The sequence below is a fragment of the Salvia miltiorrhiza genome, chromosome 6 (assembly GCF_028751815.1).
Source record: "Salvia miltiorrhiza cultivar Shanhuang (shh) chromosome 6, IMPLAD_Smil_shh, whole genome shotgun sequence".
NCBI lineage: Eukaryota > Viridiplantae > Streptophyta > Magnoliopsida > Lamiales > Lamiaceae > Salvia > Salvia miltiorrhiza.
The window spans coordinates 460,077-736,875 of NC_080392.1; the positions used below are offsets into that span (position 1 = coordinate 460,077).

General features: G+C 35.2%; 42 protein-coding genes and 3 long non-coding RNA genes across 63 annotated transcripts; 19 read left to right on the forward strand and 26 right to left on the reverse strand.

The window, feature by feature from the left end:
• Positions 1-20,904: 20,904 nt before the first annotated feature.
• Positions 20,905-24,477, forward strand: LOC130987603 (uncharacterized). Its single transcript, XM_057911190.1, has 7 exons — positions 20,905-21,233; positions 21,440-21,481; positions 22,757-22,839; positions 22,945-23,046; positions 23,136-23,350; positions 23,848-23,942; positions 24,037-24,477. Exons 1-7 carry the CDS (start codon positions 21,092-21,094, stop codon positions 24,288-24,290), a joined length of 933 nt encoding a protein of 310 aa, XP_057767173.1. The 5' UTR covers positions 20,905-21,091; the 3' UTR covers positions 24,291-24,477.
• A 2,176-nt stretch (positions 24,478-26,653) lies between these two features.
• Positions 26,654-31,401, reverse strand: LOC130987607 (transcriptional regulator STERILE APETALA-like). Its single transcript, XM_057911198.1, has 3 exons — positions 30,854-31,401; positions 27,813-28,359; positions 26,654-27,654 (listed from the first exon to the last, which is right to left on the reverse strand). The coding sequence occupies exons 1-3, from the start codon at positions 31,055-31,057 to the stop codon at positions 27,083-27,085; spliced, it is 1,323 nt and encodes a 440-aa protein (XP_057767181.1). The 5' UTR covers positions 31,058-31,401; the 3' UTR covers positions 26,654-27,082.
• Positions 31,402-37,409: 6,008 nt separating this feature from the next.
• On the reverse strand, positions 37,410-40,573 carry LOC130987606 (pentatricopeptide repeat-containing protein At4g26680, mitochondrial). 7 transcript variants are annotated; one of them, XR_009089808.1, is made up of 5 exons: positions 39,801-40,572; positions 38,792-39,707; positions 38,639-38,693; positions 38,062-38,244; positions 37,410-37,688 (listed from the first exon to the last, which is right to left on the reverse strand). XR_009089808.1 is itself a non-coding variant. In XM_057911195.1 (3 exons), the coding sequence occupies exons 1-3, from the start codon at positions 40,376-40,378 to the stop codon at positions 38,319-38,321; spliced, it is 1,653 nt and encodes a 550-aa protein (XP_057767178.1). In that variant the 5' UTR covers positions 40,379-40,572; the 3' UTR covers positions 38,064-38,318. The 7 variants fall into 7 exon arrangements, 2 of the variants coding, with proteins under 2 accessions (XP_057767178.1, XP_057767179.1); XR_009089806.1 differs by having other exon boundaries at positions 38,062-38,693; positions 39,801-40,573; XR_009089805.1 differs by having other exon boundaries at positions 38,792-40,572.
• Positions 40,574-41,248: 675 nt separating this feature from the next.
• LOC130987605 (transmembrane 9 superfamily member 9-like) lies at positions 41,249-45,671 on the forward strand. Its single transcript, XM_057911194.1, has 7 exons — positions 41,249-41,751; positions 43,200-43,364; positions 43,499-43,608; positions 43,693-43,798; positions 43,887-43,999; positions 44,079-44,229; positions 44,332-45,671. Exons 1-7 carry the CDS (start codon positions 41,629-41,631, stop codon positions 45,487-45,489), a joined length of 1,926 nt encoding a protein of 641 aa, XP_057767177.1. The 5' UTR covers positions 41,249-41,628; the 3' UTR covers positions 45,490-45,671.
• A 202-nt stretch (positions 45,672-45,873) lies between these two features.
• On the reverse strand, positions 45,874-53,400 carry LOC130987604 (probable cyclic nucleotide-gated ion channel 5). 2 transcript variants are annotated; one of them, XM_057911193.1, is made up of 9 exons: positions 53,217-53,370; positions 52,970-53,077; positions 51,711-51,793; positions 50,827-51,412; positions 50,085-50,297; positions 49,061-49,371; positions 47,831-47,942; positions 46,791-47,027; positions 45,874-46,716 (listed from the first exon to the last, which is right to left on the reverse strand). In XM_057911193.1, the coding sequence occupies exons 3-9, from the start codon at positions 51,767-51,769 to the stop codon at positions 46,021-46,023; spliced, it is 2,214 nt and encodes a 737-aa protein (XP_057767176.1). In that variant the 5' UTR covers positions 51,770-51,793; positions 52,970-53,077; positions 53,217-53,370; the 3' UTR covers positions 45,874-46,020. The 2 variants fall into 2 exon arrangements, with proteins under 2 accessions (XP_057767176.1, XP_057767175.1); XM_057911192.1 differs by lacking the exon at positions 52,970-53,077 and having other exon boundaries at positions 53,217-53,400.
• Positions 53,401-54,515: 1,115 nt separating this feature from the next.
• On the reverse strand, positions 54,516-57,902 carry LOC130987608 (1-acyl-sn-glycerol-3-phosphate acyltransferase BAT2, chloroplastic). Its single transcript, XM_057911199.1, has 7 exons — positions 57,664-57,902; positions 57,459-57,502; positions 56,588-56,660; positions 55,738-55,935; positions 55,249-55,655; positions 54,994-55,095; positions 54,516-54,902 (listed from the first exon to the last, which is right to left on the reverse strand). Exons 1-7 carry the CDS (start codon positions 57,734-57,736, stop codon positions 54,687-54,689), a joined length of 1,113 nt encoding a protein of 370 aa, XP_057767182.1. The 5' UTR covers positions 57,737-57,902; the 3' UTR covers positions 54,516-54,686.
• Positions 57,903-60,395: 2,493 nt separating this feature from the next.
• LOC130990023 (protein PELPK1-like) lies at positions 60,396-60,710 on the reverse strand. Its single transcript, XM_057914226.1, has one exon. It carries the CDS (start codon positions 60,708-60,710, stop codon positions 60,396-60,398), a length of 315 nt encoding a protein of 104 aa, XP_057770209.1.
• A 1,861-nt stretch (positions 60,711-62,571) lies between these two features.
• LOC130990024 (protein PELPK1-like) lies at positions 62,572-62,949 on the reverse strand. Its single transcript, XM_057914227.1, has one exon. It carries the CDS (start codon positions 62,947-62,949, stop codon positions 62,572-62,574), a length of 378 nt encoding a protein of 125 aa, XP_057770210.1.
• A 1,110-nt stretch (positions 62,950-64,059) lies between these two features.
• Positions 64,060-67,073, reverse strand: LOC130987610 (AP2-like ethylene-responsive transcription factor At1g16060). The gene is made up of 8 exons (XM_057911201.1): positions 66,863-67,073; positions 66,151-66,233; positions 65,974-65,982; positions 65,761-65,849; positions 65,582-65,655; positions 65,430-65,480; positions 65,264-65,340; positions 64,060-64,750 (listed from the first exon to the last, which is right to left on the reverse strand). Exons 1-8 carry the CDS (start codon positions 67,021-67,023, stop codon positions 64,239-64,241), a joined length of 1,056 nt encoding a protein of 351 aa, XP_057767184.1. The 5' UTR covers positions 67,024-67,073; the 3' UTR covers positions 64,060-64,238.
• A 4,176-nt stretch (positions 67,074-71,249) lies between these two features.
• LOC130987611 (uncharacterized) lies at positions 71,250-73,345 on the reverse strand. The gene is made up of 2 exons (XR_009089809.1): positions 73,206-73,345; positions 71,250-71,675 (listed from the first exon to the last, which is right to left on the reverse strand). It is a non-coding gene; the product is annotated as an uncharacterized LOC130987611 (long non-coding RNA).
• Positions 73,346-73,428: 83 nt separating this feature from the next.
• On the forward strand, positions 73,429-77,157 carry LOC130987609 (heptahelical transmembrane protein 2-like). The gene is made up of 4 exons (XM_057911200.1): positions 73,429-73,933; positions 74,058-74,150; positions 74,286-74,361; positions 76,305-77,157. Exons 1-4 carry the CDS (start codon positions 73,719-73,721, stop codon positions 76,971-76,973), a joined length of 1,053 nt encoding a protein of 350 aa, XP_057767183.1. The 5' UTR covers positions 73,429-73,718; the 3' UTR covers positions 76,974-77,157.
• Positions 77,158-77,914: 757 nt separating this feature from the next.
• Positions 77,915-80,125, forward strand: LOC130987614 (50S ribosomal protein L35, chloroplastic). Its single transcript, XM_057911209.1, has 3 exons — positions 77,915-78,344; positions 78,421-78,537; positions 79,895-80,125. The coding sequence occupies exons 1-3, from the start codon at positions 78,081-78,083 to the stop codon at positions 79,967-79,969; spliced, it is 456 nt and encodes a 151-aa protein (XP_057767192.1). The 5' UTR covers positions 77,915-78,080; the 3' UTR covers positions 79,970-80,125.
• A 99-nt stretch (positions 80,126-80,224) lies between these two features.
• On the reverse strand, positions 80,225-86,737 carry LOC130987612 (autophagy-related protein 11-like). Of its 7 annotated transcripts, none has more exons than XM_057911204.1 (7): positions 86,108-86,736; positions 85,955-86,032; positions 84,614-85,625; positions 81,672-83,289; positions 81,323-81,540; positions 80,963-81,176; positions 80,225-80,877 (listed from the first exon to the last, which is right to left on the reverse strand). In XM_057911204.1, exons 3-7 carry the CDS (start codon positions 85,555-85,557, stop codon positions 80,485-80,487), a joined length of 3,387 nt encoding a protein of 1,128 aa, XP_057767187.1. In that variant the 5' UTR covers positions 85,558-85,625; positions 85,955-86,032; positions 86,108-86,736; the 3' UTR covers positions 80,225-80,484. The 7 variants fall into 7 exon arrangements, with proteins under 7 accessions (XP_057767187.1, XP_057767188.1, XP_057767191.1 ...); XM_057911205.1 differs by having other exon boundaries at positions 86,119-86,259; XM_057911208.1 differs by having other exon boundaries at positions 84,614-85,620; positions 85,955-85,995; positions 86,119-86,247.
• A 1,964-nt stretch (positions 86,738-88,701) lies between these two features.
• LOC130987615 (serine carboxypeptidase II-2) lies at positions 88,702-92,155 on the forward strand. The gene is made up of 10 exons (XM_057911211.1): positions 88,702-89,131; positions 89,654-89,761; positions 90,031-90,126; positions 90,210-90,302; positions 90,409-90,494; positions 90,573-90,836; positions 90,925-91,052; positions 91,129-91,224; positions 91,677-91,782; positions 91,866-92,155. Exons 1-10 carry the CDS (start codon positions 88,861-88,863, stop codon positions 92,025-92,027), a joined length of 1,410 nt encoding a protein of 469 aa, XP_057767194.1. The 5' UTR covers positions 88,702-88,860; the 3' UTR covers positions 92,028-92,155.
• On the reverse strand, positions 91,555-94,573 carry LOC130987616 (uncharacterized). Of its 2 annotated transcripts, XM_057911213.1 has the most exons (3): positions 94,017-94,573; positions 92,588-93,866; positions 91,555-92,511 (listed from the first exon to the last, which is right to left on the reverse strand). In XM_057911213.1, the coding sequence occupies exons 2-3, from the start codon at positions 93,851-93,853 to the stop codon at positions 92,488-92,490; spliced, it is 1,290 nt and encodes a 429-aa protein (XP_057767196.1). In that variant the 5' UTR covers positions 93,854-93,866; positions 94,017-94,573; the 3' UTR covers positions 91,555-92,487. The 2 variants fall into 2 exon arrangements, with proteins under 2 accessions (XP_057767196.1, XP_057767195.1); XM_057911212.1 differs by having other exon boundaries at positions 92,230-93,866; positions 94,017-94,551.
• A 3,781-nt stretch (positions 94,574-98,354) lies between these two features.
• LOC130987617 (uncharacterized) lies at positions 98,355-100,716 on the forward strand. Its single transcript, XM_057911214.1, has 3 exons — positions 98,355-98,537; positions 98,634-98,957; positions 99,863-100,716. The coding sequence occupies exons 2-3, from the start codon at positions 98,642-98,644 to the stop codon at positions 100,588-100,590; spliced, it is 1,044 nt and encodes a 347-aa protein (XP_057767197.1). The 5' UTR covers positions 98,355-98,537; positions 98,634-98,641; the 3' UTR covers positions 100,591-100,716.
• Positions 100,717-100,753: 37 nt separating this feature from the next.
• On the reverse strand, positions 100,754-104,169 carry LOC130987618 (uncharacterized). Its single transcript, XM_057911215.1, has 6 exons — positions 103,851-104,169; positions 103,414-103,538; positions 102,222-102,318; positions 102,009-102,118; positions 101,256-101,330; positions 100,754-101,000 (listed from the first exon to the last, which is right to left on the reverse strand). Exons 1-6 carry the CDS (start codon positions 103,918-103,920, stop codon positions 100,950-100,952), a joined length of 528 nt encoding a protein of 175 aa, XP_057767198.1. The 5' UTR covers positions 103,921-104,169; the 3' UTR covers positions 100,754-100,949.
• Positions 104,170-104,688: 519 nt separating this feature from the next.
• On the forward strand, positions 104,689-107,566 carry LOC130987619 (uncharacterized). The gene is made up of 4 exons (XM_057911216.1): positions 104,689-105,019; positions 106,180-106,365; positions 106,583-106,622; positions 107,287-107,566. The coding sequence occupies exons 1-4, from the start codon at positions 104,978-104,980 to the stop codon at positions 107,370-107,372; spliced, it is 354 nt and encodes a 117-aa protein (XP_057767199.1). The 5' UTR covers positions 104,689-104,977; the 3' UTR covers positions 107,373-107,566.
• A 1,926-nt stretch (positions 107,567-109,492) lies between these two features.
• On the forward strand, positions 109,493-115,905 carry LOC130987620 (AUGMIN subunit 8-like). Of its 2 annotated transcripts, none has more exons than XM_057911218.1 (7): positions 109,493-109,735; positions 111,305-113,326; positions 113,682-113,801; positions 114,029-114,145; positions 114,238-114,327; positions 115,218-115,325; positions 115,559-115,905. In XM_057911218.1, the coding sequence occupies exons 2-7, from the start codon at positions 111,449-111,451 to the stop codon at positions 115,640-115,642; spliced, it is 2,397 nt and encodes a 798-aa protein (XP_057767201.1). In that variant the 5' UTR covers positions 109,493-109,735; positions 111,305-111,448; the 3' UTR covers positions 115,643-115,905. The 2 variants fall into 2 exon arrangements, with proteins under 2 accessions (XP_057767201.1, XP_057767200.1); XM_057911217.1 differs by lacking the exon at positions 109,493-109,735 and adding an exon at positions 110,164-110,814.
• Positions 115,906-121,577: 5,672 nt separating this feature from the next.
• Positions 121,578-123,128, forward strand: LOC130987621 (F-box/kelch-repeat protein At3g23880-like). Its single transcript, XM_057911219.1, has 2 exons — positions 121,578-122,108; positions 122,600-123,128. The coding sequence occupies exons 1-2, from the start codon at positions 121,580-121,582 to the stop codon at positions 123,037-123,039; spliced, it is 969 nt and encodes a 322-aa protein (XP_057767202.1). The 5' UTR covers positions 121,578-121,579; the 3' UTR covers positions 123,040-123,128.
• A 4,173-nt stretch (positions 123,129-127,301) lies between these two features.
• On the forward strand, positions 127,302-129,749 carry LOC130987622 (pentatricopeptide repeat-containing protein At4g30700). Its single transcript, XM_057911220.1, has one exon. It carries the CDS (start codon positions 127,369-127,371, stop codon positions 129,724-129,726), a length of 2,358 nt encoding a protein of 785 aa, XP_057767203.1. The 5' UTR covers positions 127,302-127,368; the 3' UTR covers positions 129,727-129,749.
• A 380-nt stretch (positions 129,750-130,129) lies between these two features.
• LOC130987623 (translation initiation factor IF3-4, chloroplastic) lies at positions 130,130-133,309 on the reverse strand. The gene is made up of 9 exons (XM_057911221.1): positions 132,917-133,309; positions 132,760-132,799; positions 132,623-132,682; positions 132,323-132,375; positions 131,769-131,824; positions 131,636-131,669; positions 131,163-131,235; positions 130,979-131,071; positions 130,130-130,536 (listed from the first exon to the last, which is right to left on the reverse strand). Exons 1-9 carry the CDS (start codon positions 133,156-133,158, stop codon positions 130,390-130,392), a joined length of 798 nt encoding a protein of 265 aa, XP_057767204.1. The 5' UTR covers positions 133,159-133,309; the 3' UTR covers positions 130,130-130,389.
• An 802-nt stretch (positions 133,310-134,111) lies between these two features.
• Positions 134,112-140,046, forward strand: LOC130987624 (eukaryotic translation initiation factor-like). Its single transcript, XM_057911222.1, has 9 exons — positions 134,112-134,575; positions 135,861-135,935; positions 136,348-136,440; positions 136,622-136,837; positions 137,353-137,444; positions 137,779-137,866; positions 137,959-138,309; positions 138,426-138,668; positions 138,753-140,046. The coding sequence occupies exons 1-9, from the start codon at positions 134,414-134,416 to the stop codon at positions 139,767-139,769; spliced, it is 2,337 nt and encodes a 778-aa protein (XP_057767205.1). The 5' UTR covers positions 134,112-134,413; the 3' UTR covers positions 139,770-140,046.
• Positions 140,047-143,372: 3,326 nt separating this feature from the next.
• Positions 143,373-146,386, reverse strand: LOC130987625 (uncharacterized). The gene is made up of 4 exons (XM_057911223.1): positions 145,549-146,386; positions 144,911-144,981; positions 143,987-144,500; positions 143,373-143,903 (listed from the first exon to the last, which is right to left on the reverse strand). Exons 1-4 carry the CDS (start codon positions 145,663-145,665, stop codon positions 143,706-143,708), a joined length of 900 nt encoding a protein of 299 aa, XP_057767206.1. The 5' UTR covers positions 145,666-146,386; the 3' UTR covers positions 143,373-143,705.
• Positions 146,387-148,756: 2,370 nt separating this feature from the next.
• On the forward strand, positions 148,757-151,765 carry LOC130987628 (nucleoid-associated protein At4g30620, chloroplastic-like). Its single transcript, XM_057911226.1, has 7 exons — positions 148,757-148,925; positions 150,197-150,351; positions 150,676-150,776; positions 150,879-150,918; positions 151,170-151,241; positions 151,350-151,406; positions 151,498-151,765. Exons 1-7 carry the CDS (start codon positions 148,862-148,864, stop codon positions 151,573-151,575), a joined length of 567 nt encoding a protein of 188 aa, XP_057767209.1. The 5' UTR covers positions 148,757-148,861; the 3' UTR covers positions 151,576-151,765.
• LOC130987627 (serine carboxypeptidase 24-like) lies at positions 151,657-154,917 on the reverse strand. The gene is made up of 8 exons (XM_057911225.1): positions 154,444-154,917; positions 153,325-153,432; positions 153,132-153,227; positions 152,870-153,048; positions 152,392-152,780; positions 152,206-152,301; positions 152,019-152,124; positions 151,657-151,936 (listed from the first exon to the last, which is right to left on the reverse strand). Exons 1-8 carry the CDS (start codon positions 154,694-154,696, stop codon positions 151,787-151,789), a joined length of 1,377 nt encoding a protein of 458 aa, XP_057767208.1. The 5' UTR covers positions 154,697-154,917; the 3' UTR covers positions 151,657-151,786.
• A 2,302-nt stretch (positions 154,918-157,219) lies between these two features.
• On the reverse strand, positions 157,220-157,787 carry LOC130987629 (protein PELPK1-like). Its single transcript, XM_057911227.1, has one exon. The coding sequence runs from the start codon at positions 157,785-157,787 to the stop codon at positions 157,461-157,463; it is 327 nt and encodes a 108-aa protein (XP_057767210.1). The 3' UTR covers positions 157,220-157,460.
• On the reverse strand, positions 157,220-162,387 carry LOC130987626 (mannosyltransferase APTG1). Its single transcript, XM_057911224.1, has 9 exons — positions 162,040-162,387; positions 161,820-161,937; positions 161,610-161,714; positions 161,233-161,519; positions 160,226-160,507; positions 159,937-160,126; positions 159,348-159,499; positions 159,104-159,266; positions 157,220-159,009 (listed from the first exon to the last, which is right to left on the reverse strand). The coding sequence occupies exons 1-9, from the start codon at positions 162,267-162,269 to the stop codon at positions 158,926-158,928; spliced, it is 1,611 nt and encodes a 536-aa protein (XP_057767207.1). The 5' UTR covers positions 162,270-162,387; the 3' UTR covers positions 157,220-158,925.
• Positions 162,388-162,971: 584 nt separating this feature from the next.
• Positions 162,972-164,351, reverse strand: LOC130987632 (uncharacterized). The gene is made up of 2 exons (XM_057911230.1): positions 164,217-164,351; positions 162,972-163,670 (listed from the first exon to the last, which is right to left on the reverse strand). Exon 2 carries the CDS (start codon positions 163,570-163,572, stop codon positions 163,057-163,059), a length of 516 nt encoding a protein of 171 aa, XP_057767213.1. The 5' UTR covers positions 163,573-163,670; positions 164,217-164,351; the 3' UTR covers positions 162,972-163,056.
• LOC130987631 (probable alpha,alpha-trehalose-phosphate synthase [UDP-forming] 11) lies at positions 163,977-167,463 on the reverse strand. 2 transcript variants are annotated; one of them, XM_057911229.1, is made up of 4 exons: positions 167,293-167,458; positions 165,138-167,137; positions 164,765-165,038; positions 163,977-164,567 (listed from the first exon to the last, which is right to left on the reverse strand). In XM_057911229.1, exons 2-4 carry the CDS (start codon positions 167,114-167,116, stop codon positions 164,247-164,249), a joined length of 2,574 nt encoding a protein of 857 aa, XP_057767212.1. In that variant the 5' UTR covers positions 167,117-167,137; positions 167,293-167,458; the 3' UTR covers positions 163,977-164,246. The 2 variants fall into 2 exon arrangements, with proteins under 2 accessions (XP_057767212.1, XP_057767211.1); XM_057911228.1 differs by having other exon boundaries at positions 165,138-167,463.
• Positions 167,464-173,316: 5,853 nt separating this feature from the next.
• LOC130987633 (uncharacterized) lies at positions 173,317-175,161 on the forward strand. Its single transcript, XR_009089810.1, has 4 exons — positions 173,317-173,814; positions 174,561-174,640; positions 174,746-174,785; positions 174,885-175,161. It is a non-coding gene; the product is annotated as an uncharacterized LOC130987633 (long non-coding RNA).
• Positions 175,162-175,217: 56 nt separating this feature from the next.
• On the forward strand, positions 175,218-176,375 carry LOC130987634 (uncharacterized). Its single transcript, XR_009089811.1, has 3 exons — positions 175,218-175,369; positions 175,450-175,510; positions 176,169-176,375. It is a non-coding gene; the product is annotated as an uncharacterized LOC130987634 (long non-coding RNA).
• A 13,243-nt stretch (positions 176,376-189,618) lies between these two features.
• Positions 189,619-192,135, reverse strand: LOC130987635 (uncharacterized). Of its 2 annotated transcripts, none has more exons than XM_057911233.1 (5): positions 191,807-192,135; positions 191,192-191,276; positions 190,290-190,403; positions 189,940-190,041; positions 189,619-189,854 (listed from the first exon to the last, which is right to left on the reverse strand). In XM_057911233.1, the coding sequence occupies exons 1-5, from the start codon at positions 191,905-191,907 to the stop codon at positions 189,810-189,812; spliced, it is 447 nt and encodes a 148-aa protein (XP_057767216.1). In that variant the 5' UTR covers positions 191,908-192,135; the 3' UTR covers positions 189,619-189,809. The 2 variants fall into 2 exon arrangements, with proteins under 2 accessions (XP_057767216.1, XP_057767215.1); XM_057911232.1 differs by having other exon boundaries at positions 191,192-191,294.
• A 2,417-nt stretch (positions 192,136-194,552) lies between these two features.
• On the reverse strand, positions 194,553-195,527 carry LOC130987636 (RING-H2 finger protein ATL56-like). Its single transcript, XM_057911234.1, has one exon. It carries the CDS (start codon positions 195,258-195,260, stop codon positions 194,742-194,744), a length of 519 nt encoding a protein of 172 aa, XP_057767217.1. The 5' UTR covers positions 195,261-195,527; the 3' UTR covers positions 194,553-194,741.
• Positions 195,528-197,864: 2,337 nt separating this feature from the next.
• LOC130987637 (RING-H2 finger protein ATL13-like) lies at positions 197,865-199,318 on the reverse strand. The gene has a single exon (XM_057911235.1). The coding sequence runs from the start codon at positions 199,082-199,084 to the stop codon at positions 198,014-198,016; it is 1,071 nt and encodes a 356-aa protein (XP_057767218.1). The 5' UTR covers positions 199,085-199,318; the 3' UTR covers positions 197,865-198,013.
• A 3,420-nt stretch (positions 199,319-202,738) lies between these two features.
• LOC130987638 (60S ribosomal protein L24) lies at positions 202,739-204,402 on the forward strand. Its single transcript, XM_057911236.1, has 5 exons — positions 202,739-202,925; positions 203,513-203,588; positions 203,674-203,775; positions 203,869-204,017; positions 204,120-204,402. Exons 1-5 carry the CDS (start codon positions 202,915-202,917, stop codon positions 204,271-204,273), a joined length of 492 nt encoding a protein of 163 aa, XP_057767219.1. The 5' UTR covers positions 202,739-202,914; the 3' UTR covers positions 204,274-204,402.
• Positions 204,403-206,007: 1,605 nt separating this feature from the next.
• On the forward strand, positions 206,008-210,473 carry LOC130987639 (probable E3 ubiquitin-protein ligase XBOS32). Its single transcript, XM_057911237.1, has 10 exons — positions 206,008-207,163; positions 207,283-207,342; positions 207,541-207,612; positions 207,709-207,884; positions 207,970-208,130; positions 208,549-208,607; positions 208,687-208,733; positions 209,084-209,224; positions 209,441-209,529; positions 209,701-210,473. The coding sequence occupies exons 1-10, from the start codon at positions 206,960-206,962 to the stop codon at positions 210,225-210,227; spliced, it is 1,536 nt and encodes a 511-aa protein (XP_057767220.1). The 5' UTR covers positions 206,008-206,959; the 3' UTR covers positions 210,228-210,473.
• A 3,405-nt stretch (positions 210,474-213,878) lies between these two features.
• On the reverse strand, positions 213,879-215,337 carry LOC130987640 (transcription factor IBH1-like 1). Its single transcript, XM_057911238.1, has 2 exons — positions 215,050-215,337; positions 213,879-214,630 (listed from the first exon to the last, which is right to left on the reverse strand). The coding sequence occupies exons 1-2, from the start codon at positions 215,058-215,060 to the stop codon at positions 214,027-214,029; spliced, it is 615 nt and encodes a 204-aa protein (XP_057767221.1). The 5' UTR covers positions 215,061-215,337; the 3' UTR covers positions 213,879-214,026.
• A 12,218-nt stretch (positions 215,338-227,555) lies between these two features.
• Positions 227,556-232,641, reverse strand: LOC130987642 (very-long-chain aldehyde decarbonylase CER3-like). The gene is made up of 10 exons (XM_057911239.1): positions 232,315-232,641; positions 231,976-232,223; positions 231,639-231,871; positions 231,163-231,382; positions 229,817-230,201; positions 229,610-229,717; positions 229,075-229,281; positions 228,855-228,965; positions 228,061-228,234; positions 227,556-227,967 (listed from the first exon to the last, which is right to left on the reverse strand). The coding sequence occupies exons 1-10, from the start codon at positions 232,363-232,365 to the stop codon at positions 227,791-227,793; spliced, it is 1,914 nt and encodes a 637-aa protein (XP_057767222.1). The 5' UTR covers positions 232,366-232,641; the 3' UTR covers positions 227,556-227,790.
• A 7,977-nt stretch (positions 232,642-240,618) lies between these two features.
• On the forward strand, positions 240,619-243,356 carry LOC130987645 (WAT1-related protein At4g30420-like). 2 transcript variants are annotated; one of them, XM_057911243.1, is made up of 7 exons: positions 240,619-240,986; positions 241,115-241,183; positions 241,903-242,019; positions 242,108-242,309; positions 242,431-242,589; positions 242,814-242,962; positions 243,053-243,356. In XM_057911243.1, the coding sequence occupies exons 1-7, from the start codon at positions 240,808-240,810 to the stop codon at positions 243,228-243,230; spliced, it is 1,053 nt and encodes a 350-aa protein (XP_057767226.1). In that variant the 5' UTR covers positions 240,619-240,807; the 3' UTR covers positions 243,231-243,356. The 2 variants fall into 2 exon arrangements, with proteins under 2 accessions (XP_057767226.1, XP_057767227.1); XM_057911244.1 differs by having other exon boundaries at positions 243,061-243,356.
• An 873-nt stretch (positions 243,357-244,229) lies between these two features.
• Positions 244,230-247,493, reverse strand: LOC130987643 (cytochrome P450 71A6-like). Its single transcript, XM_057911240.1, has 2 exons — positions 245,918-247,493; positions 244,230-245,054 (listed from the first exon to the last, which is right to left on the reverse strand). Exons 1-2 carry the CDS (start codon positions 246,800-246,802, stop codon positions 244,446-244,448), a joined length of 1,494 nt encoding a protein of 497 aa, XP_057767223.1. The 5' UTR covers positions 246,803-247,493; the 3' UTR covers positions 244,230-244,445.
• A 235-nt stretch (positions 247,494-247,728) lies between these two features.
• On the reverse strand, positions 247,729-248,404 carry LOC130987646 (AAA-ATPase ASD, mitochondrial-like). Its single transcript, XM_057911245.1, has one exon. The coding sequence runs from the start codon at positions 248,402-248,404 to the stop codon at positions 247,958-247,960; it is 447 nt and encodes a 148-aa protein (XP_057767228.1). The 3' UTR covers positions 247,729-247,957.
• Positions 248,405-252,038: 3,634 nt separating this feature from the next.
• On the forward strand, positions 252,039-254,770 carry LOC130987644 (WAT1-related protein At4g30420). The gene is made up of 7 exons (XM_057911241.1): positions 252,039-252,394; positions 252,528-252,599; positions 252,708-252,824; positions 252,941-253,178; positions 253,263-253,421; positions 254,143-254,291; positions 254,416-254,770. Exons 1-7 carry the CDS (start codon positions 252,219-252,221, stop codon positions 254,591-254,593), a joined length of 1,089 nt encoding a protein of 362 aa, XP_057767224.1. The 5' UTR covers positions 252,039-252,218; the 3' UTR covers positions 254,594-254,770.
• A 1,088-nt stretch (positions 254,771-255,858) lies between these two features.
• LOC130987647 (cytochrome c oxidase subunit 6b-2) lies at positions 255,859-258,236 on the reverse strand. The gene is made up of 4 exons (XM_057911246.1): positions 258,042-258,236; positions 257,644-257,732; positions 256,588-256,669; positions 255,859-256,121 (listed from the first exon to the last, which is right to left on the reverse strand). The coding sequence occupies exons 1-4, from the start codon at positions 258,048-258,050 to the stop codon at positions 256,068-256,070; spliced, it is 234 nt and encodes a 77-aa protein (XP_057767229.1). The 5' UTR covers positions 258,051-258,236; the 3' UTR covers positions 255,859-256,067.
• Positions 258,237-263,408: 5,172 nt separating this feature from the next.
• LOC130987648 (putative glycine-rich cell wall structural protein 1) lies at positions 263,409-264,273 on the forward strand. The gene has a single exon (XM_057911247.1). The coding sequence runs from the start codon at positions 263,642-263,644 to the stop codon at positions 264,065-264,067; it is 426 nt and encodes a 141-aa protein (XP_057767230.1). The 5' UTR covers positions 263,409-263,641; the 3' UTR covers positions 264,068-264,273.
• Positions 264,274-276,799: the final 12,526 nt, after the last annotated feature.

Genomic DNA, 276,799 nt, shown 5'->3' on the forward strand with positions numbered 1-276,799 from the left:
TTATTGTACATTTTTTTTATTACAACATATAAATAATTTTTATATAAATTATTTAAAATTTTAATTTTATTTCATCAAAATAAATTGCTAGTATAGATCAAGCCTTTTGGCTAATTATAGTTCTTATTGAGAGTTAAAATAGATTGTCTTTTATACATTATTTGATGAAATTTCATAAAAGTTGATGTAAGCTTGACGATTTTAAAAAATAATAAGAAAAAGATTTAGGTCTATATGGCATAATATATGATGAAGAATTGACACATCGTATTTTTTTGTTAATTATATATAAAAAAATTACTAATTTTCAGGAGTGTAATTTTTATAAATTGATAGACAAAATTTAAGACCATGTCTTATATATGAATATCATCTCATCGGAACCTTACAAAACTTTTGAACATCATCTTATCTGTAGCTTGAAATATCACATTAAACTTTGTACATTGAACTTCTAATCATTACCTTTTTTGAAGCTTGTTATATGAGATTTGGCTTATGGGTATCATCTCATCTTATTCTTGAAAAGATAAAACTTAACTCGTAAGCAACATCTCATTTGGAGCTCATAAGACCATAACTGATTTGTGAGCATCATCTCGTGCGAAGCTTGAAAGACTATAACTAACTTGTGAGCATCTTCTTGTGTGGAATTTGAAAGACCATAACTGATTTGTGAACATCATCTCGTCTATAGTTTGATAGACAGAGCTTAGTTCTAAGCATTACTCACTTGGAGCTTGAAAGGCTGGAGCTGAGTGCTAACCATTATCTCATTTAAAGCTTCAAAGGCCGAAATTAAGTTGTGAACATCATTTTGTTTGGAACTTGACAAACTATATCTAATTTGTGAGCATCATATTGTTAGAAGCCAAAATACTTGTAAGACTATAACTGACTTGTAAGCATCATCTCGTGTAGAACTTGAAAGACTATATAATTGACTTGTAAGCATCATCTCGTTCATAGTTTGATAGATTGAAGCTGAGTTCTAAGCATCAGTCATTTGGAGCTTGAAGGACCGTAGATGAGTACCAAGAATTATCTTATTTGAATCTTAAAGGACCAAAATTTAGTTATAAACATCATCTACTTTGGAGTTTGACAAAGCACTTATAACTTATATGAGCATCATATTGTTTGGAGCCAAAATTGAGTTTTGAGTACATCTCAAATGAAGCTTGATAGACCATCTCTGATTTTTTAACATTATCTTTCACCCGGAGTTTGAAAGATCAAAAGTGAATTTTAAGAATCATCTTGTTTAGAGCTATACAAAAACATATACCAAGCGAAAATGCTTATAAATAAATTAATCAATTTGTATTATCACTAATTTAGTACAATTGACAATTTTCTACGTTGAATAAATAAAAAACTTATGCAGACATATCAAGATAAATTAGTTTTAAATATATTAAGCCAAAATTTACTATATTTTAGTTTATTTATATAAATGTTAGTGATTAGAAAATCATCTTATGTTTAACGCACAATTATAATTTTCAGCTTTCTCAATATTAATATTGTTGTAAACTCGTCATTTTTAAAAATTGAATTAGATAACTAAAAATTTAGAGTTTTCACATCTACGCCAAACTACATTTTCCTTAAACATATATCAAATAATTGAATTTTTCAATCCGATTATTAATTAATCCAATCAAACTAAGTAGCATATTTAGTTTTTAAAAATTCAATAATAATAATTTGTACTATAGTTGGTTGATTTAATATTATAGGAAATAACAAAGCTAAATTATTTGATCTTTTTTAAATATAACTATTTAACAAATATAAATAACATATGAAAAATGAAATGTATTACGTCATTATTCTAATATATCAACTCACATTATTCATTAAATATAATTATAGCCAAAGTAATATTAGATAAATTGAATTAATTTTTAATATGAATATAACTATTTATTTGGCAAACTGAAAGTTAATTGACGAAATTAAATTGGCATTGCAAATATATAAAAGATGAGATACCACATACAAATATTATATAGGTTGTAGTCAATATGAACTTGCGAATAAATAGGTACCAATGTCATAAGACATGTGGAGTATCTTAATATATACTTTTTCTACAATGATTCTACATTTTCTAAAATGTAATAAAAAAAAAAGTGTCATAAAAATCAATATAAAATTCAAATTGCATAATTTTATTTTTATAAATATATTTTTATATAGATTTTACACTTTTTAAAATATCATAACGCTAAATATTGAATTATAGAATTAATAAAAATATAAATAATGTAAGAAAAATCAAATTTATTAATTCATTATTTAATATGTGGACTCACATTATTGACTAAATTTTATTATTGGTCAAAATAATGCTAGATAAATTAAATTATTTTTAATAAAAAATATAACTACCTATTTGGTCAACTAAAAGTTAATTGACCAAATTAAATTGATGGGGCAAATATATACATAATGAAATACTACACAAGTATTTATATAGTATGTGATCAAGATGGAGTTTGATTAAAAATCAATGTGGGATAACTTGTGAAAAAAAAATGAGAATAAAGATAATAGATAATTTTTGAAATGGTGATATTCTAGATATGCCACATAGTAAACCATTTTCCTATTATTAAATTGCGATTTTATTAAAGAAGGAAAAAAGAAAAACCTAAACCCTTGAAAGCACAAGAAAGCAAACTAAGGGCCGAGCCTCGTTAAAACCTCTATAAGGAAAACCCAAAGGGAAAAACCTTATAGAGGGAAAAAGAGTACTCGTCTAAAACAGAGCCAGCAAAGGGAAAAGAGCGGAAAGGGACCGCTTCCAGAACTCCGGCCTAACCATCGTCCTGAAGCAGACCCGGCCCGTTTCCCTAACAGAAAAAAAAAAACAAAAAACTCCAAAAACAGAGACCCGAAAGGCCAAATAAATCGGCCAGTACAAGAACAAAAACAGCAGCAAAACAAACCTAAAGGCAGCTCCACCATCATCAATGAAGGAAACGGCAGAAACAAAGACCAAACCAAGGGTCTTGCCTGAAGACTCCTGTCGCTGGCAAAGGCATTGCCACGACGCAACCAACGGAACCCGACTCCATATGACCCAGTATCTAGCGCACCAGATAACTGAAAAAAACCCATATGGAACATTCCCACACCATAACCACCAAAAGAAAACCATCAGCGCGTACGAATGTGGAACAAACTGAAACCCGAAAGGCCAAACAGATCGGCCAGTACAAGAACAAAAACAGCAGCAAAACAAACCGAAAGGCAGCTCCACCATCATCAACGAAGGAAACGGCAGAAACAAAGACCAAACCAAGGGTCTTGCCTGAGTACTCCTATCGCTGGCAAAGGCATTGCCACGACGCAACCAACGGAACCCGACTCCATATGACCCAGTATCTAGCGCACCAAATAACTGAAAAAAACCATATGGAACATTCCCACACCATAACCACCAAAAGAAAACCATCAGCGCAGACGAATATGACTATGAGTAGCCATATCAAGACGCACATCAACTTTAATCTCCTCAATAGCATACGGCCACCAGCCTTCTTCTCTACTATAGTTGGCCATAATATCTGCAGCTTTATTTCCCTCTCGATAAATGTGAGAAATCTGAATAGTAAAATCAGGAAGGAGATGAAGCACCTTATTCCAAAGAGCGATGAAACGCCAAGGCACCGCGGCCGAACGCTCCTCAAGCAGATGAACGATATACATAGAATCAGACTCAATCCATAAATGAAGCCAACCCCGATCATGAGCAATGAGAATGGCTTTGATGACAGCAAGGAGCTCTGCTTCAAAAGCAAAGCCAACTCCTCCCTTGTAATGAAAACAATTTTTATAAAGAAGATTCTCATGGAAAAGTAAACCATTTTCCTATTATAAAGAAGATTCTCACATTAATATTATATTAAACTTTATCATGGAAAAATTTGAATTACTACAAAATATAAATTTTTATATCCACCAAGTTAATTAAAATTGTATGTTTGGTATATAACTATGACTTTCATTATAATACATCCATAACATAAAATATGAGAAAATAAATTAAATTGTTGCAAGATATGAAATGACACATTTAAAATATAACATAGTAAGAAAATAATTGCAAAAATAGTAATAATGAAAATACATCATAATTAAATTATAATTTTTTTATTTAAACTTATCAAAAATTTAGATCCCATGTCAAACTTTGAGTAGACCTAATCATTTAGATAACGTAATCAAAAGAACAATAAGATTAAACTTCCATTTCACAAGAGAATATATAAAGGATGAGATACTACACACAAGTATTTATATAGGCTTTAGTTAAGATGGAGTTTGATCAAAAAACCAATGTGGGATAAGAGATGTGACTTGCGAAAAAAATGAGAATAAAGGAGATTAGAAAGTTTTCAAAATGATTGAACTATAGAATACTACATACACATTTTCATAGTTCAATTTTATTGAATAATAGTCATCATCTTAATTGATTGAACCATGATTGAGGATGAATATATTCTCTTGTGAAATCGAAGTTTAATGTTATTGTTATTTTGATTAAGTTTTATCTAAATGATTAGGTCTACTAAATTTTTGACGCGGGGCCTAATTTTCTTGATGAATAAAAATAAAAATTATAAATTTAATTGTGACGTATTTTCATTATTACTATTTTTGTAATTATTTTCTTACTATATAGATTTTAAATGTGTCATTTAGATCCCATGTCAAACTTTGAGTGGACCTAATCATTTAGATAACGTAATCAAAAGAACTCTAAGATTAAACTTCCATTTCACAAGAGAATATATAAAGGATGATATACTACACACAAGTATTTATATAGGCTTTAGTTAAGATGGAGTTTGATTAAAAATCAATGTGGGATAAGAGATGTGACTTGCGAAAAAAATGAGAATAAAGGAGATTAGAAAGTTTTCAAAATGATTGAACTATAGAATACTACATACATATTTTCATAGTTCAATTTTATAGAATAATAGTCATCATCTTAATTGATTGAACCATGATTGAGGATGAATATATTCTCTTGTGAAATCGAAATTTAATGTTATTGTTCTTTTGATTAAGTTATATCTAAATGATTAGGTCTACTAAAATTTTGACGCGGGGCCTAATTTTCTTGATGAATAAAAATAAAAAATTACAAATTTAATTGTGACGTATTTTCATTATTACTATTTTTGTAATTATTTTCTTACTATATAGATTTTAAATGTTTCACTTGAAGCCTATTATATTCATATCTTGTAGGAATTTAATTTATTTTCTCATATTTAATTTTATGTTATGGATGTATTATAATGAAAGTCATAGTTATATACCAAACATACAATTTTAATTTACTTGGTGGATACAAAAATTTATATTTTGTAGTAATTCAAATTTTCCCATGATAAAGTTAAATATAATATCAATGTGGGAATAATGAATGACTAATGTAAGAATGTGAATGACCTTTTATTTAGGTAATGAATTGCTAAAGTTTGATATGTTTTCAATGTGGAATAAATGAATTAAGATAGCAAAGAATAGTGAATGGAGAAGATGCCACCTAGGATTGAGGATGAATGTGGTGTGTCTAATATGTATTGCTTTATAGAATTCAAATTTTCCCAAGATAAAGTTAAATATAATATCAATGTGGGAATAATGAATGACTAATGTAAGAATGTGAATGACCTTTTATTTAGGTAATGAATTGCTAAAGTTTGATATGTTTTCAATGTGGGATAAATGAATTAAGATAGCAAAGAATAGTGAATGGAGAAGATGCCACCTAGGATTGAGGATGAATGTGGTGTGTCTAATATGTATTGCTTTATAGAATTGATAGATGTTTTGCTACCTCATTTTTATAGCTCCACTATGATGCTCTTCTTGTCACCTAAATTACATCTTCAAATTTTTCACCTAGTGTTTGTCGGACACCTACTATGGGAGCAAAATTAGAGGTAGTAGTCTATTTGGCAAGAACAACACCATAGTGTAGATTGGTTTTTGAGGCAGCAAAAATTCGTGGGGTAGCAAATTTGCTACCCAGGTAGCATTTGCAAACGCGGGGCTCTCTCAGCTCCTTTAGATTTGGTTTTTCCTATTCATTTTGTCTTTTTTTCCTTTGATTTTAAATTAGTTGAATTTTTTATTTTTTTTATCAGAAAAAGAAAATATCATAAAAAGAAGGAATTGGCACCAAAAGTGCCACGACAATAATCAGTTACACAAGAATCAAGATACTTGAGATGTCATTAATAGAACACCAAGAAAGAAAAGAAGACTCCCAAGCAATCGTTTCGAAAATAGAATTCCAGCTCCACATTCTGACTTTAATTTCCATTGAAGTGGAGAAAATAGGGTAGTTTTATAGTGGAGAAAATATGAGGTAGTTAAAAAAAAGTTAGGTGTTGAGGTGACACACATGTGACACCAGCACCATAATGGATGCTCTTAGGGTATCCATAATGGTGATGTCTCACATCAGTGGTTTTTCCTTCAATGTGACCCACACATAGCTTGCTTCCCAACAAGCAAAACTGTTTCTCCTCACTTTCTTCCCCACTCTAACTTTCCCACGTCATCAACTTCCTTTTAACTTCATTCCATTAAGCGCCCTTAGGGCATCCACTATGGTGTTATTCCATAGTGGTGCCACATATTTGTCACCTCAACAACTACCTCCTCTTTCAACTACTTGATACTTTCTCCACTATAGCACTACCTTAACTAATAAATTAGAAAGATAAAAAAAAATGAAAAGAAAGAATAAAAAAAGAGAAAAATGAGGAAAAAAGCGAAAAAGTGAAAAAAGATGAGAGAAGAACATGTTGGGAGCCCACCATGTCAGTGAAGTAGCCGATTCCTGCAGTGGTACCATTCCCGTCTTGGTTGTTCATTTTTTGTGGCCACTATAATGGTACCGGATTCCAAGACTGTCACATAGATAAGGAGCTCTCGCATAGTGGATGCTCTTATGACATCTACTATAATGCTACCCCATAGTGGTGCTACCTCTTTTTTTAATTACCCTATATTTTCTCTACTATAGCACTACCTCATTTTTAACTATTAATGAACACCACTATAATTACTACTTTTACAACAATATATATATACACACACATATAGCATTCTCAACGGAACATTTCTCTCTCTCTCTCTCTCTCTATATATATATATATATATATATTATTTTTTATTATATTTTACTTTAATACATTTAATATAATTATACGAATAAATTACTTTTATTTAAATAATAAAATTAATATAATTATGTAAAAAAATTAAAAATTGAAACGCATATTATTAAAAATAAAATTCTTACAACACAACTAAAATTAAAAATACAAATAAAAAACACATAACAACATAATTTAAATACCAAACAAAAACTAATTCGTTGGTCTCCTCCGCCCAAATTTGGACGATGAGATCCGTATGCTCGGGAGCATACGTATGACGGTACCTAGCGGCCTTGTCGTGCTTGATTTTGGTGGCCATTTCCTTCCTCCGGCCGCCTTTCTTTGGTGGGGAGACACTCTGTTGTGCACTGACCGGTTCCTCCTCGGGCGGGCTCTCCTCCAAGTTGATTCCTCCCATATCGGGATGATAATCGGAGGAGAGATCGGGGCACCAATTTGGATCGTAGAAAGGGTTGCGTGGATCCATGACGGAGAAAATTGTATTGTTGATAAATGGAGGAGAAGAAAATTGGAGAAGAAGAGGTGTGAAGATGGTGGGGAAAAGGTGGGGTTTTTTAAAGAGGAGAAGAAGGAAAAAAAAATTGAAAACGGTCGGTCAAAGGTGCGCAAATCGAGGAGGTGCAGTCAAAATTCGAATAAAATTCGAATTTTCCAATTTTTCCTTTTTTTTAATTGGGCGCGTGCATTGCACGCGCCATCCATTCCCCCCTTCGAGCATACCCGATAACTCGAGAACTCCTCGAGGAGCTCCCCCCCGCATCGCGCTCCTCGACCGTGTTGGGAAATATACACAAAATAATTCCGCCCATTATCAAATCGAAAGCAATATCAAAGATATAAATTATCTAAGACGGGAAAAATAATGACACCGATATTTAACGTGGTTCGGCCAAACTGCCTACGTCCACGGACCCATCCCAATATATTAGAGAATCTCACAAAAGGAGGAGTACAACAATACCACACTGTATTTTGTATCTGCCTACGCAGAGGCTATCTCTCAACTCACTTTTATCACTCGTGTATAACTTCCACACTGAAGTTTTCTCTCACAAGATTTTATCTCTATCTCTCTATCTCTCTAGCTATCTGCTTTGATAGTTGTGTTTGGTGTTGTGTTTGGCAAGTGCTGCGAAGGGGATTATTTATAGTGAAGGAATTGGAGGTGGTAGGTGAGATGTGGTTGGTGAGAGGTGGTTGGTGGCAGCCATAAAAGAAAGCTGCCACCTTTGACTAACAATCTCCCACTTGAAGACTGATTTCAATCTGTCTTCACACCTCGATCAACGCAGCAGCCTTTCTGTCTTTGTCATTCTAGCAAACCAATTGAAGCTGAGCACAACTTTAATTTATCAATGGTTACTGCCTTTGTAAGCATGTCGGCTGGATTTTGAGCTCCTTGGATCTTTTCAAGTATTAACACCTCATCCTCCAACAGAGATCTGATGAAATGATAACGAAGTCCAATATGTTTCGTTCTAGAATGAAATGCTGAATTCTTTGCCAGATGTATCGCACTCTGACTATCGCTGTACAAGACATTCTTCGTCTGATCAAAACCCAATTCTGCCAACAACCCTTGTAACCAGATCATTTCTTTGCTAGCCTCGGTGATTGCCACGTATTCTGCTTCTGTAGTGGATAAAGCAACAATCTTTTGTATCTGCGACATCCAACTAACAGCAGTCGTGCCAACAGTAAAGACATAACCGGTAGTGCCTCTCCTGCGATCTACCTCACCGGCAAAATCTGCATCTACAAAACCTTGTAGTGCTACATCACCTCGTCGAAAACACAAGCATCTATCAGTAGATCCACGTAGATATCTCAATATCCACTTTACTGCTTCCCAATGCTGCTTTCCTGGATTTGCCATAAATCTGCTCACAACTCCCACTGCATGAGCGATATCTGGTCTAGTACAGACCATGGCATACATCAGACTTCCAATGGCTGAGGCGTAAGGAATTTTAGCCATGAAGTCTCTTTCCTCCTTAGTCTTTGGAGAGTGCTCTTTGGATAGGCGGAAATGGTTAGCTAATGCTGAGCTAACCGGTTTAGCACTGCTCATGTTGAATCTTTGCAAGGTTCGATTGACGTAGTTGGCCTGAGACAACTGCAAAACACCTTTTTGCTTGTCTCTGTAAATTCTCATCCCGAGAATTTGCTTTGCTTCTCCTAAGTCCTTCATCTCGAACTCCGCTGAAAGCTGCCTTTTCAACTTCTTGATTTCGTTCAAGTCTGAGCCGGCTACTAACATGTCATCAACATAAAGTAGCAAGATGATATAGCTGGACTCGAACCTCTTGAAGTAACAACAATGGTCAGCATTGCACTTCATGTAGCCATTTTTCTGCATGAATCCATCAAACTTCTTGTACCATTGCTTCGGAGCTTGCTTCAAGCCATACAGGCTCTTTTTCAACTTGCACACCAGCTTATCCTTTCCTTTGACAGAGAATCCATCTGGTTGTTGCATGTATATTTCCTCCTCTAAGTCACCATTGAGAAAAGCAGTTTTCACATCTAACTGCTCTAGATGCAAGTCCTCCGTTGCGACAATACTCAGGACCGACCGGATTGTTGTCAACTTTACAACCGGAGCAAAGATATCTGTGTAGTCAATTCCTTCTTCCTGTTGGAAACCTTTGACTACCAATCTTGCCTTATATCGCTTTGAACCATCATGCTCTTCTTTGATTCTGTACACCCATTTGTTGTGTAGAGCTTTCTTTCCTTTGGGCAACTCAACTAGTTCCCACGTCATATTAGAGATAAGAGATTTTATCTCTTCTTTCATTGCAAGCTCCCACTTGACAGAATCTCCGACTTGACATGCTTCTTCATAGAATTCAGGTTCACCAGCATCGGTCAGTAACATCTGATTCATGTACTTCCTGTTTGGAACATGAGGTCGAGATGACCTCCTGGGTATTGGAGTTGGAGCTGGAACTGGAGATAGGGGTGAGCAAAAAATCCGAAACCGAATAACCGAACCGATCCAAACCGAAATTTTAAAATATGGTTCGGTTTTTTCGGTTTTTCGGTTCGGTTCGGTTTTTTTTCATAAAATTTCGGTTTTTCGGTTCGGTTCGGTTCGGATTTTTTAAAACCGAACAAAACCGAAAAACCGAATTATATTTATAATATATATATATATATATATAATATATATATATATATATATAATATTTTAATTAAAATTTTATAATATCTAACTTCTAATATTTTTTAAATTTTATAGTTTTTTTTTTGGAATTTTCGGTTTTTTTTCGAAAATTTCGGTTTTTTCGGTTTTTTTTTTCGAAAATTTCGGTTTTCTTCGGATTAATTCGGTTTTTCGGTTCGGTTCGGTTTTAATTATAAAAATTTCGGTTAATTCGGTTCGGTTTGTTTGGTTAATTCGGTTCGGTTCGGGTTTTTTTTTAAACCGAACTAAAATATGGTTTGGTTTGGTTTTAGCAAAAACCGAACCATATAACCGAATGCTCACCCCTAACTGGAGACTGTGGTGGATCAGCCTCAGAGTTGGGCTCTTCTGTCTGCAAACTTTCATCTGTTTGCTTCGATGTACTGCACTCTTCAGTATCATCTGGATCAACGTATGTTGGATCGTCACTTGTTGTGTCGGTGGACTGCACTGCATTCCTGTCCTTGTACATCACATTTTCATTGAATATGACATTTCTGCTTCGAATGACCTTCCTGTTTTTGTCATCCCAAAAACGGTACCCGAACTCATCTCCACCATATCCAATGAAAGTACATTTTAGTGATTTGGAGTCGAGCTTACTCCTGGCATTATCACTAATGTGTACATACGCGACACAACCAAATACTTTCAAGTGAGAAAGTTTAATTTCTTTGCCGCTCCAAACTTCCTCAGGTATTCTGTACTCCAATGGTACAGATGGCCCATGGTTAACGAGATATGCCGCTGTGTTGACAGCTTCTGCCCAAAATTGTGTTGGCAGTCCTGCATGTATCCTCATGCTCCTAGCTCTTTCTGTCAACGTCCGGTTCATGCGTTCTGCAACTCCATTTTGTTGTGGTGTCCCTGGCAACGTCCTTTCTAACTTGATGCCATCCTGGTAACAAAATTTCTTGAACGCCATATCTTCGTATTCTCCACCATTATCGGATCTCAACTTCTTTATCCGTAAGCCAGTTTCATTCTACACCATGGCCTTCCACTTCTTGAACGCCTCGAACACCTCTGACTTGTGTCTCAAGAAGTAAACCCACACCTTTCTCGAGTGGTCATCGATGAAAGTCACAAAGTAAGACTTTCCGCCATTGGATGAAACTGCTGCTGGGCCCCAAACATCTGTGTGGACTAACTCAAGCTTTACTTGCTTCGGAGTTCTACCACTGGTATTGAAACTCACCCTCTTCTGCTTCCCGTAGATACAACTTTCGCAAAAGTCTATATCAACAGACTGAAGCTCTGGTAGTTTCCCTTTCGAATGCATATACTTGAGCCCTTTCTGGCTCATGTGCCCAAGTCTTTGGTGCCACAAATTTGCATTCTTCTTGCTATCAGCAACTGCAATTGTCACACACGCATTCATCGTTGTGTATAGGCTTCCAGTATCCTTGCCACGTGCAAGAATCATTGCGCCCTTAGTGATTTTCCAATAATCACCTGAGAAGTGTGTATCACATCCTTCTCTTGACAATTGCTTGACGGAGATCAAGTTCTTCCTCAACTCTGGAATGTGTCTCACGTCCTTCAATTTCCATACAGATCCATTGAGTTTGATCTGTACTTCTCCTATGCCCACCACGCTGCATGGGTGATCATCTCCGAGATATACTTCTCCGAAATTTCCCGACATGTAATTTATGAAGGAATTTCGATTCGAGGTGGCATGGAAAGATGCTCCAGAATCCAGCACCCACGACTCCATCGGACTGGTCACGCTCAGGACCAACGCCTCGCCTACATCTTCTGTTGTGGCTGCGTTCGCTGTCTTTTTGTGATCCTTTTTCTTCGGTGGCGCTTTACACTGATTCTTAAAGTGCCCGAACTCTTCACAGTTCCAGCACTGGATTGAACCCTTATCCGTCCTGGATTGGCTCTTTCCTCTGGACTTTGACCTTCCCCTGTTCTGCCTTCCATTCGATCTTCCTCGATATTCCGTGTTCAGTGCAGTCCCTGACCCTGAAGTAGATGGAGATTCTTTCCTGCGAATCTCCTCGCTGATCATCAGATCTCTTACTTCGTCAAAACGCAACTTTGCCTTTGCCGATGAAGCGCTAACTGTTGTCACTGTTCCGGCCCAACTTTCTGGCAAAGAAGATAGCAATATTAGGGCACGAACTTCATCATCAAACTCGATCTCCACCGAGCTCAGCTGTGTGGTGATCATATTGAACTCGTTCAAATGATTCTGCACTGGTGTGCTCTCGGACATTTTTAGATTGAACAATCGTCTCATCAAATATACTTTGTTTGCAGTTGATGGTTTCTGGTACATCTCCGCCAGAATCGCCAACATCTCCTTTGTTGACTTTGCTCCAGTCGTGTGGTAGGCAACGTTCCTGGACAGCGATAAACGTATTGCACTCATCGCCTTTCTGTCCAGCAGCTCCCACTCGTCCGGATCCATCTTATCTGGTTTTTCTTTGAGGGGCTGATGTAGATCTTTTCCATAAAGATAATCCTCGATCTGCATCTTCCAGAAACCGAAATCCGTACCATCGAACTTCTCAATCGTAATCTTTCCGTCGCCCATCGTAACTGCTCCCAATTGATAAACAAGATAATTTTCTCAAAGTAATTCTTTTCTGATGTGGAGGTTCAGTAATTACTGCAACCACAGAGCATACTAAGAATTACAAAAGAACAATCACTGTTCACAACGAAATCACTATTCACGATGAATAGTAACAGCACAAGAAAATTATCAGACCGCCACAAACGTGGCTCTGATACCAGTTGTTGGGAAATATACACAAAATAATTCCGCCCATTATCAAATCGAAAGCAATATCAAAGATATAAATTATCTAAGACGGGAAAAATAATGATACCGATATTTAACGTGGTTCGGCCAAACTGCCTACGTCCACGGACCCACCCCAATATATTAGAGAATCTCACAAAAGGAGGAGTACAACAATACCACACTGTATTTTGTATCTGCCTACGCAGAGGCTATCTCTCAACTCACTTTTATCACTCGTGTATAACTTCCACACTGAAGTTTTCTCTCACAAGATTTTATCTCTATCTCTCTATCTCTCTAGCTATCTGCTTTGATAGTTGTGTTTGGTGTTGTGTTTGGCAAGTGCTGCGGAGGGGATTATTTATAGTGAAGGAATTGGAGGTGGTAGGTGAGATGTGGTTGGTGAGAGGTGGTTGGTGGCAGCCATAAAAGAAAGCTGCCACCTTTGACTAACAGACCGGCTCCCTCTCCTCGAGTACCCACTCGAGTACCCGCGTTGCGGGTGCTCTTATACAATTGGCAACAACTTTACAATTATAAGTATTGGGTAGCAGCCAATTCATTGGCCCCACCCGAATTGCCAACCAACGCCCAACGTTGGCCCTGACGTCTATTATGCAATAAATATATATTTTTTTATTCTCGATTTTGTAATTACCATTTTTTTTTACTTTCTTTTCATCTAGTTTTTGACTAATCAATTTTTATTACATTCTTTTGTTCTTTTTTGTACTAGTAGATACTTTAAGCTCTCATAGACCCGCACGGTTCTATAGTACTAGATGACTGAAATGTAAACACTCTTGCAAATTAATACAGATTTATTCAAAAAATGAATGGAGTAGGTGAAAAAGATCTTCTTTAAGTGGTAAAAACAACTGCAATTTCAAATTTATCACCCTTAGACCATGTTTATCGGTGTAACACCCCAAATATATAGATTTATTATATAAGTTTAATTATTACTCCCTCCGTCCGCCAAGATTATGTCACTTTCATGTACAAATTGTACATGAAAGTGACATAATCTTGGCGGACGGAGGGAGTAGTATTTTCTTGTTTAGCTTTTTTTTTAGATAATTACATAATATATATATATATATATATGCACCATTAATTTATTTAGACTATTATTATTATTATTATTATTATTATTATTATTATTAAATCGATTCCTATTAGAATTAGGACTCTTTTATCATCTTTATTCCTAATCTTATTAGGAGATATACATAGAATATAATTTTTATACTTATCAAAAACTCCTCACAAATTAGTATAAATAAAGATCAATCCTTATTTCTTTACACCCGACCAATCTCTTTTACTCTCGCTACCTGCTGTATCATGTCTTCACTTACAGTTAGGTGCTATTACATTTTTTTTTATAACTTTGCTATCTTATTGTGTGCTTTCAATTTTTTTTAAAGCAACAAGTGAATTTTTTTTATATAAACATACGCATGATAGAGATGGTCGAACTTGTCACCCTTAGACCATCTTTATCGGTTTGAAAATAGAGACATGGTCGAACGCCATGTAAACAATGGAAATAAAAATTTAAATAGGTTAAATATGACATTATCGACCTCTACAAAAATGATACTAAGGTCCTCACCAATGAGAGAGAGACACTTGTCTATATTCTATTGGTTTTGAGGATTTTGTTTAGATAAATAGATAAAATTATCATATCTTCTATATAAAATATACTCACTCCATCCACAAAAAATAGTTAATTTTTGCTATTTTGGGACGTCCACAAAATTTAGTTCCTTTTCACTTTTGGAAACATTCTATCACATGGTGGACCTTTATCTCCACTCACAATACATTTAATTATCATTATCACATGGTGGACCCTTATCTCCGCTCACCCATTCCCACTTTTTATCTATAGTGGCCACATGTCAAATTGTGATTGGTGTATTAAATATTGTGATAGATAAAATTTTATAATGATTTTTCTTTATAAAAAATATATGAAAATTATATTAAAAATTTTATTATTTTTTTCCTTTATAAATAGAACCGAATTTCAGTATATTTTCCAAAAGACGAAGAGATGAAACGTCAACTAATTAAAATTGTGTTTGGAGAGTGAATGCATTTTAATTTCATGTACTTTCTATGTAATAATAGTTTATGTACTTTTTATTTGTGTGCTTTTAGTTTATGTGCTTTCTATTTGTGTGATTTTAGTTTTGACAAATTGTGTTACGTACTTATTTTATGTTTAATAATGAAGAAGTGTATTTCATCTAAAATTGAATAGCATTGGATCTGTTTAGCTTCCCAAAGCATTTAGCCAATTCTGATAAAGCATTTGTCAATTCACATGCATTTGTCCAATTCATATGTATTTGTCTAATACTGACACAACATTATTTTCAATTCACATGCATATGTCATTTTTGACATACTAGATCACATGCAACCGTATCAATTCAAATCTAGCTATCTTATCCCACATTTCAATATGTATTCTATAGATATCAGATGAAACACATCTCAATAAAACACAAAAATTTCACTCTTTACTCAAGTACACATTTATCCTATTATTTTTTCATTTCTCATATAAATATGTTTGTTAATGAAAACTCTTCAGTTGATTCGGACTCAAGTTCTGATGTTTCTCATTCCAACGAACTTGATGAATGGGAAGAACAAGTTTATAAAAAAAATCGTCAATTTGATAACATCATCCAGAATATGATCCTAAACAATCATAATCTGATTGTAGAACATCAAATTTCAACAGCCAGCATGAGATATTGTGATCGGAAATGCGAGTTTGATCAACGACTATTTCAGTGACTGCCCAACGTATGCTCGGGTGGTGTAGAGCGTTTAATCTTAATTTAGTTTAGAGCTTTATATACTCACTTTTTGTCCGTTTTAATTCCGTTGTAATCGTCGAACAAAAATTGTATCAATATGGATTCGAGACTTACACCGTTGAAAACCTTTCTGAGTCTAGTTTTATTTAAAAAAAAGTAGAGTGAAAAACTCCAAGTGGTTTACGAGATATGGGTGTTTTCCCACAGTCTACCAGATTCGGCAGTTTTTGCACGACTGGAAGCTAGGATTTTTGAAAAATAGTAAACGTTGGCCAAATGGTTTGAAATTTGGTGTACATCGGTATAATACATGTATCTTTCTACCATAAAAATTTGGGAGGCTGAAGGTTTTTTTTAAAGTTACTGAAAAGTGTGACTCTAGGGACTGCCTTTCTAAATTTCCGGTGGAAATGTGCAGTAAATATTTTTCATTTTAAAAAGGTAGTAAAAGAAGTCCAAATGACTTGAAATTTTACCAGCGTCCTCAAGACACATACATCGACACACTGTAAAATTTTGAAGATTTTTGGACGAGGGAAACCTCGTCGACTGATCAGTCCAGAACGTAAGAAAACTTTTCAAAATGGTTGAAACAACAACATATACACATATCATCATAGATCTATACTTTCATCACCATTCTCATGCATTTTCACACTAATAACTCATCATGCTTCAATATGCTTCAATATACATGCCTATATATTATGAAAATATATATATATAACATAAGAGGAGGATTGAGGTTGCTACCAACAAGATCAATGGAGGTGGAGTAGAGGATGATGCGTAGTATGCTTGGAGCTTGAGCTTGAAGATGAACACTTTAAGAAACCTTAGTTCTTACTATATTTGGTGGAACAAAAAAGAAAGTAAGGTGAAGTGAAGAGGGGAGGGGCTGCGAAAATAAAGAAGAAGAAGAGAGGGAGGGAGATGAGAGAGAGGTGTGCATGTGCTTGTGAGCTTAAAGTGTGTAGGAATGTGTTGGCTAGTAGATTAGCCTTTTAGGTGCATGTGATCTTCAATTATGGGAAAGAGAAGAATAATGTGGGAGAGTGGGGAGGGAGTGTTGCGTGAGGGTGAGAGAGTGAGAGAGAAAGATAGATGCATCTATATCTATATATATATACTTGAATAATTATAACTCTTATTTAGTATGTGGGAAAATATACCTCATGAAAATATATTTATTCATGTGAGGAAAATTTTTCTCAATTATGATATAACTAATATCATAATAACAATGCATCAATAAATCATATGTGAATATTCTACCAAGTAAAATATTTATATCACATAGACATTTTAATAAAAATATAGGGCGAAGATAGGTTTCTCAATAAGAGAATTTATAAGACTCGAGAAAATAATATCGCCTCCTATTAAACTCTAAAAATTTCTTATCTCATTTATTCGCCCACGTGCATAATTCTTCTAGCTACTATTTAAAACTCAATTTAAATTCAAGCTAGGGCACAAATAGCTTCTCGAAACACGGGGTGTTACAGGTAGCCTTTAAGGAAATTTGTGTAGAGCTACCCCTTTTTGATTTATTGCAGCCGCCATAATTGACCAACAGCCTTGACGTCTATTAGCAATAAATATATATTTTTTATTCTCGATTTTGTAATTACCGTTTTTTTTTACTTTCTTTTTATCTAGTTTTTGACTAATCAATTTTTATTACCTTCTTTTGTTCTTTTTTGTACAAGTAGATACTTTAAACTCTCATAGACCCGCACGGTTCTATAGTATTAGATGACTGAAAAGTAAACACTCTTGCAAATTAATACAGATTTATTCAAAAAATTAATGGAGCAGGTGGTAAAAACAACTGCAATTTCAAACTTGTCACTCTTAGACCATGTTTATCGGTGTAACACCCAAATATTTAGATTTATTATATAAGTTTAATTATTAGTATTTTCTTGTTTAGCTTATTATTTGTTGGAATAATAAATTAAACTTGATTTAGGAAGAAGATATTTTGTATGAAAATAATAAATAATAGAAATAGAAAATGTAGTAAGAACAACCTAGAATCTACTAGCTAGTGCACGTGTGAAATTGAAAAGTATAAGCAAAAGACTAATCTAGAACCTAGTAGATTAATTTAGAAAATTGCATAGCTAGATTGTTCTAGCAAATACTTAACCGACATTTAACACTATATATATGTGTGTTCATGTATTGTAATGGTGTGTGAAGAAAAGTGAGTAGTGAAGAAAAGAAAAAGAAAATTGGTTACTATTGCTAAACTTTCTTCTCCAATACACACGTCCACTCACACACAAGTCCACTCACACACAAGTGCACTTATTCTCTATCCTCCAAATTTAGCCAAATTTTCCATTACATATTTCTTAAATTTCCAACATTAATAATATTAATGCATTTTATTTTTTCTTTTAATTTTTTAAAAGTAATTAGCACAATTGCTATTTAAGATATTATAATCATATTGAGCATAGAAAATATTATTAAATGCTAAAAAATTTAAACTCATAACAAATACTTACATAATTCAATACTTCACTCGAGCATAAATTTTTACAAGATGTAGAGAGAAAATACAAGAGAATGCTAACTTATGCTTCTATTTTCTAATGCCTCTACAAGTGAGGACTTATACCCTTATATAGCTAAAACACCCGACAAACAATCTACAATTTTCAAAAGCAAATATACAAAAGTCAAAAGGTAAATAGTAAACCTTTAATATACATCATTGCATGCGTCATTACGCCTTTCTCATGATGTCTTCAAGTATATATATATATATGCACCATTAATTTATTTAGACTATTATTATTATTATTATTATTATTATTATTATTATTATTATTATTATTATTATTATTATTATTTATTATTATTATTATTATTAGTATTATTATTATTATTATTAAATCGATTCCTATTAGAATTATGACTCTTTTATCATCTTTATTCCTAATCTTATTAGGAGATATACATAGAATATAACTTTTATACTTATCAAAAACTCCTCACAAATTAGAATAAATAAAGATCAATCCTTATTTCTTTACACCCGAGCAATCTCTTTTACTCTCGCTACCTGCTGTATCACGCCTTCACTTACGGTTAGGTGTTATTCCATTTTTTTATAGCTTTGCTATCTTATTGTGTGCTTTTGATTTTTTTTAAAGTAACAATTAAATTTTTTCATAAACATGCGCATGAGAGAGATGGTCGAACTTGTCACCCTTAAACCATCTTTATCGGTTTGAAAATAGAGACATGGTCGAACGCCATGTAAACAATGTAAATAAAAATTTAAATAGATTAAATATGACATGGTCGACCTCTACAAAAATGAGACTAAGGTTCTTTCTTCTCTAAATTCTACCAATGAGAGAGAGACACTTGTCTATATTCTATTGGTTTTGAGGATTTTGTTTAGATAAATAGATAAAATTATCATATCTTCTATATAAAATATACTCACCCCGTCCACAAAAAATAGTCCATTTTTGTCATTTTGGGACTTCCATAAAATTTAGTTCTTTCCACTTTTGGAAACATTTTATCATATGGTGGACCTTTATCTCCATTCACAATACATTTAATTATCATTATCACATGGTGGACCCTTATCTCCACTCACCCCTTCCCACTTTTTATGTATGGTGGCCACATATCAAATTGTGATTGGTGCATTAAATATTGTGATATATAAAATTTTATAATGATTTTTCTTTATAAAAAATATATGAAAATTATATTAAAATTTTATTATTTTTAGCTTTATAAATAGAACCTAATTTTAGTATATTTTCCAAAAGACGAACAAATGAAACGTCAACTTATTAAAATTGTGTTTGGAGAGTGAATGTATTTTAATTATGTACTTTCTATGTAATTTTAGTTTATGTACTTTTTATTTGTGTGTTTTTAGTTTATGTGCTTTTTATTTGTGTGATTTTAGTTTTGACAATTGTGTTATGTACTTGTTTTATGTTTAATTAATGAAGTGTATTTCATCTAAAATTGAATAGCATTGGATCTGTTTAGCTTCCCAAAGCATTTAGCCAATTCTGAGAAAGCATTTGTCCAATTCACATGCATTTGTCAAATTCATATGTATTTGTCTAATACTGACACAACATTATTTTCAATTCACATGCATATGTCATTTTTGACAGACTAGATCACATGCAACCGTATCAATTCAAATCTAGCTATCTTATCCCATATTTCAATATGTATTCTGTAAATGTCAGATGAAACACATCTCAATAAAACACAAAAATCTCACTCTTTGCTCAAGTACACCTTTTCCCTATTATTTTCTCATTTATCATATAAATATGTCTGTCAATGAAAACTCTTCAGTTGATTCAGACTCAAGTTCCGATGTTTCCCATTTCAACGAACTTGATGAATGAGAAGAACAAGTTTATCAAAAAAAATCGTCAAATTGATAACATCATCCAGAATATGATCCTAAACAATCATAATCTGATTGTAGGACATCAAATTTCAACAGCCAGCATGAGATATTGTGATCGAAAACACGAGTTTGATCAACGACTATTTCAGTGACTGCCCAACATATACTCCCGAGCTCTTTCGATGAAGATTTCACATGTAAAAATCGCTTCAGATGGTGTAGAGCGTTTAATCTTAATTTAGTTTAGAGCTTTATATACTCACTTTTTGTCCGTTTTAATTCCGTTGTAATCGTCGAACAAAAATTGTATCAATATATTTACTTTATCCAGTCATATTTATGTTGCCCACTTCCCCCAAATTACTGCAAGCAAAATGGTGACTCACACTCTCGAGAGTAAAAGTAAAAGTAAAAAAAAATTAAAATGGCAACTTACTATATCACGTGCCTATCTTCAAAGCCTCACGTGCCGTTCCGACACCGGCCCGTATGACCCTCTCCGTTTCCACTTTGATTCAATTCCCTCTGATTCTTTCTTGATTTCAGTTCCCGAAAAGTAAGCAGCAATTTCTGCAAAGAAAAAAATCATCTTGTCGTGTGTTGTTTGATTGAGTAGATTCTGAGTCAAGAATGAAGTAAAAAGTGGAGCAAACAAGAAAGATGAGCGTTTCTTTGACTGTGATGACCTTTAATCTTCTGGAAGATCAGGCAGAGGACAGCCCCAATTCATGGGACAAGAGGAAAGATTTGTGTGTTACAGTCATCACTAGCTACTCCCCCATGATCCTATGCACACAGCAAGGTCTCTCACTATGTGTGAATATGTGTGTGTGTGTGTTTGTCGTGGGATTGTATGCGATTTTGGTTTTGAATCTTGGTTGTTGGGGATTTTGCTTTATCTTGAAATTGTTGATCTGGATTTACATTAGGGTTTTGTTTGCCTTCACTAAAGTTCTGACCTTTTTGCGGATTTTGATCTGGTTTGATGGTTTTTTCTTTTTTTTTTAGGGGTGAAGTCACAGTTGGACTACCTACAACAATGCTTGCCAGGTAAAATTCTTGATGATTTTCTGTTGTATGCATTGGTAACATTGCTTGCCTATTATTTAGATGGACTGGCTTGTTATATGCGTCGTTGTGATTGCGAATTCTAGTTTAATCTGTTGGAAGTAGTTGTCACTTATCAAATCTCTGTTTTTGTGTGTTTACCATTGCCATTATTTTGTGTGTGACAATAATGGAGAGATCTTAGATACATGACAAGCATTGAGAATCTCATGTATACCTGGTTAGATGCCCCGGTTGAGTGTGGCAGGGATAACGTAAGTGCCTGCTTGTAAATGGTAGTTCTAGCTGAGGATTATAGCACATCAAGATTGCGAGATTGTGGAATTGGGATTTGGTAAATATGTTGTGTTTACCGTGAATCTGTCGAAATTGCTAACTTGAATTAGTGTGCCTCTAAAGGAACTGTGTTCCAGGTCGTGGAAAGCCTTGAGTAACTCGACGAGATTTGCATATTAGCATATGGAAGTATGATTGCATTGAATTTGCCAGTGAATTTCATAGTGCAGAAGATTCTGTATCACCTTTATGGATGCAGTTCTTTTGTTAGTTAATAGTTACTCAACCTAGCAATTGCAATACTGAAGTTGATCGGTTTCAACGACCGAATACCTTTTTTCTCCTATTCTGCTTCATGAAAGATAGCTCCAAACTTAAACCATATAGGTGCGGATCCTTATAAATTGCTGCATCGACAGCATATATTCTCCATTGTTTTAGAGTTTTTTATGCCATTATTCCTTGCCTACTTTTGTCAAGCCTCTTCTTCAACGTTAAACCCTTATAGATACATGAGAAAGTTCTTGTCTCATCTCTTACATCTATGTTACCAGTATGTAATGAGAATTTGAAAATCAGCGCTGGCATGTCTTACATGTTCGCGTTGAAACTCAATGAATCAAGTTTATTGCATATGGAGAACTATTTTCATGACTGGGAGATGATTGAACTGAAGCAGAGAGTTTGAATTGTAAATTATAGCAACTTTATCTGTTGGTTCTTTCAATACTTCTGATTCTGAAGTAAACCCACTCTAATTGTGTGAAAAGATGACATTTTACGATGCTGCAATTAGTCTGTAATGGGCCTGGTCTCATCAAGAGATCTTCAATTTTGTTTTAGCTAAAGTTAACCATGCTCTTGATGTTTTCTCATTCCTCCAAGTTCGTACTGTATCAAAGTCGGTCGATTTTCAGCAGTTCACACATTCTTGTTCTGAAACTGAAACCTTAAAACGAGTTATTTACTTATGCTGAAAAGGTTATGAACAATTTGGAATTTCAAGAAAAGGACCTGAAGACACTTCTGATCACCATTGTACCATCTTCTATGAAAAGGAAAAGGTGAAACGCTTTATTCTTCTTCGAATCATCATCTAGGTGCTGTCTCATTGTCTACTTAGCTGCCAAATGAATTGTTTCAGTAAAATATAGTGCTACATGATGCAGGTCGAGGTTCTAGAAGGCGGAACCTTTTGGTTGTCCGAGTCACCTTCAGTGCCCGGAAGCATGTCGTGGGGTTCTACGGAGCCGTGCATAGCAACATGGGCTATATCCTTGAGCTCTTTCATATAGGCATCTTAGATTGCAGAAACATCGACTAATGATTGATGTACTGTTTGCCTTGACTAATTGTGTACACATTCCAGCTTAAAGGCGTCGAGCCACCGGGATTTTCGTTTCAGATTGTGAATACGAACATGGATGAATTTAGTCCTCGTGCTCGCAGGCGCGGTGCTTTACTCACCTGGCAGCACATTGCTTCGTTGCCTCCAAACTTGCCTGTTTTGTACTGTGGAGGGTTTAACACACCAAAGGAATCGACTACAGGCCGTTTTCTTCTCGGAAGATCCAGGTATTGCTAATTTTCTCTTCCTTTTCTGTTTGGAACGATGCGTGGCTTATCCACGAACAATCTTATCAAATAAAATAGAGGCACACTCCAGTTCATCCGCCCTAATTAAACCGTAATAAACCCTAACTAGAGACTAATAAATCCTATTTAGGGTGTATGCACCGTATCCGGATGTTCACAAGTTTTTGCCAATAAAATAAGACTTAAGACATCTATCTGTCAAACAAGCATATAGATACACAGAACTTTCGCTTGCTCAATAACTCTGGCTAATTTATAATGTTGTTTGTGAAATTAAAATATATAGTTCAATGTAAGTGAGTTGTTTTGACAATTTGATTATCTTGTTCTAATATTTTTCTTTTTTGTTGCTTCTTTATTCTTTGATGATGCATTCTCTTTGGGCACGGACATTGCACGCCTTAATCGTCTTCCCCCCTTCCACGGCTATTGCTGTCACCTCACATATTTCCCATACGACACTACTTGTGCTGTAGGGAACACGGTGTTGTTGGTGATATGAGGGACGCTTGGCCCAACGCTCGTGTGAGGAAAAACGTTTCCCTAATTCGCACTTACCATGGATTCAAAGGTGCATATCATGATCATCACAATCTCATACTATCATTTACTAAAATCTGATATATACCTCTAGTCTAAGCTATGTTATTCATTCTTTCTATTAGGTGATAAACAGGGGGCTCTCGAATTCTTGAAGCTGATATTTCGAGCTCTCTGTCTCTGCTGGGATCGCCAGACTCAGGACCTGCACGTCGACTGGATTCTTTTCAGAGGCAGGTCGTTGATCCCCGTCTCGTGTGAGGTGGTGAGTGACAACGTCGATGGTTACTACCCTTCGTCCCACTATCCTATATTCGCTGAGTTCATGCTTCCGCGCACAGTGAGACTGACTGAGACGCCTACTCAAGATCAAAGCTAAGATCATCATCATTTACATCTTCCTTATTTTTGTGAAAATAATTCTTTTGTGCAGGTGAATGTGTAATATTTTGAATGAAATGGTGTGGAGTTCTTCTCATGTTGCTGTTTTTCCATTGTGTCTGAACATTTTGTGAATTGATAGCACAACATAATAATGGAAAGAAAGACAGCTGAATTCTGTGAAATTGGTTGTTATTAGAAACCATATGTTGGAGATGTTTCTGTGCATCAAACCTGTCATTTTATTTTTCTTCTTCCAATCCACATTTCAAATCTAGTAGTAATTTTACAATTTTATTACCTATTTATAGTTTATTTGAGGGGTTTTGGCAAATAAAATTACAAACTATTTTGAATTTGCAATTTTAATGCGACTTTTTGAAATGTGGCGAATTAAATCACCACCTTTTCAATTTTTGCAATTCCGTTTCCCCAATTTTTTTTTTCCTATCGCCAGATTGTTGAATTGGAGCTTACGGAGATTAGTAAAGACGACGTTATTTTTGTGAGGTCTAAACGACGTCGTTTCATATAATTTCAATTAAAATTTTCTCTAAGTTATAAGCGATCATATCCTATATTTGCACCATAATTTTTATATTTAGTAATTTTATTGTAAACGACGTCGTAACATGAATATTATATGGAAAATTAATCCACATAAACTCAAACTCAACAATACAACGACCGGAAAAAATTGGGGGGATGAAAATTGCAAAAATTAAAAAGGTAGTGATTTAATTTGCAACACTTCAAAAGTCACGTTAAAATTACAAATTCTAAATAGTTCGTGATTTTATTTGCCAAAATCCCTTTATTAGATATTAAATGAATTGGCAAGTGCATTTCATAACTCATCTATAGTAAATGAAATAATTCATTTTTTATATTCAATGAAATTTATATAAATTATGCATATCAATAGCATAAATTATGCATTTTGTAAGGATAACTTTATTTCTACAGTCAATTAGCATTGCACAAGCCACAAGCTATGCACAAAATTTTATAGTAATATATATTGACCTTTACAGCAACTCATTCAAACTTATGTATAAATTAGTAGATAAATTACACTTAGCTAACACTCTCCTGTTTTCTTTTTATTTCTTGTTCTTTTTACAAGTATGTTTATTATTTATTTGGTTTAATTTGTACACTTTATTTTAATAATTGTAATTTGTTTTTTCATAAGAGAATTAATATATACAAAATCTAAAAGAAATTACATAAGATTCAAAATGCAATAGCATAAATTACAAAATAAAAATACATACAAAAACATAAAAAATAAATAACATTAAACTAACAATACAATAAATAAACTCTAGTAATGTCCAAAATCATTTCTAGATCCCCCAAAGTGTCATTTAGCCTTGAATTTTGTTGCTTTTTTTTAGAAAATAATTTTCCATTGTTCCTTTTTTAAGTACTCTCGTCGAATGAGATTGCAAATTTTATCTATATCCATTATTATAATTTTATTATCTGATTCTCACGTTTGGAATACATTAACTTGCCTTTTAAAAATGATCTTTGCTTGTTCATCAAATAAATTAACCATTACTATTTAAATATAGCACTTTATTAATTAATAGGTTAAATGCATGTAAAAATCACACATTTTGGTCGAAATATATTTTGTCCACAAACTTTGAAAAGAAAAAATTATTTTTTTATCAAAAACTTTTGCATTTGTTCAATTTTCTCACCGATTTTGTCTCTGGTGATCGTAAAATTGAAGTGACATTAATATGAATTTAATTGTACACGTGACACTAATATAGCCTCGCCCCTAAATCCCCAATACTCTTTTCCCTAAAATCGGTTTTCCCTCCGATGACCACCCTCACCGGAAGCTCATCAACCCACCCCCATTCCCCTTCTTCCTCCCGCTGGCTTCCTCTAGCATTCACTCCTCTTAGGAACACCGCGCTCTCGATCTTCGATGTCGACCTCCTCTTGCCTTGTTTACTCTGTCGGCGGAGACAAAGGTAGTCTAGGCTCGCCTTGGTGTGAATATGGCGGACACGTAGGCCACTCTCGCAAGAGAAAGAAGAATAAGACATAATGTAATCTTCTCGCTTGGACGAAGAAGGAGAAGGAACCCTTAGTTAATTTATTTTAATTTTTTTAATTAAATAATAATAATAATTATTAAATTGACAAATTAACTCAAAATAGTAAAAAACATAAAAATAGAATATTTCATTAGAATGGAATATATAAATAATTATTGGAGATGAAAATGAAATTACTCGGCATTTTGCTTTATAATAAGGTAAAGTTCATTAATATTATAGAGTGAACCTTTAATGTAAATAATATTAAGAACCTCCCAAGTGGATGTTCTTAATGTAAAAGATTGCAACATCTTTTCTTTGATTCCATTTCAATGTGCAGAACTAGTACAAACAAAGTAGCAATTTCCCATCAGAATTGTAGAGAAATTTTTTACAACCAAATTAATTAAAACTGAGATGTCTCTACATTAATTAAACAGTGAGGAAAAAAAAAATTAGAAGCACATCTTTGTATCTCAGGGTGAATGGAATATATCCCAACCTGCCTAAAAACAGCAAATATCCAACCACAACTACTTCTCTCTCCCTAGCTAGCTAAAACCCTAAAACCATTGAAAATGACTAATGTCAGAAACCCTAATTCCCAATATTCAATGGGGGTCCCACATGAGTGAATTTCAATTTCACACACGCCAACCAAGCTAATTGATTAAAATCCCTAACATTTTGATGCTTGGAAAAATTAAAAACCCTAATCCGTTTTGAATTATTGAGCCCCAAAATCCCACAAATGAATGGTAGCATCATCACAGCATGCAGCCACAAACCTCTCATCTGCAATGAGGGCATTGCACTCTCCAATTCTCTCTCTAAAACTATACAAATATTGACCATGATGGATCTCCCAAACCCTAATCACCCCACCACCCCATGTCACTCCATACCCACCATTCATGCACCCAAAAGCCACACCCTCTCTCATTGTGAACCTACACACCTCCTCCATGTTGCCCACCCGACGCACGGTCGCTACGCCCCGTGCGTCGGGTACGAGGGCCGAATCGCCGTAGGCGTCGAAGGCGCCTACGACGATCCCCCTCGGGAACTCCTCCTCCCCCATTTCCACCCCTTGGCTTAGCAAGTGGAACACCACAACCCTAACCCCGGTGCAAGCCACTGCCATGTCGCCGTTCGTCACCCGGATCCGCCCGATGATTCCGGTCAGCTCCGTCAGCAAATGCCACCCCATCACCGCCTCCGGATCGGTCAGCACGCCGCCCACGAAAACCAACTCTTCCGTTTCCCCGTTCCATATGTGGAATGCACGCCTCGGAACACCTATTTTCAATACATATTGTTATTCCACTTACCATTTTGGACTGTCCTATTATTATCTATCTCATTTTTATAAAAATTAATAATTAATTCTTCGAAAGGTGCCGGTCCTACCACTTTTAACCAAGATACGCGAGCGTACAAATAGGAAAGAAACGTACCTGCGTAGAGACCTACCCACCAGCGGTTGCAGCCGGCGAAGTCGACGAGGGCGCCGTCGTTGACGACGTCGCCCAAGTGGGCCCTCCGGAGCGGCGCGGCGGCGTTGACGGCGGCCATGTGGATGTCGCCGTCGAGGGTGGCGAAGACGAGGCGGGCGTCGGAGAGGATGATCCCGGAGACGGCGCTGGAGAAGCGGCCGAGGCGGTCGCGGTGCTGCGGGTAGAAGGTGGAGAGGTGGAGGCGGCTGGGGATGTGGAAGAGGTGGACGGCGCCGTCGGAGAACCCCGCGGCCAGGTGGTGGTCGGAGAGGGCGAGGCGCCGGCACCTGAGGCCGTCGTCGTCGTTGTTGTTGTTGTCGGTGGGGACGAAGTGGAGGGTGGTGTGGTCGTACCGGCGCGACCGGAAATTGGCGGCGGTGCGGTGGCGGTAGACGAACTCCTCCCGCCACGACTCGCGGTGGAGGAGCTCGCGAACGTTCCAGATTCTTCGCGCGAGGTTTCGCCACAGAAGATCGGACCGCGATATGGCTCGCCACGTCGAGCACACCTATATTATTATCATTAATCCATCATTTTTAACTAACTAATTACGCTTATATTGATATAAATTAAAGTTAACTAAATATTTTGGACCAATGAATGATATGGATGCATAGATGAGGACAATTTGAAGAATAATGATTCATTATAATTTAGTCTAAATAATAATGTGTGTATGATTACATGTATCAAATATTATCCTTTTTTGTGCGAAACTCACGTAAACTCCACTCATATACAACATGCAAACTATATTGCAAAAATAACCACACTACATAATAATTTAGAACTTGGAATAATAGCATTTTCTTAATTTGCATATGCACGAAAATGTTATGAAAACTAAGGCATGACTATAAATGAACTAGTAAGAGAATCACATATTTTGTTTTGTATCATATATAACATGCATGACTACAAATACATGTATAAATGATCTAGTAAGAATCACATATTTTGGTGATACCTGAATATCATACACAAATACATAACAAAAAATAATCAAATCGTGAACAATTAAATATAACGTATATACAAAATTAAAAATTAATTAATGTGTATGTGTTTGCTCATGTATTATATCTAATTATTTAGAACTTGGAATAATAGCATTTTCTTAATTTGCATATGCACGAAAATGTTATGAAAACTAAGGCATGCATTATAACATATTACTATGCATAAATCCACCTTATATTTTTTTGTTTTGTATCATATATAACATGCACGACTTAGATGTGGAAAACACATTACTATAAATACATGTATGAATGATCTAGCAAGAATCACATATTTTGGTGATACCTGATAATCATACACAAATACATAAAATACATAGCAAAAAGTAATCAAATCGTGAATAATTAAATATAACTTATATACAAAATTAAAAATCAATTAATGTGTATGTGTTTTCTCATGTATCATATCTAATTAATTATTTACATTGGTTATTTTTTATTTATGAATTTGTACAAAATTCTTTCTCAGCAGATATATATATAGTGATTCTCCCATGATTATTCTATTGCCTTTATACTATTATTATACATACAACTTAGAAAAACTAAAAAAGAGTGCATCTTTCAAAGCCCCTACTCCTGCAAATGGATGCCGGCATTGGAAAGGAACCCCATTTTAACCCATGCTTGTGTCCATTCCACACACACTAAACAAAAAATTAATAAAAAAATGAAGAAAAAAAAGAAGGAAATAATAATAATAAAAAAAAGGGAGCAGAAAAAGACTGTTTTGGGCAGAAATCCAAGAATTTATATGCAGGCATGCCATGCCCTCTCTCTCTGCATTGAAAAAGCTGAACTTATATATTAAATGAAACTGTGCATGGAAACTGCAGTGAGATACAAGAATCACTTTATCAATACATTAACTATTACAACCAGACAACCTAGACGACTTCTACTGCGTGTTTCTTTAGAGAGAGAGAAATAAACAAACAAACCATTCTCTCATTTCTCTGTATCTATAGATTATGCGAATCTAACTGCAAAATGATTCAAATCATTTAACCATTTTTCAAAGAAAATTCATTTTTGAAAGATGATCGATGCTTACAAGTAACCGGTAGGGACACAGCTCCACAGTGTAAAGCAAAGGTCTACACACACACACACACACACACATATATATATATAGAGAGAGAGAGAGAGAGAGAGGAGAGAGAAGCAGAGTTGTCATGGGAGCAGACTAAATAAAGTAGGGTACTAGGGAAATGCATGTCTTGTATTATTCGAGCTGTCCCATATAGCTATAGACATGTCTGATAGTTGTAAAAAAAAAAAAAGATTCTGACAGTTTCCTTCGTCTTAAACGTGATCATTCAGGTTAAGAAGATAAGCTAGGGCAAGTACAGAGATGTGTAGATGCAGACAACATCAAAAACAGCGGAGAGCTTTAGTTCAATTCCACAGCTATCTGAGATCTGACACACCATGCAATTTTTGTTACTTTTAATAAAACCCTTATTTATTCAAACCTCTCTGGATCTCCCAATAGACCAATGGATAATGCAACAACACAAAGAGGAAACTCTTTTGCAGATTTTCAAAGGGTTTTTTTCTTGTGTGTGTGTTGTGAATTGGAAGGGTCAAAAAAGTTAGGAGGGGGGGTTTTTTGACCTCTACAAAGCTCCAAGAAACAAAAGCATCCCTTTTAATATAAGACTCTCCCAAAATGGGAAAAATTGTCTGGTTTTCTTCTTACACATCTAGAGCTAACAAACATAGGGTATAATATATTAACATGTTCTTGTTTATTTATTAATGCTTTTTCACACCTACACTTTGCACCAAAACATCCTCATACTTTCCAACTCCAACTTTTCAACATTCTCTCTCTCTTTCTCTCTCTCTCACTCACTCACACACACACACAAAAACAAAAACAACTTATGGCTAGCTAGCTCGAGCTTCTCAATGGGATTGACTCGATACTTCATAATAAAGAACAGCTATAAACACGAGATTTGTGAGAGGGGGGACCTGAAAGATGTTGGAGAGGGCTTGAGCAGCAGCGAGGCGGCCGATGGCGCGAGAAGCGTCGACGGCGACGTGGAGCGCGAGGGCTTCGAGGAATGGCTCGGGCCAAACGCCATTGCTGGACCTCAGCCTGCTGCGGGAGGATGACGGCGGCTCGCCGCCGCCGTCTCCTCCTTGTGTGGAGGTGGATGAGGAAGAAGTTGACATGCTTGGTTGGTGGAGTACTTGCTACTTCAAAAGTGCAACGGAGGAAATCGCAAAGATTTGGAGACAAATAAACTATGCAAAACAAAAAGGGAGATGGAGACGCACACGAAATGAGGGGGCCCCAAAATTGGGTGTGTGTTGTCGAGTTTCAAGGCTTGTTTGTGGTGTTGTGTTGTGTGAATTGGTTTGAATTGAAATAGGAGTATATAACTAACATAAACGAGAACAACTTCCCTCATGTTGGAGTATTAAATTTTGGTATGTGTATTAACAATATTATATTATAGCATGGGATATATAGTCATTCCACGAGCAAACACGTTTCGGAATTATCTGTCCCATCGTTTTTCATGTCATACCCTCTTTGCTGCAGTATTAATTTCATTAGCTTAATAAAATTTATTACGAAAATTATTTTCGTTCGTCTTGATCAATTTCTTTTCGACACAAAATTTTAATTGTATTAATTATGTACGTAGTTAATTTGGATTGTATTAGATAGTCAAATAAATAGAGTGAATAAAATGATAAAAAAAATGACAAAAGTATTTTCTAATTTATTCCATAGAAGTGATCAAGGTAGCTCAGTTGGAACAGTAGAAAAACTAACTTAAATGATAATAAGAAAATGATCATATATACTACAATGTAGCTTCATTTTTTGTGAGACATATTCTCCATTTATTAAATACACAACTAACTTTTATTAAACTCTGTATCACTCTCCCTTAGGAAGATGTTTAAAGGTCGGATCGGAAGTATTAATTATGTACGTAGTTAATTTGGACTGAAGGAATAGTATCATGTAGTGAACACCAATGAACATTAATTTATTACTAAAAAGTCAACTTTGATAATTAATTACTCGTCCATGGTAAGTGTGGAGTGGAGTAGAGCCACGGGTTTTACGAAAACAATGAGAGATATATTTTTTTTTTTCTCTAAACATTGTGTGTGAATGAAGTTAATATCTTAAAGTTTCAATCTATCAAAGTAAACAAGAAATTAAACTTATTATTTTTATGTATCAATGCTAATCCTTCAAATAAATATGTCCCCTAAGAGTATAAATGTCCTAAAATAAAAAGACCATATTTATTGTGGACGGTCGGAAATGACAAAAAAATCAGATTTTGTCGTTAACAAAAGGAGTATTAATTAGAAAATTGCAAATTAGATACAAAATAATAATTTTAAAATTAAACTAAAACTAGGTCAACTATTAAAGGTCACTGATACACAATTTATACTCCATTCGTCTCACCATAAGTGAGACTCTTTTCTTTTTGGGCGTTCCACTTAAAGTGAGACTCTTTTCTTTTTGAATAAAAGTTTTAGTACCATTTAAATACCTTTTTGTAGTGTTATTTAATATACTAGATAATGATTTTTTAACCGTTACATATGAGCGCATCATAGACGACACCATTATATATGATGCTTTTTTTGGGCATAGATAACGGAGAAAATCCGCTATCTATGTGCGTTTTTTTTGTAGTGAATACTTTATTGCGAACATTCCATTTGAAAGTAAAATCTTGGAGCAATTATACATGGTTTTGACTGATAATCTGATAATTAAGGGGGTTTGTAAATTGTAATCAAACGCAGCACAAATTCGCTCAAAATTTTATGAAAAAGCTGTTTGAAACTTTAGCTTAGTATACTGTTGATGTCTAACGTAATGAACTGTCTTGTTTTCCTACTTTTTAGAAAGATAAAAACATGTTTTTACTGTAGTTTCAGATTTCTTGTTTTCTTCCCTAATGTTTTGTTGGGAACATATTTTGCTGTTAAAAACAGCACCCTTTGCCCTTTGATAATAGCAGCAATATTGTTGCTATAAAGTTCATATTTGGGATCTTGCAATATAAAAATATGTTACTATAAACTACAACATGCTAAAAAAAAAATTAAAAGTCCAAAATATTTCTCTTGTCAACTTTTAAAGTCCAATATTTGATGTGTAGTCTTTGACTTAATTAGAAATAGAGTTGTCAAATGAATCAAATTGACGTGGCCCAGTCTGAGCCAACCAGGTCAAATTAATTTTTTTTTCACTTAATTTTTTGTGTCAAAACGATTGTGTTGGTACATGAAAGAGGTTTACTTAGTGCACACCTAAAGAGAAAATTTATTTCGACAAATAAAAAAGAAAGATATATCGACTCTAAATAATTATTATTAAAATGATATTGTTTACTAATTTATGTATTGATCAGTGATTTGAAGTTTAAAATTAATACAACCACCCACGAGCGTGACAAACTGCGTTTAAAAATTAATTAATCTATTATTTATCCGAGAAAAAAGAGATCAAGATTCAAGATATATACTCGTAAAAAAATGTGGGAGCAAAGATAAATTCTTCTTTTTGACTGAAAAGACCAAGAAATATGGCATGCTAAAGTCTAATCAAGACATGCATTACAGTCTCTCTCTCTCTCTCTCTCTATATATATATATAAATAATTTGTGTTTGATGTAATAAGTGGTAGGTATTTGAATGAGGAATATTGAATGTCGACTGAATTTTGTCTTTGTTATTGGATATTATAAAGAGCAGCAGCAATGAAGGTGTGAATATAAAGTACAAAAAAGTAACTGACAAAAAGTAGTTGAAAATAATCTCACCTCAGGTGAGCTGAGTGACGCCTAGACCTAATCAGTTCGGGTTTGAATAGCTTTGAATAGCTATTCTTCTGACATTATCCTTGCTACGCGTTTGAATAGCTTTGCTTCTGACATTATCTCGCCGAATCAGTTCGGGTTTGTAGCGTTAATTGCATGAATCGGTCTCGTAAAGGGAATAATATGGCCGTGAAGGTGGATATTAAGAAGGCGTTTGATACTCTGAATTGGGAGTTCATGGATGTGGTTCTCACGGCGTTTGGTTTTCCTACGGTCTTCAGAAATTGGATTCAGACTATCTTCACTTCTGCTCGTATTTCTGTCATGTTTAATGGAGTGGTTCATGGCTATTTTGCTTGTAGCAGAGGAGTGAGACAAGGAGATCCTCTCTCTCCCATTCTTTTCGGTTTAGCTGAAGATCTTTTGAGTAGACTGCTTCTCCACGCGGTTGATAATGGTTTTATCTCCCATATGCAAATGTCTCGCCAGTTGTGTTTCCCGTCGCATTTGTTGTATGCTGATGATGTGTTGCTGTTTTGTCGAGCTTCTAAACGTTCGTGTATCATGATTAATTCTATTTTGCAAATTTATGCTCAAGTCTCGGGTCAACATTGCAACGCCGCTAAGTCTACTATTTATTTTGGTAAGGGGGTTCCTACGCAGGTGCAGAGGCGTCTTAGGCGTATTCTTCATTTTTCTATTGCCTCCCTTCCGTTCACCTATCTGGGGGTTCCTATTTTCCCTGGCCGGGTCTCGTCTTCTCATCTGGTCAAGATTAGAGATTTTATTCTGTCGAAGTTCTCTAGGTGGAAAGGTTTACAACTTTCTATGGCTGGACGGGTTTGTTTAGTTGCTTCGGTGATTCAGAGCTCAGCAGTTCATAGCATGCTTATTTATCAATGGCCGGCTAAGCTGCTTCATGAGCTTGATAAAGCTTGTCGCTCTTTTATTTGGACTGGTTGTATCACGTCAAAGGCTCGTTCCTCGGTTGCGTGGAATAGGGTTTGCGCTCCTAAGGTGAGGGGTGGTTTGGGTGTGAAGAGCTTTTCTGATATCAACAACAGCTTTATGTTCAGGTTGGGCTGGCAAGTCATTAAGGAAAGAACTCTTGGTTTCGATCTCTTTCGCCGGCGTTATCTCTCTCCGCTGTTACGTCCTTCCTCCCGTTGGTTTTCCTCCTCTATCTGGCTTGGTGTGCGTAAGCCGATTCAGCAGATTGTGCAGGATACGTTCTGTATTATTGGCCGAGGAGATTCAATCTCTTTTTGGCATGACAATTGGCTCGGGTATAAGATCTCCTCGCGCCTACGTATTCCGAGCTACATGGCTCCTTTTCTCACGCACAAAGTGTCAGATTTTTATTTTGATGATATTTGGCATCTCACTGATTCGTTTCTGGAGTCTTTTCCGGATGTTGCTTTCGACATTATCTCCCTTCCGACTGGGGATATGGATGATGAGAGAGCTTGGGTGCACTCTCGGTTTGGCAACATTTCGGCTGCTTTGGCCTTTGATCATTTCGCTCCACCTTTTCCTTCGGTGGATTGGGGGAAGTGGATCTGGGCACCTTTCATCCCGGTGCGTCGTTCTATCACTTGTTGGCGGATCATTTTGGGCCGTCTTCCTACTTTTGATGCGCTTCAACGTTGTGGTTTCATTGGGCCAAACATTTGCAGCATCTGTCTCAATGCAGAGGAAAATATTGATCATCTTTTTTGGGGTTGCAACTTTGCTAAGCATTTATGGGGTTTTCTTTTCTCATGGTTTGAGATGGAGGTCCCGTTTTCTCATGATATTGGCAGTATCATTATCTTTGCTATGAATTATAATGCAAGTGCGCAGGTGACAAGCCTTTGGCGTGTGGGCGTCGTTACAATTCTTTGGGGTCTCTGGTACTCTCGTAACCAATGGATTTTTCAAAATGTTGTGGCCTCACCTCATGCTATGATGAAGCTTCTTAAGATTTCCTTTTTGGAGGCTGCGAGCAATTTTAAATTAGGAAGCATGGCGAACTCGGTATTTGAGCTCGGGATCCTTCGTCGCCTTGGTGTTGCAGGCAATCCGCGCCCTGCTCCGGTCACCATTGATGTTGGCTGGAATCTTCCTTCTCCTTCTTGGCTAAAAGCCAATATAGACGGGTCCATTCGGGGTAATCCTCCGGTGATGCATGCGGGAGGTGTGGTCAGAAATGCCTTTAATTCGGTGGTGGCGTCCTTTCACTTTTCGGCAGGGGCCGGTTTTGCCTTTGAGGCGGAACTTTTTGCTTTTATTATCATTCTTGAGAGGGCTGCTGCTCATCAATGGTATAACCTTTGGATTGAATCTGATTCGACATACGTTGTTAATGTCTTCAATAATCGTGAGGTTCCGGTCCCGTGGCGTTTCCGGAGCAGATGGCGGGCGGCGCTTCAAGGTGTGGAGCAGTACAACCTCCGTTGCTCTCATAACTACCGGGAAGGTAACCGCGTTGCCGATTACCTCGCTTCCTCTCTTTCGCAGGAAGGGTTTTGGCTTCATTCTATTCCTGAGATTGCTCAGCTGGTTTTCGATGATGTACATTCTTCCTTTGTTCGCATGGTGCGATAGCTTGTCCTGGGTTTTTTATTCGGTGCTTGGTGGGAACCGGGGAGATTTGAGGGTGATGGTACGGCCGGAACTTCCGAAGTCTCCTCAACTCAGTTTCTGCAGCACCTAGTTTCTTTCATGTTTTCTTTGTATCTAGACAGGTACTCTTTTTCCTCGTTCTGAGGTTTTAATGAGGCCCGACCCTGGTCTTTTCTTTGGGTTTTTTTGGTTCCGTTTTCTTTAATAAAATTTCAATTCAGCAGACGCCTAGACCTAATATCTCTCTCTCTCTCACTCCATATTTATTTATTTATTTATGGATAATTTGATTACTCCCTCCTCCGTCCCCAAAATAAGTTCCTCTTTGGAAAATTTTGGGGACGGCATGAGTTTTAAGGAAAAATAGTAAAGTGTATTAATAATGGAGAAAAATATGTTATACTCCCTCCGTCCCATAATAAGTGGCCACATTTCCTTTTTCGTCTGTCCCACTATAAGTGGCTGCTTTCTAAAAATGACAAAAGTTTACTTTAATTAAGTCAACAATTACTCACTAATTTGGTCAACAATTGTAGGTCACTTTCTAAAAATGCCAAAATTACTTTAATTAAGTCAACAATTACTCACTAATTTGGTCAACAATTGTAGGTCACACTCTATTAAAACATATAACACTCAATTTCTTAATCTCCGTGCCGAAAAGAATGTGGCCACTTATTATGGGACGGAGGGAGTAATTACTATTGGGAGTGGTGAAAAGGTGAAAAAGTGTTATAATTAGTATGGAGAGTGGTGAAAAAATGAAAAGTAAGAATAAATAAAATATTATTAGTGGTGGGGTAGTTGTCAAAAAATGGAAAGAAAGAAAGAGAAACTTATTTGGGGACGTCCCAAAAAGGAAAAAGATAAACTTATTTCAGGGACGAAGGGAGTATTTTATTTTGGAGGTAATTCGTTTAATGTAATCCACCCAAAATGCTACTAATAAGTGTGAACAATTTGAATATTAATTAGAAGATGTCTCTTTTTTTTTGGGGGAAATGGCCTGTCTTTGATTTTGAAGCTCCTATCTCTTTAGCAATCAAACATCATGAAGTGAAGCCCAAATTTAAAGAAGCCCAACAACAATATGAGACATCTGTAACAAGTCCAAGGCTGTAAGAATCAATTACCACAACTTCATTTAGCAACAAAATTATGAAAAATAGTAAGTTAACAAAGTGAAATATCAATTCTCATTTGATCATCCATCTGAAATAAGTCGAGCTCTTTGCTAGAGCTCCAACTTCCAAGTTCCAAGCCAAGATTCATGAATGCTACTATCTTACTAGCTTCTGCTTCCATCAAGAAGCCTCAAAATCGCGGTAACGCAGAAATATGAAAGCCACGGCCAGTCTGAAAATGTCGTTTCTTGCTCCGAACATTACCCTGAAACCTAAGATGGAACAGATGATATTTATCAGAACTACTCGAAAATCTTTAGGCGGATCCCTTGTTTACTTAGACGGATTGGAACTTTATGATTATTTCTAGCATTTAAGCTAGTTTTGCTTCATAAAAATACTCGATCATGCAAAGTAAACACCCCTAAACGGATTATGATGTAAGAATACAAATACATGAATTACTTTTAGCTCTCTACTGCATAAGTCATTGGAATTATGATGCATCATTAATCTTAACTACTACATTGTGTAAACAGAGATTCTACTTCTTGTTTTCAAAGGATAAATAAACAAACAATTCAGAGATTAAACAGTGCATAATATTAACTATTTGGCTTTCGTATAAGCAAACATGATGAGTACCTTTTCTTCATTGGTGCTGTCTTTGAAAAAGAGAGCTCTCTCAAAAAATTTCACATGGCACGGCTCTTCAAGAATGCATGGTCGTATAATAATGCCGATTCACTCGTTCCACCAAACCAGCTCACCTTGTACGAACAACAATCACGAGTAACATCTATCGTCTCCCTTCCAAGATCTGGAAGCCTAGATATGGAAATAAGATCGAAACAGAAGATTTTAACAGAAGTCATTCTTAATCACTTCACTGAAAATTGATCTCATAGATCACCTGATTCATTCAAAGAATAAAAAAAGTGATCATCATTCATAAGCTTGCAGAACTTCCAATGTTAAAGAAGCGATATCAGAAAAGAGCCAACAATAAATTCCATCGGTTTTCACCTCGATAACAAGCAAAGACATCATGTTACATGTTTTGGTGCTCATAAAATCAGGGGTACTAGAAGATTCACCATTCATCTAAAGAGAATATGTAGAGATGTTAAACAAGTTGACAAAACTAATTTACATATAAGTCTAAACGGTATCATTTTGGCGTAGTACATCTTGGAAGGATCGATGGGAACCTTTAACATACCTCGTATATTCAATGCTCTTTGCGTTCCACAAGTGCAACGAAGAATTAGCAATTCCTACCAAACACATGAATGTATGATGCAGAAAGGGAAAGCCATGATGACAGACATAAATAGATCAAATAGTATAATGATAACTTGCTAACAAGTCATACAGCTTTGTTAAGAGGTCCAGACATCACGAGTGATTCCTCGACACCTCCAGGCATAAGGCGTCGAGATTCCATCTCCTTGACCAACTCCATGGCAACTCCCTCTTTACCACATTGGCTGAGTCCATTCAAAACACAAGACAACACATCCGAATCAGGAGCTATGGCTCTTTCCATCATCTCTTTCAAAACTTGAACCGCTCCTTCATAATCCTCACTCTTTATGAAAGCAGACATTAGCACTTGAAAAGTTGCTCGATTGGGCTGACAACCGCTCCTGATCATGCTTTTGTAGATCTCGAAAGCACGATCAGGATTGTTCCTCACACACTGCCCGGTAACGAGGGCTGCAAAGGTTGACGAATTAGGCACCAACTTTTTCCTATCGAGCTCCTTCACCATATACGCAGCCTTCTTCGTCTTCCCCTGCTTACACAACCCCAAAATCACAGCGTTGTAAGTCAAGATGTCAGCATCAACACCAGCCACCGACATTTCCTCAAACAACCGCATTCCCATCTCACCATTTCCAGCTTCACTGTATCCATTGATCAAAGTGTTATACGTTACAGTAGTGGGAGCCACATCCATGCTTCTCATTTCACTCAACAACTTGTTCGCCTCGTGCAATTTCCCCTCCTTGCACAGTGCATTCATGAGCGTGTTATACGTAGCATCATTTGGCCGAACACCATCCTTCTCCATCGCGTGCTTAACCTTCACGGCACTGCTTAGGAGACCCTTACTGCAGTATCCATTGATCAAGGTATTATACGAAACAACACTACGAGCTAACCCCATCCCTACCATCTCCTTGAACAACTCGATTCCCAAATCTAATCTATCGGCTTTACAGTAAGCCCCAATCACCATATTAACAGTATAAGCATTCGGAGAAATATGGCACCTCTGCATTTCCCTATAAAACGACGAGACAATATCAAAACGACTCAAACTGCACAATGCACTCAAATATGCATTACAAGACTCAACAGTGGGATAGAATCCATACTCCCTCATCCAATTGAAACAATCAGATGCATTCCTAAACTTCTTCATATGCGCATGAGTCTTGAACAAAGCATCAAATACACGTGATGAAGATTCACACATCTTATAAGAGTAAACCAAAGCCTCAAAAAAAGATTTCGGAAAATTCAAATCCGACAAACCCGTTTCAAGAGCTCTCCTCATAATCGACTCAGCGGATTTGAACTTGCGGTGCTTGGTCAGAATGTGGAGAACGATTGAAATCACATCGAGGGTGTTGAGCTGGGAACTCTTGAGCTCAACCCAGTTGAAGAATTCCAGAGAAATGACATAGTCTTTTTGGGTTTTGAGCAGTATGTGCTTAATTCGAAATGGGGTTAAACCGGAAGATAATTTGTTCAGTTTATCCCATTCGGAGTGAATCAGATGACTATGAGCTACGTTTATAAAATCCGAATCTTGACCTTTTGCAGGAGGCATCGTTCTGTGAGGTAATAAGATGGGATTTTTGATGCGGTTATGGAGAATTGGGGGCTCAATCGGGTTTCTGAGGTGGGTTTTGGTTTTGTCGAGGAATGTGAAGAATCTGCGGTTTTTCATCGTTTTCGAATAGGTAGACTGAGATCAAACTTTAGAGAGAGAGAGAGAGAGACGACCGAGTAAGCCGCAAACAATTGTTTCAGGTGTGATAGACGCCGTCGCCGGCGGGAGTGAGGAAGAAGGCTCCTTCACCATCAGCCGCCGCCGTAACGTGGAGTTTATCTGAAAATAAATACTTCCTCCCTTGAAAATAAATTTAAAAAGTTTTATTTTATAAAATGTCTTGCAGTTTGAATTTTATATTGAAATAAATTTAAAAACTTTTACTATATCTGGTTATAAATTAATCTGAAAATTAATACTTCCTCCCTTGAAAATTATATTGCGAAATGGAAGTTATAAATCTTAATAAAATGATTCGGAATATGTATCTTTTAGCCTAAAAGAATTTCACAAAAGATAATCATTCTTATCATTTTGTAGTGTTGGCCCATCAAAGTGATAAAATTATAGGATGATAATTTTGTAAATATCACATGAAATTTAAAAGATAAACGGTAGTTCTTTTATAAATAAAAAATAGCAATACATCTTTTATAAACGGACAAAAGTAATACTAATAAGATGTAATTACCTAAAAATTTATAGGTTATTTTAAAGTATTTGGATAATTGAACTTATAAGTTATAAATAATTTTTTTACTAGAAAGAGATTATATTTGGTAAAGAGAAAAAAAAATGAAAATAGATGAATTTAAAATGGTATACATAAAAATAACAAATTATAGTTAAAATAATATTTATAAAATAATTATTGTATAGTACAAGATTTTGAAAAAATAAATTGAGATAAAAAAGATTATATTTTGAAGAGATTATAAGCTATCGAAACGTATTTAAAAGCTTATTTTACCAAACTAAGCTCAGTCAAAGACCTCCGAGGTGGGTAATACACGCTATAATTAATAAACTAGCTATATGATTAATTAAGATAAATCTCAGTCAAAATTTCCATTCTAATTAATTAGTCTGAACTAAGCTCACCCTCAGATCTCAATCTAACGGCTCTGATCGCATCTTCAACCCAAAGTGTAACTCCGCCCTTTCTTTCTCTCTCTCTCTCTCCTCAGTTGGATTCTCTCTTTGCTTCGAGTTTCATCCTCGTGCTTGCCGTGCCATTCAATCCTCGCCACATCTCACGTATATGTCATTTCAGTAGAGAGAGAGAGAGAGATTTGCTTAGGCGCAGTGGATCTCGATTTCCTTCAACTCTGCGCGATTTTGTGAGTGGCGACTGATTGGAGAGAAAGATGGGGCCGGAGAGGAGAAAGCCTCACGCGGTTTCGATGTGGATGTGCTTCGCGCTCCTCCTCCTCGTCAACGCCGTCCACTCCTTCTACCTTCCCGGCGTCGCTCCTCAGGATTTTGAGAAGGTGCTTTGATTCCGTCGATTGCTCGTTTGTGTTTGTTTTTGGTCGTCTTTCTCGTGCTTGACTGTTGATGATAACTTCAATATCCATGTATAGCTATGAGAGATTGAAAGAGAAGTTCTAGCGGATAATATATATGTTGACAGTGGGAGATGATTGGCGCGTAAGGAGTTGTGAATTTTTTGATTGAGTTCTGCTAGGTTACTATGGAGTTAGGTTTTGGTTGATTAAGCGCGTTTTAATGTTAGATCTTTTATTTGTGAGAAAGAAACTCGTTGTATGTGATCCTGTTATTTTATGATTATGTGCTGATGGATGAATCTGATACATATTGATTCAAAAGTTGGGGGTTTTGTTTGATTTAGAGTTGCCGTGAAGAGTTTGTGTAAACTAAGAAGATAGCTCGCAAACTGCAAAATTTTAAGTCAATTTTATCCTTGAGAAATATGAAAATCGGAATTTCTTTGCTGTCTTTCTCTTTCTGATTGGTTTTGAGTTTCTATGGCTCAGCTTGAGCTTTACTCATTAAGATCTGATTTCTAGAATAGGAAACCAAATCTTTAAGTTAAGTCATTGGTGATTATCTATTTAGTTAAATTTCTTCCTCAAGCTACACTTCACTCCTTCTCATATATGAATTGGATCTATTTTATGTTGCTTTTCTTATTACATTGTGGAGACTTGAGAATCTGGGGTAGTTGGTGACTTCTTGTATATAATTTGGAAATGTAAGATCATGAATATATGTGTAGTCTTAGGGGGCATTCGATTGGCTGTGTAACTGTGTTAATGCAATGGATAAAACTAAAACCGACAGCATCTAAAATATTCTGAGATCATAAATGCCCCAAAATATAAAGAATCTTATCCAGAATTTATGCAGATCAATACCCACTTTTGCCCGAGTTACCTTCCTCTTTTACATATCCTAGTCACCTTCCTTTTAGGCCCCCTTCATCGCCCTATCCAAATATTCTACTGCTTATCTCTGATCAGTCTCCATTAAACATATTAATTAGAATGATGTAGTCAGATACATTAAGTTTAAGAATTTCCTACAATTTATTGCAGTTGGACAGATTGAACTACATAGCTGGAATGGAGAAGGATACTAAAAAGTTCTCTCCTTTGCCTTCCCATATCTACTGACAACAAAACATAGGAAATGCAAGGCCCTCTCCCTGTCCTTCTTTTTCCAATCATTCTATTCCTGATAGCTCAGAATTTGGGTGGTATTAGGCGCTTCAAGTTATAGTGTAATTTAATAATTTAAACAACTTTTGTGAACATATCAACTATATTAACTATATGCGAACAAATTATATGTTCCTGCAGCATTTTTCTGAACCTTTCCTTCTTATATACTACATCATCTAACTATACTTTTGCCTTTCGATACTTTAATATTGTGTAATGTGAATTGCTTGATGTGGTTTCTCTTTTATATGCAGGGTGATCTTCTGAAGGTGAAAGTGAATAAATTGGCCTCTGTAAAAACTCAACTGCCTTATGCTTACTATTCCCTTCCTTACTGTAAACCAAAGAAAATTGAGGACAGTGCTGAGAATCTTGGGGAAATCCTTCGTGGTGATCGCATTGAGAACTCTCCCTATGAGGTTTGTGTTTCTTTTGGCCTGCCTTTGTTGCTCTCTTTTCTTTTGAAATAATTCTAATTTATTCGTTCCTCATATCATCCTATCATTCAATTGTTTTTTCTTGATTCAACTACTTATTGAGTTTATATCTGTAGTTTAAGATGCGAGAACCACAGATGTGCAATGTTGTTTGCCGTGTTACACTTAGTGACAAAGAGGTAAAAGAGTTCAAAGAAAAGATTGATGATGAATATCGAGTGAACATGTAAGCCAATCTTCAAAGAATTTTTTGCCATTTCCATGTCAAGTCATACAAAATAATGATTGGTGTTTGTGGTTTCTTTTGTAGGATTTTGGATAATCTCCCTCTGGTTGTGCCTTTTAGAAGACCTGATACGGATGCCCTGGTTTATCAACATGGTTATCCTGTTGGTTTTAAAGCACAATATGCTGGAGTAAGTGTAGATTGATTTTGATTAGTAGAAGTCCCTTCCCAAATGTCAAGTTAGATTTTGATTTCTTGTCTTTTCCCTGTGTTATCAGAGTAAAGAGGAGAGGTATTTTATCTACAATCACTTGGCATTTACTGTGAAGTTTCATAAAGATGAAGAAACTGATGCTGCAAGAATTGTGGGTTTTGAAGCCAAACATTTCAGGTAATATGTTACTAATCTTCATGGTTACAGCAGCTTTCTGCTTTATCTTTTAACACTATTCATTTTGGATTGCATTCAGTATTAAGCATGGATATGATGGTAAATGGGATGACAGTAAAACACGACTGACAACATGTGATCCTCATGCGAAACGCACAGTAACTAACTCCAACACTCCGCATGTGGTTGATGATAAGGAAATCATATTTACTTATGATGTGGAGTTTCAGGTAAATCTTTCTTTCTTGCTGGGGATGCAATATTGTTTTGCGCGTAAGTAGGAATTGATTGTCATGCTGTATTGCCTTGCTGTGCTCTTTTTTGTTTTGTAGGAAAGTGAAGTTAAGTGGGCTTCTAGATGGGATACTTATCTTTACATGGCTGATGATCAAATCCATTGGTTCTCAATTGTCAATTCTTTGATGATTGTTCTTTTCCTCTCGGGAATGGTTGCTATGATTATGCTGCGGACTCTTTATCGTGACATCTCAAGGTACAACCAGTTGGAGACTCAGGAAGAAGCTCAAGAAGAGACTGGGTGGAAATTAGTTCATGGGGATGTTTTCAGGCCTCCGACAAACTCAGATTTGCTCTGTGTTTATGTTGGAACTGGGGTTCAGTTTCTCGGGATGATACTGGTGACAATGATTTTTGCAGCACTGGGTTTCCTGTCCCCTTCTAACCGAGGAGGGTTGATGACAGCGATGCTTCTTCTTTGGGTGGTCATGGGCATTTTTGCAGGATATGCTTCGGCCCGTCTCTACAAGATGTTCAAAGGAGCAGAGTGGAAGAAAATTACTCTTCAAACTGCTTTTATGTTCCCTGGAATCGTCTTTGTTATTTTCTTCGTTCTGAATGCACTGATTTGGGGTGAGAAATCCTCAGGGGCTGTGCCATTCGGTACTATGTTCGTATTGGTGCTCATGTGGTTCGGGATTTCAGTTCCGCTTGTGTTTGTAGGCAGCTACATAGGCTTTAGGAAGCCAGCCATTGAGGCTCCAGTGAAAACCAATAAAATTCCAAGGCAGATACCCGAGCAGGCCTGGTACATGAACCCGTTCTTCTCTATCTTGATCGGAGGCATACTACCGTTTGGTGCAGTATTCATCGAGCTGTTCTTCATCCTCACATCTATATGGCTGCAGCAGTTCTACTACATTTTTGGGTTCCTTTTCCTCGTGTTCCTTATCTTGATCGTGACCTGTGCTGAGATCACCGTCGTGCTATGCTATTTCCAACTGTGTAGCGAGGACTACTTGTGGTGGTGGAGATCTTACCTTACCTCAGGTTCCTCAGCTTTATACCTATTCCTCTACGCGGCGTTCTACTTCTTCACAAAGCTCAACATAACGAAACCAGTCTCGGGCATCTTGTACTTTGGCTACATGTTGATTGGTTCGTACGCGTTCTTCGTGCTGACTGGCACGATCGGTTTCTACGCTTGCTTCTGGTTCACCAGACTCATCTACTCATCGGTCAAGATCGACTAGAGCTGAAAAAGACCCTATCCTAGAGCTGACAATTTCACTTTCTTCTGGCTTCCATATTCTAGTGATTATAGTTTTGCGACAATGTTTTCTATACTAGCTGTATTGAATCTGTAATATTATTCACGGTTTGTGTACTCATTTTTGGAAGATTTTGGAGTAATTGTTGTAGTTTGCAAGATTGATTGAACAATGTTAAGATCCGATGAATATGCTGTAAAAACTGCAATGAAAACCTTCGTCAAACACAGTATATAAAATAATTATACAAAAATGCAGTTTCATCATAGTTGTTTTTCATAAATAAATAATTCATGCACCAGTTTACTATACATAACTGATAATTTTTACACATTCCTTAAAAAGATTTGGGAGCAGAGATTATGGTTGATGTAACATAATTCTGTCATCTCACAATCGCAGTAAAACACTGAAGTATTGTACAAATACACACTTAGGAGCTCCCTAATATTGCTGTAGGAGTCCGAAAAAGGAAAAAAAAGGAAAAAGAAAAACTGAGTTAGAAAATTACACCTAATCTGCATCGGCAGTAAAATCAGGCTCCGGTGGCTTCTGTAGCTTGACCAGCTCCCGGGCGCTCTTGAGGTTCCTATTTCTGTGGACCCCGCGCAGCGCGTTTGCAGCGAACTTGGAAGCCAAGAAAGTAGCACCGATGCTGTACGAGCCGCTGCCGGCGTTGCTGCTCGCCCCGGCTAATTCCGCCTCCTCCTCTTCCTTCTTCCTCTGCAGCTCGAGGAGTTTCCTCTTGGAGTAGCGTCGCCACGCTGCCTGAATGAAGCAGGCGGCCCAGGTGCGCCACTGCTGCGAGTAGAAACGGAATGTGTGCTGGACCTGTCTGCTGTGGAGCCGTCTGAACTGGCTGGCAACGAATTTCAGCTCGTCGGCTGTCAGGGCGAAAGCTTCCACTTCGGTCAGCGCCCTCACGGTCCTAGTGGAGGACGGCAGGTTGGAACCGGACTTTGGATCTAGCGCCCACGTGAGAAGCTCCTCGCCGCAAAAGTCTCCTTCTTTGAGTAAACTACGGTTGAAAAACCCGCTTCTTCCACCGTCGGTGGTTACACTCTCGAGGCGGCCGCGTATGAGAAATATCATCTCGTCGACAGGATCCCCCTCGCGGACGATGTAAGTACTTTCGGTGTATAAACAAGGTTTCAGCCGCTCACAGATGGCATCAAGCAATCTCTCATCCATATTCTCGAAGAGTGGGACCTGTGAAATTGAGGCAAGATTTATGGCTACAGAATTTTAAGGCATTTAGAAGCAACTCTGAACAAAGAGTTTACCCTCTTGACTAATGCCAGACAAAGATGACGTTTTATGTCTCTTCTAAGATCTTTTGGTAAACTCTCAACCAAACTTTGCTCGTCCACACCCCGTGTTTCCAACCACTTGTATTGATCGTAGCGTCTGACCCGCTCCCTGAGGTCTGGTGGGAGCAAGCGATGATGCATCCATTGCTCAGAGTCACGCCTTTTAACTCTCATCTCTTCAAGGCGAATGGTGAGGGACTGAAGGTATGTCTGTGGGAAGAGCAAAGCAACTAAAAAGTTGAGGCACTTAAATATCAAAGATTTGCACTATAAGGATCACAAAATTCATCCTATAAAAAAAAGATCATAAAATTCAAAAAAAATATACTGTATTTGGGCCAATACTATACCACAGATGTGAATTCAATTCATTGATGAAAATTTTCTGATGTAACTTGCTGTGTTGCTGGACTTCACTGAGTCTCAATTTCAAGAATATACAATAAGGAACTGTTTGAAGTACATATATTCTTTTCTCCAATGATGACAAGTACCAAAAGAAGGCTCCCATGAACGTGGAGATCGTATGATTTCTCATGCATATATTCATACATAGCATGCCACATGACACATATTGTATATCACACACACAAACACACACAACACATATTTATATGTGTGTGTGTGTGTGTGTGTGTGCAGGAATGCAGGAGCAGAAAAATAGAACTTAAAAGGCAAACATCAATATTATATTCCGATCTTGCTAAGCTTGATAATGTTATAGTTTTAGACCAGTTTAACCCAAAAATACTATTTCTCTCCAAGACGTACATCCCTCAGTGTGCACGTATATGTCCCATTTTTCACTCCTGGTGTATAAATCTATTTTATAGTTTTCCATTCTTTATTTTTGTATGCCATAGAATGTCAAGAACTTCATGTGCCCCTTTCAAGGACTCGGGAATGTCCTGAACTTAATATGTGTTATTCCACTCAACACTGAGGGGAAGAACCACATTGTCTCATCAAAAGAGGGTGAGGAAGATGCTTATTTGCTACATAACACCATTTACCTGCATATTCCCAATCAAGAGTGCAAAAAGAATGAGTCCCAAGATGGCTAGTGCAATGCTGAATATAGACTCTCCAGGGTAAGTGCTGGTTTGTAGTCCTTGTCCAAGAGTACTGTGGATAAGACGAAGAATCGTATCTTTAAATGAACAAAATACCATATCTGAGGAACATCTGACCATATTATCAAGATTTCAATAACCCATGATATACAATGACCAGTACATGCACAGGGTGTAGACAGAAAACTTCAACCAGGTATTGGAGAAAATAGCAGGCAAAAGGAGTACGAAAACTTTTATTTGGTAAAGCCAAATTGTTATTGCCAAGGCCTAATCGAGATGCTCCAAATCTGATCAACATAGGTATAGCAATAATGGTGGCCCACGACACAACAATAATCTGAATGGTAGTAGGGAGATACTATTTGCTTAAACCATTTCAACTCTGAACATTCCTTTAACCATTAAGTTTGACATGGCAAGCTCTTATGTAAGATCATTCTGTAATCCTTTAAATTTCTGAAAAAGATAATGAGAAAGGTTTACAATAGACAGCATTAAGAAACTTGAAGGAACCCTTCTGATTTACATATTTAAGAAAAATAAAATATAAAATAAAAAATAAAAAAGAAGAAAGAACTGGTGAACTTCAAAATAAGGGAAAACATTGCCAAAGACCAGCAAGAAAAATAACACAATACAAATATCATCCACATTAGGAGGTGCAGAAGAAACTTTAAAGGATAAAACTGCATGAGAAAGGTTATGTATGAATTAGGGACTCAACATCTACAAGTCCATGCCAAGGGCGTGGACATGAACATTGGGATATAACCAAACACCAAGCCTATGCATCATATCTTTGATGCCACAACAAATATTGCAATTTGACAAAATTTGGAATCATTTCCTTAAGCAAACAATACTGAAACGAGCTTCATCTAGATCACATCAGTTTTGATAAATAAGGCCGTCCAATGTTGATTGGTAAACCATATCGGTCTCCAGTTTCACAGGAAAATAAGGTCATCACAGTTCTTCCACCATATTTAAACCATACACACAGAGAGATTCATCAACGCTAGGAGAGAAATGGCAATGACTGAAAAAACTTAAATCAAGGGTTAAAATGCAAAAAAGATGTGGCAACATAAATCTGATGTGTACTTGAAGGTTATGGATTATACCATTCACATATGATCAGGTGACCTGAGGAAGAAGTTTGTTTACCTCAGATTCTGCAGCCCCCACCATAAACAGTAACAATATTTTGACAAGAAATTTTTTGATGAAACTATCCCAGATTCCAAAGCTTGCCTGAAAATTCCAAAATCAAATGGTGGATTGTCTATATCGCCCACAGGGCACGCTGAGGTTAAAACTCCTTCACTAATGTTGCTCCAGATATCATAATTAACCATATATTGATTTCCACAATATAAGAAATCGGTGGTACAGCTGTTTCCATTATGTTTACAAGCTTTTTGCCAGCATGTGTCATTGCGCTCCACAGATAACAAGTACCAGAAAGCCCCAACTATCTGCAAAGAAACAGACAGAATATGTTCCCTTATTATTGTTTCCATGAAAAAGCAGCATCTATTATATTGTATAGACCAGCAAAGCATGATTGGGCTGTATTCAGTTAATTTCATAGGAGAATAGCAGACTTGTTGGTATCACTATGGTACAGTACAGATAACACCAAAGGGTATCCAGCAGCTGGGCATGTAGCAAATGCTAAGAGCAGAAATTCCTGACAATCTACTTCAAATGTACCAGCAGATTTTCACTGTCCACGGATGATATTGAGATTAAACAGATGCATGTAAAAAAAACATCGTAACAATTGATCAAGAAGAATTAAATGTATTATGATGCAACAGAATTGGAGTTCTCCCAAAAAATATTCAGAATTATGCCTTGTTCTGGTTGGATTGGATCCACACTCAAGTGGGCACCCTGCTGATAGGTAACAAGGATGAGACAATTATATGCACTGGCAGCTTATGAACATCAAATTGCATGGGGAGACTAAAAATGTTTGTGGATGATAGGCTGTGATAACCAGCCTAAAGTTTCATGCTTAAGTAGTCACTGATCCTAATGCAAAGTTGGAAGGTCCGGATGTCTAATACGGATTTTTTGGAGATTGTAACATTGTATTTACTGCAAGCATGACTCAGGAATTATAAAACCGATCACGCCAAACAGTGGAATAAGATGCCATACAACAGGTCAAAAGGATTCTTACATGACTGGCAAGCATGTACAGCAGCAAGTAGGACACTGCACCAGCCCATGCAGTTTCAGCAAAGACACCAGAAGTTCTTTTTAATTCTGAAGTAAGTGGCATAATTCGGGTGAATCTAGGAATATATTGGAGCAAAATGATGAAAAATAATGCTTGCTTTGTAGCCAGTACATCTGATCCATTTGACCTCTGCAGAAATCTCCAGACAACAATCTGCAAATATCCAAGAAAAAGATGTTTAGCAACACAAAAACAAAAATGCTAAGGAACAACTGCAATATAGAACCATTGAAATAGATATAGTTATTACAAATAAGAAAATTAAAAGCTCGGACACTATAAAGCATGCAAGTATACAGATATTATATATCCCCTGATTCCATGGCTACAAAAGCTACAGCCAGCCTACATAGTTGATGCATCTAACTACAAGATGTCTTGCTGAAAAAGTCTAGGAAAATTGAAAGGAGAAATAAACCAAGAGACACAGAAGAAAATATTCTTAATTAATCACCCCATATTGGAAGCACTTCTTGGAATATTACATTTCAAAAGTATTTCTGTTCTGGTATAGATTATAGCTATCCTGAATCTAATTAGAGAGGAGACATCAATCTGATTGTTCGAAATTCCACCAACTGATCAGTAAATAAAAAGCCATTTTATGTTTTAGGGAAGGATGAAGACCAAAGATAAGGTAGAATACAATTCAAAAGACAAATAAGAATGCAATTTCTCGAACCTGTGGGAGGGGAAGCACTGCAAGGAAATCAATGATGAAATAGCACTTCAAGTACCGCTTAGCAATCTGTCCAGGATCAATTACAAGTTCACCTCGTCCAAACACACGGGATGATGGGGCTATATAAGCAGTCCGGAATTGGAGAACCATGTGAATAAGATAGAAAGCATCAACAATTGTGCGCAGTGTTGTAGCCGTGATGGCCAATTTTCTATCTATATCCAGGCAATTTGATGATTTATTAAAAACTGGAAGAAAGAAAAACAGAGGATCAACAGACACTCCCAGAATACATGACATCACAAAAAGCTTGTTCCAAAGGGTAAGGAGTTTGTCTTGGGGGTCAAAAATCCTCTTCTCTGACACCTTGAGGTCCTCCGGGAAAACTGCTCGCGAGACACCAAAACCAAGGGACCGACCAATAGATTTTAGACCTTGAGATCCTTTCTTCATTCCTCTCTTAAAGGATTTTGATGGAGCAGGATTTCTATGATTACCACGGCCCAAACCCTCGATACTCAAGCCACATTTGTTTGTAGCAACTGAAGTAGATGGGGATGAGAGTCTGGAATCCAAGTCATCCAATCTAATAACAAAAAAGAAGAAAGAAAAAACTTTCATAAACACTTTCCTAATGAAAGACAGTGAAACAGCACCTAGTACTTTGTCCCAAGTGCATCGATGAGAACATGTAGTTATTATTGTACAGTCATGATCGAACAAGTGTCCAATATTGCAGGAAATTTACAGATTATAGACTTTATAGTTACTTAAATTCACTTTCTCAGGCACACATCTTTAGTATAAGCAGTCTAACCTCAGTGAAGCCAACAAATTAAAGAACTCTACAATTTAAGAATTATATAAGCAAATGAAAAGGATACCTTACAAACTTGTCCCGCTGCCCAGTGATGTATTGAGTCTTTGGACCACAATCAAACATTTTGTATGATTAAATGAAATTTTACTGCAAGCAAAATAGAGAGATGTAAGCAGTCTGAAGAAGGTGTTAACACACTAAAAATCTCTGATGTGCTATAGGAATGAATTGCTTTTCTCGTTTCCCCACATTTTAGGCAATCACACTGGACAAGGCAAGCAGTATCACAAGCATAAGCTCTAACTCATATCTTTTCTTTAAATTAATCAAATAGCATGTACATTTATCATACAAGACGTGCACAGCCTTGGCAATATTCGGATCACAGCCTGAAACACTCCCAAATAGGCAAATCAAGCAGGATTAACATGCATCTCCGAGCATATCAAAAGGTTTTCTTTGGGAAATAATAAGTCATGATCAGTCAACAAGAGGAAGATACCCTCCCAAGGAAATTGATATTTGCACATGAAACTGATAAGAAATATGTCTAGTAACATGGCTAGGAAAAAAACCAACTCATGCATGGGAAAATAACTTATTCATCTGCACTAACTTCTTATCTTTCTAGATATTTGGAAATGTCGACGTGTTCAATTCCGCGTAAGAAGGTTTTTCTCCACACTCATATCACAACAGATCATCAAAGTTGTTATCGGATTTGTTTACTCCAGAAATTTAAACAGAGTAGCTCAGTATGAAAGTAAAAGACTCCTAATGCAATTCACTATATCAAACTGAAGTCCAAGCATGTAACAATGCAATACTATTCCGTCATCAATTCCATAACTTCCCAAATCCTAAATTAAATCAAAGAGATACAAAGACCAGAGGCTTAACAAGATCTTCTAAATCAGTTCACGCAAGCAAGTCCAAACTATAAAAGTCACTCCATATTCCACCACCACAAGTCTACCTAAAACAAGTCCCTACTAGACACAAAGATCCATCTCAAAATTCATATCTTAAATTCGATTTCCCAGAATACTCCACTTCCCAAATATATGAAAACATTCTCGAAGTTTCCTACATAGAAACACTCCTGAAATCTATAATTTTCAATTGAACTAAGATAACAATAACTCTAGGTCAAGAGAATCCATCTTTCTAAGGACATCAATTTCACCAAAGCCAATTTTCCTCACTTGTTCGATGCTTTTCCCTCTGTATATTAAGTACCTTAACCTTCAGTGTCGCACAAATTCTCGCAATTAGCGTTTAAATTAATCCTTTAATACAAATTGAACTGCTTCGTCATCATACCCCAAAAATGATAAATCGACTACAGCTGTAAATCCATCTTCAGCATAAAGTCAGCTCTGCAATCATTCCTAATTCAAAACTTCAGGATATTGCAGAACACAACTGCAACTAATCACCATAGAATCAAACAACATAATCCATCACCAGAGAGAGAGAGAAGTAAAGTAAATCACAGGTAATCAAAGAAAAGAGATACTGAGCTCAGATGCCTGAGTACAGCTAAACCAGATCAAACAGAGAGACTTACAGCAAAATTCCACATATATCACGCCATCAATTCGCGTTTCTTCCAGCAACATGAGAGAGAGAGAGAGAGAGAGGAGAGAGAGATTCCAGAGGTGAAGTCAAAATTTATCCAAGGAAGTAATGCAGGAAGTGGGGGAGCACAATTTGGAAAATGACGCATACGTCCTTGTATTTTTCCCTCTTCTCATTTAATCTTTTTTCTTTTTAATTCTGACACGGATTTTTTTTTTTTTTTTAATTAATTGGAAAGGATTTTTACGGATTTAGTCAGAAAATAGTAAAATACGCATTATTTTGGGCATTTCTGGCAACCATTTTTAATTGGTTTTCTCATCAAGTCGATACTCTCCACACTTTTAACGGAGTTATTAACGGATGACAGAAATCTTGCACTAGTGACTAGACGGCCAAAACGGTTATGTTACATAACGGTAACGGATACAAGTCGTTTAGTGTTGCAACAATTTTAATTATAAAAAAGTGAAAAATAAATAACACGATATGATAATATTGGAGTCGTGCTTTTCATAGAATGACAGATTCGAAATGAAATATAATTATTTTATTTTCAATTTATTCAATGTTCTATTTCATATAAAACGACAATCATATTTCACGTTATTAATTGTTATAAATCAAATTACTACGATATGATGGGTTCGAGTAGGGTAATGTAAACTATCAAACGGTATTACAATACTAGTATTGACTAAAATTTATTTTATTGATAAATAGTGGCTTTCTCATTCAACATATGGAGAAATAAAATCTTTAGCCATTCTTGATAAATTTTAGTTTATAATATACGAAACATTTTTTTTAAGTATAATTTACTTGCATTCCTGCAAAAGCAATCACTTATAGATATATACATACTACCATCACATATTCATACTATTTGAGCTTGTTACTTTATTAATACACACATAATCATATGATTCATATCACAACAATCATTAAGAAAGAGCAATTAAACTATTTCCTAATTGTATTTCTTAAACAGATTCATTAACAAACTGTCATTGGCATTTAGGTATAATTTTATCAACAAACTAACCAAAAAATGAAATAGATTAAAGATTAATGAAAAAAAGGAGCCATCACCTCCCCCAAAACCACCACCTGAAACCGCCACCTGCTAGCGCCACCGCCTCGACGCTGGAAATGTTGAGTAACCAGATATAAAATCTAGTGAAATGAAAAATCCAAGTAATACGTTTGTAACAAACGTACGTATTACTTGGATAATTTCATTTCACGACTCTAGCCCGTTAGATGATTTCACAAAAGCTAAGAAAGATTATCAAACACAAACTAAACTTATTGCTTTATTGCTGCTCAGGCTAATACCAGTAGATACACCGGAACAGGGCAAACACCGCGGATGAGCAAAAACTCTCATCTCATACTATCTCACTGCTCCTCAAAATCTTAATTTCTAGGGAGAGAAACAAAAATGTGATATGGTCACCTAGCCTTGACGAATAAGTTCCTGAGCAATAATATTTCTAGCCTCGTTGCAGAGTTCATCCGGATTATTTCCTACTATATATGGATGAACGATAACTTTCACAGATCCTGGATTCAGTTCTCGTTCCATTCCAGGAGGCATGATTTTGCCTGTTCCAATCAGAGTAATCGGAACAACAGGTACCCCAGTCTTCGCAGCAATAGTAAACGCACCTTTCTACAAATTAATGAACCATCGATTAAGAGTAAGTAAATTACTGAATAATTTAGGGGACAGAGGGAGTATTTAAGATGCAAAAAAGCCATACCTTAAAAGTACCCAATTTTCCATCTTTACTCCGAGTGCCCTCTGGGAAGAAAAAGACTGATGCGCCCTTCTTGATCAGGGACATGCACTGCTTAAGGCATTCCTACATAAAAAATTGTAACGATTTAATACAATGCTAATCCCCCAACTAGATGGAAGAACCTATTTCATGTTCCTTAGTTTATCCAGTTGGGACTATAATTGAACAACATGCTTGCTTTAGTATGACATAAATAATAAGAGAAGGGTCACATACCAATTGGCTTCTGCTGTCTGTGCGCTTTAAAGGAATGACACCCATCAGAAACATGGCCCATCCAATAATCGGATAAAGAAAAATCGATGTCTTGCTGATGAATTTAAAGCTTATCCCAAGGGTCAGAAGAGTATGTATGTCTAAAAAACTTTGGTGGTTGGACACGTACATGGCGGGGGTATCAGTTTGAGGGAGATTTTCCAATCCCTCATACTCAATCTTGAAGAAAGGAGCAACTGTCAAAGAAGCCCAGGCTTTAGCGATAAAATACTGGGCTTTTCTGCGATATCGATCAAACATGAGGACAAATGGATGCTGTAGAACCATTGGCATGAACAAAGTGATGGCAGCAAGAGATGTTACAATATAGAAGCAAATTCCTCTAAACTTTGAATTGAACCAAATTTCTGCAATGAAGATCAGAAAAGTGAGCGGTGGAACTAAGAATGTTAGCATCTTAAATAGAAATAGACTAGACTAAAAGCATACCTGACGATGGATATGAAGCTCCAGCAGTTCCGGTACCTGCAAGCTCAGACCTAACAACTATGTCTCTTAAAACTTCTTTCCTTCTACGACGTCCACAACCATTATATGTTCTGTGCAGCTCCTCTTCATGGTACAAAGATCTCTGGAAAGGATAATTGTTTTCCCTTAAACCACATATTGTTTCGTGTGGACGGCCATCTACATAAGCAAAAAGAAAACCAATTAAGAGCAATTAATAGCACTAAGACTTCAAATCACATATAGCCTAGCAGATACTTCACAGCAGCAATATAGCAAAAATAAGTTATGCCTCCAAAAATTAGCCTAAAAAGAACATTAGACAAGTTTTCTTTGGGGGGCATTTACTTTTCATGATTGGGTATTTTTATCCTCATTACTAGGATTTCTCCAATCCTACCCTTTCAATGGGATATGAATCAAGCAAAATCAACTCGAAAAATGGAAGTTGTCAATGGCCTCACAATCCAAAGTAGTAAACAATGGATTAGCCTATACTATTTTATCTACCTACGCTAATCCTCCAAAAGTAAACACCCCCATACTGGATCAAGATAATAAAGCAAAGGACAAAATCTCGAACAAATGTGGGCGATCAGTTTTGGAAGCAATAACGTCCAACCGCAAGAAAATAAAGGAACTAACAGAGAAGATGAGAAAAATGTACAAGGAGAAAGCCATACTATTTCTGACGTGAAATTTGTTGAGAAGGCATTTCATATTGTGCGATTCTAACTCATATGAAGTCTGCTCTCAACAGTTAAGTACACAGACCAAGTTGAATAAAACCATTCAAGAGTTAACTCTAGATGCATAAAAGAAGTTCACTCACATGTCTCTGAATATCTTTGAGCTTTCCGTTTAAGTGCAACGCAGCCAAACTGGAATCCATGAGGAGAAGCCAACTGCTCAAATCAATATTCACCAACAGAATGGTCACTGGATGTTGGATTGGCATAAAAACGTTCAAGGATGCAACACTAATCACTCTAGGATATCCTCTAGACCTGATAAACCAGGCTAAAATCTCATTTACACGAACAAATTAGCACTAAATACATTCCTTCAATAAGAAATGCTTATATTTGCTAGATTTTAGTATACCATGAAAGTAAAACATTATGTAGATAATTCTTACTAATCCTCTTTAGATTATTTTCTAAACTACGTGGACGTATGAGAAGGCATATCGTGTGGAAGTTCTCCCACGCATATAGCAAGGTTTTCAAGAGGAGTTTGCATTCATCAATTCAAATACCAGTAATTACTTTAACATAATTCATGCCTTCACTCAATTCAGTTTGTCACTTCACAAGATGAAAACTAGGGGCAAGAATGTTGAGTTAAAGCAAAATGTCAACAAAATGATAGCTACATCTACATGAGTTATTTGGGTTTAACTCAGTTTAGAATTTGTACTATTGCAACTAAGTCGAAAACAACCAACGCAGTAATATCAGTTAATACAACTCTTTGCATTATGTTCCATCAAATTCATCAAACCCAAGTTCATGTTTCTTAGAAAGCATACTTTAGATTAATTAAAACATAAACAAACGCATAGTTAGCAAGTCAACAAGCAAAAATAGGAGCATCAGAAGCGCACAACCATACTTCAATGGCAAAAAAACTCATCTCTCTTCCTTCATCATGAAAAGAGTAATACAAACACTGAAACGAACACAATTGAGTGATTAAATTACCATTCCACTGCAAGCCCCAACGGAAACCGATCGACCCTTCTTAGCTGCAAAATTAGTAATCACCCAAAACAAAATTAGAAAGCCTAGAAAACACGAAAACATAACGTTAATGTATTAACTCCGACTCTCACTCACACACACAACATTCGTATCCTTACACATATATACACAAGTATACGTAGAGAGAGAGAACTGGATAACTCACATGGATGGTTGTGTGAATACGAAAACGAAGAAGAGTGAAAACTCGAACGGCTAAAATGAATAGATAATTCCATTTGCTTAGATTAATTTGTGGAGCTGGGTATGATCACATCTTCTCAAATCTATCTTCTCTTGGAAATGGAGGAGGATGAATTTCTCTTTTTCAATTTGGGGATTAGCTTCGAGAGTTGTGATTTGCAGCAAAGCAACTTCCAAACTTCACCGCACAATAGGAAAATTACAATTCTTAATTATTTGTCTTAAATAAATAAATAAAGGAAAAGGCATTACTTTTTTTTTACACATATTTTCGATTTTATAATTGTGCCAGTAAACTTTTAATTTGTTGATAATGGATATGAAATTAAATCCATATTTATTTTATTTTAGCATTTGTAGAGTGAATATACGGAATTTTTAGGTGGAGTATCGATTTCCTTAAAAGAAAATCTGAATATCAATTTCACCACAAATAAAAGTCGAAATAATTTTCTAGTTAAGGGAAACCTAAAGAGACCAACAGATTTCAAATTAATCAATTAAATATTGTTTGATAAATGTGCGTTAAAAATAAGAGCTGCGAATTTTAATAAATATAATAAAGATATAGCTTTGATTTGATTATAGCAATAATCTCAAATATTATTATTATCATCAATACAATTAATTTTTTGTTTAATTAGAAGGTGCCAATTTAATAAGGTGTAAAGTCAAGATTTAGAAAATTATAAACAAAAATATTACGACACATAAGATTGAGAATAATTATGGTGTCTCTACTAGGTTTATCTTTATATAATTCATAGATAAATATATAATATATTTTGTTTAATGTCATAATAGAAGTAAGACATTATACCTAAATAACTTACAAACATGTTTCACGTTTCAAACATGTAGTAAAAAAATGTCCAACTCCCTTCATAATTAGTATACTTTTTAATAGCTAAACTTAAATATTATAGCGGCCCCTATAAAATGTTAGGTTGGATTATTTTCTTATTTTTCTGATACATTAGTAATACTCCCTCCGTCCCTGAAATAAGTTCCTCTTTTTCCATTTTGGGAAGTCCCCCAAATAAGTTCCTCTTTCTTTCTTTCTATTTTTGGACAACTACCCCACCACTAATAATACTTTATTTATTCTTACTTTTCACTTTTTCACAACTTCCAATACTAATTATAACACATTTTCACCTTTTCATCACTCCCAATACTAATTATAACATATTTTTTTCCACTATCAATACACTTTACCATTTTTCTTAAAACTCGTGCCGTCCCCAAAGAGGAACTTATTTTGGGGACGGAAGGAGTATTAAATAAAAAAAATTTAAGATAAAATTACGATGCATTTGAATCTAAAACTTTTTACTTTAGGTATTAAGCATTCTTCTATTTGACCAATACACGCCTATGCACCAACCCAAACAATTTGATACACTTACTAAAAATAAAATGACAAAAAATAAAACAAAGCAAAAATTAAATTTGTCACTCTCTATTAACGTAACATTAACAACATGCATGCAACAAACACAAGTTCGCCGCAGCCGGCGGTGGCGGCGGCGACGGTTGGTCTACTTTCCGGGGCGGGTGTTCTTCGGGGTGGCGGTGCCGGAGGCGACCTTGGCGACGTCGAGGGCGGAGGCCTCCGGCTTCTTGTTAGAATAGAGGGTCAAATAGCCGATCAACGCCACGACCGCGAAGCCGCCGACCGCCGCCCTCGCCGGGCAGAAGGGCAGCTTCTTCCGCCCGTGGAGCACCTCCGTCGAGTGCTGCACGGCAGAATCGTGCCGCGGCGTGCCCTGGTAAGCCCCCTCCGGCTGCCCGGCGTCCACGCCAAACGCCTTCCCCGGGCGGCGCCCCTGCACCGGTGGCGGCGGCGCCCCTTGCACTTTCTTAGCATTCTCGTGTCCCGGTGCAACCATTTTCGCTAGCTTCAATTTTTGGTTAAATTGTTTGTGATGAATTTTTATTGTTTTTTGTTTTCTTTCTTCTATTTATTTTTCAATATATGTATATATATATAGATAGATGAAATAGATTTGTTGCGTGACAAGTGGGAAGTAGGGATTGAAAGTAGTATACTAGTTTTGAGGATTATGTTTTTGGTCGTTCGTTTTCAACGATTTGGTATGGTGATGTGATGTCCATGGATACTATATTTGATGAAATATTGTTGTATACATTTTGGTTGGTTTTTTTTTTTTGTGATAACTTGTAAACTTTTATTTTAATAAGTAGTACTAAAAATTGTTATATTTTTATTCCACTTCCTTTATTTTAACTTTCAATTATATTTAAAGCATGCATTAAATTCCATTTTGGATCGTCATATTGAAGACGACTAATTTTTATGAAAGATATTAATATTTTTATTTAATTTCATATATGGATGTGGCTTAGGATAGGGAAAGAGTCTCCCAAACGATGATATGGTTTTTGATAATATCAAGAAAATAAGTCATTTTGAAAAAACAAACATAAGAAAAAGGACATCAAGAATATAAAAGAAGGAAGCTGTGTGCAAGTGCGACATATAAAGAAATTAAGCATGTAAAAGTATAAAGGCCAAATTAATATTTAGCACACAAACTAGTAATGCAATTACATTCACTTATGTCATATGATATATGATAAATAATCACGTTCAAACGAAACAATAATATAAATAGACAATAATAACAACATAACTCATCACATTCCGAATAACATGTTTTAGCATCCGAATCAAGGCGACTCCGGTAGCTCGGGCAATGTGGGAATAGGCAATATTTCAGCTAAATTCGGAATCTCGAGTTTCGGCAATTCTGGCATCTCCGGCTTTGGCAGAACTGGGATTTCCAATTTTGGCAATTCTGGAAACTCCAATTCTGGCAAAGCCGGCAGCTCTGGAATCTCGACCTTCGGAAATTCCGGAATCTCGAGTTTCGGGATCTCCGGCAGGGGAATCGGGGATTCGAGGAGGCCTCGGGCCTCGATCATAGATGAGAACGCGACGATTAAGAGCAAGATTAATAACGAAAGGCAGCTACGATTCGCCATAGTGTTAATTTGATGTGATTTGTATTAATTGATGAAGATTTTGTTTGTGTTTGAAGTGATGAGTGATGGATGCAGTTTATATAGATGGTGGGGTGTGAAACGTGAAGAAGCATGAAAATATGTAGCTTTGCTTGGTGGGAATATCTAGCAAGTTAGTTCAACTTCTAACTGCTATATTAATTGTGGTTAATTATATTACTTATGGTCTTGTCATTTTCGTTTAATGAGATTAAACCTATATATTATATTTTCCTAAAAAAAAATCTATATATTATATAAAAATATAAAAGCATAATTTAACACTAATTTTAGCGCCATGTTTTCTTTCTTCCACGTTCTCTCTCAATACAATTTATTAAATGTTCTCTCGTATATTCCACCACGGTCACTCACTGTTCCATCGCCTCAGACCAACGTCACCCAAAATGGTAAGAACAAATTCGGCAAGTTTCTTCCTATCTTTTTCTCTCTATTTTTATTTTTTATCTCTTATTCAACATACTCGAATTCATGTGTGTGTCTGTGCAGACAATGTGTGTGCAAGGCAAGACACAAGCTCGGTCAATACATTGAGAGCCACAACGTCCAGCAGTGTTCCCAAAAATGTCGGTACTAATTTTCTCACCTCAAAAATCTAAAGAAAAAAAAAGTTATAATTTTTGTTAATTTATTTCTATCTCAATTTTTTGCTTTCATTCTTTTTCTGGTTGTTGTCTATTATTTTAATACGTTTGATGCATCTATTGGCATATCAAAACTATTCCATCATTCGATGGATCCCTATATGAGTATTAGTGTATTACATTCATAACTTTGGAGTTTGGTTACATATATTCATGTTCAAGTGGAAGATGTGGGTGGTAGCATGTTTCATATATAATTTTTTAGTAAATGCAGCCAAACTTGAGGAAATTTTAGATTAGTTTGTCAATAAAACTACAACTTTTGAACTAATTAATGAACTTTTATAAAATAAAATAAAATAAGTTCTTCGTCTTCCTTTGAATTCTATCTTATAATTAGTTGTTTTATTAATTGAGCGATATATATATTCGAAATATATGCCTTTGGGGACTATTTGAGTTTGATGTGTGATCATCAATAAGAATGTAAGATTTGCTTTCAAATTAATATATTCTTGATTTTCTATGTTTTGGTATAAATTTAAGGCGAGTCTAATCATAGTTGTTGCAGATGTTAATCGATAATATATTCAAGATTCCTTCCATTTTTATGCGTCTATTATATAAGTTAAGAAAAACTATACCGTGATGGCTTAAATCTTTATAGCCAAATTAGAGAAAATAAACTTGCTTATAATCTTTCTTCTCCTTGGCCAAATTAGAGAAAATAAATGCAGGAAGCAGCGGCCAACGTAATGAAAGCAATGTTGAAAATAACCATCTGCATAAGTCAAAGATTATTATTCAAAGATCATGAATAATAATTCAAACGATAAAATCTTTAGCTTTTGATTTTAAGAGATTGTATTTGATTTTAAGAGATTGTAGTTTGACATTTGATTCACCCTTACACTATAAAAGGGTGCATTGTAATCTAAAGAAATATATCAGAGACATTACCAATTCTCTCTACATTCTCTATCATGTTGTTCTTTCTCAACCTAGCTTCTCTCGATTACCATATTTAAGAAGCAAGTAGTAACATATAAAGGCGAAATCAAAATTCAATACACATCGTAGAAATGGAATTACAATATACTCTCACGTATAATATATATGTGATAAATGAAAACAAACCCTACTCTATATCACAACAAACAAAACATGATACAAATAAACACCACAACAACATAATTAATCATCATCAAATCCGAAATAACTTGTTTATAGCATGCAAATCAAGGTGATTTTGGCATTTCGGGCAACGTGGGAATCTTCGGAAGCTCGGACTTGGGCAATTCTGGCATCTCTGTCTTTGGCACGACCGGAATCTCGGGCTTTGGTAGAGTTGGAATCTCGAGCTTTGGCATTTCTGGAATAACAGGTTTTGGCAAAGTTGGAATCTCGGGCTTTGGCAATTCTGGAATGACGGGCTTTGGCAATTCTGGGATAATAGGCTTTGGTATGGTTGGAATCTCGGGCTTTGGCAACACTGGGATCTCCGGTAGGGGAATCGGGGATTCGAGGAGGTCGCGGGCCTCGATGATCGATGAAAAGGCGACGATTAAGAGCAAGATTAAGAACGAGGAACAGCTACGATTATGGTTTACCGCCATGGTTTTAATTTGATCCGAATTTTTGTGAGGAAGAGAGATGTATTGATTGATCAAGATTGTGTGTTTGTAGTGAAGAGTGATGGATGCACTTATATAGAGGGTGGGGGTGAGACGTGGTAAAGCAAGAAAACTATATAAGTTTGCTTGGTGGGAAGATTGAACGAGTTAGTTCAACTTCCAACTCTGCCATGTTGAATATGATTAGTTTATATATAATATTGCTTATTGTCTTGTCATTTCTTTAATAAGTTAATAGATTAATTTATTGGCTTTATGTTTTCGTGTAATTTTTTCTAGTAGAGTCGTGGAAATTATCATCGAATTGATTACATATATAAGGAAAAAAACTTAAACATGACCTCATTGATATTTGGTATAGATTTAATATTGTTTTACTTTATTTTAGTGTATAAATAAAAGATGTCCTACAGTAATGATCAATTGATATATTAATTACAAAAGTGGGAAGTAAATGGTTATATAGTATAAATACATGAATTTCAGATATATATTAATATATATATATATATATATAACTATAATCCATTAATTCCAAATTGCATGCATGCATATGAAGTTAGTTTTTGTTTTTTGTTTTCGTTTAGAAACTCATTGTTTCAACCTTAAATTAAAACTACTTTTCATATTTTCGCCTATGATTTGTCACTCGAATTTCAGACAAACTTTGATCGCATCAATTTTAGTTAGCCGAAAAATTTGATGCGACTTTTTAAGTGAACAACATAAATAAATATAATTATATTATTTCTATATTTTTAGATTGGGTCAAAGGGTGAATTATAATTTAAGAATAATTTTTAAATTTAGAGTTGAACCCCTAAAATAGGCCATAAGGCCTCAGAATGAATATTAAAAAATAAATAGTTTATAGTAAAATAGGAGAGCAAAATCAATTTTTAGAATATATGTCAAAAAAAGTAAGAGAAAAAAATGAAGATATTTTTCTAAATGAGAAGAGAGATATAGAATAAATAATGAGTTATATGATGTTATTTGTTATGTATTGACTTTTTTATTTCAGAAGATAACCTATTAAAATAAGATGTCGAAATAAAAAAATATGACTTATTGAACTGAGACGAAAAATACCAGCTAAAATAGCTAAAACTTATTACATTAATTTATGTTCACAATATATAATTAAGAACCCTTTCTCTATCCTAAACCACGTTACATCTATTGGCATGCAATAGTAGTAAGAATTAATATATAATTGAAACAAATTAAATTATAATTTGAAATACATAATCGAAACCAAACTCGAAAAATCATAGCTCCGAGTCTTCTCCATTTAGCAGTGAATGAATAGGCTGATGCATGATAGAGCTAAAATCCACATAGATATCCTCATTGTAGCTGCAGAAATCATTCGATTCAAACAACGTTTGATCATCTTCAACCACGGCGTTTTGCAGCGGCGGAGTGGAAGGGCACTCCGCCGCCATGTTCATTTCCATCAGTTCCTTGAACTTGGAAGATTGCAACAGGAGGCCGAGGGCGGAGGTGGCCGTCGTGGGCCGCGGCCGGGATACGGCGGCGGCGTCGGGAGGTTGGTGGAGGGGCGGCAGGGTGCCGCGGTCGTGGATGGAGGAGCATGAGCCGATGTTGGCATCGGTGATGTCGCTGTTGGGGTTGGTGGAGGTCGAGGCGGCGGCCGCGGCGGCGGTGCTAGGTTTCAGCCATTTTATATAGCGACTGAGATCGAAGTTGGTGACGGCGTTGAGCCCGCGGTATTCTATGGCTGCCATGTCGTATGCTATTGCAGCCTCTTCTTGTGTAGCTACAAGATGTAGTTGGACATTCAATTACAATGATCATAGACAACAAAATAATCTGCCCATAAATAAACGAACTATACTTAAATTTTGATTTTTAATTAAATTTATTTTTTTATCAAAAAATACATATATAATTAAAAAAAATTAACCCGAGTCGAAAGTTCGCACTTGGTTAATAACTTGATTGTTTTAATTCCGATAGGCAATACAAAGGTACTGTTAGAAAACTCTTGACATTATCTTTCTAATAATACTTGTATTGTTGGGTTTTGATCATCGAAAGGGATAAAAAATAATAGCATGAAAATTGATGTCATAAAATTTTTTATTTTTCTTTTTTCGACCACTTCCAGTTATTCTCTTCAATATTGATGAGTTAATCGGACCAGCCCATCAACTTCGGGCTGAATTGACATCCCTAAGTTAATGCATGCATGAAAAAACCTATTTGCAATTCTTGTTTTATTCCTTTGTTAAGTGATAAATTAAGTAGGAGAGTTTGGATTGATATATACCATAAGTTCCAAGATATAGGTACTTATTTCCAAACACTCTTCCAATTCGAGCTTCCCATCTTCCATTGTGATGATGTCTGAAATTACCACAACAAATTATCTATTAATATTTCAAATTAAAGAGGCTTTTAATTTAATTAAGTATATGCAAATATATATATAGTACCTGGCAACTCCTCGATACTTAGAGACTCCCCTAGAAAACCCACTACTTTTCCTGTAATTTCAAGAAAAATATTATTTAATTTATATATAAATTCACTTGTACTTTTTAATTTTCAATATTAATTAATATAGACGAAATATACATGCACTAACCTTCTCAAGGATCCAATGTATTCTTCTTTTGATTGACGCCCCATTTCTGTTATCTCTTTCTCATATGTCGAAACCTACATTATTCATCAAAATACTTATAAAAAAAACTATATATAACGCACAAAAAAAGGGTCTAATTATTTGTATGTGAAGAATTAATTAAGGGGAAATTAATTAACCGGAAAATTGAGAATCGTATCTCGACCCCAATACTTAAGTGCAGCCAAATCATAAGATCGTGCAGCAGCCCCTTCATCATCATATGCACCTAATTAATTAATCAACAATAAATCAATTAATCAATGCATGCATTTCTTAAACCCAAAAAAAATAAAAATAAAAAATCACCAATTAATTAATCTTAAATCTAACAATAACACTATTTAACATACCAAGATAGACTGCATTTTCCATCAAGATTCCATCGGAAAACCACCGCACCATGAAAAAGGGCATCAAGAAATTAGTTTTAATAAACCAAATATCATCACATACAAAAATTTGTTAACAATAATGATCATTAAATAGTTTTAATAACTATAATCAAGAAATTAGAAAAATAAGCTAACCTTGTCTTCCCTTCTTATTCTGCGACTCGTTCCAACAATTTTTGTCCCACAAATGTGCTTCATATCGACCAGTCCAACGATGCCTAAATTAAGCAACAAAAAATTCATGCCAGCATTAATCTTGATAAAAAAAATATATAAAAAAAATATTAGAATCAAAACCATGAACACAACAATGTGCATGCATATAATCTCTTGTATTTAGGGCTGCAAATGAACAAAATTATTCACAAGCTATTCGAGATTCGGCTATAAAAAAGCTCGTTCGCAGTTCGATTCGATAGTAAACGAGCTGAGCTCGAGCCTGACAACACTCGGCTCATTAAGCTCGCAAACATGTTCAGATTCAATTGCTCGCAAACATGTTCACAAACCTTCAATCGAGTTAGTACACGAGCTTTAAACGAGACGAGCTCGAGTAACATATTAATTAAGAAGTTTTTTCCTATATTTTTAACGAATTCGAGCTCGAACATCATATATACGAACATCTTAACGAATCAGAGCTCAAACATCATGTACACGAACATCTTACGAACCGAGCTCGTCGACATTATCGAGTATCACACGAGCCGAGCTCGCTAAGTACGGGTGACAAGCAGAGCTCAAACAACAAAATAAAAGCTCGAATCGAGCTCGAACAACCAAATATTTAAATGAGTCGAGCTCGAGCCTGCAGCTAGTATTCGGCTTGACTCGCTTAGAAACGAACCTCGTTACGCCCCGATAGATGGAGCTGCGCTTAGGAGGGGAGTCTCGAGGAATAGTTTTCCTCGTGCGTTTGGGCTTCATTGCGACAGGATTGGCGCCATTGACAACATTTGAACTAGTAGTGTTGCTGTTAGAATTCTGGTGCAGTGATAATTTGGCCATGAAAATTACAGAAAATAATAATAATAATAATGGGTGTATATATGAAGAAAATGGAGATGGTTAAACTTGAAGTGTTGGAGTGAAGACGGTTTTAAAGAAGTGAGGATTTTTGGAGAGGAAATTGGAAGGATTTGGAGAGCTGGCAACGTAGAGAATTAAGAGCCGGCAGATTGATTGGTTTAAATTGCCGTCTAAAACGGCAAATAAACTACAATTAATTAATTCTTTATAGCTGGATTATCCAGTTAATTAGTCTGCTTAAATACTTGTACACTCCAAATAATTTCCAACTAACTTGTTAACTGACAGTATTTTAGTAACTGAAATCATGTTCCATTGGATGCTACATTCAATAGTTAATTACTAAAACAAAATATGAGATGACAAGTCAAAAAAAAAAATATGAGATGACATAATAAGAGTATCAAAATATGAGATGACAGTAATAGATACGAATTTACGTACTTACAATTAATTATAAATCAGTTATTTAGGATATAATATTATGGCGTGGGTATTTGCGTGAGTGCGTATTATTGCATGAAATTACATAATTCATTATGCTAAAACTTATACTATCAACTGCTCAATCTGGATTTAAAATAAGCTTATAAAATTAATTAAGTGTCAGTTACCTGTAAATTCAGAAACTTTCATTATTTTTTTTAGTTTTTCCTACGATATTTAAAATTAGTAAATTAATCTATCAATTGAAAATTCATTCTTAATGTTCCCGTAGGGTACAATTATCCTCCAGTTAAAAATGAATTGGGCATCGGAATTGCCAGCGTGCCGCAACTATATAAGACTAACTAGGGTCATTTCACTCGTTAGACGCTGACAATTCCGATATGTCCAACTCAGCTTTAATTTTAAGATAATTGTACCCCGTGAAAACATTCGGAAAGGCGTCGAGCTTTTGAAAGTATCTTAAAACATTTGGAAAATCCTTTATATAGTTGATCAAGATTTATTCAATTAAATATATGTGCATGCCTATACATATAAATCTGCCATATACGACAGTAATTTTGGACGAAAATAGAGGTTTAAGTGTGATTTTGTTCCAGGCTTAAGTGAGAGAGACAGAAACGGATGCTACAAAAATATTTAAGAAAGACAAAATTAATATAGTTATTGGGGAATGTTGGTAATATCAATAGAATTGGTTTTATTAGCTGCTTTTTGAAATTTTAGTTTAGATTATCCTCAAAATCGATCCTAGCTGCCTTTTACACTTTACCATCCTTTGGATATTCCAATTTCACAGTTAGATAATTATAGAACGTCTTATATAACTTTATTTATTTATTTCATAATATTTGTTATTAAAATGACATACTTTGTAGTATTTATTTCAAAAGTGAGTACTAATGTGGATTTGAAACCCACTATGTCAAGAAGCACTGGGCTCAGTTGTGGGCCGGGCTGGCACCACTTTTGGGCCAGAGAAATATCAAGTGTTGGATTGGGCCGAAACTATCAAAACCAATTGGATTTCAGGTTGCGTTGGTGGAAGCCTGCTTTCTAAGCTCGAAGAAGGGGTGTTTAGCTTCAATTCTTCGATAGTAAGCCTAAGGCGATGAGCATAGGTTGAAGTTTTAGTGAAGGAATGAGGTATTTAGTGGATTTTTTTGGCTAAGATTATTTTAAAGAGCTTAAACTTTTTAATAATTTATAAAAAAATTTAAGAGTTTATAAGATGTAGTTTTTCAAGAGCATATAAATTATTAAAGTGTTTCCCTAATTGATTTTTAAATCTAAGAAGAGAATGTTTTTAACTATAGAGAGAAAATTGAAAAGATATTAACTTGAAATGGTATATAATGAAGATAACAACTTGTAGTTGAATAATATTTATAAAATGATTATTGCATATAAGATTATGGAAAATAAGTTGAGGTAGAGGAACTTATTTTTGTGGGAGGTTGAAGCATCTACGTTGGTAAAGCACCACTCCACAACAAGGGGCTCTAACTATTCATTTCTACTAGTTTTGCTTCCGTGCGATGCACGGTAATAGTTATTTAACTAAATTATTTAAAAGTATAAGTAATCGATACTTTTAAATATTGAATGTCTTTTTATAATATACTAATATTTTTATATCTTAAAAGATAATATTGATAATTTTTTTAACTTATATAAGAGAGAAACAGATGAATACTATAATTGTTTAAATAAAGGTGACTTTTTATAGTTGTATGCAAGTTAAATCAATGACCAATATCAATTAACAACATATTTTTATCAACTATCATTATTAGCTAGTTAAAATGTCCATCAAAATATTCATCTGTTTTTATTTTAGGTTTCTATTAAGAAAGAAAAATTTCTAAAACTTTATTTATGTATATTAGTAAAAAATATTTTCTAGAATTTTTAATATTTGATGCATAATATACAACTCTGAATTTTTTCAAAAGACTTCATTCGTCCCAGTTATATAGGCTGATTGAATTCTACACAATGATTAAGAAAATTATCGTAAAAGAAAATTATACAAGTATATTTCTAATATGTCCATGTTTATTATTAATTGTATATAAGTAAATATTCTTAAGTTTATTACATGCCACTACAGAAATAGCATTCAATTAAAATATTAAAATTAATTTGTTGTCATGAGTTATGCCATTGTAATATTAATTATTAATTGTTGATCCAAAATTATCAATACATAAATATGATATGCCATTTAAAATTTAAAAATATAATTATTTTTAAAAATAGTAAAGTGATTTTTGGCAGGAAAATATAATTTACTATTTTTCGAAGTGGTTGTGCTTCTATATTAAGAGGGCTAGAATAAAAATACCTTTTAGCATATAAAATAGGAACCATTTTCAACCCTTAGATCATCAAGATCTACGGTTGATTCATCGCCTTGTTGGATGATTTCATGGTCCTGGGTTTGAATCCAATAGGTAGCAAAATAATTAATTTTCACAATTCATACAGTTACACATGGAATTCATACGTGTTCTACATAGAATTCATGCGTTTTAACTAATTTATAATTTATATGTTAAGATGTGTTTATACCGTAGCCCTATCCTATATATACATATATAGGAAAATACGAAAATATTTCATGTGTATTGCACAGGGTGCAATTATAGTTCATTTGTAGTAGAAGTGATTGGAGGGAGGGGGTTTGGAACCCATGACCATCCAATAGAATGATGAATTCTCTATAGATCTTTACCATCTAAATACAAAAAATGGTTCATAGTTTATATCTTAAAGTGACTTTTAATTTATTTTAGTTAATCTTTGGTTCATAGTTTATATCTATATAACTATCATATAGTATAATATTATTTTAGAGATACAAAATTAACTAATATTTTAATTAAAATAATAGAAAATTTATAACAAAAAAAATACCAATATGATTTGGAGTAGACGAAATGAAGACAAACTAAAAAATAAAAAATAAAAATTATTTCTAAAATTAGTAAGTTAATTTTAGTAGAAAAAACATAAATTATTATTTATGAGAATAGTTTTCTTTTACGTACAATAAGAATATTAGTAGAAAAATTGACAAAAAAATAAGAAGATTAGCTTTGACATAAAGATAAAGAGATTAGTAGAAAAGTTATTATTGCTTGAGAAAGAAAACTATTCTTTTAGCATCTATAGATCAAATATAATTGGTATAAATATTTCAAAAAAAAGTTTAGAATCTTAAATAATGGAATAATTGAAATTATGTGAGAAATTATCATATTTCATGGTATAATGTAATTCATTATTCTTACATTATATATAATGGACAATGAATATATTTGGAGGAATCATTAATTACTATACTATAATATTTGTGGGTGTGAACTAATTACCATAAACAAAATATATACATAAATCATAAATTTACATATGTTATGTATTAATTATAAACTATCTATATTAATATATTACATGTAATAAATCACAAAAAATAAGTACATTGATATGTACATACATATGTTATGTATTACATTATATGCATGTGTATATATATAACCGACTATTAATATGTGAATGGAATATCATATTTAATGTTTTATTAATCAAGTTCAAAAAAATGCTTTAATTAATTATTAATTACCAAATTTAAGATAGGATTAAATAGTGATTGGTATAGAAATTACACTCTAGTTTTAGGCGGGAAAAAATTTGTGAAGGTGGATGAGCTTTTATATATATATAGATAGATATAGATTTCATTCCCTCTTCAATTGTAAAATCCAACATTTCATTAAAATTTCAACATTACATTAATTAAAATAAAATACAATAATTAAAACAAAATTGTAATTATTAAAAATATTACATTAATTAAAATAGAATTACATCAATCCTCGATGCTTCATGACTTCCTCGAGCAGTGAATTGTGCACTGCCGATTCTCGAGCATTCATCTTCGATTTGTACACATTGAGAATTTTGAAAATCGAGAACTTCCCGTTGAGTGTTGCTGAAAAACTCGACGCCTTTCGTCGGTCCATTGCGTCGTAGTATTTGACCTTGTCCCTATTTTTCGAAGACTCCGTCTTCTTGCCATTCCCTTTGTCGCAATTTGTCGCTCTCTGATTTATAGGCCCCGTCGTTATGCTCGGCTCTAAGGATGTCGTTGTGTATGTCATATTAGAGCCCTTCGAGTGCTTCGACGAGTGAACATTCTCGTCAATCGGTGCAATACATTGAGATTCGCGCAGAATTAGTCAAACTTTGAAATACTTAAATGGAAGCATGCAGTTACATGACACATACCAATGTATTAATATTATATGGAAAAAAGGTTCATAAACAAGAGTAATCTGTAGAGGTGTGTGAATTGTAACTAGTTTGGTCATCTACACCAGGCCTAATTGTCACTTCTAAAAATTGGGTGTAAAAAACATATAGTATAATTTACTTGGCTGAATTTTTTGGTTTTGGGGCGTTAGGTGGCCACACAGAGAAACATGTTAGTCTTTTGGGTTGCGTGGGCCAAATTTAAACAACAAAATATTAATAAAATTATAAATATATTAACACGTAAATGTTTAGGTTCAATTTCAAATATGGGCACCGTCCATAAATCTTGATATATTAATATCTAACATAAACTTTTTTATTAATCTTGCAAGTGATTAAATTTGTGATCAAATGTCTCAATTGAATCTCATAAATATTTTCTAAGTCCATGTAGTGTCGTTTACTTCTCTTATGAGGTTTATGACTTATTGCACAATGACAAAATTTATTCAGAATACAACCGCCGCAAGTTTCATTCTCATCACAAAAAAAGTGGAAATAGTTGTTGAGAAATTTAACGTTGGGTTACATAAAACAATGTTTTTTTTTTTAAATAATAATTTCGTAACATATAAATCAAAGTAAAGAAAGGGAATATGCCAATGGTCAAAACAATTTTTTTAAAATCTTGAACGATTTCAACCTATAAGCACTAAACAGTAATGTTTATGGTTCAAATTATACCGCACATTTAAAAATATTTTTTTTAAAAAAACTAAGGTTATTGTCAATTATTGAGAGGTGTGACAATCATCATGTCCACTTTTTAGCGAGAGATTGGCCATGCAAACATAATTATCTAGAAAAAGTATACTTTGGTTGCATGTGAGCACATGGCAATTTGAATTTGGCAAAACAGTCATAACTTTTCTAATTCATTTTGATTTCAATTTTCTTTTTAATTCACGCAGTTTATCCATTTTTTTCGATAATTTTTTTTTTTAAACTAACAGTATTAAATAAAGAAATTTAAAATCCCGTTACAGAAAACTCGAACCCAAGACCTTTCGACCTTAGACATTAACTCCTTTTCCCCCTTTCATTCAAGACCTTTTCCCCCTTTCATTCAATCTCCTCAAGTAAATTTAGTACTATTTTGTTCACTCATCTTTAGCTACCTATATATGTTTATATAAAGTTATATTGTCAAAATGGAGGAATAACACTTAACTATACTAGAATAAAATTCGAAACATTTAAGTACAAAAAGAGGGTAACATCCACCAAAATTATCACATAACATTAGCACATGGTCTCAAGTTCTCAACCATCAAAATTAGTCAAATAAATTGAGATTAGCATAAAATTTATTTATTCTATTCTAGAATGGAATTTCCTTTATTCTTTTTATATTGAAATTTTTAAAAACATCCACCAAAGTTGAATTTCCGCACCTGGGTCACCAACCAAACGGTCCCTATCCAAGCTGGACCTGCAGAAAGTTCACCTACATGCCAACAATCACCACACCGACACGTGTCCAATTCTGATTGCTTGTCTCAGCCTCGTGTACATCGGCTTTATTAGGTCAGCGCTCATTGACTCTATCCAGTCACGCCCCCATTCCCACTTCATATGCTCCCCGCCGCATGTGATCCCTACTTACCCAATCTATTTTTTTATCTTCTGCTTTATAAATTTAAAATTTTAAGGGAAAAAAAAACACGTTATTTGCTGGTGTTATATAATCTCTTCGCCCATCATCGACTGCTCCATTCTTCGCAAAGCGTTTCACACACACACACACAGAGAGATTCTCACACACATATATATATTATAGCTGTACGTATAGGCGGCCGCCGGAGGGGAGCGGAGGGAGCAATTATTTAAGCGAGGTTTTAGGTTTTTTCGACGGGAGAAGAGGTTTCCTTTTCTTCGCCAGCTACGTAGCTCAGAAGTGATTTAGAATGAGGAGAAGAGCGGTGAAGAGCGCCGAGACGGAGGCGGACGGCGAGAGGAAGGAGGCGGTGAAATCGGAGAGGAGGCTGCTGAAGTACGAGGAGCTGCCGGAGTATTTGAAGGACAACGAATTTATAACGGATCATTACAGATGCGAGTGGCCTTTGAAAGATGTCGTTCGCAGCGTCTTCACCTTGCACAACGAGACGCTCAATATTTGGACGTGAGTCGATTTCAATTTAATACGTCATATTCTGATTCAATTTTAGCTTGTGTCGTGTTTTCGGTTTTGGATTTTGAAATCAAGCTGTAGATGATGATGATGATTTTGACTCGATTTTCTCCAGGCATTTGATCGGATTCGTGATATTTTTGGGGTTGACGGTTATCAGCTTGACGGACAAGACGACGTTCGAAAACGTGTTGGCCGCTTTTTTCGGGTAATTTTCTCCTCTTTTTTTAGCTCACGCTATTTCAGTTGATTGTTTGATGATATTTTAGGCTTTTCTTCTTCTTCACACATTTCACACCATTTTCTTATCGTTTTGATTATTGACCAATAATTGAATCTGCAGAGAGGGAAGCGACGGATGGCTATTGAAGTCGACGATGATGGTGAATCAATCCAACGGCTCTAACGCTTTCTTTTCGGTCAGTGTCTTTTCCTCTCTTTTTCTGAAACTTAATTTGGAGACAAAATCTATATTGATGGAAAAATAAAGTTCTCCATATTGTACAATGCTAGTCACGGGCTGCAGGGTGGGCCCTTACACACATGTTGTTTTAATTTATTAAAAACTTTCCGCTATTTAATTTCAGTAGAAACGATCACTTATTCATCGAATCATCATGAAAAAGTATAACGTGTCTATTATTAATTTTTAATTTTAATTAGAAAAAAGAATTAACATATGTTACTCTAATTAAAATTAGCCTACTCTAATTAAAACTATCACATCAGTGGTGAACACGTTATACTTATCCACATTTATAGAGGTGATCGTTTCCGTTACTTTCACAGTATTAATATCAAATAAAACGTGCACTATTGAAATTTTGCCTATATTCAACGAGGTGTGACTTGTGAGATTCAATAAAGTGGCTGGCATGATGATTTTTCTTGTTCATTTTCAAATGGAATGCATCTGTCTCAAGCTGGCAATTCATTATGTGATCATCGCCCTCTAAAACAAATAGAATGTGTGTGATTAGTGATTTAATAAAAAAAACTTGAGTTATACCGGATTAAGTAGTCATTTAGTTATATTAAATGTTACCAGTGTAATCAAATTTTCAAAATGAGTTAATATTGCCAAAATTGTTTGTCTCCACTATTTTTAATCCAAAAAGTTAATTCATCCCGTCAAATGTTCCATTTTTTATTGTCTACCTAATTGGTCGGTTAGAATTGTGCTGCCATTAGTGTCTTATACGGTCGATTCTGTTTAGTTAAAGATAATCTTTTTTATGATTGAGTATGACAAAACTGTCATTTATAATTGGGTTTTTAGAAGACTTATCTTAGTTAAGATTTAATGAATACAGAATTTTTTTTGTCCTAGTTTCTGTGAGAATCTTATTAAATTAAGTTTCAAATTAAATTCTTTAATTTATCTGGTGCACTATAACAATCAAGCACGTGGGGTGCCGCCCAATACAGTGCTATACATGTTAATCATGTGAACATGGGAACAAAATTCGAAGGAGTGTTTCTTGGAAACAGTTAAATTAATCGAGTTTAATGCGCAGCACGACTTCGCAAGATTACAATTATATGGATATAAGGTTGAGTTAAAATAAAAATTTGTTTTAAAATATAAATTATGAATTATTTTTAATTTTATATTACAAAATTTATGATGTATTTATTATTTTATTTGATGAATTCATAATTTTAAGTTCGAATATTATAAAAGGCAAAAATTTCAATAATTGAATTCATACGTAGAATACATAAAAATTATTGATTTGTAATTTGTATATTAAAAAGATTTCATAGTTTAACCTTTAGCGTAATTCTATTTTCATATATAGACGTTAATATATATGGACTATTGTATCCATTATTGTATAGTATAGTACTATATATTATCCGCACGTTAACATAGTAATAAGTATATAAGATTCATGTCTGCAGAAATTTCCAAAGATAACAGGGACATTGAATCTCATTCACAATATTCAATTCACAACTTTAAGCGACTTTTATTTTGAATGATTAGTTCTGATAGATAAAAATAGTAAGACTAATTCCTTATTCACTTAAATGGATTAGAACTTTGTAATAACTTTTATTATTCCAGTTAATTTTATTTGATTCATATCTTATTGAAAAGGGTGGAATTGAAATTAATATAAAAGATAAAAATATTAAATCGTACAAAGCAAACGCATGACAATATACCAAAACTATATTATATATGTATACAGTACCCATCATCTTCGTGTTGAGACTAGATTTTGTCAAGAGAGTTGCAACTCACGTTGACTGGTTTTCCTATGGCTACACATTTAATTACGTAATTTATCCAAAAAAAAAAAAATCCATAGTGGTGAATTCTAATTCTAAACTAATCCTCGTTGTGGAAAAGCAGGATTCATATCTGAGACACATCGCAGAATCACCAATCTTGGGCATGAACAGATACTCGGAGTCAGTCCCGGTTTGGCCGTGGCTGGTATTCCTGGGCGGAGCAATGACCTGCTTGATCTTCAGCACCGTGTCCCACCTCTTCGCCTGCCACTCGCGGCGGTTCTACTTCTTCTTCTGGCGCCTCGACTACGTCGGCATCTCCCTCATGATCGTCTGCTCCTTCTTCGCCCCCATCTACTACGCCTTCTCCGACCAGCCCCTCTGGCGCCTCCTCTACCTCTCCTCCATCACGCTCGTCGGCATTCTCGTCGTCGTCACCCTGCTCGCCCCTTCTCTCTCCAGCGGCCGCTTCAGGTCCTTCAGGGCGGCTCTCTTCCTCTGCATGGGATTCTCCGGCGTCATCCCGGCCACCCACGCCGTCGCCCTCCACTGCGACCACCCCTTGATACTCGGATCCCTGTGCTACGAGATCGTGATGGGGCTCTTATACGGCGTCGGGGCGGTGTTTTATGTCACTAGGATCCCGGAGAGATGGCGGCCCGGTGCATTTGACATTGTGGGCCATAGCCATCAGATCTTCCACGTGCTCGTCGTCGCCGCCGCATTGGCGCACAGCGCCGCCACGCTCATTATCATGGAGTGGCGGCGAGGTTTGACCGCCACCAGTTGATGTTTGGTTTGGTGATGATTGATTATTATTTATTCGATGATTTGCATGAGTTCCTCTGGTTTTGTTTCTGTCGGTGATGATCGATGGAGCAGCACACACATATATATAGAGAGGTATTTCATATTTGTATCTGCTTGTATTTCTTGAAGTTGTGAAAGAGAATGAAGCACGTATATTAAGGAAACTGAATTCCCACACAAAATTTCTCGCCTCCTCTCACCCCCTCTCGTAGTAATTTTTTAAGAGGCTACATTCCATTGTCCATCTTAATTAAATTTTTCTCTCAAAAAAAAAAAGTCTTAATTAAATTTTAATTAGGATTAATAATTTTTTATTAAAAAGTTGATTAATTCTAATTAATTAAATGGTTTAAATCTAAATAAGTGTCACGTACACAAGTTTTTGACTTAAATAAATATAATTTTAAATCTCAAATTATTTATGCACTATCAATTATATCTTGAACTATCGAAAATATTTTTTTAAACTTATAACGATCAATTTTGTATCAATTAGATCATTCATTTAATTTTTTAGCTCCAAAAATTTAACGTGACTCGCCGAATGCCGCGATGTATTATTTTAATCCACATTGTACAAAATGACGCTATTGTATGTATTTAAAGGATAAAAAATGAATGACGGGTACAATTGATACAAAATTAATAATTTAAATTTTAAAAAAATATTTCTAATAATATTAATTGATAGTGTGGAAATAATTTAAGATTTAATTTAATTCCATTAGGCATGTTTGTCATGAACTCACTTAATTAGAATTCTATATTCCATTTCTATCATCTTTCTTGTTTTTAAATTTATTTGTTTCTTGCATAACAGTTATCAACTAAGGTTACAGACTTACAGTGAACATTCTTTTGGAAGAAAACATGAACGAAGGCACCAAAATTATATATAAATGTATCTATATAAATTAAATCATAGAAATTCGAAATATAAAAAATATACATTTTTATTTCATCCAAAAAAAAAAAAACAAAGATTAGAGGCTGCCCAATCCTCTGGGCTGAGCAGGCTCCCCTCTTTCTATCCATACCCACAAGACTCTCCACAACAAAACCCATTCTTTCTGTAGCACACATTCACATGGCAACTGGAACAATGGCTGCCATCTTTTCTTTCCGCCTCACAACGCTTGCTCCACACTCCGCTATTCGATCGGCAACAATCCCATCTACGCCGTTAATCAAGAAACGCGCCTCGTCTCTCAATCTCACTTCCTCGCGCTCCATTTGCGGCCTCCGCCCCCTCGTTCTGACCCAAACCCTCAATACCTCCAGCCCATCTCGAAGAAATCCACAGCCGCTCACGGTGGTGTGTGCGAAAGGCTACAAAATGAAGACCCACAAGGTAAATTTTGCGTTCGGCGATGTGGGCTTTGGGAATTTTTTTATCTTTGACGTCGTTTTGAATTTGGGAAATTTAGGCTTCGGCTAAGCGGTTTCGCGTCACGGGGAGCGGGAAGATTATGAGGAGGAGAGCAGGGAAGCAGCATTTGCTCAGGAAGAAGAATACCAAGAGGAGATTGAGGCTCTCTAAATCGGTTGGTGCCTTTTAAGCTCATTTTCTTGTTGTAGATTGCTCTGTGCAGTTGTTGTTCAGTTTTTGTGCAAGCATTGTGGTGGTAGTAGCTGAAATTTTCTCTAGCAAATGGGGAAATGATTGTAGGTTTGGATTGAGTTGGATCGTGAATTAGCTGATTGGTTTTCAAGAAACATAAATGTGGGAGGGGAGAGAGAGTGGCAAGGTCGTGTTGAGCCTATGCTGTTTGTTAATGATTTGTATAGTGAAGTGGGGTTTTGCCTTTGACATGCTACTAGCAAGGAGAAATGGGGGTGGCAAGTAAATCGAGTTGTCTGTTAAGTATTTGTCGATTGAGATGTGATTTCGTTGCATAGCTTTGTCGTTTCTTATAGTGTCCGCAACTAAGCTAGATCCTAGGGGTCTGTGGAGTGGAGTTATCTTTGTTGGTTTGATATATTACGAAGTTGGAGTAAGTAGGGAATGAATAAAAGCATGTCTAGATTGTGATTGTCTATTTAATTTTTTTAATTAGTGGTCTCCATTTTACCAACATGTTGTAGCTGCACAAGATAAGCATTGTGACATGTAGTATTGAAGATGGAATAGGGGATTGAAAACTGCTTTCATTTGTAGTATGATATGATTGATTAAGAAGTGGTAGGATGAAGTGGTTGCTATGATTTGTTGAATGGTATATTTTTTTTTTCCTGTAACACTTGAAAGAATGGGGCTTATAATTGTGGGAGATTTTAGAGCTTCATGCAGAGTTATTGCAGGAAAATGTAGATGGATAGGAATGTTTGTCTAATTTTCCTCTGAAATTTGTGAAAAGGTCGAGTGCCATACAGAGGGTTTTTTCATGAACTATATGCACGCGCAGTAACTCGTGTGTTGCTACAAGAAATAGTCAATAAGTATTCTTTATCACTTGAGAGTAGAACTTTTCGCCTACTCTGTAAGAGGAATGCAAAACTAAAGTGTTGGTATTCTCTGCGAGAAATCAAAACTGTGCGTATAGAGCACTAGTCCATGCTCTATTGTCTCGAACTATTGCAGTCATATTTCATTCTAGCTTTGGCATATTACTTGTGATAGCTTGTTAGTTGTTACCCTTTGGTTATGGAGGTTTGTGATCAAACACACGTTTGATCAAACGGGCTATGCAATGTAGTTTCTAGAAAGCATAATCCAGCATTGATACACCCAATTCTCCAGTACCTCTTCTCTTATACGATGCATTTAGTTGGCATAATTCACCGGTACACATGCTCTAATATGATAAGTGGCCATGAGGCGTAACAAGTCCTTCGTTATACGCTCTTTCATATCATTTTGGCATACATTGCTCTCCTTTTCTCTAATGATTGTTTTTACAGATACAAGTTGATCGCAGCGACTACAACAACGTGTTAGGCGCCTTGCCGTATTTGAAAGTAAACCGAGCAAACTGAAGCTGATGGATTTTGTCTTGTGTAGAGAGAGAGAGAGAGCTTTTCTTGTTTCAGTGCACTCTTCACCTTTTGCCAATTGAAAATATTTCTGTATCATTTCCCATTTCCAGTTGTATAATTGTAAAATTTGTTAAGAGCATCACTTTTTAGCTGAGAATATTCGTTTGTTATGTAGTATCTTTGATTGCTGTGTTATGAAATAAGCACAAAAATAGTTACAAAAGCAAGAAAAACATGAGATGTAACACGAATATATAATCAAATGAATCAAGATTAAGCTATCAAAAGATGAGTTACCACTCTTCATGAGCAACTCCAACCATAAAAAGATGTTGTAAAGAAAAAAAATTATAACATATTTACAAGAGTTGCAAAGTGTATTTACAAAGAGATTGGATTGAATTGATTGTCATCTTTACAGGAGGGACCAAGTCATACTCTCACTAAAAAGTTCAGTAGCAAAGTTATGACATATTTACACTTGGTCTCTTCCATCACATCTATCTGCAACAAGATCAGGAAAGAGGCGATCGTATCACGGTATCCGGTAGCATAGCTACAGTCACTACGAAGTATTCACACCCAACGGGAAGGCCGTAGGGGTTGGGAAGCGAACCTTGATCTAGAGTCGACTGGTTGCCCCCACTCTCGGAGTTATCAACGGCTTCATCTAGGGTTAGGGTTGGCGGAGGAGGCTTCACCACCCGTTGTTCGATATGCACCACCTGCCCTAAGATGTAGCTCTGATTTCGGGAGACATTTTCAGTAAATAACGCGACAGATTCAGCTGAAAGGTAATAGTTAGGGCAGCTACGGTTGATGGCCTCATAGTGGCCGGAGGAGTTGAGGACGAAGGCAGCGAGCTCGTGGACTTCTAAACGACCTAAACAAATCTTTTCTTTGTTTGCCTGTGACAAGAATGTTGATATGTGTCTAAATAAAATGATGCTGTAGTGTGAAATGATGAGGAGAAATGGAACATAGAATAGCTACCTGCTTTTCCATATGATGCTTCAAATAGAGAGTGTTTACCAACTCTTTCTTCTCATGTAGCTCTTTGTTAAGCTGCTTATTTGCAGCTTCAGCTTCCGTAGATCTTTCGAGGAATTCTGCACGTTGTCTCGACAACAGACCGACCTTATCGGCTAGCATCTGAATGCATTCACGGAACTCAGAAGCACTATCCTCACCGGCCTCACTTGAAGATCTGAGAATGTACAAATAGTGATCATCGCTCGTTAGAATCGAAAGTCAAGAGCTCCATGGAAGGAAAGGGAAGGAGAGGAACTCAAGAAAAATGACAATTATACTGAAGAAATGTGACAGAAGTCCACCTCAAAAAAGAATACTAACCTAGATAAAGACTGTGATAGAGCATGTAAAGTGTCGGCAAACGCAGCCACCTCAACCGATGAAACGCAGCTTCTCAGTCTTTCAAAGAGACCACACATTTTGACCGCAGTTGCACGCAACGCGTTATACTCTGAGGCCCTGCGATCAACTGCAGAAAGATGTGTTTGGGCTTCCTCTCTGGCCTCGTGCAAGCAATTCTCCAAATGAGCACAGTTCATCTGCAATACAAGAAGCACGGAGTTTTTCGTGACTGCCTAAAGCAAAAGTGAAGTACACACATTATGCAAAGGTGAAGAATATAACTAATCACACAGCCTGATGGTAGCCCAGAAAACGAAGGATGATATACCTGAGATTCATCGAGTAGCTTCTGACTGGCATCCAAATCCCTCCCGAGTCTGGAAATTTCATCAGTTAATGATCGAATCTTGGCTTCTGCGTCGTCTAACTGGCTTGATTTCTCTGATAGTGCATTTTGCAGTTCCCCCAAAAGTCCACCATTTCCTTTACCATCCAAATCTGACGTAATCAGCTGAGACATGCTGACGGCCATATTACTCGAACTGATGCTCGTGCCAGCATCTGACTGTGGTGTTGCCATCTTATCTTTATAACAAAGATGCCCTTTATCACGGTGTAGATCTAGCATCGATGAATCCAGATGAGAATTCAACATACTAGAGGAATCAGTCATATTATCATCCAATCCTTCTTGTGACTTATCGTGTTCCGTTAAAATCCCGGATTTTGAAGTGCTAGATGCACACAACACCTCCTCCATTCCTCGGTGCATATGAACTGATTCAACCCCCGACACCTCTGACTTGTTATCATCGGTCTTTGTAGTTGAAACCATCAAATTAGGCCCATCCGCACCTCGCATACACTGATCAGATAGCCTCTGCTCCAATTCTTGAATCCGTTTCTTGTAGGATTCACACTGCTTCTGCTTGACCTTCAGCATCGACTGGAGGTGTTTTTCGTATTCATCTTTCAGACTTAATGCTTCGGAAGTCTTCTGTGCCGCATTTTTCAGTAAACTATCTTGTTTACATTCATCGAGCGATTCATAATCAAGCTCGGCACTCATGGAACATATTAGGGCAATTTTCGAAGCAAGTTCAGCTTTCAGCTTTGCATTCTCGACTTCCATCTTGCTAGTACCTGCGATTTCAACCAACTCCGACTCCTCAAGCACTTCCCCGTAATCATATTTTTCAAGGTAGCCAGTTACGCCTTCTGCTGCAGCCGCCCGATAACCATCATCAGACATGGACAATGAGCTCTTGAGAGTCCCATGCTTCTCAGTCTTCGAAAGGAGCCCTAGCATTGATTCAGGAGCATAAAACTCTAAATCTACAAGGTCTATGTCAAGCAAATTAGAGTCAAAAGGAGCCACATTTACGTCACAAGGATTCGGGGTGTCGTACAATCCCATAGATGCTAAAATATCTCGAGGGATAAAAGAAGTATGTACTCTAAGGAACTCCTCACGTCTCCTAACCTCAGTATTCCTCTCCGTTGCAAGTTTTTCAGCCAATTGCCCTGCCTTGCCCATGTAGATCTTCATCGCTGCTTTTCTCCGCACAACTTCAGCAAGACACGCTCTGTATGCAGGAGTAATTCCACGAACCACTTTTAATTGCTCAAACTGGTCGTCTTGGCGCTTCAAAGCCTCGTGGAACACAGAAAACTTGTAGCGTACGTCCTTAATCTTGTGCTGGATATATGCAATTTTTTGCATAAAACTGTGCACAAAGATATTCATCTCATTCTTTTTATCTGTGCAGAAATCGAGCAAACTGGAAATTTCGCCCTCGCATGCCTTCATCCTTGGAAGAAAATTCTTGTCATGGCTATCATACATAGGCCCCAATGCCGAGACTGCATCATGAGGACGCAGTGAAGACGACATCTGGCCAGAAAGACAGTCGTCGACGAGCTTCTTCACAGTATTTACATCTTTACTGCATTAAGAGAGATTTTAATGTTCATTAGATAATTCCCCTCTTCAAGAAACTGCCATAACAACATATTGAGAAATCGCACGTACCATCAGGTGGACTATCTAAGTTTCTATATTTTTCAGATTTGACAATTCTAAAACCAAATATTTCTTAAAGCATCTCGACGGTTTCAAAAGGTTAGGGCTTTAATTGCACATTCCCTATTTCGTCAAAACTTGTCAATTATAATAACAAAAACAATAATAACAACAATATTGATAATACCTCATTAGTTTTAGCATGTACTGGTTTCACAATTTATCTCATAAGGTAACACCAAATGCTGTATTCGTAAGTCCAAACCCCAAAACTAGCAACGCAATGTATTTTTATGTTGTTGCGTACTATATAGTTCATATCCACTAAGTGAATTACATGTTGACATAGATAGCAGATATACATGTCGAGCCAATCAAATATACTTATAAATACCAAAAGGATAAAAATTTCATTTACGATACGTCTTGGAATAGAAAATTAATGGGGACTTATAAACATCACATACATTGCCAATAACCCATGCAAGTAGCTCTGACGACTAAAACACCATAATGTTTAAAAGCCTGATGTTAGATAAATAAACTTCTACAGTTGCATCATAAAAAAAAAAAATATTCATTACATCCATTATATAGAAAACCTAATTTGAAGTTCAAGTGTATCCCATCCATTATATAGAAAACCTAAATTGAAGTTCAAGTGTATCCCGGGAAAAGGTCATATAGTTTGTTGAATAATAAAAATGAGCTTATGCCAAAATCCAAGCACCGTCTCTTGAATTTTCCTTGTTAACTAGCTAAAAACATATTTCAGACGTTGAACACTAATTTCCGTTTCTTCTTCATTTTTGTCATGCTTTTCGGCATTTCAAGCATTCAATGTTTTCGACTGAACTAGAAAACAAAAGGGTTGAATGAGAGAAGATGACGCTTGAAAACAAAGATTCTCTGCGGCCACAGCTGCTTTCTACTTTTGACTACGCTAGAGAGAAACTAGAGAAATAACCAGAAATGTCGTCATCCTAAAGGACAACATATATCAAATTACAGTGACAAAAAGGTCCAAACAACAAGTTTGGTCTGGCTATCAAGGTGATTTTCGTTTTTCATGCATGAGGGTTTAGGGTGATCTTCCGGTAATGCTGTCAAGAAAACCTAATCAGGACCGTGTTGCCTAATGCAGCGTATTAGAACGAATAAAAGGAATAAAAAGATGTGAAAATCATCATTAACATTAAGCATACAATCAAAACAAGATGCATGCAACAGGGAGGAAAGAGGCGGACCTTAACGCCTGCATTATGCTCTTCTGCTCATTGACAATCTGTTGGCGATCTCTTATAGATGACTCCAAGTCTTTGATAAGAAACGAAGCTTTGTCGGAGAATAGATGTTCTGCATTGTTCTTAAGCTCTCCGAATTCCAGTTTAAACTCTGAAACCTTATTCTGAAACTGCTTGTGCAAACTGCTGCAATCCTCCCACGTCTTCTGCAAGTTTTCTTCCTTCACAAAATCCAGCAAGCACTTGCGATTAGCAGTCTGTAAGGCCGGCAGAAGTCTAATAGACCTCAGTTTCTCTTTATCCCTCGCAAACGTGGCCAGAAGGTTGGCATGACTACGGTGCTGCTGCGAATAGCATTTCATAAAATCCACATAGTTCTGATGAATCATCTTATAGAAATGATCTAAATTACCCCTAGCAATCTCCAATGCCTTCTCTTGCACCTTCAGCTCTTCCAAAAGCCTCTCACACGTCTCGAATCTTGCTGAGGTACGACTGTAAATAGCATGTCCGCAGTGAAAATGATATCTGAACTGTCTCTCGTACGAAGGCAAGGCCTTCAGAGCAGGGTCAGAAGCATCATCCACAGCAAGAGGGCTTTGAGACGGAGATGGCAACGGGGGATCAGGAATATCGATGATCTCAACCTGCACGGGTTCAGGATAGGGTGAATTACTCCGCATCCTCGCCTTATTAAACAGAAAAACTTCCCTTTCATCAGATGGAAGCTTGTAAACTGAGAGGGTTCTATGGGGTTCGAGCTTCGAGTCCAAGCACAGAAGAAGCTGATCACTGAACGCTATACCACACGCCGATTCTAGGAAACTCTGCACTGCCTCAACTAGAGTGCATTCATCACACTCAATCTTATACGACTGCCCACTCTCAGCAACGTGAACCACGAGCTTCCCCGTCTGAACAACAGCTTCTGAGACACTAGAACTCATTCCTTCAACCCCTCCAATTCCAAAAGCTCCAACCAATCCACCACAGCAACCCTCAGGATCAAACTACTCTGCAGTTAAACCTCAATATGTCAATCCACAATCCACTCATTTATCACACTCAACACCTAAATTCTAACAAGTATTTTATCAACAAGAACCCCAATTTCTCCGATTTCAACACATCATAAACAAATTGCCCAATATTTTTAACCTTAAATGGAAGCAAGATATGGCAAAACCAACAACACCTAAACTCAAACTCCAATTTCTCCGAATTCAACACACATCAGAATCAGATACAAACTACCCCAGATATTTAACTTTGACTGAAAACAAAACTCCAATCGGCACCGACTAACCGAAAACAGAAAGGAGAGCAGAATTCAAGGCAACCCACCTAACATGCCATCAGCCAAAAAGCCCAAACTTTATCCACAACTGCAATGCACCACCGCAATCAAGCAAACCACCAAAACTAGACCGCAGAAAAATAATAAGAAAAAAAAAAGGCAAAAGCGGAAAATCACGAAAATAGGGCTTCGCTGCAGACCATTCAACTACCTTAAAAACACGAACTTGCGCAACTAAACGACAAGAGCGAGATGCTGGTGCCAAAGCAGACGCGAATTTCATCCGTAAATGCAAGAAAAATGAACTTCAACACGAAACACCCATGCAGTTTTTAATTCCTTTCTCTTGCGTCTGCGTCAAGACACACGCATACCTATATTCCTATATATCTCCACTTTCTCCTCGCAATGGGCGCGGAGAATCGTCTCTGCGATGAATGATTGATTGCAACACTGCAATTTTCTTTATCTTTTCACATATTTTCCTTCTCTTTTAGCACTTACTTTTTTTTTGTGTGTGTGGAGAAATCAGAAAGATGGAAGCTTGAGAAAGAAGCGTGAGCAAGAGAAAAAAGTTGGGAACTGAGCCTGAGCAGATGCTGTTGATGGGAAATCTTCTTGGTCTCCAAGAAAATTTAAGAGAATTTGGAACAGGAAACAAGGGATTTTAGCTGACTCGTTGGATTGTATAATAAAAAATATGTAAATCACAGAGATTTTCCATATCTTTTTTTTAAAGATACAATTTTTCATATATATCTCGTGTTAATCAAAGCTTAAGCTTATCAAGTTATCATCATCATCATTGTTAATTGTTATTATTATTAGGACTGGTAAATCCGAGTTTGCCTCCCTCCATTTATTTCTCAATGAACATATTTTAAAGAAATAATAATAATAATAATAATAATAATAATAATAATAATAATAATAATAATAATAATAAACAATCTTAATTTATTGGACCATAATTGAAGTGTAAGATGCAAATATAAGAATTTATAGTGTCACTAAAATAATATTTTTATATTGTTAAGCTTAAAGAGTTAAAAAAAATCAAATATTTCCTCATGAAGTGGAGATAAATCATGATAATTATTATGGGGAAAGATAACAACGTACGAGGAGTCCAACAAGAAGTATGTTATAATTCCATTATAATATATTTATACGATAATAATTTGATATAATATAATAAAATTCTAATACAAATATAAATGAAACACTTTCACGGAATACTTCATAGTCATATGATAAAATTTATACTATTTGCTAACAAATATTTTAGATAATATAACGATAAATAAAGTGGTAATACATAAAAGTACCCAACTTTTTCAATTTATATTATGAAAATACCCACTTTTTTAATTCAATACACTATACACTTATTCTAACTTTTTATTAGTATTATTTGTGTATTTCCATGCGACTCTTAAATCCATGTGTGTATGTCTTTATTCAGATTTTCAATAGGAGTCTTGACCGAATTTATGGGTATTGGTGGTGGTCGGTACATTTTATCTTATTATGTCATAAGTATACACATATACCGTTTAGACTTCGTAAATATGTATTAAAAGTAATTAATAATTATAATATTATTATGATAGAGAATAACCACTCTTGATACATATACATATTGTGAGATGTATACATAAATTTAGAAGACAAATATATTGAAGCGATTCTCAATCTAGATGACCATTTATTGAAGTACTTAAGATTTTCAAATTTTATTTTTTGAATGTTCGTATTATATTTAAATTTGCAGAAGATATTATCCCAAAAAAAGACAAGAGAAACTATTAATCATGTGTTGGAATTTGAGAGCCAATTATTAAACCTAACAAGATACAAAAGGAACGTGACCAAAAGAATAAGTAGGCTATATAGACTTTGCTTGTGCTAAAAGAGAACGTGAACTCGTGGACCATTCACAGCTTCAGATTTTGCTAGCTACATCCTAATTCATTCAAAATAGCAATGTCTTCCAACGAGGCACTGCTCTTGAGTTCAATTTCGTCTGTGAACGGTGATGTTTTATCACTTTAGATAGTATTGTATTTTCGTCTGCGTGCGGTGTTGTAGTGTTTGGTATTAAGGTCTTATACGCAGACGTGAGGTCCCACACGCAGAGCGTTTTCTCGCTTGCGTGCGGTTATATTTTCTCACCGTTTGAGTGGTGGTGAGATCCCGCCTGCATGCGGATTGCATAATTGATTATATTCAAATACTTCTTGTAATTTTATTTATTTATTTTTAAAAATAGCAATGCCTAGCTAGCCACATTATTTATTGCCCAATATAATTTAACATAGGCTTTCATCAAATTTATAGATGAAAAAAATATATATGAATTTCAAAATAATGCACTCACACCAAACTCTTTGAATTTTTGTAATCATAACATTTTAAAATAAAATAGATGTAAAGTTCACACACTTCATGTCTTCATCGATATGTCGAATTAAGCAACGTCAAATGTTTACTTTTCAAAAACAAAAGTGCATATTATATAAACTTCGGGCTTCTATGACCCGAAGTCCGATTGGCCCGATGGGCTTACTAGATAGACTTTTTATGATTTTTTTTCTGCCGCTATTTTTAGAACCCGACCCAATCAAAACTTCTTACAATTTTATTCCTTAAAACTGTATTTTTAAAGTAGTTGATCATTATATCCACTTAACACATTATGCTATTTTTAAAGTAATTGAGGGAGTATAAAAATATCCAAATATGCTATTTTTATTGAGATGAAGTTTCCAAATTTCAACTGCCTTCCAAAGAAAAGGAGAAGAAAAAGACTCACCCCCGGCAATAATGGACGCATTCTTTCAATAATAATAATAAAAAATATCACTATAATAAAAACACACCCACTTCATCTTTATTGGGACTGTAAAAAAACACTTTCTTCCCCAATCCAATCGCAGGATTACTCGAAAAGATGCCATTTTTGAGATGGGTTTTCAACGTTTTCGTCGTGATATCAGTTGCAGAGTTCCTTCCGATCAGCTGCAGCAGCAGCAGTTTCTCGTCTAATCAGCAGCAGTTGGACAGAGTGTTGAAGCTTCCTGGCCAGAATTTCAACGTGAGCTTCGCGCACTACTCTGGTTACATTACTGTCAACGAAGAATCTGGGAGGGAGCTTTTCTATTGGTTCTTTGAGGCTGAGGAGGACCCTTCGTCCAAGCCTCTCGTTCTCTGGCTCAATGGAGGTCCATATGTAACTCTCCCTTTAGTGTGTGTTTGTGTGTGAATTGTGAGTAGCAAATAGTGATGATGTTGTTGAGTAGAGAATGCAAATAGGTGTGATTTTTGTGATATACTATTGCTGCCCTTCTTCATCTCCTTGATGTGGTTGTATGATCTTGCATTTTGTGTTCCATTTTGATTTTTGATTAGAGTTTTAGAGATTCTTGGCTATTGCCTTTGTTTCAGGTTGTTTCTGACATTCAGGGCCTAGGTATATATGCAATTCTCTCTTTAGTGTGTGTGTGTGTGTGTGTAAATTGTGAGTAGCATTGGTGGATATAGTGTTGATGTTGTTGACTATTAAGAAGAGAATGGAAATGGATGTAATCTCTATGATATGCTTTTGCTGTGCTTCATCTTCTTGATGTCATTTTATGTATATTTCTGTTGGTGGCTTGTTAAATTCCATTTATGAAATGTGTGCTTAAATTTCTATTTTAAATTTATGTGTAATTGTTTTTAGTTGTATGTGATGTGATATTCAGGGCCTGGGTGCTCATCAATTGCCTATGGGCTTGCTGAGGAAATTGGACCATTGCATATTGAGAAGGATGGGAAAACCCTTTATTTGAACCCTTATTCTTGGAATAAAGGTAATTATATAATTTGTATTTTTCTTTTGGTTGAAACAGCAATATGCATTTGAATTGAACCCTGAAGAAGCTGTTGAAACAGCAGCAGTCGAAGATTTCGTTTAGGCTGCATTTCGTCTGCTTCCAAATATTTTTGAGGGCTTTGAAACTTCTTATCCCCTAACTTTGAGTTTGAGATATGGCAAAGGATTATATCAAGTTTGTTTTCATTCTGATTGTAGATGTCTACCTGAAAACTGTTCATTTTCTTGTTGCTTTCGATTTTTCAGTTGCAAATATATTGTTCGTGGACTCTCCTGTCGGAGTTGGCTTTTCGTATTCAAACACTTCCTCTGATTTATTGAGCAATGGTGATAATAGAACTGGTACAGTTTCTTCTCTATATTCCATCACACCATATTCTGCATGCTCTGATGCAGCATCTTGATTGTAATTTCTGTTCTTGCAGCTGCTGATAACCTCAAATTTATCGAGAAATGGTTAGAACGTTTCCCACAGTACAAAGGAAGCGATTTCTATCTCACGGGAGAGAGCTATGCAGGTAAGCTCATCATTCTACACTTTCCACTATTTCTCATTCAATTTCTTATATTGCTATTGTTTTCACTTAATTATTGTGCTCTTATGTACTTGTAACTGTTACACAGGGCATTATGTTCCTCAACTCACTCGTGCCATCGTGCAACACAATGAGAAAAACGGAGAAGAAACTATCAATCTTAAGGGTTTCATGGTATTCTCCTCTTGATATTTCAGAATATTATGTGCTTGTGTGGAAGCGAATAACCTTGAAATACGCCTCTGCATTCAGGTTGGAAACGCTCTAACAGACGACTTTCATGACCATTTCGGGGTGTTTCAATTCATGTGGTCCGTTGGCATGATTTCTGATCAGACCTACAAGCAGTTGAACGTCAAGTGTGACTTCCAGTCGTTCGTGCACACCTCAGAGGAATGCATTAAAGTCCTTGTGATCGCTGATCAAGAAGTCGGGGACATTGATATGTACAGCATCTATACTCCTCCCTGCACGGCTAATCTCAGCAGATTAAGCCATATTTGGAGAAGAAAGACTGTAAGTGCTCACATCTTAATTTGGCATTTTCCTCTACATTTTCATATTTGGTTTATTAATAGTAGTATTTATTTTTCTTGAGGTGTAGAAGGTTGGTCTTCTGAGAAGACCATACGATCCCTGCACGGAGAAGCATTCGACTGAATACTTCAATCTCCCTGAGGTTCAAGACGCTCTTCATGTTCGCAGCATGAACTCCCCTTGGGAGACTTGCAGGTACGACGAGATCTATGCAAACTCTACTAGATTTTCCTTTTGATTCATTAAAGATAGATCTATTTTGTGATTGCAGTAACTTGGTGAGTGAGCACTGGCAGGATACGCCTAGATCGGTTTTGGATGTCTACCGTGAGCTCTTGAACACGGGGCTTCGTATCTGGATGTTCAGGTTTTTCTTTCTAATTCTGGAAATCTGTTAGAACAGAACATGCACACAGTCAGTTATTTTGTTTCTGAATCTCCATATTTATGTGAAATAGAACAAATATTTATATCGAAACATGAATTCATCAAACGCTATAGCTTGCTCATAACTTTGTTCATCATCAGCCAGATTTGACTATTTTCTGCATTTATCATGTTTGAGCTATACACATTAATCCCCATTTAGTGTGAAATCTTTGCTTTCTTTCTGTATTTCAAGTTCTAAAAGGGAAATTCTAGTATAAATATTAGTTAGATAATGTATATGAAAGAAGATGCAAGTAGAGGGGAAACATTCAAAGTTAAGCTTAATCTTCCATTTCAAAAAAAAATTGTATCAGTTACAACATGGCTTTCTGTTTCCTACAAAAGAGTAAGGATCCATGATTTTAATACAATGTTCCATCACTTGGACAGTGGCGACACGGATGCTGTGATTCCGGTGACTTCAACCCGTCACAACATAGATGCTATGAAGCTTCCGACAGTGAGGCCGTGGCGTGCTTGGTATGATGATGGCCAGGTCAGCTTTCTGTCCTCACCCCACCACACCACCCTCTGATTCTGATCACTTGGTAACCAGATTTCGTTGTGTTCGACAAGCAGGTAGGCGGATGGACAGAAGAATACGAGGGGCTGACATTCGTGACAGTGAGAGGAGCCGGCCATGAAGTTCCCCTGCATAGGCCAAAGCAAGCTCTAACGCTCATCAAGTCGTTCCTGTCCGGGAAGTCCATGCCGGGGATGGAACTAGTGAGTGATTCGTAGTCGGGACGAGCCACCCTTCTGGAATGGATGATGATGATGCAGAAGATCTAGCTGTGTTTGAAACATGATCATTTCTGCAATACATTGCTAATAATTCTAGTCCATTAACTTCTTGAGTTTCCTTTCCACTTTTGCCTTTTCTCCATATGCTCTACACAATCATATCACTTATGCTTGCTTGATCACATGAGAGAGAGAGAGAGAGAGAGAAGACATTCTTGATTATATGTAACATATCAGTATTCATTCTGTACAAAAGAACTATGCAGCTGCAACCAAAACCCAATATACAAAACACAAAAAGTCCAAAATCAAAGTGATCAATTACAGTAAAAAAATATTGAAATAAATGGCAAAGTCACTCTTACACAATGAGGCGTTGATGAGAGAGAGAGAGAGAGAAGGAGAATACACACAATATGCAGGCGTCGATTCAATCAGCAGATTTCTATAACTTCCATCACAGCCAAAAGGAAAGCATTGCCTGCAACACAACACACAGATTTCTTTACTCAGAGCTTCAATGGGGAGAGAGAGAGAGAGAGAGAGAGAGAGAGTACCTCTGAGAGAAGAGCCATAGCCAAGGATGGCTCTTCTTCTCTAACAGAGGATGATTTCTTCTTCACTTTCAAACTCCTGATCTCATCATGCAACACATTCACTTTCTCTCTAATCTCATTTAACAGTTTCAGTTCTTCCTCTCTGCTGCTACACTCCACTGCTCTCTCACATTCCACAATCTCTGATCTCCCCCCAGCTTGATCCCTCATCGTGTGAAACTGAGCAACGCTCGTTGCTGGCGCTGCAACAACCAAACGGCACTCAACATCACTCACTTGGCTCGACTGCAGCACTTTCTTGAGCCACTCAGGCTCATCTCTAGCACACATCTTCACAGCCTCTGGGAAAACGATGTTTTCCTTCCCAAGATTCTCGATTTCATCCTTCGCCATCAATTCACACCTCCCTTCAGCTTGTGGAACTTCAAACACGTCATGAATGCTCGTTGAACAAGAATTATCAGCAGCAACAGCAGAAGCAGCCACACCATCTGAACTCTTAACCTCATGATCACTTCCATCCATCATCTTGTCTGGCTGACACAAACTGCCCTCGTTCCTCGTTGGATCACATGAACTCCCTCTACTCACACGAGAAGACACGGATGAAGAGGGAGACCGCGTCTCACTCCTAGAAGAGCTCATGTAGCTCCCTCCTGCAATCTCCTTCACCTTCTCATCCAACCTCCTAATCCTCTCCCTATAGCTATCGATCTTTTTCCCCGAATCCAACCCCTCCTTCCCACAAATTTCCTCAACCACCTTCCCCTCCACAGCACCAGAAACCAAATCCCTCCCCTGCACACTACAGCCATCCCTCTCACTCAACGCGCTCTTCCCCCTAGACGACAAGGGCACAGAATGCCTCCTCCCTATGCTGCATCCCACGCTCGTCTCACCACCAAAGCCATGATCATCACAGCCCATGCTCAGCAACTTATGCCTATAAGCCTGCACTTGATAGTCCAATGCAGCCACCTCCATTTCCTTCTGATAAACTGCATCTTCTATCATGGCTAAGGATTCCTCAGCATGGCATATCTTCTCCTCCGACAGCCTCTTGTAATGCTCCGCCTCCATCTTCACGGCCGCCTTCTCTCCCTGCAGCCGGAGGATCACGGCCAGGGCCTCGCTGGCAGCCGAGGCAGAGGCCTCCCTCTCTGCATCCAACTCATTGTAGAGCTTCTGCAGAAGCTCCTGCTGAGCACATAGTGTATCTTTTAGAGCACGAATATCATCATCATCACCCATCGGATTCCGACACATGAAAGACTATAATCTGTGAATCAAATCAATACAGATTTTTCAAGAATCAATTCAAGAATTATAATTTCTTGGCAATTTATCCAACTTTGAGGCGAGCCCATATTCAAGAAACTCAAATATTTGCCTTATCTCTATCAATGGCCATAAAAAAATTAGTTCTTACCTAAATCTTTGCAGCAAATGAACTGATTGGATGGAAATTCAACGCTTTTGAGACGAGGGTTAGAATAAATTTTCAGCATGAACAAGAAACAAGAGAGCCCAAATCCTCACTTATCTTCAAGAACAAGAAATTTGCAGTTTTAGTCGCAAATATCAATTAATATCCACAAAGCTATACTATACGCCAAGGAAACTGAAGCGGCAACTATGCGTGTGTGAAAAACAAATAGAAAGTTACAAGATTTTCAAAGTTTTTCAAGTAAAGCTGTTGAAGAAAAGGCTCGGAAAAAAAATCAAGAATCCCCAGAAAAAATGAAAACTGCAACATGGAAGAAATCTTGTAACGGTTTATTAATTTGTCTTTTCACAACAACAAGAAAAAAAAAAGTGATTTAGATTTTCCGGTTGCTATTTATTCTGGCAACTAAATTACGTATAAACAAATACTATAATATACATGAATGAACAAGCTGATGATATACGTATATAATGATTCATATAATGCTTTTTATTTTATTTTTTCTTCATATATGGAGCAGATTTGGGTGGCGGGTATTCAAGAATTAATAAATCTTTTAAGTTAAAATTGGACTTTATTTATTTTCCTGGTTCTGATTTCAGAATCCCAATTCATGCTGTTAAAGTCAACATCGAGGCAGCTAAAATATTTCTTTTGAGTAATTCACAAAAAGATTTCTTCTTTTTGGATGAAAGATTTTTGCTAGACTTATCTCAACTGCTAGTGATTTTGCTGTTTTCATGTATTGACGCCTTCAAATTTGTTTGGTAATTAAATATCACGATGTGCCGTTGCACGTTGTGTATGAATGTTTATATAAATGAAGTATAAATGTAGATATAATTTGGTGATAAATTGTGTACAACGGCTATAATTATATTAACAAAAAATTTGTTAATATTCTTTTAATCATCCAAATATCCAATCATCAAGAATTTTCAATGAAACAAGTGTTCGTGCATGTACATTGTCCTCCATTATAGAAAATAATCTTACATATATGATTGGATATTTGGATGATTAAAAGAATATTAACAAATTTTTTGTTTTAAAAAATCGATTGTTTTGTAAAAATGAGGTATTATTGTCGATTCCTTGGAAATTCAGATTGGCTTATTTAATTTGTAAATATTACGTCACAGTTTTTATTATTATTATTATTAAGTGAGCATGCATTGTCAAATTAAGTGGAATAAAGTATTAGCTATGGAAAAAAAATTGTGTATATTTGAATGCTTAATTAATTTCAATTAGTGTCATCAATTCTCCATTAATATACTTGTTTAATCTATAGTTGAAGTTTACTGCGTCCGTCTTCAAATAAATGTCGTATGACACGAAATTCCGTATACCAAGAAATAATATAAGTTTACATACACGACATTAGTTATATTTTCTAACTTTAAGATATAATTAGAGTTAACTTAATTTTACTCTAAAATTTTATAATATGAGACTTATTTGAAAAAGAATGGAGTATATATTAGTTTTCAATTAAAATTTAATTATAAAAAATGACCTATGCATCCGATCCGATTTTACCCGTGTGTGCCTCATTAACTATTGAATTTATGTTCTGGCTTCATTAAATTCAATTTTGACCTAACATACATTTGGTAAAAACTGCAACTTGTTCCAAATCATGATGTCTAAATTTACCATTTTTTCCCCGACAACAAATTAATGTTATTTAATATTATTAGAAAAGTTTTATAAATTAGATAAAAGATAATTTGTATATAATTTATACATGCATGACATTTTACGACGATAAATTATATGTTAGTTTAATGGTAGTGTAGTTAATATTTGCGACTAAAGTGTCAGGTTTGAATCTACCATTATACATGATCTTTTAAAGTATTTGTTTCTCTTATCATAAATTGACTAATATGTGGTGAGACGTGCACCATAATGTGCTCCACGCTAGAAAGGAACATTCACATAAACATAAACATTAAAGCAACACAAGAGAATTTGATATATAGCCTGTTGAATCACTTATATTTCGTCCAGGCAAAACATTTCATTATTTAGAGATAAATTACAAAATGACTTACACAATAAGACTTCCTTTTATTTTACTTATGAAACTTCTCAAACTTTCATCCACAATGCAATGCTAGATGTGGATACGCACACACACCTTAGACGTGAACCATGTTCACCATCTAACCCCCCCCCCCCCCCCCCCCAATAAACAAGAGTCTACAACTCGTTTACAAAAACGTTCAATAATATTTACACACTCTTTTGCTATAACAAATACATGAATTTGTATTGGGAATAAGTTCGAGGACACCTAGCAAGAATAGAAACACCTAGCGAGATTAATCAATTAGGCATAAACTCTCCCACCTTTCTGAACGAAAGTTAATCTTCTTAAATAGTCTTCAAGTGTGAGATATTCTCTTGAACAAAAGTGAGAAGTGTAATTATTCTTTGAAGATATGCAAAATATCATCATATCGTCAAATTCTTTTTACCACATTCACACATAATATTTACAAAAACACATCTTACAAAATATTTATATTAATTAGCGTGTCTTATGCTGCATACATATAAAAAAAGAAACAGAATGTTATACATAGATTTTTTAATCGATGTGATACCACCAAAGGTGAAAAAAGAAACCTTTTTGTGGGCTTAAGGAGCCGAATTTCGTGCAAAACTTTGATATGATTATTATGCTTCGACTTTGACATTATTATGCATTCTTCTTTGTGGACAGCGATTTTTATTGTTATTATTTGTGTATACAAAATTAAAAGCAGTAATTGATTGATTAAAGGGACCCATTTTTAAATCAATCCGATTAAAAAAAAGTGAAACTTTAATGAAAAAATATTTAAAAGTCGTGATTCCAACGGCTAGGATGAATCGTGGGGTCAACCTTCGGCCGACCACGCACAGCAATTTACAGCGTGGATTTAGGCTCTATCATCATCATCATCTCAACCGTTGATTTATATATATATATTCGATTTTAAGAAATTAAATAATTAAAAGTTTAAATTTGGGTTGACCGACCTTACATGCGTTTAAAATTTGCCACGTGGAATCATTTTCTAAAATTGAACAAATCGATCTAAATAACTAAATGAGTATTGATAGAGAAATGTTGTGAGTATGCAACTTCAAATAAAATAATAATCGTGGATTTAATAAACTAATTTTACGATTAAAATTCGAATCTAAATTCAATTCAATTTTGTTAGTATAAGGGCCAAAATCAGGATTAAACTATTTTGAGGTGAAAATTTTATCTTAACTCAAATAGAAAGAAAAATAACGTCCCTATAAAGAAGGCTGTTTTATCAAAATCAGCCCGATTTATAAGATACTAACATTCATATATATTTATTGAATAAATAAATTTTAAAAATAACATGACGATACACTCAATTTTGATACTTCCAATTTTACATATTAAAATTTTACTATTATATTAATATACGCACACTTAATCTTTTTCTGTTGTAATACAATATGACTTAACGAAAAAGATATTGCATCAATACTAAATACTTAACTACGAAGTAATTAATATCTATATTGAAATTTTTTTATATGAAAACAACTTCTTACCAAACCTTACAATTTGGGAGAAGCTATTACTTTTTGAGAAATTTATCTCATTTAGTTTGGTCCATGAAATTAAAACAGAATATATATTACATAATACATTGAATCAATGCGATAATAAATTTTATGAAGCCAATCTATATGCCAACTTTTATTTATACAACTACCTTGCAATTGTGGTCATATAAATACCACACCTACTAGCATTTAGAACCAAATTTTTTGTTTTTAGTTGAAATTGGAAATTGTGTTTAAATCACCTCGTTTGGGATTAGAATATTTACAAAAATAAAAATGACTAAAATGCTATTATGACGTCACACGGTCTTACTTTCGTTTGTTATGCATGATAAGTGTGGGATACATACATACATACAACACTTTAATACTTATTCGCTTCAAAGCCTTTTTATAAATTAATGGTCCATTATCTATTATCCATATATTTTCGATTCTGTATCACACTTAGAAGGTGTGTTTTTTATGTATCCTACCAAATATAATATTGATATCTAATAAATTAATACGTATCACAGTTGTAGATATTACATATTATATCATACCATGTAGCAAACGAGCCCTCAATATAAACACACACACGTTCAATGTTGTTACATCCCAAAACAAGCCCACTTTACTTATTAGGCCCAATTTGAAATGCACATTAGGCCCGTCGGTTAAGCCCGGTTAGAAGAAATAATTTTACGCTAATTAAAACTAATTTTTCGAATATTTATTTAATAAGATATTGGCCCATTTTCAACCTCCCTTCTTCACCAACTGAAAGTCTGAAACAGCCGTCGTCGTCTTCATCTCCAATTTGCAGAGTGACAGAACTCATTGTTCTTCAACTTCAACTTCAACCTCTTCTGCCTTCGGACGGTGCTTCAGCGGCGCAACTCGACGTTGCGAGAGGTTAACTAACGACTCCTGATTTAAGCATGCAACGTGTTCGACGAAATGCCTGAGTGGGAAATCTTGTGTGGTTATTCTTGTTTGATCCATGTTCAGGTGCATCAATGGACGTGGGGCATTGCTTCTTAGACGGGAGCGCAGATGCCGTGGAGTTTTGTGGGCATGAGTCGTATCACAACGTGCTTGCCGCCTCCACTTACGTGCTTGAAGAGGGCGATCGCCCCACTCGATCGGGGAGCATTACGCTCTTCGATGTAGATGCTGATGCGGGGCGGCTTCAGTTGATTCAGAAATTAGAGACAGCAGGGATTTTCGATATCAAATGGAGCCCGGGGCTCGTCGGCACCCCTTTGCTTGCTCAAGCCGATGCTCATGGCTGTGTGAAGCTCTATAGCCTGCCGTGCTCTGCTGAATTAAATAGTAAGCTTTTTCTTTTCATTTTTCACTTGCTTTTGCTTTACAAATGGAATGTTGATTGTGTTTTACTTAATGACTCCTTTGTAATAACTTTTCTGGGAGTTGATTTGTCTCTCATATTTGTTACTTGTATGCTTGCTTAGGATTGTTTATATGCTAAAATCTATAGTCTGAACTCTGAAGTCAATATCAGGGAAGCAAGTTCTTGTGTTCATGTTTGTTTTCTTGAACTATTAAATGAGCATCATGTTTTCAAGAAGAAGACTTTCTGAATTGATTGAGCATTGTTCTACCTACTAATAACATGCTCAAATTATTTATGACCGGTGCTGCGCAGTCCGTTCATGCTGGGATTAAAGATTTGGCATTGAAATACAGAAATCGTGATCTGACCGAGAGCGTGAAACCTATGAGAGATCACTAGTTTATTGTCTTTACAATTTTAAGTTGGAAGGTGGAACCTATGAAAGATCACTAAGGGCCTCATTATATCAATTTTTGCTCTTACATGAAAGGGAATAGTCATTATGTATGACATGAATTCAAGTGATATGATACATAATAGTCTAGAGTTCTGAGTTCCCAACTGTGTATTCAGGCGGTTTCAACAAGCTTCGAGCATCACGACACTTCTTTCCATCGAGCATCAAAGAGCAGCAACGTTATATAAGTTGTGAAAGAGAATGCACATTGTATGAAAATGAGTCTTGCTAATAGTTTAATAGCTCAATATCGACTGCTAGTTTACCTGTGTAATGAGGAAAGAACTGCATAAGGTGCTTCACTTGTACTGTACTATAATGTCACATAATCGCTACGATTCTAGATACACGGTCTCTTTGTTCTTTATCTTCCATTATGATCGTGTTCGTGTGTGCTCCAAGTTGAAGATCTTCTGCTTAATACAGGTAGTTGCTTGACCGAAGTTCAAGGGAAATGCATCAGCTCCTCCATGTGCTTGTGCATAGACTGGAATCCGCCTGCCACGTCCATGGCAGTCGGCCTTTCTGATGGATCAGTTTCCATAGTCTCACTCGACGAGTCCCAGCTCAACATTCTGCAAGAATGGAAAGCACACGACTTTGAGCTCTGGGCCGCCTCGTTTGACATCCAGCAGCCGATGCTGATATACACAGGTTCAGACGACTGCAAGTTCAGCTGCTGGGACCTGCGCCAGGACCCTTCTCAGTTGGTTTTCCAGAACACGAAAGCTCACAAAATGGGAGTCTGCTGCATAGCAAAGAGCCCTCACGACCCCAACGTTCTGCTCACCGGTAGCTACGACGAGCACCTGAGAATATGGGACACCAGGTCGACTTCAAGGCCGGTGAGTGAATCTTCTATATGTCTAGGTGGAGGAGTTTGGAGGGTAAAGCATCACCCACATATACCGGGGCTGGTGTTAGCAGCTTGTATGCACAACGGTTTTGCACTCGTTAAGTTTCGAGGGGATCGAGTCGAGGTGGTCGAGACGTATACGAAGCATGGCTCACTTGCATATGGAGCTGACTGGCAAAGAGGAGATGCATTTGTGGCTGGAAAGAAGAAGAGTTCTGCAATTGCTACATGCTCCTTTTATGATCGGTTGCTTCGTGTCTGGACACCACAAGCTGATGATGTATTTGAATCATTTTAAGGTTTTTTTTTACCTAATAATACAAACTTATATTTGTGTAACCTATAACTTTACTATTAAGCACATTTGTTAGTACATCTTTTGGCAATTGCCCCTCAATACATGTATTTCATTGGCTTTGCCAAATCATGAAAATCTAGGTAAATGTAAATAAATAATGTAATTCCTCAAATTAATATAACCTTGAAATTTATAGATATTTGTTTACAAGTAAAACCAAGCATCCAAGAAATGTAGCAAGTGAAGAAGACAGAACACTTACATTGAATCTGTAGCTAAGTGGCTTAAAACATGATGGATCAAATGTCATTAACATGAGTTTCACAGATAAATACTTCGAAAACTATAGTTTCTCGTCTCTAATCTACTGGAACTTCAACTTCCATCTTCAGTTCAGAACTGCCCAGGATCTGTGGGTAGATGATAACAAGCAGTTAACAATGGATAAGCAAAGAAGAAATCAAGAAGACATACTAGGACATAACTAAGGCAATGATGTAAAGTTCTCAATAAGATACGAAGCGCAGCAGAATACACAACATAATATATATAAGTATAAGAGAAAAAACACGATTAGGATAATAATCCACCAAGATATATGGAACGACCTTGGTAACATCATCAGAGGGCTTTTAAGCATTCTCGATAGATATAGAATACATTACCTTCATGAAATCGGCTGGAACTAATAGAGAATTTTTGGTGTAGCCTGCTTCCTCGAGAACTTGAGTAAGAACGTGCTATTTGTAGAAACACAGAACTTCGAATTAGCACAACTCAGCAATTGATTAGCAAAATTTTGAAAAACCGAGGAAAAGACCGCTGTTGCAAATGGTATAACACAATAATACTACATTGAAAAGTATTTAGCAGTGTAAATGGTTAACGCAGAAAATGAAACAAGTGCAGGATGAAATCAACCTTGATGCTCCATCCCAAGCACCAATAATATATCAATAATAGAATCAAATTTACTTATATTTTGTTTTTTATTCTTTCAACTAGTCTATAGGAGGTTGTTTTTCCAGGAAGCAGAAGCAAAATATAACAATACGAATGTTCCATATGAGTTGAAAGTCAAGATGGCATACAGATACACAGATTTATAGTGCACTAGAATATAACAAAAATTAATCAAAAGCAATATATTATAGTTATGGCATGCACAAAAAAAAATCATGGTAGTTCTGATTTAGGAGATAACAGAAAGATAACCATATACTAATATTCATTTGATTGCTTCAATAAGTTTATCCACTACAGCTTTTCAGTTTTCTAATTTTCGTGAACATAGAACTTTGCACTTCCTCCAGGGGCAAAGAACAAATAAGCAATATAAAACTAGAAAAATGAAAAGAAAGTAAAAACAAATACTAACATATATGAAAGGGAAAAAGGATCAGAGTAGGGAGACAAACCTCTCTCTGATGTTCAGCTATAAATTGACCCGTCAAATCCCGCAATATGTCCAGAATGTCATTGAAACTAACTTTTCCATTACCATCAGAATCATAAACCTTAAAAATAACTGGGTTAAGGAAATTATACTCAGCATTGGCCGATTAGAAAACAATATTTAATGTTGACATTTTTATTTAAGAAGGAAAATTTCTAGGTTTTGCACATCTTACATTCAACTTTTAGCTGCAAGCTCGCTCGAGAACTAAAAGCAGATAGGAATAATACAAACTCCTTGAAATTTAGCCCATCCAGCATCCTTAACAATCTCTGGAAATGCAAATAGAAAGACAATAACTAAGTACATGCAACAATTCGTGAACAATAACAATTTCACTTAGTTGAAATAATATACATAAGGTACCCTGATTTATACTCGTCTTTGTTTTATTAGGCAAAGTTGCTACTCTAATTGACTACATAGGATACTCGATCCTTTTTTGAAGTTTTCATTTTTCCCCCTGACAGCCAGTAATCTTCAGTTTGAATTTTTAATCAAGGCACACTATCTTACAAGTATACATGCCAACATTTTTTAGAAAAAGGTTCCAAACATGCATGCTTGTATATAGATATAAGCAAGTTTTCTATAAGCATAAAGAGACAGAACTGTTGAGAGTCTAATAATAATGAATGTACATCAGAAAAAAATTGAGAAAGTTTCAGTTGACATTGCAAGACAAAACAATGCCATGAGGTATTACTTTAAGCTTGAATGATCAGAGAGATGTGGCATAAGTAACCTGTAGATTTCTGAATACTTGAAGATTTAGCAAATCTTATTAATTATTTACGGTCAATTTCTCCATCAGTATTTCCTATTACCAACAGGAAGTATGTACGGGATCGGAGACTCTAGCAGTTCTAACATTTAATCGGAGCACGTATCATCCTAGCAAGGTGATGGCCACTTTACTCTCTCTCCCTCTCTCCATCACATTTATTGATATAGGAACAACACCAAGACCAACAACAGAACACATAAATCAGATAACACTATACACTGCAAGAATGCCGTTTCTAGACACACAACACGAATCAATTGTATACTCCAACCACCTCAAAACCATACCCTCTTCTTTAACATTTTATGTTCTAAAGACTTCTAGCCAATGACGTGACATCTTACCCCCTCTAAAGAACCATTCTTTATTCTATAAACGACGTGAAACTCTCTGATTCTTTGTCCAATTCTGGTTTAGTACTTACTCCAATTCAAATTTGAAAACAAATTCTTAGATGATTTCTTTTGCATCGCCCCATCAAAAATGCCTGATTAATTCCAATTAGTACATGTAATTGTATAAAACCTAACATAACAACAAAACCAGCAAAAAAGAGTTTCAAGCAGGTGTTTGTGGCAACCTGAGAGAGGGGATTGACTGCAAATTCTGGTACAGTCATAAACTCGTCGGCGGAGATGAAGCCGCCTCCGCTCCTGTCCAGCTGGCAGAACCTCTGGTACAGTGAAACTATCTCCTGCTGGGAAACTACACAGCACGCATCCAATACACATCATTTATCAAACTTAGCAACTAAAACAAGCCAAGAACAACGCACAATCAAATGCCAATCACAGTTCTGATCAATTCTTTATTCCCATCACTAACCCTAATCATAGCTACGGCCAGTATTTTCCTGAGTTAGTCGTGAGCTAAAAGCCTAAAACCCACGAAAAAAAACACGCAAACAAATTGAAAACGGCAGCAACTTCCGAGAATCACAGTGAAATAAAACATTTTATGGGATTATCAAATAAAAACATGAAAAAACGTCGAATTGAGCAGACGAAGGAGGATTACAGGTGTTGCTGCAGTGTTCTTGGACCTCTTCAATGTCGTACTGAGTGAGCATGGAGGAGCCGTTGCCCATGATAAATTCTTGTGCCCGGAATCCTAGAACGAGAAGAAATCAGGTGTGGAGGTAAAAGTAGAAGCTTGATTTCCAAAAAAATGGCGGATCAAGAAGTTGGGGTAGTGGATTTAGAGCTTAAATTGGAGTGCCTGCAATATGTTTGTGTTTTTGCCCACCAACCCAACTAATATGAAGGTTTTCTTCCAAAAGAAAAAAAAAATATTTATACATATTGGGACATAGGAATTAACGTTTTATTTTTCTTTTTTCTTTTTTTCCCTTATAAATCCCAACATGTTTAACGATGTTGGACTCTATTAATTTATGTTGTTATAAAATGAAAATTAATTTTAATATTTTAAATAATTAAATTTTATTCGTTTTAATTTCATTTTATTGTATAATTTTTACATTAAATTAACGATCATCTCGTAGGGTGATGAGCTAAGCTAGGGAAAATTAGGACTGAACTTCAATTATCTCAAGTTAACACCAACTCTAATTAAATTTATTATATTAATTCATTCTATTTTTAAAATTAATATTGCACTACACGTCATCGTTGGTATTAAAAAAGTTAATTTGAAATCAATCATCACATTCATTTCAGAATTGAATGGTAATTTTGTAGTTATAATAAAATTAAAGCTTTATTTATATATTACAAAATATTTAATATGCATATCAAATTAAATATCACAAGCTTTAATTTTTAGATAAATTTTATATATGTTTATATTATAATTCTATTTAATATTAATATTTATTTATTTAAATATATTATTTAATTTCGATATTCGTCGCGTATATAAGTCGCCATCGATCCCCAATCCATACCTATATATTGCATATTGCATCCACAGTTGGTTGTGTCGTTTAATATACTAAAAATTGAGAAAGTTGAACTGAACATTTTGTTTCTTCATTTTGACCAAAACCAGGAAAATTAGATTTCGAAAAAGAAAAAAGAAAAATAAAATATTTCAATACACTCAGCTCAGCTGCTGAGGTAGATAGATAATCTACAATTTTCAGCTCCCTTGTTGATCAAGCAGCTTCTCACAAATTCGGCGCTATGTCGCAGCCCTCGCGCCCCAAGAGCCCCGATGATCAAACTGTATGCTTCTGCTTTCTGTTTGCTCCAATCAATCTTTACTTTTCGAAATTCCCAAATTTTTTTAGACCCAATTGTGATTCAATCGGAGGGAATAAATTTATTCGCATTTACTTGGGGTTCTTGAAATTCAGTCGAATCGGCGTCTAATGTAGAACCTCGTTTGGCCCAATTTTTTTTTATTTTTATATATATGTATTTTTAAAAAATTTAGCTTCAGTTAGTAGTTTCTTTGGTTAATTATGGGTTTACAAGTATGAATTCTGTATGAAATTTACTTTTAAAGGCTGCAATATAACTAACTGAGCAAGGGGGATTTGGAATGGTGAAGAATGTTGGCCCACTTGAAAGCCCTTTTCTCGGAGATTTCTATGTCTTGTGTGAAATTTCTTCGTTAGCTACATAAGCAAGATTTTTCAGCATTTTTGTGGTAATGGGGTTGAGGAATTGTGTGTTTGGAATCAGTAGCTTTAAGGAATTCGAAGACTATGGGAAGGGATGGAAAAAGGATGTGATGAGTTGTTGGTACTAGGAGATGAATCACTTCTTAAGAGATAAGATCTGATATGAATTGTGCCAATAAAATTGGATTTCTTAAGTTGGTGTGTGGTTTATATTCAGTACAGTGGTTTTCTTGATGCAACCGATCTTCCTATCGAAACTGTCTGACTAACTCGTGGGATGGAAGAACAATTGAGAGATTACTTTTTCCACATCTCTCTTTCTCTGTGTGTAATTTTTCGTTGAGAATGATGTCTCGTATATTTGAGTGATTTTGTTGTTAAGCTACCTTTTTTAGTTGCCTGTCAGGAAAGATACTTTTCTCTGATTTTGGGACGTGGTAAGTTATGTTATATAATGTTGTAAAACTATGGAACGATTCATAGTTTCTGAAGGAAGGAGTGGCTTTTCCTACCGCGGAGATTGTGAAATTTCTTCCTGTTTATGTACTATAAAGTGCTTGATGCTTTATCGCGTGATACTTTCAAATAACTATCGCATGTGTTTGTTCCATTTTGTTTGAGGGATGTCAATTCTTGTTTCATATATTGAATACAAGTGATTATACTTTGTAAGTGTTGAAGAGATTTGATTTTTTTGTCTGTAGGTTTTATCAGTTAGTAGACTGATTGTGTGCGTTTTTTAATTTGTTTATGATGCAGGGGCTGTATATTCGTGTCAAACGCAACAAGACAACTTACTTTCTGCAATGTGTGCCGAGTGAGACGATTCTGCAGATTAAGGAGAAGTTGCAAGAGCTCACTGATCAACCCGTCGATGATCAGCGTTTGATACTAATGCCAAATCGGGAAGTGTTGGAAGACTCGAAATCGCTAGCAGATCAAAAGGTTTTATCCTCACTATCTATAGTTTATGTGAAAAAACACCCGAGTGCTGCAAGTTTCCTTCTGTCCACACATCTAATTCCCTAACACTGTCAATCCAAATCTCACAACCCCACGAGTTCAGTTATCGATTCACTCCTGAAATTTCAACAATTTTGATATCTATTTCAGTACCTTGGCTCGAACCTTATAAGCTCAATTCCTTGATGTATCTTTTCAGGTTGAGAATGATGCTGTCGTTGCCCTGACACTGAGAAAAGGTTCCCTTTCTGATCATAGTTTGTAGTTTGATCTACAACTGAATTTTTTTTGTTGCCGGTTGAAAGCCTTATTCTTTTCGCATAATGTCTCTTACCATGATCCCATAATTTGATATCCTTTTTAAATGTACAAAATTCATTTAATTTATTGCGAAACTGAATGAAACCGGATATTTACTTCATCCTAAAAACTATTTAGATACTGTATAAGGGGTTACAAATTACAATACATAGAATTTGAGTATTGTTGTTTGGTTGTTTTCTCTTCTTATCTTTGTTGCAAAGTGCTTTTTCTAGTTGCCATTCACTGCTGCTATTCATTTATGAATGCATAGAAAAGGTTTATTTCCTGAGCTTCGAGCCTACAACGGCCATGTGCCGGAAGTGGGACCTTTCTCTCAAACTCGAAATGTGTTTTTCAATGAAATCTGAGCAATATATTACCAACTTTCAAGCAGAACTTTTACATTGTTATTCAGTTGCTTTTCCTTTACATTTCTGTAAGCGAACGCGCTCCTTTACACTTTGTGAAGCAGTGGCAGTCTTGTGCATAGAGTTTCTCAGAAAAGCATGTGAAAAACAGTGTTACAGACTTACAGTTAACAGAAACCTTGGTTTTTTTTTTTCTTTGATTTTGTTTTTCTTCCTTGATTCATTTCTGCAGATGATAATGAATTTGAAGAGGTGAACATTGTGAGACCAAATGATTTTTACCAATCGAGGGAGGCGGATGGTGGGTCGAATTGGTGAGGCTGCAACGGTAGTGTCGTAGAAGGTTCGTCATTCGTCACCGTTTTTCTCCGGCGTAGAAAAACCGCCGGAGAAAAACCGGTCTTGTATTACTTTGAGTGCTTGATAGCATCTGGAGTTGATCTCCTTGTGTGCAACATCATTACTTGATTTTCATTTTCAGTGCAAAAACATTTATATGCTACCTTTTCATATGCTCGTGCTTTTTAGAAATGCATATACCTTTTCTTTTCTTTACTTTTCCCACAAGAATTATGGAAACTCTATATTCAATAAACGGGAAATGGGATTTTTTTTTAAATTGTCACATTTTAAATATCCTATTTCTATTTATGGAAAAAATTAGGTTCAATAAGTGAGGATTTTTGGGATTCATATCTATTTTTTTAATTCTACATTTCTGTTTAATAATTTAATTAATCTCATCCTAAATAATTATGTTCAAATGAAACAAGACGTTTCTAGTGGGAGAAAGGAGTAACATTTATTGATATTAAAGAGTGAAAATAAACACTTGGAAAAAAAAGAACATGCCAAAGCATGCCACGTTATTAATTGATTTTGTCATTATGTTTTAGCACATGACACCCTATCATTTGGTTCCTCTCCTCACTCCTCCAATCATAAATATTCATATTTTTTTTATTAAAATATATATTTATTAATTTATGCACATTATCTAAATAGTGACTTGATTCATTTGTAGAAAACAAAGGGGGCAAAATGAATGGCAAATGGAAACCTAATCATACATGAACTTTATACTATAGATTAAACATTCTCCCCCCATATTTTTTGAATTTCAAAGATGCACAAATTTTCAAATGAAACATTATGCACTTCCCTTTTCTTTTTCACTTTTTTCCCCCTTTTCTTTTTTAATTAGACGTGTGATATATATTATCCATTTTCATGTCATATGGTTTAATTATCTATCATAATTATTCAATGTAACACATTTCCTTATATAAGTTTTATAAATTATATATAAAAAATGGAGTGGTCCTTTGGAACAGTACTAAACATAACGATTACTATGAAGAATCATTTTCGGCCCCCAAAAACCCATTCAAAAGAAAGAAAGCAAAAAAAATAATAGATATACAAATGATAAGAAATCTCATCAAAAAATAAAATAAAATTAAAGACTATCAGATGTTGACAAAGCATATAAATTATTTTAGATACTGAAAGATCATTTTTGTTAATTACTTTAATTGACTCTATATTCATATCTCTCTCTTTTTTTTTGTGAGAATTGGCAAAAACGAATACCATTAACTTTTTTAAGCGCACACAACTTACGATATTGACAAGCTTACAATTATTTATATATAGTAGACTAATATTATTTTTGAAAAATTCAAAAGTCGACTAATTTTGAAAGAGATAGAGAACTTCTCCTAATTATATTAATTGTTCATCTTAATATATATGTATATGATTGATGGAGATAGTTTGATTTAATTGTTTGTTTTATAATAGGCATACCGTTTGAAATTTATGTTACGAAGAATGGAATTTCGTCACAATTTATTTCAAAAATTCATATAGTTCAATGTATAATTACACGTCAAAACAAAACTTCAAATAGTAGTATCACATTTGAAAGGTGATTATTGATTAATCTACTCGTTTAGTAATGATACACACTTCGACAATAAAATATTGTTACTTTTATCTACATTATTTTATCGTCACTTTTATCTACATTATATTATCATATCCTAATAATTCCAAATGGGGCGAAAATGATGTTTACACATTTTGAAAGATAAAGCATAAAGAATTCACATTTTGTATAATATACATAAATTATACTCATTTGAAACGTTTTTATTTTTATGTCGGCTACTTGACTCACAGTGGTCGAGTGTGTTGAACATTAATGTATTTTTTATGAATACTCGATCATTAATATTTGATTGTTCGATTCGTAATGGTAGAACAAAATTACAATTCAAATAATATTGAACAATGAGATGAAGTTTCCAATAAAGTTATGCTTATTTTTTAATTTTCAGCTTTTCCTTTTTCTTGTTAAGTTGCTTGTCTTTTTTGGCGATATACTATATAGCTTAAATTTGTTTTGAATATGAAAATTAATTAGTGATTAAACAGATTCAGCAGACAATAATAAATAAAGAAGCCAAAGTCTCGAAAAGAAAAAAGGAAATTTAAATATATAGATTTGTTTTTTTTGTTAAAATAACATATTTTAATAATTATTAAATGAAGCGTCATCGCCGCGTCTTGTCGATCTCGATATATTATTCCAAATTTCCAACGTTTAACAGAAAACTTCCACCATTTCGATCGCTGCTGATCAAATTTGTCGACTCTGTGATTATTGCCTGAAAAAGGTAACACATTTGATTTTGTTGTTTTAGTTTTAGTTTTTTTTAGATGTGTTTTCATTTGCAAGGATCGTTTATTTGTAAAAAAATTGATCTTTATTGCAGTGTTTCAGTTTCAATCGTTGTTTTTTTTTTTTTTTTGGTTGATCGGCTTTTTCTGAGTGAAATTGAGCAAAAACTGCATTGGATAGTTTTATTGATTGGAAAACGTCAAATATTTTTGGACTTTTGAGCTGCGGAATTTGGAAATTTCAGCTGATTATGCTGGAGCTTCTTTTATGGAAAGGATTTTTGGAGGAATCTATGGATGCTGGCAATTTTAAGGAAAAGCCATTGCTTGGTGCATTTATTTATGTAGAAGGAAGTAAAAAATAGAAACTTTCTCGATGTTTTAAATTTTAAATTCTGATGTTTTCTAAAATAATCCGATTTGCATCAGATTTTGTTCTTGCATCCGTAAAAAGAAAATGCAAAAAGGACATTGCCAGATAGTTTTCTCAACAGTTTCTGCCATTAACGATGCTTAATCAATGCAAATTAATGGCAATTAGCGATAGATTATTTTATTGTTGTTGTAGTGTTTATGGGGTTGTGTGAATTCATGGGGATGGACAATGATCCTTCCTGCACGTGGCCTCCATGTCCTTGTTCTCATAATTTATAATGATTTTGAATTGTTTACACTTTAATGGCGGAAAGGAAAGAGATATTTTACTTTTTACCTTAACTTAGTATTAGGAAACCAACAAGAAGATGTGATTTTCCATCTTGTTGATTTGAAGTAAGAGTTGAGAGTTATGCTGGCTTATTACTTGATTAATCCCTTTAATTTGCAGGAGAGTTGAGAGTGTAAAAAATCGATTCTGTGGACTTATGTAATCATTGGGGTGTGTGTGTGTGTGTGTGTGTGAGTGTTGACTTCTTCCATTGAAGAGATATAATTTTGTGTGATCATTGATTGGGATAAGTATCTCGAGCATCTGCCTCGGGAGAGAGAGAGGTGAAGATATCATTTTCAGAGAATTCCCTTTCATGTAAACAAGTTGGCTGGGGGAAAGAAAGAGCAGGTCATAGGGGCTCTGAATGTGAGTCTTACTTGCTGCGTGTGTGTTGTATGTACAGCTCCATCCCAGCCAGCCATGGCATTCCCGTGACGGGGACGAAAGGCTGGGAGTGGGGGCCATAATCCAAAGAGGAAAGAAGAAAAGGAAATTCATATTAAAAAGTTAAAGCAAGAGAATGCACTCTTATATATGCAACTCACTCACCCCTACCCATTAGTTATGCTTCTTCCTTGTCCCCACCCTTAGGAAGATTTAATTTTACTTCTTCTGCTGCTTGGTTTATATGATATAACTTAAATTTACTCTGTTATTCATTGCACGTTTCTATTTCGCCTACCTTTCTGCTGAGTTGTATGATGTCGAATGCAGAGAGTACATTTCTGTGTGTTGGCTGAAATGGAATTCATCTTTTTGAGATCTTTAGAACCTTTTCCTTTTTCATCATGCCCCGTTCTTTTCTCCATCTATTTTATCGTCTGTATCTTAACTCTGGCTGCGAATTTGTTGGCAGATTTTCAGGATCTCGTTTAAGAGGCATTGGTGAGACTTGTTGATAGATTTAACTGGCTAAGTGAAAGCCTGTTGGGTAGTAAATTTAAGGTGGTAAGTCGTATGTGAAGGGGGCCATCAATGTGGTCTAATTTGCACAATTTGGATGGATGTATATGAATCGGAGCAAGCATTACAGAAGCTATCTGCAGCTGAGAGAACAAGACTACCACTGATTTCGTCTGAGAACAAGAATGGAGTCTCTCCCCTTGCCCAAACAAGAGAAGTTCGTTCGAGGTGTAGGTCACCTTTACCATCTTCACCCACAAAACGCTGTTCTTCGCCAACTGCCAGCAGGACATCATCAACCTCAACTTTTTCAGCAGCAGCAAAGAGGGCTATATCAGCTGAAAGAAATCGCCCCTCTAGACCATCATCACCCCGATCTCCATCAACCCCAATTCAGGATACAACTGCAGAATTGTTGTTGTCATCAAGAAAGGTAGCAGGCAACAAGATACCAGAGTCCTTATGGCCTTCAACTATGCGGAGCCTGAATGTTTCTTTCCAATCTGATACGTATTCTGTTCCTAATAGTAAGAAAGAAAAGCCAGCTTCCTATATGCCTGATCGAACTCTGAGGCAATCTTCAAATGTTGCTCATAGACAGGCTGAAGCTCCAGCTTCAGGAAAGCCCACACCAGAAAGGAAGCAGAGTCCACTTACAGGTAGGAATTCTGCTGATCAATCTGAGAATTCTAAACCAGTTGATAGTTTGTATCCACGTATGGTGGATCAACATCGATGGCCAAGCACAACAGCTGGGAAAGTGTCCACCGCCCTGAACAGAAGTATTGACCTGGCTGATAAGAAAAACAAAGTAACACCTACACCTTCTCTTAGGAGGCTGGATAGGATCACTGTTTCAAGTAAAAGTATCGACCTGGCTGATAAGAAAAGCAAAACTTCACCTTCACCCCGTTCGGAAACAGGTACACCTTCCCGCAGGAGACTATCTCCGGATGGCACCGCCGTTCTTACTAGAAGTATGGACCTTGCTGATAAGACCAGCAAAAATTCATCTATATCCCGTTCGGAAACAGGCTCACCTTCCCTCAGGAGACAATCCCTGGACGGCGCAGTTGGTCCTGATAGAAGTATTGACCTGGCTGACAAGACAAGCAAACCCTCATCTTTATCAGCAGGTTCACCTTCCCTTAGGAGACTATCACTGGATGGAAATGCCATGCTGAATAGAAGTATTGATTTGCCAGATAAGAAAAGCAAAACTTCATTGTCTCCCCACTTGGAAAGAGGTACATCTTCACTGAAGAGACTATCTCCAAATGGCAATGCTGTTCCTAGTAGAAGTATAGATTTAGCTGATAAGACAAGCAGAACTTCATCTTCATTCCATCCGGAAACAAATACACCTTCAATCAGGAGAATGTCTGTGGATGGCAGCCCTGTTCCAAATCGAAGTATAGATTTGGTTGGTAGGATTAGCAAAACTTCATCTTCATCCCGTACAGAAACAGGTACACCTTCCCCCAGGGTACTATCTCTGGGTGGGAAAAGCAAACCTTTGGTCAAGTCTACCAGTGATTTGCTAGTATCTTGTGATGAGAGTGGAAGATCATTGGCTAATGGGTGTTCAGTTGATGATTGTTCACCGGAGATTGCAAGGCCTGATTCTTCAAGTTCATCAGATAGAACACAAATGTCAAATACTGCCTCTAAACATTTTGGAATTCTCCCTGTATTATCTACTGTGTCTAGATGGATCAGTCCCTCTCGATCAAAGGCTGTCAATTCTTCGAGAGGACACAGCCCTGCTCGGATAAGACCATCGAGCCCCACCAGAAAACTTCAGAGTGCAGCTTCGGTTCTTAGTTTTATTACAGATATCAGACAAGGAAAGAAGGCTGCAAATCACATTGAAAATGTCCATAACTTGCGGCTTTTATACAATAGACTCTTGCAATGGCGATACGCAAATGCTCAGAGTGATGATGCATTGCAATCTCAGAAACTAAAAGCAGAGGTATGAGCTTATTTTGGTGGAGCTGTAGCAAGTTCTAAATGTTGCATCTATAGTTATGTATTCTTCATTTTATCCATTCCAGTTATTTATCTTTTTCATAATTAGAACAAATTCTCACATTCTCTTAGATGCACGATTTCTGCAGACACTGAACTTTTTTGGAATACCATTTTGTATTCTTGTTCTTTGTCTATTAACTATTTTTCAATTTACGCACATCATGCTTCTAAATTCCATTGCACTAAGTAACACATGAAGATATATAATTAATCTCTTTCCTTCTCGTCTTATTTTGTTTTAACTTTTAACAAACTCCCATAAATTATAAGCCCCTTCTTTGATTTGGATGGCGCAGAAAGTGTTGTGCAGTGTGTGGATGGAAATTGCTGCTCTTTGGGACTCAATAATGGAGAAAAGGATTGAGATTCAGCAAGTGAAGCTCAAGTTGAAGCTTTATTCAATTTTGGACAATCAAGTAATGCATCTCTTGCTTTGACCATACTTCTGATGACAAAGAAGCAGCTTGCTTCGGATCTTTTCAACTTCCTTAGATGCTATTCTTCTCTTCCATTTTCTGAAACATTTCGTCATATTCATTATCCCCAACATGAGATTATGCGTAATGCTAATCCCTTCATGTCATGCTATTCTTTACGTGGCTAAAGATTCATGCATTTTCTAATTTAAATACAACATGCTCAGATCTGCGGTCTTGAAGAGTGGGCATCAACTGAAACGAATCATCATAGCTCATTAACTTGGGCCATCGAGGATCTGCAATCTAGCACAGTTCGTGTTCCAGTCATAAGAGGAGCAAGGGTATGTAATGGACTACTTCCTATGGTATTGAAGAGAAATGAACAAGTACTTTTGTATAAGAGAAACAACTTCACTATATCTAAATTTTTCAGGGTAATATTCAAACCATTAAGGAGGCTGTATGCGCTGCTGTTGATGTGATGCAGGCAATGGGGTCCTCCTTATGTTGCGTATTATTGAAGGTGACATAACTTCTGCCTTTAATTGTTTTCATAATATACCTATCCTCGACATTAGTGGGAGAATGATGATATAGTGTCTTCTAATTAATTTTACTTCTCTATTTTACTCCAAATGTCATTTAGTATTTAGTTGATCTTGTAGGTGTTGACCTATTTTTGCCCAATCCATTAGGTGACCTATGTGTTGATCTTTTATCCATTTTCTGTATGGTTACTAAGTGACTTTATTAGCAGTTGGTGCAAATTTTCAATTGAGCTCAATGCTAACATCTGGAAGCACTCATTGCATACTTATTTTGAGTTGAATTTTATGAACTTTCTTCTCTTACAAATAGCATGCTTACTCAAGCAATTATAGATTCCTGTAAATATTGTGGATTGGTGGCTTGACCGGTGATTTTTAATGTGAAATATTACCTTAGAATGAGACGATTCTTGAAAAATATTTATTTTGTTCCACGTAACACTAGCATGGACAAATGACATTGACAACCGAGGGAAGGTCTTAAAATTGTTTGTTCTACATCTCAGCGTATGTACTATAAATTGTCCTAGAGGAACATTCCATCATTAGCTATAGTTTCTAATGTTTTCTGTTGTGAATTCTCATAAACTTATTGTGTTTACCTCATTTAGGATGCTACATATATGAGGGCAAAAAGAAAATACGGCATTGAGACGAAGTAATCTATTTCATGCATTAAAAGATCACTTGCTCCACCAGTAAATTAATCAACATAGCATGGATTCGCTGAATGCCACTAATTACTAATATTATCATCTGATTCAAGTTAAACCATATTCTGAGACAAACCTTGGCAAAATTTGTCATGCTTTTGTTGTTATCGTCCAAAGCAACAGCCTCTAAAAACTGTGTTCGAATAATGCAGGTGGACCGGATGAACTGTTTGGTTTCTGAACTTGCTGATGTAGTAATAGAGGGAAGAGCTCTGTTTGATGAATATGAGTCAATGTTGATCTCCATAGCTGAATTGCAGGTAAGAACAAGCACAGTGGTCAAAGAATCGAAATGTTCCCCGTTACTTCCCCTATTTGTGCGTATAACATGACGAGACTTAGTGGTACTGCCATACTGCACAGTTATTAAATAGTTTGGTTCGTGTCAATAAAAATACGAGGATATCAGATACTCTCTCAGTCCCATTTGAAATGTCTCGTTTCTATCAAATCAAGTAAGGGAATAGCTGATGAGGTTGAATGTACTTGGCAGGTGGAAGAATACAGCCTTAGGAGCCATCTCATGCAGATGAAACAAGCTTGGAGCAACGACGAACTGTCGATATATGGGGATTAAGACAAGCTCCAAAGGTCTTGCTATATGAGAACTTGAGCTTTTTGTCACCTTGTTGCTAGTAAAATGGATATTTTTGTGCCCATTTTCTTATCTTGCTTCAAGTGTTATAGGTAGGATAGGAAAAAAATTAAGTTATATATTTATTCTTTTTACCCTTCTTTTAGGCTCTCTCCCTTTCATTTTGTGTAGTTTGTATTAACCTCTCAGAAACCAACCAAAAGGAAGATTGACACAAGTTGAAATACAAGGAAATTACATGGGAATTCTGATATTCATTTGTTTGTATGAAAAGTTGAAGCATGTGAAAGATACTAGTAGAATTTTTTGTACAAGTGAAATTGTTGGCATAAGTTAGTTGGAACTTGGAACCCTACTTTGATTGGAACATATTCACAGCTTGAATTGCAATAATTTCAGTTGTTGTGGTCTTTGGATTAAATATATAAATAGGTTCAAATAAAAATTTCAAGAAAGTTCAGATACAAAAATTTCAAGAAAGTTTATATAGGACAAATCAAACTATTGAAACTGGCGGCGGGAGTCGGCGTGGTGCGGAAGCGAAAGGGGATGTGATTGTGTGGTGGGGCCCGGTGTGCGGGGCCTAGTTTTGTTGCTCTTTATTTAAACATTTTTGAGTAGGTGATTTCTATCATATTATGTACGAATAATGCAATACATATATATTAAAAATAAGTTCACCTGAAAATTTAGAAAAATCCAAATCATAAGTTAACCTATATTTTTTTTAGTGTTAATGGGCAAAAATGCCCTATACCTTATGTGTTTTTTGAAAAATGCCCTCTCTTATCATAGAAAGCATTTTATGCCCTAAATATGTGAAGTGCCTAATTTATCCTTTGATGTTGATGGGTTTGCTTGGTTTTTTGTGAAAGTCTTACACATTTGACCGATTTGACAGCCATCGGTCATAAAAGTCAACGATTTGACAGCTATCAGTCAAGAGTACATATGATCGGTGAGTGGCTAGATCATGTGTCTGGTCGGCCGGACACATGATTTTATCGGTCAGACATGTGTCCGACCGATAAAATCATGTGTCCGGCCGGTGAAATCATGTGTCCGCCCGGCCGGACACATGATCTAGCCACCCACCGGTCATATGTACTCTTGACTGATAGTTGTCAAATCGTTGACTTTTATGATTTGTAGCTGTCAAATCGGTCAAATGTGTAAGACTTTCACAAAAAACCAAGCAAACCCATCAAATCAAAGGGTACTTAAAGAATAGGGCATAGAATGCTATGTATAATAAGAGAGAGCATTTTTACAAAAAAAAGATAAGAAAGTGGGCACTTTAAATTTTTACTCTTTTTTTTATTTATTCTTCTCTCTTGTAAATCTATCTCTCTCTCTCTCTCATCTGTATCTCTCTCTCTCATCTGTATCTCTCTCTCACTATCTCTCTCTCATACAACAACTAAAATAGACACCGCCACAGACCTCGTCTGACTTCACCATACACGAGCCTCACCAGTCACCACTCTCTCTTCATCTGAATCGACGATAATTTTAAAATGGATTTGATTTTGGAAGAGGACAGACAGCTAGAGCTGTCAAAATAGGCCGAAAGTGGCCCGGCCCGCCCGTAGTTTTGGCTGGGCTTGGATTTTTTAGGCCAAAAAAATCGGGCCTATTTGGCCCGACCCATGCAGCTCGTCGGGCAACGCGGCCCGCGGGCCAAAAAGCCTGTCGGGTTTTTGGCAAAATTGGCCCGGTCGGTTAGTTTATAGAAAATAGGCTTTTTTTTCCAATATAATAACTAAAATAAGTCTAATAAATAATAATTAGCCAATTAGGATTTTTAAATCATCATATAATTATATTTTCCTAATCTGCTAGTCTTAGACTCTTAGTCCACTAATCATTATAAAAATATATTCTTTTCTAATTTAACATCTTAGGAACGTGATTAAGCTTTCAAACGTTTTGGTGGTCCTTTTACTTTATTTCGACTTGAAAGGAAGTAATATTTTTATATTATTATTTTTGACCCGTTTTATCCCGACCCGCCTGCGCGGCCCGTTTTTGAAAGCATAACAAAATGGCGAATGAGAAGGAACAAAGTAAGAGATAAAAAATTGCAGCACCAGAGCAAGAACAACAACAGGATGTCGTCAGCGCCGCCGCGGCCGGTGGGGAAGGCCGCGGGGCTGGACGTGGGGAAGGCCGTGGTGCTGCCGTGGCTGGTGGGGAAGGCCGCGGTGCTGGAGAAGTCGCCGGCGGGGCTGGTGGAGGAGGAGGCGCCGTCTCTAGGGTTTCTCCTCGTCGAGATTGGTTCGGGACTGGGCTCACCGAAGAGGAGGAAGACTACTTTTGCAGCAGCTCGAGTTTGCCGCCACCGTGCACTCATGAAAGTTGCAAGTGTGCGAGGCGCTACCATTAATTCTTTTTCTGTAATAATCGACACCACAATTGAATAGTTGTTACTAAATTTGGGGACTAATTTCACGGAAACTAAAATTGATAAATTAATTTGGGGACTATGAATAATCTTCAAACATAAAATTGAGTTTTTTTTTAAAAAAAAATATATGGGAAACTAAAGAATTAAAGAATACGTACTCTTCATCGGCTACACTAGCGGCGATGGGGAAATAACTGATGATAAGTTAGTTAGCTATTAGTTTCATAGAATAACTCATGATCAATTAATTAGTTAACTTGGTTGCTACCCGTTGTTTGGTAGGGGGCTGAAGCCCCCTCCCTATTTTTGAATTTTTTATTTTATTTTTTTTATTAAAAAATTTTAAAATTTTATTTTATATATATAGATGGATGTTGATAATAAAAGTATATATAGATGTGTGTATATATAGATGTGTGTGAATAATCAAGATCTTAGATAAAAAGGTTTTATAAAATGAATGATCCAAGATCTTTGTAAAACCTTTGTATCTAATGATGATTATTATCTATTTAAAATTTTCACCAAAATATCTAGATATTTTTCTTTCAAATTTTCTACTCTTCAAAGGGTTTTTGAAACTTCTAACTACTTTTTTAATGATTTGCATTTCACAACATTTTTTTGAGGCGTTAATTGAATGTAAATTCACAAATTATGAGTGAATTTTGATATTTTTTTCAACTATATAAAGTTGTAATATAAATACATAAACTTTAGCTCATTCAAAAATTTTCCCTAAATTTTAATTTCGTCCAAATCTATATGAAAGATGATACAATATATACACATTATATTAAAAGAACTCGTACAAAATGTCTGTTGAAATATATACAGTACTAAAATATATACATATATGTGTGTGTGTGTGTGTTAGTACGTATATTATATCTATTTCCCTTCTCGACTCCAAACAGCGGTGTCCTCAACAAGACGAGCCTAATTTCACGGAGATGGTCTTATCCTAAAAGAATCCAACATCCTCGTCCAATTAAGTCAGAAAATCAAGATTACGATGAATATATGAAGATTAGCATGAAGAAATATAATCCGATTATAACTCAAATATGAGTAATTTTATTACTAGAATTCTTAATACTTTGCCTATAAATATATAAAACCCTAGTGTAAAAGGATCGACGATTATTGTTTACTTGTTCTCAAAGCTTTAAAATCAATACAAACTTCTACATTTCAACACTTTTTCTCGTGTTCTTGTTACTTTCTGTTGCAAGGTGTTATTTTTGGGCACAACACTTTTTTATATTTAATGAATATATATATCTTAATTTTAAAATTTGTATTTCGATAAAATAATAACAAATACAACCTAACAAAAATTATCCTAAAATAGATGATCAAGGATCATGATATTGTAAGTATTTTTTATGCATTGAATAAATAAATTAATTCGATCAAAATTCGACCAACAAACAATTAAACTTTCCAACCGAAATTATAAGTGATTTTGTTTTTAAAAAAAAGTGCTATTATAATGGATACACAACTATAGTGGCTTGGTTAATCTTAAATGTTTATTTATTTCATACTCCTTGCTAACTGAATGTTCATGAAAGAAAAAAGAATAAATAAATAAATTTGTAAAAATCTATATAAAATCATAAATCTTGATCAATGTTAATATTTTAATAATTTTATTTAGGCTTACTAAATATTGTGTATAAATTAATTGAAGATTTTATGATCATTTTAGACAAAAATATGTGATTAGATATTTCATTAAATAAACATGTAAATGAATATTGTATATACGATCTGAAAATATTTTATGATCATTTTAAACAAAAATATGTAATTACATGTTTTATTAAATATACAGGTAACTAAATATTGTATATACATTAACTGAACATTTTATGATCATTTTAGACAAAAATATGTTGTTACATATTTCGTTAAATAGACATGCAACAATGGTCATATAAGATAGTGTTAAGCTACAATTTCATTTTAAATAAGAACTAGTATATGATAAAAACTCTGAAAATTTGATAAATTACATCAATAGAAAAAATTATAACAAAAAAAAAATATATGTATAATCTAGATATTAAATAAAATAATATATATATATATATATATATATATATATATATATATATATATATATATATAAATCAAAAATTGGGAGGGGCTTTTTCAGCACCCCTGCCCCCGGGATCCTCCAGTGCCTTAGAATGAGACTATTCTTGAAAAATATTTAGTCTGTTTCATGTAACACAACACAAGTTAATGATTAGATTAAAGGACCCATAAATTAATTAAATTATTACTAAAAATAGGTCATTAAATATAAATTATTACATATTTTTATGGACGACGGTGAATAATAAATTATTATTTTTTTTTTTTGTGAACTAATGGAGTATCTATTTTAGTACTTCCATATTTATTTTGACAAATTGCTACATTTGCCGTCTAGTTACAGCCCATATATAGGTTTGCTACATTACCTTTCTAAGTTACGGTTCAACATAACAACATTCCATATTAAGGGCTAAAAAAACATTAAATTCAATTTATTTTTATCAAAATCAAAATTCCTTAAGTTAAACTATTTTTTTTCTGATTTTTCCACGGGTATGAAATACTCAAATAGAAGCTGATTTTAGAACTTTTGACTTAGATTTTTTTATACTTATACATGACGGATAATAAAGGTGGCATAATAAAGTCGATGAATCTGTGAATTGAAAATTCCTCATGTTTAAATATCAAAATAAGTCAAAAGCCATAAAATTAGCCTAAGTCAAAAGCCATAAAATTAACATCCATTTGATTGTATTTCATATTCATGGGAAAAAAGATACCAAAAAAAAAATCAAAAAGTGATGTATTTTTTTAATTTTTTTTGAAGGTAATGAAAAAATTCTATGGGAAAAAAATACAAAAAAAAAATAATCAAAAAGTGATGTATTTTTTTTAAAAAAATTGAAGGCAATGAAAAAAGTTAGAATTTACTGAAAATTAGTAACCATTTTATTTAATTAAACTTTAATATTAGAGAAAGCAGCGAAGAAGATGCATGTTAAAATGAGTTGGAAAAAAAAAACTAAGCTATTTGTGTGCAACTCCAATGGTGTGCAGAGCCATATCTCATCCTCCTCGAGATAGAAACCAGTTGTTAAAGTTGATCAACCTCTCCACCGCTCTCTCTCACCTCAACGGCCACCTCCACGACAACACCGTCGTCACCAAATTCCTTCAAAAACTCCTCGACTTCAGAGCTCCGGCGCAAGCCAAACTCGTCTTCGCCAAATTCATACTTATCCAAGCCCGATAAGATAAGATAAATCTCCCTAACCCATTAATTCATACTTATCCAAATTGTTTCGAGAAGGAGTCCCATTAGGATTTGGTAAAAGCAGCTTCCCAACCTGTTCTCATCCCCAATGTTATTATATAAACAGGGTTAGGGTTAGGAGGAGGAACGATACATCCCATTATCGCGAATCCTAAATTCTCCTTGAATTGGGGTTTTGATTAATTAGATGAATAATTTGAAGAAGCAAAGGGTGCTGTCAGGCGAAGAAGTTGTTGAAGATTTGATCCCAGAGATACTGTGTCGTGTGGCGGAGGTGAAATCCGTGTTGAGATTCCGATGCGTCTCGAAATCATGGCGGTCTCTGATCGACAGCGGATTTTTCATCGACAAACACGCGAAGAAAGCAAGAAACACGGCGGCGGCGCACGGCCACGAGAGAGTCGTCTTCAACGCCCGAGGAGAGTCCAACCAATGCTGTGTGTGGTGGTGCTACTTGGACGAGTCCACCCCCGCCCTCATGGATATGGATCCGACCAACGCTCATCTGGCGGCGGCACATGTCATCGGCCACTGCAACGGGCTGCTCTGCATTCTCGACGCCGGGGAAGGCCGCATCTTCCTGTGGAACCCGGCCACCAGAATCTCGGCGGAGCTGCCCCGACTTGAGCATAAGAGAATCGCAAAATGTGGGTTTGGTTGGGACGAGGAAACCTGCGCGTACAAGGTGTTTGTGGGTTGGCGCAACGATGATGCAGGTAGAAACGTGAAATATTATTTCATACGTATAAATATACGAACTCTGTTGATAATCACTGTACCAGAATACGTACAATAAGGATTAATCTGTTGATAAGTATACAGAAATACGTACAATAAGGGTTAATCTGTTGATAACCACTGTATACCGGAATACGTACAGTAAGGGTTAATCTGTTGATAACCACTGTATACCGGAATACGTACAGTAAGAGTTAATCTGTTGATAACCACTGTATATTGGAATACGTACAATAAGGGTTAATATGTTGATAATCACTGTATACGTTAATATGTTGATAACCATTGTATACGAATACGTACAATAAGGATTAATCTGTTGATTCCGCGAGAAGGGAACAATCCCACTCTCTACATTTGAACTCTCAATTTGACTCTCATAAAACATAAAAAAAAAACTCCTATTTATAATAAAACCGTAAACATCTAAAAGAAGATATAATATATTATATGATTCTGTCTTCATCAGACGACGAAGGCCACATGATCATGGGCGCTCGAGTTTATAGTTCCAACACGAATTGTTGGGAGCAAGTGGAGACGCACGGCTCGGATATTTATATTCATTGGATCGGGGCGTCGTCTTCGTGGGGGAAGATTCACTGGCTGGTGCCGACGGGACTTGGGTTCGGTGTTCGCCTCGAGTCGTTTGACTTGAAGACCGAGAGCTTCGCGACGACGGAGCTGCCGTGCGTCGGGGGCCTCGGCGTGTGCTTGACCCTGAGGGAAAGACAAGATGGATGTCTTAGTTTGGTGCGTTGCGTTGATCGTCACACGACGCGCACGGTTTGGGTGATGAAGAGTAGCCATGCGTCGTGGCTCCAAGACTCGAGATACGATACTACTTTTCGAGGTTGTTATGGAGGAAGTTTTCCCTACCTTCAAACTTTGCTTCGATTACCTTTCTAATTTGTTTTTCTCATTCTCTTAGTTTGTTTGGATTGGATTATAGTATATTTTAGTTTGTGGTTTTGCTTTCTTATATTGCTTGCTCTTGTGTTTTTGCCATCAATTCATGTACGTTTCTTGATTTATCATAATCTTGGTATCACATATCCTCTCATCTTTTGTCACAAAATAGTCTCTTTTTCATTTAAATAGGTCGAACAAACCCTTAACTTTTGTCACAAAATATTCTACTTTTTCTTGCTATTAATATATAATATTCATATATGAAGCACATATGTGTGTTTATTGAAGTTGGTTTTGCACAACTAATGACTCAAAATTCGTATGCCGCTCATATATCCAACCATTTTATTAAAATTTGTGTCACTCTTAATTGAATGCTAAAAGTTGGGAGGAAAGAAGCAATAACTAAAATTGGAATCGGAGACAAATCAACCAAGTGACTTCTTCTCTTAATTGGATACTAAACGTTGGGATGGCGAGGGAATAATAACTAAAATTGAAAATTTTATGAACTTATTGCATATGAACTTTCTTCTTCTCTTACAAATAGCATACTTAGGAATGGTGGCTTGACTGGTGATTTTAATTTAATGTGAAATGTTACCTTAGAATGAGACTATTCTTGAAAAATATTTAGTTTGTTCCACGTAACACAAGCATGGATAAATTGCACGAGATTTTTATATAATTTTTTTCTTTTTGAATTTTATGTTAAAAACTTGATCGGTACAATCTCTATATATAAAAGTTCAATCACTTACATAAATAGTAAGTTATATTTTTCTGCCAAAATCACCTTACTATTTTTAGAAATAATTATTTTTTAAATTTTTTTGTTTGTTCTTATTTTCGTCTACTTAAGATTATATGAAATATTTTTTTGTTATAATTTTTCATTGCCCCAATTTAAGTATTAGTGAATTTTTGATCTTTTAAATATTTTATATTTTTTAGTCATACAGATAAATGTAAATAAATTATTCAATAAATATTTATAATATTATTAAAATATTTATATTGGTAACATCTATGATTAAAATAGCCTTTAAGATATTTATTTATTTATTATTTCTTGAATATTTGATTAACATATGCAAAATATTTGAAATTTAAGATTAATCAATCATTATGATTGTGCATCAATTAAAATTCCAACAAATTGATTATAACATAATCATAACACTATAATTTATTGCATTAGTAATTTTTAATCACTTAAATATTTTATAGGTAATAATTATATTATATACATATTTTTTTTGAATAAAATATGCAATAGCATATTTTTGTATAAAATTATCACACATGTTCAGTAAATGTAAATAAAATACTCCTTCCGTCTCCCATATTTATGCATATCTTTCCTTTTTGGTATGTCCCTCAAATTTATACATATTCTATTTTTGGACACTACCTCACACATAATTTTTACAATTTTACCCTTCTAACTTACACTATTTACCCATAATCTATTTAATAATACCCTCGACGTGTGACCCTTTCTTCACTATCAATAATACAAATAACTTAAAACCCGTGTCACGGTCAACCATGCATATTTCTAGGGGACGGAGGGAGTATTTAGTAAATGTATGTATTACAGATTTAACATTTGCGTTGGGATGGGTAGAATAGGATTCACGGGGCATGGGGCAATTAAGAGACAAAGGGAGAGTCATGTGTACGAGGTTGGGATGAGTAGAGTAGGATTCGCGGGGTCAAGGATATTTTGGACCGAAATTGTAAAAAATGACCATAATTTGTATTTTTCAGGTGGGTGATCGAAAATTAAATTTCATTGCTCAATATGACTATATGAGTGTATATTCTCTAATAATAGTATGGAAGGGCCAAAAACATCTAAATATTATAAATTATAATTGTTTAAACAAAATAACTCATAATATTAATATTATATGCAATCAAATTTAGTTTATTAAAAGTAATTTGTCACTTGCATACATAAACATAAAAGATTAAATTTTCACCTTTAAAATTTTGAGGACATTATAGAGTAGCAGCTCTCAATCAAGACAGGTGATTTAGATTTACTACATTTGTTATCAACTTCATAATTTTTCAGTAGAAAATACGAGGTGAGCAGGTATAAAAAATTTAGAATACAATTAAATTTGTTGTTACAATTTGAATTTATGGAGATGATCGATTTTTTTATGAAGCGTGAAAGTAAGAATGTGAAAATTAATGTCAATTTAAATAATTTTATTTTTCATTGAATTATTAAAAAAATAATTTACTTTCTTAAAAAAAATCTTAAACTGAGATATTATCTTATGCCATTTTCCCCATTCAATTTATTTCATTAAAAAAATTAATTAATTTTAATTTTAAATTTATCTGAAAAATTATAAATTCACACCGAAAAAGAATATAAATTTTGATGTGCTCAAAACAATCATCCAACTTCTTATCATCTCTATTGTCCTCATCCGCCGCATTGATAAAATATACTCTATCCATCTCAATTAAATAGACTTATTTTCTTAATGAATAAAAATTATTCATTAAAAGTTATAGAATTTTTTTTTTGCTAATATGCATACAAAAATAAGTTTTAGAAAAAAAAATTGCTTAGTAGAAACCTTAAATAAAAAATATATGAATTTTTTGGTGGATATTTTAATTAGCTAATAAGGATCGTTGATAAAATATGTTGTTAATTGAGATATTGATCATTGATTTGACACACATATAACTATAAAAGTCATCTTTATTTGAACAACTATATTATTAGTGAGATCTATCATATGTATAAGTTAGAAAAATTATTAATGTTATCTTTTAAGTTATGAAAATATTACTAATTTTATTATAGTTGTATAATATAAAAAGACATATTCAACTTCAAAATTATAAATTGCTTATATTTTTTAATAAGTTAGTTAAATAACTATTATCGTGCATCCCATGAGAGCAAAACTAGTATTACAAAAAAAGAATTGATAGAGATGGAGAGCGTTCAAATTGGACAAATCAAACTAGAGCGTTCAAGAATCGTACAGTAACAAGCTCGTTCAATGTTTCAAAAAAAAAAAAATTGGTAATCAACCCTGTCTCCCACCAGCCCCGACGAGGAGGAACGCCGCCACCTCCAACGGCGGTGCCTACTCCACCAGCCCCGCGTCCTCCTCCACCGGCCGCGGCGGCGCCTCCTACAGCGCCACGGCAACATGTACGTACTATCACTTCAAGAAACAAATTTCATCATGAATCATGAAGAAATGATGCAATACGAAAATGAATACAAACACTATTGAATCACTGGTACCGGTTGGCGCAGTTGCAGCTTGAAACAAATTTCATCAAGAAACAAAAGAAACCTCATATTGGGGGTTTTTAAAAAAATAATTATGGAAAATAAAGAATTAAAGAATAGGTACCCTTCTGTCTCAGTTGCTACTGCCTTTTCTCCTCCACCTGCTCCAGCGGCAGCGGCGGCGACGACAACATCAGCTCTTCATTTAAGAAACAAAAGAAACCCATTTTCTTATCATTAGTAGTTGGTGCAAATTTTCAACTGAGCAAATCAAGGCTAACATCTGCAAGCTTATTTTGAATTTTATGAACTTTCTTCTCTAGCTTACAAATAGCTCAAGCAATTATAGTTTCCTGTAAATATTGTGGATTGGTGCATGGCTTGACTGGTGATTTTAATTTAATGTGAAATGTTATTACCTTACAATGAGACTATTCTTGAAAAATATTTAGCTTGTTCCACGTAACACAAGCATAGATAAATTGCACGACCCATTTTTATATAATTTTTTTCTTTTTGAATTTTATGTTAAAACTTGATCGCCACAAATGACATAGACAACCGAGGGAAGGTCTTAAAATTGTTTGTTCTACATCTCATCAGCATACGAGTATATTGAATGTGGACTAGGTGCACATCACGTATATTTCAAATTTGCCCTTTTAATTTTCCAACGGTACCTTTGGATTGTCCATCGGACTGCAGACAATTAATTTATTAGCCGACGAATTTCCGACTCATGTCAAATTCCAAAAACATAAAAATTTATGTATATTTTGACCCAAAAAATAGATTTGATCAAAAATCAAAATTTGGGTAAGTACGTGTATTTATAGACAATTAATCTTAAATTAAATTTTATTTTTGTGAACTAATGGAGTATCTATTTTAGTACTTCCATATTTATTTTGATAAATATATTACTACATTTTGATAAATATTTTGATAAATATTATTTAAATTGAACTTTAATATTATAGAAAAAGTAGTGAAAAAGATGCATGTTAAAATGAGCTGAAGAAAAGCTAAGCTATTTGTGTGCAGCTCCAATGGTGTGCAGAGCCATATCTCATCCTCCTCGAGATAGAAACCAGTTGTTAAAGTTGATCAACCTCTCCACCGCTCTCTCTCACCTCAATCAGACCCACGCCCAGCTCATCCTCAACGCCCACCTCCACGACAACATCGTCGTCACCAAATTCCTTCAAAAACTCCTCGACTTCAAAGCTCCGGCGCAAGCCAAACTCCTCTTCGCCAAAGCCCAGGCGCCCGATCTCTTCCTCTACAACGCCCTCATCAAAGGCCTCAGAGACACCCCCTTCGATTCCCTATCCCTATACAACACTCTACTCCGAAAATCACACCTCAAACCCGATAATTTCACTTATTCCTTTCTCATCTCGGCTTTCTCGCGATCCTCGTCGCCCGCGTCTCCGAAAGTCGCGGTTTTGCTTCACGGGCACGCGGTGGTTTCCGGGTTCGGATCGGATGTGTTTGTGGGCTCCGCTCTAGTCGACGCGTACACGAGGTTTTCCAAGTTTAGGCAGGCGCACAAGGTGTTCGACGAAATACCTGAACCGGATACGGTTCTCTGGAACACGTTGCTTTCCGGGTTGGTGAAGAATTCCCGCTTCGACGAATCGCTTGCGGTGTTTGGCGACATGATTCGGAGAGCTGCGCGGCTTGATTCCACTACTTTGGCCGTCGTGCTCTCCGCGGTGGCTGAGCTGCAGCGTTTCAGAGATGGGATGCTGCTGCAGGCATTGGCTATCAAGGTTGGCTGCCATTTCGACAAGCACGTGCTTACTTGTTTGGTCTCGTTGTACTCTAAGTGTGGAGATGTCTCGACTGCTCGATTGCTGTTTGAGCTGATTGGGAGGCCGGATTCGATTGCCTACAACGCGATGATATCTGGTTTGTCGTGTAACGGTGAAGCTGAGCAGTCGCTGCAGCTGTTTCAAGAACTGCTTTCATCGGAGCACAGAGTTAGCTCGAGTAGCGTAGTTGGTTTGATTCCGGTTTTCCATCCGTTTGGCCGTTTAGATCTCACTCAAACCATCCATGGCTTGTGTATCAAGTCTGGTTTCACCTCGAATTCCCCTGTCTCGACTGCATTGACAACGGTTTACAGCCGGCTTAACGAGCTACATCTTGCTAGGAGCCTCTTTGACGAGTTACCCGACAAGCCTCTAGCGTCGTGGAACGCAATGATATCTGGTTATGCTCAAAATGGCCACACGGAGAAGGCGATATCCCTTTTTCATGAGATGCAGGAGCTCGATATTCGGCCTAACCCTGTCACCATCACCAGTATTCTCTCGGCTTGCGCTCAGGTTGGCGTGTTAGGGTTGGGGAAATGGCTTCATCGTTTGATCGAGGAGGAGTGTTTAGAACCTAGCATCTACATATCAACTGCTTTGATCGACATGTACATGAAATGTGGGAGCGTTGAGGAGGCTAGGAAGTTATTCGATGCCATGGTGGAAAGGAATGCAGTGACTTGGAATGCCATCATCTCTGGCTACGGCCTTCATGGAGACGGGAAGGAGGCGCTGAGGTTGTATCGAGAAATGCAGGAGGCCGGAGTCCCCCCAACGGGCGTGACTCATCTCTCTGTTCTGTATGCTTGCAGCCATGCCGGTTTGGTGGAAGAAGGTGAAAGAATGTTCCGTTCCATGATCCATGATCATGGCTTTGAGCCCAAATCCGAGCACTACGCGTGCATGGTGGACATTCTTGGGCGGGGTGGGCGGTTGGAGGAGGCCGTGGAGTTCATTACCAACAAGATGCACTTTGCACCGGGCCCTGCTCAGTGGGGGGCGTTGCTAGGCGCCTGTATGGTTCACAAGAACACCAAGCTAGCGCGTCTGGCCTCTGCTCGACTGTTTGAGATGGAGCCGGGGAACATAGGTTACCACGTTCTGCTCTCGAATATACACTCCACCAATAGCAACTTCTCAGAGGCTGCTTCTCTGCGTCAAGTGGTGAGGAGGAAGACGCCCGGGTGCACCTTGATTGAGGTGAAGGGGCGCGCGCATGTGTTCACTTCGAGTGACCGGTCCCACCCTCAGTCGGGGGAGATCTACGCCACGCTGGAGCGGGTGATGGGGAAGATGAAGGATGAAGGGTATCAAGCAGAGACAGTGATGGCACTGCATGATGTGGAGGAGGAGGAGAAGGAGCTGATGCTCAAGTTTCATAGTGAGAAACTGGCTATTGCTTTTGGGCTTATGATGTGTGAAGATGGAGATGAGATTAGGATTATTAAGAATCTTAGGGTGTGTTTAGATTGTCATAATTTTACTAAGTTTGTGTCTAAGATTAGTGACAGGAAATTAACTGTCAGAGATGCTAATAGGTTTCATCATTTTCAACATGGTGAGTGTTCATGTGGAGATTATTGGTAACAGAATTGTTCAAACCTTCAAAATTTTGTTTTACAGAATTTTTCACTCTCTCCCCTCCGTCCCATGAAGCAAGACCAAGTTCTTTTCGGCACGGGAATTAAGAAATTGATATTTTGTGTGTTAAGTGTGGTAGGTAAAAAAGTGAAAAGGTGAATAAAGAGTAAATTTTTTGCTACTTTTAGAAACTGGTCTTGCTTCGTGGGACAGACCAAAAAGAAAACTTGGTCTTGATGAGCTCATAAATGTATGCCGTATATATTGGATTTAATCACCTGTTTGTCGAAAATCGGAACAAAGAGCACAAAATGAGAAGTATGTTTCAAAATCAAAACCAAATGCTGAAGAAAACTTTCCAAAAGACAAAAGAAAGAGAAGATTTAACTACTTTTCCCTAGTTTATTACTCATCATCAACAAACTTCATTATATTTCAAAATCATAAACAACTCCCAAAATCTCAGTAAAGTGAGACAAATTATGCTACTAAAGTCTACTGAGAAACTGTAAGAACTGTTTATTGTCATTTTCACTTAAGGCACACCATTCTTTTACAGTTTTTGCACTAAATCTCTATACACATACACGAGCATAGGATCGTAAGAGGATGAAGTGAACGCTACCTGATCACTTCACGTCGTGAGGATACAAAATCGCCTAATTACACTCAAACGTTGGCTGAAACCTCATTTGCTACGGCATCATCCTTTTTCTTTGGTGGTGGTTCTTGAGACTTCTGTACAACGACCTTGTTTGGTACCAACACGATGAAGATGTTTCTGTCCTTAAAACTTTTGGCTTCCTCAGTCGCCAGCTGTGATCGATATGAAGAATTGAAGATAACAAGTCAATATAACATAACCTAGCATCACCGTGTGTCAAATATATACGCACAAAGACACACCAAAAGCACGGCATGAGTTATCCATTTTATAGAGTGAAAATTAAATCAACAACTAAGCGGCAATGGAGCTAACTTCATTAACGAGGTCACATCACAATTTCTTCTCAGACGAACAAGGGAATTTTGGTGATCCTTCTTAAATTATTACAATATCTAAAAATATAGAGATAGCTCCTATCGTGCAATGGTTGTGTGAAAATGATAGCAGAATGAGTTTGTTTGAATTCTACTCAGCAACTTGCTCTTTGAGCTCATATTCATCTCATTCCAAAATGAAATAAACAGTCATGGTCAAAAATTGCTGGATAAGTAAAATCATATTCACTAAAATCGAGAGGGTCATTGATAGTACCTCCCCAACGTCAGCTTGAAACCGTCTGACAAGCTCAATAGCATTATTTCTGAACTCATTTTCACGCCCCTTCAAATTTACTATGATTTTGACCTGCGGGAATGATATTGAATTTTCAAAATTCGATCCTACAATAATTAATCCATTTGCTTTTCTCAGGAAAAAAAAAAAGAATTGAAGCAACCTTGTCTCCATTGGCCAAAAATCTCTTTGCTGCTTTCAAACGCACGGAATAGTCATGAACATCAATGTTATAACTGACAAAGGTATGAGAATGTAAGTAAAACGGGCGTGCCAACAAGCATACAGGCAGACGAAGAGACTCAAAGTCCATAGTTTAACATCTTCTAAACTACGAGATGTCATCCCCGCATATGATTACTGCAGGTTTGCATCAAAGAAAAAGAAATGATGAAATCCGTGCGCAGGTAAAAGATATTAACGAGTAAAATTTTATCACGGGCCTTTATCCAAAGGAATGTTGGCAAAATCCATTTCTATCTACAAATATTAGCTGAACTACTATTTAAAGCCTCACACAGTTACAGAAACTACATCGTTGAATTTAGAATTGATTGCAAAATGATAATCAACATAATTGAAGCTAAAGCCCTTGACGCTTTCATAATAGCAAACTGGTCTAACGAGATCACTTACCCCATCTTTAGTTCCTTCATATCCATGCGGGTAGCTGCCATTCACATCACCACTTTAGAAACACAATGTCCTGATTGCTTATGACTAATGCAAAAACAGAGAGAAAAGAAACAAAATAAGAAGAGATCTTTACCCAAGCTTTTCTTCTGCTGGTCTCGCTTCTTCTTCTGCTGTTCATACTTATATTTACTGCACAATTTTAATAAAGCAATATGTAAGTATTGAAACAACTAAACTAAACATAAATGGGGTGTTTAGTTGCACGAGATTAAATTGGCCCAATATTAGATTGAGTTAAGCCAAAGCCTATCCGAGATTAATTTTGTCATAGGGAGAAAACCAAGATTCATAAGCCAAGACTAATCCTATGTGGCACTATCTCGAGATTGGATGCCAAGCCGTGTCCACCCAACCGAACAGGATAGATATCATAAAACTAATCCTACCTAATCTACCAAACCGTTTCTGACAGAAGACAAGGAAAGCAATATCCTTGATTTATTCAATGAAATTCTATATTACGGATCAATTAGATATAAAATTCTAAAATCATTGTTACAATCAGATGCATTCTTCCAGGCAAACACGTCGATGATTAACTTGAGAGGACTAGATTTGTGTTCAAGATCACTGAGATCATCCTTAACAAAAGAAAGTAAAAAAACAAGGGGCCAACAAATGTCTTACTTGTAATCCATAATTCTAACAACTGGGGGCTCTGCGTCTGGCGACAATATCACCTAATAACATACAAACCCGAAGCAAGGAGAAACATCAGAGCTTAGCCTTACACTTGTGGTTGATTCATCACATTACATTCTACCCTAAAGAAACACAATTTAGCATGAAATAAAATAAACAAAAATGAAATCTTGGAAGAATCAAACTAGATGAACCATAACTATGAAGGGAGGGAGGCAGAGAAACAAATTTAGCAAGAAATTATTCAAAAAGACACTACAAAAATAGATAAATAAATCAGCATACCAAGTCAAGCTCAGCATCCTCAGCCATTTGAAAAGCCTGAGCTTTTGTTACTACTCCAACCTAATCAAGATCACAAACCAATATAAAGTTGAAGCAAACTAAACCTTCCTCCATAAACACTAACCACACACACTCACCATCTTCTGTTGCTGATCAATAAGCCTAACAGTATCTGACCTATTCCAAACCACAAAGATTTAACACCACACAATCAGCAATCAGCAACCACACAGATTAAAAAAAAAAAAAAAAAATCAAATCTTTATTTTGAAGCCACGCAAATTCACAACTCACTTAACCGTAGAGAAGTCTAGGGCTTCATCCTCACTGGGCTTGGACCTCCGCTGCGAGCCGCCGCTGCCGCCTCCACCGCCGCCGTAGCGGGCGGAGATAGTGGTGGAAATTGAGGGGCAGCGGGCGGTTTTTGGGGTGAGGATGCGGAGGGAAAAGGTGTGGAGGTGGATGGAAAAGGGTTTGAAGGTTTTGGGCAGCTGGGATTTGCAGGGATGGTGGAAGGTGCTGGTCAGACCAGCCATGGCGGGGTGGGGTTGGGTTGGGTTGGGGGTAGGGGGGGTTGTGAAGAAGTTTTAAGCCCAAGACATGCAGCAGCTGATTATTATCTTATCCAGAGAAATTTGGAGGGATTTTTCCAAGTCACTTTTGATTATGTTTTTTAGCAAGGTCGAAATTAGTAGAATCTTTTACTTTTGTATTGGTTTTATGTACTTATACTTATTGAGCTTTTTTATATTTTAAACTTCCCTTTAGTAAGTTTCTATGTTTTTAATATTATCGTACGTTAAAAAGTTTAAAAATTAATTAATTTTTGTGAAAGAAGATAAATTTATCTCTATCATACACAATTGTGTCTCTCTCATCTATCTTCCTTTCTTATCTCTTTCTGGCGACAACGCTTCCCCCCTCTCTTTCTCTCGACCGGCGTGACTAGGGCCGAATCTCTGTGGGACTGTGCGATGGCGATGGCAGTAGGCAGTGATAAAAGACGATGGCGACAGAGGGGGCGAATTCATCGACTACAACAACGACAACGTTCCCTTCACCATCGCTCAATTTAGAGGCCACGAGCTGTTGGAGCATCTAGCGAATCCCCACCTCGATCTCCTACTGCTGTCCAAGTTCAAAAATTCGAATCCACGATTAAAAAATTAATGGTTAATTTAAAAAAAAAATTATGTAGAAGGAAAATGGCCATTGTGATTAATTTTCAAGTTTTCTATCTCAATGGATAGTAAATAATTTGAATTATATGACTTGTGACTTGTGAGTGATGTCATATAATGTAAATAATTTATTTTAATACAAATATAAAATACTAATTTGGAGAAAAATTGAAAGTAAAGGTTTTTTTTTTTTTTAGGGTATTGAAAAAAAAGTTTGATATGCTAATATAGTGGCAAAGATCTTATGCAATAATGAATCCATAATTCCAATAATACCCTCCAAAAAATCCAACCCAATCTTCCACCAAAAATAAGGGTTTTGCTCTGTACATCGCCACTCTGTGTCTACATATATACACACATATATATATATAAACCACCTCACTCCATTGCCATCTCCTCTCCTTCTCCCAAATAGAGAGAGGAAAAGCAATAATTCTCTCTCTAATAATCCCTTTCCTATCTCTTCTTTTATCCCCTATATCTTCACGTATATACATCTATATATACGTCAGAATAAAAAAAATATCTATATATACGCATATATAGATACCACTTCGAAAAGCTTTGTGGCGGATTGAACTGCGCGGTGATTTTTGATTTGCGAGTTATGCAGGCTGATCAGACGGTTTTGAGCTTGAGACCAGGTGGCGGCACTCGCGGCGGAAGCAGAGTATTCGGCCCACGCTTTGATTCATCTGCGGCGGCGAATTCCGATCTCCCCCTGCTGCGTCCCCATGGCGGTGCTGCTTCTTCGCTCCCTTCCTTCAAGGTCGGCGATTTTTTGCAATTCGGTGTCAGATCTAGGTTTTCTCGATTTATTTCAAGATCGTTTAGGTCGATTTATTAAATTTATGATTTGTAGTGCATCTACAGCTTTATGCGTGATTATTAGTCTGCTCTGTTGTTGTTCTAGTGTCTTTTCCCGATTCGGAATTAGTGTATTTTAGTGTTGTTGTATCTAAATCTGTCGGTATTTTTTTTTTTTAACTTTTTAGATTTCAGCATTAGCTAATTGAATTAATTAGGCAAAAGATTATTTTTATTCTTTAAAACTCTGTGAGTGTACATTGAGGTAATCAGTTGATGATCTTGCTTTTTGTAATACATTTGATGAGATTTTTCTCCAAGATTACGTTTAATTTAGTTAATTTAAGAAAATATGTCCCTGAATTGTTAGGAACGGTTTATATTGGATGCTTGTCCCGGCGGTTTCAATTAATTTCCTCTTCTGAGAATTACACTGGACAAAATTTTGGTGTATTTATTTCCAAGGAATCTCATTACTCTTGTATTTTTCCTGAAAGTTTGGATATTCAACAAAGAGATTAAAGTTCCGTTTTTTGCTTTTTCTTTAGAAAGGAAAATCATATAAGTTGTTTAGAATATCTAATTTCGTATATTCATTAGTGGTGAAAGTTCAGTTGGTAGTCTTGACTTGCTGATCTTTGGCTTTTCTCACAAGTTGAATAATTTATGTAGATATATGGGGCTAAAACAATGGGTAACTGGAGGTGCAATTTTCAATTGACTTACTGTATGCATGCTATCAGTGTTTTGTCATGTAATTGGATTTTTTGGGCAGTTGCACGAATGTCTGTATGGAAAGGGTGCAACTGATTCCATTCACAATCATCAGTTTGGAAAGCAAGCGAATCATATCAGTTTGTTGAGAATCTCTTGCTGAACTTTTTGTTTCCCAGCTTGTGACATTGAATTTTGTGAAAGCAGCTCTCTTACTCTGTGGCTTCTTGCAATTATCTTACCTTGACTTAGCTACTAGAGGTGTAATTCTACATATTGGTGGGTCATTTTTGTACAACCTTTCTTGATTATTTGTCTCTTAGCCCAACTCCACAATGTTATTTGTTCATACTTGTTCTAGGGTTCTGTGATTTAGTCATTTTTTCTCTCCATTATTATTCTTTTGGTTCTCTTAGGAGCCAATTTTCCATGTAAACTAACAGGTACTCTAGAGGAAATTGTGGATAACAGGAAATTATCATACTTGTTATTTGTCTTAATGCAAGCTTTCATTCTTTTGATATGTATTACAGACTGGAGAATCTCGATTTGATGAGGGTCACGAGCGGATCCGTTACACTAGAGATCTGTTACTTCAGCTAAGGGAGGTAGGGCTTCTTCTCGGTGTCCTTGTGCTTGAGTAAATAAACTATTGCTAGTTTGTGACGGTTTCTCATAAACACATTTCACATGTTTATCCATTCATTTCAACAATAGTACAAGATTTAATATCTCTAATTTAGAAGGAAAATGATTTTCATCTCCTGTTTCTTGACATGTCCACTCTTTTTCCAGTCCATAGATGATTTCAAGTCTGTCATTACCTATTCAGGAATAGAGATGCACACAATTTGATGGATTGTACTATTGTAGTAGATATATAATCTAGTTTATTTGAAGCTAACACACTACTCACCTTAAATCAGCTATACTAAAATGGGATGGGAGGATGATCTTACAGTTTCTGATTTTCTGTATTGAAATCAACAGTTTGCTCTCTTGCTTGATATTCTTCTATAGGCGGTGACCATCCCAGAGAGAATTCTCAAAGTTAAACAAGAAGTTGAAGCTGAGTTTGGTACAGATGTGAGCTGGAGTCGTGGAGAAAGCAATGTAAGTTTCATAAGGAATCTGATAATCACTTTACCTCATTTGATACTTACTTGTCCTATTGAAACTATATCTTGATATAATTATTGCATAATGTTGGAATATAATTACAATTCATTATTTAGCTTTGGAAATTTGTTTTCCTTGATAACGTTACAATTTTTTCTTTTTAATTTTTATATAGCTTCCAGATCAACTCCAGAGCCGCTATTCTGAGCTGGACAACCGTGACTGGCGTAATCGTTCTACACAATTGCCTGCTCCTGCAGAGGAGAGATCCTGGGAGTCAGTAAGAGACAGAGACATTGGTGGCAGGTGGCAACAAGATGCAAACCTGTACAATAAACAAGATCAAACTAACTCACAGTTTGCCAGATCACAGATATCTTCAAACCAAGGGGTAAGTTACCTCTGATAATTTTACAGTGTATTGTATGCTAATACAACAATACATGGTATTTTTGATCTAACCGCACCTGGTCCTGAATCGTATCTAAATTTTGAAGTACTTCACCAGGCTAACAAGCTCATGTTCATGCTAATGTGATCTGTAGTTTGTTTTATTTCTCTAAGGGTAGTTTGTGATGGTTATATGAAGAGGTTATAAGAAGAGTATTCTTAGTGGTCTTTGTTTCTTGTCTTTACACTCTTTTAGGCCATGTATATAATCTGTAGATCCCTCATGTATACCCTGGCCTCCTGATAGTGTCCAAGGGTTTGTAGGCTAAAAAGCTCAAGGAATATCAGCGATATCTTCCTATTTTCTCTTCCATTAAGCCCCAGTTAATTATGCTGGGTGTGATGATAAGGGAAACAGAGAGAGATCATGCTAGTATAATTCAATCAGATGCTTTTCCGTAGTGTTTGGTTCTTTCTGTGTAAATTGATCATATTCCTGTGTTGTCTCTGAAACAGGTTGCACAGACTCTAATCAAGGCTGATGCACCCTGGTCTGCTCGAAGGGGAAATCTATCTGAAGAGGACCGTGTTCTGAAAACAGTGAAGGGGTAAAACCTATTTTGTATATGTTATATCTAGTACATGTATGTTGCCATGGTTTATTAGAAGCTTTCCATCTACACTTGTCCTTGAGGGTTGTGCTATTTATCCTTTAGCCTTGAAGTGTTCTTTATGCAATCTTATGCTCTTACCCATGTTGTGCTTAGAGTTTGTCAAAGCTTTGCTTTGAGATACAATACTGGAAATACTGGTGTTTTGAGTTGGATTTTTTGAATGACCAGCCAACACACTTTTGAATTGTCAATGGATTGTTTTTGCAGAGGCTACAGTGTAAATTCTTGTAATGTATAAGTTGTGCTTATCACTGTGTCTTCCATGCAGTATATTGAACAAGCTGACTCCTGAGAAATTTGATCTTCTGAAGGGTCAATTAATAGACTCTGGGATAACTACAGCTGATATTTTGAAGGTAAAAGATCCTGGAAAATGGATGCTGGTTGTTTTGTAAACCATTATTTGTTCATCTCTAAGAGCTTTTTTTTTTTTTTTTTGTGTCGTCAGGGAGTTATCTCATTGATATTTGACAAGGCTGTGTTGGAGCCAACATTTTGCCCCATGTATGCTTTGCTCTGTTCAGACCTCAATGCAAAGCTTCCTCCATTCCCATCAGATGAGCCCGGTGGTAAAGAGATTACATTTAAGCGAATTCTCTTGAATATCTGCCAGGAGGCATTTGAAGGTGCCGACAAATTGAGGGAAGAGGCCAGACAGATGACTGCTCCTGAGCAAGAATCAGAGAGAAGGGATAAGGAGAGGTTATTAAAACTTCGAACTCTTGGAAATATCCGCTTAATTGGAGAACTTCTGAAACAGAAGATGGTTCCTGAGAGGATTGTTCATCACATAGTTCAGGTTCCCTTTTTCCATCTCATCTTCTGTGCATGCCCTTACTGTTCTTTTTATTGCAGAAGTCTTACCTTTTTCCTCTTTATTATCCGTGACATGATTTTATTTTATTTTTTGAGCAGGAACTCTTGGGACAGGACAGTTCAAGTTGTCCGGAAGAGGAGAATGTTGAGGCCATATGTCAGTTCTTTAACACAATTGGGAAACAGCTTGATGAGAACCAAAAATCAAAGCGTATTAATGATACATATTTCAATCGCTTGAAGGAGTTGGGAGCACACCCTCAACTGGCTGCACGGCTTAGGTTTATGATACGTGATGTTCTAGATATGCGTGCGAACAACTGGGTACCAAGGCGCGAAGAGGTAGCTTTCATAGCTTATTATATTCTCTTCTTGCATATTTTCCTTGGTTATATCTTACGGGGTTTGTGTGATGTGATTTACCAGGTAAAAGCCAAAACCATTACTGAGATACACTCGGAAGCTGAAAAGAATCTGGGGTTACGTCCAGGTGCTACTGCTGGTATGAGAAACAGTAGAGCGATGGCAGCTGGGGGTCAAGGGAGTCTCTCTCCTGCTGGCTTTCCAATGAATCGGCCTGGTACAGGTGGTATGATGCCAGGGATGCCAGGAGCAAGGAAGATGCCCGGCATGCCTGGAATGGATAATGACAATTGGGAGATTGCTAGATCTCGAAATATGCCTAGAGGCGATGGTTCAATCACTCAGTCTCCTGCACGTGCTCAGCCTCCAGTGGTAGGGAAGACACAATCTGTGAACCCGCGATTCCTACCTCAAGGTACCGGTGGCTTCATGGGTAGCAAAACTAGTGCCCTCTTGCAGGGCACGGGTGTGCCTGCTCGTGCTCCTATTGTGGACCCTGTATCTCAAGCACCCGCACCAATTAGACAGGCTCCAGTTGCTGAGAAGCCGCTGCCTCCAACTGCAAAATTGAGCCCCGACGAGTTCAAGAGGAAGACGAAATCGCTGATGGAGGAATACTTTAGTATCAGACTTCTGGATGAAGCATTGGAATGTGTTCTAGAACTGAAGTCCCCTGCTTATCATTCTGAATTTGTCAAAGAAGCTATATCGCTCGGATTGGAGAAAGCCCCCCCTTGTGTTGAACCAGTTGCTAAACTCGTGGACTACTTGTTTGACAAGAAGGTTCTCAATGCAGATGACATCGGAACAGGGTGTATCGGCTATGCAGCGCTACTGGAAGATCTGGCCATCGATTTACCAAAAGCGCCGGCTAATTTTGGTGAGATTATCGGGAAACTTGTCTTGACAGGGGGGCTGGACTTCAAGGTCGTGAGGGAGGTCGTGGAAAAGGTGGGCGACGACTACTACCAGAAGGCAGTCTTTGCTGCTGTTATGAAGATTGTGAGCTCCGACCCGGCCGGGAAGCAGTTGCTGGATGCACAGGCGTCCGACGTTGCCGCCTGCGAGAGCCTGCTCTAGAGCTGGCTTGGTGCTTCGGTGAGACGGCGAAGAACAGGTGATGTTGGTTGGCTGTATTGAGGTCTAGTAGTGTATTAATAGAGAGGAAAAGTTAGTTTTTATTTAAAGAGATTTTGGTTGGTTGTGCATTGTGGCTAATCAGAGGCCATAATTGCTCGAGAATGAAGGATTTCAGAGTCCTCTTGTTTTGTATTAGTTTTTTTCAAATTGTTTACTTCGTCATGTTAAATTTTGCTAATTTTGTGAGATCATAATTTAATTTTATTTCAAGATACTATTTTCCTTGCGAGTTTGTCGAAGATTATTCTCTCTCGGGTTTTTTTTCTTCCTTATAATATAAAAATGTGTTGTTTTACAAAATTTAATGTATTTATTATATCTGATTAATATAGAGTTTTAGTGTAATTATAGTTTAGTGAGGTTCGATTTTCTGTGACGGAATTGTAAAGAAATTGAGCTGAATTTTAACAAAAAGTTGTATTATTGGGTAGCCCACTAAAATAACATCATTTTAATGTCAGAAATAAGACATTGAGCTCATTTATATATTCTATTTGGATCATCTGAAACAATATTTCACTATATACATTCACTCCTCCAGCATTCTTTTTCAGCAGAAAATAATAATACCCATCCCTCCCACGAAACTTGAACAACTTTTTTTCAGCACGAGCTATAAGAAAGTTCTTTTCGCCACGAATTTTAAGAAATTGGTATCTTATGTATTAAATGTGGTAAGTGAAAAAGTAAAAAGATAATAAAAGATAAATTTTTTGCCGTACAAGAAAGCTCCTCAGGCTTTGCAGGACAATCCGAAAAGAAAAGCTGTTCAAGCTTCGTGGCAAAATGGGATATTCAATAAAGGTTTCATATATGTTCATGTAGATTTGCATTACTTAAGCACAATTATGCATTTCTCGAAAATGCTTTAGCTAGATTTGTTATTATAAACTCACTCAATTTAGCATCTAGAAAAATGATCAAAACAAGATTTACCCAATTCACCAAGATGCTAAAATCAGCATCAACACAAAATGGGGGAAGAAAAGCCCTAGTTTCATCAATTAACTCCAATTCAAAACCAGAAAAATTCAAACTCTGGGAGTCAGAGCAGTACAAATTACCCAAAACAGATCCACAATTACAATATCAAATCACAAAACACAACATTCAAACATCGACGATCGCAAACATAAACCACAGAGAGAAACTAGGGCAAAGAGGAAGCAGTACTCTACTCAAGCTGCTGATAGTAATCCCGACGGAATCCCTCTTGATCGATGAAGATGATGGCGTAGAGAGCGTAGATGATTCCAGGAATGTATCCCAATATAGTCAGAAGCAAGCAGATGAAGAACTCCATCTGCATAAACAGAGGCATAAATTAATTGTAAGCCAATCGCGAACCAGAAAAGGTCGTATTTTTAATTAATTTTTGCAGAAAAAGGAGAGCTTACGGTGCAGCAGCCATGGCGGAGGCAAACACCGAGAGGTGGGATTAAGATCGCGAGCACGATCGCACAGAATAGTTCGCATCTTCCCGACATCTTCGATCGTTTTTTTCCTTTCTCTTGATCAATTGAGCTATGAGATAGTATTTTACTGCTGTAGTTAGTAGAGATATATCTATATATGTATATATAGTTGACAGTAGAGAGAGAAAATCATGTGCTGTGGAAAAATCAGATAAATGAGCTGTAATTATATTTGCCACACATCAACTCTATTTATTTATCTTTCCACATGCACTTTTATAGCACTTTATTGTGGTTGAATTATTTAAAATGAACCAAATATCCACCTACCCAAAAAGAATTCTCTACTATTAATAATATTTATAATACTCATACTTTATAAATTTATCATAATTTAATCTATGTCTATTTTCATTAGCAGAAAAGTTTGTATAATTAAGGAAAGTTTAGCTGTCTATATAGCAATTTATTATATAAGGTTGTTTTTATTATATTTTTAAAAAGATGGTTCACAATTTCTAACCATATATAATACTCATTCCGTTCACGAAAAATGTGACATATTTTTCTGACGCAATTTTTAATAAAACGGATGATTCCTTTTTATATAATGGAAAAATTATCTCTTCATCGTACGAAATGAGTAGTTGGAATTGAATTCGAGGTTTTTTTTTTTGTTAAATTTGTAAAAATAAAAGATAAGAAAAATACGTAGCATATGTACTATACGTGAATGTGACCCATTTTTCGTTGATGCCAAAACCAGTATTTGTGTTTCATTTTTTTATGAACAGGTGGAGTACTATTCTCTTTATAGTTATACTAGTAAAAAAGACTGAACATAAGACATTTTTTTAGATACAAGTGTTAATAAAATGAGTGGTATTTTTTATGTAGTGAAAAAATGGTCTCACCATTATATAAAATGTGTGGTTGAAATTGAATCTGAGATAATTTTTATGCAAATAAAAGGTATTTTATAATGATAGAAGATAAGAAAAATACGTGACACTGTGTACTAAAAGAAAATACCTATGACTTATTTTTTGTAAATACCAAAAATAATAATTGTGTCAAATCAATCCCTATCGAAGCATAAAACGCAGCTGCCGACATGCATTGTACTTGTGAAGCGGTATGAATAATTCCAACTCAAAATGTAAGTATTCGTATTTGAGTTTAGCTAACTTATGTTATCAAAATGTTGTTTCGATTTTTCTACCTATTTAGACTAAAAAAATAAATATCAAAATTTTACTAGTAATTAATAGTCGAACATCATTCTTAAATCACAATTCACACTACCCGAACTCTCAACGACTTTTGTCATCTTCGTTTATCCATAAAAAGTGTGGTCTTTTTAATTCATGACACATATCTTTATATTTTTAATCTCATTAATATTTAAAAAAATCATCTCACAAATAATTTACTATTAATTACCTAACAAATTAACTTTAGTGAGTTCACTCTTCACTTTACAAATATTTTTTAATATTTTTTTAAAACTCGTGTCCTTCAATTAAAATATTTTTTAATATTTTTTAATATTTCTTATAGTCTACTTTTGACGGACGGAGGGAGTAACTTAATACTTTATATTACTCTGAAACATGGTATTGTACTTTATTAGCGATTCATTTGCTAGAAATATCATCGTGTACAATATCAAAAAAAAAAAATACATAGTTCGTGTATTAGGATGCAAGATTTTAAGTTCATGTACAACACAAAAAATATATGATAACCCATTTATTTTGACGTTATTACCCCAATTTAATTTGCTGCATATCTATGATATATTAAAAAAAATAACTTTCAATTTGTAATTTACAACATCTCTATAATAAATTTAAAAAATAATTTTCAACTTGAAATTAATTTTAAATTGATTTGGATAACAGTTTGTAAATCATAAAGAAATTAAAGTCACAAGCAAAATTCAAATTAATACATAAATACCAAATTCAATATGATGAAGCTGAACAATTGTTTTTTGAGTTGGAGTGTTACCATCTCAAGGTCCCTAACATGGTACCTACATCTGAATATGATTTTGGATCCAAATATAAGTGCACCATCTCACAAAATTACTACTTTTTTCTTCTCTCTCAATATATGATTACACTTCACAAAACTAGATTGAATCTACTTACTTCACAGAAGAAATAAACACAGTTTGATACATTTCTCTCAAGGGCAATGATATAAATGGGATCTTAAATCTAGCGCGTCTGCAGACTTATCGTCTTTTTTTACATAAATCGAGCAATAGAAGCTATGGAGTTCAAGCAGAAAGAACAGCAAACTATAGTGTATAATCCTTCACTAGCTAGAAACCAATTAGTTCTAGTTTGGCCATATTGGCCACTGCTTTTAAGTAGTATTAACTAAGTATCAAGGCAAATGAAAGCCACCATTACAGGCTGAGCAAGTTCAATGCTTACCTTAATGATTGGTTTCAAACTCTCAGTGCTACTGGATCCTGCCACGAGATCTTCCTCTTCCCCACACGAGACGGCCCTTCACCAGCATTTCTACATATGGACAGCATCAAGTCGTTTTGCACCTCATCGCTTGGATGTCTCATTAAACTTCTCCTGGTTTCTTCATACTTCACCGCTTCAGCATTAGTCTGTTGGAAATCCTCGTCACCCGTCTGTTGGAAGTAGATGGAATATTAGAATACATCAAGTTTATATAAATTTAAAGTAATCACATTCTGAATTTAGCTTTTCCTACCGAGATTTCATTCAAGTCAAAGATAGGTGCTCGGCTGGGTAATGACGATTCTCTCCCACTAGAACCATCATCTTGGTTCAAATCAAAAGCTGCGGATGCATTGCTCGGAGCTGTATCATTCGCGTACATTCTTCCTTTCTTGTTCAAGTCAAAAAATGGAGCCGTGCTCCGCGTCAAATTATTCTTCCTGGTGTCTGTTCTTGCTTTGTGGCTCAAATCATAAATGGTAGCCGAACTGCGCTGAGTAGATTCTTTCCCACCATCCGACATTTTCCTATGATGCTTACCGACTGGAGATGAACCTCGCAAAGCTACTTCTTTACTAATATACTGTTTCTTCTTCGGTCTAACTTCTGGAATCGGGGGTAAAACACGAAGAGTGGCTTCTTTTCTACCAAGTTTCTCAGTCTGTTTAGCTTGCTTGTGCAGATTTGGTAACTGCCCTAGTTTTTCTCTCTGTGACGAATTCTTAGTCTTCGTTTTCATTAAGTAACTAAATCTTTTCCGCAGAAACCTGTGGATTACAATAAAAGATCATTAGGGTAACACAACGACCGTGCACTTTTAACATCAGTTGTATCTATAGACACATTATACCGAGGAACGCAACTATCCATCGCCACTGCACACACACTCTTGATAATAATACATGAATGGAATTCATGATAATATCAGAAACTAACTGTATTTGCTAATGGAGATTGAAATGCAACCCAAATTCCATATATTAATCCACAACAATCCGAATAAAAAGAAAGCATGTAAAACAAGATGCTGAGAAAGTTGCTCCATACATTCTGACAATGGTCACGACATATCTCATGACAAACGGCGATGGCATTCACAGAAGATACAATTTAGAGAAAGCTAAATCGCACAATCTTCATATTCGTTATTAGAGTAAGAAGCACGATTATTGCATACCGAACTTCAGCAGCGAGAGCCAACTTCCTCTGTTTCCCTGCCTCTAATCTGCTACTCATGATATCAACTTCCTGTAAAACAACAGTACATCTTCATATCATTTCCCGCGTAACGACCAAGCAATGCTGGGACTAACTACCGGAGCAACAAACCGAAGCTTCGAACAATTCACTACTACACACACCTTGTAATTGCACCATTTTTAGCTAAGAATCATGAAGAGACACACATCTTGCTGTAAATTCATTAAGCATTATAAGCTGAGCAACTATGGAGATGAGCACTACTGCACACATAATAAAAGTTAAAGGAACCCAAATAGATATGACAAAAGAAATCCTAAACAAGACATGAACTCAAATTAGGTTAATGAACAATTAGCCAATATGTATTAAAAAACACCAGCAATTTCTTGTGTAAGAACTCCAACAACAACATCAACAAATTAATATTCAGAAGAAAACAGAAAATATGAATAAACAGAGGCACAGAGCTAGATCAATCCATACAAAAACAAGCAGATCAATTCCAAAGGTTAACATCCAAGCAAATTACACATTAAACAGCGAGCAAATAAAACCTCAGATCTCCCAAATTCAAAGCAAAAAGAATCAAAACACACCAAAAAAGGCAAATACCTTTTGCAAGTCGTGATAGTCCTGCATAAGAGTCTGATACTTGAGCCTAGCCCTACCATCCACAACACCATACGGCGTCGTTGGATCCAAAACCACTTGCTTCATCTTCTTTGACATTAGATCAAAAATCGAAGAAGGCCCCTTTCGAAAAGCTGTGATCTTGCAGAAGATTAGAGCAGATATATGCGTATTTTATGAACACGAAAACGAGGAAAACAAGGAGATGAATATATGGTGAGAGATGTGAACACGGAAGAGAGATGGGCGAGCAATAAAGAAAGGGGGGGTTGCCTTGTATGAAGATAAAGAAAAGATAGAATGGGGAGATGGATAGAGAGAGAAAATAGATAGGGGGGTGGGGAGGGGAGGGGGTGGGAAGGTTCTTTTCTTTGCTGCGTAGAAAAAAAACTCTGACCGAAGCAAAGGCCGAATAAGCCCACATAATTCGGGAAAAAAATTAAAATACATAGCTGTTTTAGAAAGGCAGTGAAGTTGATGATGAAGATGGGGATTTTTGGGGGGTTGGGTTGCAGAAGGGTAATTGTGGCACACACAATTCTCTCTCTCTCTCTCTCTGCTTTATTTTGGTGCTGTGTGATGTGGGTTTTTGGTTTATTGTTGGGAAAACGTTTGAAGTGAAGACATTTCCTGATTCTCTCTCTCTCTCTCTCTAGAATACTGGTTTGCTGTCTCTCCACCTGGTGAAGGTCCGTGAATGAGACGACGTAGGCACACAATGTAGAGCTTGACATAGTGAGAGGAGAGAGAGAGAGAGAGAGGTGCCGTTTCCTGGTGCGCTGTTGATGTTGGTAGAGAGAGAGATGAGAGAGAGAGGGAGAGAGAGAGAAGCCTTGTTTTAAGGCTTCTGGTCTTTGTTGCTGGCGCTTTGATGGTGTGACTGATACCTCTCTGTTTTTCTTTAATAATGGCGCACTGGCCCCATCGTGTGAAATTACGTGTTTACCCTCGTCGAGTCTTCCCTGTTTATTACCCCTCTCAAATTTCCTTTTCAGGAAAACGTCAAGTTTTTCACACACATCCCCATTTTGCCTGCGACGTGGCCAATAGGAAATCTTCAAAAAATCCAAATCCAATTCTTTTCTTTTCTTTGCAGGGGTATTATTGTAATTTTACATAGGTTTCCATGTTGTGTGTCTACATTTATGAATGAATTTCATCAAACGAGCTTCCATGCTTTGTTAATCACGAAAACTCAAATCTTTAATTTTGTGGGAATCGACAATAGACTTGTGATTGATGTTATCTACTACTCCCTCCGTCCCACTAATGAAGACACACTTTCCTTATTGGGTTGTCCCAATAATAAAGACACACTTCCAAATATGGAAAGAATTAAGACATAATTATAACTAATTAATTGAACCTTAATTATGGTATAAATTAATAGAAAATCCTAATCTCCTCATTTTAGTTCACCGCCTCCCTTATTTCTCTTCACTCTCGCCGCCCATCTTCTCCCCTTTCTCAACGGAGTCGCCGCCGACGAACCACGGCCACCGCCGACCACCCCTCGCCCCTCCGATGAGCCTCCGATTGCTCGCGCACACACTGACAGGGGCAGAGGGCCGAGCCCTAGCCCCGCCGAACAGCAGCGTTGCCCTTCCCACGCCCTTCCTCTGCCACCCAGATCCGCCAAACCACCACCGCCCTGAGCAGCCGAACCACCACCATGCGGCTCCAGTCTCCTTCTTTCAAAAACCCAGATCCGCCAAACCACCACCGCCCTGAGCCGCCGAACCACCACCATGCGGCTCCAGTCTCCTTCTTTCAAAAACCCAGATCTGCCAAACCACCACCCTCAATTTCTTGGATTGATTTGAGAGAGGAAGAGAGTGGCGGATCTGGTTCTGGGGCGGCGGAGGCGTCGCTCGAGATACATGCGCGTGTTAAACCGCCGCCCATCCACCTCTCTTCTCCTTCTCCGGCCGTCGTAGCGGTGAGGCCACTACTCTTCTTTTGAAACCCTCCATCTCCGCCGCCATTCTCATGGTTCAAATTTGGGAATCGGAGAGAATAAAATTGGCAGATTTTCATGGATTTGAAATTTCTAATTGTGTTGTTTCGATTTTCATGATTCGATTTTTTGGTTGTGTTGTTTCGATTTATGGATTTGATTTTCATGGTTCAAATTTCTGGATTTCTAGATTCGATTCGATTTTCATTGTTCTAATTTGGGAATAGGAATGTGAGGAATGAGAATGGCAGATTTCGATTTTGCTCTTATTGTTTTGGCGGTGGTCGGCGGTGGTGGTCGCCGGCGATTCCGCCGGAGGAGAAAAGATAGTAAAAGAACTGTATATTAAAATAAGAGAAAAAGAAGAATTAAACAAGTTTAATTAAATATATTAAATAAATAGGTTAACACATTTTACTCCCTAATTTAACTCTCCTAAATTCCCGTGCCCAAAAGACCTGTGTCTTTATTAACGGGACGGAGGGAGTATTACTCAAAATCACATTTAAGTCTATATTTGATTAGGTATTTATATTTTGATGGTATCTTGTTAATGGCTAGTAGGAAAAAGTACAAGGCGGAAGGCTTATTCAATACTATTACACTAATATATTTAAATTAATATTAGCATATATGTATAAAGAAAGTGGATTATAGAGATTCTTTTTTCTTAGGCAATACATAAATTTAAATTTAGATCACACATTTTATTCATACGACGCATTAAAAATATGATATATGATAGAGTATTTAAGTGCAAAAAATGCAAAAAGATGAAATAAAAATAAAAGCTTCATGTAGAAATCTCGTAAATGTATCATTAAATTAGCCCAGACCCCAAACTTATGTATATTTATGTCTAATTATATGTAAAAGTAAGATGACGAACAACAATGAGAGGTGTATCCGACAAAAATGAGGCCTAATTTTATAGAATGAGGCATATTAAGCTGAATTAATGCAAAAAAAGAAAACATTGAAACTTTGGATATTGCAAAAAAAAAAATTAAAGATTCTAGAATGAGGCCTAATTTTATAATTTTTTTTTTGAAGCAAGGCCTAATTTTATAATTTGAATGGCAATTAAAACTAAATAATAGGTCCGATCCAAACCCGTATATTTTTGCAAATGATGCCTATACAAAAATCGGGTCGGAGTCTTGGATCCCACCGACCAATTTTTTTTAAAAAAAAGATAATAAAAACTAAATAAATAAATGGGATATTTTTCGAAAAGGATAATTATTTATGCGTAAAATTTGTAAACAGCAACCAACAACCTAACTACTTTATCCACTCATCTCTTTCACCTCCGAGTGCGTGTTTTCTGTGTGAACAATGGCGTCAACCAGTGCGCTCACATCTCCACTTGCCAAGTCTATGCCGCTTTCTGGCTCCATATGTAATTTCTCTGCTCTCTCGCGTACCACAAGAATTCTGATATGTATTTCTTATAAAGGATGCTTTTTTTTATTCTTTTCGGATTTATAAGCTGAGTGGTTTCATGGAAATGCTGTTCTTGGCTTCTAATTCTGTCTGTTTAAGGGTGGGACCTACAGTTTCTAGATGGTAGAATGTGTTGATGCTTCAAAAGTTTGCATTTTTTTTATAAAATGAGGTTGATTTCCTTTTCATTCTCCTGGTTTAGAGTGGATATTCTTGAATTCTTAAGTATGGCACATTATGGGGGTAAGGTTGAAAATTAGTAAATAAGGAAATCAAGCCTTAGAAACATTCTTGATCTTTTATTTTGTGCCCTTGTTCCTTAAATAGTGGATTCTCCATCATGCTGAGTCTTGTCATATGATTGGGGGAGTTGTAATCTAGAGGTTTGTTGTGAATGTCCGGTGTAATTTGATCAAGCTTTAAATATTATTTGTTGGTGGTTGTTGTCTTTTGATAATTCTGATTATTGAATTTAGTTGGGAGGGAGTGTGAGGAAGTTTATTTGGTCGAAACTTAATAATGTTTCGTGCTCTGCATCGAGCATTCACAAGAATGCAAATGTTGGTATGAGACTTGAGGATGCAGTATTCCTAATGGTGAAGGTAGCAGCAGCTTAGTCTTGGCACTTTTTCATAAATTTTATTGTTAATGATACCGGGTGATTTGGGCCAAAAGAATAATGCAGCAAGTTTAGCTGCATAGTTTAAGATCACTGACTAAAAATCTGCAAATTTGGTAGGAGTATTAGAGGATAGCTGCCTCTTAATACTTTCCAACTTTTAAGGTGGTTGGAAACTAAGTATTTGACTATTTTCTTGGTTCGCGGTATGAATTTCCTTCATCTTTTAAGCGATGTCTATGAAGATGACTTGGTTAAGGTGGCTATATAATTTGGGACATTAGTTTTTGGCTGGATTCTTAGACTCTTAAATCTGAAGATATTCCATCAGTTGCTGCTGATAAGAAGAGAATTTTAATTTCGGCCTCTTAAGTGTGTTGTTAACCCAAAAAAGTTGTCTAAAGCTTGTATTCCTTCCCATTCCATCTCCATTGATGAGCAACGTTGATTTGTATGTTATGCAAGTTTAGCAATCATTATATATTATGCAGCATGCCTTGGGGAAATGCTTTTTTGGCTCTTTGAACTATGTTCATAAGGTTCGTTTTCTATGTTTGCTTCGTTTGGTAACGTTTCCTCTTGTTTCCCTTTCGCATTTATCTGTTCAGACAGATTAAACACCAGCTCAAGTCCAGTTGGCATTTGTGTTCTATCTCAGTCTACTTACCAGAAGTTGATAGTGAAACAGAAACCTCTTCAAATTTGCTGCCTATTTGGTGGTAAGAAAGATGATGGTGAAAAGAGCGATGATGCTCCTTCAAAGGCGAGTTATCCAAGTTCTAAACTTCTTAATATCAATACTCATAATAGACTGATGAATTTGACGTATGGCAAGTGATTCTTCTAATCCATTTTCAATGAATGGTGTTTTCCATGATATTTTTCTGCCGGTACATTTTCTTACAACACGGGACAGTTTGTTTTCAACACGGTCCTTTTGATCTTGTAGATACTTTTAAATCAGTTCCATGTTTTTAAGGTTTTAAGTTGCAGTGCAGCTAAGTCCCCCGGCATTTCTTTTATCAAATTATGTGCTCAAATTCCTTAAATGATGTTGGCATGACTTTGGGATGATTTTGAAGATCAGGCGGGAATCATGGGAGGAATGCAAGGGTTATATGAAACAGTGAAGAAGGCGCAGATGGTTGTACAGGTCGAAGCAGTCAAAGTGCAAAAAGAACTTGCATTGTATGTTTGAGTTAACTAAAGACTTTTCTATCTCATAGGTTATCTTCTGAATACACGGTACCACACTTCACCTTTTTTTCCCTTTTTGGCTTCCTTATGCAGAGCAGAGTTCGAGGGTTACTGTGAAGGAGAGCTCATAAAGGTATTCAACAGATAAATTAAGCATTGAATCTGGCAACACACATGTTTGAATCACATAAAGTAATGTTTTACTAAACAGAATAGCCCTTGAGACTATAACTGTAGTTTTTGAAAATGTATGTTACTTTACATTTTGTGGAGCATAAAAGATATAGAATGCTCTGAAACATTACTGACTATTCATGGATAAGCATACTTTCTCTCTGCCACCGCCTCTGTTTGGTGGATTCGTACCTAACTCAGAATTTTCAGGTTACTTTGTCTGGGAATCAACAACCTATTCGCACTGAGATTACTGAAGCTGCGATGGAGCTAGGAGCAGAAGTGAGTATCCATGGATTCCTTTTCTATTGAATAAGTTGTTTATGGCTTTCCTCATTTTTGTACCGACATATAGAGAAATTTGTTAAGTTTGGTTTCTTCTTTGGACAGAAACTTTCACTGTTGATCAACGAGGCATACAAAGATGCACATCAGAAGAGTGTGCTTGTAAGATTCTTCATAAGTAGAACAATTTTATTAAGTTTTGGCCTCTAAATAATCTTCCTGCTATGAAACTTAATTTCCTTAACTTTTTCAGGCAATGAAGGACAGAATGAGCGGCCTAGCTCAGAGTTTAGGAATGCCTCCCGGCCTGACCGAGGGGTTCAAGCAATGACTTTACGTAGAGGTTCAATTTTGTTACTACCCAATGTATGTACGTTTGCTTAAATAAATCTTCTCTTGGCTTAAAAACAAGGATGTAAACGAATCATAACTTAGCTTGATTGAGAACCTATAGCATGTAACTTTCAGATACAATTGATCCTATTCTAAGACTTGCAGAAGTATTTTCCTTGAGGAATTAACTCCTGGTTTCTTGAAATGCTCTACACTGTCGATTTTGGCAAGTCTTTCCCAGACAAGAACGACTCTATAAGTTTGAAAGCTCTCGTAGGCTGAAACAGAGGAACCTCATGCCCAGCTCCTCTAACAGTTGCAAATGTTAGCCCATCATATACCTCGGTCCATCCTCCCACCTGTAAATAAGCTGTTGCTGTCTCATTTCACGAAAAGCACGAGCTAATATCTTATCTGCAGAATCTCTATGAATATCATTACCTGGCCACCAGCATACCAAGGATACCATGGAGTTTTGATTTTGAGATTGAGATGGCTCAGAGAAAGCCTCGTTGCTGTCACAGGAACGACTGCGTCTGTGTCCCCACTGCACAGGTAAAAACAGTTACCTCAAACAATCTTTTCTCTTTTGTGCATATTTCTTATAAGTTTTGTTTTATGACTGCACCTGAATACCCATATTCTAAGTCCTGCAGCAATCAGCTTTGTGTAGACGGGCAGCATTGAAGCGGGCGAGTCCTTCCAGTTTTGAAAAAGTGGATCGCTGTCGTATACACAGGTAATGTATCATTCAAATTCACTCATCTTTCTAAGCTCATCAAACTTGTACAACACGGGAAAGAAGAGCGTGTACCTGCACGCTGTCCACTTGTATGGAATCCCGGTAGTATTTGCGTGCAGCGCCTTCTGCACATCCGGCCTATTATAGTATATCTCAGCGTAGCTCTCTGTACACGGGTCGTATCCAGAGAGCTCTGCAACTCTCCTGCGCTTCAGAAAATGCCTGCTTCCCCCTTGTGATCCGTTACACGTCTCTGTGTAAATATTGTACTGATTTATGTTCCCAATCTCTTGATCCGAGTGTCTCAGAGCATCCTGACACTTCTGAGAAGTGTCTTTGAAGCTGTTATTGCACGATTTCAAAATCAAGTCGTATGTGTGATCCGATATCAACGAGTGGCTCCACCAGTAGTTCACGGTTCCAATGTAATCGTAGTGGCTGTCCGTATCTGCATTTCCCACCTGCACATAAGTGTTTACACAGTAAACTGTATGTCAATGCATTATGTGTGACACTATTTATGAACATAAAGAATCAAGATGAGCTTTACAATGAATCCTTTGAGATTGATGAAGGGATGGGAAGATTTGTTGTTGTAATCGACTATCTTGCTCGCGAGCTGTGGGACGTAATGGCCCGCGTAGCTCTCTCCGGAGATGTAAAACTCTCTGGACTTGTAGTGTGGAAACCTATCCATCCATCTTATGAGGAAAACCAGAGCATCCTCAGCTGTGTTCATCAACTTGATGATGAGTTTTTGCAGATTCAAATCAATGGGGAAAAAAAAACGCGTTTCTGGATATGAATTTTACCCGTTCTCTCGTCCCCAGTGTCGTTGAGGTTGGACGACGCGTTCGTGTAGGAGAAACCAACTCCGGCAGGCGACTCAAGAAACAGTATGTTTGCCACTGCAACCACACAAAAACAGAGGTTACTACTCCAAGTTCTTGGGGGGGCTGGGGGGGCTCCAGCCCCCCCAAAACTGAAAGAAGCTATTTTTGGCACCTTTGTTCCATGAGTACTGATTGAGATAGAGAGATGAAGCATTTTTGTTGATTTTGAATGGCCCTATTTCTTCTGATGCTCCATATGCTACTGATGAACATCCAGGTCCTGCACTTGCACAGCAAAACGGCGCAATTTAGGAAATAATGCTTGGGTGGTGATAACATGCGCGCCGGTGACAGCGAGGCGCAAGGGAGATAACTCGTGTGTGTGTGTGTGTGTGTGTGAGTGTTATTTTGAAATGAGTAATATTAATGCATGACATAAGGTCTCACACCTACTATAATGAAAAATAGCCATCAAATATTTATTATAGAAATATATATATGTATATAAAAAAAAATCCCACCAAAGTTACAAAAGAAGACTTTTTACAAAAAAAAAAAATTATGGTCCACACACACCCGTCTTCAAAAAGTTTGTGAAGAAAAAAGTCATGTATTGGCCTTATATATATACAACCGAATTAGATTATCTTTCTCATAATCTTTTTGTTCCACCTTATTCTACTATTAATTTCACTATTTCTTTTACAGATTTATCATAAAATTAAAATGTATTGTTATGTAAATCATAATTAATACTCTTTCAGAAAATTTGATACTTTTCTTTTTTGCGACTTCCACAAAAAAGATTCCTACTTATTTTTAGACTATAATCCACCATTTATAAATATCTCATTTACTTTTACTTTTCACATTAGTTCTTTCTATCCTAGGAAGTTCATGGACGGAAAGAGTATTTATTACCAAATATTAAAATTTAACCAAATTATACGTACCCTTATTTTGGATTAATTAACCCTCATGACCAAAACCACAATTTAATATTAATAATAATTAATTAACCCACCTAACTAATTAACTTTGGAGCATTTACATATATAATTCATGCAAAATGTCATGATTAACATCTTGAAATCTCTCATAAATTAGTTAAAGCCGCAGGGCCCCCTATCCAAGTATCCATTTATTCATTCCACCCAACTTTTTTTTTTTTACAAATTTAATATATTTTTTTTGTGGTGGAAGAAGTTTTTGTATGATCATAATTCATATCCATGGAGATTGGAGCTAGAGAATAAAATAAAATGAAGCAAAACTTAACTAATTAACCAACCTCCATTGAGCCAAAGAAGAAGTGGCTTTGCGCGTGCGCCGCCACGTGCAGCCTCCGTGAGCCAGTAGAAGAGGGCGCGGCCCTCTTCCTCGTCGACGGTGACGTAGCCGGAATATTGCGAGAATTCCACCGCCGGCTGCCCCGGCAGCGCCGCTATCTCTTCCTCTGCAAATGCATTGCTTCTTGCTCTTGCTGATGATGATGATAAACACACAATTACCACAGCAATTAATAATATTTTTCCCCACTCCATTCCTCTATATATATATATATACACACTCTCTCTCTCTCTCTCTCTATATATATATATATATATATATGGTGATCTTTTAGTAGTGGAAGAAAATGAAGTACTGAATTCTGAGAAGTTTGCAGCAAGAATGACGATGATGGATAGGGATGTTTTCAACACTCTATGCTGGATACATGTGAGAGAGAGAGAGAGAGAGAGAGAGAGAGAGAGAGAGAGAGGTGTTTATGGAGACATTTATGGGATCATAAACAGGTCTTCGAATAGGTACACGCATGCATGCTGCCTTTATATATATATATATATATATACAGTGGCGGATCCAGGATTCAATGTTAGGGGGGGCTGAATCTATTGGACTACGGTGCTTGAAAATATTTACACGGGGGTTCGGGGGCGGGAGCCCCCGAAGCAAATTTTTTTGAGCATTTCGTACACTTCATTTTCATACATTTTTTCAACAATCACTTAATATAATAAGATAATTGTTCGCAATTCAATTAATTCAACATCAAGTAGATTGAAAGCATATAAAGACGTACTTTTATTCCTTTTTCTTAAAAAAAATTGTTTCATCTTCTAAACAAATAAACTAATTTTCATTGTTAGTAATTAGTAATTTTACTTTTACCTTTAGAATTGACTCAAATTTAACATTAAAAATTAACTAAGAAAGAAAAAATGATAAAAATAATATAAATGTAACAACTCAATGTGTTGAGCAATTAATATGGATAGTTGGATACTATAAATAATGTATTACTATATTTTTTCTTGTATTTTTTTATTTATATACACATATATATAGATATAAAACAAAATAATAAATATATATATATATCTATAATTAAAAAAAAAAAAACTCAAAAATTGGGAGGGGGCTGAAGCCCCCCCTAGCCCCCCCCCTGGATCCGCCACTGTATATATATATATATATATAGATTAGGACCATTCCTCTCTCTTTCTCTCTCTCTCTACAGCGATGAATGCATGTTAAATGGGGAAGATGGAGAGATTAATACGTTATGAATTGAATTTATTATTACTTTCCTATTTTTATTTTATTTGAGTTGACGACTTCTATAGTAAGGTAGTCGACAATATGCAGATCTCGATTATGTATATGTGAAATTCTCATTAATACATATATATGGATCGGATTTGCTTACTTTATTGATCTGCAAACATATATTAAACGTGATCGGTTTGGTTTTCAGTAAATGATTATATATGTAGGATAATTTGTAACCAGAATATTTAGTGTGAATAATGTGTGGATAATGAAATATTATTAATACTGAGTTGATGTTTGCTATCACGGCTAAATACAGAATATTCTGGTCTAAGTTAATTTTAGGGCTGGATTAATAATACTGGGTCGTGGGATTAAACTGAGTCGTCCGCATTATTACTAAATAATAGTAACAAACACTAAACTGATCTGTACTAAATTAGCTAATACAGTGTATTAGTCAATATCAAACACGCCTATATATATATATATATATATATATATGCATATATATGCGTGACACATTTATGTATGCCGTGACTATTTCATTTTTGGAATAATTATTGGTGAGACTGAAATACAGATACGCATGTGTTTTAACATAGAAACGTTAATGCGCATCCATCTAGAAATTGGCGCATGTATACCTAAAAATTTAATACTATGGAGTATTAATTGATTTAATTTCAATATGAAATTGTTATGGGATTGGATCAATTTCGTACTAACAGATCATCTTAATAAATGTATTACTCATGTAATGCGCAAGGACAATTTTATTTTTTACTATATATGTTGAATAAATTTCAAATATATTTAATAAATATGATTAATTTTTGCTTTTAAAGCTTGATTAAAGAATAACACAAAATTGGTGTATAAGTTTCATTATATTTTTTTTTTCTTTCATAAAACTAATCATGATTCATGACCTTATATACATCTTTTGTAAAGGTAGATAGTGTGTATGGGTATATTTGTTATAGATTTCAATAATATACACAATATTGATGTATTCATATACTAAATTTATTTATAATATTTTTATTTTTATAGTTAATTTAATTTCAAAATATATTTAATTTAATTTCTAGTGCATTTATAATTTATTAAAATAATAACGATAATAGTACAGAGAGGAGAGGATTGGAGAAACAAAATTTTGGAATTTCAAATTATCGTAGTATAGTCATTCCAAATCTATTTTTGTTAACTTTTATTATGAAATTTAAATTTTTATCGTGATATTTCATTTAAAATATATATTGCATATTTTATGATAAATAGAATTTCATAATATAGATTTAAAAAGAAAACAGAAAATAAAATACTCTCTCTCCATCATTAAATGTAGATGTTTAGACGGGAAAATTTGTGGAAGTTTGATTTATTATTATTATTATTATTATTATTACATGAGCCAGAAGTTAAACACTTATTGTGCATTGAAAATAAAAGCCTTTTTAAACACACCTGTTAAAATGATCCATGCATGATTATTTTGAAAATCAACATAAACATTAAAATAAAAAATTTCATTTAAAATCAAGGACTTGTCTGGCAAAGCACAAGTCAAAATACATTGACAAAATAATTATCGATATGCGTCTGATAATTGTGAGCAACATACATGCTCATCATTGGCAAGATAATTAATACACAAATAACAACACTATGCATATAAATATAGTATAATTAAAATGATGGTAAATATTTTATGAAAGAGTCGTGCCTCCGTTGTTTGTAGTAAGGAAATCAAGGTGATTTGGACTCTTCTGGAAACTTCGGAAGTTGAGGGACCTCAAGCTTCGGAAGACTTGGCAACTTTGAGACATCTGGAATCTCAGGCTTAGGGAATTCTGGGATCTCCGGTTTTGGCAATTCTGGAATCTCGGGCTTAGGGAATTCTGGAATCTCGAGTTTAGGCAACTCAGGAATCTCGGGCTTGGGCAATTCGGGCATAGGGAGAGTTGGAATTTCAAGCTTAGGCAAAGCTGGCAACTCGAGGAGGCGGCGGGCCTCAGTCGCGTAAGCCATCGCGACGACGAAAAACAAGAAGAGAGAGGAATAATGGATTGCCATTTTTCAATATGATGATGAGCAAGATTTGTGGTGTTTGAGGTGATGAAGTGGTGCATGGGAAGTTATAGTTTATATAGAAGGTGAGTGTGGAGAAACTTCAAGATTTAGGGTTGGTTGGTTTGAAAAATGGAGTCTTGCAGTTAATTAGCTCAACTCCTTTCCATCCAAATAAAATATTATAGCTCAACCAATTTGTAATATACCTAAATTATAATGTGTAGTTCAATAAGTTAATGAGTTGTTGTGATTGTGTTTTGAGTTTATTTTGTTACTTTGCTAACTTAAACTAAAATATAAGCTTAGGATTTGTATATAAGGACACTAATATAAGCTTAGGATTTGTACATAATTTATGATAATAAATATATTAACAAAGAATTCTTATCTTATATAAAAAAAAACTAAAATTTGTACGTATTGAAATATTGAATTACTTAAACTATCAGAGGTAAAAACCAGGGGCTTAGCCCACTGGCCACCGGGTCCTCACTTAAGTGAAGTGACCCGGGTTCGATCCCTCTTGGGAGCGAATTGGAGATTGGAGATATAAGGTGGATTTGGTGAATGGAGAGATAAGGTGGTTCTTGGAGTGGATGGGGAACTAATTACTAACATCTAACATGACTTTGCCCGATCAAAAAAAAAAAAAAAAAAACTATCAGAGGTAAAACACGTAAAAATATTATGGATACAATCAAAATTTATAAAAATACATATAATAGATGGATGAATATCAAATAATAATAGTAATAATATGTGATATTGATGCCCTTAAACTAATATATATAATAATATAATATTGAAGATAAATCAAATTTAGTTAAATAAAGCTCTTTTGTAGTGCCATTTATGGTTATGGGCCAGACTGACAATCTATGTACTGTATATGGCTCTTTTATAACTACTTCCAATAAAATATTCTCTCTCAGTTTTATTCAAAATTACAACCAATTTGTGGGTAATAATATAAAAAGAATAATGGGATATCAGCTGCTGTAAAATACCTCAACTTTCTTGAAAACCAGAGATGTAGCTCCAATCACAAAGTTGTTGAATTAATCTCCCAAAAGACCAGTGCCATTGCACCACCACTTCAAAATTTTAAGCCACCAATCCAAAATTTGGTACCATCACCAATTCAATGGCCTTGAAAAGCATACAAAACCACATATGCTTGCAATTCTCTATCCACCTTAAAATGAGAGTGGAAGAATCTTCTAATCTGCAAGCCATGGATTCAGTCTGTCAAAACACAAGTCGATATATTCAAGTATGAAAAGAAGACGAGAAAATAGAAACTCATTGAAGTGTCAGACCTCCTTGAAATGATGTGAGGCTAGAAAATCCTTCAATGGCTTCTCTTGTGAATCAAATAGAACAATGTGGCTGGGTAGGTTCCAGGTTTGAGCCAACTTGGTTGCAAAACCGAGAGGGTCCTCTAAGAATTGGTCGGACTCATCCAAGATTCCTTTCTCGTCACTGTTCCAAGCAACGTTGGAGTAAATAAAGAGAGTCGAATGTCAGTGAGAGATTTGAAACCTTTGGATTTCACGTTGTTACCTTGGCGTACAGTCCAAGAAACGCATAGGAAGGTTGTGATGCAGAGTGGAGTAGTATGGTGTAGCATGGCAAGGTGTTAGAAAAAGGATGCTTTCGACGTTATTCTCAGTGGCTTCCTCCGCGAGATAGTTCATGACATCCTCGCTTCCTCTCTGCGGAGATTAGTAAAAGTATACCAAGGAAACATCAGGGAATAGGGAGCCTTCGGTTTTAGAATTTCAGATTACGAAATACTCCCTCCATGCCCCAATAAGCATCTCATGCCATCAAAACACATACCAAAAATGTGGGCAATTTTACTGTTACTATTGTTACATTGAAATTTGAAAATGTAAAAGAATTGCAGTGATGGGAAGGTTAAAGTGGGAAGCTTGGCAACTTTTTACCGTGACATTCGGAAATGAGATACTTATTCTGGGACAAAATTCATTTTCAAATAAGACACTTACTTGGGCACGGAGATAGTATCTTAGTAAGATTTGTGCTTCAAGCTATAGAGAAAAACTAAGCCTAGTTCACATTAAAAAAAAATTAGAGATTTGTGTGAAAGCAAAACCATCCGCAGTGACAGCAAGCAACATCACCGTACCTGATGAATCATGCTCATATATAACGCCATTGGGACGTTAGTTATGAGCAGGAAAAGGACTGCCAGTTCCAGCTTCGGCGTGCGCTTAATATGGGAATGTGAACCTCCTTTCGACCTCTCTGCTCGACCTAGGTTGGCTAGTGAATAACCCGAGAACATCAATGCTACTGGAAGCACAGGAAGAACAAACCTGATAGTTGGAGTCTGAAGATAATTAGAGGCATTAATGGGTGAAGCACGAGTGGCGCTTTAGATGACAGAGCGCATAATGTCAATTAAACCAAGGTACCTGAACTCTTTGTGGCCAAGGAGGCTATAAATTCCCAGAACCCATACGACCAATCCAGGAAGCCTCCACTCTTTGGACTTAATAATGCCCGCTATGGTAAACGGTATGTAAGTAAAGAGCATAACGGTGAATCCTTGCGTCAAATACCAGTGCCATGGATGTGTTCCATAATAGTCTCCACCAGATGAGAAGAAATTGAACTTTAGAAAGTTGAGAGGAACGATCACCCACGACCCGTAGAACTGATAATCCAACAAGAATGTAAGACCAAGCACAATCCCCCTGATACACAGATAATGATTTCAAAATAAGTGGAAAACAAGCAGCCTAATCACAGAGAGTTGTTACAAAATGAAACTGCTAGAATTCAATTCAAAACAATTGCCAAAAAGTGGTTTATGTATAGTATATGGGAATCTTCCAATGGTGCTTAAAAGGACATGAACAACTGGAAAGTCAAATCGTTAGTCTACACAGTTCGGATGTCAAAAGACATATAGCAATAACCTTCATTGGAGAGACAAGACCTGAACTGCTGAACAAACATAAGTTATTTTAATACTTGGCTCTAAACATCTCATACAGAAACAGAAGTATCTTGATCACATCCAAAGATACTATGTAATTGAAATCTGCTTTCTGAAAACATAATCTTCTCTCAGTTAAAAAGATACGATTAGTTTCATAGCCCATGGATTGCTGATCAAGTTCAAATTGATAATTGATGGTCAAACATCTTTTCAGTTTACAACCTTTAACATGATTCCAGAAGAAACGATAGGATCTCTCCCAAGAAAATTGTGGGATTAAGCAACTTGGCAAGAATCCAAACTTCATCTGGAACACACTAATCTATGGCATTTCCCATCTAAAGGTGTGGTGAAAAATTAATGAGCTATTATTAGTAGTAAATAAGAAGCAATATTTTACATATAAAGAAATAAACCTTAAGTTCTAAGCACAAAGAACAAAATGAAACAATCATGTATGATTATAAACGTACTAACCCGATGGGAATCACCTCGAGAAGAAGAAACTTTAGCTTACTAGGTGTTGAAAACAACTCCAGACAACCAACATAAATCCAAGTGATAGCACTTGTCGGTCGAATTGCACATGCTATCGCCGCTATAGCGAGGGCATACTTTCTCGAAGCAGATGGAACTGTAGCGACAGATCCTCTCAAGCAGGGCCAGTAATATAAACTCACAATCGTGAGAACGGTTTCTAAACTATTAGAAAAAGTACGAGGCATGCAGAAAAACAAGAACCAGTTGCTTAGCTGTGCAAAGAGCTGTCACAGAGTTAAGTAGCACAAATCTTTCTATTACATAAAAAGTAGGTTTGGAAGCACAAAAAAGCCATTGAAGCAAAGCAAGGATACAGCCCATTCAGCAACACTGCCACCAAACAGAACTCGAGAGAATTTGTACACGTAGAGATCACCAAAAGCAGCAAATATCGACTGCAGCAGCCGAGGAGACCTTATCTGTGCAAGATCACAACAATGGCACACATTTCACAACGCTATACAACAAAGCAGTGCAAGCAGAAAGTAGAATCACATAATAAACAGCATCAGCTATAGCAGTACCATGAACCAAGGGGAATCAAGATGAAGAAAGGCAAGAAGTTTATACAGAGCAGCAAAGATAACCGGATGCAAGTAGCTCCTTATGCCTTTTCCCCATTCCCATGTCAGATGCCCATACCTAGCATTTTCAATCAACAGTTCAAAAGGCTCAACTGCGAAATTTGTGCATATGCGCGCGCGCGCGCGTGTGTGTGTGAGAGAGAGAGAGGGATTGATTTACCCAAATGCAATTCGATGGGCTATTTCGAGAGCTTGCCAGTGTTCATCCGGATTGAAGTATGTCCGCACGAGCAAGGAATTGATAATGCGCGCAATCAAACAGAAAACAAATATTTTGGGGAGAGATGGTGTAAAACTCTTGAAATCAGGGTTTTTGGAGGTGGATTTCTTGTTGTCATCATCTTCTTCAACGGGCGCATCATCGGTTTCAGAGTTTTTCCTTTTCTTCATTTTTCTTAATTTTCGCCTTTTCCGATTGATTGGATCGCCCAAATTGGGGATTTTGAGCTGCCTAGCCTACTCCCAACATTTGCTAATTTCAGATTTTCTTTTTCCCTTTGTTTTCTTTTTCATTTTTTTTTTTGGGTATAACATATTTATATTTTGGGTTATTAACATTTAAATACATCTATTTTTTTGGATTAATTTGGTTTTATACATGAATTTTGAAAATAATAAAAAAAAATACATGAATTTTAATATTGTAATAATTTCACCACAAATTTAATTTTCGTTCAAATTAATACTTATGTGGCAAATTGAGATGTCGATGTGTACTCATCAGACATTTTAAATAATGGTATCATATGAGACATTTTTATAAGATATCGTATAAGACATATCTAAACCTGAAAATGATAGGATTTTTATAGAGTTTGAATGTCTAAAGATTAAATATTTGGTGAAATTGCAATAATTTTAAAATTCATACTATAATTTTATGTTGCTCTCTTCAAAGTCTATGTGCAAAATCAAATTACCTTCAAAATTGGTGTATTTACTGTTTAGACGCTAATAATTCATATATTTCTTTTAAGTTTGATTTTTCATTAAAAAAAGTTTGCAGATTTAAAATATTGTGTTTTTATTTTTGTTGCAACCTATGTCTACAAAAAAAAGCTAGCAATATCTAATAAACATAAAAAACCAAAATCAGAGTTAAAACAACGATTAATTAAGAGTCTAAATACTACAAAATTTACAAAAAGCAACAAAACTAGGCAAAGTGGTTGAATTTTCAAGCAGAGGCTTGAGCTAAGATTAGTTCATCTCCACCAGCAACCTTCTCCTCCTCCTCATCTGCCACGTCATCTTTCTTCCCCAAAATACCCCTGCCCTTCTCCCCAATTTCCAGCCCTTGCAATCCATCAACGCAGGCCTCCTCCCCTCCACCCGGCACACCGGGCGCCACCACCACATCCCCCTTCGCCTCCGCATCGCCGCCGACCGCCACTCTATCTCCCGCCGCCTCCGTCGATCCGCCGCCTTTCTCCACGACGCACCCCTCGGAGGGCGCGTCGAGGCCGTCGGCTATCCCGACGAGGGCGTCGGAGGACTCTTCCCATGGATCTTCCACGCATCCGCCTTCGTCGCCGGAGGTCGAAACGATAGATCTGACGGCTGAGGCTGCCTTGAGAAACGCCTCTCTAATGGATTCCGGCGGCAGCGCGCAGTCCTCGAGGCCGGCGTCTTCCAGCCGCGGCGGCATGATGCTGTCGATGACCGTGGATTTCGCTTTCCCCGTCGCCTCCATTGATTTCTTTTTCTGGAAGCTGCTTATTTTAGCAAATTGATTGACATGAAAATGGAGAAATTGGGAGGTCCCGCTTTTGACCCTACTACCTTTGTCGGCTACAAGGAAAATTACATTTATTACTACTAATTTTATGTTAATTATGCTTTCGCCCCTAAATCATAGTATTATTGATTCTTTTTTAAAACTCAATACTGCCTTGTTTTAATTGTTGTTTTTCGAAAATTGAGCCTCGCATGCATTAAGCCACGTTTTTCGAATCCATCGTGCTATCTTTAAATTTCTTTACTTATTTGTGTATATAAACTTACATAACTACCATCAACAAATCATTGATTATTTCAAACTCTAAATTATACATTAGTTGAGTAACTGTTGTCAGAGAATTGCCAAAGATGTCAACATTGTTTGTCTATCAATCAAGATATAACTACTCATACTTTGCAGTAAGATCAAAGTTTGAAAAAGGAGAAAGCACTCAAAATGTGGGAAAGAATTGAAGGGAACTTGCTATTATCAAGTGAGCTCCAAAGAAAAAAACAAGGATGAACTCATCAAACACCTACTCTTTTTGTTAAATTTTGAAGTGTATATGTGAATGAGAAGAGAGGTGTGGTGCTAACTACATCTGCTACCACCATTACCATCTGTACAAGGATGAATGCTGTCCGTGTCTAGACGACGGTCGAGTTCACGAGGCTCGATTTTGAGGACGAGGACGAGGAGGAGGAGGCGGCCGAGAGGCCCTGCAGCATCTTGATGACTTGGAACGTGTCGTCTAGATAGTACTTGGCCATGCTGGGTTTCTGCCCGACCGTGCAGGCGAAGACCTCGCCTGCATCGGGCAGGGACCGGCTGGCGACTGAGGCCGCGATCGCCTCAAACATGTCCTCGTCCGACCTGTCATCGCCTATGCACAGCACAAACTCTGCTGCCTTCCCTCTGTTTCTCATGCTCTCCATCAGATTCTTCACCGCCATGCCTTTGCTCACACCCTGCAACACACACACAACACACACTAAACATTCAACAACTGCAATGCAACAACAACCAATGCTGACTATATACCTCACTTACACACACAACACACACTAAACATTCAACAACTGCAATGCAACAACAACCAATGCTGACTATATACCTCACTTACACACACAACACACACACTAGATAGATCATTCCATATATATACCTGTGGCTTGACCTCTACAATTTGCTGGCCACTTTTTACCAAGACGGGGTCATTAGCAAGCACGCTCTCGAGGTGATCGAGGAGCTCCTTCGCTTGCCACAATCCAAAGTCAGGATCGGCTTCTTGATGATGCCAAACCAACGCGCTCTCCTTCTGCTCGATGGAGGAGCCATCTGTGGCCTCTGTGTAGTGCTCCATCACGGGGAGGGCTATGTTTTTCCAGCTCAAATCAGCTGCAATTTCGCAGGATTCCCACGGGGAATTCCTCTTCCACCTACCACCACACACACACGCGCGCGCGCGCAATGTTAATGAAGAAAAGTTATACCAAGTTACCGACAAAGCCACAACATAACTAAGTAGAGAATCTCACCTAGTGAAGTAACCATGCTCAGCAGACAGCCCAAGATTCTCACATTGTGAAAACCACTTCCCTAAAGAATCTCTCCCTCTCCCACTAACAATGAACACAATGTTTTTAGGATCATTACACAAACTGTTCAGGACTGATATAACCTCAGGGCTTGGTGATTTGTCCACTCTATCCGGTGGCATCATCGTCCCATCATAGTCCAGCAGGATGAGCCTGCTGCTGTTCGTGTTGTTGTAAGCCGACACAATGTGCTCCAACGACAGCTTCCTGAAATTAGGCCCCAATGCCACAACTCTGGAGTTCAGCCCAAACCCGATGCCCCAACACCTCTTCCTGTAATGCTCGGAACAAGCCCTCTCGAGATCCTGATCAAAGCTCCTAGCCCAATAGGCAACATCATGGGATGCAACATACTTATAATGCTTCTCGTGGCGAAGCTCCTTCTCACCATCCTTCATCACCACCCCCAACACCATCGCATCAGCCACGCTGTTGACATCCCAAGGGTTGACACGGATGGCCCCACTGAGAGAAGGCGAGCACCCGATGAATTCAGACACAATGATCACACTCCTCTTAGGTTTGGTGCAATCTTGCAGCCCTAATGCCTTGTCCAGGTCAGGGCAGCCCTGCCTGGCCACAGTGTACTTGTAAGGCACCAAATTCATCCCATCCCTCACGGCATTCACCACAACGCACTCAGATATCGCGTAGTACGCCACCTTGTCTTGAAAAGAGACGGGGCCATTCACACAAACAATTGGATCATACCCTTTCCCACCATACCTCCCATTGATCTCACTTGCAACCCTACTAATCTCATCCCTAACTTCTTGAATGTCGCTGCCACGGCTCCTAGGCGAGTTCACAATCTGCACCAACACCACATTCCCTCTATAATCAGGATTCTCCTCCAACAGCAAACCAAACGCCATAAACTTCAAACCAATACCCTTAAACATGTCCAAATCGTCCACGCCTAACAACACCGTCCTCCCCTCGTATTCCCTCCTCAACTCCCTCACCTTCTCAGCCGTATCCGGCAACGCCATTATCGACCTAATCTGCCCCATATGAATCCCAACAGGCAGGATCTTGATAGTCACAGTTCTACCATAGTAATCCAACCCAATGTAACCCCTCTTGGACTGATAATCCAACCCCAACATCCTACTACAACAAGACAAGAAATGCCTAGCATAATCAAATGTATGAAACCCAATAAGATCACAATTCAAAAGGGCCCTCAAAATCTCCTCCCTCACAGGCAATGTCCTATATATCTCAGAAGAAGGAAACGGACTATGCAAGAAAAACCCAAGCTTCACCCTGTGATACCTCTTCCTCAAGAAAGTAGGCAGAATCATGAGATGGTAATCATGTATCCACACATAATCCTCATCCGGGTTGATCACCTCCATGATTCTATCAGCAAAGACCTTGTTGGCAGAGACATAAGCCTGCCACGTGTCCTTATCAAACCTCACCCCATGATTGAGCGTCATAGGCAGCATGTAATGAAACAAGGGCCAGAGATAGTGCTTGCAGAAGCCGTGGTAGAATTTGTTGATCAAATCCGAGTTCAAGAAAGTGGGCACGCATTTGAACTTTTCTAGCAAGAACTGGGCCACCTCATCCTGCTCCACCGGATCCACCTCCACCCCCAAACACCCCACGAAAACGACGTCGGTTTCGGGGGGGAATCCGTCTCTCAGCTGCAAAACCAGAGCGTCGCCGTCCCAATCGAAACGCCATTTCTGTGATGAATCTCTGTGGGCCTTCAAGGGGAGCTGGTTGGCCACCACTATCCGCCTCTCTAGAGTGGCGGACGAAACGCCGTCGGATTCCGCGATCTCGGCATTGCTCGCATCCTCGAAATCGGAGATGATTCCGGGCACCGAGATCACTCGGGGGATTCGGGTGCGATCACTGGAGAAATCGTCGAGATTCAACAGATTGAAGCAGGATCTCGACAGCATAATGACAAAAATCCTACAAAGCTACAAAAGAATATAAAGAAATAAAAATGGAATCTTGGGCTTTTCTTGAACCAAGAAACGCAAAATAAATCAAAGTTTTGGAGAGAAAAAAAAAAAAAAGAAACAGTCGGATTCAGTTGAAGACGATGAGTGTGTGTTGTGTGTGCGTTACATACATGGATACAGAAACGTGAATTGCGACATCGTAAGATTATGGTTTTGGATGCGGCTAAGGATTGAAAATTTCAAATGCAGACTATTTTTATTTATTTAATTTAATTTAATGTTATTTTGTTGTGTATATTTTGTGTAAGGAAGGTGGCATGGTGTAGTTAGGAATTAGGATAAGAACGAACGACCGACTTTGGGGATATATTATGGGACTTTCGGTGACGAGGGTATTTTCGTAATTTCAAGATTGACTATTGAAAAAAGCCACTGAAATTCTAAGGGATATTTGCCGTAAAATACACGAATTTTTAACCAATTATAATTTTTTTTCATAATTTTTAAAATTTTAACAAAAAATACACTATCTTTGATTCTTTCTGATTATTTTTACGGGTATGAAATACCCACCCACCCCAAATAAAATGTGACTTGGCTTTTGACTTATATTTTTTGATACATAAGCGTGAGGGATAATAAAATCGATGTATCTGTGAATTGAAAATCTCTCACGCTTAAATATCAAAAATTTTAAAATTAATTTTTATTTGAGGCATTTTATATTCATGGGAAAAAAATCGAAAGATGGTGTATTTTCTTAAAAAAATTAAAGATTATGAAAAAAAATCAGAATTTATTGAAAATTTGTAAAATATCCCTATTATTAATCGTGATCAATATATTGATGAAATTAATTTCATGGAATAGTTTAAATGAAGGCGTGCAGCTACCCATGCCTATCTTCTACTAGTAATTATTATTGGGTTTTTGTTTCTATTTCATATGATATGATGCATTATAATTAATTCAATATTCTGGTCATTAGTCAAATCTCATGAACTTTTCTTTCCACAAATTTCTCTCTGTGTCTCTCCTTTCCTATCTAATAGAAGAAATTATGTTATCCAAAATGCGCGTGTTCCACATATGATTAAATAAATCTTGAATATTGGGGAGGTTGGCATATATATTATATACTATAATATATAATTGTATTTCAAGAAATAAGGGAGTTGATAATTCTTTTAATAAAAAGCAATAGATTTCACATATAGGGACCAATTTTAACTTTGATTTTGTACTTATTTAATCACATGTCTAATGTGCGTTTTTTAATTTTTGTAAAATATAGTATTGGAATTATTGAATGTAGTCGCATTAATGTTGTGTGTTAAAGAGAAAATAATCTGGAGGTTTTAAAAGACCTAAGAAGTATGCATAAATTATTGAAAATGATAAATTAAATAAAACCACAATTTATACGCTGCTATATAATTATAAACAACAATTGGATTTCAATTTTCAGTATAGCACTATGTTATTGTTTTTAGTGATTTTTTTTTTCTGAAAAATAAATCTAAAAGATTATCAATAATAGGTTGGAAAATATATTAAGACAATGGAGTAGCTGTCGATGAGTAGTAAATGTCAAAATTCATTAAATGGGGTTAGTGAAAAATAACAGTTGAAATAGTGGGTATTAATGATAAGGATTATGGCTGGGGTAATGCTTTAATGGCTAATTAGTGAATGGATAAGGTGGCTATTAAATGTTTAAAGAAAATTGAATAGATCCGGTAAAGATTGCCCGAACCCGAAACATGTGGGTGCATATGTTCAAATTTAATTGATTTTTGGTATTTAAATTCGAATCAATATTTCGAACGATGTTTGGTTACCCTATAATCGATCGGATTAAACAGATTGATCATAAGAGAATACTCTTAAACGGTTAATTTTTGGTGGACCATACCACATTTAACTACCAAAAAGTGAATTTCTTAATCTATGTGTCGAAAAGAAATGAGTCTATTGGAGTGGAACGGAGGGAGTATGATTTTATTATAAATATTATTTAAATAATAAATTTAAACATAAAAGATGAGATATAGAATTTAGGGTTATTAGCCTGTAAATACATGAACTTTTTATATTTTCTGAAATTTAACATGACTTTTATTTTTAGCCCACAAATACACGAACTTATCATTTTTTCTGATTTTTGACATCGACATGAAAAAACTCTATTTATTGTTGAGGCGGAGGCCGGAATACATGATGTGGACTACGAAATATGCACTTGAATAGAATAATTTGATTCATTATTTTGATTTGAGAGTGAATGACATTGTATCACGACCTTCACGTTAATAGTAAATTAGAATTTTTTCTTGTCGATGTCAAAAATCAGAAAAAATGCTAAGTTCGTGTATTTGTGGGCTAAAAATAAAAGTCATGTTAAATTTCAGAAAATGTAAAAAGTTCGTGTATTTACAGGCTAATAACCCTAGAATTTAATTTTATCGGCGGGAAAGAGAGAGAGAAAATCGTTTCACGTTGCTAATTTGTTAATGTGAAGATTAAAATAATAATTGTGAAATAATAAATTCTACGCAATAAATCCTAGCTAAGAGCTATTAATAAATAAATAAAAACGTGAAAAAATTAAGCCTATTAATTAGTTAGAATCAATAACGTCATAACAACTAACCTAGGTTTGTTAAACCAAAAAAATGAAATCGAAGAAGAAAGATGATAGTGATATAAAGTGAAATTAATTTTGTGGATCTCATTTTGCACACGAGCCTATATTTCCATGCTTTGGAAAATTTAATTATTCAAAAAAATTATGTGTACTTTTATTTTAATATTATATTAATTGTAGATGAACAGAAGATGGCATTAAAAAAGCTTTGATTGTTAAACAATATGTATCCACGTGTACAACAATACTATCATGAAATAAAATACTATGCTTTAAATTTGATATTTAATTTTAAAGCGTTTTAATAGCTCTTATTATTAGCTCGTTGATTTTTAATATCCTTTCTAAAATACAAACACGTTGGCATATTCAGACAAAATATCGATCAAAAGCATAGTATTTTCTCAAATTTGCCAGCAAATAAATTCTGATAACCACATATAATTCTTTTTAAAAGTAAAATAAACTTTATAAATTATTATCCATCGTCATATATTCTTATCCCTACATACCATATAATATAGAATTTTGAAATATCTTGCCAAATTTATATGTTAATTAATTTAGACAATTTGAGGCGGGTATTTCAAGATTGTAGCCACAATTAAATATACATATTTACTACGTATATTTGTTATAGAGGATAAATGCACTTTTTCTCACACTCAATCCTTATCTCATTTTCGTAATTTTTAATTAATTCCCTTTGCATCGTAAAGTGTTCTAATATAAAGAATAAATACACATAGTATTCTGTGTATAAATCTAAATTCATCCTTCAGCCTCGACATTTTCCTTTTTCTGATAATATAGTTGTAGGCAATTAAATTTATAGCCAATTAAATCATGCCATGTGAAAATTATAAATTAAAGGGGGTGTATTCGTTGTGGATTTCCACAGACTTTAAAAAGTCCGTGAAATTTAAATTCCATGGAATTCACATAGATTCCAGACGACTTTCAAAGAATTCGTGGTTGGATTTCACCCGATTTTCACTGATTTTCGAAGAATTTAGGGGATAATTCTGGAATTGAAATCCATGATGCCAACGCCCGCTGAGTCCCAGCACCGCTGGAAACCCAGCGACCGCTGGGAATCCAGCGAGCGCTGGAAACATTTTAGGATATTCTACTAGAACAAATTGATTAATCATTCAAGAATCTCTCTCTCTGTCTCTCTCTCTCACACACACAAACAGATAGGGAGGTGGAGCTAAAAGAACTGACCCCATGCATGCAATAAACTGAGAAACCCAATGGGGAATTGATCTACACCAATACTTCATCCACAGGTGACACTAGTGCTACAACCAAAACTCGGAAAAATCATTCCTTTTCCGAAGCCCAGATCTAAACATCCACCACAAGATAGAGCCCACTATTCTGCAATCCAAACAAACAAAAAAGAAAAAATCGATCAATTCAATCAAACACTACAGCAGAGAAATTCACCAAAAAACCTAAACAAGTTGGCTGATTAGTGATTACCTTCTTGATCTGATCAACCCGCTAGCTCATGGGGTGTTGATTCTCGAATATGGCAGCAGAAAAGGCGTCGCGAATACAGTCTCTAGAGAGAGAGAGAGAGAACATATTAATGAATATGCATCAAATCCAGCGTATGCTGGACGGACTCTCCCAACGGTGGCTGAGTTCCAGCGGTCGCTGGCTTCTTGGCCGCGGCCGCTGGAACTCAGCGCTCGCTCAAAACTCCATGGATTTCAATTCTCGTGGTTCTTGGCCGGATTTCGTCGTGTGTATTTTTTGGATGAAATCCATGAAAGTCATTCCGGATTTGAAGTCAATGGAATAACGAATACACCTAGATTTGTATGGATTTTAAAATGTCTGAAACAAATACACCCAGATTAATATGGACTTTTAAAAGTCTTGAACGAATACATCCAGATTTCTGCAGACTTTTAAAAGTCTGGAACGAATACACCCAGACTTTTAAAATCCATAAAAATCTATTAAACTCAACAACGAATACACCCCCCCTAAATATGAAATTATGTATTTTATTTTATATTTTGGAATTAAATTAAATATTATTCCAAGATTAAATAAATATATAATTCATATTTGATTATGTGGATTTATTGACCAATCAGATATTGACATGTGGAAAATCTACATAAAATATTAAATATTTTATGTAGATAAATACAAATATTGAGGAGCCAATCAAATCGCGCCACCTCAGCCCTAAAAGCCCAATATGACAGGCCAAAACCCACAGCCCACTCCATTCTTCACCTATAAATATGGGTCATTTGTGGAGTCAAAGAGAACAGAAATCATTTGTGGAGTCCAACAATCAAGGCGTTCTACAAAGAAGATCAAAGAGTTCTTCATCAAATTCATCCAAGTCAACGTTTGATTCAGAAATAAGGTGGAAGCCCTCTGGATTGACAAAGAAGATCAAAAGAAGATCAAAGAGTTCTTCATCAAATTCATCCAAGTCAACGTTTGATTCAGAAATAAGGTGGAAGCCCTCTGGATTGACAAAGAAGATCAAAGAGTTCTTCATCAAATTCATCCAAGTCAACGTTTGATTCAGAAATAAGGTGGAAGCCCTCTGGATTGACGTTATCAAATCAAATTCAAGTCAACATTCAAGCCCTCTGGATTGACGTTATCAAATCAAATTCAAGTCAACATTCAAGTTCAAGGAGATCAAGAAATTATATTTCCCTCCAAGGATTTGAAGAAGTTTGAAGAGGAGAATCAGAGGATTAAAGTAGAGAATCGCAACCCGCAACGAATTCATTTCAATCCACATATTTTGGATTTGTACACATTTTTGTGTTTCATTTATTGAATACAATAAAATTTATGTTTACAATAGTATTTTAATTACTAGTAAGTACAAATTTATTCAAATACGTATATATGAAGGTGCAACCTATGATTTTAGTATAATATTTTATTCAAATGAAATATGTTTATTTTCTCACTTGTTCAATCTTTTCCTAAATGATGTCAAAAAATGGTTGCCATGTAACTTTCTTTCTTGTATTTTCCCCTATTGAGACGCATAGGTATTTAAAAGGCAAATAGCCCACATTGCAATTTAACTCTCCATTGCCAAATCCTCCATTTTGGCCTTTGAAATAATGTTAATTCCCACCAAAATACTCTTATGAAAATTCATCTTCAAACTATAAATCAATTCGAAGCTTCAAATAATTCATTTACCACTTTAGATACTATTTGCTTTTGATGCATGGCCAAATCTATTTGGTTTTTTCCCACTTTACACTACTACAAAATTTCACATACATAACACTTCATACATAACGGTTTTTTTTAAAAACCGTTATGTATGAGCGCATTTTCTAGAAAAGACAACGGTTCTGAAGAAATTCGTTATCTATGTAGTGTTATCCATAACAATAGATAACAGTATGATATAATCCGTTATCTTTTAGCGTTATCTATTAGTTACATACATAACGGTTTGATAAACCGTTACGTCAACCGTTATCTATTAACACTTTTTTACAACAGTTTTTTTACCGTTAAGAAATGCGTTATATAACTGTTATGTATTAACATTATTTTTTTTCATAAATATATATTTTTATTAGGTAAAATTCAAAACCTAACTCAAAATCTAATTTTCAAGCTTCTGCTCCAATACTCCTAACACACCCGCCGCCTCCCCCCGGTGACGCCGCGCCGGACGACGCTGCACGAGCAACCGGACGCCGGTGCCAGTGAGTCAGTGACCGCCCCTGCCCCCACCCACCCTGCATCGCGTCGCCTCTGACGCCGCTCTTCTCGCAGCAGCAGATCGAGCGGCGGAGCACCCTTCTCCTCTCCACCGAGCACGAGCAGACCACCCATCTCCTCCGCCGACGCCGCTCTTCTCGCAGCAGCAGCAGCAGATCGGGCTTTTTGCTTCTCCGTCTGCCACCTACCGCACCCGTCTCTCTCTCTCCGTCCGTTAGGCCTAGCAGCTGTCGCCGGTCGAGCTCTCAATCGCAGACCCTAGGAGCCGCCGCTGTCGCCGCCGCCTTCTACAATAGCCACCACCAAGGTAGAATCCCTAATTATTCATCCCTTACGCAAATCTCATTCCAAATCCCTAATTTTTGAACTTTGTTGGTAACAATATGATTTAGATTAGGGCTTTTGCTCGAATTTTTTAAATTATCTGAAGCTATTTTGCTCAAATTTTTTAATTTTGTCAAGCTATTTTGCTCAAGTTTTTGAATTATCTCTTTGTTATTCGATTATCCTCAATTGTATATTTGGTTGGAACCGCCCACGTTTCTACGGTAATTTTGGTGTTATTTTGATGTGTATTTGTTTTGAGATTTCCATGATTATACAATTTAATTTCTAGATCTGAATCAGCTCTTTTTACCATTTTCCAACTGTTTTTCTCCTTTTGATTACTGCTGGGAATTTTGTTGCATTGTTCGGATAGAAATTGGTTATTAAATCAGAATAGCTTAAGGGAATTGCTCTGTCATTTTCAGGAATCTTGCCAAGAAGGCCAATCAGGTGATTTTATCTAATTTCTAGATTAATGGGGCTTTGGAATGAATTCCACCAACTTTGGATTGACCCTAAATCTGTAAACTTTTAAATCATTATATAAGCTCAAGTATTTGATAAGTTATTTGTTGTGATCTATGTGGGTTCAATCGAGTAGTATCTATATGGTGTTAATCGAGTAGTATCTATGTGCTTTCAGATGATCGATATTTAATCTGAGCAGAGATGATACTTAAGGATAATTCCTCGAGACTGACGATGCTTTCTCTCTGTCAATGATAGGAACTCGCCACAAAGCTAAGATCAATCGTGTTACTAAAGCGGCAGCTTGATGAAGTACCAGCACAGGCTGAACTAATACAGTACCCGCCTAAGCATCTTCTTCCATCACTTTTGAAATTAACAACACAAAATTCTTACTTGCTCAGTTTTCATCACTTTGTTTGAACTTCTGATTAACAATGCAGGTACGAACTCCGACTTTCTGAACTTAACACTCAAATTCAGGTAAAGAGTTTGCATTTTAATAATATCATAAGTATTTATATCTCTGTGCTATTTGCTTATATATAAGGCTGAACTGCACACAGATTTGTTTGTTTGTAGAAAAAGCTCCGACAAACACGGAAGCACTATGATACATATAATGCTTTGTTGGAGATTAAAGATTTGATGCTCAAAGAAACATCCTTGTTGAATTCAATTAATGTGCAGGTAAAGCTTGTAGAATTAGTCCATCTTTTGTTCTTCCTCAGCATATCATTTTGTGCTTTGGTCTTAATAATTTGCTTGATTTAGTTTCATTGTGATTGGTATCTGGTTGTCTTGTTGAATCTGTTATCACTTCTAGTAACTTTGTGACCTCCTCTTATATACCATTCCACACTTTCATGTGGGACCGATGTTTGATATTGTAGCATAATCTCTTTACTAATGATGTGGTGGTCCCAGGTGTGATGTGTGTTACATTATATTCTCATGGTATTGTTCATTAAAAAAACAGGTGGTAACTTTTGTTTCTATGTTTATGTGCTACAGCCTCGGCTCTATGTTGGCAGGGGAATGCATGAAAGTACCTTTTCTCTCTTCAAGTAAGGCATTAAGGATAAGATCTTTTTGTATTCTATAGCATGATCTCTTGTAATAAATTATATCCTTTTCTAATTATCAGGTATACATTATTCTGGGTGCTCCTTACCATTACAAAGTTAGCTTTCAGTTTCTATATCGAGGTGCCTACCTTTCCCATCTTTTTTTATTTAGTCATCATACTATTTTTTTTGAAATACATGGTGGCTATTGATTTCATTTGCACTTTTTATAAGCTGTAATATGGCCCTGTTATGGCTTTAAGCATGGGTCATTTTCATCAAAACCCATTGCTGCTCCTTGTGTGGTCAGCTTTATTGTTATTTGTTCTCCAGAATTTGTGGTCTTCTCATGTTCTGTTAGGGTGTAAGCATTTGTGGACTGAAAGAAGGTGATATCGTATCGATGCTCTGAACTGTATATAGTCATATCATAACATATTTATGATTTATACTGTAAACTGAGGCATCTTGATATCTTGTGTAGATATGTGGAATTTGAACTTTACATGGATAAGTTTCCTATCCTTTGCTCTTTGGAAATTTGTTAGAAAAAAAAAAGACCCAAAGGTTTAGTTAGATCTGGCTGATAACTAACAAAATATTGAGGTTTAACTCCATCATATTCCTTGAATGTACATATGCATGAAGAACAATGTCTTTTTCCTTTTTATCATTTCTTCAGAAGGGGATTTTCTCAATCAATAATGCTAGTGTATGCATAATATCTTTTTTTAACACTATTTTCCTTTCATATAACTGAGTATTTGACAAGTGGCGTATATGTTTGTATGTTATCAAGGGATGTTACTTTCAAAAAGGGAGGAAGATCAAGATGAAGATGAGCGCGAAGGAAGCCTTTGAGAGGTCGATGAGGACTTTGTCGGAGTGGATAAGCCAGGAAGTGAATCGAAATATGTAATGATCTTAGATACTTGATACTTGGTTCATTCGGATGATAATGTACGAATATTTTGGATAATATATAATATTGTTATTGTTGATTTTATCATTTTGTTGTTTTAAAGTTATTTATTTATTTCTTGATATAAATAACATAAAAATTGAGAAAAAAATATTAAATATTAAAGATAATGGTTAAAATCGTTATAAAAGGTACAAAAAACCGTTATCTATGTCTTACATAGATAACGGTTTAAACCGTTATAAAAAGTATAAAAAACTGTTAACTATAATATGGAAAAAAAAATATTACATAATACATAACGGATAAATTCTAATACATAACAGTGGAAAATCGTTATCTTTTTCTTACAAAGATAACGGTTTAAACCGTTATAAAAAGTATAAAAAACTGTTAACTATAATATGAAAAAATATATATTATGGAATAGATAACGGATAAATTATAATACATAACAGTCGAAAACCGTTATGTATAATCAATATAGATAACGGTTTTATAACCGTTATGTATGTGTGGTTGTACTGTTATCTATTCCCTTCATAGATAACGGTTTTATAACCGTTATGTATGTGTGGTTGTACTGTTATCATTTCCCTTCATAGATAACGGTTTTTAAACCGTTGTGTATGACACCTATAATAGATAACACCACTATACACAACGCTTTTTTTGCTCATAGATAACGGATAAAATTCGTTATCTATGTGCGTTTTTCTAGTAGTGTTAACTCTTGTGAATATTCCCCCTTCTCTTACCTTGTTTATTAATAGACTCAATCCTTCATCTTTTCCCACTTTAACTCTTGAAAATATTTCCTCTTCTCTTCTCTTTGCCTTGTCTATAGTAATAAACTCAATCCTTCATCTACAATTTGAAAAAGTGAGTCACCTTGGCGTAGTCCCTTTTGTATGTTTAGGTATTTGAGAAATTTATTTATAACTTCCTTTTTAGTGTATTTTTTTATTTCGGCTCTATGACAAAAAAATTACCCTTTATTCATCTTTTCACTTTTTCACTTAATATATAAAATACCAATTTCTTAATTCTCGTGCCGAAAAGAAATGAATCATGCTTCATAGGATGGAGGGAGTAATTGTAACGGGGCCATTTGGAAATAATTTCGAATAAAAATTATACGAATTGATAATGATTTTCCAATTCAGCAGATCCTAATCACCTGCTGAGCTTCTAGAAATTGTGCAAGTGTAAATATTTATAAATCAAGTATGTACCTAATTACTTCTAAAAAAAAAAGTATGTACCTAATTAAACTATATATGAGGTGCGCGAAGGCACTCATTGTAACTTTTTAATTAATTACTCCCCCCGTCCCATTATAAGTGGCTCGAAATTTTTCGATACAAAAATTAAGAAAAATGTGTAAATTGGTTAAAAGTGGTAGGGCCTACACTTTTTTAAGGGTTAAATTTTTGTTTTTATAAAAACAGATCACTTATAGTGGAACGATCCAAAATAAATACATGTCACTTTGCTTAGTTTTCCTGTATATATTAGCAAAGATCATGCCAATAATTTATAGTATCTACTCTCTCTCTCTCCCTCTAAATAGAGAAAAAAAGATTGAAATTTCTTGTAAATGAATGGAATACCACTAAATTACCATATTCAATATTTGGGTAGGATTTTACTTTTGAAAATTAAGGCTCTAGGGATTACTATTTTGTATCGATGATAAACACAATAAAATCAATGAATACATCTCATGAATATTTTGATATACATCTTGCATTCATAAGAAGGAGATGAATAAATTACCTTGCATAGTTTTTTCGGAAATATTTACTCCCTCCGTCCCACGAAGCATGACTCAATTTTCTTTTTAGGTTGTCCCACGAAACTTGACCCGTTTCTAAAAATGACAAAAAAAATTACTCCACTATTTATTCATCTTTTCACTTTTCCACCTATCACATTTAATATACAAAATATTAATTTCTTAATTTCCGCGCCCGAAAAGGATAGAGCATGCTAAGATTTGACTTATTTCTTTTAAGATCTTGGTTTATTTCCCCATTTAATTAAGTAAACGTTGCTATTTTAACAATTATCTTTAATAAGACTATAGGATATAGCAAAATTTAATCTGTCCAAACGCAACTCAGCCAATTAAGTGATGCCACGTCACCAAGAGTCGTGGAGTTGACCGCCTTAGAAAAGAGTCGTGGTTTCTGCAATGCTTGTAGTTGTGGATAAAGGATTAGTGTCGCTAAACTGTCAGGTGGGACCCAAAATCAATGTTTTAGATGAAAACTGGGGCCCACTTTATCCATTTGTCCTAACGATTAATCAGAAAATTAATTTTTTATTTATGACGTGGGGAACATGCTGTTTTTAATTTATGAGTCGCATATTGCGTGTGAGACTGTGAGTCGTATCCGATTCACTCACTTTTTATTAAAAAATTAAAATTTATTCAACTTATTATTTATGAATAAATAATTTTAAAACTCTCGTGACATAAATTTTTACTCACTCCCTATACAAAAAATAAAAATAAAAATTCATTTATTCATTTTTATTTGTTCACAAAAAAAAAATCTCATTTTACTCTATTGAACTATCACATTGTACATTATTTTCTATATTTATCTATAAATTGCATTTCTTTCGTTTCATTGATATTGTCTTGTTTTCCTTTTTCGATTGTCTCACTGATCTTATCTTGTTTCTATATTTGGTAATAATTTTGCATTACAAACAATATGACATAACACATTTACACAATTTTATTACACCAATTATCCTCTCCTTAATAACTGTGTCCAAAAGAAATGAGACAAGCCTAATGAGATGGAGGGAGTATATTTATTTCAATTTTTATCTAATAATGTGCTTTTGTTTCACTTTTGTGTATTAATACCACTCCTGTAAATTGTATCTTTATTCCATTTATAATAACTTTAACAATTTTATTAAAACTAATGTCTAACATATGGTAATAAAACTCTTTTTCGTGAACGGAAAAAATATTAAATATTAATTACTAGTACTTGACGATTTGAATTAAATCTATGAAAAAAATTAATAGAATATCTAACATATTACGAGATTATTCAATTAATGGGGTGAAAAAAAAAACATAAATTTGCAAGATAAAACTCCAACATTATACTGTTTCACCATTTTTATTCACTTGAGATCCTTAATATACCATACAGTTATACTTGCTCGTGCGTTGGATGTGGTTAATATGATCAATTAATATATAATTGATTTTAATTAGTAAATTTGATAGATAAAATTATTTGAGTTAAGACAATGCATGTAAATACTCCCTCCGTCCCACGAATCTTGATACGTTTGATTTCGGCACATAAATTAAGGAGTTGTAGATTAGTGTTTTTAGTGTGTATGTAATAAAGTATAAAAATGATAAAGTAGAATAAAGAAGATAATAATAATTAGTGTTAATAGGCAAAAATGCCCTTTTCTTATAAACACTTGTAAAAATGCCCTTTTTCATAAGTGAAAAAGGGCATTTTTACAAGTGTTTATAAGAAAAGGGCATTTTTGCAAATGCCTCTAATAATTATTACTCCTTATTTAGAAATGTGTCAAGATTCGTGAAACGGTTCAAAAAGAATACGTGTCAAGATTCGTAATAATTTCTTGGATGAAACATGCCGTTTTTTTAAAATAAAATTAGGTGTTCAAAAAATACCCAATTCTTAATTATTATAAAAATTGAAACTCTAATTATGCTCTTGATAAACATATATCATTGTAATTAATTTTGTAATGGTCTCCATTAGTTATAACTCAAAAACACACATACAATGAAAAGTTTCCAATAAACAATGCCTGGCTCCCTACCCCACCAGGGGTTGACTGTAAAATTGTCAACAAATAAATATCTTAAAATAATTCACAGATAAAAAAAGTTTTTTTCTTTTTCTTTTTTCGTAGTCCACCAATAATTTGGACCACTGCACCTAGATATGATCTTTTCTCAGGCAGCAACTAATTAATTACTTATCAAAATACATATAGTATGACATATTTTGGTGCTATATTTTTTTATGGAATTCGAAAACTACAACACAATTCATAGTGTCAACCAATCAAATTACAGCTACACAGTCATTTAATGGAGTTTTATTTAAAATACCCAATAATAATAAGATTAATCGTCGTACCTTTTTTTTTTAGTTATAGATATTTAAGAGGAAAATGGAAAATGCTTAATTACTTAGTTTTGGTATTTCATTTTCATTGGAATTGGTAGCTACCACAGATATATAGGACCTTAACACATGGTCCCTTGCCCTACTTTAAAAATCACTTTCCACCTTAAAATTGATCTAAATTGGCCATTCGATATTTCAAAATCACATGCATCCCACTCTAGATTTTCCAAAATCTTTAAAAATATTTAATGAGAGAGAGAGGTCATGATTTTTCTGTTGGATTGGGTGGATTATATATCATTGATTTTTGGTCGATATATATATATATATATATATATATATATATATATATCTAAGAAATGAAGAATGTTATTATTGTTCTATTCTTGATAAAGATTTATCTAAGAAATGAAAAATGTTATTATAATGAGTGTGGAACACGGGATTGGGCCGGTCGAAATATTCACTGATTCGTTGTTGACAGCGAGAGCTATGGTGAGTGCTGAGAATGAAGAACAATTCTTACCGAGCGACGTCTATAATATTATGCGTATAGCTAACGGGAATTATCTTATTCGAGTGAGTCATGTGTATAGAGAAGCCAATATAGCGACTCACCGTGTTCGCAGCTTATTTTAAACTGTAGATTTCCCTAATTGACTTAGGGATATTGCTTCGAATAATGCTCCGTAAATAAAGTTAAGTATTCCTCTTGAGAAAACAAGATAAAACAAAACTCATATTCAATAACATATTCGCAATTTGATATATGCACCATGCATGAAGCTGTGGTATATAAACCGAACAAATATATTTTTTTGTTATTAAAAAAAAAAAACTAGCAACAGCCTTCTTGAAAAAATAAAAAAAGAAAAGGAATAAATTAAATGACATCGACATCAGTCATCAGCTACACTTTACAACGACAACGAAATATTGTCGTTTCATTATGGTGTGGATAAACAGTAATCTACTTGAAAAACGACGCTTGACCCACACATATCTCTTTTTAGATTTGGACTGAGCCAAACAGATTTGGCTGCAAACCTTTTTAAAAATAATAAAATAAGAAATAAAACAAAGACTTTCACACAACCACCAATATTTTTGGATATTTATTGAACTGCAACTTTTGGCACCATACATTCATTTAATATCTACGCTTCCAATTTTCAATCAAAATTTTCATTTAATAGCTACTCGCAGAATACTCGAGATTCGATTCAGAAAAACTCGTTCGGAGTTCGACTCATCAATAGTAAACGAGTCTGATAGTACTCGACTCGTTGAGTTCACGATCATATTCGAATTCGACTATTCGCGAACATGTCTGTGAGTCTGTTCACGAACTTTCAGTTCAACCTTCGATTGAGTTAGTGCACGAGCCTTAAACGAATCGAACTAGAGCTTGAGTAACATATTAATTAAGAAACTTTTTCTAAATATTTATAATGAATTCGAGCTCGAACATCACACATGCAAATATCTAACGGCCGAGCTCAAGCTCGAATTGATCATTATCGAGCATCTCCCGAGCCGAGCTTGATCAACAAGATAAAAGCTCGAATCGAACTCGAACACCCGAATATTGAAACGAGCCGAGCTCAAACTTGCTAATATTCGACTCGACTCAGTTCGTTTACATCCCTAAATAATAGTATGTTAATTTTCAGAGCTAATTTACAGCTTATATGAGTATTTTTTAGCATCAAGACTATAAAAACTATATCTTTTACGTACCAAACATGACCTTAGTAATTTAAAATCTTGAAATATGTATTAGGTGTAATTCAACTTTGGATGGCTAATACTTTATTAACAGAGTAATCAAAATTTAAACATGTTGGCAGTCACATGCTTCTATTTCAAAAGTCCTAAATTTGCAACTAATTCCCAATGATAGATGGATTATGATAGAAAAAATTCATCATTTGGGATTCTTGAAAATCACGTTTCATGGAATTGGAAGAGACGTGAAAACTAGTAGAAGTTTAAATAGTAAAGAAACAACCAAAAAGGCAAAAAAACCATTATTAGTCGACTCTTGGTAGCAAATTAAATTAGTGGACCAAGTCTTATCTAACAGCACTTTCGACTCTTTGGATTTGCTAACATTAATATATGATGCTATATTTTATAATATTATATGTTCATCTTTGAGAAAATAAAAAAGACGTGTCCTCAAATAAGTGATTTATTTCAAAATTCTAAATCAAATGATGTCAAATTTATCAAATTTATTCTTGTTTTATTTTTAACATAATAGTTATGTAAAGAAATTAATTTCCCCTTTTTTAGAGAAAATTCATTCGAGAATAGGAGTAATTTCGTATGCAAAAGAATGTGTGGGAAGGCTAAGTCGGTCTTTTCACATTGTGAGACAATTAAACTGCAGTTTCAACTTTATTTTATTTTTATTTATTTATTTTTAAATGTGAACTTTATAATTATCTCTTTGAAAATGGACAAACAAAATCCTGCGGATGACTATGGAAAAGAAATAAAGAATATTTGAATGTGATAAGTGACTATACAATACAACATCCTTTTAACCCATCAACAAATCATGAATGCAGATCTTTTGATTTTTTTTCTTATCTTTTCTGCCACTTTTTACAAAATTCTTCTGTTGCTTGCTAGAAGCTTCAATTTATTTATTGATCTCGATCATAAACAACAAAAATGAAAAATAGCAACAAATTCAATTATGATGGTCTTTGATTAAATCAAAATAGATAATTTATGTAGTAATTTTATTGAATTTAAAAAAAATATATATATATTCTATTAGTAGGTATATCCAGTCAGTAATCTCAACCAAAAAAATGAAATAAGAATATTTTTGCAATTAAATTCAGAACGGGTAAATAACCTATATTGGAAAGAGTTCAAATAAACACTCTTTTAATCCGTATATTTGAGAAGATTAAGGGGTCAGATTAAATTTAATTTTATAGCTTTAATTCTGCATTAATTCATGTAACCGATGTTCTGCTAGAATTAAGGGATTGTGTAATCTAAATTATGGTAGTATAGAAAACGTCATTATGTATTATTGATTTTAATTACTTTCTTGTTTCGATTTCAATTTAATTCAAGATTCAGACATAAGGTTGGGCTTTAAGAAAATTAATAAGCAACCCACAAGCATATTTGGGTTCTTGTTACTCTTGAATTTTATAGCTATAATTATCTATCAATTCTATAAAGCAATACATTTTTGAGAGCCCACAACAATTCTCTATCCTACGTGGCGCTCTCCAAGCTCTCTATTCTGTTTGATCTAAATTCTATCTTTTACTCAAACAAAAAACTCACGCTTCTCAGTTCTCATAGGCATCAATCCCTAATTTGGTATTTTCTCGGCATAGCTTGATCAATGGCTCAAATCTCTCTCTCTCCATATCAATGCAAACGCCCTAATTTGGTATCTGACGCCTTACCATGGGAGCCTCCATGGTATGCCAGCTCTTCTCTGACGCCCTACCATATATGCGCCTCTCTTCCCCTCCCAAATCTAGAATCATAAGTCGTCGCCGCCAGCTCCGTCTCCTTCAGTCGCTGCCGCCGCCGGCTGCAGCTCACCAGGGAACGCCGCGTCGCTATTCTTCTTCACGAAAAATTTCTCCCTCAAGCTGCTGCTTCTTCTTCTTCTTCTTCTTCATTTCTCGTCGGCGCTTTTGATCGTTAAACACACTACGTCATGTCCGCCGCCGCGAGAACAGTCTTCCGTTCCGCCTCTACATCCGCTCGCAGTGCCACGGCGAGACTATCCACCTCCATTTTCAGGTTCCTCTCTACTCGCTTAGCCTTACATCCGTATTTCCTAAAATAATGGCACTTTCATTCCCAGATCTGAGAAATTGACTCCTAAATCATTACACGGATCATGTCTCCTGTAGAGACGAGCAGTTTTAGCGATGCTTCGATTTCGCCGCACCGCAGTCAATTCGGGAATGTAGATGGAAGAAACTTCTCAACGAAGACGAGGAGATTTCGATTTCAGCGCAGAATCGATCTGAAACGAAGCACTTCAGCCACTGGAATCGTGGAAAGGATAGAGTACGATCCTAATCGAACTTCTCGGATTGCTCTCAAACATGTTTGGTTCCGATCCAGGATCGCAGGTCAGTGACAAAAATCTTACTCTTGATTTCTGAGAATCATTCATCAATTTAATTATCATTTGGGTTCTTGCTTTCTTTTTTATTTTACCGATGTAAGTTTCGCTTTTTATGATGTTAAATTTGGAGATGGAATATTGCATTTTTTAATTGGGCGGAGGGATAATATTCTTATATTTTGAAGTTTCGCTTTTTATGATGTTTAATCCTCAAAAACATTATATATTGTCCATAGAGGGTTTACTTTGTGAGCCTTATGGCTAATTTGCTGTATCGGCTAGATAAATAATTGTTTTTTGCTCGGATCTTAATAAGGGTTAGTTAGATTGGATGAGAGATTTAATATCTTCTGTGAAGCCTTTGTATGGGCAAATCATTTTTTTTCTGGTATTTGATTTCATTAAGTAAAATACTTTCCATGAATTGCCAGCTTTCTGATTTAAAAAGGCTTGAATAACTCTACATGGAAACGAAGTGATATTCTGATCTTATGTGCCATCATACACCCACCAATGGTGGTCGCTGATATACTCTGATTAATTGCGCTTCACTTTTGAACTTTATGATTTGATAGCAGATGATGTGGTTAGCAACTAAGCACCAATTGCATAGTAGTTTCTTCAAGCCAGGTTAGTCGAATAATTCTGGTTGTATTTTGTTTGGAGTCACTGGAAAGTTGTTGAGTTACTTTTTAAATTGTTAACTGAATGCATTTGTATGTACATAACTGTGAATTCTTAGCTGAGTTAGATGTCGAAAGAGCTATTGTGTTGTGATTACCTCCATATATTGTATTTTTGAATTGCTGAATATACTATATAGAAGATTGTGTTATGACCTATAATAGCGTGTGCAAGTAAAATATGATGAAAACCATGATGAGGAAATAATACCTTCATTCTAAAAAAAATTATAGAATGTAACTTGAGTCACTTGACACATTAGTTTTATAAGAAATAGGACTTTATAGTGCTGCTCTGCTCAGGTGGTGAAGCTACCATTCCTTAAAGGGTGGGGGCTCTTGATATCTTTGCTTGCGAGTCATTTACGATGATGCCAGCTATTGTGTTATATTTAGAGTATTGAGATACTATTTAGTCTATATAAAACAAGGAGGTACATGACCATGTGGCTATGTAAAATGGAAGTAGATACTACTGGGTTCGTTTATTTGTTTCTCCTCAAGGCAACATCATCATTTTCTAGATAGAGACCCGATGAAGTTTCTCATATTTGCCATTTCATTATTTTCCATGCTCCCATTTGAACCCACTTTGCATTGCACTGGAAGTTAAATATGTCAGGGAAATGCTTGTATGTCAAGAATGAAACCACCGGAGACGAACTCACTTTGTGCGGCTAAGCTCTTCGTGTTCTCAAATGGGAAACAAAAATTTCTGGAAGCGCATTGTTTGGAGCAGTAGTGATCAGATGATTTGGAGCATCAAATTTCTGTTATCAACAGTAAGGCGATCAATAGGCAGCTTAAGTCCTTGTACAGTGTCCCACCACCAAAGCAGCAGCAGCCGGCCAAGCGACCGACGACCACGTGAAAGTGAGATTAGCTTTCTTTTTATTTTCAAGAATTTGATCAAACAAGTTTAAAGTTCCTCAAAATAACTGCGAAATGAAAAAGTAATGAATACTTGTGTTGCATGATCCGATTATTATTACACATTGTTTTCTGGTTATTTGTGTAATAATACTTGATTCATTTGACTATATTAGTTCAATTTTCTTTTTGTGGAATTTTTAAATATGGCGGGCAACAATTTTATTGCAGAAACAAAATATGCTTATTGAGAGCAACAATTAATCGCTTTAGTTTTGTTATGTATTCATTTAATATCTATTAATATATAAAATAAAACATATTGAAGGCACCTTAATCTTAGGTGACATTTTCTCCATTCATTATTATTAATTATATTAAGTACTTTATCCCACATTAAAAACACATTAAACTTTATCATAAAAAAATTGAATTACTAACAAATTTAAATTTTGTGTATCCATCAAGTGAGTTAAAATTGAGAATTTTAATTGATCAATTACTAATTTAATATTTTTTTTCAATAAAAGATAAAAAAATGTAATTTTGAGTTAAAAGATTACGTGACTTCTTTTCAATAAGAGATAAAAGAATGTAATTTTAAGATGAAAAATTACATAAAATCGAGAAAAACAATGTGCACGAAAAATAAGAAATATTTCCTATCGATCTAATCACTTGTATGAGATATTATTTTATTTTTATTAAAAAATTTAATTTGATCAATTATTAATTTAATATTTACCAATAAAAGATAAAAGAATGTAACTTTGAGATAAAAAGATGTACATGACTTCTTTTCAATAGGGAACAAATTAAAGAATGTAATTTTGAGATTAACATTTCATAAAAGTAGGGTAAGTAAAGTGCACGGAAAAATATGTAATAACTTCAATCTAGCCAATTATTTTTTTTTATGGAATTTCATCAAATGAAAACTTATAGTAGTGCTTATTTTTCTAAAATTTCAAATCTGATACCGATTCTTTTACAAAACTTCAACAAACGAATTACAAAATTTCAACAAATGAAAGTTATCCGACAATTGATTTTACACGAAAACTTTACTTTTACGTAATCTTTGTTTTGCTTTCTTTAACTAAATCAATTTTAACTTTGCAATTTTTATGGTCTTTGAAGCTCCAGACAAGATAATGTTTAAGTTTCAGATGAGATGATGTCCAGAGCTCAATTATAGCTTAAATTCCAAATGAGATGAAACTCAGACGTCAGAGATGATCTATTAAAGCTCCAAACAAGATAATTCTTATAACTTAATTACAATGTTGCAAACTCCATACGAGATTATGATCACAAGTTAGTTACGATCTTTAAACTCCTGATAAGATGATGCTCAAAACTAAGGATGTCAATCGGGTCAACCCATCGGATTTCGAGCTAACCCTATTGGGTTGTGTGCTATACGGGCCGCGGGCTATTCAGGTTGAAATTTTTTCGGGTTATAAATTCTCAACCTTAACCCTAAACATTCAGATTTTGGGCTAGCCCGACAGGTTAGTTCGGGCTCAAAATCTTTATAAAAAATTAATTAAAATATTTATTTTGATAAATTTTACATTTGTAACAAATAAATATACACATAAATAAGTGATCTTTCAACATCGAATTACATAATAACCAATATGAAAATCATAGAGGGATAAATATGCATATATTTTTCGTAAATGATTATAATTTTCTAATTTTACATTTAAGTATTTATATTAAATATTAGATTCAAAATACAAACAAGAGAAATAATGAGTAGAACTTTCAAATAATGAATCAAAATATATTTCACATATATTTGGAAAAAAAATCTTATTATACTAACTTTCGGAAGCAAAGTAGTGAAATTGAAAAATAAGATAACGAGAAAATTATTATAAAATTAGGCAAACATATTATTTTTGGGTCAGCCCTATAGGGCTCGGGTTATTTTCAAGCTAACTCTATCGAGTTGTGGGTTATTCTCGAGGCAATTCTATCGGGCTGAAATCTTTTAACCTTAAACCTCTCAAGTTATCAGTCTATTCGGATCAGTCCACAGGTTTCGAGTTGGATTGACATCCCTATTCAAAGGTCAAATGTGACCTTTCAAGTTTCAAACGAGACAATGTTCAAAGCGATATTTCTATTATCCAATAAAGGTAATATTTAATTGATAAAAGTGATTGAAATTAATATAACTTCAAATATTATACAAATGAAAATTGATAAATAATTATAAATAACAACGTAAATTAGTTTCCGTCGAAATTTCGACGGGTTACACACTAGCAAAAAAGGTCTTAAAGTTTTAATATGTGATGGCAACACAACAACTAACGTGGTATACAATGAATTTTTTTATAGATTGAAAGGTAAGAAAGATATAACTTTGATCATCTTATTCATATCTTTATAGACCAGTAGCATTCATTAAACATTTATAATGCTATTTACTTAGCATTGCTATTCTAGATGGATGGGAATGAGTGTTGGATTTCTATGTATGAAAATTGCTTATATATAGTGTATCTTTTACTTGCAGAGGCTATGTGCGGATCTTTTACTTGCAGAGGCTATGTGCGGATCTACAATTCTGGATTTAGAAACTTCATCTTCAAGCTAAAGTTTATGAAGGTTATTGTAGATTCAGTTTGAAGTGAGGAATTGAAAATTATTGTTGTATTGCTTGCTTTTGAAGATGTGGCCAATTGCCTGTTTAGTGGGTTGTTGTATTGAGTACCGTTAACTTTACTTTTGATAACTAAATTATGGCCTAATGTTCTACGATTTAGTTTCCTTATATGTCGTACATAACACTAATAATTGTTTAAGTATTTATTCTTCAATAGAAAAAATATATAAAAAAATATGTCACACTAAAACTTCTACAGATAATATCAAATTAAAATAATAATTAACAATAAAATTTATTATAAATTATACTATAAAATAATGACCCGTCGAGTTTCGACGGGTTATACACTAGTTTAGGTAATAGCGCCGAAATACACGAATTTTTACTTCACATATCTTTTACTTCACTTCAGCGAATGAATGCTAAGGTAGAAGTCATAATTGTTTACACGATTTAAACGGAAGTCTTCCTAAATGATGATGACGACATTAGATAGATTTCACTACAAGAATAGCAAAATGTATCAAGGAATCATTCACCAAAAATGTTCATCAAGACAAGATTTTAAGTTTATGTACAAAATAAAAAATATGTGAAAGTTCGTGTATTTTCATGCTATTATACGGTTATACCCCATAATTATTTGACCCTAAATGGAAGAACCTCTTCTAATTCAAATATTACGAGAAAATATGCAATATATGACAGTAAAAAAAATTCAAGACACTAAAGCTTAGCAAATTCATTGCAATTTATATTCTTAAAAAAAAAAATCATTGCAATTTAACATTGCTTGATGTGTAAAAACAAAAAAAATTAGATACCGATATAGATTTGCATGGCTCAAAAGAGAAGTTTCACTGGTTAAAAACAGTTGATCAAGAATCAAGATTCATTCAAACTTTCCAGAATCTTTCAATTTTTCAAGGATCTGAAACAGTCATTACATCTCATTCACAGCAACTATAGAAAAAATGGAGCAAAAAACATTGATGTATACATGTGCACAATTTTTCCAATGAAACAATCTGTAATGATCATAATATATCAGCAGTATCATCAAGCCTATCTGACAATCAAACCGACGACAGCATCCCAGTATCCGCTTAGCTGTAATGAAAATCGAACTCCAGTAACAATAAGTTGTCGATTATTTCACCTAATAACTCGATATAGCAACAAGTCATGAAGTTACCTGAGCTAGAATGCTTTTCCCCGTGTGACCTTCGATGACCAATCCTGCCGTGAGACCGACCATTGCCCACGCACCATTAATAGCTTCAATTTGTCGCCTTCTCTGTAGAAGCCAGTATTTTAAATTAGACAAATCACCTGATTTTGCAAAATTAATATTGGTGTGTTTAAAATAGAATCTAGAGTGCTATAAGTTCCAAAAAGAGAATCACAGGTAGACGTTAATTGAAATGCTTCGTGTCTTTATGTGTTTCTCGAGTGTCTAGAAGACGGCACAAAACTAAATTCTCAAGCAGCAAATACTAGTTCCACAGACCAGAAAAAGTTCAATTAAAATGGAATTTTACTCACTTTGAATTTTTCTTTTGCTTTAATTAATTCCATCTGTTTGGTTGCTAATCTTTTGGCTTCCAAAGGATCGACCATAACTACTTCTTTTTTCGCTTTTCCTTTCCCTGAAGATGCCTGTATAACAGCCAAAAGAAGGAGATGACTTTGTTAATAAAGAAAACGTCAACTGATTAGCCGACAACTCAATGGAACAGTCAATAATAGGGTGCAGAATCAACATAGCTATTTCGTCTCAAAGGTGTGTTCTAAAACATTTTTCGTAGCAATAACTTAAGATGTCAGCACACTTGTTTTCCAAGTGTCTGTAACGTGCAAGCCTTGCTTAATTTCATGCACATAAACCACAAGACAAATAGATTCCAAAAATAAAATGAAAATGAAAATAGCAATATGAAAAAAAAAAAAAGTGTAACCATATCAAGCTTTACCAAATTTAGTGCAATATTATTCGTCCGCGCTCAATTGAGTGTGTGCTATCAGGTCATTATGTTCAATTTTCTAATCTTATGTCAATGCACATATTAGTATCCCTTCATGTTTCTTAATCTCTACATATTGATTTATATATTTCAAGATATGTATCCATTTCTCTAGCCTAATTAGTTGTGTTACTAGAACAACTACGTCGTGTGACTCTTTTATTTCAACAACATTCAAATTTAGTTAACTACTGAGAACAAAATCCTTGCTTGGTTTTCAGTGGTATTCGAATACTCGTATACTAGTAAATGTGTCCTAAGCTGAGGGTACGGCAAGCATAAGACAGCAAGCAATCGGTACTCATGAATCGAGTGTAACTCCGAGACTTATACATCGGTGGCAATGGCATCACTAATAACATACCTCAAAACATCTTAGATCAAATTCAAACAAAAAATGCAAAAGCCTCGAGTGGTGCATACATTTGGATTTGCCAAGACACGAATCGCTTGACCCGTTATTCTTCGAGGAAACAACCGCACATTTTGCTCTCTTTGCAGTCCCCACCTAGAAGAGAGCGGGCAGCTAAAAAAATCAATCTAATTCACCTTTTTTATTCATGTCAGCAACACTGTAAACATCAACTTCTAAAATCAAACCCTAGATTACCAAGAATTTCAGCCACAAAAGCTAGAAAAAGATAATGTCGAAGATCAAAGCCATCTTAAATCCTCTTTACTCTTGCATTTTTTTTTCTTCTAAGACTTTGATTCTAATAGAAACAATTCAAAGAGCATTGATACCCAAACAGACTATTCATCACCGGATAATAATCATACTAAGCAAGTCAAATTGAAGATTTGGGGAAACCTAATAACCTAAACCTAATTGTATAATCTCACACTGACTAATTAATTGGTGAAGCAGCTTCAGTTTATGCAAATAAGTGAAAATTTCTTGAAATCGTAATAATCCTCATAAAATTAAGAAAAACATGCCAATCCTCTAATGGGCATCGATCAATACAACAATTCAGAGCAAAAAATAAAATAAAAAAAAAAAAACAGAAAAAAAAAAGTTGGATTCTTTGCACTTACTTGAAAGCAGCAGAGGAATGAGAATTAGCGGCAGATAATCGAGGTGCTGATGATAAGAGGACTCCGCCATTAGCGAAGGGCGCCGTCGCGGATGACACCATTGAAATTCGAGCTGTGTGTGAAGCTGAATATTGATGGTGTTAAGCTGTTAATGGAAAGATTCGAGTTTTCGACAGCGTTGGGATTTTGTGATCCACTCAAACACTTTGGATAGCTTATTTCGATTTCGAGGCTTCGTCACATCCGTACAATTTGATTCTTTGAATACTTGCAACTTTGGATTTTATTTTATTTTTGACTTATTTTCAAGAGATACTCCATCTCTTTGTTTAACTTTTTCACGATAAAAAGAAAACGAGATATTTATAGTAAAATACACGAATTTTAAATAAATTTTGCTTTTTTCAATGATCATTAAAATTAGAAAAAAAAAATACATCATCTTTTGATTTTTTTTTTTAGTTTTTCCCATAGTATGAAATATCCCCCCAAATAGAAGTTAATTTTAAGGCTTTTGACTCATTAATTTTAAGGCTTTTGACTCACAAATACATCGGCTTTATTATACCACCTTTATTATCTGTCATGATTTTTTCCATGGTATAATGAAATACCCCTAAACACAAATTAATTTTAGGGCTTTTGACTCGTAAATACATCGGCTTTATTATACCACCTTTATTATCTCACGTATCAAAAAATCTAAGTCAAAAGCCCTAAAATCAGCTTCTATTTGCGAAAATTTAATACTTTTGGAAAATATAAAAATATAAAAAAAAAAATCAAAAGATGATGTATGATGTATTTTTTTTTTCAAATTTTAATGATCATGGGAAAAAATTAAAATTTATTACTAAAAGTTTGTGTATTTTAATGTAAATATCGCAAAGAAAATAATACTTCCTCCAAGTTAATTTTTGTTATATTTGTAATCTGAGCTCTTTTCAATAAATTATATACAAAAATAATTTTAATTTATATCTCGATTTTTAGACTTTGTTGCAAATTAGACCCAAGTTTAGAAGTGTTTCAATCAATAATTTTTTAACTTTTTTTTTATTATTTACTCCCTATGTTCACCAATTACTCCCTACATTCACCAATTCGTGTCCTAAAGAAAAGGGGCACGAATTGGTGGACAGACCAAAATGACAAATTAGAACACTTATTAGTGGACGGAGGGTGTATATAATTTGTCCTCACGTATTCTTAATATTTTGAGTTGCAATTTCAAATGTTCGACCATAAAATTAACAACATGAAATACATCCAAACTATGAATTTCAAAATGCCTCAATCAATTTTGAGAATTTGACGTGAAATGGATGTCTAGATTATGCGAAAGATTTAAATGAATCAAAAGTTAGGACATAATAGAAACGCTTTTTAAAAAAATGGATCTAATTCGCAAAAAGATACAAAAGTTAGAATTTGAATTGCAAGGATCATTAGAAATATCAACATTTATTTGTATTTTGTGTTTGGAATAGTATCGTACCGTTTCACACATGAAATCTCCCATTCATTTAAATACATAATCAAAGTTTGATGTTAATAAAAGATGAGAAGCTAGCATGTAACTCAGTCTCTTCATGGTGGTGCATTTTGCAATGAACTACAAATAAGAAAATCTTCCTTTCACCAAACAAGAAACACTCATCACAAACATCAAACTCATGGTGATATTGAAAAACGATGGAAACCAAAACGCCATAACTCATGTTGAGCAAGAAGCCGTGCCGCCTCTCGCCCTCAACACGATGAGCTTCCTATTCTTGGAAACAAGTTCGATCGAATACACAAAAACATATACAAACGTTTTATTTACTTTGATGGGTTGAAATATCCTAAGCCCCTTCATTATTTCTATCATTTAAGCTAGTTTTGCTTGATTCATATCTCATTGAAAGGATGTCACCGGAGAAATTCTACTCTTGAGAATAAAAATACTCAATCATGCATCTTATCAACCATGTAAAGTAAACGCCCCCTCAAGGTTCAGAGCAATAGGTAAAGTTATATGTGTGTCCATAGATGAATAATTGAATCAAGGCATCTACATCACTAAGCCTAATTGCTAAAAGAGAGAAGCTTGCAATATAACTATGTTACCAAAAACCAGGGGGCTTAGCCCACTGGCCACCAGGTCCTCACTTAAGTGAAGTGACCCGGGTTCGATCCCTCTTGGGAGCGAATTGGAGATTGGAGATATAAGGTGGATTTGGTGAATGGAGAGATAAGGTGGTTCTTGGAGTGGATGAGGAACTACCTACTAACATCTAACATGACTTTGCCCGATAAAAAAAAAACTATGTTACCAAAGCCTAAGTGTCCCCAAATAGTAATAGACAGATAGATAGATAGCTCATCACCATAGACAGCTTAGTCTTAAACCAAATGACAACTTCAACAATATATATATACCAACTCAAAACCATATAAAAATTACCAAATTGCATAACTCACAAATACTTCCACACAAGATGAAAATGGGCAAGGATAAGAATTCTTCCATGGCTGTTTTCTCTAAATCTGAAGCTAGAATTGTTGATGTTTTGTTTGTCTTACAACTTTGAGCTTCAAATACTCAGTATCATAAATTCAACCTATCATCCCCTTGAGTTCATATCATATCCACAACTATTTTGCTACTAGCTAGAAATATTCAATCACTAGCTAAATCCCTACACATAATTAACTCTCTTGATTCTGTATTTACAAAATACTAGTATATCAACTCTAAGCCTTCTAACAAATTCACAATTCTTTATATCAATATCAATGTGATAATCCATTTCACCAAAACCATAAAAACAAGACTAAAACATCTTCAACCAGATCAAGATCATCTTCAAAGAGGTTATATATATATTTATATACACATTCAGCTCAAAAAAAAAAAAAAAAAAAACTTACACATAATCTAATCCATCCATCAATAAGAAGCGCCCTCCTCAAAATTAACCGCCCAAAGATTCTTCCAGCGATCGCCCCCGGGCGGATCCAAATCGACCCGGGTCCGACAAACGGGGCAATTGGGCTTCCGCCCGATCCACCTATCCACGCAATTCGAGTGGAACAGATGCTTGCAGATCGGGATTTTCCTGCAATTGTCCCCCTCCCGAAACGAATCCAAGCAAATCGCGCAGTCCGACGCCTGCGGCGAGTCGGCGAGGCAATACGCCACGCCGGGGAGAAGCGCCTCGAAGTCCGGCTCGGGATCCGCCTCGGCGGGGGCGGGGTGGAGGAGGCGGGTGCAGCGGCGGCTGAAGGTGTTGGACATGAAGAGGAAGTGGAGGAGCACGATGGCCGCGAACCCTAGGAAGAAGAGGAAGAGGGACATCACGATTGCCATGATTACGCATTTCAGGAAGAAGAGGAGGAGCTTCCTCTGGCTCCGGCTCATCAGCCGCGGCGCGCGGCGCTGCTGGTTTTCTTGGGGAGAATCGGGCATGGTGGGATTGGAATTGGATCGAGTTGGGTGATTCTGTGATGAAGGGATGAAAGAGATTGAAAAGATGTAATTTTTTTTCTTCTTTTTTTTCACATTTTTTTGGGGAAAAGATATTTGGATTTGGATTTTGGAGAGAGAGAAGAGATGGGGCCGTGGTTGCAACCTTAAACAGCAAACAAAAATAAAATAAAATAGAAATAAAATAGAAATTTAGGTAAGGTTTATTGAGAGTGAATTTGCGCCACCAATTTATTTATATCAATTTTGTTTATGGTGAGATACCTTTCATCACCAAATAATTAGAGGAAGACGTTTTTGTTTCTTAATGAAATGGTATATTCCCTCCCCAAAAAAATGAAATGGTATATGATTCTCCCATATCCTCATCTTTCAAATTTTTTTTTTATTTTTTTTTTATTTTAGATCAACCATCATCATTGTTAGTATTAAAATTATAAAACTATTAGTGGAGATTTATTAATTTAGGGCTCGAAAGTTTGCTTGTTTATCAAAATGATCAATTGAGGATTTGATTAATTAAAACTCTAGTATTTTATAATTTAAAAACTATAAACTATTTCATTTAATTATAGACTTATAGTTTTTAGTCATGTCTCGTGAATTTGATGATTGAGGTCGGTTATAGTAATGTGATGGTAGGAAAAGTTAGATGAGATGTCAAAGTTCATTTTTTTGAAAGAATGATCAATAATATTTTAATTTTTTTATTGTAATTATTAGAATCTTGGACTTAATAGTTGGAGGAAGTGTTGTGACGACAAGATCGAATTTAAAATCTTTAATTTTATGTATAAATCATTTTATTATTAATTCAACACACACACACACACACGTGCACAATATAATTATTTTGTTTCTAAAAAGTAAAAACTAATATGGGCTTCATCTCATGTGCTGATAGTGGGCCAAATAGGCCCAAATAGCCAGATGTGGGTTACACAGAGAGACCATAGCAAATGGGCTTTTGTAAAGTGGGATTTTTGCAATATACTTGTACAAGCTTAAGTGCGTATATCAAATAGAGATTTACAAACATTAATAAGAACAAAATCGATCACCTACCCACCGTGGGCAAACATAACGTGCCCATCATTGATGTGACAATTTTAATTAGAAAAGAGAATTAATAAATCTTACAATAATTAAAATTATCTTACCATAATTACAATTGCCACAGCATGGTGGGCACGTTATGCATGCCTACGGTGGGTAGGTGATCGTTTCTGTTAATAAGAATACCTCTTCAAACATAATGAAAATTTTAAGTTGAGGGATATGAATTTAACATAAACTCCTCTTCAAAGTTCAAACATTGCATGGGATGATTTAACCTTTTATGATTATTGTACTAACCATTTTATATGTCTACTCGCGAATTTAAGATTTTAAATTTTGGGTACGACAAATAAATACACAATTACAGGTCACGTATGTTGCCTTCTTCACGGACGATCTGCTTTCCACCCATGTTTGTAAGGGAAAAAAAAAATAAAAATAGTCTAGTATTAAAGAAAGATTTAAAACTTTTTAAGGGTATAAAATACCACAAATATTACTAATTATAAAAGATTATAAAATATTTAGCAATTTGCTTATTTTTAATAAAGGTTCCGTTTGCGTCGGTCGTGAAAAGAAAATTAATTTATCATCAATTGTGACAACGATTTCTTTTGTCAATTTCCACTCTTTAAAGCTCTCATTTTTTAAAGAAAGCACCATTTTCCCAACGTCATAAATATTAATTTAGTATTTATTTAGATTCAGGCAGTCAAGATTGAGGTTCCAAGACTCGAGAAGCACGAGATTTTAGACTTACGTATCCTTAAATATTTTAATATACGTCTCGTTTGATGTGGTTTCATTGTGTTAAATGATTGCTTTAATACTTTGATATGCTGATGTATTCATTCATAAAATAAATCTTAAACCATTATAAACGTCGTTTAATTATTAAGTCATTCGTCAATAAATAAGTTAAACTTGAGCCCTTCCTTTAAACATAAACTATTTCAAGCTTAGCTCATTATTTTGATTTGACCGATCACAATTTAGCCTATTTACATCTTTATCCTTACAAAAAATGCAGGCTTGAACATTCATGTAATTGAATTTCGAAAAACATTGTATTTTCATTGAAAGCCAACTTCACTTATTTACATTCAAAAAAAAAAAAAGACATACAAAATTAATTTAATCGAATTCCGAAAAACACTATTATTCAAAATCATTATACAGACAGTAAGTTTGAGTCAATTGATAACATACGATAACACTATCTTCTAAAATTTAATCATAACAATTTAAGTGGTTTTTTATATATATAAATTAGATACGTAAATAAAAAGTTTTCAAAAACTATGCGACGAATGATTCGAACTCAAAATTTCAAATTTTAGATATTGATCTCCTATCATTACGATTACGCTAACACACACACACAACAATTTAAGTGGTTTTGTTCGATATTCGCTTGCTTTCCCTAAACGTAAGAATCTATCCATACGTATGAAAAAAAAAATAGTAGTACAAATTTATATGTGGAAACACACATGATAAAATTGAGCATGGAACAACTCAAAAAAATTTCCTCGCGCAAAATAATAAATAGCACTTGTATCTCAAATAGTCAATACCTTACCTATTCCTCCACTACATAACAATTTCTTCTATATTTTTCAAGAAAAAAAAAATAAAATAACACAATTTTTTCCAAATAAAATGCATAACAAAATCTAATCATTACTTGAAAATGTAGTGTGAAAATGCCAATGAAGATTCCTCCCAACATACGTATGATCACCATCCAAACTCGTCCCAATTTCCTCATCAAAATCCATTTCATCTTTCCTCCCACTTTTCAGCCAAGAAAAACTCTCTCTCTTACTCATGCAAACGGAGCTCCTGTCGCTGTCATTACCGCCGTCGGCGGCGCCGCCTCGAGCTCCCACAACCTTAAACGCCTCGAACCCCCTCATCGAATCGCATCCGCATTCAGACATCGCTGTCCTACGCTCATGACCCAACCCACGTTTCTTCACACGATCCGCGATAGCAACTCTCAGCGACGAATCCTCCTTCATCACGTAAGCAAACGACCCCATCGAGAAGCACCTCCTCGCCTCCGCGCCGCCGTCTGCGGCGGCGCCGCCGCCGACGTTCCGGAATTTCCCTAGCTTCACCTCCACGACTCTGTCTCCGATCTCGGGAACCCCCAAATCGACTCTTCTCTCCTCCACGATTTCTCTCGAATCCTGAGATTCGAGGGCCCCCGCGGCGGCGGGAGAGGCGGCGCCGCGGCTGGAATCTTGCAGCAGAATATTCCCTCTGCAGATGGGGCACGTGGAGTGGGACAGCAGCCACGTGTCAATGCAGTCCACGTGGAAGGCGTGGCTGCATTTGGGCAGCAGCCTGAGCTCGTCTTCAACCTCGAATTCGGACAGACACACGGCGCAGTCAAATGGGTCCTTGTCGGCGCCGATGATCGCTTTGTAATTAAACACGGGGAGCGCGTCGATGAACGATTGGTCGACGCCGGAATCGTGGAGGTGGAAGAGCTGCTGCAGCTGCCCTTGAAGCGCGCTCAAATCCTCGATTTCGTCGGAGTTTCTGGCCGCCGCCGCCGCCGCCGCCGGCCGTATCAGGAATCTCACCAGAAGGTGGAGAATTCCGGAGATGAAGAAGATCACTGCGATGATTATGATGATTAGCAGAATACTAGGGCTGATTCTGTTGTTTAAGCCGTGATTAGCGCTTGATTGTGGAGAGGGTGGAGCTTGTGAGGGAGAGAGAAACCCAAAAACCATTTTTACATAATCCCAGCAGAGAGAGAGAGAGAGAGAGGTGATGGGGATTCGAATTGGCTGCAATGAATTTGTACCAGCTGGGCGCCATTATTAATGGACATAATTAGCCTAAAAAATTGCAATCAGAAGTTAATGATGGTAATTTAAAAATTCAGAAAATTATGTACAATAGTAAATAAATAGTAATTTAGAGGGATTTTTTTCTAGTTGACTTTGGAAGAAACGAAGTTCATCAGCGCCAATGTGCATTTAAAGTCTCCTAATTAAAATAAAGTTGATCTTGAGCAGTTGATGATTTGGATTTTTCTTGTGAACTCAAATCTGCCGCTTTGACTGTATAGATTATTTATTTGATTTCTTGTTTTGGTATATAGTATGTGATTCATTTTTTTATTTATTTAGTAATTTTTTTCCCATCTGATCACCATCTATTTACTGGTTTTTGTTTTCCCATCAAGCTATGTTTGTTACTATAAGATTAGTAATATATAATTGCAACAATTTTTAAAATTATCCCACCAATCCCCATTCAAGCTAACGTTGGGAACGAGTTTTTGAATGTATCATCGGATTTAATTACATGTATACAAGAAAAAAATATGTAAAATTTTCATCAATGATTAAATATTAGTAGTAATATGGAAAGCATGAAAGTTTATGTGCAGAAAATATGGAAGATTATGGTCAATGTGAGTGTTACTGAACTGGACCCCAGAAATCTTGGAAGTTGGAAAAGAGACATTAATTTTCGCACTTTCTAAGGGCTCTTGCTCTTCCGTTAAATAGTGATGATAAAAAGAGAGAGTAAATATTTAATTTTGTATCATCGTATTATCGATTTGATAAAAATGTCTCAATTTAAGGATAAGTGTATATAAATACTCATCGTTTTAAAATTTGATTATTTGTGTTTCAAAAAAAATTCGACACCTCAAAACTGATGTGAAATGTCAGAATTTCACATTCACAACTTACGTAACATATCCACCACATCAATAAAATATGCCATGCAAGTTGCGAATGTGAAATTCCGATATTCCACATTAATTTTCAAATGCTGAATTTTTTTTCTCGGGATACAAATAACTAAACTATGAAATAATGGATACTTGTTGTATGCATTTATCCTTAATTAAGTTTAGATATTTTTGTTAAACTGTTAATACGATGATACAAAATTGAATATTTACCCAATAGAAAATAAGCCAAATATAATATAATATTCACCAGAAAATGTGTTTAATTATTTACGGAAAATAATAATTGTATTAACTTTAGCTACAATATCATATATTTCTCCGCAAAATGTATTCTTTTTGTCGCAGAGTAAAATATTTCACCAATGTTAGCTGCAACGTTGAAATTTTGTTGCAGTAGTGTCAATAGCCTTTAATTTTTTGCAATGAGTTCCAGCAAAACAAGCCGCAACTTTGCTGCAATTTTATGCAAATTCTCAATTTTGATGAGTGAATTTCTCTATTAAGATGATGTATTAGTCGTAGATTTTTTTAATTGAAATATTAAGAATTATTTTTTGTTCTCATTTTACATAAAATATTTGATGTGAATTTTTTTCCTATGGATATATATGTACAACAATAATCAAACAATTGTAACTATATATAATGGAAATTTGGAGATTCAGTTTGAAGTTAAAAGAGAATAACTATATTTCTTAATAGGGCTAGATTTTTTCGATGATAATTATAAGACATGCTAAATTTGTTGTCTCTGATCATTTTTAGTTTTGAGGGAGCTTATTTTGTCAATGATTAAGACGATCTAACTACTTACTAAAAATATTTACGATTGTGACGAATGGTGAGGCATCTAGTGAATATATATTGGTAAAAATAAAATGTCATTTTCTAGACCAAGGTAATTTTTCCTCAAAGAAATTATTTGCAATAGATGAAAACAAATTCATATTAATGATATTTGTGAAGGGGCATTTGGCATTTATAATTTCGAAATAGAGTTTATTTTTCTTTAATGTTTTTTTTTTGGGGTTAAAAAATAGGTCAACCTCAAATGTAGTTTTCATAATTAAGGAATAGCCTTTCAATCTAATTAAAACCTTGATTGTTCAGTCTCGAATGTCATCATCTTAATAATTAATGAATGGTTGAAATTAATTGTTTAAGAACATCGTTTTGGGTTGGTACTAATTAACTAATTTTCAGTTCTTTTGTTTTTTTCTTGATATAATACATTGATGCATCTCATTCCCTACATATGTTTATATGTATGTATGTATTATTATGTTAATATATATATATATATATATATATATATATATATATATATATATATATATATATATATATAAGAATTGGAGACAGGCCACTTATATATAGTGGACCAGTCAAAAATGAAACACAGGTCACTTGTAGTGGAATGGAGGAAGTATTAGTTTGAGTTAGTGTTTCGAATTTGGATTAAATTGATCCATCCATTTATCATAGCTCACAAACAAATTATCACCGAAAATTTTTAAAAAAATTATTAAAATCCTTATATTTTATTTTTGAAAAAGCAGCTCTATATATATGTTGGGTTTTGGATTTCATATTGATTTAATTTCCCAATTAGGGTGTTAATATAACAACCCCTCGACTCCTAATCTCTCAAAATTTGAGGTTTGTCAAAAGAGACAGAAAAGAACCACATAATTATTATCCTTACACATGTTATATAATACTATATTATATTATACTTAAATATTGTAGGACCAAGGTTAGTTGTGTCTGCATGTGCATGCAGGTGATTGTTCTATTGTACCTACTTCAATTTCCAACTAATCTTTGATTTTGATTTAAGCTTATTATATTAATTAGCACAAGCATTTGGCAATCTATTAAGCTCGCTTCTATACCAACTACTCTTACACTTAGTTTAGTGAGTAAGTACAATTAAGACTTTTTTTTTTTTTTTGTGTGTGGTTTTTGACTAATAAAGCCACGTTGTTGAGATGCATCATATGGTTGTTTGTTCACATTGTTAGATTATTTTATTATTTTATTTTATCAGCGCTAGCTAAAGTCAGTTTTTTTTTAAGAAAGTGCTAGGTTTAATTTATATATAGACAATATCATCGATGCTATCATGCTAAAAATAACATGAAATGATTCAATCAAGTATAAGATTAATAATCCCTAAAAATAAGTACTATAACTATTTATTTATTAAGTACCTAGCAAATCAACTTTAACGGAACCCTTTCTATACTTATATACATCTCTCAGTATTTTCTTAAAATCAGTGTCCTCTCGTCCACACCACATATATCGTGGACAGAGGGAGTACTATTATTATACTCGCTTCATCCCCAAATAATTTCCCAATTTTTCTTTTTGGTCGTCTCAAAAAAAAAAAAAAAACTTCACTTTATATTTTTGGACTATATTCTGCCGTCAATAATATCCTATTTATCATTAATTTTCACATTTTCACCACTCTTATTATCTATTTATTCTTATTTTTCACATTTTCGTCTTAAAATTCATGTTCCTTCCTTCTAAGAAGTTATTCGGAGAACAAAGGAGTATTTTTTAAACTAGGAAGTCTATCATTAACAATTTCGAATATACATAATTAAAAAAAAAAAAACAATTTCGAATATACATAAATTAGGCCTAAAAAAAGGAATGTGCATTGTTTATTAGGCTTAAGGAAATATGCAAATGGGTTTTAAACCCTAGGCCCATTTCGAAGCAAAGCCTTAATTTTTTTCTAGAGTTGAAGCAACGCCTTATATTGGGCGTTAGGGTTTCTGCAACTCCAGAAAATAACATCACTGCGCGGCGCTAGCTCACCATCATTCTGCAGCCATGGTTCTCAAGTAAGTCGCAAGCTTTGCATGAGCTTCTATCTATATTCTCCGAGCCTTATTGAACCCGTTCATATTTGTTGGGATTGGATTTTCGTTTTTTGTTGTATTTCAGTCTCCATTTGCGATGTAGATTTGAAGTGTCGTGATTTAGTATTAGTTATACAATTTAATTAACACAATATTCTGACTGCTCTAGATTTTACCTCTGTTTTGGAAGATTTTTACTCGCCGAGCATTCTCCCGGCCAATTTGTTTGACCTAGCCATCAGCTTGTTATTTCGATTCGATTACAACTTTGAAGACTCTTGGAGACCGATTGTTTGTTTGAATTTTCTTTATATGTTATCTTTTAGTCACCGTTTCTTCTGGACATTTCAGTTTTGCTATAGATTTTTCATATGTAATTCAGGAATTTTACGAATTTGAGCAAAAAACCTTCTCTTTGGATCTGATTTATAACTTTGAATAGTTTTGGCTTGCGTTTGACTATCCAATTTGATTTATGAGTCTGTGTTGTTATGGCATTGCAAATATTGGATTTGCTAGATTTCCATATCTGGTATTTGTGGTGTATTGATTTAGTTAGTATTGATCAGGACGGAGCTTTGCCGTTTTAGCGGTGCCAAGATCTATCCTGGAAGGGGCATCAGGTTTATCCGCTCCGACTCTCAGGTTCGCTATCCTCGTTGCCGGCAGTTGCATTTTCATGCTCTGTTTTTTGTCATTTGTGAAATGAATGTGCTTGTTGGTGTTGTAGGTTTTTCTGTTTGTTAACTCAAAATGCAAGAGGTACTTCCACAATCGCCTCAGGCCTGCGAAGCTCACATGGACTGCTATGTACCGTAAACAACATAAGAAGGTGAGGGGATTACTTGATGGCATTGGTTTCTTTTCTGGTATTCATCTATTGTGCAACACATTAGAGTTGTTAATGGTATCGTGATTGGCATAGGATGTCGCTGCTGAAGCTGTCAAGAAGAGGCGTCGCACCAACAAGAAGCCCTACTCGAGGTCCATTGTTGGTGCCACCTTAGAAGTCATTCAGAAGAAACGAGCCGAGAAGCCAGAGGTCCGTGATGCTGCCCGTGAAGCTGCTCTACGGTACAAGACCTTTTAAGTCCAACTAAGAATGGTTTATTATCTCACTGAGTGAGAATAGGCTAGCCATTGGAATGCTTTATAATTGACCCTTTTTCGTATCAGTGAAATCAAGGAGAGAATCAAGAAATCTAAAGACGAGAAGAAGGCGAAGAAGGCAGAAGTCATGTCCAAGCAAAAGACTTCCGGCAAGACCAACGTACCCAAGGGAGCAGCACCCAAGGGTCCCAAGATCGGAGGAGGCGGCGGCAAGCGCTGAAATTTCCATCGTTGCTTCTATATATTCAATTGCTTTTTGTTTGCTGATTTTGGTTTGCAGCTCAAATTATTCTCACTTGTAAGGCTATTAGACTCTTTTCATTAGTAAAAATAGCGTTCGTTTTCTCAAGTTTTTGGCACATCTTCTCTTCACTTGTTATATGAATTAGTTCAAGCGTTCGGCAATCTACTTTCTATACCAACTTACACTTATACTAGTTTAGTATTACCAATTGAATTATCCTTTGTCATCGACTAAAGCCAGTCTACTTTCTACAAATTGATTGGTTGATAAGTTTGAGCTTGTGAATAAAATGAAGAAATCTTTAATAATCCTTTTGAAAGAAAAAATGATTAATGAGGAGAGTCACCAATGAGAAAAATGAAGAAATCTTTAATGATCCTTTCGTAAGAAAAAATGATTAATGAGCTCTAGCGGGAAAGCTCAAAGTTGCCTTATTATTTACTTGCGATTGGCTTTTATGATCAGCATTCTTCGACAAGTGTGCGAGAGATGAATTGGTGGAGTAAGCTTGTTTGGCATCTCTCTATTCCGCCAAAGGCGCGAGTCTTCATGTGGCGAGCTCTCTCGAACCTGATTCCGACAGAGCTTAACCTTAAGAGACAGCATGTTCCGGTTGAAGGCAGCTGCGTTAGCTGCGGGGGGTGGCTGGGATTCTACTGAGCATAGTTTGCTCTATTGTTCAGCTGTCCGGCAGACTTGGAAGGAGAGTATTTTCTGGTCTCTGTTGCAGAAAGCACGAGGGCTGGAGTTGATGCATGTGGCTTGGGCTATTCGTGACAGATTTTCTAAAGAGGAGTATGAGGTGTGGGTGATAATGGTGTGGCAGATATGGCCCATATGTGTTGCTAAGTGTAAGTTTAAACATGGGGATGGAGAGGTTCTTAGAGTACCATCAGAACAGGAGTGTATGGCTATTTGGGAGGGTTTTCAACATGCAAAACCAGCCTTTGCGATGAGCACTGTCATGGGGTTGTCCTTGGGTGAGAAGAAGTGGAAGAGACCAAAGCGAGGAGAATACCGAGTGGATGTTGATGTTCTTTTCGATGAAGAGGCTCGAGCTTTTGGAGTTGGGGTGATTGTCAGGAATGAGTTGGGGACGATTTGTGCTGCAATGTCCAAGAGAACTCAACCCACGACGAACTCGATGATAGCGGAAGTTATGGCGGTGGTAGCTGGTATAGTGTTTTGCGTGGAGTGTGAATTTAGGCCGATTCGTATTTACACGGATTCGATGTTGGCCGCGAGAGTAATGGCAGATCCGGCAGAGGAGGCGGATTTCTTACCGTTAGATATACGCGAGATCCTTGAGGCTGCTCGTGATAGTATTCTTATTGGTGTGTTCCACACGTATAGATCGGCGAATGAGGCCGCACATTGTTTAAATAAATAGTTGTTGTCAATGGACGCATGATTTCCCGCGTTGACTTAGGGATATTGTACGTCTTGACGTTGAGTAATAAAATCGTACTATTTCCCTTTCAAAAAAAAAAAATTATCGTCTTTTTCATTTATTTTTTGTACTGCTTCAACTATACTTATATATTTCTCCAAATTATACATCACTTTCAAAAAAATTTAATTGCTAATTTCATTTAATTAAAAAATCAATAAATTCAATAATTAATTTACTGTAATACAAAGCATTAAGAACACAAAAATACCACGTCTAGTTTCAAATAAAAAATTAAATGTATTCAACAAAGTAATTACGAGCTTATTTGAAGCTAACTCGCGACTTCACGAATCGAATACTTAATACTTACAAGCTCACGGATCGAATCTAAGCTCAGTCCGCTTACACTCCTTTTATTTTTTATTTATTTATTTCAATTTATTTTTTATTGTTGTTGTAAACAGCAAATCTGATTGGATGGGAAAAGTGGAAATGATATCAACTGCTAATGGACTTTCTTTGCATGCTGTTGGTTTGAGGTTGTCGCGAAACTCAATGTCCTATTCCACCATTCTCTAATTTCACAAACTCAATAATTATTCAAAATAATGGCACATCTATTATTTTGGCCCATAGTTATTACGCACACAATCATTTTCCAAGATTCGGATCAATCTTTGTGTAGAGAGAGTAGGGGGTAGTATTTTGGGGGACGATTGTCTCTCATTAGTATATTTTTGTCGATTTTGATATAATTAAAGGCAACAGAAAAAACCCATTGTTTTTTCTGTGCTGAATTTGTTGGATTGTCTGGGTTTTCGGGAAATTTCGAAATTCTTGATTTTCCGGCGAAGATCGGAGGTGGGTTTTTTTAAAGACTTCCTCTAATTCCCCGGGAAATTTTAGAAAAGAGGCATTGTAAAAATCTTGAGTCTGAAATTGGAAGATTTTCGAATGGGTTTTTAAAATGATCGATTTTGGGAATTCACAAAATATTTCTCTAATCTGCAATTACTTCTATAGTCTGTTACTTAGATTTGAGGATTGGGCAGAAAAATCTGAAATTCAGAAAGATTGGATTTTTTGGGTAGATTACATGGGGATGAATAGGTGATTGTGATGATCATACTATCAATGTTAGCTCAATGATCAAGGGATTACATGTTATTAGATGTTTTGGAGCAGAGGATTATTGTATGTGGAGTTAAATTAGGAGATTATTTTCATTAGTTCATTTTCTTGGATACCATGTTTCTGTGATTGCATATTATGATGAACATGAGATTCTTTGACATTGTGGGCAATTCTTTCGGATGCTCTGCATCCGGGGAGCGCCTCGTCTCTGCAGCAAGAGAGGGGGATATTCAAGAAGCTAAGGCTTTGTTGGATTACAATCCTCGTCTTGCTAGATATTCCACCTTTGGTGTTCGCAATTCGCCTTTGCATTACTCTGCTGCTCAAGGTCACCATGAGGTGTGCAAATGTGCAATTCATTTGATCTAATCTGAGTAAATTGGATGCATTAGATACAACAAGCAATCTTGCATTCTCAACCATTACTATTGATTGTGTCATTTCCTCTGTTTCTTTAGATTGTCTCACTCTTGCTCGAGTCTGGAGTTGATATTAACCTGAGAAACTATCGTGGACAGGTAGAGTTTTTTTTCGTATTCTTAGATTTCCCTCGCCTCTAATTCACCTCAAATGTTCATGTTGGATATGATGTTCCTAGTTACTAAGGGCTTTTTTCAGTCTTGTGTGGAATATTTGTTGATAAACATACCCTCTAAATTGTGATTAGGAAATGCTTTGGATAAAAATTTGAAACGTATATTGTATATTTTCGACAGACTGCCTTGATGCAAGCTTGCCAGTACGGTCATTGGGAGGTTGTTCAGATTTTGATTCTCTTCAAAGCCAATGTACGGATTTCATGTAGTTTTATGCATTTTCATCTTGTGTCTTTTAAGTGTGGTTCAATTTGTCGAAAGGAATAAGTTTAGGGTGTTTTGGCTTAGATCCACAGAGCAGACTACTTGAATGGAGGAACTGCACTCCATTTAGCTGCTCTGAATGGCCATTTCCGATGCATTCGGCTGCTCCTAGCTGATCATATTCCCAGCAGCCCTGATGTCTGCCGTATCTTACGGAAAAGATCAACAAATAATGAATCTGTTTCAAAGTTTGACCAAGGGTACTACATGTCGAAAGTTCTTATTTATGTATATGAAAATGCTGTTAATTTGCTGAATAAGTCTGATTTTCGTTTATTTTGTTAGTGCACTCCGTGTGATAGTTAATAGACCTGCTGATGGAAGCGTCACTGCCCTTCATATGGCTGCACTGAAGGGACATGTCGATACTGTTCACCTTCTTCTGGAATTAGGGGCTTCGGTATCTGATGTAACAGTGGAAGATGGGGGAATTATTGATTTAATAGGTAATCTCGGGTTTTTGGTTCCATAGATTTTCCACAGGGGTTCTGCCGCGCTCTGTGATTAAGTATTTACTGTTTTGTATATGTGCTTATCCTATATCTTGAACAATAGGAGATGTTTATTTGCATGCATAATCGAGTAAAGATGCCAAAACGATCCAATTTAACACTTTCACCAATGCCTTCCAACTTTATTGCACTCTTCACGAATCATGATCATCATGATGTTTAATGCTCATTTTGAGTTACAATGACTTCTAGCTTAGGCTCAAAACTGGGAACGTCATTGCATAAAATACTAAGTACTGAGAGCATGCGATTACGGACTCATAGGTTAACAACATCAAGTGATGAAGCTATTGAAACGGTTATACTCTCAATGTTGTATTAATTATACAGATATGCTTTGTTTCTCGTGCAGGTGCTGGTAGCACTCCGCTTCATTATGCTGCATGTGGTGGTAACGCACAGTGCTGTCAGGTTGGTATATCTCGCGTTTGAGTCAATTCTTTGATCAGTATAAATGTGCTAAATGTATTTTGTCTTTGGCCATTTACAGCTTTTGATAGCCAAGGGTGCTAGTCTGACCGCAGAAACTGCAAACGGGTATGATACAATTCTTCTTTAGGATTTTGAGATTAGCAAACGGCCTTATACATTGAGATAACGTAATCTCTAAACTTGGTGTCATATGTCTGGTTAAGGAAAAACAATTAGCAGCTACAACTTTCTTGAAATAATTACCCTTTCTGTTGCTTTATTTTCAATTAATTGGTTTGTGAACTTTATGAATATGAATTAGTATCATCTTTTGAGTCTTTGTACGAACCTATGGCGTTTCTGAGGTGACTCGATCAACTCCTTATTTCTTCAAGAGAATTGAAGTTCGCTAGGAATCTTTAGGCAATTATTATGAGATGTTCATCTACTTACTATTCTACTACAATGTTGTAAAGATGGACCCCGTTGATGGTCGCTCGTTCATGGCATCGAGATTGGCTCGAGAGCATTCTTAGCCAACAATCAGGAGGCAATAGAAGCATTAGTCCTTCACCTTATTTATGTCTTCCTCTTATGAGCATAGTCGATATTGCAAGGTGCGCAAAACTCACACTATTAGAATCTTTTTTTTCAATTTGTGATTGGGTTGAAACCATAGATTCTTCTATAAGTGATTCTAGTTTATATAATGGCATAAAAAGGTGGATTGTTTTCATGAAGAAAAATGTTTTTGCTGTTAGTTGTTATAACTTACATCTTGGCCAATAAGTTCCAGCTAAATCGTGTTCATCGTTCTCTGTGGCCGTCTCCAGAGAATGCGGATGGAGAAACAACGAACCGTCTACATGTTTAGACCCATGCGTCGTATGCTTGGAGAGGAAGTGCACAGTTGCTGCTGAAGGTATCTATATCACTTTGATCATTTGAACAAATTTATATCACTTCATATGTATATGCCGGTCGATGTTGTGATATGTGGTCGATTTTTCATCGTTGGGCACTTCCACGGCACGAATTTCGTATCTAAAATCGACTAGGAGAAGACAGAAGTCACCCAATCCATGTTTTGCAGGCTGTTCCCATGAGTTCTGCACTTACTGTGCTCTCAACCTATGCTCGACGAGTAGCACTTCCAGCTCGGCTCACGGACCACCCGGCTCAATCGCCTGCCCCCTATGCCGTCACGGGATCACCTCCTTCGTCAAGCTTTCAGGGACTAAGCGCATAACCAGAGATACGGGTCGAACAAGATCACTGCCCTTCTGCTCTTGTTCGGCCGACGTCTTGGACCCCACCTCTCAGGAGACGCCGTTGTACAGGCCAGACCTACCCTGTGCTCGACTCGCCCCTCTCGGTTCCTGCCAGTCCTCCCTCAACTGTCAGATCTTTCCCTCGATAAGATTCAATCCCGGCCTCTGCATCAGAGCCCCCGGCACAAGCCCCGCCCTCGTCTCAACTGCTGTCGACCCCAGCCCGGAGAACGCGCTGGTTAGATGCTCCAAACCGAGCTCTACGAGGTCGACGTCGCCGAACGAGGGCCGGAGATGGTTGTGTTCCTTCGTTCAACCTCTACCAGCTGGAGCCGCTGCTGAAGATTAATACAAATGTTTATACATTCAAGATCTTATATCCACAGTAAATTTGTAAGTAAATATTTGACATCTATAATCATAATTAGTTGGTGCAAATTTTATGTTAGAAATGAAAATCATAGTAATATATAAGTTTAGTTGTGTATGAAAGAAGAGGAAATGCTGTTTGTCAATTGTCATATAGCTATAACATTTTACTTTGTATATTATTATTGGTATCTCTAAATTTTTATTTTATTTTTCCTATAGGTTATTTTGAGGTTTTTATCTCTAGAAAAAAGTAAATAAATATAGACGAAGATAAAAATTCCAAGGTGTATCAGATAAATAATTGAGGGGCAATTTGTAAAACAAATACCCAATGGAAATGTTGGAAAATAATGGGTGTTTGGATAATGGAAATAATCAAAGTGATACTCTAATTACACTTTTTTTAAAAAGAAAAGAAAAAATACACCTCTAAATGGATTGGAGGAGAATTGGAGTAACTATTCTCATATGGGTTGAGGAAGAAATGACTGTGCCTACACTAGTGGGAATGGTGATTTCAAAAGAAATAATGATTTTTAAGAAGATATTATACCAAGTATAAATGAATGGTAATTTCAAATGAAATAATGATTCATAATAAAATATTATATCACCAAACAAATTAAATGGAGGTAGTAAATTACCATTTCATTCTCTCTTCTATTCCATTCCTTAATTCTATACTAATTCTTGTGCAATAAGACTAGGATTATCGGTACATATGAAGAGACCAGGTCTCTTGCCACCTAGGATAATTGAAATAAAAAAAAATAAAAAATAAAATGGGGTGGGCTTGAGGTGGTCGACCGGGAGAAATAAGAGACCATGGGTGGTCTCTCTCTCTCATCTAGCTTGGATGAATGGTGAAATGACATTTGTCAAGATTTAATTAGTTCATTAGATTTTATTTAGATAATTAATAAAAATCATTATATCTTTTATATAAAATATTAAAAAAATATAAAAAAATACCAAAATTTATATTTTCTCGTTCTCTTTAAATAGAGATCACTCTTGCTATATTTAATTATCATCGTTCGGCAATGATAATTAAATGCTAGTATGTATTGTTTTTTTTTTTTTCTATTTCGAGTTTGGGTTGTTGTAATTTCTATTTTTAGTTTGTCATAATTTAAATTTTTATCAGTTTGTTATTTTTTTAATTTATATTTAATATTACTAAAATTATTACGATAAAAAATAATAACAAAATAATTATATATAATGTTGTGGTTGGATGATTGGGTGGTCATTGATAAACCAATAAAAATGGAAGTGGTTGGGTTGGGATGAATATTAATGATGTGGAAGAGAGAGAAATTAATTAAATATTGAAGATGGTTGGATGGTTGGATGGTTGGGTGGTTGCTGATAAACTTAGTCTAAAGAGTAACCATAAGAAAAGTAGAAAAGAAGAGAGAGGCAAATAAGCATATCTTAAGAGTCGTTACAAAGAATTTAACAATTGTTATCCGATCCATTCAATATATAGCTCGATTCTTTTGTTACAAAATTTATTTTATTTTAATATGTGTTTCTTTTATATTGTTATAGAAAATCACACACACCCACACACGCAGACCTATATAGGGATGTAATCGAATCGAGTCGAATCTAATAGTGGTATGTTCAAGTTTGATTTGAGGCTCACAAGCTTAATCGGGCATATACAAATTTTCTAAATTTATATATATATATTCAAAATATTTTTTTAAAATTAAATTATTTCATTCAAAATAATAAATATATTAATTAATTATTTTCTTATAGCAAACATAGTTAATTATAGATTTAATACAATTTATTAATTTTATTAGATAAATATAAGTTGTACCTATTAATAATTTATATTTTTCAAACTGAACCACTTAACGAATGTGTTCACGAGCTAACGAGTAGAATACTACCAAGCTCAAGTTTGGTTGTTTATTCATCAAATTTTTCTAAACAAACTTGACCGATTTTTTTTTGAGCCGATCTCCGAATAATTTGCGAGCGGCTTGGCTAGTTTATATCCCTAGACTTATATATATTGGAATCATTTTAAATAAAATAGGAATCATTTTAATTCATTTTAAAAGAAATTCATTTTAAAATATAAAATAAAAATTCATTTTAAAATACTATAAAAATGTGAATCATTTTCAGCCATCAAGTCTACGCTTAATTCATCATCACTTTAAATTGTTGGATGAATTCAAGAACCTATGTTTGAATCTCATAGGAAGCGAAGATTTTGATTTTTGAAATTCAGACATTTACACAGTGAACTCAAACGTGTTTTACAAAGAATTCAGACATTTTTGTTGGCTCATATTTTATATTTTAAAAAGGTTTTATAGTCTAATCCCTCGATATAGTAAGAACCACTAACGAAGCACCATTTTCAACCATTCGATCATGATGCATCATCTTGATGGATGAATGAAATATTTAATAGGTTCAATCGAAAATTTTATTTTTTTCGAGCACAGTAAATTTAACAGCTAATACGTTAATTTTTACATGAGATATACTCCATCCATATGATCGGTTCAATCCGTTTTTTTACGTATAACATGACTGTCTGTGCCCCAAAAATATACCATGGAACTAAAATATAAATATTGTAATTGAAATTAACACATTAAAGAAAAATATAATTAATTCAGCGTGTAACTGCAATAACCTTTGGTTGCATGCATTTTTCAAGTTTGAAACTACCAAGTACACACAAAGTATTGTTTTAATAATGTTAATTAATTAAGGAGTGAACAGAATATATTAAGGCGATCATAATGACAAATAAATTATCATAATTAATGACAAATAAATGATCGAAATGGAATAATTCAAATTTGACCACTCCGAAACAAAGATTAAACTAGAGGTCATATTTTTGTTAGTGCTATTTATTTTAAAATTTGTCCGGACAAAAATAAGGTTAAATTTATTTATAAATTTCAATTCAAGTTAAAAAGGATTTAGTTAATTTTATTGTTTTCACCATATTGTATTTTTTTTGTAATTTTTTAACATTTTTTTAATTTTTTGTTATTTTATTTGTAGTTTGTGTACTTTAAAAATAATAATAAATAAAATAATAATAAATAAAACAATAAAACTAGCTAAATTCTATTTTATTTTGAACCAAAATCTTTAAATAAATTTATTTTATAAAGTATTTCATCATATTTTGTCCGGACAAATTTTGTCCAAATAGCATTATTGTTTTTGTTATCATTGCACATTAGCCTTAATCTCTGCAGTAATTAATCAAATAAACATCTCCTTATAGAAAAAGGAAAATTAAATAAATTGAGATTAAAAAAAATAAAAAATTAAACGTCATGGTTTTGAATTTCTATCGATTGTGTCTCCCATTACCCTAACATCAATTTCCTCCGATAACTCGACAAATTTGGCAATGTTTATTTAAAGCATTTACAAACAATTTTTGAGTGAAACACCAGTTAAAAAGAGACCAAAATTTTGAATTGAGAATTTGTCGGAAAACTCCAAATTAGGCGGCATATATATTAATCCAAATTTAAACAATATGTCACCATAATATTGAAATGAGATAAAATTGTTATTTCATATACTCTCCTTCCTGCAAATTAAACACACACACACACACTAAGATCAATTAGCTGAATTAATTTCTTTTAAATTAAAATTAGTGCTCACTGTACATAGAGTAGTTACATTGCTCTTTCACTTCTTCATATTCTATTTCAAAAAAAAAAAAAAAAAGAAACTGCAAATACATAATAAATATTTATAAGAAAAAAAATTTAAATTGAGATTTGTTGATGATCCAACCTCTCAGCAGCAGCTGCAAGATGTCTCATTACATCAACCTGCACTTGCAAAGAAGCAATATAATCTAGGGTTTCTTTAATCAAAGAGATTTCATCCAATTTCATTCCACCAGGTACAAGCCTTTTAAGCACGCGGGTGCGATTCCTCACCAGTTTCTTCGCGATGGCGGCGCTCGAACGTACAACTCCCCTCCCCGCCGCCTTGCCCCGCCGCTGGCGGCTCCTCCTCACGATCCTCCTGCTGCATGTCGCCGCGAGGGCCCTCCTCTCCGCCAGCTTCCGCCCCAGGATCTGCTCCGCCGCGGTCCTCGCGGCGCCGGCGGCCGACGTCGAGACGTCGGCCACGACGGCTCTGCTCCACCGCGTGGTGGCGCTTCTCGTGGCGGCGATCGCCACGTCGGCGGAGAGCTTGATCGCCCTCTTCCGCTCCATCACCGTCATCTCCTTGTTGAAGCTGCTGTATATTTGGAGACCCTTTATCCATTTCTCGAAGAATTCTTGCTTCACCATTAATGCTGCTGCTGCAGCTGATGCTGCTGCTGCTGCTGATGATGATGATGACGATGAGCTCTGCATTCTGCGTTAACAAGATTGAATTTTTTTATGCTTTTTTTCATGGGAATTGGAGATTTGCTTAAAGGGTTTCAAGAAAATTCGCAAACGCACACTGCCTCAAATCAAGATTCAATTTTTATTTTCAAGAAAATTCAAACACGCAGGTAATAATAATGCACTTCACCTGCTCAAATCAAGATTGAATAATTTTTTCTTTTTTTCAAGAAAATGGGAAGTTTGCTTAAAGGGTAACGCAGCTAATGCTCTTCACTTATTTAAATCAAGATTGAATCTTTATTCAAGAAGATGGGAATTAAACACGATTGAAAGGTTTAATTCAAGAAAATCTAAAAGCGCAGCTAATGGTAAAATCTGAGAAAATTAAAAATGATGAAGATTTGTATATATGGTGGGAAAAGGGAACATGAATGGGGTACCAACCTTGCTTTCATTGAACTAGACAGCAGATTTTCAGGTGCGAATTAAATTTGAGACAGAAATGGCAGAACAATGTAAGAGAGGGAAAAGAGTTTCTTGGGATCCAACTAAGTGGAGCAGAAACCAAGAAAATTTTCACGCAGAGCACACACTGAAAGAGAGGAATGAGAAGAGGGAGAAAATGCATAAAGCCCATTTATTTGGTGAAAGAAGAGATGGTGGTGGGGTAGTGAGAGAAAGACACAGCACATGCAGGCACATGGAAGTTGATGGCCCGCATGTCAAAAACCCTAAAAGAGAATATATATTGAAATTGAAATTTGGGAGGATTGTATATCTATATATTTATGGGTAAAAATTTAAAATGAAAATTTTCATCAAGTATATATAAAAATGTCTATTTTTATATAAATACATAACATATTTAAATTGACTAAATTACTCATGACATCTCTATGTCAATTAACAGTCAATTTCTCATGCCTTCTTGGCTCTTGCACTTATTTTATACCTACTGCATTTACAAAAAATAGGCATAGATGACGATAACATGAGTTTAAATAAAAATAGTTGAGTGCATTGTAATTGGAGAAGAGGTTCCACTTAAAAGGTAGTGTTAACAATGATAATTAATTGCATTGTGAGTGGAGAAAGAGGTCCACCATGTGATAAAAATTTTCCAATAATGAAAAAGACTATTTTTTTTATGGACGGATGGAGTATATTTTGAACTTTTTAGCAAAATATTTGAAAATAAATTACCTACTTTATTGTCATAGTGTATATATGAGAACGAAGAACCATTCTCAACCCTTGGATCATGTGCATCATGCATCTTGATGGATTAATGCACCACCTGAGTTCGAATCCTGAAGAAAGCGAAAATTTTATTTATTTTTTCATTTTTTCAGAGTGCAGCAAATTGCACAACGAATACAACCACGTATTTGTAATATAATTGGGTGTAATAATTTACCAATTATCACATATTTTTCTTACATTATATTTTATACAATCATACTTGTGTAAGAAATGTGTAAGGCATTTCACTAACAATTAATCAATTAAAGTCATCAACATACGAGGATATTTTAATATTTTCACTTAATTTAAGCATAAAACGCTTATTTTGGTAAAAATAGACACTTTTCATATACAATTAATGAAAGCGAACATTTTTTTAAACATTATATTTATTATAGGACAAAGATTATTAAGTCTACTTATCCCATGATGCATATGTGAACCTAACAAATGTAACATGGATGTTGTGTTACAACAAAATATGCAAGAAAACAAAATTTTGTAAGCTTATCAAAACCGATCGTCATGATTGTATTTGCAGCTTTCCTTTGAGATAGGGTAGAGATTGAAAGCGCCAATAACTACCAAAATGTCAGCAAGAAATTATGGCAACATGGGCAAAAAAAATGGAATAAAATTTTGATGGAATTAATAAATATGTATTATATTCTTTCTTTGTCACCAATTAATTATTGTTGATTAAAGAAAAATCATATATGATTGGGAGAAACTAATGTATGATCATTTTGACATAAAAAGTAAATAAGAAGAATGATTTGTTTATGGATAATGCATACTCAATCGTGAACTAGGAGAAATTTAGTATAAAAAAAAGGATATGATAGAAAAAAAAAAAAAAAACAAAGTATATCCCCAAAACTTTCTAAGTTTGTTTGTGTGTGCAATATCAGGCCTCTGACAATATTCATAATTTTATTTTGTCGAGTACCCGAGCTTCGATTTCATTTTAATGAGCCTTTATGTATATTTTCATTTTTATCTTAAGAAGTCCTTGTTATTCTATTATTATTACTCACATGAATTTAAACAAAAACAACATTTTTCTATAATAATAATAATAACAATAATATCAAAATTGAAACACAAAATATTCGGAGCATAAAGAAATGATGGCGAGAGTATTGTATGGGCAAAATGCCTATATAATTAATTTACTTTTCCAAGAAAAAGTAAGTTAATATTTCTTTTAACGGACAATAAAGCAAGTTAATATATATTTTTGAATAAAAAGATTGATTCGTTTAACTTCATGATGCGAGGTGGAAATATTTAAACAAAAAAAAAAATAGAGACTAGCTAATTGAAGTGATAGTGGAATGAAGTTTGGATCTTGAACTGCTTTTCAACGACAGAAACCGTCTTGTGTTCTTAATTATGATTAATTATCCCCTTTTTTTAGAAGATCCTATTTATTTACTTTCATATATAGAGATAATGGAGAATGAAACGATGACCGTTCTGAATACGTCAATAATTTTACCGAACATGCATTTCTGTCAGGGTGTTTTATGCGTACATGTCTGTTTATACGATCTCTTGAGTTATTGACTTATTCGAAACGATCAATAGAGAATTCTCTATTGAATCTAACTATAAACATATTCGATAAATCGCCATGACTCATTTACAAGAACAGTAACAAGATGATACAATTAACGTACGGATGAAACATAAAATGTGTGTTTACATATATTAATATAATAATAAGATGTTGGCATTTTACTAATCCAACCACTTTTTAGACTTTTATTAAATAGGATAAGCCAAATTAAGGATTGGGAAATTAATGAAATTTATTAAAGAAAATGGCAGGATCCGTAAAACATGGGGAAGAAGAGGAGGATGCAAAAGCGACCCCACATTTATCAAAAAAAATATTCTTAGGGCATTCATTTTGGGAGAAGTGGTCACATGGTCTCCACATGCACATTTTTAAATTCTATTAAGCATAGTGAGCTGTGATTGAGTGATAGCTTTCTCAAACTACTATGAATGTGTGTGTGTGTGATATATATATATATATATATATATGAGAGAGAGAGAGAGAGATTTTCAACTATATGTGACGTAGCTCGTGCTCTCATTTTGGCTTATGTACAAACACTTGGTTGTATGGGCCTCTCTATTTACCTACCTAGGAATTTGGAGTGCTTAAGGTTATTTTCCATGTGACTTGGTTTTTGTTTATTTTAAAGATTTTGATAGTCCAAATTCAAGATGACCTATGTTAATTATGAGTTCTAATCACATGGTAATTAATTTATATATTTCAACAATCAGAGAATCAGTTCTTGAGCCTTTAAATTGAGTGTTTTTAAATACTATAGACTTGGGTTTTGGAGGCACGTAATTCTGTCGTATTCATATACTCTATCCGTCCATGAAATAACTTTTTAGAAGAGAGTGACGCGAGTTTTAAGAAAAGGTTGTCGAACGTATTGAAAGTTGAGGAAAAGTTTATACATAACAGAGTATATATAGTGCAAAAATAAATATGCATTTTTTTTTCGACGTACCAGAAAGGAAAAGTAAGAAGTATTTTTTATGGACGGAGAGAGAGTATATGTCAAATTGTACATATAGATACATATATAGAGGTATGCATATATAATTAATTAATGTCACCTAATGTGATTACCACTTAATTAAATTAGAGTATCATATGGTATAAAATTATGGTTTGAATTGTTCCTCATGGGCTCATAATTACTTACAGTTGTAGTGCATATATGAGCCTAAATGAATAGCACGAGAGTTTGTTTGTATGGCACTCAAGTACATCTGGTATATATATAATCCTAGCATTCATATCTAACTCCCTACAATATGGAGTAATATTAATGCTTTTAAATAAATGGTTAATTGTCCCCGAAGGGACACCAAACGGTGCGATCTTCTGTGTGTGAACAGTGAGGTTTCGGGTTCAAACTCCACTGCTCCTCCTTTCCAACTCCCCCAAGTAAAAAAAAAAAACTAAAAATAAATGGTTAATTGGGAAAATACTATCGACCGTGACGCAATTTCGTAAAGATGAGAAAATAGTATAATATTATCATATGTTTAGCAAAGATGAGAAAATATTGAAAAATATTTTACACAACTACTCAAAGTTAATATTATATATATTGGAGAGAAAATGAGCTGTCCGATAAAATATTCCACTGTTTCTGAATTTTTTATTATTATAGTAAATATATGAAAATGGTGAAAAATTGGTGAAAATATATATTTTCTCTCATTATACATTAAAGTACTCCCTCCGTCCACGATATCGTTTCCATTTTTGTCATTTTGGTCAGCTCACAATACCATTTCAACTTCCATTTATAGCAGTATGATCCACATGACATTTTTATTTTTTTTTCATATATTTATAGTGAGACTCGACCTCCACTCATATCAATACCCATTTTCTATAATGGAATGTTTCATTACAAATGTCTCATTTCTTTTTTGGCACCGTATTCTCTCTATATCTATTTAAATAATTTCCACAAACTCACTTTATTTATCATATTACACATTTTTTAATCTACGTGTCCAAATATAATGAGACGAAGAAAGTATATATTAATTCATCATTTTCTTAAAATCTGTGTCGTCCATAGTGTGAAAACGGTATCGTGGACGGAAGTATTATATTTTCTTTTTTGAGTACGAGTAGTACACATACATCCATCACCATTAAATAATTACCCATCTTAGTAGTATTAAATTTACTATCCATTGTAAGTGATTTTCCAAGTACCCATCAAATCCATTCTCATACTTATCACATCATATTAATAATGTCATCAAATCGTACGTAAAACTGTAAAAGCGACTCATTTGTATTCTCAAACCTAACTTTTTTTCTTTTTGGAGGGAAGCTCAAATTAACCTAACTTCGTTTTTATTTATCTTATCAATTATAGAATGCACACGTATAAATATATTGAGAGGGATTATCAAATAAAAGTTTCCTCCTCTCCATAGGAATTAGATTACAATCAAGCTTGCATTATTATTGATCTTTGTATCATCTAGAGTATGATATAAATAAATTAAATATTACAGATTATACTTAACAAACATCGTTTTCGTACCTCAATATCGCATGAATTGTTATCATTTTCCCCATGAATTGATTGTTAATATGTGTTTGAATCCCAATTTTGAATTTTGTTGAGATTTGATGCTTGCTGTAGTTTTTAGAGTGATTTCAGAAAAAATCGAGGGCCAATCGGAGGATTGCGAATACATAAGGTTGAAGTTCATCTTGAGAGGAATCCGTGAATGCAAACGGCGACCAATTCTACAAAAGAAATGTTAATTTACATAAAATAAATCATGAATATTTAATCAAATTTTGTCATGAACAATTATATGTATAACACGTACCCACTTTCTGATTTATTTAGTCAAAGTTTAACTGTTTATGTGAATTGGAATATTGAGTCATTATTTTCTTGTGAAGACTAGTACACAGTTGCCCAAAAAAATCCAAATCTTTTGCTGTAATTATTATTTTTATTTTATGAGCACATTTTTTTTTTTGGGACTTCACATCTTACATAGGTGATAGGTGACTTCTTGACTTGAGGGAAACATACAATGAAGGCTAAAATTGTTAATTAAATGACATTATTAGCAATAATGGTATATATATCTAAGTGAGATACCTAACTCCCAGCTGCTGATTCGATGCATCTTTACATCATTCTTTTTAGTTTTAATTTTCTAGACAGTTTGGTATGAGCCAACATCCTCATTTCATTAATTTTAGTGAATGTCTGCTAGCTAGCTAGTCAATTTTTTTTTTTTTTGTAATGTCGTGCTAATGGTGTGATATAGATATGCCATAATTAATACTCCCTTCATCCATAATAATAACTATAATTAAAAAAAAAATTATGACATCCACAAAAAATTTCTCTTTTTATTTTCGGGCAATATACTCCACCACTAATAATATACTCTATATATTTATCTTTATTTTTTTCATCTCTCTCAATACAAATTAATACAACTCTACTAATTAGAGCATTTGCAGCCCTAGAGCCCCTTTGGGGGCTGTAATGGTTCTATTTTTTTTTTATTTTTTTTTCCAATTTTCCTCATTTCTCCAATTTAAATGCATTAAAAAAATGGATATTGAATTTAAAATAATTTTTTATTAAATTTAAATTTTGAGAATTACAATATTGATTTTGTATTGACTTCCATATCGAAATTATTTCATTTCCATTTCATACAAATCAATCTATTTAATTTTAAAATCAAACATTAAATTAAATTAAAAATATCAACGTTACATTAACTAAAATTAAATACAATAACTAAGGATTTATAATAATTAAAATTTAGGTAAAACAATTAAAATCAAAGAAAATATAAATAAAAAAGTGAAAATAAAATAATTAATATCCCCCTGTCGACGCACTTTCTAGCCCCTGCTGCTCCCATTCCATCATCTTCAAGCCCGACTCTAAAATTGGAGCTCGCCTCGATCTTCGCTGGTGCGCTAGCGGGACAACGACCCTAGTGGCAGAGTTGTGTTGGAGATGCTCTAATTATATTTTTACCACTCTCAATACATTCAACAATCTCGTCTGAAAACTTATGTCACTCCCATTTATAAAATTTTATTATGGATGGTGGGAGAATAATGTAATGTACGTACAAGACTCCTTGGTAGTTTTCTACTTCTTAACAAAAAAATTTAAAAATTAATGAATTGGCCAATCTTGACTAATATGGAAAGTTTGGTATATATGTTTAACTTGTTGTGCACAAACATGTACTGAAATTTCCATATATATTTCAATGAAATTCTTCAACTTCCCTTAATTAATTATTAATAAAACTTACCGGTCAGTTTTATTTTGCACATTAAAACTTGTGGCAAAATCTTAGCATGGCTTTCCAGCCATACATATACAGCCTTACATGCATAGACAATCACATAATGACAGACAGCTAACAAAATTCAATGATATTCGTGAAATTCAAATACCTACATATATATACACTATATATATATATATATATATATATCTTATTTTAATATTATCACCAAATTAAATATGATAAAAGATCATATGCCTGCTGCCAAACACATCACGTACACGCATGCTCAATTACATATACATTGTGATAAATAGATTATTTCCCACTGCTGAATTGAAATTTTATTAAAGAAAACGGAACCAAAAAAAACCCAAAGAAAAGACCAGGGTCGGGCCTCATTAAAACCTCAGAACGAGGAAAAAGAGTACCTGTCTAGATACAAAGAAAACATGAAAGAAACTAGGTGCTGCAGAAACTGAGTTGAGGAGACTTCGGAAGTTCCGGCCGTACCATCACCCTCAAATCTCCCCGGTTCCCACCAAGCACCGAAAAAAAAAACCAGGACAAGCTATCGCACCATGCGAACAAAGGAAGAATGTACATCATCGAAAACCAGCTGAGCAATCTCAGGAATAGAATGAAGCCAAAACCCTTCCTGCGAAAGAGAGGAAGCGAGGTAATCGGCAACGCGGTTACCTTCCCGGTAGTTATGAGAGCAACGGAGGTTGTACTGCTCCACACCTTGAAGCGCCGCCCGCCATCTGCTCCGGAAACGCCACGGGACCGGAACCTCACGATTATTGAAGACATTAACAACGTATGTCGAATCAGATTCAATCCAAAGGTTATACCATTGATGAGCAGCAGCCCTCTCAAGAATGATAATAAAAGCAAAAAGTTCCGCCTCAAAGGCAAAACCGGCCCCTGCCGAAAAGTGAAAGGACGCCACCACCGAATTAAAGGCATTTCTGACCACACCTCCCGCATGCATCACCGGAGGATTACCCCGAATGGACCCGTCTATATTGGCTTTTAGCCAAGAAGGAGAAGGAAGATTCCAGCCAACATCAATGGTGACCGGAGCAGGGCGCGGATTGCCTGCAACACCAAGGCGACGAAGGATCCCGAGCTCAAATACCGAAAACACTTCCATTTTATACCTTATACGTAGACAAATAACATGGAAGTGTGTGTGTGTGTGTGTGAGAGAGAGAGAGAGAGAGTCGTGCCACTTTAATCATGATGTGGTCAAGTTGGTGTAATTGTGTTCACTAATTAATTGGTCATGCAATATTTCTCAAAAAAAAAAAAAAATGGTCATGCAATAAAATGTAAATATAAGATATATTGTGAGTATAAATGTTTAATTAATTAATATATTGTGTAAAGAAAAAAAAAGACTGTTCAAATCCTTTGTTCCAAATTTTTGTGACACGCTCTTGTTCCATTATTAAATTTATTATTTCAATAATATTTATCATACAAATTGAAGTTTAATTTTTTTTTTGTGTGTAAATTATAATACCCCAATAATGAATAATTAATAAACTTTTAAAAAACTTAAAATTAAGGGTTAATTGCAAATAAATTACTAAACGTTCAAACAATTCTTATTTTGTACACCAACTTTAAAATATGTATATATCTAAACTACTCAACTATTAATTTCTTCTTATTCTGCTATATATCTCACCCATTTTTCAGCCAAACTTAGTGTTGAATTTAGTGATCGTCAACAAAGAAATTGATAGTTGACTAATTTAAAGTTCAATATTTGCATGCAATTAACTCTAAAATTAAATGTTTAAAAAATAACAAATACACTCTAATTGGATGTAATAAATCTTGATTAACAATCCCAAAAGTAAACCAAATCGTAAGAAATTGAAATCAAAGAAAAAAAAAATCTATATAACACTAGAAATAAAATAGGGTGAGACACCAAAAAGTGAGAGAGATACCAAAAAAAAAAGTTAGGTATTATTCATTTCAGTCGGAGTAGAATTTAGAATATGAATTTTGGAGTAGACTAATTAGTCCATGCAACTGCACATGATAGAAGATTTTGACCAATTGGACAATATTTCCCATCAAATCATGACTTAACTAACAATTTCAAAAGAAGCGTCAACATATATATATAGCATGATACTGCACAACCTTATCTTATTTTAATTTAATTTCGGCCAACTCAGCTTATATAATATTTACACACACTGGCTAGTGTTTGTGTGTGCAAAGAACACATGCACATGCATGATTAGAAACAAGATTATGCAAATGGGAACATGCATGGGCTTCTCTTTACAACATCGTATGTAAGAATAATAACATTATGAGAGAGAGAGAGAGTGTTTGGGACCATGAATAACGGGTGAACCCCCGGGAATTACGGTTATCCTCATTTTCAGATTTCACAAAATCATTTAAAAAAAAAAAAAAGATTTCACAAAATCTACAACGTGCACCCAGATTGTGACACTTTAATCTCAATATATATGGGTGGTAATATATAAAATTGTGGAGATAATTTTATTTTTGAACTAGAGTAGTAACGGACGCAAAAAAAAAATATATATTTATTGGAGATCTAGTAGTAACGGCTTTAGCGGTGGGCGGGCTCCGGCCATGCCGCTAGAGTCGCCCTCCCGCTGGCGACCTGCCAGGGCTCGAGGCGAGCTCTAAAAATGGATCAGTGCTTCAAGCCCAATTAAATAAGGCGCGTATTATGTACGCGCCAGAAAATTAAAAACTATGCAACGAATACTTTTGAAATTAAAAAAATTAACTAATTAATTAACTTAGCCATGCATAAATTACTCTGATTTTAATTTAATTATTGTAATTTTGTTGATTAATTACTGTATTTTATTTTATTTTAATTAATGTAATGTTGAAATTTTAATTTTAGTGAAATATTGAATTTTAAAATTGAATAGGTAAAATAGAATGAAATAGAATTAGAAAAATTAGGGCCTCTGGCTATGGAGCGGAGGCTCTAAAGTGGGAACCACCCTCTTAGAGCCTCCAAAGGGTCTCTAGGACTGGAGATGTTCTTATAACGGATCGACATTTGTTGAAAATTGAAATCCACTGAAATTAGTTATATACTAGATTATTATCGGACAATATTTTGAATTTTCAATTCAATTAGAAGATGATAATTTCTTTCACTATACATAATATGAACCAATAAATGTGGATATAATCCAATCAAATTAACGTGATAGACGATTAGTAAGTAAACCAAATCAAGCACATGGTAAGATTAGTTAAGGATTTCTTTAACTAATGCACTCGAATGCTTAAAAGTCAACTTAAAATAATCATCGTTAAGGAATAATAATTGACAATGAGTAAACGAGTTATCTCCAAATAAAAAAATTATAATTTCACATATATAATATAACCCATTATTATTAGGTCACGACTAACAAAAATTGGCTACATATATATTTAGTTATTGGCAACGATTGTTAACGGAACATAATTAGGATTAATTATATTATATAGTATATAGATATATATATATACACGCACACATACATGTGGGTGTGTGTAGGAAAGAAGAGCACACGCACTCAATTAAGAGAAATAAATGAGAGATGCAAAATAGGAGCAGGCATACATGTGCACACATGGATGGGCCATTCAATTGTCCTAACAAAGCTAAACACTGTTCTATGCCCTATCATCATGAGCCTACCCTTATTCATCCAAAACTAACTCCACACTACCAAAAATAAATAAATAAATAAATAAATAAATAAATAAATAAATAAATAAATAAAAAACTTGATTTTTCTCATGTAATAAGAACACCACAATAAAATGTTCTAATAGTGGCATAATTTTCGAAGAATTGCTACCGTAAGAACTGTTACTGAATAAAATTGTGACATCTTGTGATGAGTAGCTATTATGTGTGTCGCCAAAATAAAAATATGTCACAAAATATAGTGATATTTGAGGGTGTATCAATTTTTCTCACACGACCCGTTGCTCTAGACTTTTGTAGGTGGGCCCCTCCGTCTGAGCCATCGGGCTCTGTAGCTATATATCGAGCCCTATCTCACAGCCAGTTGCTCTAGATTTTTCTCATATTTTCTTTTTTATTTTTCCTATTGGGCGATGCCCCCACCTGAATTGCTCTCTCCTCTTCGCATAGAGCTCGCGAGCAAGCATCATGCACGGTGCGCGCCCCTCCTCCGGCAGCGGCGTGGGGCTCACGAAACTTAAAATAAGTAAGGATATCATAGATATTACCAATAATTTGTAAAAGTAAACACATTGAGAATTAGTTTAAGACTTTAGTTTACTATGATTGTGGTACCACCATAAAGTTGAGCTCTCACTCATTTCCCTAAGTTAAATCAAATCACTAGAATTCCACAAAGATAGGTCAAATTCAAAGACGTCCTAAACTAAATGTAATGTTATGGAATTATTATATCAAGTTTATCTAGACAACTATATATTTCTTAGTTTCCAATGTCGAAATATCTTTTATTGCACAAAGAAAAATCAAGCATAAATCTAGTCCAATTAAATTGTCCAAATAAATAATAGAACCGGGCTTGACTTGAGAAAGACCTACAACATATATAGAGGTTATACCTTGTTATTATATTATATAATACTCTACCCTTTTTGGGACATAAATTAATTACTTATTATATTATATAAGTATATAAGATAATAGGATGAAGTGTTGGAGTTAATTGGGTAATCGCCGATCTCATTTTTCAAGATAATTAATTTATTTTTATCTACACCGATATTTGCCGAGTACCCTATGTTTACTTGCAAGAAAGGGCTAGTAATAATTATATGCCATATGCTATAATAGTAAATGGCATTAATTGTAAGCTTAAATAATTGAAATACATCATTGTCACATATGCAACTATCACAAAATTACAGCCACAACCATTTGTTGGCCTATGAGCCTAACATGTAGACTAAAATAAAATGTTGTACCAATCAAAAAAATCATGAACGTGTGCCTCATTAAATTCAACAAACTTAATTTAATTTGAGTGGACTATTCAGTCTTTCACTATCAATAGATGATTATGTCTTAATCAGATTAATTCACCTAATTCCAAAAAAAAAAAATGGAATCGACACGTGTCGTGCATTTGCAATGGTATATTTGAATGATGTTGGAAGAAAAACTGTTTTAATTTAATTTAGAGGTCATTTCAATTTCGATCTCAATATATACATTTAATGGTTTGAATTGGTGGGCCTTTAGTGGGCTTCATTAATGCTGCCTATCTATATCAAATTTACAGGCCCGATCCATATCATTTCATAGGGTGATTCTATTTTACTCTCTATTATAGCCACTAATTAGAAATTTATCTTATATTTTACTTTTATTTAAATATGGGGGGATATAAATAAAGAGTAAAATGGGGGCTATGGATAAAATCACCCCATTTCATAATAATTAGAAATTTAAATTATTTAAAAATGGGAAAAGTTTTATAGTGATATGTTCTAAAATGAAACATACAGTAAACCTTTATCTATCTATAATTATGAAACCCAGTAATTGAAAAAAATAAATATTCACATTTTCACAAAAGTAAAAGTAAAAGTTTTTTTTTTTTAATATCTGAAATAAATTTGGTTTGAGTTTGGGGCGTTGGCCCATTTGTTATTTTCCATGGGCCGGTCTTCATTAACAATTATTTTTATTTTTTCTTTTTTTTTTTTCTCTCTATTTTATGTAGGCAGGGCTTGCACATTGCTTTAGTTTGTTATTTTGGTATCAGGATAAAAATTCAAGCTAGCTTTCACAAAAAAAATGGAATATTATTTATTTATTCTCTATTTTGGGCCTATAGTTTCTTTCAAAAGCAACAAGAAAATTGGCATAAAATTCCCATCTGAATTGGTCAATATACAAATTCCAAAACACCAACCACAAATTAAACTACAATTGAGCCAATTGAATTGGGATTCAAGCAAGACATTATATATTTCTACTTAATTAATACTAATATCTAGACCGCAATAATATAAATATAAATATAGTGAATAGAAGAAGAAATGTATTGTGTCCTAATTAAAATTGATGAATTATGAAGCTGCCGGAATAGTTGAAACGGGCTTGAGACCATGTTTGATGGCGGCTTTCCACACCAAATCAATCCTGTCCACGTCGATCGCCCCGACCTCATGGTGGGCCCACCCTTCCAACGCGTGCACCACCCCGCCCGCGTGGCAAGCATGAACCACTCCTCTCTCCATCGTATACTGCGCGAGCACACACACAATCAAAATTACTGTTACTTCTGTTTCATTATAAGTGATTCAAAACTTTTTGACACGAGAATTAAAGGCAAGTACCTCGCAAGATCCGAGGCCTTGGACATCGTCGGGGAGCTTCATGGCGGCGAGATCGCCATAGGTGCAGTCTCGTCGAAACTGGAGGATTGGTGGGACCACGAACTGGTGGAAATGGGTCCCACTCGGAGCAAACATTTGCTCTCTTGGCGTTATCCACTTCCCCACTATCCATGTCTGCAAACAACAACAAACTTAATCAATAGAAAATTTTGATCATAATCCATGTCTGCAAACAACAACAAACTTAATCAATAGAAAATTTTGATCATATAGATAATCAATGACTTATATTTATACTACTAGTTTAGTCGGTCTTTGTATTTAGGGTTAACAGTACTTTATTTCTCGAATTTTCACCGTTTTCTATAAAATGATTCGAACTTTCGTTTTCTCCTAAAAAAATTCAAAATTTCAATATTTTTTATTAAGTGTCCTACTACACAAAATTCGGTGGCCGAAAGATTACTCTTTTCAAATTAATTGCAGTGAAATTAGTTGATAATTTTGAGACTTCTATGGCGAAATGAGTCATCTTTCGGTCGCCAGATTTTGAATGACGGGGCATTTTAATGAAATACGACGAAAGTTCAAGGTTTTCTTGGGGAGAGAAAGAATAGTACGGGACATTGTATAGAGTTTTTTAGGAGAAAACGAAAGTTCGGGATATTTCATGAAAAATGCTGAAAGTACGAGATTTTGTTAGGAGAAAACGAAAGTTCAAAACATTTTATAGAAAACGTGGAAAGTTTAGGACATGAATATTGGAAAAGCGAGGGTTAAGATAAGAATGCAACCTTGCAGTTTTGTGCAGCGTGGTACTTCGTAACCTGGACGAGGAATCTGGAGCAGTCAGACGGCGCTTCTTTCTGAATATTCTTGAATCTCTCAGTGGATAGAGTTAGCATCTGCGAATTAATCAAAGTGCCATCGATGTGTTATGAATCAAATCAAATTTAATTAACTAAGAGCATGCACGAACACGAACACAAACACGATGACGATGAATGAACTTACCAAAACTCGAACCTTCTTCCTGCAGAGGTACAGAGCAATGGCTCTTCCGAGCTTCGACGTCGCTCCGGTCAGGAAAACCTCAGACACCTGGTCGGGAATCTCGTTGAGAATGACGGCTGCCGTTAGCGTATTCCCATGAACCACTCGAACCTTCAGATTCGGATGCTTGTTCACAAACAGTGTCCCTCCTCCATTCAGCGCCTCATTCTGCCATTCATCATCATCATCAACAATTTAATTCTCTCTCTATATATATATATATAGGGAAGAGATCAATGAAGAATGCTAAATGTAGAAGGAAATAACGAAGGCTGAATAACTCAATACATTTACTGAATAAATCACGCGAGCGCTTGAATAAAAAATGTACGTGTTTATTCAGTAAAATAACTATTCGTGCGGTCGCGTGATTTATTCGGTAAATTTATTGACTTATTGAGAACCAAATATAGTTACTTCTTCATAGATCCCAACCCTATATATATATGTATATATATTCCTCCACCTCTTTTCATTACAACATACAAATACTTACCTTATTCAAAGCAGCAAGGCTGATCACTTTCACTCCCAGTCTGTTAGCTCTAAGAATCGCGTCTTCAATGTGCTTGTTGATCCCTTTGGCAGCAAACGGCAAGAAATACTGCAAAACAGAATGATTCAAACAGCGGCCGAGCTAGGAATTTTCATTAGAGGGGGCTAAACTTGTGTAAATAACTAGAAACAAACAATATTTTCATACCTGAAAGCCGAAGCGGGGGACGGCCCAGGTCTGGTGGAGGCGGCCGCGGAGGTTGTAGAAGGAGATGAAGAAGGTTCTAGACCTGGCCCACATGGCGAGCATGACCAAGAATGTGACAGGCAAGAATGGCATGGTGTAGAATCTTGTGTAGTAAGGTATGGATGCGGCTGATCTGTTCACAAAGGGGGCGTGCAGAGCTGAAGACAAGTCCACCACGTGTGCTAGGAACACGAAGTCCGGCACCCGACCATTTTTCGCTGAATTCAGACAGTTTTTCTTGTGCATTTTCCATGATTTTCTGTTCAAGGTGTTGCCGAGTGCATCAAATAGAGGCATGAAGAGGCAATAGTTTGTCCCAATCTCAGCATGGTGGAGGCTGTGATACCTGCAGTTTGTTGCAAATTTCACATCATATCATACATATATATGTTCATTTTTTATTATTATTATTTGGAGAAGAGGGAGCCGTGAGGTTTGAACCCTACACTACGGTCGTTAAATGTGGAGGATAACCAACGACCGTTGTCTAACGAACTAACGACCAGAAAAACGGTCGTTAGTTCTGATGTGCTGTCGTAAATGATCGACCAAATACCATTTGTAACGACCGAATTGAAACGGTCGTTAACGATGAAAACGACGATACAAACGGCGACGCCTGAAAACGGTAATTACTTCCGTCGTTAAGACGTGTAACGACCATTTTTTGCGACCGAAATTTCGATCATAGTGCTAGACCTCAGTGTTCATATACAAGAGTTTACACCACTTAGATGTCCCCCGAGACGCATCATATATTTTCATGTCAATTGCAAGAGGGAAAACATTACTATAATATATCAAATTCAAAAATACGGTATTTTCGATATTTTTTTTTTGCGGCCATCTACATTCCACGTGGAACATCTGCCCTCGCCACATCCTCGTTATTAGAAAAATTGGTCCTTCAAATATTATTTCATATATGCCCTCGCCACATCTTTATACGCTAGAAAATCAATCTCGGGATATTATTGAAAAAAGATATTGAAACTTTATGACTATTTTTTGATATTTACCCATTTGAAAATGACACGAAAGGGACATGAGGAAACTCTATTTGTTTAGAGAGGGAGATAAGGTCAAGGCCCTAGTCTCTAAACCACCAAACCCTCATTCAATGCTCCCAACCACTAGCCGCCAACACGAAAAGGACTCCACCCTTTTACCTTAACACCGCAATCTTAATCTTTACATTAGAAGAAGATAGAAACAAACATTGAATGTGCAACTTGTCCAAATTTAAAACACACACACACACACACACACACACAAATTGAGGATGTAAATTAAAACTATAGTCTTACGTTGGAGTAAGGATGAGATATCTGAGAAATGGGATGGCCTCGAAGATCTGATGAGGAATGATTTCCACATTTGAATGGGATAAACACCTCAACAAATCGAAGGCCAAAACATAGCCATAGATCAAGCTCAGAGATCCGTATCCAATCAAGAATGACCCGAGTATCGGTATCCCGATCACCATCATCAGCAGCAGATGCTCCAAGAATGTGGCATGCCCAGCTATATCAAACACCGAATCAGTACTCCCTCCGTCCACAAAAAAATAAAAAAATTGACACATTCTAGGCGTCACGGGTGAAAGTTACCAGTGGAGCCTACTGCTATAAATAGAAGTAACAAATTTTTCGTGGACTGACCAAGACCAAAAAGGAAATTATGACAATTTCTTTGTTAACCAAGAATTCTTGAAAAGTGAACCAAAAGTATATTGAAAAAATGTTTTTTTTTTTTTTTATTTATTTATGCAAAGATCTACCGGTGTAGGCTTGTGGCACGGCGGAGGAGTGGTGGAGAGAGTGGTAGTGAGAGAAGAGGTAGTCTCCATGGAAGCATTTGTGTATGCTGTAGAAAACTGGCTCTGAGATTGCTATGTGAAGTAGTATGGCTGTTATGATCCCATTTTTGTTCCACAAAGGATTTTTTCCTATGGTGGGGAACATGTATAGCACCAAACATGCCACCATAGCTTGTAGTAAAATAAAATTATCCCTGGTTAAATAAAAAAAAAAATTGGGGGTCAAAAAAAGAAGAAGCATATCTTGAAATAAAACATATATATACATGTAAACTAAAGAGATGAAGAAAGGGCTGACCAATGCCATTCTTTGTCAATCTGCTTGAAATCAACTCCCTTCTTTATAATACGGCTGTTTCGAGTCAGAAACAGCATATTGCTGTAAGAAGTCCATGATTGGTACATTATAAGCCTAAGCATGGATAAGATGAAGATGTGAAGAATCCAAGAATCTTTGATGGTGTGAAGAATCCAAGAATCCTTGATGGTATCTTCTTGGAATCTCGTGTACATGTCTTTTGCAAGAAAAATCGCATAGAGAGCATACTGCAGTTGCAAAAATCCAAAACAATAAAAATGATTTATTTATCTTGAAATTAATCCAAACAGAAATTAAAATTGCATGAATGAATGATACCTTGTAACTGCCCAAGAACTCCCATGGCCACGCATAGAGAGGTGCAACCATTTCTTGAAGAATGTTGTCTGAAAAAAAATATCACAATCTTTAAAGAAATGAAAAGGTGAAGAATGCCTTTGAGAAAAAGAGAGAGAAGAAGAAATATTTCTTTCTTGCAAGTGGTGAGGGAGGAATAGTATGTATCGAAGCATTTATTCCATCTAGAGTGAGCAACACTTTATATAGATTTGCAGATGAAGGCATTAAATATACTTAATTAAGAGAAAATCACTATACGCAAGAGCTAAAATGGGGCTCCCTAATTACATGTCATTATCCAAATCCTGCCAACGGTTATCAATCTTGATTATAAATCAAGAATTTCAACACGCAAAGAAATTGGGTTGATGTTTGTGTTGTGGTGAATTGGTGATGGGGGATGCAAAACGACGTCGTACAGCTCTGAAGCAGGGGGAGTGGGGCCCGGCGGGGTTAAATTATGGCAGTGGTACATGCCTACTAATTAGGGCAAGAATGGGTTGGCGGAGATGTGTAGTAAAGAGTGAAGAGAGATACAGACACATTTAGGTATAGGTGGTTGAGGAGAGCCAGGTTTTGCTGTCTAATGTTTGGTGATTTTTGTGAAATTTTTTTAATGGGGGCCTATTTGAATTCATTGAATATCAATGTATGTGTATGTGTATGTGTATATCTATGCGTGTATAGAGTGGGTATTATTATTGCACAGACTAATGTTTCACCATATAAAACAAAGTTTACTATGAATTCAATGTGTACTGAAGATCGTTGTGAAAAATGATGAATTCGAAACGTAACGATGAATTCATTAACCGAGTCATGAGTCCACCGCATATTACTATATATGATTGAAGGGCAAAAGTCGTTTTTTTGTATTTTATACTTAATTCTTTCGTCCCGTGAGAGAGTAATACTCGAGAGATGACATGGATTTTAAGAAATGTTTGATAGATAATACGTTGAGTGGAGAAAGAGACTCGCTACTTTTTTAGAAAAAATGATAACGTGTGGTAGATAATGTGTGAGGTCATGTTCCAAAATGAAAATGAATAAAAATGGTAAAAGTAATACTCTCCTATGAGACGGAGGGAGTACAATATATATCTAGACTCATTTGAATCTCTCTAAGTTCTCTCTCTCTACAAACTCATTTAACATAAAATCTAAAAACCTTGCACTTAACCAATTATTTTATAAGTTAAGTTCCAGAGGATTATAGTTTGTACATTAAGAGAAGTTTTTATTTGATTCAATCCCTATATATATACATATATATAAAGTGGTTTAAATGAGTCCATGCCCCGATGATACAGTATGAATTTGTTACGAATATTATGATTTCTGAATTTGCAGTAAAAAAATTATGAATAATAATAATAATATATAATAATACAAAATTGCCACCTCTGAGATTCAGACCTCAAATTAATCATTAATTTATTCATCAAAATGATGAAACATTTGTTGATCTTCACGATCTAAGGATTAAAAATGATTCTTATTTTATACGCCTAAACTCTCATTTGAATCACTCTCCCTACTCTCTACATATGCTTGTGTTTATGACTATTTATTACATTGGACTAAAATGTATGTATTGAGCTACCTAGAACACTAGCTTGATTTGATCATGACCAAACACAGCACATGGCAGTGGCTAGAAATATTACACATTTTCAGTTTTCATAAATCTTGTTATAAAACATGCTAATCGAAATCTAGATATTTTCTTTTAATTCTACCTATGTAATTCGGCTTTCGGAGTTTTAGCATTCTCCAAATTATAAGAATCCTAAGTTGTCACATGAGATTCTCGATTAGTGAATTTAAGGAAGAAGAAAATAATGTTGTCACATTACACATTCTAGTTGTCTCTCCTTGTCGGTAAGGGAGTTGGAATTAAAATAATATTGGTTGAGGCATTGATTCCACAGTTTTATACTCCAATTGAGATCAAAAGTATGATAGCTAGTATTGTAAACATTAGTATTTATTCTTTATATATATATATATAGGGGCCGCTCCAATGAGACCCCCTAATTTTAGTGAGATCTAGGGCACGATCTGGTGCGTTTATTTTATCAATCCTATGGCTAATATTATATCTGGAGGATGATTTTTTTTCGCAGGGTTCGAATCCTGGAGAGAGCAGAATATTTTAAATTTTTGTTATTCATCAGTATATACTGTATTGTTCATCAGTATATACGGCCATGTTCATCAGTATATATATATATATATATATATATATATAGAGAGAGAGAGAGAGAGAGAGAGAGAGATGATATGCTACATACTTTATGTGAGCTCCTTATATGAGCACCACTCATGTTTAGCTCTCGTTAGCTTTATCTTTTTTGTTTTAGGCATTTAGTTTTATTCTAATACTTCATATATTGTTATTGAGATCATTAATTTTATAAATTACATAAAAATCAAAGTTCGATTTGTTCATATTCCCTTTAACTTCAAATAATTAATAAAAGAATAAATTAGACTTTAATTTTTATTTAATTTATAAAATTAATGATCTCAATAACAATATATGAAGTATTAGAATAAAAATAAATGTCTAAAACAAAAAAGATAACGCTAACGAGAGCTAAACATGAGTGGTGCTCATATAAGGAGCTTACATAAGGTATGTAGCATATCATTTCTCTCTCTCTCTCTCTCTCTCTCTCTATATATATATATATATATATATATATATATATATATATAGGGGAAGGCTAAAATAAGAACGCTTCTTAAAATATAAATTAGGAACCATTTTCAGCCCTTAGATCATCAAGATCTACGGTTGATTCATCACCTTGTTGGATAAATTCATGGTCCTGAGTTCGAATCTCAAAGGTAGCAAAAAATTATTTTTCGCAATTCGTACCTTTATACAGTTTATTCATGCGTGTTATACATAAAATTTATGCATTTTTACTGGTTCGTAATTCTTAAAATAATGGTGGTTTATTGAATAACCGCTCCCTTCAAAGGGGTAGGGATCATCACCTTTGTTTGTTCTTTCTTGAGCTTTTATTTTCTCAACAGTATGTATAGCCCTAAAGAGTAAAGTCACATGGCTAGTTCGTCTCTCTCTCTCTACAATTTCTAGTCATATAAATATGCACATATATAAAATATATTTTGCTAATCAAAGCATGGAACAATTTGGAGTGTCGGCTATTTTATATGTAGCAAAAGAATTGGGTTGAAGAAAATCCAATTTTGAAGCCAAATTATATTATATCGAATCTACATCGAGATTTTTTGGTTTAAATTTCTAGTGCAAAATATTTTTATTTATGGCGCTCCAAATTTCAGTATTTGTAGGTTGAAAATATTAAATGAATTATCATTGAAACAGAAATTCGTGTGCAGGCCAAAAAGTTCCAGCTTTCAATTGCATGTGAGAAACAGTAGCAACACTGTTATCAAGCACCTATTTAATGCCAAACGCGGTCTATGATAGAATTATAATTTCATAAATAATGTTTCATTTATGAGCATAACTTTATAGTAATTAAATAGTAATTAACCTAAGGTAACTATTGTTCATTTTTAATCGCAAATTTTTAATTATTAATTTTTTGGCACATTATTGCTCAAAAAAATATTACTCGACAATATTCCTCAGCTAGCCAGGGGAATTGCCAGTCCAACAATGAGATCGTCTACTTTTACTATTTTTATCTATCAAAATTTATACTCAAAAGTAAACGCCCTTGAAAATATGAGATTATATATATATATATATATATATATATATATATATATATATATATATATACTAATCATGCATTTTATCAATCACATACAGTTAGGGCTGTCGATCGGTTCGGGTTCGGTTACCCGAACCCGAAATTGCCAAATTTCAATAACCGTTCCCGAACCGTTTTAGAAGTTCGGTTACCCAATACCCGCTTCGGTTAACCAATTGGATTATTTGGGTATCCGAAATACCCATTTAAAAAATAAAATTCAAATAATTTTTGCTCTATCTACTCTAAAAGAAATTACAAATATATAATATATATTTACAAATATATATTATATATATATATATTAAATAATTTACAAATATATAATATATATTTACAAATATATAATATATTTGTAAATATATTCTAATATATATGTAAATTATTTGTAAATTTACAAATATAATATATTTGTAAATATATAATATATATTATATATATAATATATTTGTAAATTTACCAATATATATTATAAATTTACAAATTTATAATATATTTGTAAATTTGTAATATATATGTAAATTTACAAATATATTATATATAATATATATATATATATATAATAATTTACAAATATATATATATATATATATTAAATAATTTACAAATATATAATATATTATATATGATATATTGATTATATATATATTAAATAATTAATAAAATAATTTTCGGTTATTCGGTTAACCCGATCGGTTTTTCGGGTTAACCGATAACCGAAATTTTCAAAAAAACAATAACCGAAACCAATCCATTACCCAAAATTTTCGGTTATTGAATACCCAAACCCGGGAATTTCGGTTCGGTTAATTGGATACCTAAAACCCGATAACCATTTAGACAGCCCTACATACAGTGAACTGCTTTAAAGATAACAATTGAATTTTTTTTCCATGCATCTCACTGTTCAAAAATTAATAACACAAATTAATACGTACATAACTTAATAAAGGATAAGGAAAATACAAAGTTTCATAGTATTTTTTTTTTCCTTTTAATATACCTTAAATACTCTGAACATGCATGACATGATCATCAATCTATATATATATGACACATTGGGATGTCAAAAGTGTGATAGGAGAAATAAAAGCGAGGTTGTGGAGCTGGAACAAGATTTTTAAGATGATCGATAGGGATCTTAACTTTCATTCTTGGATCTCCAATGACATCTCTACTTTACTTGTGTAATGATTTTTGGTACCTCTGGTACCATTGATTCATCAATAAAAAAATTTCTGACAAAAAAAAAAATAAAATATATGACACATTGCCTAACATAATAACCACATTAAATCAGGCCTCACTGTCACACGATTTTTTAAAATTTATGTTTCTTGACAAAAAAAAAAAGGAAAAAAAAAGTGAGGTTACCTATAGTTATTTCTATATATTGACTTTGCCGCTTGAATTAAATGTCGCTTCGTACAAAATTATGTGGTCCAGTCAATAATTAAATAAAATATAACACAGCAATATATGTACAAATATCCCAATCACTTATAAACATGGTGGTTACACTTTTTACATGTTAAAGTGACTTAGTGACCTATTTACAATTATATACATTGGAAAATGATAATCACATGTTGTCTAAATATAATTAAGTACTTTTTTGGTATCCTTTGTGGTTATTGGTTAACTAGCGCTAGTATATGCAAGTGACAATTTTTATTTCTATTTTTGAATTATATGAGCTAATATATTACGCATCACGCAAGAGAGACTTCTACCCCATATAAACATGGGAAAATACTACATTATATTTAAGCGGTGTTAAACTCAAGACCTCTCGTAAATGAGAGTTTTTGGGTGTCTCACTTTTATAATTTTACTAGTACATGCTAGTGACATTTCGTTTAGGATATAATATTAGTTTCAAAAAGCATATATAATAATTAATTGATTCCCACGAAGTTGGCCACCCTAAAATTTAATGTGTGCAATGTGAAAATAGCTCATATGCCTTATTAGGTATGTCAATCGGGCAAATCTACCTAATTTTGGGTTAGCACTATCTTATTGTGGATTTTTTGAATTGAATTTATTTTAGACTATAAATTTTCGACCCTAATTCCAATTAAATTTTCGGGTTTCGAGCTGACTCATCAAACTAGTCGGACTCGAAAGTTTATTAAAAAAAATTAAGATATTTATTTTGACAATTTTATATTTGTAACAAACAAATACACACATAAATAAGTGACATTTCAACATTGACTTACATAATAAATAATATACAATTCTTACGGGGATAGAGATGAACACATTTTCTTACATAATTATCATTTCCTTAAGTATTAAATTAAAAATACATAGAAGTAAAATGATCAGTATAGCTTTAGAATATTGAATTAAAATACATTTTAACAAACTTTGAAATTCTGAAGCAAATTAGTGAAGCTGAAAAACTAAATAGCGAGATCAATTCTATATATAGGATTCGGCTATTTTCGGACCAACTCAATCGAATTCTTGGGCTATTCAGTTACGAAGGAGTATAATTTAAGCTGAAATTTTTCAATCCAAATTTCAGCCTTAACCCTTTTAAATTACTGATTTAATCGGGTCAATTCACGAGTTTCGAACAGAATTGGTATCCCCATGTCTTATGCAAGGTTTGTTTTTGTAGTCCTTTTATATTATGCTATTATTGCCAACGAGAAAGATAATTTAGAATTTTACGTTAATGCATCATAAATATAATCAGTAAAATTAATTTATGCCTGCCCACATTTACTACATGCGCCTAACATTTTTTTTTATGACTAGAATATTATTTCATCATTTTTATGACATTTAAAGCGAATCACAACCCCAGTGGTAGTTTCGAAATATCAGCCTATTTACGGATTTCCTTTTACTATTTATAGTTATAGTTAATTAATTACAGTTATTGGTTAATTAGGGTTTAGTAATTCACAATTACTAGCATTTAATATATAACCCACAATCAGGATTTATTAATTATTCTTTAATTAGATTTTATTAATCCATAATTAAAATTTATTGATCTACCAATTAGAATTTAGTTATTTATAATTTGGGTTTTAATTATAATTAATAACTACACTTAATTAAATGAATATGTAAATGAATAAGTGAGATTATATTAAGAAAAAATTGTTCATGTAATGCTTACATTATTGATGGTAAAAAGAGAAAGGCGATATATTTAGTTAGTTCTCAACAAAAAAAAATTAATTAATTAATTAAAAACACCATTTAAATTGTATCCTTATTAATTATTCTTTTCAAAATGATTTATTAGTTTGTGGTCCTTACTTTTATATATAAAAAAATGTGTTATGACTATGTACTTTCAAAGTTTCTTACATTAAGATCATTAATTTTTAATTTGCAAGTTAGAGTCAACTTAATTAACTTTAAATCCCAATTTCCCTTCAAAAAAAACTTTAAATCCCAATTTCAAAGTTTGGGCTCTCTATAAAAAAAAAAAGAGAGGCATTGGGCTCAAAGTCCAAAACAATAATCAAAACAAGTTAAGAATTTTATTAAAATTCTTATTCAAAACGTCTGATCTTTTTCTTCTTCAACATTTTTTCTTCTTAAGTCCGACGTCTTTTTCATTATCCGTCAAGAATATAGATTATTTCGTAATCTATAAAAGCTAATAAAGTATTATAGTGATGAACAGTGCAAATCCAAATGATTTGGTTTGCATGATTGAGCCCGTGATTAATAACTCGGCCCGCATCTAATCACTCAAATGAGTGATTGTTTATCACCCAAAGTTGGATGGATTGTTTAATCACCCTTTTAATCTTATCAATCCTATCAATTTTATCTATCTCATCTACCAAACCAAACACCTCAAAAGAAGGTATTTGGTTTGATAGCTAGATGAGATAAGATAAGATTGAAAGGAAGATGGGTGAATCGCTCATTTGGATGATTAGATTGCAGGTCGAATTATCAATCACGGGTTCAATCATACAAATCAAACATTTAATTAATATGAATTATTTTATCAGTCCTGCCTTATCACTCTCGTGAGCCTTATCCTTCATTTTACTTAAACAAATTAAACTGCGCAAGTGGTAGCTAATCTTCAAAATAATCATTTGATTTTATGAGAGCAATCACCTAGCTAGCTACACATGACTAACAATGACGTGGAATTTTCATGTGGATAGAAATATATATAATCATGTGCCGGATATTAATATTTATGATACACACTCACCACTCACTGACTTCTATTTATCTTCATGCGATGTACACATATTAATTAATTTACTTAATTATTGTATTAAAATTTGATTACGATAATATATATAACTGAATATAAATGAAATGAAAACACTCAACGATATTAATAATAAATTAAAATCAAATAGTCACTTAATTTGCTTAATTTTTCCATCTTAATATATAAAGTTTAATTAACCTGTTAAATAACTCCAAATACAGAAATACTTATAAATAACACGAACCTTCTAGATTTAAATTAATCGAAATTAATCCTATGACATATCATCAAAATCACGAGAAAAATCAGAAATGAATAGTATAGTATATCCTTGCAGAAAGTCACAAAAGTGAACAGCTCAACTCCCTTATCAACATGTCTACACTGATGGAGTATATTTTAAAATAAACTTATGTTTTTGGAGGCATTTAAATTGAAACTTATATATATATAATCCCCTCTACATATATATTTGCAGAGAAGCAAAATTGAAAAACAAAAATGGGATTAATGGAATATTACAAGCCCATAATTGTGATGATAGGATGTCAGTTTCTGTATGCAGGAACAAATCTGTTTGTTAGAGCTGCCCTTTTGGAAGAGATGAGTTCAAGTGTCTTTGTTGTTTATAGACAATTTATTGGTTTCTTGCTTATGGCCCCTTTTGCTTATTTTTCAAGGTATTTTTTATTTTAATTTTCTATTTAATGCAATTAATATGTTTCAATAATTTCAATGTTTCATCTGTTTTTACGATAACTATATATTTCGATTAATTTTGCTAATCGATCTCTGTGTGTGGGTGCAGGAAAGGAAAAGATGGTTGTCGTTTGAAGTGGAAGAGTTTTTGGTTAATATTTTTGCTCTCTTTTGTGGGGTAAGTAGCAATTTTATTATTTCATAATATACATGATCTCATAGTTTAATATAACTTTGCGTTGTTTAATTTATCTCTTCGTAAAGCATAAGTGCTCTCATGAAACGAATGACCAGGTCGGAATTAGAGCAGTAAACGAGCCGAATACTAGCAGGTTCGAGCTTGGTTCGTTTATATATTCGGGTGTTCGAGTTCGATTTGAACTCGATTCGAGCTTTTATCTTGTTGATTGAGCTCGACTTGTCACGGGTAATTAAATGTTCGTATACATGATGTTCGAACTCGAACTCGTTCAAAATTTAAGAAAAGCTTCTTAATTAATATGTTACTCGAGATTGATCTCGACTTGTTTAAGGTTCGTGCAATAACTTGATTGAAGGCTCGTCAACAGGCTCACAAACATGTTCACGGACAATCGAATCCGAACATGTTCGCGAGCTCAACGAGCCGAGTGCTGTCAGGCTCGATACAATTATCGAGCTCAGCTCGTTTATTATTGAATCGAGTTTCGAACGAGCTTTTTTCAAACCGAATCTCGAATAATTTACGGACCGGTAACTATGTTTATTTACGGTACGTCCTAGTCGAATAGTAAAATAAAGAACTAATTACACTGCTTATTAACAGGGTACGTATATTAAGATTTCATTTTCATATTTTCTCAAAAAAAAATAAATCATTTTCACTAATATTTATATTTATGATTAAATTCTTGGCAGTGTGACAGCTAACCACAACTCATATTACATGGGCATGACTCTTATCACAACATCAGTGGCAAGTGCGATGTACAATTTGGCGCCTGCCATCACCTTTGTCATGGCCTACACCATGGGGTAATTAAAATCATTTAATTTACTCTAATTAATTAATTTCTCACTACATATGTTAGATAATTATTAATTTATTTATGTGTAACAATAGGTTAGAAAAAGTTGTCCGAAGCTGGGGTAGCATTGCTAAGATTATTGGCACAGTTTTGTGTGTGAGTGGTGCTGCTGTGATGGCCCTTCTAGAAGGTCCCAAATTACTTGACACAAAATTGGGAGATGATCACACAAGATTGATAGGTTGCTTGCTCGTCTTCGGCAGCTCATGTTGCTGGTCCCTTGCCCTAATTTTGCAAGTATGCACCCTCATTAGTTTGTCAGGAACTGTGACGGCCGCCTCACCGGCCAATCGGCCCTGAGCCGGACCGGGTCAGACCACTTTTAACAAGTTGTATGTGTGATGATATTTGAATGCAGGCGCGTGTAAACGAGTACTACCCCGATTATGTTTCGATGACGGCGTATATGTGCCTCATGGCATCACTGCAATCTGGAATCTTCACAGTGCTCGTGGAGCCAAGTACGAATGTGTGGAAACTCACCACTCCGATGCAAATATTCTCTTGCCTGTTCGCGGTAAAGTAACTTTAGCGTCCAAATTCATTTAATTGTAATACCGGGTTAATAGTGTTTTATGTCCCGAACTTACAACGTTTTTCATAAAATGTCCCGAACTTTCGTTTTTTTCATAAAAAACACTGAGCTTTCGATTTTTTCCACAAAATGTCCCGCTATGTAAAATCTGGTGACGAAAATTACTATGATGTAATTTAAATTAGGCTAAAAAATGGATTTGATAGGGCATGACGTCAGCAATAACCTTCTTCGCTCAAGCATGGTGCGTTGCTAGGAGAGGGCCTCTTTTCTCAGCTCTGTTCCAGCCTCTATGTACAGTTATTGTAACAGTTTTTGGCTACATCTTTTTGCATGAAGACTTGTACACTGGAAGGTACAACCTTTATAGCTACATTTGTTTGGATATTAATTTGTTGTGTTTTATTTATTTATTTTGAAAAAAGATTGATTGTTTGGTTTTTAGTGTGACAGGTGCAGTGGCAGTGATAATTGGACTATATATAGTGCTATGGGGTAAAGCAAAAGACAATAATAATGAAGTGAAGGAAGAACAGATCAAAACATTGGATTCCCAAATTTGTGAAAGTTGCAAAATTGATTTGGTAGAGCCCCTTTTGCCTGAAAAAACATCGATATTTTGAATTAGATGATTCGATCACGATGTTTCCGAAAAAACTACGCGCTGACTCACGCTCGATCCTTATAATTCGACATCATATCAATCATCATTTATTCAAAATTAGTCTATTTTTCGAATGAAGATCTAATCTATAAGTCCCCACACGTTCAACAACAACTCTTGCTCTATTTTATAAGCGTAGATTGACCTTTTTTTTGTCGAAAAAAACAAACTTTTTTTTAAAAATAACAGCCCACAAATTTTCTCAAAAAAAAAAATAACAGCCCACAAATAGGCTGATATAAAAGAGATTCGTGAGCCCAAACCAAAGTCGACAGTAGCTACCCAACAACCCAAAACCCGTAGCATAGCCCAGCTTCCAGAGGGGGTCGGACCCACGACCCGGAACCGACCCGGGTCCAAAACTTGTAGTCGCCGCTGCTGCGGTTCTTCAGCCCATCGCCACCGTTCGAAACCACGGCGGAGGAGGCCGCTACGTCATCGACGGTCGCGCCTCGCCGCCTCGACCGTTGCTCGCGTCACCTGAATCAAGTTTGTAATTTTTCGTTGCCCAGCAACATGAATAAAATCAATCCTCAAAACAATTTAATTCAAATTTTAAATTTAATGAACTCTTAATTGATTAGAACACAAAACAATTATAGATCACGATGTCATGAAGAATAAAATTTAGATTTACATGTAAATCATGTATAGAGATAATAAAAAACAACAGTTAGAATAACTTGTTGTGTAGTAGTAAACAATCGTCCTAGCAACTCCTGCAATTGAATCCACTATTATAGTCCACGTGCATGCAGATTCGATGCACAAATCAGCATTCGAAAATCTCTAGATGAATACTATATATAGTGCTATAAATATTTTCTCTTTTGCGTTTCTCTAATTTCACGTGTTAGACAAAAGAAATTTATTCCTAGCCGCCTCTTACCCTAATCCAATAGTATAATTACTATTTATTAATTAAAAATAAATATATCATACATATTTAAATCACGTGTTACACAAAAGAAATTTATTCCTCTTCTTATAGGTTAGTACAAAGGTTTATACAAATATCAAAACATTTTACTTAACACATACCGACGAGTCAATTTCACCTCTCTTTGTACATATATCGCATCAAAACCAGAACACCATAACTGACACGCATAAATGACACGTAGGACCCCGAATTAAGAAGAGGGCTCGAGATAGAATGATTACAATCAAATAATCAATGATGTGGAGTAGCCACAACAAGCAAAGGAAACTTCCTATGGATTGTGAGTCCACTAGATTCACTCACATCCAACTCCTCCATCTTGGCTCCATCAGGCAATCCGAAGTCGAACCTGTGCACCAACTTGGCCAACGCCAGCTCGTCGACGGCCACCGCGAACGCAACGCCGGGGCAGCCCCTCCGGCCCGCCCCGAACGGGATGAACTCGAAATGCTGGCCCTTGAAGTCCACGCTCGTCTCGAGGAACCTCTCCGGCCGAAACTCCTCCGGATCCTCCCACAGCGACGGATCCCTGCCGATCGCCCACGCGTTGATCATCACGCGCGTGCCGGATGCGACGTCGTAGCCCAGCACTTTCGTATCCCGAGTTAGCTCGCGAGGGACTAGCAGCGGCACCGGCGCGTGCAGCCTTAGAGCCTCCTTCAACACTGCCTTGAGATAGGGCATTTTGTCTAGGTCTTGCTCGTCTATATCCTCCTTGCTTCCACCTGCTTCTCTCACTTCGTGTTGCAGAGCTTTCATGGTGGATGGATTTCTTATAAGCTCTGTCATCGCCCATTCAAGAGCTGTGTATGTAGTGTCGCTCCCCGCAGCAAACATGTCCTGTGTCAAGTCAAGATCATGCATGTATATATACATCTGCTAAAGAGAATTTCATCATTTATCATTCCTTATTTTACTCCAATCAAGAAGTGATCGTATTATTCCTTCTTGATGTGAAAAGGAAGAATGAAAAGGGTGAAACTCCTTTTTTATAAAAAAAAATGAGGGAAAAGAAAAAAGGAAATTTAAATTGGGGCAAAATGAGATACATACTTTCTGAAAGGCAAAACCTAAAAAATACCCACTATTTAATAAATTATATCCATTTAGGACATTTTTAACCTTGTGTGCAATTCGTGCATTGCTCAACCCTAAAGCGTCGAAAATCATTTTCGAGCGCTCAAGTGTTGAATGTCGAGTGTGTCGAGCATCGAGCGCCGAGCAAACTATTGCTAGCTTGACATCTCGAGCGTCGAACAATAGTTCAATTTGAACTATTGCTCGACACTCGAGTGTTGAGCAACTAAGCGTTGAGCACTGAATCAATTCAAATCTGAGACGAGGTGAAGCAGATGTAGAGGAACGGTGAGGCTGTGACAAGGCAGGGAGAGAGAGAGAGAGGAGGAGGAGGAGGAGGAGGAGGAGGGAGGGGGAGGTTCCTTCGACAATTTCTAAAATTGGTCTGGGGGCGGGGGGGTTTAATTTTTAATTGTCCTATTTTTATATTTAGTAATGATTTTACACTACAAATAATATGTCCCCACACATTTACATATTTTTACTATTAATTATGTTCTCCTTAATAACTGTACCTAAAATAAATGGGACAACCCTAATAGGACGGAGGAAGTACTGTAAAAAAACATATATACTGGCATCAGAAAAGGAAAATGGAAGAGAGAAAAATATCGATAATTCGATACCATGATGATAGCTTTGATAGTATCATCGTCAACGGGGGAGCGACCTTGATTCTCTCTCTGCAAATCGAGCAATATGTCCACAAAATCCAATCCACCACCATCCCTCTCTCTCCTCTCTCCAACCCTATGCTCTCGAATCACACTCTCCAGAAACTCATCGAATGCTGCAGCCACTCGCGCCACCATCGCATCCACGCCGTCGAACCTCCTCGTCCATCTCAGCCACGGGATGTACTCCCACAGCGGCGCCGCCCCCAGCAGCCGCACGAACTCCTCGAACGCCGCCTTGAACTTGCTCGCCGCACCGTACTTCCTCCCCAGCGCCGCCCTGCAGATCACGTCGCACGCCAGCGACGCCAGCATATCGGTCAGGTCGACCGTCGAGGGCGAGAGCTGCGCGATGCGCGCCACCATGAGCGAGGTCTCCTCCTCCCTCACGCGGCGGTAGGATTGGATCCTTTTGCCGCTGAGCAGGTGGAGCACGCACACGCTGCGCATCTGCCGCCAGTACTCGCCGTAGGGCGCGAACGCGACGTCGCGGTTGCCGTAGAGAAGGCGGCCGGGGATGCTGAGCGCGGGGCGGTTGGAGAAGATGAGGTCCTGGTCCTTCATGATCTCGCGCGCCGCCGAGGCCGACGAGGCCACGGCGACGGGCACGCTGCCGAAGTGGAGGAGCATGAGCGGGCCGTGGCGGCGGGAGAGCTGCTGGAGGGATCGGTGAGGGAGCGAGCCCAGCTGGTGGAGGTTTCCCACGACCGGGAGCCTCGGCGGGGACGGAGGCGGCCGTGTCGGGGCGAGGCGGCGGCGGCGGCGCCATTTGTGGAGGAAGAAGAAGAAGAGAGCTGTGCAGAGTGGCACAATCAAGAAATGTGCGGTGGAAGGCATTTTCTTGGCGGAGAGATAAGGAAAAGAAACCACAATTCTAAATTTCTATAGAAATGTTCCATTGAAAATTCAATATTTTATGAAATTACGAAATCGAGCATACGTATTTTATAAAATCACGTCACTCCAGGATTCGCATCTCAGATAAAAATATTTATTCATCAAAATTATTGATCTGTTCAACAATTCTAAATTTTACAAAATATTTAATTTTTCAATAGAACTTGTGCATGTAATGTACAAGGAAGGTACAACGTAAATGCATGAACATATAAAATAATTCATCTATGATAATATTATATTTTTGTGTATAATCGTAGTGTGCATGTACTTTATACATTTTATACAAAGGTTCTCACGTTCTCATGAGAAAAAAGTTTTTATTTTAACCTCACCTTATTATATATAATATATAATATACATATATAATAAGATAACGTGGCAATGGCAACGGCAGCCTGCAGCCACGTATCCACACTATAAGAAAAGTAGATTCTTGTGATGACAATATGAATGACAACAAAATTTTTGTCGCCACAAAAGTCTGTATTATAGTACCAATTTTTATCGTTATAAAAAAAATACAACAATGACAAATTTTGTTATTTTCATTAGTTATTGTGGCGATATGTTAGTGATGACTAAATGATATTGACATGGATGGTAACGTTTCATTAATGGGACGTTGTCTCTCTCTCTCTCTCTCAACACACATACATTGAGTATTTGAGTTGAACATGTTTTACATTTGATTCTGTTGGAAACGGAAAGGGTGAGAAATACATGGTGAGAGTCCACATTTTTCTAAGAAAAAAAAGGTTTTAATTATATATTCAATCACCAAAAGAAATTTAAAAAGTTCCATTATTACTTATTAGCTCTATTATTAGATGGAGTTTCACCTTGTAATTTTATTCCACCAATAGTTTCAAAAGCGAAACTTTTCATGCCCACTTTTTTAAGTTAAAAATTAAAAATGTCCACTAATTATAAAAACTTGATTCTATATCTAAAATACCTAAATTATCCTTCATGTCTTAATCAGTGTAATTTACAAGATAAAAAATAGTCAGCCGTCGGGAAAGTGTGATCCTCTCCCCGCCGCAAGCCAACCACAGCCCATCTATGAAGTTGAGCAGCCCAGAAAGTGTGATCTTACTGGTACCCCCGCTTCCTCTCCGGCTCCATCGCTAGCGTCTCGAACGTGGCCGGGTGCTCGAACTCCACGCGGCGCCGCTGTTGGTGTAGAGCTTCCGCCGCCGGTTGTAGAAACGTCGTCGCTCGTCGTTTACTGGTTGGAAGGAAAACTTCTGGTTCTTGGCCACGTGCTTGCCGGAGGCCCCCACCAGACCTTGACGCCGGCGTGCTGTCCCGGACGGCATCGGCCTTGAGCCGCCGCACCTGGGTGGCGGAGGTGGAGCTAAGGTAGGTCTCGATGGCGGCGTAGACGTCGCTCCGCCTGAAGCGGTCGCCGGTGAACTCGTTGAAGCTCATGATTTGGATGTAATGGGAGAAGAAATTGAAGAGTTTCTGTGAGTGTTTGTCGACGGAGCTTTTGAGCTCATGAGGTAGGTATTGTTCGAAGGTTGCTTTCAAGAACATCAAACCAGCAATCACCAATCCTAATTGAGCAAGTAGAAAATTATGCTAAATCGTGGGCTTCTGCTATTGGACTTTTGAAAATGTGGGACCCACAATCGAGTTAAAAATAAAATTAAATAACTAACGGCCGTGTAACGACGTTTGAATGGAGGGGTTAATTGTCTCGATTTTGGGACATCGGAGGCTCATTTGATCCAAATCTAGTATGAGGGAGGGTATACGCCCCTACATTAAGGGTGCATTTGCACCTTAACCTTAATATAATTATTAATTAGGGATATTTGTCGACAAATACACGAACTTTCAGATTTTTCCCATGACCTTTAAAATTTGAAAAAAAAAATACACCAATTTTTTATTTTTCTGATTTTTTTCACGAGTATGAAATACCCTCAAAATAGAAGTTGATTTTATGGCTTTTGACTTAAAGTTTTTGATACATCCAGTGCCGGCCCTGAGGGTGGGCGGTTCAGGTCGATGGCCCAGGGCCCATAAAATTGAGGGGCCCAAAAAATTTATGCACCTTGTATATATATATAGTGTATGATACACTGCATCAGCCGAAAAGAATTCTTATGGCTATTATGGCCTAGAGAAAGGGGCCTAATAATTAATAATGTGTTCTATTAATGCTTGTGGTGCTTAAAATAATTTATTTTATTAAACTAAGCAACCAATTTCCAAACAAAGATATACGCGTATCTCCATAAAATATGCAATTATATCTTCAAAATCAATCACCGCTTATTTTCATCAATTTTGTTTTCTTTCTATTGAGATTTCGTTCAATCTAAGCTATATGAATATATTCTTATATTTTCCAAAAATTATCAAGACTGTTCAAAATTAAAATTGTTGAAAACATATTTGAGATCGTCAATGTCACAAGAAAGATTAAATGGTTTGGCAATCTTGTGTATTGAAAAAGATATTTTAGATAATATTGAGACAAATGATATTATAAATGATTTTGCAAATGAAAAGGCTAGAAGAAATCATTTTTGTGATTAATAAATTTTTTTGTTGTTTTTATATGATATACATATTGCATCGTTGAGGGTCCATTTTATTGTTTCGCCCAGGGCTTTTTTTTATCAGGACCGGCCCTGGATACATCGCGTGAGGGATTTTCAATTCACGGATACATCGGCTTTATTATGCCACATTTATTATCCGTCACGCTTAAGTATCAAAAAATCTAAATCAGAGGCCCTAAAACCAGCTTCTATTTAGAGTATTTCATACCTGTGGGAAAAAGTTGAAAGGTGATGTTTTTTTTCTTTTTTTTTCAAATTTTAAAGGCCATGAGAAAAATCAAAATTTATTGAAAGTTCATGTATTTTACGACAAATACCCCTATTAATTATACCATAATTACCATGATTAAGCGTGATAGATCCCTTAATATAGGCATATATTAGCTGCGCAAAAGCATAGAATTACTATATTAACCTCAATTGAATATTAAGTAAATCTTAAGCACAATTAATATTAATCGTAGGTTGATAAAAAATGTAAAGTCATGATGAACGCTTAGTTCTCACAAAATATGCTAGTTTTCACTTGGTCCTTCCTCTAGGGAATGGTTCCAATGAGAATCATCATATATGGTGAGATGTTAGATTGATTTGTACGTAGGTGTTGATTTATTGTATCTTATGATCGATATTTACTTCGACGAAGTAAATATTTACCTAGGTTCGAATCTTGAAGGGAGCAAAAATCTTATTAATTTTTGTAATATCGTTATTCAACATTATATACTGACTTATTCATTATTCTTATACATTTCTCGCAAAAATCACAATCTAACCCCATATATACATACAATTAGATATGGCTAATATATATACTAGTAATAAACAGCTAGCATTTATGAAGGTATATTCTTTTTTTTTTTTTTAGAACTATGAAGGTATATTCTTATTTATACATGGATTCTACTTATTCAAGTGGGAGAGTTGGCAGGCAAGAATTCGGATCTGGCAATTCAACTCGTAAACGATAAGATAGAAACGCCACATATATAGTGAGAGTATATTTGTATTAGAATTGATCCAAGTTGATATCAATCTGGAATAAATGGAATTTCATATGTGAAGGCTGATATGATCATTAATGGTTATTAATTACACGAAAAGCAAACTATGATTATTGACTACTAAACATAGACCAAATAAATTTTCATCGATTTGAATCTATTTTAATGCTCCTACTAATATTAAAATTGGGTTCATTGACTCTTTAAAAAACCTCATAAGCGGAGGGAATTATCTAACTTATACTAATTTTATACTTCTTCCGTCCCAATTCAATAAATCATACTTCTTATTTAATTTAACGTCTCATTTCAATAGGTTACTTCTCTCCTACTTTTATTTATAAATACACCCTAAAAAATTTATTTTTTTTATCTTATTTTATTATAAACTAGTATTGGTTTTTTAATTAAAATATGTGTCCAGACTTTGTGGCTTATTGACTTGAGACGGAGAGCACTAAAGAAGACCTTCACCAAATCAATGGAGCATACAAGACTTCAGTGATACACTTCCTTCATCCACAAAAAAAATTATCATATATATTTTTTTTTTCAGTGCGTTCACACAAAAAATTTGACACGTCCATTTAAAATAGTAGGATCTACGCAACTCATTCAAATATTTTCGTTTCAAATAAAACTCTTACTCCACTCACAACACCACCGACCAAGCGACCATAGTTTTTTCACAAATCATAAAAAATTATAAGTAAAAATAGTAATAAGGTACGTGCATGAGTCACAAATATCTGTCAAACGAGTGAGGCGGCGATTGTGATAGAACTTGTCCTTGATTATGTATGGCTGCACATGAAATCCAGTCAGCTTCTATAAGGCACCACAATATATATACACACACATCTTGTCTTTTATTTCATTCTATTCAATTCTATTTATAGCAAACTAGACAGCTCGGACATATTTTTACCATAATTCATTGCAGTAAAATAGAGTCGGGGGGTTTTTTAGGACAGTAGGTTAGGCTGATTTGGAAATTAGGACAATAACTTTCAAACTTGTGAAAATAGGACACTAATTAATAAGCGTTGCACGAGCAGGACATTTATCGGCCAATTATCGAATTTTTGGACTTTCCCGGCCGCATGGACCAAGCACATGACATCTTATCTTGGGCCATAAAAATGACGTGCTTCCCACATAATCAACCCCTCCGTGCGGGTTGTCGTGTGCTTGGTCCATGCGGAAAAGTCCGAAAATTGGATAATTGGCTCGGAAATGTCCTGTGAGTGCAACACTTATTAATTAGTGTCCTATTTTTACAAGTTCGAAAGTTATTATCCTAATTTTTAAATCAACCTAAATTATTGTCCTAAAAAACCCTCTGACTCCAATAAAATATACAAATTTTACCATAAGGATGCACGTTTAATTTTGAAGGTTAGCCTTGATAGATAAAAATAATAAGATTAATCTTTCTGTTTACTTAGATAGAGTTGATGAAATTTTCGGATATCGCAAGGTTCTTAATTATTTCAATTCTATCATTTAAACTAGTTTTACTTGATTCACTCGTTAAAAGAGTGGGATCGAAGAAATCTTACCCTTCTCATCATATTAATTACCGTTCTAATAGACATATATACACAATGTTAGAGACCTAGAGTATCACGGTTCTTTCTTTCTTAATTTATAAGTATTTATCAATATTTATATAGTTGGGATCAATTAATGATTGCTCTTCGTCTATAAAAGGAGAGATTGCTTTAAATGATGATATAAGAACATAATTTGATTTAAAGAAGAAGAAAAAAAATGGGGTTGGAAAATTATAAGCCCATAATAGTAATGGTTGGGTGCCAATTCATATATGCAGGAGTTACTCTAAGTGGGAGAGAAGCTCTTTTGCAGGATTTTAGCTCAAGAGTTTTTGTTGTTTACAGGCAAACTACTGCTTTCTTGCTCATTGCTCCTTTTGCTTATTTCTCAAGGTATACACTATATCAACTTTTTTTATTTTATTTTATTTTTTTACTCAATTATCAGAATATATATAAATATATATGCTGAACAATTTGGCAAATTTTATTTTATCTGGGATTTGAATTTAATTTCTTTGAGCAGGAGAGGAACAAAGAGGTGTGAAGCCATGAACTGGAAGAGCTTCTGCTTGATAGCTTTGCTGTCTTTGATTGGGTATTTTTTTTTTTTTTTTGATAAATTAATAATATTAAATAAAAAAGTTTAAGACCACACTATAGGAGATTCGAGCCTAAAACTTTTTTTTTTTTTTTTTTCATGTAGTGTGACAATTAACCAGAATGTATATTTCGAGGGATTATACTTAGCCTCATCCTCAGCAGCTAGCGCTTTGAGCAATTTGGTGCCTGCCATCACCTTCACTATCGCCTATTTCTTGAGGTATATTTATATATATTAATTAATAATCATTTTTTTTGTCCCAAATTATTTTGCTTCATTTTTTTTTTCAATTATTTTGTGTATATAATAGTAATTGTTGATTTAAATGTGTATAGGTTGGAAAAAGTTAATCTTGAAAACGTGAGAAGTTGGGCTAAGATTATGGGAACAGTTTTGTGTGTAAGCGGCGCCGTTTTAATGGCACTATTAAAAGGTCCAAAACTGCTCAACTTGGAATTCTTGCCAACAAATTCCATTTTCTTGCAAATGGTTGCACAGCATGACACGTGGATCATCGGCTGTTTATTTCTGCTTGCAAGCGCATTTTGCTGGTCACTTTGGCTTATTTTGCAGGTAATTAATTAACTTTTTTCATATTTGAAAATGAATTTTATTGGGTGTTAATTAATTAATTTAATTTAATTTAATTAATTGCAGGTGCATGTCACAGCTTGCTATCCAGATCATCTGTCGTTAACAGCATGGATGTGCTTAATCGCAGCCGTCCAATCTGCGATCTTGACATTCATCATCGAGCCTGATTTGGACACGTGGAAACTCACCTCCCCCTTCCAACTCTATTGCTGCTTCTACGCGGTAAGTGCGAGCTAATTGTTAAAACATGACCGTAACTTTTATCGTTTTTTAAAAAGAAGACTATATGTTACGAAATTTGAAAAAAATGAGAACTATAACTTTTATTTTTAACATTTACACTTCTACTTCGGGCTGTGATAGAAGTTATAATCCTTATTTTGACGTGTTAAATAGAAGTGTAAATATAAAAAATGGAAGCTATAGTCCCACATTTTCAAATTTCGTAATATATGGCCCTCATTTTCAAATTCTGTAACATATATGTAATTCTCTTTTTGAAAAATACTTAAAGTTACGGTCTTGTTTTAACAATTAGCGTTTTTTTAAAATGAAGACTATACATTCCAAATTTGTGAAAATGAGGACTGTAATTTTCATTTTTAACATTTGCACTCCTATTTCGGACCGTGATAGAAGCTATAATCCTTATTTTGTTGTGTTAAATAGATGTATAAATATAAAAAAATGGAAGCTATAGTCCACATATTTAAATTTTGTAACTCATAGTGCTCATTTTCGAATTCTGTATCATATAATCCTCATTTTGAAAAACTCTAAAAGTTACGGTCCTGTTTTAACAATTAGCTACCGCAAGTGATATTATCTCTATTCAATCAATTATTACACAATTAGTTTGTTTTTCAACCTTTTGCTGGAAAAAACTTAATTATATTTTATTTTTTTCTATCTAAATTACCTAAAAAAAGAAAATTACATATAGGGTTTGGCATCAGCGGTGACTTTCTTTGCTCAAGCATGGTGCATAGCAAGGCGTGGGCCCCTCTTTTCCGCCATGTTCAATCCGCTGTGTACAGTCATCGTCACCATTTTCGCCTGTATTTTCATGCATGAAGAGTTGTACGCCGGAAGGTACAACTGCTAGCTACACCCACAAATTCATTTCTTTTATTTTATTTATTTCCTGTTTAAATTAATTAATTAATTAATTACTTTGTGTGTGTGTTTTAATTAACTTGTTGATTAATTAACACAGCCTGAGTGGTGGATTGGCGGTGATAATTGGATTATATATGGTGCTGTGGGGAAAAGCAAAAGACCATGAAGAAATGAAGGAGGAAGAGACGATGAAGCAGCAGAATAATATCAATGGTGAAAATGAAAATGCGAGCACCACAGTTGATTTGGAACAGCCCCTTTTGTCTGAAAAATGAAGAGATGGATCTAGGATTTTGAGACAAGGGACTGTGATTGTATTAGAATTAATTAGATGCTCGATGATGACGATGATGATAATGATAATGATAATGATAATTGATATACTCCATCCGTCTCACTAGAATAAGCTCACTTTTTTTTGATACAGAAATTAAAGAACTTACTTTTGAGGAGACAAGTAGCGTGGTTCACACTAATTTAGTATTTTTAAGTACGCTATTAATTTTTCTTTAATCATCACAATTTATTTAATCAGTTTCGGCGGCTGAATTGAATAGTTAGGGTTTGGGAGGACAAACCCGTCGCTAGTGAGAGAAAAAGAGATGAAACAGTGTGCGTATGTTGGCCTAGCAGTAGGTGATTAATGCTCAAGGCCTGAGAACCTGAGTCCGAATCTGTTGTGGCGCGGTTATTAAATTTTTTATTTACTTATATAATTTATTAGAGAGAGAGAGAGAGAGAGATGAAACGGATGAGAAGTGGGAATGATAAAATAAAGGATTAGAGTTTGTCTAATTAATGGGTATATGATATATCTCCCCTTAAATTAACTTCAATTTGTAGATAGGCACATTATTTCATTTTCATTTAATTATGTTATGAATAAAATATGTAATTAATATACATCTTGAGTAAATAAGTTGATATATAGATAGTGAGATGTATGATTTGATTTTGAGGTAGTGTATAAATGGAAATATTTTCGTTTTCGATCAAAGTTAACCATTTGCCACCAAGAACAAAATATTAATTAGAGACAACAAAACAATGCGTAGTCACTAAAAGTGTCTGTATTAGGCAGAAAGAACTAATTTGCCAGCTCAACTACAGTCATTTAATGCTATTTAATTAATTTAAGAAATAAAACAGCAAGTAGACGAATTCAATTTGATCAAGGCTCACTTAATTTGTTATTTATTACATTATGATTGTTTTAAGTATGCTATCACATGTCCTAATGAGAGATGGCAGGTTAAAAATGTGCAATAAATTCATTTATTAAGACGTTATGAGATTCCAACTATTGTTAGCAATCATTTAGGTATCCCTTTATTGAGATTATTATAGTTTGAATTAATTGTACCACAAATTTAAAAAAATAATTTATATAAAGACCATTTCATATGTTATGACTATAAACAATGTATAATAATATATTATTGTATATAACCTACATGTGGATCCGCCTCTATCTCTAATGAATGTAACCAAACATAATTTGATATCATCCAATGTTAGAAACGCACTGCAACAAGATGAATGAGAAAATTGGAACGAGGTGCAACTGAACAATCAGAAATTATGAATTCCGTTCATCAATTTCTTATTTCGAATGGTCAAGTATAAGAATTTATGCAAACAAAATTATTATCTCACTCCGAAAGAGCCGGAATACTAGCTTCAGCAGAAGGATGCAGGATAATAGAAAATCAAAGAGAAAACGCCAGAAATGCTAACAAAGTATTTGAATTATAGAGGCCCGGGGAATGTCCCGTTATCCCTCTGCTCATTCCACTTGTCAACCTGCCAAAATGATCCATGGAAACAAACAATCAAAGATCAATATACAAGATGGTCTGCATAAACTTGTAGACGATCATATCTGCAATCGAAACAAATGATACGAGAAGTAAAGATATGCAGAATGTAAGGTAGGTGGATTCATTTATATAAGAGTAAAATGTGGTCCATGGTTATATAGACTAATCTAGAAGTGTATTTTCAGGTCCCGATGCAACCAGACTGGGAATATTCACCTCACCCTACATCCGAGGAGAATTAGACTACCAGACTACTCCCAAACATGATATCGAAAAAATCATAAGCAATGTATATATCCTTTGCTAAACAACAAAGGGAAATAGATATGTTTTACGATTTAAATGCATAAATTAAGTCCATACACTGATGGTAAGAACAGGCGATTTAAGTCTGTATATCAAAAGAGAAGTATAAGATACTTAGTGAAAAGGATAGCATATCATCTCACCCATTCACCAGGGCAAAGGGAGCGATAGTATTTGGCAAATTTATCACAATCACCAGCTTCTTCGCCCTTAGCAGCCACACACCTGACAACAAAACATAACAAATTAACTATACTAGCCACAGATAATTAAATTAGCTCACTGACAAGTAACATTATAAACAAATATCTTCCTCATATACACATAATTAGCCAAACCATCTACTCAGTGGATCATTCATTTTTGTACATTCAATCATGTAGTAAACTTGCAATATTAGAATTTCAAACCTTAGGACCTCCATATCTGTCAAAATCAAAAGCCCCGATTGAAAAGTGCTCTAGGTTTATATATTTAAGTAGACTTGAGCAAGGGTTAGTAGCTTCTCCAAACTAGTTTGAGTGGAAGATTGAACAATTCCCGATTTGAATCATAAAGATTTTATTATCATTGTACAACAGAATTAGGATCTAGTTCAAACTACATTTTCTTGGAGTTTAACATAATGATATCAAAGCCCGCATTTATGTTGAAAGCCCATCTGAATGCACACAATAAGGTTGAAGTAGTGAGTTCAGATTATATCATTTGCTAAAATGAGGGAACAGCAGTGTCCTACTTAGATTGTGGAATAAAATCCGACCTTCGCTTTGTCTCTTAACAGATTTATGCAGCAAGGTGAATTAACCATTTCTCAAACACAATTCCAAATAAGTCTCATAAGCAAGACTGGATTAGTGAAGGAAATTGATACAATACTCATACCAGTTGTGCAAGATTCCACCAAACCAAACAAAAAAACAGATATACATCAGAATCAAACCAAAGCAATCGACGGAGACATGGCACTCTCACCTTCCGTACTAACATTGATATATCACATATGATTCGAAGTTGCCCGAGTAGTGTAAAGTTAGTCAATGCTGAGCAAATTATCTGCCTATCGAGTTGTTTATTCAAGCAACAGATTTAAGACTATTAATCAGCTTGGCAAACGCATTATCAAGACACTACACAAAATCACAAAAATAGAGAAATGAAATGTTGATTGCAATTGAACAATATTATTTCATTAAAACCTGTGAAACTCAATGTAGCGAGTGAAACAATGCCGCGTTTGGTTGGTCGTCGGGAAACGAAAATCAGCAGGTGCTGTTTTTAGCTCAATCTGACAAAATCAATCCAAACACTAAAGTTCAGCAAAAATGTCGAAGAATTACATCTCTACTACTCCCACCAAGCAGAAAATGGGGAGAAAAAGCGCAGATGAGAAACAATCAAATTATTCTTATTAACCATAAATCAAAAACCGAATTAAAAATCAATCAAGATGAAATTGTTCATCGGAACATTGATTACTAAATCCGAAAATTACATATATATCCTAGATCGATTCAAAATCATGCATCGAAATTATCTCGTAAATGAAAGAGAATAAATAACATTCTAATTCGAATAATTTGGCAAACAGATTTACCTCATCCATTGTAGAAGGCGTTGATGCAGAGCGACAATGGGATCGAAGAAGTAAAAGTTTTTTTTTTTAGATGAAAAGAAATAGAAAAAGTTAAAATCGATGTGCCCTATTGTTTATTTTGGGCCTTTTTGACCAGCGAAATGAATATGGAGTGATGTAGCTGCGATTTGTGAAGTGGCCTATCGTGAAGCTCCACGTGGCTAATAATTAAAAGAGGGTCAATAATAAAAATAGGATTTTCATTCTAAAAAAAAAATAAAAAAAAAAAATAGGAGTTTTCTCTCAAAAAATTAAAAGTATGAGTTTAAGTATAATGCTTTAAAATTGACATAATAACATATAAATACTCACCTATGAAATAGTTTATATTATATGGTAAAATTAAATGGGTGAATTTAATCGCACCAATTCAAAAGATTAATTGGGCATTATATATTCAGTAAAGCTATTTGGACAAATTTTGTCCAGCCAAAAAGCTTATTTTGGTTGACTTCTTTTTCAATTAAATTTATAACTAAAAGCAATACATATAAAGTGACTATTTTGCCCTATATTTATTAACTCCATTGAAAAGCTTCCTTCACTTATTTCCTTATTGTACCGATTCATCCAAAAATTAAAAAGTTGGAATAAAGCATTTATATGTTTCATTGCTCCAACGTAATCAACTCCGAGTCTCCCAATGTTATACTGTATATCATTGGACCATTTGTATTTTATTAGATAGTGTGTTTTATAAGGCATTTTTTCAATTAAATTATCTATCTATCTATCTATATAAGCATTTTTATTCGACAATAACAGTTTCTTTTTATAAAATAGTTAAGAAGAGAAATCTAGATACTTAATAAAATAATACTAGTATACTAATAATTTAGTATGCATAAAATTAATTTCAGGAAAGCCTAATAACAGTACAATTCAGAAATAAATTGTTGCATTTAGGATGTAATTTATTGTTAAACTATTTTTTTTTTTATCAGGCAAAGTCATGTTAGATGTTAGTAATTAGTTCCATATCCACCCCAAGAACCACCTTATCTCTCCCATTCACCAAAATCCACTTTATATCTCCAATCTCCAAATTCGCTCCCAAGAGGGATCGAACCCGGGTCACTTCACTTAAGTGAGGACTCGGTGGCCAGTGGGCTAAGCCCCCTGGTTACTTTCATCATTCTTGATTTGCCTAACTCAATTAAATAATAGGGGTGTGCCCCATATCTATAAATCTTTTAACTTAATTTTTTAATTGAAGGAAAATATAATCAAAGGATATAATCGAAAGTTTGTAATTAATTAAATGCATAATTGGATTTTTATAATTAAATTATCTATATATATATATATATATTAGTATATTTGATTACTAATAATAATTTCAAATATGGAAGTAATTATAAAAATGTCACATATTTTAAAAATACTTCCATATTATAATTATTAAAAATTTGTTATTATTTTACTCTATATAAAAATAGAACAATGAAACTCCCAATTCAAATTGGTCAAATCGAGCATCACAAGTGAAATCACCAATTCGAATTATTCCAATCGAGCATCACAAGTGAAACCCCCAATTCGAATTCTTCCAATCGAGCATCACAAGTGAAACCCCCAATTCGAATTCTTCCAATCGAGCATCACAAGTGAAACCCCCAATTCGAATTGTTCCAATCGAGCATCACAAGTGAAACCCCCAATTCGAATTATTCCAATCGAGCATCATAAGTGAAACCCCCAATTCAAATTGTTCCAATCGAGCATCACAAGTGAAACCCCCAATTCGAATTATTCCAATCGAGCATTTCGAATTGGTCAAATCGAGCATCACAAGTGAAACCCCCAATTCGAATTGTTCCAATCGAGCATCACAAGTGAAACCCCCAATTCGAATTATTCCAATCGATCATCATAAGTGAAATCCCCAATTCAAATTGGTCAAATCGAGGATCACAAGTGAAACCCCCAATTCGAAATGCAACAGTACAATTCAGAAATAAATGCAACAGTACAATTCACTTGTGATACTCGATTCGACCGGTTCGAATTGGGGGTTTCACTTGTGATGCTCAATCGGAACAATTCGAATTGGGGGTTTCACTTGTGATGCTCGATTGGAATAATTTGAATTGGGGGTTTCACTTGTGATGCTCGATTTGAACAATTCGAATTGGGGGTTTCACTTGTGATGCTCGATTTGACCAATTTGAATTGGGGGTTTCACTTATGATGCTCGATTGGAATAATTCGAATTGGGGGTTTCACTTGTGATGCTCGATTGGAACAATTCGAATTGGGGGTTTCACTTGTGATGCTCGATTTGACCAATTCGAATTGGGGGTTTCACTTATGATGCACGATTGGAATAATTCGAATTAGGGGTTTCACTTGTGATGCTCGATTGGAACAATTCGAATTGGGGGTTTCATTTGTGATGCTCGATTTGACCAATTCGAATTGGGGGTTTCACTTATGATGCACGATTGGAATAATTCGAATTAGGGGTTTCACTTGTGATGCTCGATTGGAACAATTCGAATTGGGGGTTTCATTTGTGATGCTCGATTTGACCAATTCGAATTGGGGGTTTCACTTGTGATGCTCGATTGGAAGAATTCGAATTGAGGGTTTCACGTGTGATGCTCGATTTGACCAATTCGGATTGGGAGTTTCACTTGTAATGCTCGATTGGACCAATTCGAATTGGGGTTTCAAAATTAATAATCAATTTGATGAATTCAAATTGGGGATTTCATAATTGAGATTCAATTTGATCAAATCGAATTGGGGGTTTCACTTGTGATGCTCAATTGTACTAACTCGAATTGGGGGTTTCACTTGTAATGCTCGATTGGATCAATTCAAATTGGGGGTTTCAAAATTGATAATCAATTTAATGAATTAAAATTGGGGATTTCATAATTGAGATTCAATTTGAACAAATTGAATCTCAATTTGATAAAATCAAAATGAGGGTTTCATTTGTGATGCTCGATTGGACCAATTCGAATTGGGGGTTTCAAAATTGATAATCAATTTGATGAATTCGAATTGGGGATTTCATGATTGAGATCCAATTTGATCAAATCGAATTGAGTGTTTCACTTGTGATGCTCGATTTGACCAATTCGAATTGGGGGTTTCACTTGTGATGCTCGATTGGAATAATTCGAATTGGGGGTTTCACTTGTGATGCTCGATTGGAATAATTCGAATTGGGGGTTTCATTTGTGATGCTCGATTTGATCAATTGGAATTGGGGGTTTCACTTGTGATGCTCGATTGGAATAATTCGAATTGGGGGTTCCACTTGTGATGCTCGATTGGACCAATTCGAATTGGGGATTTCACTTGTGATGCTCGACTGGAAGAATTCGAATTGGGGGTTTCACGTGTGATGCTCGATTTGACCAATTCGAATTGGGGGTTTCACTTGTGATGCTCGATTGGACCAATTCGAATAGGGGCTTTCATTGTTCTATTTTTATATAGAGTAAGTAACAAATTTTTAATAATTATAATATGGAAGTATTTTTAAAATATGTGACATTTTTATAATTACTTCCATATTTGAAATTATAATTAGTAATAAAATATACTGATACACATATATATACATATACATACATATATATATATATATATATAATTTAATTATAAAAATCCAATTATGCATTTAATTAATTACAAACTTTCGATTATATCCTTTAATTATATTTTCTTTTAATTAAAAAATTAAGTTAAAAGATTTATAGATTTTGGGCACACCCCTATTATTTAATTGAGTTAGGCAAATCAAGAATGATGAAAGTAACTCGTAGAAGATATGTTGAGTTTAGTATATGCTTTTCGTTAATAGTGACGTTTAACAATAAATTACGTCCTAAATGCAACAATTTATATCTGAATTGTACTGTTATTAGGCTTTCCGGAAATTTTATGCATACTAAATTATTAGTATACTAGTATTATTTTATTAAGTATCTAGATTTCTCTTCTTAACTATTTTATAAAAAGAAGCTGAAATTGTAAAAATGCCTTGTAAAATAAATGCAGGGTATAATTGTCACTTTATATATATTACTTTTTAGTTACAAATTTAATTTAAAAATGGGTCCACCAAAATAGGCATTTTGTCTGGACAAATTTGTCCGATTAGCATCACTCTTATATATTTTGCCAATATCTAAAGATGATGTTGTAATTGCACTTTGACTCAAAGTTTGTGCATTTAAATGCAATTATTAATCCTAAAAAGGATCAACTTTCAATCACAAAAGTACGATTTATACATATGATATTAGATTGATTTGGATCTTGTTGTCTCAGTCTCATGTTTAATTTATTAATTTGTTTTGTTTGTTTCTTTTATATATATAAATATTAATTTATTTTGTTGTATTTGACATTTCATGTTAGCAGGAATTTCATGATAATGAGTTCATATCACTACGAATGCGATATTAATTACTTTAATTTCTTGAACTATTAAAATGATTGTATTAATTACAGCTTAATTAACAACTCCCTCTTTTCCAACTCAAAAAACTAACAAAAAAAAAAAGAAAAAAGAAAAAGAATGGAATTTTACGCGCAGGAGAAAATGTTGATTGCGCTATGTATTGGACTAAAATTGAATCGTCGTGCCACGTACTTTCTACTTGCTCCGAGACACTTCTAGTTTGGTCTAAGGTATGTGACTAGCTGGATAGTCTTTTAACTTATGCAGCTGATTTGAAAGATCACTTCGAGGATTTTGTGAGCCCTGGTCTTGATAAAGTGAAGAAGAAAATCTTAGGCCTAATTTACCAATGTACCTTGTGGAGAATTTGAAAGATGAAAAATGAAAAGATCTTCAAAAAATCAACACCGGTCGCCGAGAAAATTATGGAGAGTACCAAGTTTTGCTCTTGGAAATGGTTGAAATCACACTATTCATCATCTTTTTGTGTATCTTTTTACGATTGGAGTTCACATCCCCTCATTTGTATGCCTGCAAATCTTCAGTTTTTGTCTTCATTTCTCTCTTTTGTGTGTTTATGGTATCAAGATTTGTCAAAATAACCCTCCTATCCTCATATCCATAAGGTTCCATCAACCATTTCTCATATAGTCCATCTTTTTTTTTCCTTCCCATTTCAAGAAAATCTCTCTCTCTCTCTCTCTCTCTCTCTCTCTCTCTCTCATATGCAATCAAACTCCACTCCCATAGTGGAATAGTGGGCCGGCACCATACCATAATTATAAAATTGATGACTATCCCATCCATCACATGCGCTCTACAAACATTCCACTGCATGCCTCTTAACTTTATTTTCATGGCATTGCTTCCTTCCCACTTCACCTAATTTTATTTCCCAATAATTTTACCAAACCATTTAACATCAATTCTTTATTCATTTCCCACTTCTCTATCTCCTTGTCAATACTCACGTAACCTTCCCATCTTCATCTATAAATAGACACACATCCCAACGTTGTCACTTGCTCATACACATCTCAAATTAAAATCTATACTACATACCCAACTAATTTAGAAAATCTTGCTTGTTTCACTTCCAAAATATATATATATATATATTTTTAAATACAATAATAATATGGCAAAGTTGAAGTCGTGTGCACTTCTAGCTTTGCTAGTTATGTCAACACTTGCAACGGTGTCCCAAAGCCGAGTCGCGAGGAAAGACCTCGGCTTGGACTTGGGCGGCTTAGGCGGCGGCTTGGGACTCGGCATCGGTGCAGGAGTCGGCATTGGGATAGGAGGCGGCGGTAGCGGCTCCGGAGCCGGGGCTGGCTCGGGCGCCGGCTCGGGTGGGGGTGGAAGCTCGAGCTCGAGTTCGAGCTCGAGCTCATCCAGTTCGAGCTCGAATGGAGGTGGAGGTGGTGGGGGTGCAGGCTCGGAAGCGGGCTCCTCCGCGGGATCACGGGCTGGATCGGGTTCGGGTGGTGCCGGTTCGGAAGCGGGCTCATCTGCCGGGTCGAGGGCCGGATCACGGGCCGGATCGGGTGGCAACCGTGGATGAAGGTGGTTCATGGAAAATAATTAATTACATATATGTTCACTGAAAATTGGAGCATGGAATAAGTAGGTCATAATCATAAGATTTGTGTGAAAAAGTAAATTAAAATAATGGTCTAGTAATGATCATGTTATCATACGTTGTTTGTGTTAATGTTGTTGGTGTAACGTTGTTATTGTTAATTAATAATTATGTAGTGTTTATGTTTATTGGTGAGTGTTATGATATGTTGATCTAAGATTTGATGGACTTTTCATTTATGTGATACCTATGAGGTATAATCGTTTATTAATTTCTACCTTCTTATTTTTTTGGTAGATTCATATTTGGAAAAACAAACTTGCAGATCTTATAACTCTAATGTTTACGATATTTAATTTTATGTAATTAATGAGTAATATGGAACCTGCCAAAGATTAGAACTGGATAAAATGAATTTCTAGAAGAAAAATAAAAACAACAAGAAACGAAAGTTGTTTTTTGTTTAATTAACACGAACAATTATTTTCCTCAAGAAACAAAGCAAAGACAATTTTCCTCAGTATATTGTGTTTTTTGCCTGCATGCAAAATTAAAGCATTATTTTGTGCATTTGGACCCCAAAAAAGGATCGAGGGATTCACTCTTAAAAATACTAAGTTAGAGGTGGTTAATTTGCACAATTTACATTTATATATATAGCATGAAATCAAGATTTCCTTCATCATTTTCACTCACATTCCAAAATTTTGAGGCTTTATTTACTTAATCGGATATATTGAACAACAAAGTTGCTATATTTATTTTTTTCTTGGTAAACACAAAAAATCGAAGATAAATTTGACCTTTTTTAGAGCATCAGTAGTGGCACACTCATATCGGCTTTTAAAATCTCCACCGGGGGAGGCTCGTCTGAGCCCGGTATGCACCGGCTCCCGAGCCCTTCGCTACGGATGCTCTTACATCAAAACGTGCATATATACTATATATATGTGTGTGTTATTTTTTTAGTCCAAGGAAGGGACACAGTATTATACCATCTAAAACGTGCATATGATAATAAATTTGTTTACTTTTTTTTAGTTGGAGGAAGCTAGGACATAATATTTATACCATCTAACATATACTCCTTCTGTCCCACGAATCTTGACACGTTTGATTTCGGCACGGGAATTAAGGAGTTGTAGATTAGTGTTTTAAGTGTGTAGATAATAAAGTATAAAAGTGATAAAGTATGAGATGAGAATGTAATAAAGTGATAAAGTAAGAGAGAGAATGTAATTAAGACCCTTTATTTTTAGATTAATTATCTTATTTGAAAATGTGTCAAGATTCGTGGAACGGCTCAAAAATGAATACGTGTCAAGATTCGTAGGATGGAGGGAGTATAACTGACCTGCAATGGAATTCGAATCGGATAAACATTATATATATTATTGTTGGCTGACAAATAAACAATTACCTGTCCACAAATTCAATCATTTAATTTATAAATTACCTGAAAAAATTTCTTAATTACACCATCAATGTCAAACTCCATTTCCTCCACCAATGCATGCAACTATTAGGAAAAGAAAAGAAAAAAACTCAGCCTCACAATTCACAATGATAATTAATGGCCAGCCCAACAACTCAACAAGCTTTCACTGCCCCTCATTAAGCTAATTTTCATCCACAAAATCAATCAATAGTATAAAATATTGCTCCATTCACAACTCCCTATTTCTCCACAATCAAATTAAACAACAATGTTGCAGTAATCCCACTTCTAAATTATAGTTATCTTATTGTTCACGATTATTTGACATTTATCTTCTGATGCACACGTTGAACCCCACTTATTCAAAGAAAAAATTGATCAATTGTGATATAAAAGTAAGAGAAAATTCGTTTTTCTTTTAACACAAAGCTGACTATAATTTATTGAAATTAAGTTGAGTTTCATTATCCCAGAAGGATATTTCGCACAATTAATTCTATAACTAAAGTAGAAAAATAAATAAATAAATGTGACACATAAATATTACTATAAATTTTAAAACATTTGTGCTACAAAGAAATAGAGTAGTGCATTAACAATATAAAAGCTTTAATATTTCATAAAATAATTTTTCAAAAAACGAATTATAATCACAGTTATTATTTTTGAAAAGTCGAAGTTGTTTTTATATATCATATAGACTTAGATATTCTATTAATCATTAACATATGAGTAATCTATTAATTTATGCTATGACTAAATATGATATTTGCCAAAATGATAGATTTATTTATGAATTAATATAATCAATCAATTATAAAGTCATATATAAAATATGTAATATGATAATGAATTAACTCCAATAAAGACTATATATATATATGATTTTAATTTATTTTATAGCAAATATTAGTACATTTTTTAATTTTAAATGCCATCTGTTAAATTTTTTAGTGGTCTTCCTCTAAAAGTTAAAAGATTAATTAGTGGAAATTAATTAAGATATTAGTAGAGAGTTAATTTGGTATCATGTATTTTTAAATTAAAAATGATTTTGAATTTTGCATCAATTATGACTTTGAATTGTCTTTATTTATAAAATTACCCCCGACTTAATTTAAATTGAGCATTGACTTTTTTAATACAATATAGTTATGGTTCGACATTAAAATTATAAAATATAGCCTACTCAGCATTTAAACTTTGATTAAATTTAAATATATGGTTGCAGTTGGTTGGATATTTGGGCTTCACGATTTATAGTAACCTAAAAGAAATCACAATTTAATTTATTTTAGAAAAATAATTATAGCACTATTGTAGATCCATAAGTCCAGAACTGTAAGGCCTTACAGTAGGCCCAATAAACTTATTTGTAGATTTCCACCAAAATATATTTTCCCATAAACTTTTGAGTATGAAACTCCCATGGTTAGAAGATGTAATTTTTGCTATATATTAATTATATGTGCAGTGCCCATTAAGAAAACCACTAGTATACATTGGTTCTGATTGTTAATTGCTTCTTCTTCTTTTTTTGTAAGCCTCCAATTGTTAATTGTTGATAATAAATAATTGATTCGTCTATTTATTGTCGTACATATGCATAATTGGAACTTTAATTTGTCGTGTATATATGTGGTTCTAAATTTTTTTTTTTATGTAATGATCTTGATTGAGATTATTGAGAAAGACTGTCTAGTAATGATTGAAAAAGTGGTGAGAAGATTAGGTTGTAATACGCTTTACTTACAAGCAAAAGCTCCATCTACTCCACGTTTGTTCCTTTATTTTATTTTTTTGATAGGGCAAAGTCATGTGTTAGATGTTAGTAATTAGTTTCCCATCCACTCCAAGAACCACCTTATCTCTCCATTCACCAAATCCACCTTATATCTCCAATCTCCAATTCGCTCCCAAGAGGGATCGAACCCGGGTCACTTCACTTAAGTGAGGACCCGGTGGCCAGTGGACTATATTTTGACTATTTAATTGCACTTCACCTACCTACACACACTTATCTATAGAACATAAACGTACGAGAAGTGAGAGTTCATATACCACTTGAACAAAGATTATCTTAATTGTGTGTACGTTGGCACGCTGGTAAAAAGTTGATGTTTAAAATTTGAAGTTTCTGCGTTCGAGTCCTCCGCACGATCTTGACACGAGAGCTCCATCGTTCTAATTTATGAAGAATATGTTTTCCATATACGAAAATTCTATTTATATTTCAGTCAAAAAATTCTCAAAACTAATTATCGAATGATAAAATGGAGAAGATAAATCCTACCGTTCAATCACGATCCGATTACCTGCAAGAGTTTGTCGGGAAAGAAAAATAGCACGCAAGGAAGAGCAATATCGATAGATGATAGTATTTCTTAATGAGTGAAAATGTGTCTTACATATTGGAAAAAGAGCTATTTATAAGATACATGGGCGGAGGGGGTTATATGATCATTTCCTAACTATATCATGTACTCTTCATGCAAGGTAATTACGAAATCTGCGTAGACGACTTGTTAGCTTTTGTCGGGGCTTTGTACTTTTCTGCCGGCGATGGCGAACGACAAGAATGTATATCTCCACGGCTGTAATACTTCACTTATCTCTATAAAGACAGAGATAATTATCCAGCACCGTAAATATACAGCCTAAGGTCTTTCATGACTTACTACCTTCTAAGATTCTCTCAATGATAGATACACTCACACGTGTCGCGATACTGACCTGCACGTATTTTACTCCTCGTCACTAATACTAATACTAATATTAGTAATTACAGTAACTTTTTAACCTCTCAAAAAAAAATCCAAGTAACTTTTTAAAAATAAAAAAAATAGGTACCAAGCTGGAAACAGATTGGCCTGTGAAAGAGCGGAAATCAAGGGGATAAATTTGAGTGAGTCAAATGAATCAATTAGAGCACCGCCACCGCCCACAATTTTCTCAAACCCAAATCTCCTTAAATAAATAATCGCAACTTTCTCAATAATATTAAAAATATATGAGTATTTCCCTTAAATATATGAATAAATAAATAAACCCTTATTTACCGGGTTCGCTGGCTACAGCCGGTCATCCCTTGACCGGTTTAATCGTCAATTACGTGCACCCATGTGTGATTTTGTCAGCCACGTTTGCTAAAATCCACTCTCACCAAAATGACTGAAATGCCCTCCCCGACTGAGCTACTCCACTCCTCCCTTCCATGTGAACGCGACATCAATTATCAATTTTTCATTCCCTAATACACCGATTTCATATCGTGGTTGATTTTTGTCATATGCGCCGCGAAGCTAATGCGGCTGCACACGAGTTAGCTAGTAGAGCTACAACCTTTCCGAATGTAATGATTTGGAAGCATGATTTTCCATCATGGCTTCTGGATATTGCTTACTCCGATATTAATACATAGTTTGGTTTCGTCTCAAAAAAAATACACCGATTTTTTTTAGGAGTATCAATTTTCCACCTCACTCCAATCATTCATATATTGCTTTTTGACAATTTTGTTATTTGGATTCAAGCAAATTTTCACTTGTTTTACTATTATTTTATATCTTATTCTTAGGTAATTAGGTTGTCTTAACTTGTGAATAAAATTTCCTAATTTGTCCGATTCTTGAACTCGAAAAGTATGAGTATACAATCTTTAGGAAGTTCTTCAATCAAGGCATAGTTAGTTTTACTTTTTATTTATTTATAGTATAACAATTTGATTTTTTTTTTTGTTTTGTTTTTTAGATACTAAAAAGGACGAGCTTATTGATCGATGATGTTATTCTCTGATATTAGAAAATGACAACATATTAGTATATTTCACTATTCTTGAATTATGAAATTGTTGCCCAACGAGTTTGATTTGGTGTTATAATAATAATGAATATATATATATATATATATATATATATATATATATATATGAAGTGGATCTTGTAAATCCTCTTTTCTATTATAATATATTGATTAAAATACTGATCACACATATGTTATACCCATGCGTGTATTTTGTCTTAGAATGATTTGGAAAATTTCTGTCACATATCGCGTATATCATGTGTTTAGTGCGTCATTTAAACAAAATGTGTAGTCTAAATTTAAACTTATATACTACAGTAAGAAGGAGTCTACATGATCTAATCATTATATATATATATATATATATATATATAGGGGGCGGTTATTCAATAAACCACCCTTATTTTAAGAATTACGAACCAGCAAAAATGCATGAATTTTATGTATAACACGCATGAATAAACTGTATAAAGGTATGAATTGCGAAAAATAATTTTTTGTTACCTTTGGAATTCGAACTCAGTACCATGAATTTATCCAACAAAGTGATGAATCAACCGTAGATCTTGATGATCCAAGGGCTGAAAATAGTTCATAATTTATATTTTAAGAAGCGTTCTTATTTTAGCCTTCCCCTATATATATATATATATATATATATATATGTAGCACTGTTTTGTCTCATTCTGCATTAAATCCATTTGATATGATAGCTATAACTCATACGTTCAATTAGAAGTTTCCAAATGTCATGGTTGGATTTGGTTTCTTATTAATTATTTGCATCAACTCGCAATGTCGTAATCTTCTTTCTTGTTAGAAAATGATCGATTAGTATATACAACGTCATACTGTATATATAATATTGTCTCGCAAACACTTGTCTATATATGTGTATATTATTAAAAAAAGAGTACTTTATTGTTTTGAAAGTTTCCTCAAATTTACGTGCACTTTATTTTTGGATACTTTCCACGTAAATTTTATAATTTTATTTTTATAACTTATCCTTCCGGACCCTCTTTTGACGTGTCTCTCTTGGATGGTTTCACTTTCTGGTCTTCTCTGCCATGGTTCATTTTTCGGCTAAACGCGATCTATCCAAGCTTCGCCTAGCTTGGGAGCAGCCCCCCGATCTGTTTTAGATGCGGACTGCAGCTTGCTCTGCGTTTTTATATATGGTTGTTCAATTAATTTACTTTGACGACGGTTCAAGCCAGTGCATGTCTGTAGTGCTGACACTCTCTTTGGCTTGCCATCGGAGTTGGGAGTGTTGCGAGTTTCGGTTTTGTCAGGTTCCTGGTGTGCTAGGCCCCGGCCGAAATTCGGTCAGACTCCATTGGTGTTTCCTTCTTTTCGCTTTTCTTGTTATATCAAGAAGGAGTTTCAATTCCCCTCGCGTCCTACCTTTTGATCCCTTTGTTGGGTTTGTTTTGATGTAATAGACGGGTATTTTTTTTTTCCTTGTTCTGTGTTATTTCCACTGAATTTTTGCTGATAAGGTTTTAGTGAGGCTCGGCCCATTAGTCTGTTTTTTTGTTCTCTCAATGGATTGCTAGTTTTTCCTTTTCCGCTTTTCTTTCAATAAAAGTTTTAATTCAACAACCTACAATCTACTTAACAATATATTTAATGTGAGACAATTTCTTTATTATCATTACTTTAAATAATTTTCATTAAAACTCATGTCGAAAGAACATATATACATATATATATGTATATTTATGGGAGACAGATGGACTAGTATTATCTAACGTGAATAGCATAAACTTAGCATTAATAATTGGACTATTTGATGGAAAATGACGGCCTTACACATGTTTGCGAATTTAACATAGCTAAAAATGTTTTAATTGCAATTTGCAGTGCCATCTTTTAATTTAACAATATCCTCAAGAAAAAATTATGAAGCTTGTATATGATTCGACGTCAATTTAGTTAGCTCTGAACAATTTAAACATGCTGTAATTATTAGTTTATTACTGTTTTTATTTGAAACATTGTGTCATATCAAATTACCAATTTGTGTAAATGACGTGAATTATGATTTAGAGATATTTATCCTTAATAGTTTTATATTAGAGAATGAGTCAATTTTTCCTATGTCTCGCAAATCACTCAACATCGGCCGATTGATCTCATCGTGAAGGTTCACCATTTCTTCAATTTAACGCGATATCCAAGTAACTTTTTTTTAACGATATTGCTATGTTATATATATAGAGGTGTTGTGCTACATATCTTATATGAGCTCCTTATGTCAGCATCGTTCCTGTTTAGCATTCGTTAGCATTATCTTTTTTGTTTTATACACTTACTTTTATTCTAATATTTCATAAATTGTAATTGGATCATTAATTTTATAAATTACATAAAAATAAAAGTTCTATTTGTTCATATTCCCTTTAACTTCAAATAATTAATAAAAAGAACAAATTGGACTTTAATATTTATGTAGTTTATAAAATTAGTGATTTCAATAACAATTATGAAGTATTAGAATAAATATATAAAACAAAAAAGATAACGCTAAATGTGAGCGATGCTCACATTATAAGGAGCTCACATAAGGTATGTAGCATACGCGAGGGCCAACCACGACAGTCAGAAGATGAGGAGAGAAGCCTTTTTCTTCAGGAAATCACCGAGAAAGAAAACGTTGGTAAAGCTCTCGAAAATAACAAAAAGAAACAGAGCAAGAAATCGAAGAAGGTGTGCCAAATACAGGGAGAAAATAACGGATGGAGAAACTTCATTGCGGATCTGGAAACCGAAAGTTTGGAAATTTGGAAATTAGGGAAAACTTTGGGGCTTTCAAGCCAACTTACAGATCAGGAGATGGCAGCGCAAATTGAGGGCCAAGAGGAAGGCAGCGTGAGGACAGAAGCTGGGAGTAAACCAAGTAAGTGTCCATGAATTTTCTATCATATAACATTCGGGGCCTTGGGAGTATTGGGAAACAGAAAGATGTTAGTGAGATTGTCAAAATGCAAAAGATTGACTTTTGTTGCCTTCAAGAAACAAAAATGACTGAGTTTGATTCCTCGGTGTGTAACTCTTGGTGGGGTATTGATAATTTTGATCTTGTGGTTCGGAATTCTGAAGGGCGGTCTGGTGGTTTGGTTAGTGCTTGGAATAAAAACGTTTTCCAAGCTTCTAGCAAATGGGACGTCAGCGGGGCTGTGGTGGTGAATGGAAAATGGGTTCAAGATGATGTTGTGTGCTGCATCATTAATGTCTATGCACCAATTGGTTCGGAAGAGAAATCTAGACTTTGGGATGTTATAAAAAATATAGTGGAACAAAATGCAGATCGCGGTGTCTGTGTGATGGGGGATTTTAACGCAGTGCGGAAGCGGGAAGAAAGAGTCGGAAGTGGGGATTCTTATGGGGCAGCAGATGCAAGAACCTTCGACAGCTTTATCGGTGATAGCGGCCTTACAGAAATCAGATCCCAAGGGCGCAAATTTACGTGGTATAAGCCGAATGGGATGTGTAAAAGTAAACTGGATAGGTTTCTGGTTAACGACGCGTGGCTGCGTCAATGGGAGGGGTCGATGGGACGTGGTCTGCAGCGCACCATTTCGGATCATTGCCCTATTGTTTTGGTGTCAAAAGTAGAAGATTGGGGACAAAGGCCTTTCAGATTCCTCAATGTGTGGGGGACACATCCGGAGTTTGAACAACAGGTTAGGAAAGTGTGGACGGCGAACGAAATGACGGGATGGAGATGCTTCGTGGTCAGTGAAAAATTGAAGAAACTGAAAACGGAACTGAAAGAATGGAATAAATCCACTTTTGGGAATATTGATGAAAGGATACAGGTTTTGAAGATTGAATTGCAAGCTCTTGACCAGAAAGATGAAGAGCATGGAATTGAGGAGTCTGAAATCATTCGAAGAAATGAAATCCAAGCGAATATTTTCCTACAGCTGAAAGACAAACAAAGGGTCTTGCAACAGCAAGCCAAGGTTCGGTGGCTCAAAAGCGGTGATCTTAACACGGGATTCTATCACCGAGCGATTCTTGGGAGAAGGAAAAAGAATGAAATCTTGGGATTATACTTTGGAAATCAGTGGGTGTCTAATCCAGGGGAGGTCAAATCCAAAGTCCGGGAACACTTCGAAGTCTTCTTCAAAAAAAGGACACGGAATCTGCCAAACCTCCCAAATGATTTCCTCAAGAAAAAACTCTCCGATGAGGAGCGCAACTGGCTGTGTAGGGAGTTCGATTTGGAGGAGATCAAGGAGGCGGTGTGGAGCTGTGGTGGCGACAAGAGTCCGGGTCCAGATGGGTTCACGTTCTCCTTCTGGAAGAATGCATGGTCGACAGTAAAGGATGATCTTCTCCAAGTTTTGAAAGAGTTTTTCGAGAACGGGAGGATCCCCAAAGGAAGCAATACTTCGTTCATTGTACTTATTCCGAAGAAGGAAGGGGCAGAGAAGCTGGATGAGTTCCGACCGATCTCCCTGATCAATAGCTTATACAAAATTATTGCAAAAATCCTTGCAGGGAGGCTGAAAATCGTGATGGGGTCTATTATCTCGGACAAACAGTGCGCTTTTATCAAAGGTCGGTTCATTCTTGATGGAGTGGTTATTCTCAACGAAGCAATTGCGGAAGCAAAGAAAAAGAAGATTGGTCGTATTTTCTTCAAGATCGATTTTGCTAAAGCTTACGACTCCGTTCAATGGGATTTTCTTGATGCTTTATTCGGTCGTATGAACTTCGATCAGAAATGGCGGAATTGGGTGAAGGGATGCCTCGATTCGGCGTCAGGCAGCGTGCTGGTGAACGGATCATCCACAGGTGTCTTCAAAATGGAACGAGGTCTTAGGCAGGGGGATCCGTTGTCCCCTTTCCTCTTTTTAGTCATCGCTGAAGGGTTAAATGCCCTGATGGAGAGAGCTACTGATCTCCAGCTCGTGGCTCCGGCTGTTCTGGGGATGGATAAAATTTCTGTGTCGCATCTTCAATATGCAGATGACACAATCTTCCTGTTGGCAGCTAACGAGGGGAATATGACTTTTATTAAAAGGATCCTTCTTCTCTTCCAATTCCTTTCAGGGCTCAAAATCAACTTCGACAAGAGCAACTTGATGGCAGTTGGTGTCGAGAATGCGTGTTTAAGGAGGTGGGCGGGTTATCTCAACTGTAAGGAGGGATCTCTTCCTTTCAATTATCTCGGTATCAAGGTTGGGGGACGGATGAATAGCAGTGTGGAATGGAGTTGCGTCGTGGAAAAAGTGTTGAGGAAAATCAGAGGTTGGAAGAAGAAATCTCTTTCTTTGGCAGGGCGTATCATTCTTGTGAAGTCGGTCCTTCAAGCCATCCCAGTGTTTCAATTGTCTTTTTCCTTCATTCCTAAATCGGTAATTCACGACCTCAACTCCGTTTTTGGAAAATTTTTGTGGGGGGGAAGTGGCGTGTCTAGGTCTATTGCTTGGTTCAAATGGAAAGACATGTGTGTCGACAAGCTTCAAGGGGGATTGGGCTTTCGAAACATTGAATGGTTTAACAAGGTCTTGGTGTTTAAATGGGTGTGGAGGTACTTAGTCGAGAGGGAGGCGCTGTGGGTCAGGGTGATTAAATCCTTGTACGGGGATTTGTCAAGAGGGGTGGGAGGGGAGTGGAGGGTGGAGAAAAGGGGCGGGATGAAGGGATGGTGGTCGAAAATTGTTGGGAGAGCAGGGAGGGAGGAAGAAAAGTGGTTTAGTGGCAATATTCAAAGGATTATGGGGAATGGTAGAGAGGTCAGTTTTTGGGGTGAGACGTGGGTGGGGAACAGCCACCTCAAGATCCTCTTCCCTAGACTTTTTAATCTTAGTCTCTTTAAAGATGGTAATGTGCAGGAGGCTGGGGAATGGACGGAGGAAGGATGGGTGTGGGATCTCAAGTGGCGAAGGGAGCTGAGGGAGAGGGAGAAGGAGATGGAGGAAAATTTGAGGTCAGTCATTGGGGCAATTTCTCCTTGCCTAGAACTTATGGACGGCTGGAGCTGGAAGAACGCAGCGGGGGGGAACTTCTCGACTAAAGCGGCCTATGAGGAGTGCGCAAAGGCGGAAGGTGATCATTTTGGGAGACACATTGTAGCTAGTGCCCAAATGTGGACGGCACCGGCTCCTCACAAAGCCAGAGTGACAGCTTGGAGAAGCATTTGTAACAGGCTGCCAACCTGCGAAAACCTTCTCAAAAGGAATGTCCTCATCCCAGCCGAAGAACAGTGGTGCAATGCATGTGTGTGGAGGGAGGAAACAGCTGAACATACTTTTCTCCATTGTCCGAAAGTCGATCGCGTGTGGGACAAAATCAATCAATGGATTGGAATGGAAACGGCTAAACCACAAAAAGTCGAAGATCATTTCATATCTTTCATTGGAGGAGGAAGAGGTAAAAGAAACAAGAACTTCCTTAAAGCTCTTTGGATTGGGACTGTTTGGCTGATCTGGAAGTATAGGAATGAGAGTAGGTTTGAGAACAAGAATTGGGAGGTGTCCAATCTTGTTAATGAGGTCAAAGGGAGGCTTTGGAGTTGGAACAAAATCTTCCATGTTGTCGAGTTCAATGTTTCTTTTACTTTGTGGTGCTCTAACGAGTTCGCACCACTTGTTTGATGTTTTTGGTACTCCTAGTACCACCCCAGTTTTTTAATGAATTTTTTATTGATCAAAAAAAAAAAAGCATACTCTCTCTCTATTATATAATCAGATAAGCAACTTTTATTTAACGATATGAGCAAGTGATTCTATACATCAATATATATGGACTACTATTTTGTTTAGACCAAGTCCAATAAGTGAGCTATAAAGAAGATTTGACTAATTTTATTCATGCATGGTATAAATATATGGGTCAGGTTCCATTCAGAATTTGATTTTTATGAAAAATAAAAATAATGAACCTATTCATAAATTTTACGAATAAATCAATATAATTGATGAACATATGTATTTATTTAATATGTGAATCTCTGTTAATTATCTTTAAATTATAGTAGAAAATAATAAATTAAAATTGAGGAAAAAATTAATTATAAACTACAAAAAAAAAATAGAAATAAGACATGAAAGGGACACCAAAAATAGGATAAATTAAGAATCTCATGTGCTCTTCACGCACTATTTTACAGTTGACACAATAATTTGCGAGCGTTAATTGTTAAATAATGTACGTGAATCAAACTATAGATATGTGTGCGAGCAAATAATAACGATTGGAAATAATTAAAAAGAAAATTAGTAAACAAAGTTTTACTTTTTTGAATTTTGAATAAAATATAGGATAGCTTTAAAAGCTCAATGGCAATTGAAAGCTTATTACTTAAGTGAAAAAATAATACTAAGTGCTATTTTTTTTATTTTTCATTTTATATTCATGCAATATTTTCGAATTATTAGTATTATTTAAAAAAAATTGTTGCACCCAAATAAAGGAAAAACACATGTGAACTCGACTCGAATCTCCGACCTATT

What these genes read in the sequence shown, in the direction of transcription:
- LOC130987627 (XM_057911225.1), bottom strand. Translation starts at nt 154,696, where the DNA reads ATGGAGTGGGGAAAAATATTATTAATTGCTGTGGTAATTGTGTGTTTA. An exon ending in TCAGTACTCATGGAACAAAG is followed by an intron (nt 153,228 to 153,324) that starts GTGCCAAAAATA and finishes GTGTGGTTGCAG; the next exon opens with TGGCAAACATACTGTTTCTT. An exon ending in CACTGGGGACGAGAGAACGG is followed by an intron (nt 153,049 to 153,131) that starts GTAAAATTCATA and finishes TGATGAACACAG; the next exon opens with CTGAGGATGCTCTGGTTTTC.
- LOC130987612 (XM_057911202.1), bottom strand. Translation starts at nt 86,190, where the DNA reads ATGAAATTCGCGTCTGCTTTGGCACCAGCATCTCGCTCTTGTCGTTTA. An exon ending in CGCAAGTTCGTGTTTTTAAG is followed by an intron (nt 85,621 to 86,118) that starts GTAGTTGAATGG and finishes ACTGCAGAGTAG; the next exon opens with TTTGATCCTGAGGGTTGCTG. An exon ending in AGCATAATGCAGGCGTTAAG is followed by an intron (nt 83,290 to 84,613) that starts GTCCGCCTCTTT and finishes CTCTTAATGCAG; the next exon opens with TAAAGATGTAAATACTGTGA.
- LOC130987607 (XM_057911198.1), bottom strand. Translation starts at nt 31,057, where the DNA reads ATGTCAACTTCTTCCTCATCCACCTCCACACAAGGAGGAGACGGCGGC. An exon ending in CCCTCTCCAACATCTTTCAG is followed by an intron (nt 28,360 to 30,853) that starts GTCCCCCCTCTC and finishes ATAATAATATAG; the next exon opens with GTGTGCTCGACGTGGCGAGC. An exon ending in GTGGGTAGGTCTCTACGCAG is followed by an intron (nt 27,655 to 27,812) that starts GTACGTTTCTTT and finishes TATTGAAAATAG; the next exon opens with GTGTTCCGAGGCGTGCATTC.
- LOC130987618 (XM_057911215.1), bottom strand. Translation starts at nt 103,920, where the DNA reads ATGGGCAACGGCTCCTCCATGCTCACTCAGTACGACATTGAAGAGGTC. An exon ending in AGAACACTGCAGCAACACCT is followed by an intron (nt 103,539 to 103,850) that starts GTAATCCTCCTT and finishes CGTGCTGTGTAG; the next exon opens with TTTCCCAGCAGGAGATAGTT. An exon ending in CTTGCAGCTAAAAGTTGAAT is followed by an intron (nt 102,119 to 102,221) that starts GTAAGATGTGCA and finishes TCCTTAACCCAG; the next exon opens with TTATTTTTAAGGTTTATGAT.
- LOC130987644 (XM_057911241.1), top strand. Translation starts at nt 252,219, where the DNA reads ATGGGGTTGGAAAATTATAAGCCCATAATAGTAATGGTTGGGTGCCAA. An exon ending in CCTTTTGCTTATTTCTCAAG is followed by an intron (nt 252,395 to 252,527) that starts GTATACACTATA and finishes TTCTTTGAGCAG; the next exon opens with GAGAGGAACAAAGAGGTGTG. An exon ending in ACTATCGCCTATTTCTTGAG is followed by an intron (nt 252,825 to 252,940) that starts GTATATTTATAT and finishes AAATGTGTATAG; the next exon opens with GTTGGAAAAAGTTAATCTTG.
- LOC130987635 (XM_057911232.1), bottom strand. Translation starts at nt 191,907, where the DNA reads ATGGTGTCATCCGCGACGGCGCCCTTCGCTAATGGCGGAGTCCTCTTA. An exon ending in GTGTCTTGGCAAATCCAAAT is followed by an intron (nt 190,404 to 191,191) that starts GTATGCACCACT and finishes GCTGTTATACAG; the next exon opens with GCATCTTCAGGGAAAGGAAA. An exon ending in GGAAAAGCATTCTAGCTCAG is followed by an intron (nt 189,855 to 189,939) that starts GTAACTTCATGA and finishes TTTTCATTACAG; the next exon opens with CTAAGCGGATACTGGGATGC.
- LOC130987608 (XM_057911199.1), bottom strand. Translation starts at nt 57,736, where the DNA reads ATGGAATTATCTATTCATTTTAGCCGTTCGAGTTTTCACTCTTCTTCG. An exon ending in TTGGGGCTTGCAGTGGAATG is followed by an intron (nt 56,661 to 57,458) that starts GTAATTTAATCA and finishes TGATTTGAGCAG; the next exon opens with TTGGCTTCTCCTCATGGATT. An exon ending in CAGACAGCAGAAGCCAATTG is followed by an intron (nt 55,096 to 55,248) that starts GTATGTGACCCT and finishes TTTTTTATGTAG; the next exon opens with GAATGCCTTAAGCAGTGCAT.
- LOC130987645 (XM_057911243.1), top strand. Translation starts at nt 240,808, where the DNA reads ATGGGATTAATGGAATATTACAAGCCCATAATTGTGATGATAGGATGT. An exon ending in TTTTTGCTCTCTTTTGTGGG is followed by an intron (nt 241,184 to 241,902) that starts GTAAGTAGCAAT and finishes AATTCTTGGCAG; the next exon opens with TGTGACAGCTAACCACAACT. An exon ending in GAAGACTTGTACACTGGAAG is followed by an intron (nt 242,963 to 243,052) that starts GTACAACCTTTA and finishes TTTGGTTTTTAG; the next exon opens with TGTGACAGGTGCAGTGGCAG.
- LOC130987646 (XM_057911245.1), bottom strand. Translation starts at nt 248,404, where the DNA reads ATGTTCTTGAAAGCAACCTTCGAACAATACCTACCTCATGAGCTCAAA.
- LOC130987606 (XM_057911195.1), bottom strand. Translation starts at nt 40,378, where the DNA reads ATGAAAAACCGCAGATTCTTCACATTCCTCGACAAAACCAAAACCCAC. An exon ending in CTGGACCTCTTAACAAAGCT is followed by an intron (nt 38,694 to 38,791) that starts GTATGACTTGTT and finishes TGTGTTTGGTAG; the next exon opens with GAATTGCTAATTCTTCGTTG.
- LOC130987643 (XM_057911240.1), bottom strand. Translation starts at nt 246,802, where the DNA reads ATGCCTTCCACCGCACATTTCTTGATTGTGCCACTCTGCACAGCTCTC. An exon ending in CTATCAAAGCTATCATCATG is followed by an intron (nt 245,055 to 245,917) that starts GTATCGAATTAT and finishes GACTTGACACAG; the next exon opens with GACATGTTTGCTGCGGGGAG.
- LOC130990023 (XM_057914226.1), bottom strand. Translation starts at nt 60,710, where the DNA reads ATGGCGAATCGTAGCTGCCTTTCGTTATTAATCTTGCTCTTAATCGTC.
- LOC130987605 (XM_057911194.1), top strand. Translation starts at nt 41,629, where the DNA reads ATGGGGCCGGAGAGGAGAAAGCCTCACGCGGTTTCGATGTGGATGTGC. An exon ending in CTCCTCAGGATTTTGAGAAG is followed by an intron (nt 41,752 to 43,199) that starts GTGCTTTGATTC and finishes TTTTATATGCAG; the next exon opens with GGTGATCTTCTGAAGGTGAA. An exon ending in TTGAGAACTCTCCCTATGAG is followed by an intron (nt 43,365 to 43,498) that starts GTTTGTGTTTCT and finishes TTATATCTGTAG; the next exon opens with TTTAAGATGCGAGAACCACA.
- LOC130987604 (XM_057911192.1), bottom strand. Translation starts at nt 51,769, where the DNA reads ATGTTTGATTGTGGTCCAAAGACTCAATACATCACTGGGCAGCGGGAC. An exon ending in TGGGGGCTGCAGAATCTGAG is followed by an intron (nt 47,943 to 49,060) that starts GTAAACAAACTT and finishes TCTTATCCACAG; the next exon opens with TACTCTTGGACAAGGACTAC. An exon ending in TCTTGATTGGGAATATGCAG is followed by an intron (nt 47,028 to 47,830) that starts GTAAATGGTGTT and finishes CTCTTCCCACAG; the next exon opens with ACATACCTTCAGTCCCTCAC.
- LOC130987619 (XM_057911216.1), top strand. Translation starts at nt 104,978, where the DNA reads ATGTCGCAGCCCTCGCGCCCCAAGAGCCCCGATGATCAAACT. An exon ending in AGAGCCCCGATGATCAAACT is followed by an intron (nt 105,020 to 106,179) that starts GTATGCTTCTGC and finishes TTTATGATGCAG; the next exon opens with GGGCTGTATATTCGTGTCAA. An exon ending in AATCGCTAGCAGATCAAAAG is followed by an intron (nt 106,366 to 106,582) that starts GTTTTATCCTCA and finishes GTATCTTTTCAG; the next exon opens with GTTGAGAATGATGCTGTCGT.
- LOC130987637 (XM_057911235.1), bottom strand. Translation starts at nt 199,084, where the DNA reads ATGGTTTTTGGGTTTCTCTCTCCCTCACAAGCTCCACCCTCTCCACAA.
- LOC130987639 (XM_057911237.1), top strand. Translation starts at nt 206,960, where the DNA reads ATGATGAACATGAGATTCTTTGACATTGTGGGCAATTCTTTCGGATGC. An exon ending in TGATTCTCTTCAAAGCCAAT is followed by an intron (nt 207,613 to 207,708) that starts GTACGGATTTCA and finishes GTTTTGGCTTAG; the next exon opens with ATCCACAGAGCAGACTACTT. An exon ending in GTTTCAAAGTTTGACCAAGG is followed by an intron (nt 207,885 to 207,969) that starts GTACTACATGTC and finishes TTATTTTGTTAG; the next exon opens with TGCACTCCGTGTGATAGTTA.
- LOC130987631 (XM_057911228.1), bottom strand. Translation starts at nt 167,116, where the DNA reads ATGCTGTCGAGATCCTGCTTCAATCTGTTGAATCTCGACGATTTCTCC. An exon ending in GAGCATGGTTACTTCACTAG is followed by an intron (nt 165,039 to 165,137) that starts GTGAGATTCTCT and finishes GTGTGGTGGTAG; the next exon opens with GTGGAAGAGGAATTCCCCGT. An exon ending in TTGTAGAGGTCAAGCCACAG is followed by an intron (nt 164,568 to 164,764) that starts GTATATATATGG and finishes TGTGTGTTGCAG; the next exon opens with GGTGTGAGCAAAGGCATGGC.
- LOC130987623 (XM_057911221.1), bottom strand. Translation starts at nt 133,158, where the DNA reads ATGGCTGGTCTGACCAGCACCTTCCACCATCCCTGCAAATCCCAGCTG. An exon ending in CCAGCAGAAGAAAAGCTTGG is followed by an intron (nt 131,670 to 131,768) that starts GTAAAGATCTCT and finishes TGTGAATGGCAG; the next exon opens with CTACCCGCATGGATATGAAG. An exon ending in ATGAAGGAACTAAAGATGGG is followed by an intron (nt 131,236 to 131,635) that starts GTAAGTGATCTC and finishes TACCTTTGTCAG; the next exon opens with TTATAACATTGATGTTCATG.
- LOC130987621 (XM_057911219.1), top strand. Translation starts at nt 121,580, where the DNA reads ATGAATAATTTGAAGAAGCAAAGGGTGCTGTCAGGCGAAGAAGTTGTT. An exon ending in TTGGCGCAACGATGATGCAG is followed by an intron (nt 122,109 to 122,599) that starts GTAGAAACGTGA and finishes TGTCTTCATCAG; the next exon opens with ACGACGAAGGCCACATGATC.
- LOC130987622 (XM_057911220.1), top strand. Translation starts at nt 127,369, where the DNA reads ATGGTGTGCAGAGCCATATCTCATCCTCCTCGAGATAGAAACCAGTTG.
- LOC130987626 (XM_057911224.1), bottom strand. Translation starts at nt 162,269, where the DNA reads ATGAAGAAAAGGAAAAACTCTGAAACCGATGATGCGCCCGTTGAAGAA. An exon ending in GCAGTGTTGCTGAATGGGCT is followed by an intron (nt 161,520 to 161,609) that starts GTATCCTTGCTT and finishes ACTCTGTGACAG; the next exon opens with CTCTTTGCACAGCTAAGCAA. An exon ending in CCTCACATCATTTCAAGGAG is followed by an intron (nt 159,010 to 159,103) that starts GTCTGACACTTC and finishes CATGGCTTGCAG; the next exon opens with ATTAGAAGATTCTTCCACTC.
- LOC130987629 (XM_057911227.1), bottom strand. Translation starts at nt 157,787, where the DNA reads ATGGCAATCCATTATTCCTCTCTCTTCTTGTTTTTCGTCGTCGCGATG.
- LOC130987632 (XM_057911230.1), bottom strand. Translation starts at nt 163,572, where the DNA reads ATGGAGGCGACGGGGAAAGCGAAATCCACGGTCATCGACAGCATCATG.
- LOC130987628 (XM_057911226.1), top strand. Translation starts at nt 148,862, where the DNA reads ATGGCGTCAACCAGTGCGCTCACATCTCCACTTGCCAAGTCTATGCCG. An exon ending in GTGCAAAAAGAACTTGCATT is followed by an intron (nt 150,777 to 150,878) that starts GTATGTTTGAGT and finishes TTCCTTATGCAG; the next exon opens with AGCAGAGTTCGAGGGTTACT. An exon ending in CACATCAGAAGAGTGTGCTT is followed by an intron (nt 151,407 to 151,497) that starts GTAAGATTCTTC and finishes TAACTTTTTCAG; the next exon opens with GCAATGAAGGACAGAATGAG.
- LOC130987609 (XM_057911200.1), top strand. Translation starts at nt 73,719, where the DNA reads ATGAGGAGAAGAGCGGTGAAGAGCGCCGAGACGGAGGCGGACGGCGAG. An exon ending in GAGACGCTCAATATTTGGAC is followed by an intron (nt 73,934 to 74,057) that starts GTGAGTCGATTT and finishes GATTTTCTCCAG; the next exon opens with GCATTTGATCGGATTCGTGA. An exon ending in GCTCTAACGCTTTCTTTTCG is followed by an intron (nt 74,362 to 76,304) that starts GTCAGTGTCTTT and finishes GTGGAAAAGCAG; the next exon opens with GATTCATATCTGAGACACAT.
- LOC130990024 (XM_057914227.1), bottom strand. Translation starts at nt 62,949, where the DNA reads ATGGCGGTAAACCATAATCGTAGCTGTTCCTCGTTCTTAATCTTGCTC.
- LOC130987610 (XM_057911201.1), bottom strand. Translation starts at nt 67,023, where the DNA reads ATGGCCAAATTATCACTGCACCAGAATTCTAACAGCAACACTACTAGT. An exon ending in ATACGATTCTCAATTTTCCG is followed by an intron (nt 65,656 to 65,760) that starts GTTAATTAATTT and finishes TGAATAATGTAG; the next exon opens with GTTTCGACATATGAGAAAGA. An exon ending in TACATTGGATCCTTGAGAAG is followed by an intron (nt 65,481 to 65,581) that starts GTTAGTGCATGT and finishes TTGAAATTACAG; the next exon opens with GAAAAGTAGTGGGTTTTCTA.
- LOC130987620 (XM_057911218.1), top strand. Translation starts at nt 111,449, where the DNA reads ATGGATGTATATGAATCGGAGCAAGCATTACAGAAGCTATCTGCAGCT. An exon ending in CTCAGAAACTAAAAGCAGAG is followed by an intron (nt 113,327 to 113,681) that starts GTATGAGCTTAT and finishes TGGATGGCGCAG; the next exon opens with AAAGTGTTGTGCAGTGTGTG. An exon ending in ATTCAATTTTGGACAATCAA is followed by an intron (nt 113,802 to 114,028) that starts GTAATGCATCTC and finishes CAACATGCTCAG; the next exon opens with ATCTGCGGTCTTGAAGAGTG.
- LOC130987616 (XM_057911212.1), bottom strand. Translation starts at nt 93,853, where the DNA reads ATGTGTCGGAATCCGATGGGTGATGATGATGATATTCGTGCTCTAAAA.
- LOC130987647 (XM_057911246.1), bottom strand. An exon ending in CGCTACATTGAGTTTCACAG is followed by an intron (nt 256,670 to 257,643) that starts GTTTTAATGAAA and finishes TTTTGTTGTCAG; the next exon opens with GTGTGTGGCTGCTAAGGGCG. An exon ending in CCCTTTGCCCTGGTGAATGG is followed by an intron (nt 256,122 to 256,587) that starts GTGAGATGATAT and finishes TCATTTTGGCAG; the next exon opens with GTTGACAAGTGGAATGAGCA.
- LOC130987625 (XM_057911223.1), bottom strand. Translation starts at nt 145,665, where the DNA reads ATGTCAAAGAAGATGAAGCAAGTGGTTTTGGATCCAACGACGCCGTAT. An exon ending in GCTCTCGCTGCTGAAGTTCG is followed by an intron (nt 144,501 to 144,910) that starts GTATGCAATAAT and finishes TGTAATCCACAG; the next exon opens with GTTTCTGCGGAAAAGATTTA. An exon ending in TTGACTTGAATGAAATCTCG is followed by an intron (nt 143,904 to 143,986) that starts GTAGGAAAAGCT and finishes TACTTCCAACAG; the next exon opens with ACGGGTGACGAGGATTTCCA.
- LOC130987617 (XM_057911214.1), top strand. Translation starts at nt 98,642, where the DNA reads ATGGACGTGGGGCATTGCTTCTTAGACGGGAGCGCAGATGCCGTGGAG. An exon ending in GTGCTCTGCTGAATTAAATA is followed by an intron (nt 98,958 to 99,862) that starts GTAAGCTTTTTC and finishes TGCTTAATACAG; the next exon opens with GTAGTTGCTTGACCGAAGTT.
- LOC130987648 (XM_057911247.1), top strand. Translation starts at nt 263,642, where the DNA reads ATGGCAAAGTTGAAGTCGTGTGCACTTCTAGCTTTGCTAGTTATGTCA.
- LOC130987636 (XM_057911234.1), bottom strand. Translation starts at nt 195,260, where the DNA reads ATGCCCGATTCTCCCCAAGAAAACCAGCAGCGCCGCGCGCCGCGGCTG.
- LOC130987615 (XM_057911211.1), top strand. Translation starts at nt 88,861, where the DNA reads ATGCCATTTTTGAGATGGGTTTTCAACGTTTTCGTCGTGATATCAGTT. An exon ending in TCCCCTTGGGAGACTTGCAG is followed by an intron (nt 91,053 to 91,128) that starts GTACGACGAGAT and finishes TTGTGATTGCAG; the next exon opens with TAACTTGGTGAGTGAGCACT. An exon ending in CTTCGTATCTGGATGTTCAG is followed by an intron (nt 91,225 to 91,676) that starts GTTTTTCTTTCT and finishes TCACTTGGACAG; the next exon opens with TGGCGACACGGATGCTGTGA.
- LOC130987638 (XM_057911236.1), top strand. An exon ending in ACCGTAAACAACATAAGAAG is followed by an intron (nt 203,776 to 203,868) that starts GTGAGGGGATTA and finishes TGATTGGCATAG; the next exon opens with GATGTCGCTGCTGAAGCTGT. An exon ending in GCCCGTGAAGCTGCTCTACG is followed by an intron (nt 204,018 to 204,119) that starts GTACAAGACCTT and finishes TTTTCGTATCAG; the next exon opens with TGAAATCAAGGAGAGAATCA.
- LOC130987624 (XM_057911222.1), top strand. Translation starts at nt 134,414, where the DNA reads ATGCAGGCTGATCAGACGGTTTTGAGCTTGAGACCAGGTGGCGGCACT. An exon ending in GGAGTCGTGGAGAAAGCAAT is followed by an intron (nt 136,441 to 136,621) that starts GTAAGTTTCATA and finishes ATTTTTATATAG; the next exon opens with CTTCCAGATCAACTCCAGAG. An exon ending in AGATATCTTCAAACCAAGGG is followed by an intron (nt 136,838 to 137,352) that starts GTAAGTTACCTC and finishes TCTCTGAAACAG; the next exon opens with GTTGCACAGACTCTAATCAA.
- LOC130987642 (XM_057911239.1), bottom strand. Translation starts at nt 232,365, where the DNA reads ATGGTTGCACCTCTCTATGCGTGGCCATGGGAGTTCTTGGGCAGTTAC. An exon ending in ATTGACAAAGAATGGCATTG is followed by an intron (nt 231,872 to 231,975) that starts GTCAGCCCTTTC and finishes TTATTTAACCAG; the next exon opens with GGATAATTTTATTTTACTAC. An exon ending in ACGCTGCACAAAACTGCAAG is followed by an intron (nt 228,235 to 228,854) that starts GTTGCATTCTTA and finishes TGTTGTTTGCAG; the next exon opens with ACATGGATAGTGGGGAAGTG.
- LOC130987603 (XM_057911190.1), top strand. Translation starts at nt 21,092, where the DNA reads ATGAGCGTTTCTTTGACTGTGATGACCTTTAATCTTCTGGAAGATCAG. An exon ending in GATCCTATGCACACAGCAAG is followed by an intron (nt 21,234 to 21,439) that starts GTCTCTCACTAT and finishes TTTTTTTTTTAG; the next exon opens with GGGTGAAGTCACAGTTGGAC. An exon ending in TTTCTTCTCGGAAGATCCAG is followed by an intron (nt 23,351 to 23,847) that starts GTATTGCTAATT and finishes CTTGTGCTGTAG; the next exon opens with GGAACACGGTGTTGTTGGTG.
- LOC130987614 (XM_057911209.1), top strand. Translation starts at nt 78,081, where the DNA reads ATGGCAACTGGAACAATGGCTGCCATCTTTTCTTTCCGCCTCACAACG. An exon ending in ACAAAATGAAGACCCACAAG is followed by an intron (nt 78,345 to 78,420) that starts GTAAATTTTGCG and finishes TGGGAAATTTAG; the next exon opens with GCTTCGGCTAAGCGGTTTCG. An exon ending in GATTGAGGCTCTCTAAATCG is followed by an intron (nt 78,538 to 79,894) that starts GTTGGTGCCTTT and finishes TTGTTTTTACAG; the next exon opens with ATACAAGTTGATCGCAGCGA.